General features: G+C 50.9%; 5 protein-coding genes across 7 annotated transcripts; 3 read left to right on the forward strand and 2 right to left on the reverse strand.

Moving 5' to 3' along the window:
• Nucleotides 1–32,453: 32,453 nt before the first annotated feature.
• POGLUT1 (protein O-glucosyltransferase 1) lies at nt 32,454–47,681 on the forward strand. Of its 2 annotated transcripts, XM_075434406.1 has the most exons (11): nt 32,454–32,557; nt 32,879–32,969; nt 35,569–35,712; nt 36,153–36,288; nt 38,832–38,953; nt 40,480–40,539; nt 41,570–41,669; nt 42,458–42,516; nt 44,644–44,811; nt 45,343–45,399; nt 46,015–47,681. In XM_075434406.1, the coding sequence occupies exons 1-11, from the start codon at nt 32,482–32,484 to the stop codon at nt 46,169–46,171; spliced, it is 1,170 nt and encodes a 389-aa protein (XP_075290521.1). In that variant the 5' UTR covers nt 32,454–32,481; the 3' UTR covers nt 46,172–47,681. The 2 variants fall into 2 exon arrangements, with proteins under 2 accessions (XP_075290521.1, XP_075290531.1); XM_075434416.1 differs by lacking the exons at nt 32,454–32,557; nt 32,879–32,969 and adding an exon at nt 33,081–33,265.
• A 680-nt stretch (nt 47,682–48,361) lies between these two features.
• Nucleotides 48,362–56,412, forward strand: TIMMDC1 (translocase of inner mitochondrial membrane domain containing 1). Its single transcript, XM_075434440.1, has 7 exons — nt 48,362–48,456; nt 48,586–48,751; nt 50,072–50,160; nt 52,259–52,326; nt 53,291–53,369; nt 54,781–54,891; nt 55,463–56,412. Exons 1-7 carry the CDS (start codon nt 48,362–48,364, stop codon nt 55,554–55,556), a joined length of 702 nt encoding a protein of 233 aa, XP_075290555.1. The 3' UTR covers nt 55,557–56,412.
• A 1,780-nt stretch (nt 56,413–58,192) lies between these two features.
• CD80 (CD80 molecule) lies at nt 58,193–85,074 on the reverse strand. The gene is made up of 7 exons (XM_075434430.1): nt 84,984–85,074; nt 84,724–84,824; nt 70,609–70,947; nt 67,632–67,913; nt 65,485–65,610; nt 62,397–62,520; nt 58,193–60,824 (listed from the first exon to the last, which is right to left on the reverse strand). The coding sequence occupies exons 2-6, from the start codon at nt 84,809–84,811 to the stop codon at nt 62,414–62,416; spliced, it is 942 nt and encodes a 313-aa protein (XP_075290545.1). The 5' UTR covers nt 84,812–84,824; nt 84,984–85,074; the 3' UTR covers nt 58,193–60,824; nt 62,397–62,413.
• Nucleotides 85,075–100,944: 15,870 nt separating this feature from the next.
• On the forward strand, nt 100,945–111,676 carry ADPRH (ADP-ribosylarginine hydrolase). Its single transcript, XM_075434448.1, has 4 exons — nt 100,945–101,291; nt 101,629–101,975; nt 109,049–109,409; nt 110,143–111,676. Exons 1-4 carry the CDS (start codon nt 101,233–101,235, stop codon nt 110,528–110,530), a joined length of 1,155 nt encoding a protein of 384 aa, XP_075290563.1. The 5' UTR covers nt 100,945–101,232; the 3' UTR covers nt 110,531–111,676.
• A 249-nt stretch (nt 111,677–111,925) lies between these two features.
• On the reverse strand, nt 111,926–211,915 carry IGSF3 (immunoglobulin superfamily member 3). 2 transcript variants are annotated; one of them, XM_075434460.1, is made up of 10 exons: nt 211,833–211,915; nt 184,051–184,428; nt 148,440–148,850; nt 147,228–147,617; nt 145,150–145,551; nt 141,553–141,957; nt 123,193–123,603; nt 121,021–121,428; nt 115,704–116,132; nt 111,926–114,924 (listed from the first exon to the last, which is right to left on the reverse strand). In XM_075434460.1, the coding sequence occupies exons 1-10, from the start codon at nt 211,873–211,875 to the stop codon at nt 114,674–114,676; spliced, it is 3,528 nt and encodes a 1,175-aa protein (XP_075290575.1). In that variant the 5' UTR covers nt 211,876–211,915; the 3' UTR covers nt 111,926–114,673. The 2 variants fall into 2 exon arrangements, with proteins under 2 accessions (XP_075290575.1, XP_075290584.1); XM_075434469.1 differs by lacking the exon at nt 211,833–211,915 and adding an exon at nt 185,189–185,271.
• Nucleotides 211,916–284,286: the final 72,371 nt, after the last annotated feature.

The following is a 284,286-nucleotide window of genomic DNA, read 5'->3' on the forward strand; positions in this document are numbered from 1 at the left end:
GAGAGGGTTCCCTGCGCGCTGAGGATTGCGCACCCTCCATCCAGCAAAAGCTAAACCAAAACATAGTCGGCGTGAATCATTAAGCGCCGCGCTGCCTGACGTGTGGGTTCAGCAGGGTTCACTCGGCGCAGAAAGCCAACCACATGACCGACTGTCATTCGTTTCATAACGAAACCACAAAACTCAATCTCAGAAAACACATCCCTGTCCAGGGACAACAAAAGTTTTTTTCTCTGAGTCTCAGCAGAAAAGGTCTGTGGAGCCCAGAAGAGTGTTGCACAAGCATCAGCTGGATTCATTTAATAAAAATAATCATAATAGTCATAATAATTACTACTTGGACAGCTTTTTTTGTCCAGCGATCTCAAAGACATTTTACTAACCCAGGCAAGTATTTTTATCTCGAATTTAACAAGTGGCAAAACAGATTCAGACAGATGAAGTGACCTACCCAAGGTCATTTTCTGAACCTGTGTCAGAAGAGAGAACACACACTTTTGAACTCGAGAGCTCAACAGAACAGCCACTTCCCGAAAACTGAGCTCCTACAATCCCCCCAAACTCAAAAGTTTTATAGGAGTCGGGGTTTCACTGTGAGAAATGTTAACCAGGTCTGATTTGTAGCTTGGATACTAGGACATGCAAATGAGGATCTTCCCAGGAAAGAGAAATAGAGGTCAAGCAGGGAGGGAAGACTGCAATCAAGAATGACTGGGGAGAAAGGAGAAGGGGAAGTGCAAAGCCAGGAGAGAAGGGTGGAAAATCAGAGACAACATCTCAGAAATTTCCCGGCTGGGAGAGCAGGGTAGTGCCAAGAGATCTGGGTGAAAGGACTGAAGGCAACATGGAGAACATAAAAAGGTGGACAAACGTACAGCCTGGAATTGGACAGGCAGTAAAACCAAATCAAACCATTTGCAGTCAGGCACCCGGGAGCTGGCAGAGCGTGCTCTCACCGAGGCCTTGGGCAAAGGTGTCAGTCAACCCCCCTCAGCAGGCCACGGGAATGCACAGGGGTAGGCAGAGAGCCCTCAACGGGGCTCTCACCTTGGCAAACGATGGGAGCAGGGCACTGCAAGTCCTCAGAAGAGGATGGCTGCCACACTCGTCCTGTTGAAAGCAAAGACAGATTATACACCGAGCGGTCATCACGACCAGATTCGACTCCGGCAGTTCTCCGCACCGCGAGGTAGGGCAGCAGGGTCTGCAGCCATGCGTGCTCTCTGCAGCAAGGCTCTGACGCGTCTCCTGAGCCTAACATCCAGCTCAAGATTTCTCAGTCTTTTAAGGGAGGACAAAGGCCTCTCTGTATTGTCACAGGTTGAAGCCTGATTATTTCAAGTACCCACATTCTGCTAATGGGGAAAACCAACCCAGGAGCTAAACTTAACCTTCTCTGGGAACAGCTGCGCCCAATGGATGGCTTTTCTCCACTGCTCCAAGTCTCACTCATTCAGGTTCAACCTTGGTGAAGATGGCTTGGTCTTCTTTTCCAGTCCCTGGACTTCCTAATGCCTAATCAGCTCTGGGTGAGGCCGTATCTTCTCGCAACTGATGAGAGCTGCTGCGCTTGGCAGGGTGGATTTTCCCTCTTCCTTCATTTCCATAACGTTTCTCTTCTGTTTACTTTCCCATTGCTCTCCTCATGGCCCCAATTCAGGACAGCATGTAAGCACATGTTTAATCTCATTGATCTCATGGCACTCTATGTATGCAGGAAAACATGGGTCCCTTTGCCCAGCGCCTGCTTATGAATTTTGCATTAAAGAGACACGAGGTAGAAGTCAGAAGTGGTCGCTCAAGAGTGGACTGGAGCGTGGGCTTCCCCCTGCTCTCCGCTGAAACCCTGAACAGCCAGGCTGGTGATTCCTGCAGACACTTCCTCTCTGGTGGGTGTGTGTGCCCAGGGAAGCCACAGCTCTTTTAAGAAAATCGCAACACCTTTGGCAGAAGAGGTGAGCATGCCCTCTGTCTCCCAAACAGCCGGCAGCTCAGGAGCTGGAGCACGGCCATGGGAGATGCAGACAGGAGAGCCCTGGGGCAGAGGAGGCAGCACAGGCTGGGTCTTCCGTGTTCTCCATGAGTGCCTTAAGCCCTTTGGATGCTGCACCTCAAAAAGAAGTATCAGCCTCTCCGGGGGCTTTCACAGAGTCCTTCCTGGAGGCTTGATCCTTTAGGCAAAGAGGCATTTCGCAGCCGGCTCCTGCTGCTGTTGGGCTTAGCCTTGTCGAGTGGGAGGCTCTCCCAGATAGGTGCGGCACAGAGCTGCTGAAACCGTGGGACCTCACTGTCAAATCTGATGGGCCTGCGGGGTCTGGGCATCCCCAGCCTAGGCATCACCTGAAGAAGGGTTGGCAGGATCATAATTTGTGCTCAGATGTCTAAAACCACCTGTGACCTGCTTTGGGGGACTAAGAGCTTCCGTTTATTTGGCTCGTCTCTGGGAGTCATTTCCCTGTCTGTCAAGAAGGAATTGCAATGCCCCTTTCTTGCACTAATATTAATTTAGATTATATGGTGGGGGGCTTGGGGGGGAGGGGGGAAATAACACCCTTTCACTGTGTGCATGTACAGTGTCTTGCATAACAGGACTCCGACCCCAGTTATGTTGTTTAGGTGGCTGCTGTAAAACAAGTAGTGTGTAATAGATAGGACAGTCTAGCTTCCGCGCATATGAATATGCCCAAGTTTCCTTGTTTACTGCACTGAAGCTTTCAGCTGTTCCTTCCTCTACAAATGTATCAAGAATGTGTAAAACCCCTCGTGTTTATCCTGTTTCCCGGGCAGGAGTACATACACCTGCACCACACAGATGTTCTGCGCATGCCGGGTAGAGCAGACACCTTTATAGCGCTGGGCGTACTGTGCACACGCAGATCATCTGCGCAGCGTATTCACAGCAGGTCTGACGATCTCTGGATTCATTAGGCATAGTGTGTGGATGCTACACAGCTCACCTCCCCGGTGTGCTGTCGACCTATCCTGAATTTCCAGATGTTCAGCAGCCTGGCTATCTGAAAGGCCCAATGGGCACGTGGAAACTCTGGATAAACATACGCAGTATTCACATTTCATCCCAACAAAATTCCCAGGTGAGGAAAGATGAGCTGTCCAGGGAAATACGCACACGTGGAAGCTCACAATGCTGGAAAAGAAGGGTGATTCATCTGTACCTGTGCAGCAGCCACCCACACCTCTTCCAACCTATGCTGCTCTGCCTTGCCCAGCACTTGCGCTTCTCAGTCGAGTGCCCAGGCTGTGCTGAAAGCTGGGAGGTCTGTGTCCACTCCCCTACTCTCAGCTCGCACGGCTCTTCTGCGGCTGCCTGTACACACGCATCCCGTCTCATAACGTGTTAGGCTGCTTGTGATTGTCGCCTGTCCCTCTGTCCCTTGGAGCGGATGTTCTGAAATGCTGTGCTTGGTGACGTTTCGCAGCAGTCTTTTGCTCAGCCCCATTAGGTTTTCCTGTTGTCAGTACATCCCATCTAACTCCATTGCCGTAGATGCTTCATTCCCGGTCAGACCTCAGACAAAATATTCTTAAGAAAATCTCAGGAATCCTATTATTGCCAATTTTGAAGCCATCTGTTACTTTTCTTAAAGTCCCTGATCTTGGATTCATGGGCTTACGCAAGAATCTCAGCCTTCACTAAAAAAGGAAAAGTAACTTTTCCAGCTCAGGAAGGGCTCCGACACCGGCATAGCAGAAGAGGACTCTGAAGTGATCGTGGGTTTATTTTCAAGCCAGATTTCTCAGCTCGTGCCCTGATTCGCAGGTCCTGCCCCTCGGCGTTGCGCTCTGCGGGTGCCAGCGCGCCGTCGGGCTGGCGTTAGACCTTTCTGCCGGAGGCAGAGGCTGCACCGTGGCGTGTGGCGAGGGGAGACGGGCAGCTCTGGAGCGGTGCGCTGGAGGGGTGTCCCGAAGCCTCCTCTGCGCAGGGGACACACACACTGTTCCTCTTGCCGTTGCATTGTTTGGTGGTGCAGTCATGCGATGAGATGGTGCCGTTGTGGTTGTAACCAGCAGGCGGAGCTGAGCTGGATAAACAAGAGCGAGCTATTCATAGCCGTGGAGAGGGCAGAGCACTCCTCTCCTAGAAACACAACCCGGAGAAGAGCGGAAGAGCTGTGCCCAACTGGTGAAGAAACGTGCGTGCAAAACCCTGATGTTCCGCCCTTCCCGAGCAGTTCCCGCTCCGTCGCCGTGCGGTGCCTGGAGACCTCTTGCCTGCCCCGCTCCCTCGCTCCAACGCCCCTGTTGGATCTCAGCGATGTGCTCGCGCAGGTTGGGGCAAGGTCTGCTTTCCGGGGTTTGGTCAGAGAGAACGTCCTTTTCCGTTTTAAAAAGATGAACGGAAGAGGGGTGAAAGGCGGGGTGCAAACCTCTGCCGTGGGCTGCGGCGACTGGGAGTTCCTTGCAAGGGGCAGGAGGAGCAGGGACACCCGCTGCCCTGTGGCCTCTCCCAGGGTGGGTGCCACATCGTCCTTGGTCCAGAATGCCCGCACCCACTGCGAGGGCTGCTCCACCGTGTCATTTCTCCACCCACTTCTCCTTACCGAAGGCCGGCTGTATCAACACCTACATGCAGGGCCTGGTTTCTTTAGGGGGGAGCAGGAAATCCTAGGGCATAGCCCTGGAAGCCTTGGGTGCAGGTATGTGATAAAGCCCACAGCAGGGGAATAATACCAAGTAAGCGTGCAGGGACGTCTTGCAAAGGAAGCTAGCACACCCAGCCGTTTGAAAAATTAGGCGTGTAGTAGCAAGGTACTGACAAGTGTTCCACACACCTGTAACACCGCCAGTAAATCAGGCGAAAGCATTTGTCAGCTCATCGTTAGGAGAGTAATGAGGTAAGTACAACAGAATTTAGGGCAAGCTGAGAGGCCGGCATCTGTCTGCAGGAGATACCGCCAGAGGCAAAGAAGAGTCAAAAGTTTAAAAGAAAATGTACAGACTCCAAACAGAGGGAACCCGGTCCCTGACAGAGAGCATCCCTAGCTCTGACCTCTGCCTGGTGCAAGCGTCCAGCCGCACCTCCGGGAAGGACCACGTCTGCCTTCGTCCCGCTGCTGCCACGTCACCATAGACGCAGACGCCTCAGCCCTGAGGACCACATGCTCCTGACCTCACCAGTCCGTACGCGTAGCAAATGCCCCCAGATCAGCACACGGGTATTTTGATCTCTGGCACACCACAATGAGAGGACTGTTGACAGACATCTTAGTTTTCCAGCGGGTTTCCAATGTGTGAATTTAATAAATCGTTGGGAACAAAAAAGGAGGGGGGGTAATCATCGGCACAATTACGAAGCCTATCTGAAAGCCGCATACTAGGCTTCCAGATCTCTCGCAAAACATGCCACCACTTGAACTCCAGCAGTAATTATCTTTTATGGAGTTTGGCAAGGAGAGAGGGCCTCGACTCATAGTTTGCCATTTGGTTACAAACTATTTGCTAAACAGCAGGAGGATGATCAAACCCGGGAATCCTGGGTTCTGCTCCTAGCTGTAGGACCTAGAGGTTGAAACAGCAAGAGGGGCCAACCGAGTCACGTAGATTTAGCCCATCCAGACGAAAGGCAGAGTAGCTGAAGGGATAAGGGAACTGTACTCTAGCCTCTGTTTAATTTGGCATTGCAGGAGGGTAGGCGTGCAGGGGGTCCCAGACCAAAGCCTCCGTCGTCAAGTAAGGTTGGGAAGTGCCCTGAAATACAAGTGAAACAGCAGTAGGGGAAAGCCAGCGATGTAAGGTGTTCTTGCTCCTTCACTGCAGCCTCCCTGAGTCTGCAGGAAATTCATCCTGGGCCTCTCACTTAGCGTACCTGATTCAGCTGAAAAAGCAAAAGCCTGGTACAGCTTCTTAGTACGTGATAGAAACAACGATAAGACAAGAGAGAGCAAAGAAAAAGGAACAATTGATTTAACGCCTTCTTCATTTGTATTTAAATAAAGATGCCAACAGAAGGCTCTAGGCACCTTACCACACAATTAACACAACAGAAGAGAAACCAAACTACGAACCACTCCCAAGCGGCATGAAATGATTATCCAGAATGTGCTCTGTCACCTCCCAGAGGAAAAAGCCCACTTGCTCCAGCCCTCCTAGCCTCTCTTCTCAAAGGGTGCCATTCACACTGTGCTTGCCCCGTGGACTTCTGCTGGGAAAGAGGGGCAGCACGCCCCCGAGAGCCGGCTGCTGCCCTGCCAGGGACCCGCTCTCCCTCTGCCTGCCCACGGCCCGGGGAGACAGGGGATGCTCCTAGGGACTGGCGCGTGGGAAGGGGATGCAACGCGCTGCTCCTCTTGCTCTGGTAGTGCTTAGCAGGAAGAACGTTGGCTCACCCAAAATCCGGCTGGCCCTGAAGAATATTGTTGGCCCCATCATAACAAGCTGAAAAACTCCTGTGTCCTAACAAAAAAAAAGAAAAGAAAAAAAAAATTGATTTCACCGGCAGTTCTTTCACTAGCAGGACTGTTACAAGCTCCAAGCTCGCGTCGTTAGTGTTTCCCCCACCACGGTGCAGTCTGAATGGTTTCTGTTTTCCATTAGCCTCTCCTGCCCAGCGCTGCAGCTGCACGCACACCCCTCTCTGTCTGCGCCGGCGGGGCTGGGGCCGGAGTGGGTGCCGACAGCCCTCCTGCTCCCGGCCCTCGGCACAGCGGGCACCATCGGACACCATCCCCCGCCAGCACCCAGCATCCACAGCGGGTGTCCAGCTCCGGGCTCCCTGGGGCAGGGACATGCCAGGCACCGGGGGTTCGGGCAGGGCCCCGCGAGTTTGGGGTGCACTGCCTGGGTGCTCGCAGTGTGCCAGACGCCTGTCCCACCAGCAGCAGCTACATGACAGGCAGAGGCCAGCGCTTGGGTCCGGGTGGATGTGCCTAGATTACGGCTGTTAACCAGAGAGGGGTTTTCCAGCAGCCGTGCTCCAGCACTAAATTGCCAAGTCGCTGTCGGAGCTGGGGCAGAGTGCTCCAAAGCCATCTGCAAGGGAATGGTTCGTGCTGCGTGAAAGTCCTTCACATCGCCTCTCACCAGCCCCACAGAATCACAGAATCACAGAATGGTAGGGATTGGAAGGGACCTCTGTGGGTCATCCAGTCCAACTGCCCTGCCGAAGCAGGGTCACTTACAGCAGGCTGCACAGGACCGCGTCCAGGCGGGTCTTGAAGGTCTCCAGAGAAGGAGACTCCACAACCTCCCTGGGCAGCCTGTTCCAGTGCTCCGTCACCCTCGGAGTGAAGAAGTTCTTCCTCATGTTCAGACGGAACTTCCCGTGCTTCAGTTTGTGCCCGTTGCCCCTTGTCCTGTTGCTGGGCACCACTGAAAAGAGCTTGGCCCCATCCTCCTGACACCCACCGTTGAGATATTTGTAAGCATAAATTAAGTCCCCAGTGATCCCCAGCCCAGCCTTCCACCCAGGAGCCCCTGAGATGGTACAGGGCTGCAGGGCAAGCTCACAGGCATGCGTCAGGCCAGGACAGCAGATGAGGGACTGGGGTGAGGCAGAGCGATGGCACGTACCTGTGTGTGATGGTCCAAAGAAACCTAGTGAAGCTGGGGAATATGGCTAGGACTCAAAGTAAGAGGGCACAGAGGCTGGGTGCCACAGGTGGGGACAGTAGGGGAGTTAAAAATTCAAGCTGCTGACTGATGTTTTATCGCTGCTTTTTTCTTGCCCAAATACCTGTTGCTATTATCAGGCAAATTAGCAACCACAGTTGCTGGAAAAAAAAGCCTCTGCTGCAGTCATGGCTCTCTGCTGTCGTTAGCCTGAGCTACCTGCTCCAGATTCAGCATGAGCTGGTGTCTAGACTGTCTGGTGACTGCAGAGGTGCCGGGGGGCAAGCACTGGCATAATGCACGGTGCTGAGCACTGCCAGGCCAAAAGAAAGAGCCTACCTGTGTGGGCATAGTGAGGACCAGCACAGTAGCGGGTTCTCCAGACCTCTGGCACATCTGGTGTGAAAAGGAGCGCAGCCTCTGAGTTACACGCGAGCTGGGTACAGGAGACTGACGTCACCTCCAGCCTCAGTAGACTGGCAGAACTTGAAAGCACAAGTGGTCTTGAACCACAGATAGTGGTTTTGCTAGGTTAATCCTCACACGTCCTCAGCTCTGGCTCTGCCCTTGTAGCTGACCTCCAACCATCTGCTCTGACAAACAGGTGAAGTCCTGTAGGATGGAATAACAAAGGGGAGGCTTTCAACATTTCAGTTACTTCCATTTGCATTTGGCTTCTCTACGGGTTCACAGTCACCAACAACAGCAACAACTGGAATGATCCTTATGAAGCAAGGCAGGGTTGCCAACCAGGGGGAGGTCTGAAGGTACTTGGGAATCACAGTTGGATACATCTCTACCATGATGGAGATGACACCTGGTGACAAGGCAATCCTTATGAAAGCTAAACGTCATGCATCTGGCAGGTCAGCCAATGCCCTGGACAGCCAATCTGCATGGTCCTCCAGCGTTTGCCACCTTGGTGACACACCTGTGCAGCACAGAGAGTTCGCTCTGCTGCTGGTGATTCTGTACCAGAGTTCACAGGCACAGCAGAGCTCGTGAGGAAGGAGTTGGCTTGAGTCCAGTACCGTGCCTTCTGTAACAAGCCTTACCGTTACTACTTTGTGCACAGCTTCAAAATGTTCCATGGCTCCAAGGGATCAAGGCCAGAGCTTTGGAGCCTGCAGGGCTTCACGGTGCTGCACGGGCATAGTGACTTGGGTCTTCACTGGCACGGAGATCCTTGCACCGCCTTCTGCATCACGGTGTCAAGATGCTTGCAACATCCAGAGGGAACAAAAAGAGGAACGAGTGACATTAGGAGAATTGTTTCTGGTGGGGGAATCCGAAGGGCTCATCCCAAAGTGATCTTGGGTACTCTTTGTCACCTGCTCCAGTGCCTCAGCACGCACACTTACATACTCCCAGCCTGGCAGTCATTGTCATGTGTCCCCTCAGTGAGCACTGCCCAGCTCTGAGCCTTCTCCTCAAGTTTCCCTCAGCCACCAGGAAAGCTCCTGCTCTGTTGTCCCTGGTGGCCAGAGCTCGCATTCTGGAAGCACAGCCCAGCAGTCCTGCAGGAAGGCGTGCTTCAGTCCAGGAGCTGAATACATCTCCTCCCTCATTCAGCAATTATTCTGCTTACACTTCTCATTCTAGCTCCCCAGCCTGAGTGCCTCTGCCTCCTCGCTCGCTGGACGTGGTCCCAGCAGTGCTCAGCCCTGCGTGTCAGCTGGGAGCGCACGCAGCCACGGCATCAGGAACCATCCCCAATCCCAAACAGCACCAGCTGTCACCGCCGCAACCCCCTGGGACTCGGTGGAACGGGTTTTTTCTAGTTCATGTGTTCTGGCCTCCCCGAGCCTCGGAAACCCACCCAAGCTGTGCATCCCTCAGCAAGCCCCAGCCCTAACCGCTGTCCCAGCAAGGACAAGCCGCGGTTACTGTGCTGCCTGCTCGGGGGCTGGCGGCAGGCAGAAGGAAGGGGTGACCCCCCCATGGGTCAGCGAAACTCTCGGCAGTCCCTCAGCAGGCCCCTGGACAGCGGGCTCGCCTCGTTCCGGGGAGCTCCAGTGGCACAGGTGGAGGGGACAGCGAGCCAGGGCAGGTGGCGCCGATGTGGTGAACCTCCGTGGGAGCACGCATGGGGGGAAACCTCTCCTATCAAACATCTAGCCTTGAAATAGTATGGACAACCTCGTCTGGCTCCCGGCGTACTCTAAACACTGGCGGGCTGATGCCAAAACTGCGCTGCTTAGGGTGGAAGAGCCTGGTCCACTTCCAGTGTATTTCCGCAGGAATCTCTTCACTAGCTCCAGGGAGGACTGGGTTGGGGTCCGAGGGAAGGCGAAGAGGTGGGATGCGGTGCCGCTGTGGAGGAATCAACCTGCCCTCGTCAAAGCCATACGTCCATTCTCCTGGAGGCAGAGATGGCAAAGGAAGAAAATCCAGGAAGAGACGAACTGACATCTGGAGCCATTATTACGGTTCCATAATTCTTTGTCTCTCCAGCATTTATTGTTTGTCCGACAGCAGCGATTAGTGCCCCGCCACTGTCAAGGCTTCCCTGTGCAAGGCACTGAATAGGCGTAATGAGAAACAGCTCCTGCCCCGAGCAGCTCGACTGAAGAAGAGAGCGAGGGCACGAGGAAGGGGCACAGGGATGGGAAACGACTCGCTTACGGTGGCAGGGACCAGGGGCAGAGCTGGGATCGCAGACACGGGTCTCCTCGCCTCCCTTCTCTCCCTCTCCCCCGGCCCAGTGCCCTCGGCAATGAAACCACACTGACACTCCTCCACAGCTCCGCGCGGCTGCCCAGTTAATTAGTTAGGTCTGCGAATTAGTTAATTTCCAGGAGCGGTTCTGTCATTACAAACACCATGCACCAGGCATTTTACATCTACAGCTACAAGAGCAGCCTCTAAGCCCACAGCCCTTTGTCAGGAGTAAAAATAGAAAACAGTCACAGTAGATGGGAAGAGACTCAGGAATAAGGCAAGGGCAGGGAAAGATGGGAGCACTACAAGTTCTGCAGAAGAATGGAGGCTTCGAAAATCTCTGTTTATTTATCAAGCCTGAGTGTGCTGCACACTTGTTTCGGCACAGCAAGATGGTACAGAGGGTGGCTCGGGGCTACACGGAGCCATCTTTAACAGTTATTTGGATTCAAGCACCTTAGACTCATTCTTAATTAGGGAGCCCATCCTACCCTAGAAGTCACGTCCTTCCACGTTGACTTCAGCTGAACAAGGCCCTTGCATTTCCATCCCACCTGGGATGCGCAGCTGGGCTGGGCGAGGAGCAGGCGAGGCAGAGGAAGGCAGCTGCAGGCAGCTGGAGAGGGGCAGCAACAGCAGCCCCTGGGAGCCCCTGTAGAGGAGCAATGGGGAACACCAGGGCAAAGACACCCTTGGGGAAGAACGAGAGGCTGCAGGAGGGACGCTGGGAGGACGGGGAGTTCCACATGCAGCCCAGCTGTGCTGGGCCAGGTCAAAGCTGAGGGCCACCCGGTGTCCTGCCTGCGGCTGCCGGAGCAGGAGATGCTGGAGGAGCAGCAAGCACAGGGCTGGGGATGACAGTGGGCACGCAGCCGGGGGACACAGAGTGCCAAGGGGAGGCGAGTGGGGCTGAAGCGCTGCGGAAGGGAGCGTCGTGACACGGTCGTGGCACATGACAGGCGCAGAGCGACGGAGATGTCGGCGGGGGGTGTTCCCATGGCCAGGGTCTGGGGAGGGATGGCTAAGGCACAGGCAGGCGTCAGCTGGTGAGAAAGAGGGAAATGGAGAAGATAATCTTAGAAAATAATGGAAGGGAGAGATTGGGAGAATAGAGAAAAGGGAGATCGATAGATCTCTAGAAGATAGCGCAGTAGGGGAGGAAGAGGCTTTGGTGAAAGGTGGTGGTGGTGGAAGAACAAAGCAGAATAAAAGAGAGGTGGGATGAGAAAGAGAGCGTGAACGGAGTCAGGCTCAAGGGAGAGACTGAAATAATGGCAGGGAGAGCATCCCTCAGACAGCCTTCAGAAAAGAAGGGACAAAGAGAAAAAAAGAAACAAACCCCCCACAAAACGCAAGGGAAAGGAGTAGATATCGTTTTGTCATTGAGGGTAAGGCGACGCTGGTGCGCAGGAACCCAGGGACCGAAAACCACAGGCAGAACGGCAGAATTCCCCAACAGGTGCTTGCACACCACAGACCCAGACAGCCAGGGGATGCAAGCACTCTGTGCTACATCAGGGTGATCCCCAGAAGCATGGCCCACCATCTTTGCTAAGTGTTTTTGTGCTGGGCCTGGAGCTCAGGCACGGATCTGTGGATTCCACAGTCAAGAAACCCTGTGTCGGTGCCCCCCGGCTCTGCAGCCTGCTGGGTGGGGATGCTGCTGCCCTGCAACTGTGGGTGCCAGCCTCGGAAGCACAGGCATCCTGCCCGCGGGGAGCCGGGATGAGGAAAACATTGGCCAGCCTTCAACAGCGAGGAGCTCCGTCTCCTCGCCTTGGGTGCTCTGCCTTGCGCCTATGCTGAAGGCTTCAGGCAGCCGCAGGGAGATGATGTGGACACCCCTCGGGGTCTGCCGGGGCTCCCCAGGACAAGCACCAGGCTGGCCTCGGCACCTCAGGAGAAGAATCCAGACACTGTGAGCCTGGGGTCCCTGCTCCAATGCCCCTGAGAGGGTACTACAATCAATTTCCCTCTATAACTTCCTTTTTAATACCACTGGCTGTTTGGGCTGGAAAACGTGACTCGGGAAGAGCCTGCGGACGTCTGGCTGAGCAGGGAGAAGAGCAGCGAACATCAGAGAACGGAAATCACATCCCTGGTCGTACAGACACCACCCAGGAGGACCAGCCTGCTGCTGCTCTGGAGGAGGGCTTGGGCAGAGGAGGGTTTGTGCGCTCTGCCACACGCGGTGGATCTCTGCACCGAGGGGATCAAACGCATCATTTGCAGCTGCGATTATCAAAGCCAATCTTTCGGTTTCATTGGTCAAACTGAGGAAAACTCCCAAGCGCTTGTATTGCTAAAATAAGATCTTGTTCACTGGAGATTATGCAGAGCCGTCTCTCTCCAGGCATGTTTTGTTAGCAAGGGATTAAATGGGAATGTTGACATTTAAGTTGTTGTCACTGCGTATTTGAGGCTGAGTGTACATTAATTACAGGGCAGCGCAGCTCCTGGTCTCCGAGCTCCTTTTTGCCAGGAGGAGGGACGTGGGGCTGCACAACCCTGTGCCTGAGAGGGTCGGACCTACAGGGCGCTCTGGCAGGGATTTCAAGGGGTCAGATCAGGGGACCAGAGGAGAGGGAGGTCCTGCACTCAGCTAACACATCCTCACCTTACACGTGCTGAGAGCAAAGGTGCGGGGCAGGCTGAGGTCTGCCACGGGTGGGGGCTGCAAGCTTGTGTCATGGAATCACGGAATGTTTTGGGTCAGAAGGGACCTTCAGAGGCCATCTAGCCCAACCCCCTTGCAGTGAGCAGGGACATCTTCCACTGGATCAGGTTGCTCAGAGCCCTTTCCAGCCTGGCCTTGAAAGATTCCAGGCATGGGGCCTCCACCACCTGAGGCAACCCCTTCCTTGCTTCCTGGCAGTGGTGCTACACTGCCTGCGTAGTGGAAGGGATACATCAGCTCTCCTCAAATCTCTCCAGAAAAGCTATTTTTTCTGTTTCACTGCCCTTGAGGAGGCTCGTACCTACCCAAAAAGTTCCCCTCACCGGGTCACCGGGGCTCCTCCCCGGATCGGGGCAGCGATCACAGCTACTGCCGCTTCAGGTACCCTGCAGACATAGGCAGGCATCGTCTTTTCATATTTAAGGAACCAGACAATTACTAGAGGTTCTTTGACTGCATAACCATATCTGTCTCCAAAAGAAAAGGGGAAAAAAAGAAAGGATGACGCCACTTCACTGACTTGGCTACATGCTTTCGGTGCTCGGAGGGCAGGCAGTGTTCAGAGGTGTGCTCTCCTTCGCTCCTGAAGGGTCCTCCCGTCAGCATCTGGCCTGGGCATCTCAAAGGACTCGGAGCTAAACCAGCTCAAAATACCAGTACGGCCATCCATCAGATCTCATGCAGGCTGCGTTTCAAATCTCATCGCGATCCAAAAAGGCACAGGCAGACATTCGCAGGTTTGTTACCATCCCAGTATTTCCATCACGAACGCATTGGAAATACCGCCGGAGGAACAGAACCTCGGCGCACGGACGTACGGCAGCGGCAGAAAAAGCCGCCCCGGTGCAATCGTTCAGCTCCGTTCCACGGCGAGGGCTGCGCAGGGGAAGGGTGGCAAGGGGAAGGGAGAAGCACGCTGGGGCCTCGCCGCGCTGACAGAGGGAGCGGGAGGACACGGAGAGGCAGGCAGAGGGGACGGCGGGAGGCGAACGCGGCTCAACGGGAGCGGCTGCAAGGACCACCGCCACCCCGCCTCCGGAAAGAAGAAAAAGGGAAAAAAAAGGGGAAATCGGAAGAGGGGGGAAAGGAAAAAAAGGAGGGAAATTGGAAGGGGAGGAAAAAATGGGGGGAAGGGAGGAAAAAAGGCGGGGAAGGGAGGAAGCCCGGTGCGCGCACCCGGCGCTGGGGGCGGGACCGCGCCTGCCCCCTGCCGGCCCCGCGCGGCGCTGCGGGGACCGCGCCTGCCCCCTGCCGGCCCGCGAGGCGCGGCCAGGCCGCACCGCCGAGCCCCCCCCCGCCGATCCCCGACCCCGGGCACCCACCCCGGGCACCCACCGGCCACGGCCGAGCCCCGCGTAGCACCACCGCCAGAAAGCAAGGAAGGGCTTGCCTCAGGTGGTGGAGGCCCCATCCCTGGAATCATTCAAGGCCAGGTTGGACGGGGCTCTGAGCAACCTGATCCAGTGGAAGATGTCCCTGCTCACTGCAGGGGGTTTGGGCTAGATGACCTCTGAAGGTCCTTCTGACACAAAGCATTCCGTGATTCCATGACACAAGCTTGCATCCCCCACCCGTGGCAGACCTCAGCCTGCCCCACACCCTTGCTCTCAGCCCATGTAACGTGAGGATGATCATCCCAGGGGTTAAGGGCTGTGAAGCCCCATCAAGGGACTTAGGCACTGTCATGAGAAAGGCCACCAGAGCAGAACAGGTCTTAATTCCTGCCGTGGTGGAGAGGGACATCTTCACTTACAGGGGTAACAAGAGGTGGCCAAGGTGTCTCGAATCATTAACCAAAGAGTACAAGCTTGGCGCGTTTTATTTTACCAATTTTTTTCCCCTCCCTGTGTAAGGGAGTCCCTTGCTCCTCCTCCTCCTCAGTCACCCTCAGCTCAGTGCTGGGTGCCCTCGTGCCCAGCGCCGGGCACAGCGGCAGCGTGGGGATCTGCCCTGCCCCCCGCCCCTCCCGCCTGGGCACAAAGTGAAGGCGGTGACTGCCCGTTTACAGCGGGAGGGTGCAGATCAGCCTTCTGGGAGAGACACCCTGCCAGCTTCCCTGCAGCTCAGGGCTGGGGAGGGGGGGAGACCCCCAGCTGAGGAAAACAGCCAGGAAGGCGCGTGTCTGCCATTTCCTAGGGGGAAAGGCTTCGGAGGAGAACTGTCGGAGTCTATTAACTGATGCTGGTTCCTGTGGAGAGATGGTGGCACACCAGTTTAGTTCAAATAGGCCATTTCCGTCACTAATACCACCTTCAAGCATTCGAATCCAGCCACCTAAAACCCCCTTTCTGCCACCTTCTACAGCGTGCCTCTCACCGATGATTTTATTTTTGTAACGGGAGACCCGAAGCGTGGTTTGCAGTAAATGAAAAGAACCATGTCCATTTGCATGGTTGCATAATCCCGTTATACAGGGATCTTTCAGATGCTGGAGAGCAGGGCGTGAGAGAGAGAGAGAAAAGTGGGATGTCAGGAGCGGGAGCTCAAAGCCAGATCTCTCGGTGAGATCAAGGAATAGATGTGAAGTCAGTCAGATGGAGAAATGTCCGGATAGCTCTTCCGAACAGCCACAGTCGCAGGCTTAGCTCGCAACATAAACAAAGCAAGCTGTTTCTGGGGGATGGGCTAGGTTTTGTATAAACTCCGTTTCCTCTTCCATCATTGAAACCGGATGAGCAGAGCAGCCTGCAGCCGGGATCCTCTGCCTCTCTGCTGAGGGCTTCCACGGGGCTCAGCTCCCGGGGCGGGCAGGCCAGGACCTTTCACCAGCATCATATTCGCTGCAGAGCGAGAGAAAAATCACTCACGTCCGCGCTGCTGAATGAGAAGCTGAAGCCGAGCATCGCTGAGGAGCAGCATTACGTATTCCAGAAAGCACGTTTTCCTCTTACTGAATGGTAATTGAGCAGCGCTGGCGACTTGCCCTTTTGGATTCCCTGGTGGCCATCGGTTAGCCCAAGCCTCAGCCCAGGGTCACCAGAACCGGAGCCCTCTGAGACGGAAAGCATCACTCAGAACATAAACGCTGTTAAACTGAAATGGCGGAGTTTCACAGAAACGAAATATTCTTTGAAACAAGGGAAACCAAAGCGAGGCAAGTGTAGCATGGATGAGAACTTGATTTTGAAACCTAGCGTCACCCCTTTGCTTCCCTGTTGCCCTAAAATTCCCGCCTCCCCTCCCTTACCCCGTTATTTGTTCTGATGTCAGTAGCAGGAGGGTAAGAACATCTCCACAAACATTTCGTGGTCCACTTTGTCACTCCACTACTTCTGCGAAATTTTTAAAATCTAGGACATTTACCCGTCCAAACCGTTTGAAATGTTTAACCATCTGAAGGATTTCTCAGCTGCTTCCTCGAGTGTGAAGTCAAACATCGCCTATCCTGGGGAAGAGGGAGAGTGGGAGGACATGTTTTTCACATGTTGTACCTCCTCGCCCCCTTTGCACCGCCTGATTTCTTGCTCGCAGCGTAGGTAATGAACACAGTGTTTAAAGGAGAGCTGTCCTCAGCCAGAGAGGACAAGGGAGCCACAGGTGCCCCATCTAAATTAACTGCCTTACCCCTAGGTGCAGAGCTGTCATCGCCAGCCCCGAACCTGTTACGCCGAACAAAAGGCTAACGTGAGACGCACGAGAAAGCCTTCCCTCCCCGAGCAACCTGCAGCATATGGCAGCGGGACCCCGCAGGTTTTCCAGTGGCACGGGGCACGGCTGCCAGGGGCTGCCTTCCCTCTGACGCTTGGGCCTTTTTGCAGCATTCGGGAAGCGTGAAGAGGCAACAGGCGAAACGCAAACCTGGCCCGCTCTGCTGACGTTAAATTCCTCGACATGTGGTGTTCCGTGCGAGTAGGATAGCTGTCAGACGTTGCCTCTTGAGGACGCGTTCCTCCGCGGGCTCGGGCTGCTCAGAAAATCCTGGATTCCTCCCCCAAGCCAGGCAGCTCCTGGTTACCCATCTCCGCACCGCTGTGCCAGCTTCTCCCTGCTGCCACGGCAATGTGACAATGGGGGCACTTTTCTGTACCTCTGTGCTCAGCGTAGACGCAGCTTAGCTGAGTGCATCTCTTTTCACATCTTTGCCACAGCTGTGAACTCCCAAGAGAAGCACCTAAAGCTCCCAGGCACCATGAACAGCCCAGGAGTGGGACTGGAAGGTAAGCTGAGAGGGGCATGTCCACAACACACACCGCCGTGGTCCGGAGGGATACCTGAGCTACGTGCACGTGAACTTGCTTTGCTCAGGCTCTGGACGCAGCCAAAGAGGTGCATGCAGGTGCAGCTTGCAGCTGCCAGCCACCTGGCATGGAAGATGATGGCACTGAGAAGGGAGGGTAACTGCCTTATGGCTTTTGCAGGAAGTAATACATAGCAAACCCGTAGCTTGAAATGCGAGGGGCCAAGTTGTCTGCAACATAAAGATGAACAGGACCTTTGGATGGAATGTGTTGCTAGTTTTCTGGCTGAGATGTCAAGAGGAGGAACAAGACGGTATTTTTTTGTTACAAGAATTTTCCTTTTTGGCCTGGACCTTGCCACATACACCTTATACACTGAAACAGGATCAGGTACCAAGTATGGGAAAGCTCTGAGCAGGACTCGGTGAGAGACCTCCTGAAGCTGCTACAAAGAGCGAACACCCCAGCAAGCTCGTACCATGCCGCGGGCAAAGGGGTCAGCCTGAAGTAGCGAAGGGGCAGAAGTGGGGAGGGAAGGTGACTTCCTTTGCCTCTGCATTGCTCAGAGGCTTCTGCTCTGCCTGTGGCTGAGTATGTCTTCTGGATGGCACCCATGAAACCGAGACAGAAGAGCACAAGGAACAGGCTCGCTCCAATCGAAGCACAGTCCGTGTGGAGAACAGCTTTTGCTGCAGCAGCTGCCCGAGCAGGAGAGCTTCAGTAGCAGCGGGACGCCCCAGACGTGCTGAGCTCTTAGGAGTTGCTGATGGATAAGGCTGGCATTAGGGAAGCGTGTACCAAGGAGGCTCACCGAGCCACACAGCCATAGAAGACCTCCCCGCTGCAAACTAGCCATCCTGTTCATGGCACACAAGTAGAGTAAACACCAGCAGACAGCTACAAAATTGTCGTAAGCCACAACAGCCAGCAGGACAGACTCCATGCCAGGAGAAGTCACGGTGAATCAGAGCTTCATGATGCAGCCAGCATAGGAAATGGTTTTCCTGTGTCGAAAACGTTCGCCAGTGTAGCTGGAACACAGGCAGGCAAATAGCAAATATCTATGAGACAAACCGCCAAGGGAAGAACACTTGGGTGTACTGGATCACCTCTAAAACTGAGAACTTTCGTCACCAGCATCACTGCAAAGTTGACAAAAACCAGCAGGCAGAGTAACACCTGAAGGGACAGGTGATGTGGAAACCCTAGGAAAACGAATACCATTGTCAAGGTTTGATTTCCCATTTATGCAATGATTAGGTTTTTTTCTAATCTACTAGCAAAAATGATGCAAAAAAATAATCAGTGTGTAGACAGTGGGAATATCCTGTGGAAAAAAACTCTTAGCTTTTCTAAAGAAGTTTCCAAACAATGGGCCAGATCTCCTTCAAAGTGACATTTAATCAGAAGAAAGAAATGTAGCTACTTAGATTTAGTGAGGAAGTGATCCTATTGTTTTAATGTTATTTTGTTTTACTGATGTTATGAGAAATTGGCTCCCTCCAGTTTGGATTTTTCCAAACTGGCACAGGACAGATGATACAACAAATGAAGAACGCCAGTAGGACTATAAATGGAATAGAACTCTAGTTTCTGCAGTTAGTTACGCCTGTATCTCACATACCACAACAACAGGAAAAAAAAAAGTGAGGGCGGAGCTATGTTGATGTGGAGTAAGGGCTGAGAGTATGTGTTGGTAAATTTAGGGTAAGATACATCCCAGAGTGCTGTAAACCCTCAGAGCTTAGCATTAACTTAAAAAAAAAAAGAAAAAGAAAAAAGAAAAAGAAAAAAGAAAAAGAAATACCGTAGCTCTCGCAATGTAGAGCTAAGGGCACCCGAAAGAATGTGATTTTGTTCTGCAGTGCCACCATTGACCAAGAGCATGATTATTGACAAGTCATGTTGATGTCTGAAGCCAAGGAGCCTGCCCTCTCCTGCCAGCCGCCACGGTATGCCGCAAGGCAAAGGGAATCCATCTCTGCATTGTCAGATATCTCCCTCTTTGGATGCCTCTTTGGTTTAACCTTGAACCCACATTGCAAAATTTCCATTTGTAGCACATCAGTTAGTTACTGCCATACACCCACAACCATTTTCTACCAAGTTTACATTTCCATCTTCATCAATATGTTTTACAAATCTCTTTCGTAGTTTAAACATTTGAATATTCCCAAAGATACGCGTTTCATAAGAGACGAGTTCTGCCACGTCAAAGATCTCATGCTCACCGATTCCAACCTGTCTCAATAAGTACCCACATGGGTATTTCTTTTACTTAACCTTAAAGCAAAACAGCTCAGCTTTGTTGTGTAGACGGTCCTTATATTTTCTTGTTTTTGTGAATTTGTATACAGATAAACAACATTCAGGATCTGACATTTCACTTTGATTGCGAGTTGCTGTAATTAAGAACCAAAGCTTTATGAATTTTAATCATCAGCTGTAAGTGGTACATTATCTCTAGTTCACAATGAAAGCAATCAAGTGGACAAGATATTTTTAGAGACATTACTGTGGTAATATTACATTAAGTAGCAGTTAGTACACTATTTTCACACCCAGTGATTTCACACATTAATGCGGCTATAGATCAGCCCTAATGACAAGAGAAAGTTATTTTTCAAGTCCTATGAGGAGGGTGGTTAAAAGAACTACTGGGGATTTACACTTCAGCGACAGGAGGGGCACCCCAGCAGGGTGGCAGGCGCTCCAGCAGTAGGGACTGCTTCCACTCCTCCTGGAGACCAAGGCAGAAGCCCCCGTTGTCCCGAATGGATACAGGTTAATGACAGGGGCAGCATTTTCTCCCTCCTTCTTGGGAGGGAAACAAGGACAGGAGGGGAGAGCAAGGCAAAGTACCCTGATGCTGGCGCTTAGCCCCTGAGCTGGTGAGAGAAATCACATACCACATCTTGCCCAAGGCTGCCACTGCAGCAACACAACACTCCCCCCTTTCAAGGAGGGCACAGTGAAGAACAGATCAGAAACACCCTGTGGCTTAAAGGAGAAAAAGGCAGGGAGCCTGGCACGTTCTAAAGTTTCAGTGTATGCTAGTCCACATGGATACAACAACATTGTCTAGATAAATCTGTAAATACAGACATCTCTTTTTGCAAGGCAGAAGGGACCAACACACAAAGCACACAGCCCTGAAAGGAGCGCATTTAAGATACTATTGTCTCACTAAAGGATACCAGTTCATCCAAAAACTGTTTGCCTGAAACTAGGGATAATAAGAAACAGTGTTCTGGGAAGGAGAAATTCTTCCTTCTTCCTGGAGTCTCACATTTGGGATAAGAGGAGAAGCTCCAGCAGCCTCACCCCAGAGCTGCAGGCCGTTCTATTTTACTGCAGAGGTCCTGCGAGGATGGCAGGGCTGCGATTCAGAGAGCTCAGCAGCTAGTTCTGCCAGAGAGAGTGCGCTATGTTGTCTGGGTGTCACAGTGGCAGACAGCTGTTGTCACAGCAGCTTGGATTCTGTTGGAAAAGCCCTCGCAGAAGCCAGTTCAGCTCCACAGAAGGTGTCACTCAGAGGCTGATGCCTCAGCAGCCAGAACTTGCTGATACCAGCATCATGGCAGCGCTTTGCAGTTCCAGTTTAAACCACCTGGTTACGCAGGCCAGCTGTTGATGACAGGTCATTGAGAAAAAGTATGTGACATCCAGGTGCAGTGATAGTTTTGCTACTGTCCCTCACACAGCACCAGTTACATCCCAGTAACAGGCCAGCCCTCGAACTCGGTCCAGAATTACTGGATCTTAGTGTAGAAAGACTGGACCACTGCTGCACTTGACATAGAGAAGCAGTATGGAAATGCCGATCAGACTTTATGTCCGTGTTAAACTGTTTCTCACAATGTTTGCCTTCTATTTTTGTTATAGGGTAACCCAGGCAGCTCTGTCACAGAACAGCCTGAAGTCAGAGCACAAGGATAGCTCCAAGTTCGGCACTCCAAAGAGGGGAATCCTATGTTTGAGCAACAGGCAATGCTCTCTGACCTACTCACAAATTAAAGAATTATTTCTTTCTCAGATGCCTTCAGAAAGCTGCGTTGAAGTACATATCTGGAGCCTATCGGACAGACTATATTCACAGAAGCATCTCTGCAGTGCACACAAAGACTGTATAACTTGGAAAAAAAGGATACTGAAATGAGAAATAGACAGAACAGGAAAAGGTCTACCTGAGAAGCTGAGAAAAATACACACTGTTAATATACCTTACAGAAAAATCCAATATGTTCTTTGCTCATTGCCTAGCTTTTGAGGCTCTGCTGGGTTGTTTCTATATGGAGAAGAAATCAGTGGCATTAGCAAAGCATTTCTTGATGCATAGCCTCTGTCTTTCACTCCTGTCCTGTTTCCCTACACGCTGGGGAAGTGCACAGACAGGCAGTTTCCCCATACAGAAATTGGAATCTGCCTTTGGAGCAAGCGCTGTCTCTTGTCCCTCACCAGGCCATGGTCAAGCTCTTCCCGTGGACCTGCCCGGTGGCAGCTCCACATCTCCCCGTCCTCTGTTTTTCAAACAGGTAATTTGAAACTGGTGGCACCTCGTGCTCGGGGTGGGGCCTGGGGCACAGGCTTCATCTGTGTCCTCTCCCACTACGGGAAAGAAAATGCAATTACTTTGTCATTAGGTCAGACTGGGGATGATTTACATATCCATCTATGCCTGTAATTAAAAACATGATGATAGAAAAACATTAACTATAATAATAAAGAATAAATTGTGTAACGGAGTGAGAGCATTCTTAATTATTTACCCAGACCTGTACGTATAGAAAGGTCTGCTCTCATATCACACAGGGCTTTCTTCACTGCCTCCTTGTGGCTTTCCAGAGTTAGCTATGTGCAAAATGCTAATTTGGCATCGGTTGGCACACGTAGAGGTGTCTCTGCTAAGTGTGAGAGACACAGGGAACAGACACCTTTCTCGGATTTCCTTACATCAAAATGCAAATTCCACCTTTGGACTTCTGTGCAAACTAGGACTCAAGTCAGTGCCCTGTTCATGATGGTGCCACACATGGATGCTTCAGAGAAACATGTAAGCATGTCTCCAAGAATCACAAAATCATTGGGGAGGGAAGGGACCTCTGAAAATTGCCTAGTCCAACCCTGGTGAAAGCAGGGTCAACTACAGCAGGTTGCTAGGGCTATATCCAGCCAGATATTTTAATGACTTCATGGATGGAGACTCTGCAACCTCTCTGGACAACCTGTTCCAGTGTTCAAACCCTCATCACAGTAAAAAAAAAAAAAGAGGGAAAAAAAGTGTTTTCTTATGTTTGGACAGAACTCAGAACTTCTTGTGTTTCAGCTTGTGCCTGTTGCCTCTTGTCCTTTCACTGTATTCCATGGAGAGGAGTTTGGCTCTGTCTTCTTTACTGCCCCCCCATCAGGCATTTAAACATGTCGATAAGATCCCCCTGAGACTTCCCGTCTCCAGGCTGGACAGTCCAAGCCCTCTCAGCCTTTCCCCATATAAGAAACCTTCCAAGCCCTTAATGGTTTTTCTGTCCCTTTGCTGTACTTGTTCCAGTAACCTATGTCTGTCTTGTACTGGGGAGCCCAGGACTGGACACCACTCCAGATGTGCCTCGCCAGAGCTGAGCAGAAGGGAAGGATCACCTGCCTTGGCATGCTGGTGATGCTCTTTCTCATGCAGCCCAGGTCACCACTGGCCTTCTTTGCCGCAAGGGCACACTGCTGGCTCATGTTCAACCTGGTGTCCACCAGGACCCACAGGTCCTTCTCTGCAAAGTCGCTTTCCAGCCTCTCAGCCCCCGGACTGTACTGGAGCGTCAGGGTTACTCCTGCCCAGGGACAGAGCTTAGCATTTCCCTTCATTGAACTTCATGAGACTCCTCTTGGTCCATATCTCTAGCCTGTTGAGGTCTTTTTGAACTGCAGCACAGCCATTTGGAATAATCTGCCTTCTGCAGAGCACTCTTCTTGATACCAAGAAGTTAGAGGTTGGCTTAAAACTTGAAGGTACAAGGCATCATTACCTTGAAAAATTCAAGCAAGCCTCTTGGACATTTGAAGGTCTAAGCACCCTTAGAAGTATGTCTGGTAAGTACTTAGCTACATGCAGATCAATGCAGATCAGTATGAGATCACTGTGTGACTCGAGTCAAAAGTAGCAAATCACAAGAGATCTTTTCAAAGAAATAAAACCTTTAAGGAATGGCCAGGCTTTCTACAGAGGTCATACCTGTTCCAAAAGACTTCAATCCACGGGGTTTTTTCAACAATCTACTGAGTCTATTTCTGTAACACTCCAGGTTTAAGGCCAGGAGGTGTCTTGGCCTGGGAGCTGCCTGGCAGGGTGCCATAAATACTTAAAGAATTTCCCTGAGCAGATCATCTCCCTTTAAATGTTTATGGATTTTACAGCTAGAGCATGGATCTTCTACAATCTATGAGCAAATTCTGCTGTTAGGCATATTCTACACTTCCCCAGCCTTTGGAGACTTTTCTTCGTAACAGATTTTAAACTTGGAACATTTCACAGTCTGTGAAAGCAAATTCTTCTTGATTGTCAATTGGGGGAGGGGGAAATTTCATACCCAGTGAAGTTACTGCTACTTCTCCATCAAACTGGAGAGATGCATCAAACTAGATTCTTGTAGAGAACTCTCCCAGAACTTGTATTATTCAATATTTTCATTAATGACAAGAATGAAGGAACAGAGGCTGAGCTTATTAAACTTTTAGATGGCACCTTGCTGGGAGGGGCTGCAAATATGCTGGAAAACAGACTTAGTATTCAAAACAGCTTTGATTTTCTGAGGAAGTCTGGGGAAAAAAAAGATGTTATTCAAAGAAGACATGCAAAATTCTACAGTTACTTAAGAAAAATCAGCTATTCAAATGTAGTAGACAGGGGCAGCACTAGCTACATGGGAGCTACAATGCCAGCATTGGAAGGCAGGATTTGGACTCCGCATGGAAGCAAGCCCAAAATGAGCCAAAAATTCCTGCAAGTCTGAGCAGGCTCCATCACTGCGTATTTTTAAGAAGAGGGCAAATGTTGGTCAAGAGTGACAGATACAGCTAGCCATGCTGTCGGATAGAGGGATGGACTAGAAGGCATCCCAATGCATCTTTCAGTCCTATTTTATGAGTTTTCATTTGACAATAAGAGAAGTTTCCCTGCTTGTTTCAGACTGGTGGGCATCTCTCATGCACTAGCATCACTGACAGACTGTCTCAGTATCCCTTTTAAGATAGATCTAGCCTTCTGACGACAGGAGCTAATAAGAAAACCAACAACTACAGCTTTTGGAAGTCTGTTCCAGAAGCTCTGCTCTCTGAGCAGTAAAAGTCTTTCTCAAGTTTTCTGCCTAAACAGAGTCAAGATCAGTCTCTACCTTCTCTCTTTTATGCGCCTTACTTTAATTAGCACTTTTCCCCATGCTTTCTAATTCCCTTGTAGTCTTTGCAATATATTCCAGTAACCAACAGTGCTATCAGGACAGGATTTATCTTGCTTTGAGGACCGAATAAGCTGCGTGCTTCTAGCCTCGTGGGTACTGCACACAGCACAGCTGCTTGCAGCACATGGTCCAAGGGCCTGGATTCCTTTATGAAGGATATACTTTCCAGTCCTGTTACAAGAAGATGTCCCAGGTTGCTGTAGAGGAGTACAAGCCATCCGTTGAACTCTGTGCCAACAGTTTCAAACCTCTTCTGGATGCATGCATTGCTTGCTCCTCAGACCTTCGATAGCTGGTAATTACTCACCCTTTGTGAATGGTAGGCTTACCTGACAGCCAAAGCACCACTAATATTTTTGAAGCGCAGGCAGTGCAGGGGATACTCTGAGGTCAGGGTTGCTAGCTGAGTGCCCGCTACAGATTGATGATTAGTCTACAGTGAAACAAATTCAATAAGGAATGTACCTTATTGTCTGCAATGGCCCTGAAAAATTTTGAAATCTCTGGTGTCTCTGATGACCCTTCTGTAAGTTCCTTATCCTTTCCCAGTCTCCCTCCATGTGTCACTCCTTTTATTTTTCCTAATGTGGATAGAGACTGATGAACTTTTAATACAACCATCCCCTTTCCTGTTGGTGACAGCTCATTCAAGGTGGCCGAGTACCTGAACTGCTCTCTAACCATCTGCTCCGTAAGAACATCAGAGTAAGATGCGATGCTCTGACATTCCAGCCGATGCGCTAGTCATTTAACAGTGTAGCGGGGTGCAAAGTTGCAGTGGAAGACTCAAACCTCTGAAAGAGAAGTTCAGCTCTGATAACTGCTCAAGTCAATGGAACTGTAAGACGGATTAAGTTAGCGTGAAGACTTCCCTCACGGCAAATTGTTCTCAGAAAGCAGATTGCTCTCTCCCCTCAACACAGCTACTGAAGAATCCAGTTGCTTCATAGACCAAAAGGTGTGCCAGACCTGGAAGAAGCCCACCACAAGCAAGAAGCTTAGTGAGAGACAGGATTTTTTAAACCCTGGAGAAGTTCCGATTTGAATTTGCTTCTCTCTGATTTTAATACAAGCTTTAGCTGAACCAGAAAGAACATCCTAGATGTCCAGCCAAGAGGGGTATCACTGTGAAGGGGAGATCCTACTCCTGGGAAAACATGAACTAGTAATGCTTTGGAGACCTTCCTATCCTATTAGATATGGAATAAGAAGTTGTCCATCTTACTGCCACTTGAGACCCAGCTCTTATAAAGTTTGAAGAAACTAAACTAATCACCATTAGAAAACAAGGGTCAGTAAGTGATAATTAAGTAGCTTGGGAATCTATTAAAAAAACTTCAGAAATCAGTGTTTACACTATGTAGTTACAAATTAGCTGCAATGGGCATTGTTAAGAACCCATTTTTATAAGACAAACACTGAACGTGTGCACATTAGAAGAGTTCTCCCATGATTAGAAATCACAGCACAACTCATTTTATCCCATCCCTAAATTAGAAACTTAATGCCTCTGTTTATTAGCAGAAGGAAATTCTATTACATTCAAGCAATGCTAAGGTACAGAAAAGCACAATTTTTGTGCAGTTCTGCAAAAAAAGTAGTTGGAACAAAGCTGCTCACAATTACAGCTCAGTGCTTCAATGATTTAATGACTTGAATGAATGAACATCTTCGGAGTCACAAACATCAATGAATTCTCCACTGATTATGGCCTTCAGGAGACAAAGTAGCTGAAGCAATGACGCTGGTAGATACGAGTGCTGGGACTGTAGGAGGAACTAGAGCCCTCTCAACACTCAGCACTTTGTACATGAACATGCCGTTTGTTGCTGTAAGAGCCATAAGTTAGCACATAAGAGCTCCCATATTCCATGTTGTTCAGGAACTACTCCTGACCAGGAACCCCAAGAGCTTTGCATTAACCACTGTCCGAGCTCCAGCTGATCGATGCTGTTCAGCGTGAGCTCCTGCACAGTGGCACCTCCTCTGAGAGCTTCAGAAAGGCGCAGGTCCCCGGAGCTTCCCTGGGGAGCCAAGTCCAGCTACACCCAACTAACGAACAACGGCAAGAACATACAAGCTGTCTGCGCCCTCTAATAAATGCCCTGTTGTCCCAGATGTCCTGTGTTGTCACCTGTGTCCTCTGGAAAACTCATACCGCGGTTAGGCAGCAAAAAGCCCGCTACTTCTAGCTGCTTGCCTTTCTGGACTACAGCCCCGCTAACCTGACAACACCACTGTGAAAGGCAGCAGTCTACACTCTCCCACTGCCCTCTGGAATTTGGGAAAACATGAATTTATTTCTCCACAGCACACACTGCCTACAGCAACCCCTTCACGTGATCACGAAGTCTCCACAGAGCACACCCCATCTGTAATTATCATTTCTTGCTGTTACTATGCATCTACACCACTTGTGAAACACTGCCAATCCCAGGCTACAAAATCATGCCACGTTTTCGTTCCACTTTTTCTGTTTACTGATCTCAGCCAGCCCACCCATGTACGATATCAGTTTCTGCTAGCACAGTTGTGACAATCCACTGCAACGGAGTAGTGCCAGAAGAGCAGCAGATTGACAGTGCCCCCTTTCTGGCAGTGTTTCGACATCGCTTTCCACCGGCTTGGTAGGTTTAGGCGCTGGGGATTAGCTGCAGGACACGTAAGCTTGTACTGAGGTGCAGTCCACGGACAGCCGTTATTGTTACGTATATGAGATCCACAGTTAGCAGACACAGGCGACCTGCTCCCTTGCCGTGCTGTAGGGCCTTCTGGTGAAGACTGCCCGGCGGTATGAAAATGGCTGCTCAGGGCTCCCACATCAAGCTGACGCAAGCCTACTGCGTTAGCTTCCTTCGAGAGGGTGAGTGTCTTCCACCAGCACGCGCCCCTCCATTTAACATCGCTTGCGTTTCTGACTGCTGAGGGAGGCAGAGATGTCTCGCGCTGCCTTCGGGCTCGAAATGGCTTTCTGTATCTTTATTTTCCTGCAACACTTCAAGGATCAGTTTTCTTCATGCCTCAGAGAAGTGGTATCTAAATCGTTTTAAACTGAAACAGGGACAGAATAAGCTGTGCAAATCATTTTCTAGTAGAACCTTAATTACATCCTGCAGTGTCTCGTCCTCAGCAAACCACTAGCAATAAAAGTCTGCATTTCATTTGGGAACCGACAGGGCTGGGTTTTTCTGTTTTGTTTTCCCCAATTGGCGTATACATAATCTAGCCTGGGACTTTGTTCCACGGCATTTTTGTCAAAGGCACCAGAGAGTATGCCTGCAACTACTAAATCTTTCTCAGGTTCGCATTCAATTTGCAAGTTATACAACTGTAACTAAAGAAAGAGACGTTCTGTTTGCAGGAAGGTGTTTGCCAGATCCCCACTGGCAATGGTGAAAAGTGATTTATGATCAGTTTTAGGTAACATGGCCTCTCAAACAGATTTTAAAAAGCCTTTACAGCCATGGCCTAACACCAAAGCCTTTTCTATAGGAACATACTCAATTTTAGCTTGTGTTGGTGCCCTGCGATGCAACTGCAAAGGCAAATGGGTACAAATGTTAAATACATCCTTTTGATGAGGCAAAGGGCTTGGTACCTTTCAAGTCTATCAGATCTCCCCATGCTCCACCATTACAAATCTGTGCCTTTCCCAGTTTCTTGGTAGTACGAGGTTGTTGATGATTTTTAATCCCTCAGTTCATTCTTCTGTACAAAACAAGAATCCTATGTTTTCTGAACCCCTCCAAGAAAGGTGGATTCACCTGTCCCATTTTTTAGGGGTACAAATAAAAATATTTGAATATAGCCCAAGCCCCACATTCATATGTATGCTTACACATACAATTCACAGTAAACGTGTCCTTCTTCCCATTTGGGGCTGCTGCACTCCATTGCCCTTATGAAAAATTCTTTATAATACTGTCATCACTGCCACGAGCACAGGCATCCCCTGGCACATACAAATTCCTCAAGGGATGAAACCACTGCAGTTCTCGCATCTTCTCTCAGGCACCAGAAGAAGTTGGTTTGCATTGTTCCCATAGCACGCACAAGTACTTAAAACTTTGACCCCAGGCTTGAGCTACAGACGCCTTGCCCACTTTTTGTGGGATCCTCCACTGTTGCCATTGCCTTCACAAACCCTCAGGCTGCGCTGAGAGCTGGGTTACCGATTTCCCTTGCTGGCAAAGTCGGATGGGCTTTCAGCAAGACCAAACCCAGGGATCTCCTGCACTTGTTTGCGCAGTCCAACTCAGTAGGCCCTGCAGAGTCTTGTTCCGAGCCTCAGTTCATGACCCCAGCCCTTACTGGGTGTCGTATTCCGGTACTACACTTCTCATGCAGTGCTTCAGTTGCTGTAACAGTTTCATAATTAGCCTCCTTTGCATAAAATAATTGAATATTCAATACCAAACATCCCTGAGCCAAGTACTGAAGGTGTGTCCAGCTTTACTGAATCCTTCCAGCCACAGTCCAACACCTCCGCAGGGCTGAGCGTTACAGGACACAGCTCAGAGCCAAAGGGAAAAGAAGCTCCACACGGAGCTCACCAACAGGAAGCAATCTTTACTCTCCAGAAGCTGTGTGGCTTCTTATGAAGAGAACTGGGCTCAGCCCCAGAAGCCCTGGCAATGTCAATCACAGGTTTTGAACCTCAGCAGCCTGTATAGCTCCCTTCCTCCGTCTGCTTTGAGACTACCCAAGCCTTTTGCAGCCTAGCCCCACTGACCATGAAGCATGAAAGCAATAAGAAAAGCCACACATCAGCTACCCCACAACTGTTGGAAGCTTCGTTTATAGTCTGGGTATTTCCCCTTTTACTAGCACCGCCTTTTCTATCTGTAAATAAACCTTCTCTAGCTGTCCATAGTTCTGGAGAACTTCAGTGCAGGTAGATGGCAGGTAGGCCATTCTTCATTAGAAAAAATTGGCATTCTTTGAGGAATTCAGAAAGCCTAGAACTTCCATTTAGTACAAAAGGAGTAATTAAGGGAGAAAAGCCCCCACAAGCACCCCTACATAGGCAGATGGTAGCAATTAGAAAAGGCAGACCACAGCTCTGAGAGAAACGCAAGACCTAGAAAGCATAATTCCTTTAGTTCAGTCTTGTAACTGGCTTAGAGAACCAAACTCTTTCCCAAGCACCCTTCTTCTAACCTATGCTGAATATGTAAAGCAAGGACACCAGATTTACAGCCAAGTGATATTCCACTCCAGGCACATGGAACATGATGAAAGTAAACATGTGGGTGTTTGTGCTTGATTTGGCAGAGAAAAAAAATGAGGGAGGGACTATGTTTGAGGGAGAGTATCAAAGATCAGAGCCAGATGCTCCTGCACAGAGCTCTGGATTTGCAGGAAATTAAGAAGGTAGAGAAGGTGAGGCAAAGGCTGTGTTTGAAGTGAGAGTCAAGGGGTTCTGAAGTTTACAACCATCCAAGGTGCTCGGGGGGAACTACCGCGCATGCCAAAACCACACCACGGTGGCCCGGGGTGCTTTCATTGTGCAAAGCCTGGGAGAGCAGAGGCTGTAAATGTAGCTTCAAAAGGAGCTTCACCTTAAAGTCTTTGCTTTCAGGGCCTATTAAACATTTATGCTGACTACCACTCCTACTCTTTGCCTCAGAGAAAGCACCTGAAATAACCTTTGCTATGGAGTGAACTACTACAGCTCTACCAGCTGTGTAGGAGACTAGCGGGGAGCTGCAAGAAGCAACAAGAAATGGTGTCAGAACGGTGCGCCGATGTCTCTACTCAGTCAACCGGGAAAGAAGCAGGGAAATCTGGTCTGGAACGTGAGAGGGAAGACAGAAAACTCTGCTAGAAATAATGAGTAGATTAGCCACGTAGAGATGGCTAAGACGGAGTGAAGCCAGTGGAGGCAAATATAGATGTATAAGAGTATCAGCAGTTTGTGCTTTTACATTACTTAAGGTTCACACTTTCAGGAGAGCTTTCAGACCAGCCTCCAGCTTTGGATCCATGAGTACTACAGCTGTGAGAGAGACTGTAAAGGAAAAGGAGGAAAGTAGACCCTATGCAGAAATCAAAAGGAGGACAGAGGGGCTCTTGGAGAAGATGGAAAGAAGGGATAGATTCCCCTGATTTGCTTAAAAATTCTTTGGTTAAGCAACAGGAGTTTAGGAAGAGACGGCCAGAAGCACTCAGGGTTTTCACTCTAGGAAGCTGTTACTATTAAGAGCAGATAATACACAGAGCATTCACTTATTCCCTCATAGTTCACTTGTACAATCAGCCAGTTACCCAGCTGAAGGACAACCCCAGCTGTGTATTCAGTAGGGGGTTGTGCTGACGCACTAGCGGGTTCCAAGCAGGTGTTCAGAAAGTCCCGCAAAGTCATTTATTTTGACGGATGTACACAGACTCCTGTAGTCTTTGCCTGCGTGTAGCAGCCCCTGCCCTACAGTCTCACAACCCACCGTTGATACCAGCCTTGCACAGACTGAGCAGACACGTGGTGCCCGGAGTTTATCAGCCCTTGCAGATTGAACAGGACTACCAGTCTCTGGAATTTATCAGTCCTCGGGAAACCTTCGTGCTCCTTCTCGGCACATGCTTTTGTGCTTTGGTCTGTTTCCTGGTAACTGCTTCTCCATCCAAACCTATGGATACCTGCAGGACCAATTCAGTTTCACACACAAGAGGCCTTTATGAGAAGTTGCATTGGTGGCTTGTGGGAACATTCTATATCAATGAAGGTCATGCTGTCCTTGAGAGTTTCTGAACAAGAGAAAAATAAGGACGTTATCAGGTGCAACGGAGGACTTTGGCAGAACGCCCAAAGCAAACCAAGAAGTCATGCACAGCTAAGCTAGCCAACTGAGTGTTTAGAATAGGCACATAAACAACGTATGTTAACCAATAAGCATTTGGGCTGGAACACGTGGACAGCTTTGTAAGGGTATAAAACGCAGCTTTTTGATAAATATAGGGTCTTCGTTTTGGATATCGGAGTCTGTGTCATCAGTCTCTTCAGTGGCTTTTGGGGCTGATCACTCAGCCTTCACACTGTAGGTACAAACTGAACCTAAATGTGGCTCATTCTTATTAAAGAGCAGCCGCAGCTCCTCTTCCTGGAATCCAACCACCAAGCTGGATCTGGGTTAGGACAGACGAAGGTTTAATGTTTGCGTTTGAATACATAGATCCCGCGAAGAGGGGAGAGGCCTTCCCACACTCAACCTAGGGAAGAAAGGTCGATCGTCTGGTCTGGATTCACGTTAAGACAGTGTCTACTTAGCCCCAGCCTTTCTTACCTAAGTTAATTTGGCTGTTTATCAGCGTGGTTATGACACCGAGCACTGGTTTAATGAGCCTGTCTCCTGAAGGCTGACTCCAGCACTAAGCGGAGGGTAGTCTTGAAGACTGTGTTGTTAGAAACCATTTCATAGAATCATAGAATCATTTGGGTTGGAAGGGACCTTATAGATCATCTGGTTCCAACCCATCTGCCGTGGACAGGGACACCTTCCACTAGACCAGGTTGCTCAAAGCCCCATCCAGCCCGGTCTTGAACACTGCCAGGGAGGGGGCAGTTGTTTTGGGTTTTTTTCTGAGGTGCAAAGAGAAGGTCTGACGCATTACGTTGATAGAACTCAACCACTTGTTCTCAGCCCAGCCATTTCTCTCCTTTCTTGCAGTCCACATCCCTGAAGCTGCAGAGAAGATTCTACAAATCAGTCTAAGCCTTTATACAGTAACGACGATATTCCGCCCCCTCCCCCCCCCCGCAGCCGCTGAGTGGGGAGGGACAAGGCCTCCACGGCGCTGCTTCGGGAACTACAGCTCCCATCAACCACCGCGGCACAGCGCGCCGCCATCTTTGTGCGGGGACTGGCTGCGCCGGCCGCCATCTTTGGTTGGGGCACCGCCCGTTGCCCGCCGCCGGCGGCTGGCGCATGCGCAGAGAGGAGCTGGCGGCGGCGGCATGGAGCGGGCGGCCCTGGCCCTGTGGGCTCTGGCGGCAGCTGCCGTGTGGCGGCTGGAGGCGGGCGGCCCGGCAGGTGAGCTTCGCCCGGGGCCCCTCGTCCGGGCGTGAGGGTGCGAAGGGGGGGGGGGGGGACGCGGCCGGCGGGAAGGGTCGGCGGGCCGGGCGGGAGCCTGCGCGTCCTGTGAGGGAGCTGAGGGAGTCTCACCTCAGACGGGCCGGGCGGCTCCCTTGGCACCCCGTGAAGGCCCCCGGGGCTGAAAGGGAAGCCGGGAGGACTCACCACCCCTTCCTCAGCGCCCCCCTCCTCGCCCGTGAGGGCTCTTCACTCCCTGTTCATCTCCCGCCGGTTGTTTCTGGTAGTTTAACGGATTCATTCCTTTGGCTTTTCCTTCAGACTCCAGGTGGAAGACGATAACAGGCCAGATTAAGAAAGCCGTGGAAGTCTATCAGCCGTGCGTAAAGGAGAATTGCAGCTGCCACCAAAGGTGAGAGGCTGGTTTCCTTGTTGGCTGCGCAGGCCTCTGGCTGCGAGGGCGAAGGCTTTCACCAGCGCTGATGGGTGGGAGTTAGCTAGAGAACGTGTGGGCTCTAAAGTGTCGCATCTGCAGCCAGCTCGGGTCATGGTGCTTGGAAGGAGAAGGTGTGTGAAACAGGTTGGCCTCTGTAGTTCCAACAGAAGAGGTGTCCATCTGTGAACTGATCTCTCTCCTTGCCCTCTGTGATTCAACGACAAACTCTATGTCAGCACCTCGTATATGATCACGCAATAAACCCATACGCGGTAAGTGGTATTTCTGTGTTAACAATCTGCTTCTGCCCTCTCTCTCAGTGCAGTGTTGCTAACAAGTCTTCCTCAAGAGCTTCTAAAAGTGGAAGAAATCAAGTATGTGCAAAACATTTTAAAATAGCTAGATTAAGAAAGAACACAGAGTCATTTGGTGTGATAGTGTATTGTACTTTGCTCACTTCCTGTGCTTGGACAGGGCTTCCAGTGGAAGAGAGGAAGGGAGAACAGGAGGAGTGCTCTTTCTGGGGAGTTTAGCTCACCGCTTGAGGGAATTTGAGTGGCAGTGGATATTTAACTACCTGATTTTCACATGACCAAAGTATGACTCAGGAGGAGCTCTTTAGGAATACACAAGTCCTGTTTATTTTTTTATAACTGTGAAGCATTATGCAAAACACCAGCACTCTGCCTAATCTTCCTGCAGTGATTTAGTGCAGAAAGATAGAGACTTATATGTGGATGCAAGACCACTGAAGGCGATACAAGTGTCGACATAGCCAAACCAAATGGAGAAGAGTCAAAATATTCGTTTGTCCTTAGGATTTGGATTCCAAATGCAGAAACACAGATGCTCGACTTCAAGCCTCCTGTTTAAAAAATATCAGATGTGTTCACTCATTTTGGGGGTGCGAAGAGTGCTGTATCAGCTTTTCATGTCGGATGAGTCATGTTGGCCAACTGTTTGTACACTCTGTTTGGAGTTTTTGATCTTCATTGCTCTTGAAATACATATGAGGAGTCTCATCTAGTTTAGCCTTCCAGTCTTTGTCCTCAGTTCCAATTCAGATACAGACTGAAGACGTCTGCTAAGCTTTAAAGATCCACCATCTCCTGCCAACCCTTGGGAAGAACACCTTCCAAAGTGGTTACAACCTCCAAGCTTGTTTCAGAACATGATAGTTGATAGTAACATGAAGTTATGGTTGCTGTGGGTCTTGAAACCCGGTTTTCACTAAAGCAGTAGTTTATTTAAGGGTTATTAAGGAGCACTGCTATAATGGCAAGCATTACAAAAGAACCCAAGAAGATAATACAGCATGTATGCTGTGTGACACTTAAGAAACTCCGTTCATCTTGATAGCTGATTTGGAGGTATGTAGCAGAACACTGAAAGACAGTATTTTCCATGTATAACAGATTGTACTGTGTCTAGTCTTCTCTGACTCAGTGGCCAAAGACTGAAGGTCCTGACTTGTTCATTGCTACCTTTCAGTTGTCGCTAGGTTACAGTGACATGGGTGTGCCATAAAACTGCAACTTTCCTCCTGTTCTCAAGCTCATTACATATGTATCCCTGCCAGACTGCTTATTCTGTGGTCAGTCCATCTGCATGATAGCGATGCTTTATGTAGTTTTACTGTTTTCTACCCGATTATGAAATAAGCAGAATCCTGGAGGTTGGATGGGACCTCTTCAGATCATTAAGTCCAACCCCTCCGCTCAAGCAGGACTGCCAGGACTGTGTCCAGTCGAGTTTCGAGTATCTCGAAGAACAGAGAGTCCACAGCCTCTCTGGGCAACCTGTGCTAGTGTTTGACCACCCTCACAGTAAACCAAGGCATTGATACAGTGTCGACCAAAAGTGGGGAGGACTTCTCGGTGGCTGTTACAATCTGACCGGGTTCGCTAGCCACTCCCAGCAGTTAGATCTGAGGACCTTTAGGTTGAGTTTACATAAGCTGCATCCTCCTCCTGTGTTTTCTTATATACATTAGGTTGATGTTTTCATACTGCATTCCTGGAGCTCACTGGTGATGTGCAGGTGTCACAGAACACATGCTAAATAGACCTCTCCTCCTGGGCTGGCTTTCACTGCACACAGCATTATTTGGCAATGCTCCTCCTTGTGACTAGACTCTTACCTTCTTTTTATGTCTGAATAGCGCGGCATTGTGTGAGCAGTTTGGTCTTGGTGTGGCCCATGATTCATGGAAGGCCAGAGCTCAAGCTTCGCAGCTCAATGGCTAAGTGAGCTGAAGGGTTTTATGCATAACCTGTCAGGGTATGTAAGGTGCTTTCTGGGAGAGCAGCTAGAGTTGTCTGTATTGATTTAGCCTCGGAGTCCCGTGCTGGGCTTTCTGTTCAGGCAAACAGCACTGAGTCAAGTTTGGATCTTTGAGTCTCTTGAGTAACAGCTCTTCCAAGTGACTTAAATTCTTCATTATGTCACATGTAGCAGAGCTCCTGGAAGCTACATGCAGCTTGTTTTAGTGAGAATTCTGTTCTGTATACTGCAGTAACTTAATGCACAGTATTGTCCCCATTGTACATAATAATGGCTGATTGTTTTGTTTCAGTGTCTGGAAGCAGGACCTGGCTCCTTTTCGAGGTGGCATTTCCAAGGAGATGATATCAGATGTGGTGAGCCGGAAGCTGGGGACACACTACCAAATCATTAAGAACAAATTGTACCGTGAGCAGGACTGCTTGTTCCCTGCAAGGTGAGAGCTATGCAGAAGAGCTCGTCTCCCTAGCTGAGACACAGGAGTACTTCCAAATCTGCCTAGTTGAAAGTCATTGAGCGCAACGATGTTTCAGAGGTGTGAATTCATCATCAGAGCAGGAGCTTAGAAAATTAACATGTGAGGCTTAAATGTAGCGAGAGGTCAGTGTCATTGTTGCGCTTCAGTGTACGAAGGGTTGGTTGGTTGTCGGATCACGGAGAAAGCTGCAGATCAGGCTGGGTATAACAGGATGGGTTACTTCATTGGTGTCTGTACTGCCTTGGGGCTTAGAGGCTGCCATAGGCAGTTCCCAGCCTGCGTCATGGTACGGCTCAGGCTCACCACCTGTTCTGCTCCTGCGCAGAGAGAAAGGCCTGCGAGAGACTGCAGGATTCTGCCTGCTCCTCATAGCTCTTTGCCATGTCGTTTCTCCACAGATGCAGTGGAGTTGAGCACTTCCTTCTGGGGATCATCAACCACCTCCCTGACATGGAAATGGTGATCAATGTGCGAGACTACCCCCAGGTCCCCAAGTGGATGAAACCCATCATCCCAGTCTTCTCCTTCAGTAAGGTGTGCACACCTTTAAAAGCTGAGCGTTTGAGACATGCATGTCCTCCTTTCTCTTGGGAACATATCTTTGAGGATGGTTCCCCACAGATTTTTGTGTGTCAAAATTGCTTGCTCTTTTTTGCTCTTTGTTTCCTTTCACTTCCAGTTTTCTGGCAGACAGACTTGGAGATTTATTCAATAGAACGGTTTTTCCCCTCATTAGCTCCTCTTCCAGGTCAAAAAAAGTACCTCTGCCGCAGCGGAACGATGCACAGCTGGATGGGATATGTGCCAGCATGGCTGTCATTTGCTGCAATGCCTGTGTTAGAATTGTAGCTGTAGATTTTCAACATTGTTAGGGATTTTTGATCATCAGTCAGCTGTCAACCAGTTAATCTAATTTAATATGAATATTTTAATCTTCTTTTTGGTACCGCAGATAAGTGTTTCTTGTCTTCTTTTCGGTAATATCGCTGTCTCCTGTGAATCCTTTTCCCCTGCATTCTCTTTTCCATCTCCAAACATGCACGCACACTCAGAGGCGCACAGACACATAGAGACATTCGCTCTCTGTGTCTCTATTCCCAAACTGAGAGCCTTCCCATGTGTTTTCCTGCCTCTCCCACTGTTAGACCTGACCATATTATGGTGTCTCATCCTTTCCAACAAAATATCATTACACCTCAAGCTTCAGCTAATCTTGCTTTGCCTTAGTGTATGCCCAACGTTTCCAAATCCTGCACCCTCACTACCCAAGCCTGATCGTGATCCTGTCCTTGACTGAAGCCCAGCAGACAGTAAGATGCAAAAAGAAGCCATAAACCATTTGCTCTTCCTAGTTCAGACCCTATTCTGTTTTGGCTGACTTGTAGCATCTTACCCAGATCTTCAGCTCATGCAGTCTGAACCCCAATACGATCTGTAACTATTGCCTACTCCCAGCCATCCTAAAAGTCTCTCTAGAATTTCAGTACAGCACTGCAAGCATAGTCGTTCAAGAACCGTGTTGGCTGCCAGATGTAGTAGTAAAGCTGGCTGTCTTGCGCTTTGACCATTGCACAGCCTTAAGTCTAGCCAGCAGAAGCCAAACTGATGCAGAACAGATTGCAGTAACTCAGTCTTTGCAGAATTCATCATCCTACCCCTGGGTACCTTGCAGGGCCTTGCGAGAAACTGAGTTCTCCGGTCACCGTTGTCCAATATCTAAATCTGTCCAATATCTGTAACCTCAGCCCTACCCTTAACTGAAACCCGGTGACCCAGGCACAGCTCACGTTTAACCAGCCAGTGTTAGTCACTGCCAGGGTGAGGAAGGGTCCAGGGTGCACTCTGAGGCTGAAAGCATAAGGGGTTGCAGGATTATCCTAGTCTGCATCTCAGAAGGCCCCACCTGGGGTGCTGGTGGAGCTGTCATGGATTGTTACCAGTGCCTGTTTATGGCAAGACTGAGGAGGAGCAGATCATAGAAGCACACACTCATTTAAGTTGGAAGGGACCTCAGGAGGTCACCCAGTCCAGCACCTCGCTCAGAGCAGGACCAGCTAGATCAGGGTGCTCCAGGCTGTGTCCTGCCCCATCCCACGCACCCCCGAGGACAGGGTGTCCACAGCCAGTGTTTGTCTTCCCTTGGAATGAAAGCATATTTCCCAATATCTAACTGGAATTTCACTTCTTGTAATCAAAGCCTGTTGCCTCTCATTCTGTCTCTGCGCTTCTGAAAAGGGTCTGCCTCCATCTTCTCTGAACTCTCTCATTAGGTGGTAGGAGACGGCATTTAGATTCCCCCAATCCTCCTCTTCCTGTGCACGAACAAACCCATTCCTCAGGCCTTGTGTATGCCCTGTGCACCAACCTCCTAACTACCTTGGTGGCCTTGAGCTCTCTCCAGTATCTCCAGGTGACAGACAGATGGATAATTGTACAGGAAGGTTATTACTAGTGCAAGGAAGTGGCCTATCATCTGGTTTCATGAAACTTCTTACTGAAGTGCTGGTCTTCCCTCTGATTGTACGGGGATTTAAGCATCCGAAGAGGAGTCAGGAACTGAAATGCTTACATGACCTGGATGTTTATTACAGTGAATTGTTAAGTGATCTCTAGGAAGGCTGGAATGAACTGAAGTGTTGGAAACCTAAATGTCAAAGTGTCTGAGACCCTCTGTCTCTGAGGAGATAATAATGCCTCTTAACTTATGATCGGTAGAAAACATTAGTAGCTACACACAGGCACAATTCTTTAGCAAGGTGAATGGAGTTCAGGTCTTCCGCTATTTACTAATCAGTGGTATCATGGATCTCTTTCATTATTTTCGAACGTGAAAGCCCCATGTTGTCATGCAGCAAGATGCAGCCTTTTTTGAATCACAGGAACATTTTGGTATTGGGTTGTTTTGGTAGGAACCCCAGCAATGCCATGGTGACTGCAAAGCTCTCGTGGCTGCTTGTGGAACAGTAACGGAGAAAGCCAATAGAACTCCCAGAAGGGACGTTCGTTGCTGTTGGGCTCAGTCGGTAAACTGAAGTAGATGTTATTCTTGTTCTTACATTACTCTCCTTTTTCTTAAGACATCTGAATACAGTGATATCATGTATCCTGCCTGGACATTTTGGGAAGGAGGACCAGCTGTTTGGCCAATTTACCCAACAGGTTTAGGGCGCTGGGACCTCATGAGAGAGGACCTCAGAAGGTATGTCTTGGAAATGGTTATGTGGGGGATGAGGTCTGATGGAAGACAAACTCACAGTAAAGGCCATCTACCACTGAGGTGCATCAGGGCAACGTTGAAGTCTAAGACCATGGGTCTGTTGGCCTGTGATCTGTCCTGCTGCCTCATTAACTACATACAGCCTAACTGCTGTATAAGAGTTCTCCATGGAAACCTTGGATGATGTAACTAGGAGTTATAATTAGCTTCTCTGTTTCCAACACTTTAGTAAGGAACAAAGAGGGCAAAGTATAGACATTCTTCATGCTGTCAGGGCCAGATTACTATCATTTTTGCTGGGATAGGGCTTGTCAATAAAGCAGCAGTTATCTTTTGCCTGCAGAAATCTCCCCTGACACATGGAAATACTTTCCTTTGTTTTCAGTGACTTCTTTAAGAGCTGTGGTTTTTTCACTGCAGGGATGATCCAGGATGTTTGTATAAGCTTCTGGAAGGGTAAAGGAAAGTCTTCTTTAGATCTGCTTTTACTTGAGTGTTGTTGTGCAATAGAGAAACCTGGAATCACTCCCAAGAATCAAGAGTTATTACCGGCCTTGAGAGTAAGACAGAAGATGTTTCTGGCTGGGAGTCTTTCTTTTGGCAGGATCTTTGACTATTAGCAGAATAAGGGGCTGTTTCCCATGGAGAGTGACAAACAAGGTGTGCAACAGAGAGTGAGCGTAGAAACATAACAAGAAAAAATCCACCTTAATGTCAGTCACTTGACACCAAAACGCAAGGCTGAATGTTTCCCTCTTCGAAAGATGAAGACGTATGGGACTAATCATAGCTGAAGCCTAATGTGATACAACGAAGGTCCAAAGCATTTACTTACCCTTTCTTTCCCAGTGAACTCCACTTGCGTCACTGGGTTACGAACAAATGCGGAGCTTGACCTGCGCAGCTCAGTTTGGGGATCAGGGCCTACGTAGATGTCAAGCCAGGTGAAACAAAAAAAAAGCAACAAAGTGTTCTCCAGAGGGAGGCAGGTGACTGCGCTGACAGAAATAAAACACATGAGCAGCTGTTTTGAAAGACTCGTTTAGATTTAAACAATGAACCCCTGTCTTTTAAATGCAAAACACTAGGGAGGGGTTTTTTTTGTTTGTTGTTGTTGGGGCTTTTTAAATGGGAAATGATAGTGGTTAGAAACTAGTTGTTTTGCACTATCCATATTCAGTGAAGTACAGAAAAATAAAACAACAATGCAAAAAAGTGGATTCAAATTTTAGGTAAATACCCTTAAGGATTTGATGAGGGGGTTGTGTGTAATTCACTGCTTTGACTGAAAAGTATGCTGAAAAGTAGCCTGTGTCATGTTGCCTTAAACACAGTATTTACAGGAAAACCTGTTTCGTTGGACGTGGCTGAGAGTTTTTTCTGCTATAATGAAGAAAGTGATTTCCATCAAAACTGAAGAATAATAAAAAGAGATCATGCTGTGAAAGAGCGCGCTGTTTCATAGTTATATTAAATCATTTATTGCCATGTGTCAACAATATTTTCAGATCTGCAGAAAAATGGCCATGGAGAAAAAAAATCTCTAAAGGATATTTCCGAGGATCCAGGTGAGCATATTTTCCTATAGCAGAAGATTCTACCAAAATAGGCCAAGACAGTGGTCTGTGTGCAGAAATTTCTGTATCTCCAAGACCTAAACAAATGTAACCCAGAAAATATTTTTTTTAAAAGTAAGGAAAGTGAGACATTTTGTACAGCAGCGTTTCACCTTTAGTGATTCTCCACGGGAACTGCCATTTGCAAGTAGTTTGTTACAAGAAGTCTAATATTGGAAACAGAAGTTGTGATGGATTAGCTACGTTATTTCATAATGAATAGAACTAGTAACACTAGGAACCAGCTTGTTTTGTTCTGTGAAGGGAACTGCAGGTGCACGATACAGGTTTAAAGATTTGATACTGATGTGCACACTTCTTGCCAGTGTGAATACTTCGTTTGCCATGCAAGTGCTCGGCGGTGAATCAGCAAGTATTCTCGCGTCAGATTACCTGAGTGGTGGGAGATAAGGGAGTACATTATTTTTGCCCTCTCTCCAGTGACAATTTGGAAACAGTGTTAACCCCTACTCCTCTCTGTTCCTCCTCCATCCCTGACAGGGATGGATTTGATGTCTGACTAGGTAGGCTCAGGAGGTGGTGAGTCTCAGGGATGCTATAGCCTTGTTTATCAGTAGTGTTTTAAATTAGTGTCAGGGGGATCAAGTGCTGAAGATGCTTAGCATCTCTTAGCTCTCTCTTCCACTTAGAAGGGAGTTAAACTCTTTGGCACCCATCAGGATAAGGCCTGAAGGAAACAACATCTCTGCTGATTTGTCCTGGGAATTGCTTAAATAATACTATTAAATATTTAGTAAGTGAAATAAAGAAACATGGCCTCGGATAATTTCTGTACACATAACTCATTCTCTTCTGCTAGTATACCCTTGGACAGAAATACACGGTATGGTAGGGACTTAATAATGTTTTCAGGGCACACAGGGAGGTCAGCCTTGTAAAGAGGCAGGGTCTTGAGTCCTGTAATTTGTTAGCTGTGTTGGGTCATGTGGATTGGCAATTACTGATAGCTTTTCTTTTGCAGAACGAGCCCTGAGAGAGATCCCCTCATTCTGCTGTCCCGAGAAGACCCAGAACTTGTTGATGCTGAGTACACTAAAAACCAAGCTTGGAAATCTGAGAAGGTGTGTGGTGGTTGTCTGTCTCCTCAGTGTGAAGGCTGGAAAGGGTAGCATCGCAAGATGGCTTTGACGATTGACATGCATCTTGTTGGAGAGTTGTGGGTGATCCTCTAGAGGGGGGGAGGCTTGTAGTTCCCTTGATGGCTGCATCTCTCCGATGGATGAAAGGAAGGAGTCTCTAGAGCCTGGCAGGCCAAATGTTTTTCTTGCGTCTACACTTTCTGTTCAAGGAAACCAGCACATGTAAGAAAATGAACATGTGCCAATCCCTCCTCTTCCATTACAGCAAAATCAGCCAGCACTTCCCCTTCTAGCCCCAAGCTGCCGTGTGGTGTTGTCAGTCTTTTTAAATGTTTTTCTGTCATCTCCGTTTCTTGGTCTTGTTGTTGATAACTTTCTGGTAACTGTTGCTGATAATTTTTTAGTTCAATACTTAGTCTACAGTCCAGCTCTCTCCAGACAGTCTTGGCTAATCCGGTTATGCTTGAATTCACATAGTCCATTGTCCCAAGCTGTTTTCCATTCTGTAGCTGCCAACTAAGCATTATCATTTAACATGTTTGTGCTGGGTTTTGCTTACAGGCAGTGTGTAATTTACTGAACTTTTTTTTTCTTGTTTGAAGGGCTGGGAATTCTTCATAATACTTACAAAAGCCCACCAGAGAAGGTTTTCTTAGAAGTGGGATTGGAGGGTTTTGAGACTTCAGCTGTGTTTCTAACTGAGAAGGAAAACACATATCACCATATAAACCTCACTGATTTTTTTTTTTTCTAATTCTCTTTGTTTGAAGGACACCTTAGGAAAGCCTCCTGCAAAGGAAATTCCACTGGTTGATCACTGCAAATACAAGTAAGAGTTTTGATTAGTAAAGCTATTCAAGGGCTATGGGTTATTTCTTTCCTTGCATGGTATAAGGTCTTATTTTATTTGAAGGTCTAATTCCAGCAACCAGCTCCATGCAGACAAGAAAGCTTGTGAGCAGACATAAGGCCGTTGAAAATTTGGGAGCTTAGCGTGGCCTCATTCAGTGTCAGCTTTCCCCTGTCAGGTCATGAGAAATAAAGCACTTTGGGGAAAGTAAAGGTCTTAGATCACTAATAAACATATAGATTGAAAATTTTGTTTTATTTTGATCAAAAAGGCTTTCTATCAAATTTTCTTTACATTCCTGTACCAAGCTGTGCATTCAAAATTATTTTTTTTGGTGCTACAGTGATAGCATTACTGTCTTCAAAGACATAAGGAACTAAAGAATCGTGTCTTCGTATGCCTACCAGGGCAAGTGTTGCCCCTGGATGTGTGTCGTGAGAGACCCTGAAATACGATTGAGCAGATACAGTATCAATTCACACTTTATATGTTGTTTGGGAGAATGTGGTTTTGATTTACAGAGGCTTTTATTTTTTAACTACTTTGGGGAGGGTTTTTTGGTGTAGTATTCTTGTGGGTTTCTGTGTAAAAATATAAACTCTTAGTATGTATGCAGTTGTATGTCTGGTGTTTTTCTTCTTGCTTTAAAATTACCTAGTTACGATTCTACCAGCTAGGATCTGCTGATACAAGAACTCAGACATTTGGCTGGCTCTGTGTTTTTCTGCAAATATGATTGACTTGTCTCATTTTATATTTCACTAGACTGTTGCCCAGATTTCTCCCTTCTGTCACACATAAACTTCGCAACTCCTGATGCCTCCTAAGCTCCTCATGCAGTATGGGCTGAGACATTCTCACACGCTTTTGTCGTAGCCCGGGGTCTGGCAGGGTCAGCATGAACTTCTCGCCGCTTCCTTCAGCGCAGGTGCTACAGCAGGCTGTCTGAGAGCAGCCCTCAGCGTCTTGGCTGAGGTTACGGATGGTGGGAGCTGCGCCTGGGATTGGGCAGAGGCACTTCCTCACTTCCAGGCCACCGCTCTTGTTACATCTCTACATGTATTTGTTCAGTTCCTAATACAATGAGCTCCTTATCCCTGCCTTAAGCTCCTAGGTAATAGAAAGAATGCAAAATAATTTCAGATTTAGTCCTTGTCACTTAGTCCTGAATTAAGTTTAGCTATAATTCCCATCTCACCCAAAATACATACAATATATAATCCCCATCTCACTCCAGATAGCTTCATTAAAGGAAGATCTCCCTTCCCCCAGCCCAAAATGTTTGACTTCAAAGATTAGTTATATGTACTGAGGGGTTTTACCCACAGGAAAAACAGCTTTCTAGATAATTGGAGAAATGTAGGTTTGAAAAAGCAAGCAAGTAAGCAAACAAACATCCCTCTGAGATACAGTTTGCTAAGAGAAATTCCCCCCTTCCCCCCACATCAAGCCCACTTTACTAACTTGGCAGAAAATACTGAAAACAAAATTGTGGATTCTTTGTTATCTGCAAAGTCCATCTGTTGTGTGCTAGCCTGTTTGGCCTCCTAGGGTTGCATTCCCAAGCTGATATGAAACAATTAGATTCAGATTAAAGCAGGATCCCAGAGGAAAACAGAAAACCAAAAACCCAACTGAGATAGATGTGGGAAAGCAGAGCAATGAACAAGAAAGCTCACTGCAAGGCAACAGAGAATTGGGAAGGAGCTCCTCGTGGTAACAGAGTCTCTGAAGTGCAGTCCCAGGATCAGCATCCACCTTGTGACCTTCCAGGCCTCGTTGGCAGCTGTCCGTGAGGCGCCTCTGGGTTTGTTGCGAGCAGGTGTCTTTGTTGGAGGCAAAGCAGCACACCTTGATTTTCTCCCTTGGCAGGCAGCAGAAGCTCAGCTAGCACACCCTTAACTTCGCTGACCTTTCCTATGAGGAGCTTCAGATAAATGTCTTCCCCGTGTTTTAGCGACAGGTGCCCGGCCCCGTGTGAAGGGGACCCCCCAGCCGCTGCCTCTGCGGGAAGGCTGACTGCTGCTCGGAGCCCGGTTCCTTAGGGCACTTCCTTACAAAGTGCTGGGTGTCATCGGGTCCCTCTCTCTGCTTCTCCTTTTAAAGGTATCTGTTTAATTTCCGGGGAGTGGCTGCCAGTTTCCGGCTGAAACACCTTTTCTTGTGTGGTTCCCTCGTCTTTCACGTTGGAGAAGAGTGGTTGGAGTTCTTCTACCCCCAGCTGAAGCCTTGGGTGCACTACGTCCCCGTCCGATCGGACCTCTCCGACGCCAGGTGCGAGCCCCCGAGCGTGCGCAGCGGAACACTGCATGCTGCAGGAGAGCTCCGCTGTGTTCGGGAAGGCGCTGCGGTTTGTGTTGGGCTGAGAAGTGCCTCCACTCCCGGGCATCATACAAAGGCTCTTGGAGGTCGTGCTCTTTTCTCTTTGTTACTGCCCCCAAAGAATCCTTTGCTCCTGTTACTCAGAGAGCACAGTTTCACGGCGGGGCGGAGGTCTGTCACCCTCACGGAAATCAGCAGGCAGTAGGCACTTAAATTTGCAAGTGGGTGCTGCGGCACAGATGAGGGAAGGAGGAACATATCACCAGGCCAAAAATGTCTTAGCTCCCCGCTTTCAGCATGGGGTCCAGAACCGATACGGAACAACTGGGAGTGGCGGGTTTCTTCCTTGTGCTGAAATGCGGAGCACCAGTGCCTCACTCCTGTGCAGATCCTTAATCTCATCCTCCGCAAATGGTTTAGCTGAGGGATGGGGTTCTCTGTTGAGCTGTTTGTTTCATGGTGGTTTTTTGGTCTTCGTTTTAGGGAGCTGTTGCAATTTGTAAAGGAAAATGATGCCATAGCACAAGAAATCTCAGAGAGGTAAGTTGTGTGTCCTTTCTGGCTATCAGGCAGTCCTCTTCCAAAGCGTTTTCTTACGCAGCTTTTGAAGGGGTTACCTGCCAAAGCCAGCCCGGTGTTAACAGGGTTCAGTCTAACTGTAACAACAGCGGGAGGGCTGGAGAAGTCACAACAAGGAGGGGGAACAGGAGAACAAAACGGTGTGCTTAGGTCTTTGGTTCAGATGTGACCCATGGCAGGAACCCCGCTGAAAGCTACCAGAAGTTGGGAGCTTTTGTCTGGGTGTGAGGTGAGCTGACCCCTGGGAAATGCATCTGCCAGCGCTGTGTATCCAGGCTGGCAGCGACTGGCTTCTCACGCAGTGTGCGTCAGTGCTGCTCGGGCTGCATCTGGTGTGCGGAATCTGAGATTTATTATCCCAGATAACAAATACCATCTTGAGGAAGACAAAAGCACTGCAACTGTCAGAGCTGCGAACGTGAATGAAAGTGCAAAATTAAAATAGACGGTACAGAGCAGCGCATGTTGTTTCTCGTTGAAACACAGGAGAGTGGAAGTCGATACACGCGTAAAACAAACCCAAAGACTCTTGTAGGAACTGGGAATTGGTTCTGACTGTGCCTTGTGTGTCTCTAGGGGACGCCAGTTCATCACCGAGCACTTGCAGATGGAGGATGTCTCTTGCTACTGGGAGCATCTGCTGTCTGAATATTCCCAAGCCTTGACTTACCGCGTGAAAAGGAGGAAGAGCTACAGCGAGATCGCTTCCGAACGGCTGAAAACGGAACTGTAGAGACTGCTCTGTTTCACTCTCCAGCTCGAACTGATCTCTGTGGAAACCTGAGACTCGGCCTATCTTCTTTCTTGTTCTCTCAGACTGCTCATCCTTGGTGCTAGAACCGCAGAGAACAGCAACAGGCTGAGCTGGAAATGGTTCCCACGCCGGGGGACCCGGCTGCGCTGTTGCTGCAAGAACACCGAGTTCCCTTTTCTTTGTAGATGGTCAATGTTTTCTCACCTGTGTGACAGCGCCTGGGATACTGGGTGTTCTCTGGCAGAAGCAGGTACTGGGATTTGGGTTAATGTTTTTAGATAGCTTAGAGCTTAGTTTTCTGATGTTTATGTCAGGTGTTTAAAGAGGTTGGTGGTAAGGCTTTGATGTGCCAGTGAAGGGAGGAGTGCTCCTTGCACAGGTGACCTACCGACCTCACAGGGGTGCGGCTGGCGGTGATGGCGTTGCCACAGGGCCAAGCGTGAGCAGCAGACAGCCAAGCGGCTGGTGACCGAGGTGAAGAGGGCTCATCCTCCCACAGAGGAGCCACGCGGAACGGAGCCCCCGTTCACAAGCTCTCCCTGGTTGGCTGGCCAGGCATCCTTCAGAACCCGGAGAGAGCGTGTGCAGAGGTAGAGTCAGCTCTCCTTTTTCTTCCAGATGTTCCCAGAGTCTCTGCTCTGATCCCCTTCTGTAATCTTTCCAGGGTGGATTTTTGGTTTTTTGTTGGGGCGTTTTGTTGTTTGTTTTTTTTTTTTGAGGCTGGTAACGTGTCTGCTGACTTTAGTATTCGCTGTTACGCTCCTTGTCTCCCTCAGTCTGGCTGAGGGGATGGCAGCGGCAGTGGCAGCTACTCCTCACGTTGCTCGTTCCGAGTTCAGCCGTGGGTTGCTCACGCTCGCTGTATTCACGCCCGGGATGGGCTGCTCAGCTCAGAGGGAGTGCGATTTCTGGGATGCTCTGTGACCCCGAGTTGGGAGAGGCCTGATAGCGAGCACCGTCTGCTCTGGCGTCCGGACAGGCGAGCGTGGGCAGCAGCGCGGGGTCAGGGGAGGGCCCTCCCTCCCCAGTGAACACCTCAGTGACAAGGAATTGGCGCCTTGATGGCAGAGAACGGCGGCAGCAGCGCACGGTCACTGCGGGCGGTTTGGAGCAGAGGAGAGAACGCTCCAGGGAACGACCACGCTCTGTGCACCCCCAGGGGTGTGCGTGTGGGCTCGCGTGGGGGCCCCGCGGCATGGCCGGGCCCCGCTGCAGGGACGTGATGGCCTGGCCTGTTCCTCAAGCGCCGGCTGCTGGGGCGGCAAGCCGGCTACGTGGCCGGAGCCCGGGTTATCCCGGCCTGTGAAGGAAGCAAGGCAGGGTGTTGAAATAGCCGGGTTTCCCAGGAAAAGAGCTGTGCGAGGGGTTTTCTGGCTTTGTGTGTTTAGTCAGCGGAGAGACGGCGCCCTGAGAAACCGGAACAGCTATGTATGATATTTTTAAACTGTTTTTAATGAAGTGCTTTTGGAATAAAACAAATGAAAACAAAGTTTTGCTGGGTGCATCCTTGCTTAGTCAGAACTGTAATAAACGCTCTTGCTAGCCCCCCGCTGTTTTCCCCCCAAGGTGGTGAAGCGTGACTTTCTGTTTTCTCTCTGTCACGCCAGTGTTGAGGGTGTCTCTGCTTCCAGCCTTGGGTCTCAGGGGCTGGAAGCTTCCGATCAATACATTGCATAGAGCCACAGGATGGTCTGGGTTGGAAGGGACCTCAGGGGTCACCCAGTTCCAACCCCCTTGCCATGGGCAGGGACACCTTCCACCAGACCAGGGTGCTCAGAGCTCCATCCAACCCAGCCTTGAACACTGAGGGGGCAGCCACAGCTTCCCTGGGCAACTTGTGCCAGTGCCTCTCCACCCTCACGGTGAAGAATTTCTTCCTCGTATCTGATCTAGACCTGCCCTCTGGGTCTGAAGCCGTTCGCCCTTGTCCTGCCGCTCCCCGCCCGCGCAGGAAGCCGCTCCGGCTCTCTCGCAGGCCCCGTCAGGCCCCGGAGGCCGCGGCCAGCTCTCCCCCCAAGCCGGGCTGCTCCGTCCCGCCCCGTCCCGCCCCGTCCCCCCGGCTCTAGGCCGGTCCCGCCGCCGGGCAGGAGGCCCCGCCCCCGCGGTGCCGCCGCGCGGTGCCGTGCCCGCCGGGGGGCAGGGGGCGCTGGCGCGGCCGCCGGGCGCGCGATGGCGGAGGGGGCGGGCGCCCCGCCGCGCTTCGGCCGCCCCGCGCCGCCGCCGCGGACCGGCTGGGAGCGGCTCCGCGAGCTCTGGCAGCGCGAGTGAGCATCGGGCCGGGCCGGGGCGAGCCGGGGCGGCTGTCCGCGGGCGCTGGGCCCGACGCTGCCCTCGCCGGAGCCCGGAGCTGCCCTCGCCGGAGCCCGGAGCCCAGCGTTCCCCTTCCCTTGCAGCGAGCGGCAGCGGTACCCGGAGGAGACGCTGAACATCTTCAAGGCGGCCTTCACCGGGGGAGTGGTCGGCTGGGTGTACGGCGGGCTGCCGGCCTTCCGCCAGGCCCGCCAGGCCTTCATCGAGCGGAGCCACGGGGAGCTCTTCCAGAACCGCGCCGACGCGGTGGTACGGGCCCGGCGTGGGGCGGGCGCTCGCCTCGGGGTTGCCCTTGGGGCGGGCGGGGCAGGGGGGGGCCCGGGCGCCGCGTTCGAGCCGGCCGGGGGCCGCCAGCTCCGAGCCTGGGGCGGGAGCAGCGGGGGGCCCGCTGTCCGTCGGGGGGCCCGCTGTCCGTCGGTCAGGGCGTCGGTGCACGCAGCCGGCCTGATCCGCTGCTGCGCGTTACCCGAACGCTGCGCGGTCAGCTCGTAGGAGGTTGTCCTTAGCTGCAGGGAAAGTCGGCCGCAAGGTTTGCCGCTCCCCTACGGGGCCAGTTCAGGCCAGGCGTCTCGGAAAGCCTCGTGGCTGTCAGATTTCAGCCCGCTGGCAAGAGGCTGCGCTCCCGCGCGTCGCACCGGTGGTGTCCTCTTACCTCGCTCACGTGAGCTGCGTGAAGACCATTTCAAACTCTGTTAGCTTATCGCCACGCCTCACGACAGAGAACATTTGTGACATTTTACAGACGTGTTTGAACGTTTGGCGGTTTGTTAAGCAGTGAAAACGTTGGTTACCTGGATTATTAGGAAAAAAAAAAAACACCTTTAAAAATCTGAATTTTACATCGTTCATCACTGCTGAGATTCGGCCCCTGACGCGGCGGGCTGTACGGTGCCGGTGCCTGGCCTCACTGTGCCCTGCTGGCTCGCCTGTGTGCCTGCCCCGGGCCAAGCACTTGCACTGCGGGCGCTGGAGGAGAGCATTTCTTTTCTTTCGCTGTATTGACTGGAATATTTGTAACTTTTATGAAGCTTCTGTTTGTCACATCTTTTAAAAAGCCGCCTATTGGCAAAGTTCTAAGCGCCAGTGCTGAGCTTCAGAGCTTGGTGGTCTCTTTAACGTTTAAAGTAGGTGGTTATTATTCACTTATTATGGTTACTAGTTGTTAAGTTGTTAACAGTTATTATTTAGTAGTACTTATAAACTCGTAATAGCTGAGAACTAGTTTCTAGTTTGACCCCCCTTTCTGCTCTGCTGCTGTCCCATACTGTCCTCAGAAAGCTCACCCTGTCCCCCAGAAGTATTTCAACACTGGGATTAGATGGACCAGTTGATGCTACAAACTGGAATTAACCCTTGGTTTTCCTGTTGCTGGCTGGGGTAAACGCGAGCGGCTTTTCCTCTGAAGATGGCCGACTTGATCCCGAAGGGTCAGGGCGTTGTTCCCAAGGGATGTCCGCCCCGCGACCCGTTGGGCGCGGGTCTGCGAATGCCCCGGGCGGCAGCGGGCTGGTGGTGCGGGCTGGGAGGGGCTGGGCCGTGACCTGTGACGTGTCTCCTCTCTGCCCCCAGCAATCTGCGCATCGGGCTGGGCTCAGGAGTTTCATCCGCTACGGCTGGCGCTGGAGCTGGAGGGTGGCTGCGTTTGTGACAGTGTTCAAGTAAGTGTTTCCCTGTGGCAGCGGGAGAAGAGCTGCCTGGTGCTCAAGCAATAGTGGCAAGGAGCCCTTCGTGCTGGCAGTGCCCGCGGCTCCTGGAGAGACTGCTGGTGCTTGGTGGAGGCTCAAAGCCTGTTCACGGAATCACAGAATGTTAGGAGTTGGAAGGGACCTCTGTGGGTCATCTAGTCCAACCCCCCTGCCGAAGCAGGGTCACCTACAGCAGGCTGCACAGGACCACGTCTAGGCAGGTCTTGAGTATCTCCAGAGAAGGAGACTCCACCACCTCACTGGGCAGCCTGTTCCAGTGCTCCATCACCCTCAGAGGGAAGAAGTTCTTCCTCATGTTCAGGCGGAACTTCACTGTGTTGACAGTGAGTCTGATTGATAAGGCGTGAACGTGAAGAGGATTTAACCTTTTGTAATTATCCCAGGATCCGAATCTTCTAATGAACCAACACGGAAACTAAAACTGGAAAAGCCCTGTTCCTTGTGTCTAATCCATACTGCTGTTGACTTCAGTAATGTTCTTCCCTGTACTTGACGGCTGCTTTCTGCTGTTGCTTCATCTCTTTTTTTTTTCTTTTTGTGTTTTTCTCTGGGAGAGTGTTACAGTGTGTTGGCTGTTTCTGGAAGAGCTCTCTATCCCATGCTAGTTTTTCTCCTTTTTGTTATGTCTCATTACTCCTAGTTCGTATACACTAGCATTACTCACAGTTCTTTGCTCTCGTCCTCAAATGCCTGCAGCTGATTGTCTTGTCACTAAGCAGCTGCTGAGCATCAGCCCTGCCCACTGTATGTGCCTCTTTAGGCCTTCAGATTCCCCCCCCCCCCAACGCAGAGAGCGTTCCGCTTCCCTGTCATTTTTCCCTCAGACGTGTCGGTGCATTGCTGACAAGGTAGCATCAAACTAAGCGCGCTCTTCCAAACAAAGCCCTTTTAAATTAGGAAAATCTCCTTCCCTCATGTTCAGAATGGCAAATTCGTGTGTAGTCCTAAACCTGCATCGGCTGCAGATGTGCAGGTGTGTTCTGTTTAAATTCCCCTGCTGCTTTTAAGATACCAGCAGCATTGACTGGCATTGTTTTATATTTCCAGCTCCCTAGTTTCTTTGTTCCTTTCTGAGTTTCTTCCTCGACCTCTCCGTGGCTCCTTTTGGCTTAGTGTCCGTTCTTAGGTTGAGTTAGCGTACCGTTTGCTTTCTCTCCTGGAGCGTTTGATTTCTTCAGATGTTCCTGGGCTGGAGGTGTCGCCTCGCCGTCTTCCACCAGGCGTCTCCCGTGCGGTCGGGTCGTCGCCCTGCTTCACCACCCCTGTGGAAAAGGCTGTCGCAGCAGACACTTGCCACTCGCCGTTAATTGTTGCTGTAAAGCCCAAGTTGAAGTTTTTCTCCTGCGGTTGTGCGAATTTTGAGTTTCACAGTTTAGGACCAGATTGTTTAGTTTTACCATATACAAAGGTGGCGTGACAGCCCTGGGAAGGCGAGGAAGGTCACCATTGACTTGTAGGTGTCACGCAGGAGGCTCACTAAAATGCTGGGGAGGATGCAGCTGCTGAACTGAGCACAGTTTGGGGCTTAACTGATGTTTTTGGAGGAGATGGGGTACCTGCCCTGGCGGGAAATCTCATGCCACAAGAGCAGGTGACCCTGCTGACATCATGAGTGTGACTTAGCTCTGGGAGGTGGGGACCGACTACATCAGGCAAGATCTTACTGAGTCACGGATTCAGCTTCAGGGGGTAAAGGTGCTGCGTCAGGACTGGCTGAGTGACAGGACCTTTTCATTGCTCAGTTCCTTTTATCCTCGAATATACGGTGGAAAAAAAAATCTTTGATTAAAAAGAAAGAATATCCCAAATCCAGGCCGGAAATCCTGGTACCCCGCGGGCTCTGGCTGTGCAGCTGCCTGCGGTGAGGTCGCAGGAGTCCAGGCGCTTGCGGCTGGCACGTGTGCGCTCTGGGCAGAAGGGCAGCTCTGAGGCAGCTGGAGGTCGCTTGAGGGCTGGCTGGATGAAATCCGGCTTCGTTTCGGGCTGTGCTTTGCTACCTGTCTTCTTCCACGTGCAGCTGCTGACGACGTCTTGTGCCTTGTCTTTGCAGCACTGTGAGCACTGGTCTGTCCGTGTACCGCAATAAAACCACCGTCGGTAATTTCGCTTCGGCAGGAGGTAAGGCTGCGCTGTCTTTGTGAACTTCTCTCTTTAGGAGCAAAGGTGATGAATGGAACAGCAAAAGCAGAGATCGGTATCTCCTGGATTTGAGCAGGTCTCTAGCTCCTGTGCTCCTGGGTTTTTTTTCCTGTTCCGCCAGCTGCCGTTGTGACTTTGCTCCGTTGTTTAACTGCCGTGGGCCTTTATCTGTAACAGAGAGATAGCGACGCACTGCTGAACCCGTTGGGGAGTTTAGTGGTGATCAGTTCGTCTTCAGAATACTCGCTGGAGTTTTTGGGGTGAAAAATGCTTGTGCAGGGTAAAGGCCACACGTAGTGCTCACCCTGCTCTCATAACCACCTATTTGGCAGGGAAAGCATTTCTTATTCCCGCTCTCTGTTACCAGTTCAGTGCGCTGTTTGTAAACTGCCCTTCTCATGTTAAGATTTGCATCTCTGCTTTTGGCAGTGAGGCCCCGGGTAAGTGATCTGCTTGTTCACTTTTACTGGCTCTGTTGCCCTTACAGTTGGATACGTGTTTCGCTGGTCTTTTCTGCCTTATGTGGCAGGTACTATTATTAGCTGCTGTTGAGTAGTAAAAAGAGAGGGGGGAGGGATCGTGCGCCAGCCTGGAGAGCACTCAGTTTTACTTTCATTGATACTTTTACCTCTTAGCATTTCTCGGGGAGTTTTCCTGAAGCAGAAGGAGCTTTGTGCCATGTTTTAGTGCAGAGACCCCGTGGATAAAGACCTGGGGAAGTGTTGCAGCGGCAGCTCAGCTCTGGCTGTGGAAGTGCCTGCCTCTCCGGCCGCGGGGACCGTGTGCGAGGGTCCTTCCCGCTGGCCACGGCGCTTGGTTTCCGCTCTGTTAAGAGTGGGTGTCAGCTCACGGAGAGGAGAAGTGCAGCAAAGCAGCTCCCTCCAACCGTACGTGATGGCGGGGGGGGCTGTTTGCGGTTTCAGTGGGTTTGTGGTTTTTTCAGCCTTCACAGGAGCCCTCTTCAGAATGCACTTGGGCCTGCAGGGACTGGCAGGCGGCTTCGTGTTCGGAGCGGCGTTCGGGTGAGTTGTGACTGCTGACAGCGAGTGGTTGAGACGCGGCTACTCTGTAAGGGTGTTCGTTAGGCGGTGGCCTCACACACCAGGCCTTGACTCATAGGTGGGGCTACAGAAACTTCCCTTCCTCTCCCCTTGAGGGATTTTCTGTATCTCTCTTGAGACCTCATGATGATGACTTTTCTTCCAACCTATAAATTGGTTTTTTTTCTTCTCTTTTTCTTGATTTGTGTTTTGCTGCTTCCTCAGTGATAAGGACTCTCTGCTCTCAGTAGAGCATCTTAGTTGCTGCTATTTGCTTATTAGAGGAGATACTAACTGTTGTTCAATAGGAAATTACGAGGATGGGTTATAGATATGTCTCCTGTCCCGCTTCCTTGGCGTGCTCCCTGGTGAGCCCAATGGTTGTGCGCAGAACCACTGGACATCTGTTTTACGGAACTGTGGTGTCTGTGGGTAAAGGCAGGAGTGTAAGAGAGACAGCTTCTGAGCTCCCTTCTCAGCTGCATCAGCAACTGCTCCTGCAGCAGCTCAGAAGCCAGACGGCGCACAAGGGGTGTTGGATGTCACGATGACGCCTTTTGAAAAAGGTGACACCCTGGGAACTGCCAGCCCCTAGGTTAGGAATCTCTGTAAAAATGATTTTTTTTACGAAATAGGCTCCATCAAAGCCTAAATGTGGAGCAGCAGCCATTGGGAAACGCTGAGGAAGAAGCTGCGTGGTTGGGCTGCACAACCCAAGGCTGTAAGGTGGCACATCTCCTCGTGTATATCTTGCAGTCATCTGTCTCCTAAAGCTCCCTGGGACCTGGAGGAACCCATCGTTCTCTCTCAAGGGGTCTGTCCATCAGGACAATGACCTCTTGACTGAGGAGAAGTCTGACTTTTCAAGCAGCACTGGGATTTCTTCTCAAAGCACTGACTTGTGAATATCCTCACAAGCAAATTTGGGGATCCTGCCTGGACAAGCGAATGAGCTTTGTGTGTGCTACCTGGCTCCGTCAGGGTGATGTCAGCTGTGGGCGTGCCTGCAGGCAGCCTAGGGAGCTTTACCAGTGCTCCAGAGCCAGGCAGAAGCTAAGCAGGGGTGTGACTGTCTGCATTATGGGCTAGGTGACCTACAGGGGTTGTCTGGGGACCTTAAATCCTTCCACCGCTTTTCCCTGTGACTGCCTGTCAATGAGTAAATTCAAAATACGTTATCGAAGGGGCTACACTGAGTCACAGGCGAAGACAGGCTGTGTTTGGTGGCTGGCAGTAGGAGTCCTTTAGTCTGTGGTGTGGTGTGAGCATTGGGGAACGTTGCGCTCTGCTGATCCGATGGCTGGCCCCCGCATGCTCCTTTTGGTGATGCCAGTAAGTTATTACTGTTGTGTGTCCCCTGGGTGACTTGTGACCTTTCTGCTTCCTCCTCTAGGATCCCTGCAGGAGGCCTCTTAATGGTGATGCAGAAGCTTGCCGGTGAGACCTTGCAGGAGATGAGAGACCGTGAGCGCCGGGAGCTGTACGAGCAGAAGTTAGCAGAGTGGTAAGGGGCCGCTCTGCCTGTTCGAGTCTGTGACTGGAAGTATGTCGAGGTCTGTGTGGCCCAGGCGTTTAAAGAAACCGTGACGCGCTAGGTTTTCTAAACCTTGGTTCTTCCGCTCTTCATCTTTTGGTGTGTTTGACATACCAGTCTGGCAACTGTTGATTTAGTCTTCCCAGTTAGGTGTTGTTGCTCATTTTGTAACAAGGTATTTTGTTAAAAATTCATGCCCTGCCCCAAGCCCAGTAACTGCATCACGTTTTCCCTTCTGCAGTGGCCGAGAAGACCAGCAGGACAAGCACTTTTGTATTTCTTTGCCAAAATTGAGCGAGGCCAGAACTCTGACTTTTCCTTCATTGCTGCCATCTTTCCATCCCTGCTAAAGAGAGGAAAGAAGGAGGACAGATGGAGGCTTTGGGGAGAAGAGGCTATGACACTGGCTGCATGACTTGCTAAAACTCACAAATAGTGCCAGTTCTAGGAGAAGCTTTTCAAGAGCTGGGATTCTGCAGTGATGCCTTTGTCGGGAGGATAAAAGCACAAAATTACTTTGCTCTCTCTCTTCCTTCATTAGGCAATCCAGGCTGAATGTGACTGAAGTCTTAGGCCAAACGGAAAGCAATGCCCAGGGAGAACCGGAGACAGCAGGAGAATCCAGGAGCTACTGAGTCTTCCCCGGGTCTTTGTTGTAAGCAGCTGCAACGTATGTTGATTCTGCTTGTAAAAGGCTTTGGTCAAGGGGTCATGGAAGTCTGTGAACATGGTTGTAGCCTGTACACTCTCGAAAAGCATTTTGCAGAAAACATTGTGCATGGATACGTATCACTGCAGAAGAGCTTGGAAGGGTCGGACCTGTTCCGCCTGAGAAGGTGGAAATGCAGACTCTGCCAACTAGGAAGTGTCACCTAGGTTTGGGCAGGGGGTGAGGGCAGCCCCAGAGCCTCTTCTAGAACCCATTTCACTGCTGGAAATGTCCAAACCACCAGCAATGTAGCAATATTCAAAGTAAAGGAGCCCATGAATAGTTTGGATGCTAAAGATACCCTGATTCCCGGAGCTAAGTATGCTCCGGTGAAAGCTGCTCTTCAGAACCTGCTGTCAGAGTGCCATACAGGCAGCACCAGAGCAAGCGGTGCTCCTGCTCTCGCCAGCCCCCTCCCACAGCTTGACTTGGCCTGGCTGGGACCAGTTCTGTTTTGTTGACATTGGTTTCTTCAGGCTTTTTGCGGAAAAACACACTTGGTTCCTACAGTACCTGCGGTATTTTTCAGTCAGTGTTGAGAGAGGGTGGAGGAGCTGGGAGTGATACGGAAATACCCGGAAAAAGACATGTTTTGGGTTCCTCAGTAGAAGGAATGACTTGTTTCTGGTGATGATGGTGGAAGAATTGGCACTGTGGACAGTTTTAACAATAATAAAAGAGGCTTCTGATTTCATTTGAAGGTTGGAAATCAGGCAATCACCGATCACCTTTGGGGGGAAATGTGGTTCAAGACACTCAATAAAGCCATCTAGCAGTGGTGATTGCGTCCATAAGCTCTTTGTGTTAATACAGTGTGTACTTTATGTTAGTCCAGTATTTGCATTAGAGGAATGTACTTGAGTGATACCCATGAGAAGAGCTCTGCGATGCCACCAGCGAGTGATAAAGTCTGGTGGCAGTGTCAGCCATTCCTCTGCCTGGGCAGTAACAAAGGCAAGAGCCAGCAAAGCGCCAGCGCTGTTTATTATTTTGTACCAGAGGTCAACTGTTAAGTGGTAGCTGTTACCTAGGAGCAGGGCTGCAGTTAGTGTAACATGGTGCGAACCCAGAAGGGCCTGGTGGCCCACCACCATTTCCCTCGGAGCAGAAGCTCAGAGTTCTGGTCCCCTTGCTTTGTTGGGGCTTTTCTCCTACCAACGGGAATTGCTTCCAGGCAGGGATTTGGGTCTCCTCCCCACAAGGCAAGAGTTGTCGGTCTGTTCTGGCTGAATGCTGCCTCCGTTACAGCTGATCACTGTTGGTTGGAATAGGAACAGTCGATACCACAGAGCGTGTTCCGCCCACCCAAAGCAGGTTTTTGGCACGGCTTCCTACCAAGAAGGTGGTGTGTTTTCCGAGTCCTGAAATGAGCAATGACCTCCACGTAGCTTGTTTTTCCATCGAAGAAATATCTGTGTTTCAGGGTTGCCATCAGCCAGCTTTGACTTTCCTTTTCTATGTGTAAGCGAAGGTTCTGAATAAGCAGAGGTACGGATATGGGTCTCCCCCTTCCCGTTTTAAGCTCTGCATGCGTTGGTGACAGTAGTGGTGTTGTCCTCTGCCCCCTCAGAAAACAAAATAGTAGGCTCTTCTGAGTCACATTTTTGCTATTGTGTTTACATGGCGAGGTTTTACCTTTTTTTAATTTTTCTTTTCTTTTTTTGCTGTTACGTCCCCACCCAATATCCCACACTCTTAACCTCTACAAGAGTTCTGATGACATTTAGCTGTGTAATTGCTCAGTCGTTCTCTATTCCTATGTAGCCGTATTTGATGTAATGTCTAAAGAACAGTAACTTTCTTGTGTCTGACCATTGGTGCAGGGATGTTCTTCCGTGGGAGGGTGAGCAGAGCCCCGGTGTAGTGGTTGTGTGGATTTGCTCTCGGTGTAGGGAAGGAGGGGCTGCTAGGTGTCCTTGTGCTGCACATCAGCAAGGGGAAGGTGAGACTTCCATCTGCACTCAAGATGAGTGGCTATTTTTTGCTCCGTTTTGTGCTGAATTTAGTTCCTTGCACTTCCTCATTTCTCGTATTCAAAGCCACTGTCCAAACAGGGAGTGAAGAGTTGGTTCCGAGCTTGTTTTTTAGATACAAATGTAAGGGATCCTTCATACCCCCACTCTCCTTCCCTCCCTCCCAGGAAGAGCGCAGCACTGAACTTACTGGTACTCCACTTCCAGAGTAGGTAACACAAGTATCAGGGATACAGTGAGAACATCTTACACTAGATTTTGCTTTCGCAGAGAACCTCCCTGTTTGGGAGGGAGAAGGAAGACCTGCCGCAAACTGAGCATCGAGCACCATAGCTACACTGCTCCGTTAATCCCTGACAAATCGACGAAAGTGAGATATGTGGAAGTTACAAGTCGGATACCCGACTGCCATTTTGTCGTTGCCGTAGAGCTGTGCCTTCATGCCAGCTGTACCTGTTACAGCTTTGTCAAGCGGCTGCATCACCTGCCTCGGTGCTACACAGCCTTCGTTTTTAGCAGCTGCAGAATGATGGCTGGGGCTCATGCATAACTGAAAGGCTCTACCACTCCCCAGCATATAGAACAGGCATCTTTTATTACTGAGGAAAGGAAACAGAGTTTACCATTTATTTTTTAATATAATTACAGAAGGAACCCCAGGAAAAAATGTGAGAGATATATATATAGATATATATATATATACAAAATACTTGCAATAAACTCAGCCGCTTACCTGGTACAAAGACCCGGGTATTAAGCTGAAAAGGTCTCACAGAAACCATTTGTGTGCAATTCACTGAATAACAGCAGAAGGCAATAGAAAACATGATTCATAGTATAAGTGCTTAAGTAAAAAATAAACTGAACGATCTGCCCATCAAGAATATAAAAAACGAACTGATGCTAGACATATTTGTTAGTGAAAATTTTTGTTTCCTTTAGAAGGAGTTACGGGAAGTGTCACAGGAGTGAGTCTGTGGTGACGTAGGGAGGTTTGGCACAGTGCAAAAGACAAACCCTTCTCCAGGACGCTGTGCAATCATCAGTCGGGAGCAGAAGTAGAGCATGGGATGGAGGGAAAACGTGCTGGCGCAACTGTCAGAGCTGTGCTGTGGTTGGTAAGGTGGAAACGCATCGTGGTTATAGCAGGCAAGGAAGCACCATGTTGAAAATGAGCAAAGTAAGTACAAAAAAGAGGGTGTTCAGCCTGTGAGAAGCTGGTAGTTTGTGCTGGAAAGAACAAGCGTAGACTGAAAGAAAAGGAAGCATGAAAAACCTGAGACGCCATTGCCTGTACACCGAGTCCTGCAATAAGGTCAGGCTGCTGTTTGGTAAAACTTTCTGTGTCATCTATGTTGTGCTTGCAACCAGAATGCACAAGTGCAAAGAGTGTTGTTTCCTTATCACCCACCTTACCTCCCTTTCTCTGTCAAAAAACCCTCCGCAAGAATGTTCTGAAGTTCCCATTTCACTTCATGCAATGGGAAAGCAGTAAAAAAGCTGATGGGGCAGCGTGAGTCTGCAGGAGTAGAAAGGGAGCAGTGTCTTATTTTTCACTAGTGCCTTGATCCCTGAGCCTCTTGTAGCTCAATCCTCTACAAACCGTTTCTAGCTTCCTCCAGCAATTTCTCCCTCGGTATGTACCTGCTAGAAAAGAGTGAAACGGATGGAGTATTTCTTTGCTGTATCCTAGCAAGATAAGCAGCTTAAGCAATGAAACATCCCAGAAAGACGACAGCATGGTGCTTTCAGACTTTTGTGTGCCCTGCTAACTACACACGCAGACAGAGCAGCGAGGGAATGGGTGCAGCCTGCAATGGGACAGAGCAAAAGAGAACAACAGACCTGTCAAACTCAGGGCAGCGTTCAGTTAGGTTCGTATGCAGAGCTGCTTAGGAAGCTTGTTGGGGCTTGGGGCTTCTTCCTCTTTTCCCCTCAAAATGAGAAACCACTTTTTCCTACACGGTAGGCAAGAATATCACCCAGATCAGATGAGTCCTATCCAGTGTTAGCATCCTGTCCTTCAAGTCCTGGCTGGGTAGGGAGAACGCTGGCAGAACGCAGCAGTCTTCAACGCAAAGTAAATCCCTATGTCGCTGTGAGAGACTCCCAAGAATCTGGAGAGCCCACCCTAACAAGTATTCCTAGGCAAATGTACGAACAGAAGCAGACCTGTATTTATGAAGCGAGGCCCTGAGTTACGTTTCATTACAGTAGATACATGTGAGTTAACCATGGAGTATTAGAGAAGTTTCAATGGGGCTTTACAAGGGTGGGTAGGAAGGAACAAGTATAAAAGCTTGTACATCTGTATGTGCCAAGGTGTGCACACGGGTGCACCATACGCACCACCACGGGCGGGCTGCGCCCTGTCAGATCTGCTCCTGTGTCTCTGAGTGGTTTAATGGCGGAGCTGCGCCTTGGCGCCCGGGTTGGCGAGGCCGTCCTTTCAGGAGAGAAAGGTTACGAGAACTGCCACTGCTGTGGGTGAGCAATATTAGTTAGCTGTTAGGTGTGCCGTCAGTATGTACCGTTCCCTAAAGAGTTCCATAGCACTGAAAATAAGCGTGAGGCATATAGTCCCGCCTCAAGGTGCTTCTCCATGAAAAGTGTGTGCATTATTGCTCTTTAGGGGAGAAGGGAGATGTATCTGTAATGGTCAAGTCCAAATCCAAAGTCCTCCAGCACAAAGAACAGTACTGGCAGATACCCATGCAAGGCTGAATACAAAACAAGTTTTAGCTGCTCCCAGTCACAACGTGGAGGCACAGCCCGACTTCAGGTTGTGTATGTCGGGGTCTGGGGTCTCCCAAAGGCCAGCTCTGCCTTGCTAAAAGGGTAGGTGGGCCTGGGCCACCTGCTAGGGCTCTGCAGGCCCCCTGATTTTCATAAAGGCAGCAGAAGAGCCAGAGGATCCCAAACTCTTGAACTGGTACGCTGGAGCAGTGCGGTGCTGATGACTTTCTTCTGCCCCACTGCAGGAACACGGAGGGTCCTCGCAGCTGGAATTCCAGCGACCCAGTTGTAACGATACCCCCGCACAGCTTCTGTGGCGTAGGCGGGGTTTTGTATTCAGTCACACGAGACTGTGTTGTCAGTCTTCTTGAGCAGAGTTTTCTACTGCTGTCATCCCCTTGCAGAGAGCCAAGGGGTCAACGCAATAAGCATTGCTGTACAACGAACAGTGGGGACTGCGGTGCGGAATACACAGGATAAGAAACCTGAGGGACACAAAGAAAAGATTTTACTCATTTTACCCCCCTTCTTCTTAATCCTAAACCTAAGCCAGAACGTTGCAGAGCTGAGACAAACGGGGACCACCTGCAATGGCCCTCCACAAGATGGCTCCTGTCACAGTAAAGCCAGAGCTGGGCAGGGCTGGGAAGCTCAAGCCAGGCGCTGCGGTGAGCTACAGGCTGGCCCGACGCTGACTGTGCGCACCTTCGGGGCCGTACAGAGGTGCCACCCCTCTGCGATGCGGCCATGGCTAACGAATGTGCTATCCTATTGCTGCGGTGATGGCTAACGAATGTGCTACCCTGCTGAGGCAGCAACAGGGCCCGGCTCAGCGCATCATGCGGTTATGAGGTGACGGCCATCAATATGTTGTCCTAAGGCGCAGCTTCCATCCCTGTCCTCGGGCAGCAGCCGTCCCGGGCGCTGGAGCTGGGAAACACTAGCCACTTGCAGAAAAAGCCTGGCAAACTTTTGTAACAAAAGAGGAATGTGGCAGAATGGATTTATTCAGTAGGTGAACTCCTGCCGCTCCCATCACAAAACCCCCCAGAATTCATGCTAACCAAGGCTCTAGTGTCTGTTCCAGACAGGGCCTTCCCCAGAGGAAACCATGAGTGGGCGGTCAAGTTTGGAAATGAGATGAGCAGCCTGAATGATAGTTTCCCCTCCTTTCCCTCTCAAAAACGTTCAGCTTTTAGATTATTGCAACACACAGCGTGACAAATTCACGACTTCTTGGACCCTACAGCTGTTTACAGCATTACCCTGGCAATTCAGCGTGCTGTGGTGAGAGCAGGAAATGCAGTCACCTGGATAATGATGCCAATAAGAACAGTTAGCTGCTAATCTTGCCTTAAGCCTCTTGACTTGAAAAATGTCCTTTTGGAGGACATGGCCCTGAGCACAGCTGAGCTTTCAAGTCAAAATGAATATACCGCTTTGTAGTCATAAACCTTGGTCAGCCAGAATTTTCCCCAGCCCATCCTTCACAACACCTCATTATTGAAAGTAATTAATTTTAAAATACCAATATTTTCTGGGCAAGTCTTAGAGGGAAACTTTCCCTTCTCCATTCCTCCAGCTGCTGAAGGGAATGGAAATTGTCTCAGAAGTGGTCTGCATAATCTTACTGGGAAAGCTGGAGTCATTCTCTCAATCATTCACCTCTCCCTCACCACCATTTTGTCAATCCTTTATTTCCATCATCAGTGATGTTCCCATGTTTGTGCATCAAATCAGGCACATAGCTCATGCCATCCACGCAGGGCCCATTCTACAGAGAGCAGCTTAGCAGCCTGAGAAATTCAGTCCTATAACATTTTCCACTAGATTCATTTCCAGAAGTTTGAAATAACCCAAACAAAGCAATGCCCCACAAGCAACATGAGCATCATGTGTCTGAGTTGGCAACAGGGCCCTACCGCTTGTATTTACCCTAAAGGACAGCACGCACTCATATTAAAAGCTCTACATGGTTTTGTGAGCTAACATTGCAAAAGAATCTAATAGGATTTGAGAAGCAATTTTGCCAAGAGAAGAACGGTGAAGAAAACTACCTGCAAATGTGATCTGGTCATACAGATGATGTTTCACATGTCACTTTAGAGCTCACGGGTAGCTTCTTACATTCTTTCACACCCTCTTCCACTGAATCCTCAGGCTTACAACAGTGAGAACAGACTGAAAAAGAAGATCCCTCATTAGTATTTGGAATTCCAGAAGACATAAAAGTGCTGAATCCAAGTGTCTTCTTCTACAAAGTAAAGTATAGCTGAGAGGAGAGAAGAAATGAAGGAAGAAGAAACCTTTTAGGTCTAGTTACTTCTGTTTTTCCTTGGCAGGACTAACCCCTGCAGTACATCTGAATATGGCTGGCCCTTAGCCATAGTCTGATCTGATAGAAAGCTCTGTTATATATCAACGTTATCTATATAGTGTCGTATGGATAAAACAGTTCTCATTAGCATAGGGCTAGGGCCTCAGCCTGGCACAAAGCCAGCTTGCTGCATGCTAAGGCAAGGTCAGAAGGGAAATAATGGTAACAGTTACATGTCACTAAATGTGGTTTACCATGCGAGTGAAAGAACGCCAGTGTTAGAACCAGCCAAGCAACTCTTTCGGTGCTTTAAAAGGAGCTCAGATTAAACACATCCCCTTAGTATCTCAGCATCTATGAATGACTTTTTAATAATCCAAAACTAATCTCTCTGTAATATTACAGCAAATTGTACTTGCACAAACTTTACAACATGGATCTTAAGCTATTCTTTAAGTGACCTCTAATCCTGGTCTAGTCTTGGTGCTTTGTGTTAAATGAAGGCCAGAAAAAAAATGTAGAGTTTCCCTTCTTAAATTACTGCAAAGATAAGCAAGTTAGTTAGGCTGTGAGCTCCTCAAAGCAAGGGTTTGTAAACCTCAACAAAGCATCTGCACGTTTTGGTCGCCACCACAATCACGCATCTGAGAACTCTTCTTTCCGTTTTTGCGCTATCTTTCTATTCTTCCCTCCCACACTTCAGCTCTTCGAAGCATGGCTTTCTGAGCTCAGAAACCACTCTTAGCATCAAGGCAGCTCCGGACTCAGCTTTCCATGTGCCAGACCAACAGAGGTACTCTCAGACCTGTTCTGAGCTCCCACAACAGCTCTTGAAAGGTGACCTGTAGCAACACCAGCAGGAAGCACTCTTAGGACAGGTATTTCCCTTCCCAGACAGGTGGCAATGCACAGCAGCACTGAAATGTGACAGCTGTACAAACTGGGAAGTTGGATTGAAACTCTAGCTTCAGTTTTTTACAGTGTATGCCTGGTCTGGGAAGTGGCTGTACAAACCAGCACCACCTGACTCGGCAAATCTACTCCCTGTGCATATTAGGAGAATGGGACTGAAAGGGAAATTGCGTTTTATGCAGCCATGTCCCGTGCTGTTGCAGGTGATCACGTTCTACTACATTGGTATGCTTTTTATGTCTACTTTAAAAGCAATTTTGTTTCTATATAAAAGGCTATCTCAGAATGCTCCAGAATCTTACTAATTTAATGGTAAGGAACCTTTTAATTTCCAGCCTATATTTGTTTAGACCCAAGTCTTCCAATTCTAGTTCATTTTCTCCTATAATTAGAAGTTCATTATCCACACAGCTAACAGCACAGGCTGTGATAAGCTGTGATTTTCTTGGTTTCAACCTGCTTGCTGCTTTCCCATTGACATATTCCCCAGGAAACAGCAGGGGAGAACAAGCATGGGTGTCACAGGGGCATGAGTGGAAAATGAGGAGGTGCACAGGTGTAGCCAAGAGTCACTGCCTTCCAGAAGCTTCCTTTCTTTGTGGTAAAGCGGCAAGAAGAAAATTAGCCCAGCCTGACTCAGTGATCACATTGGCTTTTGAAAGGATGTGGTTGGTGAGGAGGGGAAAAGAAAAATAGCAATGCTACCTCCACAGCTCTGACTTCGGAGTGAACTTGTCTGAAGCTGAAACGGAGGTAGCAGAAGACATAAGCACGACAAACTTGCAGGTGTCCCTTAGTGAACTGAGTCCCTGCTGCCTGGCAAATAACCTCTTTCCAACGGAGGATACCACTGTGACCGTGATGAGCTAAGACGCTCATACTGGTGGCTTCTGCTTCAAGTGGGCTGAACGCAGAGCGCTCTCAGTGTGGGATTCTTGTCTCCAGACTTGACTTCCCCAGCGACCTGACAGAACTTGATTGGGCAATATTTATAATGTGTTGCAAGGCCCGCTGCCTTTCTCCAGGACTGCTTTTCAAAGCTGCTAACAGGGTGTGGATAGGACATCTACTGTGGATAGGACTTCCAATAATACTGGCTGGATGCCTAGCTGCCTTTATAAATCTATTAGATGTCTACCTCCATCTTCAGGGGCTTTCTGGCTAAGTCAGCTTAGACATGATTAGGAGCAACAGCTAACAGATGAGATTTTTTTTTTTTGAGGTACAAAAAAACCCCCAAAACTGCCAGCTAACCCTGAGATGATTGAGGTCCCCTTGCCATTGAAAAACTACTGGAGACATGTCTGGAGTTACTGAACACTTCATGGGGTGGGACAGGGCACCTCACCTGTGCCAGTTTTGGCCATACAAAGGAGACACATCCATCTCTCCTGACTGGGGTTCTCCTAAAAGTGGGACGTTGCTATGCCTAAGTCCTGTCTGTGGCCTTACCGCTATATATTTTTGTAACTTTGGCTCGGTGACTTTTCTGAGGGTTTGTCTAAGTAGGGTATGTAGAGAGATCCCATTCTGAAACTGCCAGGGCTCAGCCGTATCTATCATGCTCACCAAGATTCTTGGCATCTTCAAGCACGTTAATGCATAAAAATGGACCTTTGGGAATCTCTTCAACTCTGTATACCCCTGATTTTGGAAATATCTGCTGTCAAAACTCCCTGTCACCCCTTCACTCTCAAACCTGAACCCTAGTGCTGCCCGCACGCAAAGTATAGGAAAGTCCTGAGCTGGACTTAGATTTTGTGACAGTAGGTGCTGCATGAAAAAAAAAAAAAAAGGAAATGAGAAGGTGGTACAAAAATACCTAATGTGTCAGTATAGTTTCTATAAATGTGTATTTTACATAGAAACTCCACAAGTAGTAAGAGACCACTTCTTGAAAAAGGAGCTGCACTTACCATGCCTTGGGAGGTATCTTGCTGCTAGGGTGATAGCCAAAAGGAAGATGATAATGATGATACTTGAAGCAGTAATGACATTATAAGATGGAAGCACAGTAGGGACAACACAGCTGTTTGTTTTTTCTGAGACAGAAGAAATAAAACATAAATAAAGGGCCAAATAACATATTGGCATTTTCATGTAAGAGCAGGTATGTGAACTTTGGTAGTTCTGGCCAAATTCTCACTCAGATATTCAGCCTGAAAATTTACCTATTCAATAAACAAACAGACAAAACTGGCACCTAAATTTCTTCAATTCCCCCACATTTGCTATGTGCTGAAATTTTTAACACAGCCACAGAACCTGAAATGCTGGATCTTTGTCCAGAACAGGACTGAGACAGGCAATAAACACATAAACTGTTTTTAAAGAAACTGCTTAGGCTTGGTGGAAAAGTCTGAGTCTATATCTAGAAAATTTTTATCCTCAGAGGTACTCTGCAGTTTTTCTTACTGTTTTCACCAGATTTATGCCAAATTTTTTTCCCTCTGAATTCACATGTGATGTAAAATGATGCATTAAATAGACCAGAATAGACCGCGTGGCAGGAAAAGAGTGTTGCGACAGAGTTCAGTTACATTGGGTCTGGACCCTTTGGCTTTTCAGCACTGGAGACGCCCATTCTGCCGCTTGGACATTAGAGTAGATAAGAGGCCGTTCTTGTACAGTACAGGACAACTCTAATTCAACAGGAGGGACAGACTTGGTGCATGTTCATAGGTCTTCAGATTTTCATCATCTGCATCTGGCACAATTAAGCACCACTCAACTTCTGAGACACTAGCCTGATCTGCTCTATAATCTTCCCCTCCATTGTAGGGTTTGCCTCCTACGTTTAGCGGAGGCTGTACTCTGTCTGGAACTCCATGGTCATGAAAGACCTTTTTGGAGGACCATTTGCATCATACCAAAATAGGAGTGGTTCCACATCTTGAAAATCAAAAAGTGGGGCTTTTGTGACTGCTGCTGTCACTGTTGATTGCACGGTCCTCTGGGAATCTGTGTGACAACAGTGTATTACTATTTTTACTTTTTTTGTTGCTCTCCTTTTCTATATGTAGTGTGATATTCACAACCTTCTTCCATTACCATCTCTAGGGACACTATGCACTACATCCAGCAATAACCAATATTCATAAAGCACTAGTTTCTGGCATTTGTCCTGAAGCTGAATGGCATCTCTCCTCATGAGCCCCTTTGATTTTAGTAAGACTGATGAATAAGGCACCTTGATGAATAAGGTACAATTCTCTAGGAAAAACAGCGCTTCTCTAGCTTCCCTTGAAGGTGCCCTTATCTCTTCTACAGTGAAAACATCAGACTCAGAGACATTTCAGAATACTTTTTTTGGTAACAATGTTAATAAAAAATCATTTTGGCATTCAGAATTTTCTTGCAGATCTCCTTCTACTGCAAAATATCTGGACTGTAGTGTGCTGCCTTCCCTCATGCTGTTTCCACTTGTGCCTCAAGCCTTTCAAAGCACGGACTTATCTATTATGTTATCACTTTTAAGCCATGCACAGTGACTGAATTTTTTTCCGTATGAGTTAACCCTATATTAAATATGTGTGTGAAAGCAGAATTTTGTCTAGACCCCCGCTGACAGTTTCTGTCACTGAAGCACAAACAAGCATGCTTGTTAAATGAGGAAATTCTTTTAAAGTGCAGCCTGTGCCTTTTAAGGCACACACATTTGTCAAGTCCCTCCATTCGAATACCAGGTCTGTGCCACGCAACTGGCAGCGAGACTGTGCTGGTACAGAGGGGCACTGAGTGCTGGCAACCCCAACCTGTGGGAGCCACCGAGGCTGACACCACCGCATCACAACGGCATCCAGTTGCCTTCTCAGCCCCACTGTGACCCGCAGTAGAGCGGCAGGAAGCCAGAGCCATCTCTGCTTGTCAGCCACTGTCGTAACTCTCCTCTCCCACCTCTGCTGTCTTATAGTCTTTGGAATATTTTGGTGTGCAGCTCACAGGCGGGATCATTGGGTCATCCTTGCATGAACAGATACATAAAATCTACCACTTTTTCAGAGAGGCAACTCAGCACGTTCAACAAAATGGTTTTGTAACACAAACTATTAATAAAACCTACTCAGAAGCAAACTGGTGGACTTGGTAAGGCCATCGTATTCAACAAAGCAAGAGATGCTGACGTCTTTGGTCACGTTGAGCCACAGTTTGCCAGTGACGTTGTACGGGCTGAGACTGGACTCGGACGCCCAGCTGGCGTTCCACGCCACGGACACGTTGTTGAGGGTTCCAGAGATTTTGGGTTTGGGGAAACCTCCATGAGAAGAACAGCTTACCACCATCTCAGTTGATTCACAAGAATTAGCGGATACTTCTGCTGTTATGTTTGGCTCACTGAAGTCAGCTGAAGCAAGAAAGATTTAGTTACCATTCTGTCAGATTACAGTGAGGGCTGCAGTCCTGATCACCCCCGGCCAAACAAAGACTCGCCCACAGGACATTCTTTCTCTGTCATAATCTGTTTGGCCTTTATTGTGCCTTAGCGTTCTCCCCACAGCCTTGACTGGATATGGCCTTGGCCCTTGCTTCTTCTCCTCTCTGGGCAGTACATGGACTTCATGACTACACCTCTCCAATGCCACCATTTCTTTGTACATACAGCAGTTTGTGGAACAACAGAAGGAATCATAAAACAGGGAGGAAAAATACAGGACTGAATAAAAAACCATATTACAGGCAATGGTAGACAATTTCCTTTTCCTTCCCCTCGTTAGTCCCTTCCTGGCCAGAAGCTCACAGAGGGTCCATCTCTGCTGGGAAAGCAGGCGAGTCCCATGTTGGTCCCTCAGCCAGGATGGCCAACAAGAGACTGAATTACATTTTCTGCATGAGACCCCCTCCAGAAGGCCCAGCTGAGAGCAAGACCCCATCATACTACTAATTGCAAAAATGCGTAGCAATGCACAGGTCATCTCAGGCCATGTTCTCACAGAACTTTTTTCTCATTGCCAAAGATGATTTTCAGAGGTTTCCCATCCACACAGCTTGTTGCATGACTTCCTGCCTGGTCGGATGTATTGCTGTAAGTGTGAGGCTGCATGGTGAAATGGAAGAGAGAACTAATACAAGTGAAGGAGGAGAAGAACGGTGGTGTCTTTTAGCCTGCTTCCCTTTTTCAGTCATGTAGTTCACTATGGTACTGTAAACAGTTGCACTGGTACAACTGAGGATGCCTATGAGTTGCCATAAACAGCCCAGGGTGAGGAGGAGGTGGCAAGGGGTGGCAAAGGCATTATTTAAGGCAACTCATCCACTGCAAAAATCTCCGTGGAACCACATCTTTAGCAAGAGAGGCACCAGTCAGAAAAAAAAACTCAGCATGTGGCTTCCTGGTGGGTGTAAGTCACACCAACACCACTGCTGCCCAAAGGGACCAAAGTCTCCGTCCCACCCCTGCCAGCTGTAGGTCCGTAGCCTGCCCACCCCTCAGGCGCTAGCCCCAGCTGTGGTGAGGCCAGGCAGAGAGCTGCAGTAGCTTGCTCCACTCACTGCAAAAGGACCCTTTTTGGAGCAGCTAAGTTTTTGTCTGCGATTGCTCCCTGCCTGACTCACCATTTGACCGCCTGACTGCTGGGACAAGGCAGACAGCCTTGCGGTCGTAAGGCATCTTCCACAGCTTCTGCTGACCAGGAACCCACAGTCTAGGCTACCAAGTAATCAGTAACTAGGGCAAGAAACTTGCTCAACATTGCATGGCTGACCAGTGGCAGACAAGGGGGTGCATGGATTTCCTTCCAGGCCCACTACCTGTTGAGCAACACGGCATTGACATCCAGTCTAGAAAGTCCCTTCAAACCTCCTAGCCGGCTTCACCAAGGCTCCCTGATCAGGCACAAGGCAGTAACATCTTTCTGCTTCTCTCAGTGTAGCCGGATTCCAGCAGGGGCGAGGGGAGCTTTCCTTTTGCTGAGCCCCGCAATAACTGACCCCACTTTTGCAAAGGGAGCAGAAGTCTACCATAATTATTACAACTGGCCTGTTAAGACAGCAAGGGGATTTCTGGAAGGAAAGAAACTGCAGTATTTGCGGGGAGGAAAGGAGGTCCGTTGTTTCACGTTTTTCAGGCAGTTAACTCCTCAACCCTTATGGCTGGAGAGGGTGCTGGCAGTGCACTTCCCTTTTTTCATATTGGTTCCCCGAAAGATCACTAAATTTATCTCCTTTCGCATATGCCCACCATGCCCTCAGACTGACAGGCAGTGACCAAACCTCAGGAGCTTGTTTTTTTCTGATGAATCTCATTCCAGATGGAAAATGCTCATTTGCTGGCTTGTCTGGAAGATTTCTGGAACTCTCTGCTGCTAAAGGTATTCAAATGTATGTATATATTTATATATGTTACTGGTATCTCTGCTTTTGGCTGAAACCAACCGCCACAAAAACAGTGGTGGAAGTGGAAAATAAAGTCAACGGAACTTTTTGTAGCCTCCAAGAAAAGATTCAGATTCATTTTGAGCAAAGGAACTCGAGTTGTTTCTTTAAGATGAAATGCCTCAAATCTCCAGCTGAGTTCAGCCTGAGGTTGTGGAGCTGCAGCGCAGTGGGCAAGCTGGCCAGCCCCGGCGCAGAGCCTTGGCTCCCCAGGGGCTGGGTGCAGGGCTGAGATGCTGCCGTGGCCAGAGAAGCAGTGCCACCCCATTCCCCTTTCAAAGGCTTGGGTGCTTCCCGTGCATCAAGGGCCTAGTGTCTGCTTTGCCCAAAAGACAGCAGGGGGCAGAGGCGGCCCAGGGCATCCACCAGCAGTAGTACCCGGGGAGGTGTCTGGGGAGGGTCCTTGCCCAAGAGGGAGGCATCAAGGGGGGAGGATGGTGGGCTGGTGGTGGGAAAGGTGGTTTTTCTGTACCTGGGGTAGCTTTGGAAAGGTAAGGAGGGACGCTGGTAGAATGGAAATACAGGGGCCTTAGCACACCTTCCAGCACTCTTTCAGGTTTTCTGATAAAAGTCTATCAGCTATATTATGAATGAAGCTTGGAGGAGTGTCTCTTGCTCCCAGAGACTGGCACGGGAAAGCCTCAGGTGTCAGGACGCAATCCACCTACCTGTGACAAAGAGGGTGACAAGCTCATCGCACACAACAACTGAGTTCTGGGAATATCTGCGGTGCTGAACTACACACTGGTAGGGCCCATTGTCCAGCAGTTCCACAGGGGAGAGCCACAGCGTGAGGTTCCTGGTGTCCATCTCTGCCCGCTTCTCATACCGGTTGTGTTGGGGGATCTTCTTCCCCTCTGCGTAGGCAAGCACTACCTCCGTGGTGTTTTTCTGCCAGTAGACCCGGTAATTATATAGGCTTTCCGAGCTGGGAATTTCGTGACAACAGGGCAGGCCGACTTTTTCCCCCATTCTGCTTTTGACTACTTTCTTCTCCACTGCATAGCCTGTAGGTGGGGGCAAACGAAAGTTAGTGAGACAACAGTGCAGCCTTGCGCCGGGACCTGCTGCACAGAGCTCACCTCTTTCAGCTCCTTCTGTGCACACTAATGTACCTCGTCACCCACCAAGCTGTTACAGCTTCAGCTCTGCACCGAGGGGAGGCCTGCCTTGGCATTGCCTTTTACGTGATGCTCCAGTCCTACTTAGGATCCCGAGCTAGTGGGCACACGATGATTTCTGCATGGATTACCGAAGGCAAAGGCAGGAGAGCTACCTATCCGAACAGAAATTTTGCTGGCCCCTTAAAGAAAACCACACCTCAGAGTAAAGCATTGCCGTTACTCATGTGAAGGGATAAAACCAAACATGCCCAAACTGCTATCTGCTCTGCTCTCCCTTTTCAAAACTTAGTGTCTGGAAAGTCTGTGTCACCCTTCGGTGGGTTCCCTGCATGCCAAACAGGGCCACAGTGGACTATTAGTTCGGGGGTTTGGGGTTTTTTTTTGTAAAATAAAAAACCCCAAACCTTTCAAGATCTCAGAAGCTAGAAGCAACCCTACAATGATGAACAAAAGTTACAGCCACACTGTTATCAGCCTCCTAGTGTTAGCAAATGAACAATTTTGTCTAGTCCAGCTAAAACAAATTTATATTTGCGAAGGTCCATGTGCCTCCCTTGGGATTATTTGCAAACCAGCACAGGCATTCCCCAACTCCTGCCCAGCGACCCTGTCGGTGCCGTACCTAGTATACAGGCATGTGCCTACAATAACAAGCTGAGGGCCTTGTAGGGGGGAAATTAGGCACAACCTTGACCAGGTTAGAAGTAAGCCCCCTGCTGCACACTACACCTATACATGCCGCCTCCGTGATCAGCCCTGCCTTCCCACCCTCCTTCCTCTTCCCAGTGGGCAGGCGCTTGCAGGGGGCTCGCACTCTGGCAGGGAGCTCCGGCTCTTGCTGGAACAGTGACCCAGTACTGACATGCACTCCTGTGCTGCACCAAGGCCCAGGCAGACGGTTGGGTTTTCCTCTGAGTTTGTGCAACCTTCAGGATGATGCTTGTCCCTGCGTACCCTTGCTTTGTCAGTCCAGAAGGTTGGGGTGCTTTACGTGTGCTCTGCTTGCCTGAGCCTCCCTACCTTAGCACCCGCCTCCAGTAGTGGAAGGGGGGTACCGATCTGTTGCACTCCATTGACTGGGAGCAGAGAAACAAGGAAATAGTTGGCCTCAGGACAGGGAAGATTCCAATTCCCTCTTCCTTCCCTGCAGAACAGATGTCAGTAAACACATCTGAGCAAGAAAGCGGGAAAGTCCTGACCAGGCAGTGTGTCACTGGTGGGGAGAGCGCAGCATCAGCCGTCAATGGCAGTGAGGCCCCGTGTGCAAAGCCTCAGCCAGAAACGTGAATCGAACGCTTGACAAAGCTGAGCCCAAGAACTGCCACCCACCTCCAGCAAAGCCTGCCTGATGCTGGCTGACATGGTATTGTCACTGCTAAGGCCCAACCCCAGCCACACCATACACAGTGGGCATAGAGCGAGTGCTCAGAGTGTGACTGGGATGCTGTGACACTCAGATTCAGCTGAAGTGTCCAAAACAGCCACAAGCTTGTTGCCCACCAGGACTCATTGGTTAGCAGTGGCTGTCCTGGTTTCAGCTGGGATAGAGTTAGTTATCTTAAGGGTGGCTGTCAGGGGGATGAGGCCAGACTCCTTTCAGTGGTGCCCAGCGACAGGACAAGGGGCAATGGGCACAAACTGAGGCACAGGAAGTTCCACCTGAACGTGAGGAAGAACTTCACTCTGAGGGTGTCGGAGCACTGGAACAGGCTGCCCAGGGAGGTTGTGGAGTCTCCTTCTCTGGAGATATTCAAGACCCGCCTGGGCAGGCCTGTGCAGCCTGCTGTAGGTGACCCTGCTTCGGCAGGAGGGTTGGACTAGATGACCCACAGAGGTCCCTTCCAACCCCTAACATTGTGAGTCCTTTCAGTAACAGCTGTATTTTGGGTTTAGTATGAGAATGTTGATAACACTGATGTTTTTAGTTGTTGTAATGAAATCAAGGACTTTTTCCCAGTTTCTTATATTCAGCTAATGAGCAGGTGTGCAGGAGGTGGGAGGGAGCATAGCCAGACAGACAGCCAAGCTGGCCAATGGAAATATTCCATACCATAAACATCATGCTCAGTTTATGGATGGAGGTTTGCCCGGCGGCAGGGAGCTGTCTTGCTCTCTTGTTTCCAGGAGCTTGAATCCTCTCTCAGCCAGGAGTTCGAGCTTTGCTTTGGGCTGTGAATCAGTTGTTGGGTGGTGAGAAAAATTGTCTTGTATATAGTTCATTTTGCATATTCATTATTGTCATTGTTAGTATTGTTACTATTATTAGTATTGTTATTAGTGTTTCCTTTGTTGCATTATTAAACTGTCTTTATCTCAACCCATGAGTTTCCCCTTTCGTCCATTTCTCCTCCTGATCCCACCGGGGGGAAGGGGAGGGGTGAGCGAGCGGCTGTCTGGTGCTTAGTTGCCAGCTGCCAGGTTAAACCACGGCAGTGACTTACAGGCCCTTGGACACTGTCACACAGTGGGCAGCGAGACCCCTGCGGCAGGCTGACCTGTGCCCAGCGGCACACCCTGTTGAAGTGCTTTGCAATCCTCCAGTGGCTGGTGCTGGAGGGGGACCAGCAGACCTCAGCCAGAGCCCCGGCACAGACAGACCTTGGGGCAGCATCACGGGCCACTTGCTGAAGTTACGCCCAGACAGAGAGCTTGGGACAGAACATGAAACAAGCTTTCACTCTCCTCCCTTGCAGCACACCTACCCTTGTCCCACTTGCACGCTTTACATTAAATCTGTAGGAAACACACTGAAAAATACTGCAGTGGTCCTGGCAACACTATAGCATGTTTTAATATTACTTAAATAAAATAGAATACGTAATTAAATGAGCAACTTCTCATTTAACTGGTTTCCCTCCACTCAGCCACTTCATTTGTCGGGAAAATTCATTTGTCGGGAAAGATTCAACGACAATCTTTTTCCCCCTACTACCTGTACTTCCCCTTATAATGCATCGCAGGCTCTGAGCAACCAGACTGGGGCAGACCAGGAGCCCACTCAGCCCGCTGACCTGTGTCAGCCCACAACTGGTAGCAAAATGGTGGAGAAAAGAGTTCTTCCACACTGCAAGGGATAAGAACTGCCATAACCTGCGAACCTTTGGCAGCCAGGAATTTAGGGATTTCTTGACATCAGCTGTTTAATTGCTACTGCTAGACCTACCCTTCAGGAATAGTTCTTGCCCCTTCAGGAATGCATGTGTATTTTCGGCTTCCACAACATCCTGCGATGGTGAGTTACACAGTTGGATTACATGTTATGTGAAGAAGCATTTCCTTCTGTTCCTCTTAAAAGCAGCCCACCTTAGGCTATGATTCTTGAAGTTCCTCCTCCTGCCTGTCTGCATGCATTTGTGTGTGTGTGCTTTCCCTCAACCACACCTTCGCTTGTTCTCACAGTTCAGCTCTTACTATGGCTGGAGAGACGTGGAAGAGCAGCTGGTCAAACTTGGGGATTGTGGAGCCTAATAGATAATTTTCTATTTTCTTTTGCAGCAATAGGGGAAGAGTAGGCGTACAGTAAATGTCAGGGTGACATCGCATCATGAGTTGGATGAGGTTCTCAGCGCCTTGCCCCGAAGAGTCTCCTTTGCAACCAAAAGGAGAACAAAAACCTTCTTGGCAGTACATGTGCAGAGGCTGGAAACTCCTGCTGATGTCACATCTACCCTTAAAAGGCTCTGCACCCTTGAAACTGCAACCTGAATGCTGCAAGCCTGAAGGAACCAAAGTCCACAAAGAGTCATTCAGCCTCACAAAAGTCCCCTTTCATTTTAAAGGTGAACTGCAAAGCAAAAATGAAAATTGAGTTCCGTTCCATTTCTGTGCGGAATGCTCTCCGTAACCAGGCTGTGGGGGAGGTACTCACCGTGGAAATAATTTTTAATTGTTTTTCTAGAAAAAAACATCCCTGCTCTTCCCACCCCCCCTGAAGCCCACCCCCTCCCTAGGTTGTGCACGCACGTTACTCCATCACCGGAAGCCCGCGGCGTGTGGCAACGCTGAACTGGTGAAAGGGCTGACTTTCTGTTCCTTGGTCAGAAAAACCTGTTTCATTCAAACTACACCTGTGCTGCAGATGCCCCATACGGCAGGGCTAACTGGAACGGAAAGGTGAGTGTAGAGGAAAACTGTCCTTTCTCGTTTGCTCTGAGAGCCAGCAAGCAGGAGAGCTGCCGAGCCCATCTCCTTATTTCCTTCATTCCTTGCCCAAGCCACGTTTCAGAAGTTCCTTGGTCACAGAGAGCTTGGTTATCCTGACCACACGTACGGGAGAGCAGATTGCCTCTGGGACAGAAGTCCTGCAGAGACGTTTGGTAGTAATAGACCAGGCCACGCTTTAGAGGAGTGGCACTGAACTATTGGAAACCTTCAGGTAATTCCTGGTGAACAGAAACCCCAAAGCCATTCTCTTTCCCCTCCGTTCCCCATTTCTCTGCCCTTCTGAACTGCTTTGCCTTTTTTTGAGCTTTCCATGTGTTACCTCGCTTTGCACACAACCCACAAAGCAATGCACATGAAGGGAAAGGTTCTTCTTGGTGGGTCTGGAGTCCTTTGCTCCCTCCTTGTGTAAGCAGCAGCTAAGACAGAGTGCATCTGCACATTTTTGCGCGCCGACAGTCCTGCAGAAAGTTCTGAGGCGTACTGTCGGTGGCCCTCCAAAACCTGGAGGGTCAAAACAGCCTTGCATTACTTTTTTTCCCCACAAGGTCCCCTGTTTATCTTTGGAACAGTGGCTGGTCTTTCTACTCTTAAATTATTAGCATCACTGACTTTGCTAAGGACCATGCACCTGGGACTCCTGCTCTGCCAGGGCACCGTCACCTTTCTCGCCTTCGGCCTGCATGTAGGCTGGAACAAGGGACTTCAAGCAGCTCTGGGAGGTGGTGCACACCACGTCGACGGTGAGGCAAGGGCACTTCTGGTAATCAGGCAGGGCCAGCTGAGGAAAACACGTCTCACGGAGCTGTAGCTTTCTCCTGGTGGCCGTCCCCTGGGGTCACTGCGGGAATCACACCCAACAGTCCCTGGGTAATTCTGCAGCTCGGGCCCCTCGTTTTCTGTGAATAGCACATTTGCCCCAAACTTGCAGGATTTATCCTTTGAGGACAACATTATATTTTGTGGGGGTTTCCAAGAAGACAAGTAATCAGTTGAAAAGTGTAGAAATTTTGAAAAGCTGAATCTTTAAAGGATCATTAACTCTCCAATGGTCTTTTCTTTATCCCAGGGGATTTTACCAGTGAGGAATCAGATTCTCCCAAAGCTTTCCATAGAGTTAGAATTCAGCAAACGTCCTGTGCCACGCTGGAATACATGAAGAAATGATTTGTATTTAAGCTAAATCAGTGTTGTGAGACTGTGAATACACTGATCACAGAAAAGACCCTATGGACATGCCCTGATAACATCTATGTGGAGACACTGTGGCATTTCAGCAGCACATAAAATCATTGCCTTTCTTTCTGTTTTGCTGTAACGACCCTGTGAAATGAAAAAGATGGGGTGAAACTGAGAAAAGTGGGTGCTGGCAGGCCTTGGTGACCATCCTCTTTAAGGAGTCCGTGACTGCGTATCAACTTGGGCACGAGTGCCCGGCAAGCCTCCTAGGCTCCTTCTACCCAGACTCCGCTTCAGCAAGTGGAGGCATGCACAGGGAGGTCTCCACACGCAGAGAACAGAGGAGCCGCCCCTTCCCCTTGCACAGCCCCGAGCCCAACCTTCCGCTCACAAAACCACAGGCCTGCTGCCACCCTTCAGCTGCTCTAAGGCTGCTCTGGCAACACGCAAAGCAAAGCAAAGCAGCTGCAAACCCAGTTTGCTTCACTCATGTCACAGTGACCTCTTGCAAGGTCGTGTTCCCTTACTCCTCCCAAATGTGGTGAGAGAGAGGAGCAGAAGAGAAGGTGTCCCGAACAAAAACGATGATGTACTTCTTTTGGCAGTAGTTCTACTCAGTCTCATTTCCCTGGACCCAGTCACGCTAGTCAGGCACACCAGCCGTCATTAAGTGACAGGATTAATCCTAGTTTATGATAACATCATGGGTTGCCTGAGGTAGGGAAACAGTTTAAAGAGGCTTTTCTAAATTTCAGCTCTGCTTGCTTTTGCACGGTAACCTTGTGGAGCCCTGCTCGGAGTGGTACAGCAAGGGCATGGCACCCCTTATGTGGCTTTATGCGCTTCCCATCTTCACTTTGCCACATTGCTCCTAAGCAAAACAGTAACCTTGCTTCACCCAGCTCTGTATGGTGTGATCTGGCATCAATTATAATATCCCCATGGTGTTTTGGTGCCTGACTCCTTCAGCAGGCTTTGTTCCATTTTAATGCTGTTTTGTTTCACATGCAAAGCCTTTAGTGAAGAAATCCTTGAAATCATGAAGCGGCTGTGAAAGCCAGAGGACACTTCCCTGCATCTGTAGACAGAAATACAGGCCATCTTTGGGGGTGTGCACTAATCCCTTTTTTTTCCCAGCAGTATGTTAACTTGAGGCCCTATTTATGACAAATTAAATTATCAGTCATCTTATTTGCCTCCCGGAGCATACTTTGAGAAGCAGTGATGTCCTGCAGGTTCCACTCATTTTGGAGTGGTTCACTGGGTGCTCACAACACGTGCTGTTGCCCGACGTGGGCCCAGTTTCTTAGACACGCACTACTCTACCCCTGCTGAAGCCCTCCCTCCAACTTTTTTCCTTTGCAGGTTGCAGACCGAACGCTCTGCTTTCTCCAGTCTTGACTGCAGCTCACCAGAAAGCAGATTTCACATCCCTCTGACGGCCCTTTTGCCACGAAAGCCAACAAGGCAACCCAGCCAGATGGGGAATGAAAGGAAGTACTGATACTGAATCATGACACTGTCAAAAACCTGGCTTCAATGGGAAGGAAACTCCATTAATCACAAAGAAGTTCCATGATCTGCAATTAGAAACCGAGAAGACGAAAGGGAATCTAAAATACTTTGGTAAAGGGGCTGGGGCAGCTCCAGCCAGCCGATACCCCTCCCTCTTGCTCCTGTGCTGCCCAGCTCATACCAGTTTCGGTACTTCTTGAGATAAAGATCTACTCCTTTCTGAGTCACCACCACTGCCCCGGCTGGGACAAGCCCACCGCCTGGGTATGTCCAGTCTGCTTTGTTTATAACATGAGTAAGATTGCAACTCTTCACAAGTCAGTTGGCAAATTTCTAATCTTAGCACTAGCCAGGAGGTCAGATCCAAGCCAGGAGCTGGAGATGAGACGCCAAAGTACTTGGGGAGTGAGGACTATATTGTGTCTTAAGATCTTCCCCTTTGCTGCGGAGCCTTCCTCATGAGTGTTGCTCAGGGAGGAGAGAAAGGAGGGCTTGCTCATCTCCAGCGCTGCATACCGGCAGGGACACCAGCAATGGGGACAGAAGGGCACCTGTGACTTGGCGAAAGGAGCAAAGGGGAGAGTCTTTCTGAACATTCCCCCTTTCTCCGTTCCCAGCACGTGGAGTGGGTGACCCTGCTAGAATAAAAAAGGGCAGGGGGGGACATTAAATCTGCATGTCCTCAGAGGATTTGCATGTGTTAGTTCCTTTTGAGATCAAATTCCTGCAACTGGCTCAGCATTCTTACGATTTCTCAGTTTGGTGGCAGAAACTAGATGTGGCAGTTGCGTAAGACAGGCCTTTGGGGGGAGATTTGTCATACACAAAGGCAAAAATTAATTTGTTAATTTTTTCCCCTGCAGACTCTGTCCCTTGCTGACTGGATCACTTTGCACTTCCTCTATATTTATCTCCCAGCTGAAGATGTTCTCAGACCATTTTCCTAATTCCTCCAGTACTGCTGCCATGCATACTGCTGTCCTCTCAGCACAGCTTTTGCAGTTGAGGTCTTCCCCACTGCTTAAGGCCCCAGTTTTCTTCAGTGCTTGCTAAATCTTGCTGCCCCGCGTGTTGCCCAAGTAGCCAGCCCACTCCTGAAACTAATAGAAGGTGAAAGTGCCCAGTAACCAGGAAAATCAAGTATAATACCTCTCACATGAGCTCACTCAAAATTAGAAAAAACACTTTCTTTTTTTCTTTGCTTCTGAAGTACTTGCCCACAGTCATAGCAATATCCACCAGTGCAGCTAACAATGCTACAGGCCTGCCAGCCATTAACTTGCTATAAAAACGTAGTCACTAACTCACGAACGCTCTGCAGATGACAACCTTGACAATAACCCCACAGCTGGAGGACTGGCAGGAGCAGGGATTAAACAGCCCTACATATGAGTGCAGCATGGCAAACGGTAATTAACTGAAGGATGACTAAGGAAATGAGACCAAAGCGGTCCAGAGGTGTCCGAAAGCTACAAAAGCTGCAGAGGGAGCAAGATGAAAGCTTTGGGCAGGGGCCACTGAAGGCACTGGCTGGGAGCACCACGGGGAAGGGCAGCCTGGGGAAGGGGCTCTCTCGGCTGGCAGGGAGCAGCGTCTGACAGCGAGGTCTGTTCAGTCTGAAGCACTTCCCCCTGCGCAGGGATGAAATTCTTGTCTGCCAGGCGTTTAAAACTACACCGGAGGTACTTGCTATGGCGAGAGCAGCAGTGCGCAGAGAGGCTTGCCTCGATGGTCTTTTCTAACAACTCGTTGTATGATACGGTAGCATGCTGGGCTCGCCAAAAGGTGAACGTCTTTTGAGTGCAGTATAGCTAGAGATGCCACCATTAGCCAGCAGTCAGCACTTTTATTTTCAGCCAGGGAGTCCCCTGGGACCAATGATATTTTAAAAGCATAACAGTGAAAAAGCAGAAGCAAAGCCAGTGGCATTTCCGCATTGGGAAAGATTTACATATTCTCAAATGACCTCCTGAGACTCCCGATGGTGATGTCCCTCCAAGGGGACAGAACAGCTACAATTAAACATAAAGTTCATCTATTTAAAAACAAAACCAACCTCCTTTTGCCAACTAAGCAGACTCCACTGCGTTCAGCACATTTACCTTGTCACTTCATGAATAATACCACATCTACATGCGTGCAGCGCTTACAGTAGGAAACACACGCTTAAAAGGAAGGAGAGTTTCTCTGAATGTGGAAATTCTCCTCCAGCATGGCATGACCTTGAGGTGCAGCCAGACGACAAAGTAGCATTGGTCTCAAGTCTTCCCAACACAAGCAGAGGGTATCTGGCTCCTCTATCCCTTCCAACCCCACGTGCTCTCACTGCTTTCCTTGCAGGGGTCTCCAGAGGCTGGCTCAATACGCCACATTGGTGTAAAACAAAGGGAAAAAAAGAAACTTTCTGCTAAGCTGGAAGGCAAATTAGATCACCTATGGATCAGATACGCAGCACTGCAAAGGAGAGGAGGATTGCACAGCCAGAACCAGAGGCGAGAGGAGCAGGATTGCACCTTTGGGTCATGGTTTAGTAGGCATGGTGGTGTTGGGCTGATGGTTGGACTTGATGATCTTAGAGGTCTTTTCCAACCTTAATGATTCTATGATGATTCTATGATGATTTCAGTGGCAATGACCTGTTTGGCCCCCTCAGCTCTGCAGCCTGTCTGCATCCCCCACTGGAGTACACAGTGTTGGGTGCAAAAGCAAACTGGCACTCAAGAGAGCGGGCTGACCCTCCCAAAAGACTAACTCATCACAAGCGAGGCAGAGGGATAACTCCATCAGTGGCAGCCTTCACCTGTGCCAGATTAATTACGCACATTAAACCACGCTTGTAACTCAGAATTGAGGCAGCAACGAGCAGCAAAGGTGTGAGGGTGTACATGGTGGCAACTTCTGCTGGTAACCTACCGCAGTGTGTAAAAACTTCAGCCTCAGACTTTGCATGTGTAAATGCAGAAATGTCTGACATTCACATTGCAATAAGGTTAAAAATGCCTCAGTGATCCAAGAAATGCAAAAAAGCTGTTGCCCTCAGAGTAATGTGAGCTCACCAGAGCTATCTGGGTTCATTCTCGTCTAACTGGAAAAAGGAAACGACGTGGGTGAAAGGAGTGCTTGACCAGTAGCTCTACGGACTCAGCATGCAGGCATATAACTGTATAAGAATGTAGCTTGTCTATGTTTAATTTCCTGTGTTTTTTCTAAAGAACCCTTTCATTTAAAAAAACATAACAGAATAAGTAAAACAGAGTCTATAAGCAAAAGCAGGAGCCTTTAGTTGGGTTTCTGTTTCTGCAGACAAGTTGTTACCGCAGGTTTCACTCTGGATAGACAGACAGAAAAATGAGTTCCTTAGTTCTGCTGCTCTTGTTTTTGAACCAAAGACACATCTTTTCTGCATGTCTGGAACAGGAGGAGACAGAAACTCATTCGAAAAAAGAAATTAAAATACCAGCTGAAGGCAGCAAGAGCAATAAGACAGAAACTCAATTTGCATCCAGTGACCAAGTGGGCAAATCTGGTACATAAAGAAAAATTCCTGCCGTATCCGCCATGAAATCTGCCCTAAGCACAACCCATGCCCGAGCCAGCATGGAAATTAGACGCAAAGCACCTAAAGCTCATTGCTAGATGCTTCAATATTTGGGGGTGGCCACAAAACAGGGAATCTTTCTCGTTCTCAACCCTCTTTGTCCCTTTCTGAAACGCAGCCCCACTCCGAGGTCTTCATTGGCAGCAACACGTGAGAGGGGATTCCCGGAGCGAGCTATTTGTGAGCCAGTGCTCGCTCGCAGTGCGGAGGGAAGTGGATATGCCACCCCCTCCCAACTCTCCAATAACTCAGAAAAGTTGTAGGGATTTTCCTCAAAACTTCCCAAAAAATTCACCACTGGGAAGAAACCAAGAACTAGATGGTCCCCAGTCAGATGAAAAAACTCCCGGGAAGCATGAAAGGAATACTCCATAGACAAAAAGCTGGGCTCTCTGGGGTGCCTACAATCACTGCCTACGCCAAGTTTGCACACAGAGCAGGGAAAGGTCGCCCTGAGTGACTTTTAGCAACATTTTCCTCATACAACAAATTGGGACTGAGAACATCCTGATATTCATAGGTAGCAGTGAAGGAGCAATGGCAGGAGAAAAGCAAGCCCTTGGGGATACCAGCAATGCCTTCAGATCGTAAATAAATGAGTTTGTGCTGTAATCAAGGCTGTTCTGACACTTTTCCACTGTGCTGAGACAGCAGCATGTTCATGCACATCAGTGTCTCCAGCAGCAGATGACATCTCAGAAGCAGCTCTAAATCATACTGCCATTTCAGTGGGTCACTTCAGGTGAACCCCAGAGTACCAATATTCAATTCAAGGGGAAACAAATGTATCTACGTAGCTTGGGCAAACACAATTTCCTATGAAATACAACTTTCAAGTCCTCCTTTTTAATGAAGAAGCTCTTAAAGCCGCCTTCTGCTGCCATGTGAAAATTCAGCCTGGCATTCCACTGTTTCACTCACGTAGGGCATACGGAGGGCACCGGCTTTCATCCTAGCACGCTACTTGACCTTTCAGAGTTCTACGGTACAGAGGTGTGCAAGCACCAGGAAACCTGGGCTAAACCCGAGGATGCAAGAGGATGCACCCGAGGAGCCACAGGCTCCAGGTGCCAGCTTTGAGTGTGCCTTGATGTGGTCATGACCAGGCCCACATGGGGTCAGTTCTGTAAACGCTGGCCTTGGTGACTCACTTAACAACGCGTGGGAATTCACTGGCAGGGCCACGTCAGGCACCCTTTCCGGGAGAAGTTGGTCCTTGTGGTCCCTGTGGGTGACCTAGGGAAGGCATCGTCTGCAAGACCCAGTAAAGCTTTTACAACCACTCTTTTGTGTTTACTGCAGCATGTATTTTCAAGGGTTGCTAATGTAGGAATACCTCTTTTTGGAGGGAAAGATGGTAGGGTGTGTATGCCTGCATACAGAGGGAAAAAGAAAGCACATCCGATGTGCTGCCCTTATCAGCCTGCTAAGCAACCCTCTCCTGAGGCGGCAGGACTTCCACAGACTCATTGTGTGGGAAGCATCTAACAATTATACCCCAAAAGCTGATATAATGCTTTCAAAGAAGCTTTCTTTCCACTCCGCCTCTTGCAGAATTAAACCCCAGAATTTTGTAATCGATCAGATTTAGAGAAGTCAGCCTTCTCAGAAACAGGATGACCAAATCCTGCTGGTGTATGGATTTGTGCTTTGTGTCTCCCAGGCACCTCTCCCCCCACCTCCTAACCCATTCCCAAGCTCTCGGTGCCAACATGCTCCTTACAGCCCCCTCGCAGCTGCCTCCTGCCCTTTCTGTCGGCTGGGCACAAGGAGGGGCAGCGCAGGCTCCAGCTCTGCCTCCCTGTCAAATTTGGTTGAAAGTGGGCAGGGGATTAGGAATTTATGAGCAGGGGCCTAAAGAAACAGGTGGAAAGATGGAAAGCAGGAGAAACTCTCATTCCCTTAGAAAGCCATATGAAAAAAGTACAACTGCAGGAACATCAAGTTTTCTATTATCAAAAACTCCTGTTTCTAGTACTGGATATTATCATGCATCAGATTGTATGTCCAAGTATTGCTCATCTTTGGTCTTGGAATCAACACCCTTTTTGGAGAATCTACATGACTGGCTAAATACCAGATGCTCACAATTACATTAATAACGTACCAGAAGCTCTTACAGTACGAGAGAGAAACAGTTCTCCACATGACGAATTTTTTGCCCATTACAGTACGGACAAAATACATCTGTGCCTGGCACATGCTTCACAAGCTCGAAGGTAGGGCAAGGAGTGCAGGGGAAGACAGGAGAGCAGAGGCCTCATGAGCGGTGTTTGAGGTGGTTGCTTTCTTTACGAGTGAGCTCTGCGATTCAATCCCTGTTAAATTCTCCGAGTTTTGTTTTAAGATTCTGAGACTGAAACTCCAAATGAAACTCAGGATCAAGTATCTCCCAGTTTCACAACATCAGCATGATAAACTCCTAATTTTGCATCACTTGAGTTTTAATCAAAGCCTCTGTTCAGCCCAGGTCTGGTCCAGAGTATCGTTAGCTGCAATGAAACACTAAAATTGCCATTAAGCACAACCTATTTTGCATCCATAACAAACCCCAGCTGAGAAGTGAGTTTTGTGTGGTTTCAAGGTTAACACTTCACACAGCTGAGAAGACTCATCCCAAGCCTCTTGAGGTTGGGGCACGGGGGGACACGGATGGACAGACAGACCTGTGGACTTCAGCAAGCTTTGCGGCAGGTCCTTGGAGAAGGACGGGGGACAGCCCTTGCAGTCTTCCGACGGGGACTTGTGTTGTTGAAAAAAGCTGCCCAGGCGGCGGAGAGCCCTCTGGCCTGCCCTGTCTTACCCATCGCGCACTCACTTTTAGCCATCCAAAAAACTGCAGAAACCACCCCGCCACCAACACAGAAGCCTGAGGGGCCACACCATGTGCTCCCCGCAGACATCAGCTGCCCCGAAAACATCCTCCTTCCTCTCACCTCAGCTGGGTTGGGTGGCCCCCTGACCCCTCTGGGAGCTGGCAGCCTGGCGCGACTGGGCTGGGGAACCGAGAGCTGACGGGTTCTCAGCGCTTGCTGCCATGGTTAGCAGAGCCAGCCACCCCAAACCCCGGCCCAGCCTCAGCCAGAAGACACCAGAACCAGTGCCCTGGGGGCCGCCATCCCCTGCCGACTGGCACAGGGGTGCTGCCACCCTCTCAGCCCTAGCACACCCCCTCCCGCGCTCCCACCCCAGCCGCTCCCGCTTACCTAAACTCAGGCAGAGCAGCACGAAGAGCCCAAGTCCCAGCCAACTCCTCAAGGCCAGCGCCGGCGGGGCGGCGGGCAGGCACGCCATCTTCCTGTCGCTCCTGGGCCGGGGGGAGAGGGCGACAGGGTCAGGGGAACGGCGCCCGAGGAGCCACAGCACCCGCCGCCGCACCCTCCTCCTTCCTGCCCGCTGCCGCCCCAGAAAAACCACCAGCACAAGCCTGGGCCGGCCCGCTTCCCTCGCCGGCACCCCGGGGTACCTGCGGCCCTGAGGCGGGGAGCAGGCAGGGGGCTCAGTGCCGGGCCACGGGCGCCCGGCTCCTGCCGCGGGGCCGCCGGGACGCTGGCTGCCCGCCGGGGCGCGGGGGAAAGCCGGGCGGCGGGCGGGCGCTCGGCCTCATAAGCCGCCTCACGCCCGCCCACGGCTTCCTCACGGGCGTGCGTCAGGCCGGGGCGCCGCCTTCGCCCCTCGGAGCCGGCCTGGGCGCGCCTCGAGCGAGGGGGCAGGGGGCCTTGGACTGAGGGGCAGAAGTGGGCCCTGCCCGCGGGCGTCGAGGCCGAGGGCCGGGCAGCGCCGGCACCGGCGGGGCTTCTCGGGTTGGGGCTTAAAACGCAACGGAGTTAAACAGTTGACGCTACTGTGGGAGTAATCCTGTAAAATTGTGTTTGAAATTAATAAAACCCAAAACATACTATTTCAGGCTCAACTGGATGTAATCCGTCAAATTCAGTCACATAAAGAAAATTTAAGAAAGACGGCTTAAGCTGCGCGTGTTGGCCAAGCGCCCGCACAGGGAGCAGCCACCGGCCGTGCCACCATGGCTCCAGACAGCACAGAATTATGGAATGCTTTGGGTTGGGAGGGACCTTCAGACGCCATCCAGCCCAACTCCGTGCCATGAGCAGGCACATCTTCCACTGGATCAGGTTGCTCAGAGCCTGTCCAACCCAGCCTTGAATGTTTCCAGGGATGTGGACCTCCACTGCCTCTCTGGGCAACCCGTCCCAGTCTTTCACCACCCTCATTGCAATCCGTCAGCCCTGGCAGGACAGGCGGCGGGAACGCTTGCCTTCCCAGCGCCGGGCCCTGCCCCTCCAGGAGGCACCCACCGCTCGCCTATGGCGCCCACCACCAGCCCCTTCCTCCCGCCATCCCCCCGGCTCCGCACCGGCCCAAGGAGACACGTTGGCCATCCTTGCTCTAACGTCTGGAAAGGCAGAGCCCTCACGAAACCGAGCAGCCAGACAAAACCAGTCTGAGGTGAATCCTAAGCAGAAAAACAAATTGCTGAGTAAATAAGAGCCTGAGGGAGTAAACAAGTGCTGCTAAGTGACGTAGATTTGTACAGATACTGCACACCCTCCTACAAAATAAGATGAAACCTGGTATAGTGTAAGGGGTTATATTTAGCTGTAATAATCGCAGCGAGAGGGCTACACACCAATGAAAGCCTGATTTTCTTCAAAGAAAAAAAACTAAGTGCAAATGCAAACCAAGATTAAAATAATTTATTTAAATGTAGATTTCTGGCTTGCTGATTTAAATTACCTTGATTTAAAGCAAATGCATCCTTTTTGTCAGAAATCATTTGCCACTACGTTGCTCCAGTTTTTGTTCAGTATAGCTTCCTTGAATTAGATGGATTAGATGGACTGATGTAGAAGTGAATTGGGCTTATTGGATCGTAACACAAATCAGAGATTTATTTTGACAGAACTAACTAGGTGGTATTCTACAGAGAAATCGGCTATCAGAACACTAACGGGTTACAACCTTTCTGTAGGGAAAAAAATCATTCGATATGAAATGGCAGAGAGGAGTTTGCTATCAAGTCAGACGGAGATCCTGTGTGTCTCCATTGCAGGGTTTCTAGCACACATTTTTGTGAATTGGGCTCTTGTTTAAATCCTGTACATTTGTATTCTACCCACGCATTTTCTAATAGGACCACTGGTACAGTTTGCAAATGCAGATGACGCTAGGACCATGTGTTTACACACAAGTGTTTTCACGGTACTCAGAGAAGAAAAAAGTATCGTTAATATGGTCATTCACACACTGTTTTCCCAAGTCACAGTCCTAGCTCTCAGGCAGGGACTGCCTGTCTACAAGTCAGATGGGCCCATGCACCTTCTACTCCTAGTCTAACCAAGTATTCTTCATCACTATAGTTACTGGCAGCCCTGTTATACTGTACATGTTATCATCTTACTTTCATTTTAAATACAAGTTTCCCTCCCTCCCCCCCCCCCCAATATTTCTACTACTAGCATATTACAACTAGAATGAAACTCCAGCCTGTTACATCCACATCTGCATTTCTTCCTCAGGGTTTAACCCTGCCCTTAGATGAGCGGGCCGGGAAAGCGATTGAGCTCATCAGCCGCCATTCTGTAGCAAGGAGGCATCACACCCCTTCTTAGCCACAGAGAAACCCATAGCAGCTAATTGCTTCATTAAGGCTGCCTAGATTTTAGACAGACAGCTGATCTCATGGATGTTATTCTCGGTAAGAGCTCCTTCTCTTTTTCTAGGTATCACAGCTTTTGGCATCTTCTCCTTCAGAGAGCTCCCTGATCTCAAGGAAACTGCAATGACGGAGCGATCGTAGCGGCCAAGTGCTTTGTTCTGCTTTGGTCAGAGGCAGAAGTTACAATTTTTCCATCAGTTAAAGATTCCCTAAGCACATATCCTTGATTCTTGAAAGCCGCCTCTTCAAGGGAAGAGGTATTATGCATCCTTAGGATGCTAACAAAGTTGAAGGACTCATACATATTGAAGTCACAGTTCAGAAGAGACTCCTTTATAGGAGCACTGTAGTAGGTAGTATAAGCCCACTAATTCACAGAGAAATCCCCATAGGAGTAAGCTTTCTCGCACACTTTAATAGGCCTTCAGCATTTCACCTGTATGTGCTCCAGAAACAGGATTAAACGGGTAGAAGAAGCATTGCAGCCTGAAAACGGAAGCTTGCATTTAATAAGAAAGAGCCTTTAAATTCTGCTAAAAACAATTACTGTGGAAATGAGGAAGATGTGAGCGCAACGCGCACACCACATTTTTCCTTTGCTTTCACACAAAACCATTAGGAAAAAAAGCAGAAAAGACAAGTGAAATTTTGCAGCGTATGTGCTATGTAGAGGAAATTAATTTCACTAATCAGCACTTGTGGCAGAAATCCTTTGCACTCAAAGGGAAGGCTGTTCAGATAAACGGCTACTAAATTTCTCCCACAGACCCACTGACATCACCAACTTCTTTCGAATGGCAGAACCACCAGTGCAGAAACACATTTCCAGCACAGTCAAACACCATTATTTTGAACATTTAGAGACTGGTAAAAACAAATAAAAAAACAACCTCCCCCTATTTCTCAGCTGACATCTCAGAGAAATATCAGAAAGGCAGAACTGGGTAAATACTGAAAACCAAAACACAGCACCTGGTGAGGATTCACAACCACATTCCCTCCTGCAGAACTGGGATCCCTTTTACTGGTTTTAATGTGAACAGACATTCCTTTCTGCATTAATCTGAACTAAAAGCACATCCGCATGTTTTTAATGCAGGAACGTCCAGGCTGAATGGAAAGTATCCAAGATGTGTTTCCAGAGATGTACATCACAAAAAAATGGTTGCACAAGTGCCCTGAAAACTTCTTTGACAGGGAAATAATCTCATTGCAAAGCAGAGTAACATTTCTATGAAGTTTTTTTGTACACTCATAGAATCATTTAGGTTGGAAACGACCTTTATGATCACTGAGTCCAACCGTTAACCTAGCACTACCAAGTCCAAGTCCACCACTAAACCATGTCCCTAAACGCCACACCTGCATGTCTTTTAAATACCTCCAGGGATGGTGAGACAACCACTTCCCTGGGCAACCTGCTCCAGTGCTTGACAACTCTTTCGGTGAAGAATTTTTTCTTGAAATCCAGTCTAAACCTCCCTTGGCACAACTTGAGGCCGTTTCCTCTCGTCCTGTCAGCATCTGATGGCTCCAACACCAGCACGTGGAATACAAGGTATACGGAGTAATGAACTGAATTCAGCTGATAACACACATCTGTTCACCAGTGGAAGTAAATGACACCTTTTTTTCTTTTCCCTGCAAGAGAAGCGCAGAAGGCAGCCTTACCAAAGAGGTCCCAGCGTCCTGAGAAGTTGTTCAAGCAAAGAAAAACTGTCTCCTACGCAATGTCAATAACAAAAGAAAAAAACTTTGTGGGGAAAGAGAAAAATCCATCAGTTTCGGGTTACAGAAAACCGCTTTCATCTTACAAAGGAAAATAGCAATAACAAAAACCCCACAGCTCATGAGAGTTCTTGTTCTTGTTTTTCCCCCTAGCTGTCTCCAGCCTTCAGATTGTAAAGCTGGCAAGATTTGAAGAAGTTAAAGGCTTCATCTCCGCACAGATCAGTATGTGTCTTGTTTACAGAAAAAAAACCCAGAGGACTTTCAGGAAAGAAGGGCAGGTTTCACTTGTGCAGCCTACTTTCACCATGGCAGGACAGATGGCACCAGCCCCTCAGAGCCTGCCCCTCTTGTGCCCTAGACCCTTCACTGAGAGGTCTCAAAACTAATTTAATCTAAAGATGCTGCAGGGTGATGGCCCACTTCAAGGGGTTTGGCATTCGATGAGCACTGGTGCTCAGGCGAGCTGAAGGAGGAAACCTCGGGTAGGGTCCCCGTGCTGGGCTCAGTCCTCTCCCTGTGTTTAGCAAAGGTCACACATGCTTGTTAGGGATCCCTGCCCTGGCACCATCCCCTAGGTACTGTGCTCCTCCACCACCCTGGGCTCAAGGAAGTCCTCACTGGACCTGTAAAAGCCATTTTAAACCTGGAAGATGGGCTCAGAGCCAGCATTTGCACCTTTCCCCTGCACAGTGCTCAGGGCTCAGAGCACTGTTGTTCCGCAGCCCATCCAGTGTGATGCATGCTCCACAGGTCAGCGGTCCTCTGGCCTTCAAGGGCGGTTTGTACACTGTGGCAGGCCTTTCGGAGGGCTAAGAGCTTTGCAATCAGGTAACATCCAAGCTAGCAGCAAGACTCCGTTTCCCATTATCACCCAGCTAGTCAAATTCAGAGATTCTTAGCTCAGTAATCTGAAGGGCCAAATTCTCCCCTCGTAAGACCAAGGCAGAGCGTCACTGCTATCAAAGTGTGCTGGGGACGGGACAAGCACCACAAGTACAGTGCCCAGCTTGTACCAGAGTCCAGCAGCGCCCAGGGCAGGCAGCACTGCTCAGCGCTGGACTGGCCACGCACAGACAGATAGCATGCTTTGGTGACCTGGTGCATTAGAAAGCACAGGTGGCATGTGTGCTGTGCCATGGTAAGTCAGGATTGATAAATAAAGCTAAAAAAAAAATCTTCTGAACTCAGAAATACAGAGGGGGAAACATGGGAAATCAACTGAAGTAAGGTAACTACAAAAGCCACGCACACTGTTTGGCAAGCGTAACTTCATCCATATAACTGTGTGCGTATTTGATTTTTTTTTTCTCAGAGCACCAGGGCTTCTTGCCAAAAACAAAGTTGCCTTAATAATCTGGGATTAATCTTCTGCAGTTACGCTCACCACAAACTGCTGTACGGGACCCACTCGATCGCCGCACGCTGTTGTTGTGGGACATCACTGCCTGTGTAACCACCACGCAGCAGAGCCCCGAGTGCTCATGTGGTTCATGCAGGAGAGCGAGCGGGTCTCTGCCCCACAGCATGCAAGCTGGCACTCACAGTTGCCCTCACCACCTCCAGCCCCCTCAGCTAGTTCCTGCAAGCTCTTCCCTTGCAGCAGAGGTGGTTCATCCACTCGTAAAGGAGAACCCGATCTCCCACAGTTTCTGCCCCAGTGTGTGAAGACAGAGCAGCAAATACGTTGGTTCTCCTCAAAGAAGAAAAACGGCTGTGCCAGCCCTCCCTGCCGCGGAGTCACTGCCCTCGGCAGCAGCAGGCTGCAAAGAAAAATCACTCTGATGTTTTGTTTAACATTCGCACCAGCTATTTCAGCACATGGGTGGCTCAAACTCTGTCGACAGCTGTACTGTGCTCTAAGTTACTGTTCGTGCTGGTCGCTTCATAGGCTTCTGCTGGCTCAGAAGGGGCTGAGAGCCCTGGTCCTGTTTTCACAGGCAGCTTAGGCTGACAGAGCACAGCAGCTCTGCAGGGGGAGTGTGACTGTGGCTGAGATGGCTTCATCCAGACCACCCTCACTGTGGCCCCAGGATAGAGAGCAGGGAAAACACAGCACCACGTGCCGCAGCACTGGCTGCCGCACCAGGCGAGCGATCAGGTCGACCACTGAAACGCAGCACCTGGTAGTACATGCTAGGCCTTATTTTCCCTTTTTTTGCGCTATCACACGGAAGAAATTTTAATGCAGCGACGGGCAAGCTGAAAATTGAGGTCCCCATTGAAAAGGGACCTGCCTGACCTCAGAGTGCTGCTGCATGGTATGCCAGGGTGCAGGTTTAGTGCACGGTCCCTGCCCTGTTCTCCTGGTTGGAGGGCTGCTGGACCCCTGCCTCTCCCGGCAGGCAGGGCACCTGCGCTCCCTGCTCCGGGTGTTCACAGTGCCAGGGTGCAGCTGAGGACAGCCGGGTCCCTGGAAAGCCTGCCTAATCAGGCATTTTGCTATTTGGCACAAGCGACTGCTTCATGGGGAAGATGATTTTCCATATGTTCTTATCCAGACAGGACAGTATTGCTCTGTGTTACCTGGGCAGCAGAGCCTGCCCTTGCATTCGCTGGGGAAAAAAGTGTAAGGCTCTGAGTCGGCCTCAGAGCGGGCCATGCGGAGGCGAGGTCTGAGGACTTCGGTCCTAGAGGTTTTGCAGAGGTCCACGGAAGTTCAAGCTGTCCTAATCATAAAACCACAGTGACAACGAGAAACTGGCACAGTGCAAACATAAGCAAGTAAATGTTTAAGCACATGTATCAACATGATGATGTGCAGACATGACAATGCATGTGTAAAATTAATGAATTAAGGTATGAAACAATATGACAAGTAGCTCTTTAGGTCTGCATTCTACATGAGGTCTGCCGGGCATCTGTCCTTCCAACTTGAGGAATTTGTCAATATGACTAAGGGCTGACAACCTGTAAGTGGGTTTTTGCACCTCAGAATGTTGTTTTGATTTTAGTAATCCACAGCTGATTCACATGGTGCTTGGTTTCTAAGATGCAGGCTTGCAAAAATCCCAAGAACTACTTCCATATGGCCGATCAGAGGGAGGGACAAATCTCACCCTGGTACATTTACCCCTCAGTGTCCCTGTGGAATCTTGTTCAACACGCAACGCAGCAAAGAAAATAAACAAAATAAACTTGCTTTTCTTTGCCATCTTTGTGAGCTGCATCAACTTACTGGACTATCAGACAAGACCAAGAACCAGGATCAGCAGCAGGATCTGGTGGGATGAGGGCAGAGACAAGGGACAGGTCCTTGCTGGCAAAAACTGGGATTAAATCAGCTCTGACTGTCTGTCTCTGTGTGTGTGTGTGCATAACTTCACCCAATCCACTGTGTTTGGACCTCTGCTGTCTTTGAGGCAAATCACACCCGGCGCCCACTAAGAGCATGTAAACGAGGAGTTAATTAGAATCAGTGAGCATGCTGCTATCTCGCAGCCCAGCTTCCTACCTGTGATTTCCCCATATGGACAAGCACAGTGTCTGTAAGTGTGGCACAGATTTGTATATACAATGCAACACTGATTTCAATGGGAGTCACGCCCGAAGAGCAGAATTACGGCCTCTGTTAAAAGCAGAGCTGAAAGCGCTACCTGTAATCAGCGCTGCTAGGCATTGTTATCCCCTGCTTTGGTTGTGGTTAGGCTTCATTTTAAAGGCTCTGCTGGGATGAAATTTTATACATCAGACATGGCTTAGACTGATCTATTAAAAAAATCCACAAAAAAAACCCCAGAAAAGAAATACCTAATTCTAAGACTAACAATAAGAAATTAAGAAGCTTTTCTCCCTTGTGCTGAGCTGATGCCTGTCTATCCTCACTGGGCTTTGGCTTGTTCCTGCATTGGAACAAGAAATTCAACAGTCAGAAGAGCACCGTCAGAGCCCCTGCTTTTTCCAATCCTTTGAAAAAATACACTCATATGTGTGTTAAAAAGCATTAGCTGGTTTCAGTTTACATGTGCTCAGTAGAAGGATCGGTACAGAAAGCCTCCAAAAGCTCCATCTGCAGCAAGGCTGTGCTGCCAGCCTGCGGACTGGCCACTCCTCATGTTGGAGTAGTTTTCTTGCCAAACAGATTTTTTTGGCAGATTTCTTACTGAGAGAGAGCTATTTATCTGTCCTTGCTGATGCATCCGCAGACGTAGCTCACTGCAGCGTGCTCACAAATCAGATGGCAACACGGGAAGTGCAAATTCAGGGCTTTTCAGGAAGCAAAGCTCAGAAGGACTCAATTCCAGAAACCTGCCAGGTTGACATTTGATGGTGGGAGGGGGAGTTCAGGAGAAAACAAACAAAAGCAAAAGCCCCCAAGACCTAAAACAAGAACCAAACCTGAAAACACTTGAAACTCAAACCTAAATGTGGTGTCCAGCTTTGGTTTGTTTCTTTTCCCTTTGAACCTGAAAAAAAAGTGATTTTCTGTAAGTGCGAGCCATGGGACTTCCCCCTTTACACGGCTATCACACTTTTTGATGGAAACCCTCGGAGCTCTGGGGCACAGGTACCCGTTCCTTGGTTGTGCCTTCCTGCAGCAGCACCGTCCACTCGCTGTGAGGCTCAGCTGAGCCCGTCTGTTGAATCCAGCCCCTCTGCCAGTGTATCTCTCCTTCCACTTGCGGCACTGGGAGAGGGCGAAGCCTGAGGGGAGGACAGAGATCTAAACGTGCTGGTGAAAAGCCACGAGAAGAGACAGAGCAACCCCGCAGCACAGGCGCTGTGTTCGGCCTCTTCAGCAGGTGTGCTGCCCACGCCCGTATGCACACAGGTTCCCTCCCTGGCATCCCACAGCCACAGGTTTTCAGAAGTTTGCAGTGTTCAGAAGAAGGCTGCACCATGGTGAGGACCTTTATAAGGTTGCAAGCACCACCAGCAACCCCGGGATCGCCTTTGGAAATAAGCCTGAAGCAAGCATGCCTGGAAGAGCTCTCCTGAGCACTCAGCCCTGTCCCTGCTACCCTGGGGTAAGGTGGCGCGCTGGGGATGGACGCTGGGCATCGCCAGCCCTGTTGGGTGAGTGTGGCTTTGCAGTGGGCTCACAGAGGGGTGCAGGCTCTGACTCGCTGCCCCCACACCCTGGTAAGACACTTTCCAGCATCGGCACCCTGCTGTCACTGCCGTGGAGCTTCTCCCATCCAGCAGCCGTGACCCTGCACGCCTCTGGGCACTGGCCACACCATTCTGGTCTCTCTCCGCACAGCGGGCTCTCCTCCCAGCCTGGCCCTTGCTGCCCTGTCCTCTGTCAGCCTTGGCAAGGCTGCCCAGAGCCACCCTGCATGCCCAGTGCAGGGGCCCTGTGCCTCCTTAGCCACCCAGAGGTGCCTCTAAACCAGCTGGGGAGATCTCACCTGTGGTCACCTCCTTCTTTTTCTTGGCTACGCTATGGTGAGGACTTACCATCAATCAATCAATCAGAACTCCCCTTCCTCTGTAATTTCTGAATGGCAGGGGACAAGGTGGGAGCAAAACATCTTACAGCTACTCTCTGCACGTGCTAGCTGGCATTTTGTGCTGCCAGCTTTCATTCTCTTTCCCCTATTCCAGTCCTCGGTGCCATCAGCTCTTCTCGTGCTGTAGCCTGAGCAATCTCTACAGTGACTAGCCCTTCGAATCTCACCGAATCTGATTAGAGCTTGTTTTCTTCCTGGGTAAACAAGATCACCCCTCTGAGGAGCAACCGTTAATAACCACTTTCCACCCTGCTCGCTTCCCTTGAGGCACAGCCTCCTGACTTCTTTAGGTAAATCCTTACAACGCTCACATTAATTCCATGTTTCTCCAGCTTAATGTCTTTGCCTGTAGCACTGTAAGGACTGCCTTTCTGAAGTCCTCTGCCTACGTACTCAATTATCTTATCAAAATAAACCTACTATGATAGCCCGGCATGAGATAGCCTTGGTAAACTCATTTTGCACTATCTCATTTCCCATTTACTGAGGTCAGGCTAGTTGGCTGCTTGGAGATCCCAGCTCACATATCTCTCCACCCTTGGTTTCTTAATGATAGCAACGACCTTTGCTGCGCTCCTCTCCGCTGGCAGAAATTCCTACCACTGGACTGTGTTTTCACATGCCAGTTCCTGAACTCGGGCATTATGTTGCCTCTCGTTTCCCCCTACCACCACCCACACACACAACTGCCCGCTTTTCAGCAAGGAGCGCGATCAGCTCTTCTGGTTTGCTTCCTCCTGGCACGGCACAGCACGCCTACGGGTTTCTCATACCAGCCTCGGTTATGGCTGGACCCATTTCTGTCAGTCCAAGTGTGGCCTCACAGTTTTCGCTATTGCAGCCCAGACAACTTTAGCCACACATGGCTAGGTTACATCAAAGCGTCTGGCACGTCAGGGATATTCAGTGGAAAAGAATGAGAAGGCTCTGGAGACCAAGGGTGGGATAAAGCAACATTTCACTTTCCAAATCCCAGTCCCAGTGCAAGCAGATGACTGAACAGCACGCAAAAAGATCTCACACTCCTCTGCCTCTAACAGCTCCCCAGCTACTCCAGCGTGACAGCTGCTTTGACAGACCGGAGACCAACGCGTTTCCCACCCCCAGCAACCGCCTGCTCTGACACGAAGCCTGACCCTGGAGCTCATGCTCTTGTCTCATCCGTGTCAAACACGGGGATGTCCTGTGCGCCTGCTGCGGAGGGTTTGGGGTGGAGCACAGGGAAGGGGTCTTCCATACAGAACGAAAGCGCAAGTGTTATTTTCTCCTCTGCTCCAGGCAGAAGTGACTGCTTGGAGGGAGTGCAGAGCCACTGTCACTGGGGTGTATGGACCGCAGCAATACTGGGCCTGCAGCAGGGCCAGCATCCTCATGCCCACGCCTCTCTCTCTCCTGGAGTTGTGATTTTCTTAAATTTCAACTGACTTTTGACAACACGTGCTCTGACACATATCACCAATCGAAAGTGTTTGGTTTTTTCCCCTAAACCAGATCCTCTTATAATGCCTTCCAGCTTTGTGCAGCCACATACCTGGCAGATCAGTGACAGACCATCTCCTCCCAGATCTCAAATGCCAAGAGGTTTCACAGTTAGCAGCTTCCTTGGCCTAGCGATTGCTGTCAAGAGCTTGCCCATCTTTTCTGCCAGACCAGGGCCACTGTGGGAACACACCAGAGGGCTAATCACAGCACAGCAGTGTCTTTGGTGGCCTCCTCCAAAGGCTTCGTTCTCCTTCGAGTTTGGGTATGTGCATGGGGTGAGGGCGAAGCCAGAAGAGGGAAGGCCAGCAGTCGATGTCCTTGCAACATCTCCCCACTCCTCCTTCCAGGAGTACTTCTCCATGCATCAAGGCAATGTCACCATTGAATTGCATCACCGAAGTGCGTAAGTACAGAAAGGAAGCAGGCAGATATTTTTAAGCCTTGTGAGACCAATGGATAAAACAGAGCGTTCAGTGGTCTTGTTCATATGTTCCTCTTCTGTCACACACCAGCACTTCCCAATTCTCTGAAATCCAATTCATGAAGAATCAAATGCAGAAGTAACCTTTCAAATGTCGTGTTTTGCTGTCCCTAAGCCCTTTCTCATTAACTCTCATGCCCCTTCGTTCTTTTGGGATATGGCCAAAAGTAGGAGTCACTCCCAGTAACAGCAGTGTTTTAGAGGGAGCTGGTGAAGCAACAGCCAGAAGAGAAAGGCAGGAGAGAAGGCTCAGGTCACAACCCAGCATCAGAGAAATCCCTATGGTGGAAAATAACCACCCAATCAAACATCTCAAAGCCACCACAGGGCTTTTCCTAACCTCTCATACCTAGGATTTTGCCTAGTCTCAGTTTAAGTCATTCAAGCTGAGAACAGTCATCCTTCAGCCTGGCAGCTCCTGGTGCTATAAGCGCTCCCTAATAAGCTAACGGGAACTTCTGAGCACCGTTCCCATCGGCCTGCTTCCCCAGACCTCAGCTAGTGCCTCCAGCTCTTCCTCCCTCAAGTTTAGCTCTGATGTCTGTACACAACCTGTGATTTCCTTAGACAGTTTGAACACACTTGCAACTTGCTGGCAGAAGAAAGAGGAGACCTTACTCCCCAGCCTCATTCCTTTCCCCACCCTTATTTTCACGCTACTTCTAACCTTCTCCTAACTCTATTTTGGCAGGATTGAAGGCCAAACGGGCTTCACGCTGCAGCAGGACGACCCTCAGAGCAGGCAGTGGATGCATGCAGCTGGGAGGAGGGAAAGCTGGAGGGAAAGAGGAGGAGCAGTAGTTTTTGGAGGAGCCCGGTAGCTAATTTGCGTCCGCTGCAGTGTGGAAGCAACATTACCTGTGTGAACCACACGTGCTTGGCCACATCTGCTGTGGCTGCAACACCAGGAGCCTCAGCAGAGCTACGGCTGGGACGGCGAGACGTACTGTGCATTCTGCCCCAGGCAGCTGTTCTTCATATTCCTCGCACCCGACACATCTTCTCTGCAGCACGGACCGTGGTTATGTTCCCCAGACTGTATCTTTTCAAACAGAAAGGAGAAACCCGCTCTCAGAGTGGAAGGCACGTTTAACACTTTAAACATTGCTGCTTCCACAATGCGGGAAGAGCATCACTGTCTCAAAACCTACAGCATGATGAAACCTCCTCCCCTCCCATTGCCCAGCAGCTGGCCACGCTTAGCCCACCACATGCCGCTAGGGCTTATCTCCACCGGCAAGTGCCAAGAACCTCCAAACTTTGCCTGTTGGTAGCTGTAAGGTGACTTGAGAGTGGTTGTAAGGCAGGCTTGATGGGCCCCTGTGTTTGCAGGCACGACAACCCTCTGACGGGGTCCCCCGCTCCCCCTTCCCCGATACGCTCAGAAAGGACACGGGCGCAACTGCCAGCAGCTGAGGGAAATGACATGGCAGAAGGGACAGCGACTCCGTCCCACAGATGCCTTCACCCTGCAGGTGAGGAGCACAGTGCCAGCGCTGGCACACAACCAAAAACGAAAATGTTGCTTGATTTACGTCAAGGAGCGACTGGCCTGCCAGCCCTGGACCCTCAGCTCCACCACCTGAGGCAAACCCCAGGCCCACGGAAGCTGGCCAGGATTGCCTCACCGGTGTCCCCAGGCTCGAAAGCAGGACTTGCAGCCTGCTGGGGAGGTCCCTGCCCCCACGCGCTCCCGTTTTCCAACAAGCCAGCTACAAACCTAATGGAGTGGCAGCAAAGATGCTTTTGCAGTTCCTTTTGCCAGGTGTGGATGTGGGAGAGGTGATCACAGCCCCCGCTCACCCAGGAGGTGTTCCCTGTGTCACCGAACTTGCCGGTAGTCTCAAGTCGGCATTGCAGTGCCTCTCTATGGCAAAGCAATTATCCCGCTCGCCTTCTGCCCTGCAGGAGCATGGTTATTTGAAACAGCTAGACTCAGTGGGGGTTTTTTGTACTTTTTAATTTTTCTTCTTAAAGCTGTGTTTAGGAGGGCTTTCGGAATCATCCTGAGCAGAATGGCAGGTGCCACAATGCACAGATGACACTAGTTTTCCGCTGTTTCCCTCTCACCCTCGGCAGTGAGCCAAACTCTCTCTTGGACAGTTTGTGGAAACAGGCAAGGCTGGACAGAAAGCGGCAGATATTTCTGCAGTGAAGTTTGGTTTCTTGAATAAGAGGTCAAAGTCCAGTATTCCCTGAAACCAAGCTGGTCACCTAGAGGTACCCCCTCTGCTGCCATCTCCAAAACTTGCTTCAGCCATGTTCTTTTGCTGTTCCCCAATTACGCACACGCGTGACCCCACGCCCAGGTAAAACCATCTCTGCAACCGTCTTCGCCCCAGGCCCAGGCTGTGCTTGCGGCCAAGGCTCGTGCCTTCATTTTCAGCTGTGCTTCCCCGGCCAAGACAGAGGCAGGTGAGGGCCCCCCTCTGTCATCACCACGGGAAGTCAGGCAACAAGTGAGAGTCGCTGCCCCACCAGGGTCATCTGGAGAAACCGAGGCAGAAACCATCCTGCCGTGCCCAGGGTGAAGGAATCGCAGAGCCAGCAGCACGTGCCGCCGCCGGGGCCGCAGCCCCCAGCACGCTGCAGCGGCCAGCCTTCCCCTCGCATGTGTAGGCAGGGTCACGCACCGCTGCCTCACCAGCAGTCGCTGCCCGGGCTCCCCGCAGCCAGCCGGCCGGCTCCCCGGCGCGCCTCACGTGGCGGTGGCTGCTTTGAATGCCCCTGTTACAGCCTGTTGCTATCTGCTGGCCAGCGACAGACAGACACGCACCTGGGGACTGAGAACTAGGGTAAGCCCAGAAATATTCCCCACTCAAAAAAATGCCTGCTGTCATTACAGAGAAAAAAACGCTATTAAAAGAAGGAGAGACTGTTAAGCGGTTGGCGCTGGTCCAAAACGAACATGATTGAGGGCCCCAGAAGATCCTTTGGAAAGTCACCTTTGAACCTCGGGGGCAAAGAGAAGATGGACAGGAGAGGTGAAAAATGAGAATTCCAGATGTTCCCTTGCAGTCCTGTTTCGGGGACAGCTGTAGGGTCTAGAGTAGGGGCACTGCTGCGTTTAAGAGGGTGCACCGGGCATTTTTAATGTTCACCTTCCTCCAGCTCTTGGCCTGAAGGCCTCACGTAGTTCTGAGGAAACATCCCACAGGGTCTCAACCAGTATGTAGCTCCAGCGCTGCAATGCAACCCTTCGCAGCCCCTCCGAATAGGAGCCCTCAACCCTGGGCTTATCTAGAAAGGCACAATTTTTTTAGTCAGAAAGAATTACCCTTTTTTTCCAGATGAATACGAAGGAAAATTCTGAGCCTAAGCGAGCGCTAACCACAGTGTCCAACACATGGCAGGGGCATGTCAGCGAGCTGCTCCAAGGTGGTACTTTCCAGAAAGCATATCCTGGCCATAGGTCCACCGCAGCCTAAATTTTCATTAAAAAAAAAAATACAACAAAAACCCCAGAAAGGTGCAACGTGGCGAGACTTTAACTCCTTGCACGGCTCAGCACCAGAAGGCCATCTTTGCCAAGGAGGAGCGGTCGTGCCCACCTGCCCATGCCACGGGGTGAGTCAGGGCCATGCTGCCCTGCACCACCTCGGAGCTGGAGGTGCTCCCTGATGGAGAGTGCTCCCCTCGCCCACCTCATGAGCATCCCGTGGGACTCCTGCAAGGAGAACCCTTTGGGATCAATGCGTGCATTTGAGCTTGAGACCTGCCACCCTCCCCGCCCGCTCGCAGGCTCCTGCTGGTGGTTCCTGCTGCTGCCTCATCGTCCGCCGCCTGTCAGCAAGCAGCCCTCGACGTCTTCCTGTGACACCTCTCCGATGTCACTTACTCCATTGCGCGTCTCGGTTTCGGTTTTTAGGAAGCTGAAGCAGCTCCGGAACCAGGAAACAGCAACGAGATCCAAAGATCTCAGCGCCGCAGGCATTTCGTGCTGATGCGGCGGCGTTCTCCCATTTCCCCGTCGCTGTGGGGAACCCTGCAACTTTCCTCTCCGCTCCTCCGGGCTGCAGCAGAAGCCCTTCCTCACAGAGAGCCAGCCAAAGGTAGGAGGGGTTTTCCCCTCTCGCAGGCCAAAACTTTAGGAGCGAAAAACCCCACTTTGCTTTTAAGCACCGTGCCAACCTGAGTAAATTCAGAGCCGTTCTACACAAAACCGAAGGAAGCAGGGAAGCAGCAGAGGCCAGCAGGCACCGCTGGCGGTCCCGAGGCACCGGCACCTTCTTTTCCCGCTTCCTTTTCTGCTGCTGTTCTCTCTGCCAGCCGCTTCTGGAGCCCCGCGCTGGCAGCGGGGTGCGGAGCAGCGGCAGCCATCCCACCGGGCAGGCCGTACCGGCCGTACCGAAATCCCCAGGGCCCCGCTCCAGCCCCCCACTCCTGCTCGCCCCCAAATTCCCCAGGGACTCTGCTCCGGCCCAGCGCTACATTCGGCATTGCCCTGAAATCCCCCGGGGGCTGCAGCTCAAAATCTACCACCGCTTTCTCTCGTAGCCAAGCGGGGGGGGGGATTTTATTTTTTCTTTTTCCCTTCGTGGAAGAGGCGCTGGTGCCTCTAGGGGGAACCGGGGCTCTGGAGAGCGGGCGTGCGCCGCGTAAAGCAGCCCCGCTGGGCACAGCGAGGGTCTGGAGGAGGCCGGGGCCAGCGGGGGCTGAGCTGGGCCCTGCTGGGGGCGGCGGGGAGACGGCGCGGGCACCCGAGGGCAAAAGACAGCGTCCGGCTCCTCCCCGGGCTCCCGGGCACCGGCCCCGCGCCTGCGCCGGGGACAGGGCGGCAGCGGGAGGGACGGGGCCCGCCGAGGGACGGGGCCGGGCCCATCCGGCAGCGGCTCCGCCGGCCGGCAGGGAGGGGCCGCGGAGAGGGAGGGCCGCGGCGGGCAGCGGGCGCCGAATGTGGCCGGGGGGGAACTCGGCTGGGCCCCGGCGGCCCCCGCTCGCAGGGCTGGCCGCGTAAGTACCCGTCCCGCCTCGTCCGGCGGCGCGGATCCCCGGCTCGGCCTCGGCCGGCCCCGCCGCCCTTCCCCGCGAAGGGGCCCGGCCCTGAGGCGCAGCAGCACCCGGGGAGGACCGCGGTTCGGGGGGGGGGGCACCGCTGGGACAGCCGGCTCTGCCCGGGACCCCGCGCCCCCCGCCCCGGCAGCCCCGGCGAGATGGCGGGCGAGGGCACGGCTGCATGGCCCGCACGCGTTTCTCCAGCCCTGCTGGGGCTGGGCGCTGGAGGCTGAACTGGGGAAGATCTTATTTTCAGTCTCCCTCTGCTTTGTTTTGTTTTGTTTTATTTTCATAGCGTTTTCTGCATGGAAGTGGTCCTGGGGCAAACATTGTGTCCTAAGGCGATGGAAAACTACGTGGCGTCGATGGTGCTGAGCGCGGTGGGTGACACGCTGGGCTACCGCAACGGGCGGTGGGAGTTCCTGCAGAGCGGCCCCGCCATCCACCGGGAGCTGGCCGAGATGGGGGGGCTCGGCAACTTCAGCATCCGGGGATGGAGGGTCAGCGATGATACGGTCATGCACTTGGCCACGGCCGAAGCCCTGGTCGCTGCCGGGAAGAACCCAAGTTTAGCGCATCTCTACTCCCTGATTGCAAAGAACTACAAGGAGTGCATGGACGACATGGACGGCCGAGCTCCAGGTAACCCCTCCACAGCACTGTCTGGGCACGGCTGTCCTCTCGCTGACAGCTCGGCCCTGGCGCTGCTTTGGGCTGTTTGTAGCGTTCACGGTGTCTCATGTCAAGGCAAAAGTTTTCCACACAGGGCACCTGTTTCAGGATGAACTAAAGAGAACAGAATGCAGCAAGCTGGAGCAGTTTGGTCTTCTCTGAACTAGATGAAAAAGATACTGTTTTGCCCACATTTACAAAACATTCTTACAGGCTGTGTGAGGCCTGGCCTTCGACTCAGGGGAAGGATGCTGACTTTTGCACTGGAGATGTGTCTTTTCCTACATCCAGTGGATGAAAAATGCAAACTCAACCATGCGTAATGTACACCCTGAGGCGCTGCGTTAAAGCAACGCATTTGAACAGAGAATTAATATGGAACTTCCCATAATAAATGCAATAAATTACACATAAAATATATTTAAAGGCACAAAGATCCTTGCTTGAAATAATTAAGTTTATTAAACCCAAAGTCTACTTTTGGCTAGCTCCACGTGTCTATTTTCCATGCCAGGACATCCAGGCCACAGTTGTCTTTTCTGAACCCTGTGCTTCCACCATCTCTCTTTTCTCTGCATAGACACAGGGGTGCCAAGTTTGGGTCACAGGCAGCGGGGACTGGCAGTGTGTGGCAGCGTTCAGGAAGCCCTGACAGGCTGCAGTAGCCAAGCCGTATGCAAGGAATTCCTGTAGTTCCTAGTTCGCCCAGGCCTGCGGACCCAGCTCTTCCCCAAGGACCCCGTCCAGCTCTGTGCTCATGGCCCAGCCTCTTCTGGATGCTTGAGTTAAACTGAAGTTGGAGCTGCTGAGGCTCGGCCTCTAATTTGGCTAGTGCAGGCCGTGTGAAGTATCCAGGAAACACTCAAATTCAGCCATCCTTCAGGAAAGTTTATACATCAGAAAGAAATTGCCAAGACATGCCTGTTTTGGAGTGCCCAGAATGTATCAAGAATGTTCTGATTTGACATTAAACATGGGAAAGGCCAAATCCTGTATTACTCTCTTAGGGTCACTGAGCATAGCGTGACAGAGCTGTGCATTTCCAAGGTAAACCAGGTTGGAAACTCAAGCAGGAATTCACTCCGCTTACCTTTCCACAGTGACCTCCTACCCTCGTGTAGAGAACTAAACTGCCAGTATTCTTTGACACAGATTGTCTCAGTTGTTGGAGTAGACTAATTAATAAAATATTTAAGACGGGGTAACGATGCTTGCCAGGATAGCGGGAGTTGGCAGCTTGAACTTCCGAGCGACTCACTGCTGTTTTGGCAGAGGAGCATCTTGTAGTTCGCCCAGCTGATGGGGTCTGCCAAGGTGGACTAGCCACAGCTGGCAGTGAGGCAGCATCTGGAAGCTATATTTGCCTCCGATATCTAAGCTCAGTGACTAAAACCTGAGGTGAAGAGGAGAAGAACCTTAATTTTAAATGTTAGTGATTAATAGCTAAGGATAATAGCACACCTGCTGCAGTCCTCCTGTGAGTAACAGCTGCAATATGCCCAAAAGCGGTTCCCATTGGGAAGTGAAGGATTTTAAAGGAAATTTGCTACGGACGCTAATTGGAGTGACGAAGGTCAGGTTATCTAGCTAAACAAAGAAATGCAACTTCTTTAACGGGTCCATGGACACTTAACCTCGCAAAATTTTTGGGGAAGCGGGGAACGTAATGTGGAAAAAAATGGAAGTCTGTTGGGAATGTTCTTGTAACAGCGTTCTGGGGTGCTCCTGCTGCAGCCACAGGACAGGTGCTCGGCTCTGAGAGCGTAAGTCCTGACACTTGACAGTTTAATGCCCACTGAGGTACTACCAAAGGGAATACCTAATCCATATCTGCAGCGTGGAGTCTCCGTGCCATATTGATAAATCCTAATGATAGAAGTTGCATGTCAGTAACTTCTTTCAGCAGTTCAGAGTAAATGGATTTTAACTGAGAACGTAACGTGAGGTGATGCTGTTCTGGCCAAAGTAAGTACTCACCAGGGAATTGCAGCCCATAAGGCTGAGAATGGAAAGTTGCTGCTGCAGCTTTCACCCAACAGAGAAGAGATTCCCCCACAACAGCGGGGGGAAAGTCACATTGCTCGCCCACACAAGGGAGTCCAGACCTGAAAACCAAAACCCCAGTAACAAAGGGATTCTCACAACGCTATGAGTCACCAGACGGTGATGGCAGGGTCCCTCAAGTATGCGGCCCCAGGAGAGAACTCACTGTCTTAATTCAATAGCAAGCTAATCCCTACATCCATTATTGCTCTTTATGATATGCCACAGCGCCAAATTCATTGTTCTTTGCCGATAACGAAGTCAATGAAGTAAGCGACACAAGCAGGGATGGATTTCTTGCTTCATGGTACAATTACATCTGCCTCCACAGCTCTCCAGGAAACCTTCTGCTTCACAACTCTGTCTTTTGGTTCAAGTCCTCTCCTTGAGGAATTATTTACCACTATGTGGTTGTTTTAACTCACCTTTTTTATGTGTGTTGATCGATCCCAAACAACTGTTACTGTCTGTGCTCATGAAGAGTCTAAATCAGTGGAGTGGAAGCCTATTCCAGAAATAACGTCCAGTCGTACTTGAAGCTTTTTCAGGTTGTCTTTCTTCACACACTGCTTTTTGCTTGTATTTCTTCTTTCCTTAGACCAGTACCCTCCTCAGGTAACTTTTCATTTCTTATTGTTAGTACAAAGGATTCCTAACCAGGATTTCATTTCCAAAACAGAATTTCCCGGTTCAGAAACTCCTACAGCCGTTTTCTTTTTTTAAGCCTGTTTTTAAAAAAAGACCGGACAACGTGATTTCAGCTTAGTCTTCCTAAACGGGCTTTCTTTCAAATGTTTTAATAGTTTAACTGTTTAAAAGCATGAGGATAATACTTGTAATACTTCATGAATCACAGGAGTCTTAGCTGTCCTATACTTGTTTGTTTTACACATTTTTTTTCATTTGCAGGTTATCAGTAGTCCTCTCCTAAAGTAATACGCACAGGTTTAAAGCTGCAGGTAAATTGTTATTGCAAAATAGCCACTCTTTCCTTACAGTGCAAGTCATGTCATCTTCCTCATTTTCTTTTTACTACAGTTAATGCGAGAACAATCTCACTTTTTATCAAGGAACGAGTTGCCTGCTCTCAACCTGCCCAGACACCTCCTGAAGGAAATGTCTTGCTCACAGTTCTGGCAAGATTACAGATTTCGCTTTGCTTTTGTTAAGCAGATTTTGATTTTAAGCTGCCCTAGTCCCTTTGCTCTTTACCCTTCCCCTTGTCTTCCTGGCAGAAGGTCTGTTTTACCGGGAACATGCGAATAGGGCGGTCGGCACAGCTTTTTAAAAACGTGGCTTTGTTTGGCGGGTTCTTTTTAATGTCCTGTTATGGGTCATAAGTGCAATGCTTGGTATAGTTAGATTTTTGAAAAAATGCCTCGGTTTTCTGTTAATGATCATAAAGTTGGAGATTATATTGATATCCCTCGTAACGATTTTGATACCTAGTGGCCAGCAGGGAATTAGCAGTAGAGGCCTGAATACATTCCCATTTTGAGACGCCACAAAAACAAAACTCCCGGGCAGTTCAGTTGAAGGTTGGTGGCGATGAGTGCCGGTAGAGCCCAGTCCTTCCCAAACCAAACCAAACCTGCCTGCTGCTGCTTCCAGCAGAGAAACACGGCCCCGCGGTTTTCACTCCATGTATCAGCGGGAGGAAGGATGTGTAAGGAACGTCTGGGCTGATCCAGGGATCGGCTGGCTGTGCGGTGCTGCAGAACCAGCAGGTCTCACCCACTGGGAAGGACATGACGGTGGCATCACGTGAGGGTCTGGCGTGGCAGGCGCGGGTGGGGCCGGTGAAATACCAGCTCTGGTCTGTGCCTGGGTCACACTGCGGGGAATTCACGAGAGCGGCAGTGGCCCGACGCTGTGGGCTGCGCTGACTGGCAACCCGTCTCTTCCCGTGGGGGACACTTGCATGGGCCGTTTCCATTCAGAGCTGATGTCAGCTGACAGGCATGAGGGGCAAATAGCCTGACAGCCGCGGGACCGAGTTTCTTTTTCAGTTTGAGACAACCGTCCATGGGGAGCCGGTCCACCCGTTGGTGCGGCGCAGAGGGCTGTACCCTGTGCTGCTCTGATAAGCTGATAATGTAACAACACCATTGGAAAAGAAATACACTGAAGACACTGAGACCAGAGCTGTAAAAGGATCCACCGACCTTCTTCCTGACAGCAGCCAGCCGTTGTTTATTTTTAGCACATGTCCAGAAGCCAGTCTTAAAGCTGTGCTTGGGTGCGGAGGTGTTTCAGCAACAAGGGCGCTGTCAATGCCGTGTGCAGGTGAACAGGCTGCCACGCACCAAATCCTGCTGCCGAGCGTGTGCCTGAAAGGGCAGGAGCGAACAGCTCTGCAGGGTGCTCAGTGCGGTACCTGGCTGCGATTAGCGAGCTCCTGGATCGTGGTGATCGAGTTGCACCAGCGGTAGTTGGACCGTAGAGTCGTGTGAAGTTTCTAGACCAGACTTCTGCCTTGCTATGCTGTTCTACGTCCCCGTCTAGAGCGGGGTGGCAATAACAGTCTCTGCTGACCCCCTCCCCCCCACCACGGGAAGGGAGAAAGGAGGAAAAGGGAGGGAGACCTACCAACTGAAAATTAAACCAGCTTTGCTAATAATACTAATAATGTGAGAAATAAAACAAAATATACAAGACCGGTACTGAGTTTCCCAGAGTTGGGTGCTGTCCCACCAGTCCCGGACTGGCCTCGGCAGCAGACGGGAAATGGACTCAGGGGTGCACGGATCAGGATCAGAGGCAGGACAAGGAGCGGGGTCCTTTTCAGCAGCCGGCCATGGACGAAGAAAACGAGACCCCTGTGATCCCCCAGCTTTAAACTGAGTGCGACGTGTGGCATGGAATACCGCGCTGGTCAGTGTGGGGTCACCTGTCCTGTCTGCCCCTCCCTGTGTGACCCTTCGTGACTCCTCACTTGCGGGACCTGAGAGGTCTGTTGGTGACCTTGGCTGCTACAGTAATAATTATAAACAGGGGCCTTTTTCTGCATTCCTTTCCTACCGTTAGCTCAGTGTAACTATAAACAGTAGGTGTTACTAGATTTGGAGTGGACATCTGTAAAATATGCAGCCAGCGTCAGAGAAATGCAGTTACTTAGAAGAACTCGGCTGTAAGGAAAATTCGCTAATAGAGAATCAGTTCTGTTTTAACCAAAACCAGGACATCTACTTAGTTTGACTGTCAAAGTAACCAGAGCACCTGCAAGTTTATCAGCTACCTGTCCCGGTTAGGCAGCAAAGTATAGGAGCAACAGTCTAATTTTGGGTGCATGAGCATATCGACTGCTGCTGTTACCCTGTGTGGCTGAGAGAGGACTAGGCACGCTGTGGTTAGGAGAAGACTAGTCTTTTGAGTCCACTTTTGCCATTGTCCAACACATTAAAACTTAAATGAAGCTGCTTGAAACCTGCCCTTGATTTACCTTTCTGCTGGAAGAGAAGTATTAAAGATTTGGCCAGAAGAGAAGACCAGGAGACAAAGGCAAGGCAGTAGAGGAGAATCAAAGATAATTTAATGTTTCAAACCTGTTTCCTCTTCCTGTCACACAAGGGTTTGGGCTAAGCTCTCAAAACTTTTTTCCTGGTCTTGGCTGGGAAAGCTGGCTCAGTTCTGAGATTTGGATGTGTTTGTGCAGGTAGCTTTATCCCGTGAATGTGCTGGACCAACAAGTGAGTTTCTGAAGAAGCAGCACTGGAAAGAGCAGAGCAATTTCTTTAAAAAGCAAATAGCAGAACTATGAAAGAGATGGAGGTGGGCAAGCAGGAGTTACAGTGTGGGTTCCCACCAGAAGAGGGGCAAAATTGGGCTAGGGTGTCAGCTTCCGGCAGAAGAAAACTGAGGAAGAGCGACAAAGTATATACAGTCCTGAATAGCGTGGAGCATGAAAAGTCCTTATTTCTTGTTAGAAGGGAATTTAAGGAAAGTGTCAAATGGCACTTTAAAACAAAAGGAAATGCTTTGCCTAACAAAATCGTGGCTCTGGTTACCATGGGTTGTTAAGGGAGTCTGAAGGCATGCGTGGGTTCAAGCTAAGGAGACCACTTCCTGGTGGCTAGGTCCACGGGGGTTATTGAACACGGCATTTTGGATCCATCTTCTGACGCAGGCAGGCTGTGCTCCTCTGTCTTGGAAGCCAGGCGGGTCTTCCTGGGGAAGCAACATACTTGCCTCAATTTTTTTGTAGCCTTTCCATAGTTACCTGTTAGTGGCTGTGTCTGAAGCCGAGCTAGCAGGCCAGGCAAACCTTTGGGCTGACTTTCAGTTGTCCTTCTGTTTGTTGGAGTACAGTAAAGCCAGTTACGCAGACCTTGTTGTGGTGAGGGAGGTGCTACAGTCATCGCTTTCTGACAAACTGCAGCACGGGAGATCTGGAAAACATTTTGTGTCAGTGAGGCAATGGGAAGGATTCCTGGGGAGGATGTGGGGTCCCTGCCTTTAAAGGGTCCCGTAAAGAGGCTAAACAACAGTCAGGAAAAAATGCAGAGTTACTTAGGCATTCCTTGGATCAGGGATTAATGTGACCTGATGGCCCTCCAAACCTCCTGTATAAATGTCTATCTGGATATCTAGATATATGTGTCCATAATGTACCTAATATATATAGTGTGTGTGTGTTGTAGATAAGTTATTAAATAAATAACATGAAATGTAAATGTAAACAATGTAAATTACCTAAATCAGCCCTGGAATGTTTTTCACTCCCCTAGACTATTTTATTATTTTCACAAACAAGAATTATCAGGTCTGCTTGGGAATATGCAGGATGCACTGGCAATCTAAAGCAAGAAACGTGTGTGAGCAGACGACTGACGTTTTTACAGGAAAGCCCAAAGCCCTTAGAGAGAGCAACGCTTCCTTCCCTGCTACCCTGCCTGTCTCCCCTCGGTTCCTGAGCTGTGTGACCCCATTCCCTACTGATGCATGTTTCTGTTTCTTCTCTTTCCTTTCTTTCTCTGTCTGGCTCTGCTGCTCCTGTCCAGGTGCCGTGTGTATGGAAAATGCGCTGAAGCTGGATCCAGGGCGGCCGGACGGCTGGAGGATCCCGTTCAGCCCCAAGGCGGGAGGCTGTGGGGCCGCCATGCGCGCCATGTGCATCGGGCTGCGCTTCCACCGCCCCGCTCAGCTGGACACCCTGGTGCAAGTCAGCATCGAGAGCGGCCGAATGACCCACCACCATCCCACCGGCTACCTGGGGTCCCTGGCTTCGGCCCTCTTCACGGCTTTCGCGGTGAATGGCGTGCCCCCCCCGGCCTGGGGGAAAGGGCTGCTGGAGGTGCTGCCGCGGGCGAAAGCCTACGTGCGGGACACCAGCTTCTTCGTGGAGGAGAACATGGGGCAATGGTGAGCTGCGCTCCCAGCACCAGGTTTTGTTAAAGTAAACCTCATGTACGGGAGGGCGAGCTCTGCTGATACGTAAGCTTCAGTGAACTCCTAGAGCAGCACACGCCTGCCGCGGGATCGAATCAATTCAGAATGTCTCTGAAGTCCCTCAGGGGAAATACACCTCTAACTTATTTAAAAAAAAAACAAACAACTGGGTCACATAGAGGTGACATTTTCTGGATCCAGTATGAAGTAGCTAGACTTGTCATCTCAAGCAACCGTGACCTGCTGAAAGACGGGAATCCAGGGTGGGGAGCAGCACCAGGCTTCGGGCTGAGCTCAGTCTGAAAGTTGTAACCAAATCTGGCTGCAGATTCGGTGTGGCTCTGTGCGCCGGGGCACATGCAGACAGGGCTCAAGGTACTCAGAATTTGGGAAGATGACTCAGTTCTCGCTCTGAGCCTTTGAATCCTGCGCAGCACGACAGCAGCAGGTGCTGGGCTGCCTTCTCCCATGTGGCTGGAGGGAGGGGAAATCTAACTCCCCGAGACATGTCCTTGTGCCTCTTACTGTAAGTCATCGCCCTGTCTGACGAACAGGGGACGCCTGCCATTTTGCCGAGCCATCGCTCGGGGCTCTCGCTGTGGCACGTCTTCAGCTGGTGCCCCGAGCGCCTGCAGGAAGCTCGGGCACGTGGTCCTGCCGTGGGAGGCTTCCTGCAGCCCCTCCATCTCGTCTCCTGTTTTCGCAGGCATTACTTCGAAGAGCAATGGGAAAAATACCTGGCGGAGAGAGGCATAGCAGACGGGGTCTCGCCGCCCACCTTCCCCCCGAGCTACGGCGTGGAGGAGAGGGACTCGTTCTACACCTCGCTCAGCTACGACGGCTGGGGCGGCAGCAGCGGTCACGACGCCCCCATGATCGCGTACGACGCGCTGCTGGGCGCGGGGGGCTCCTGGGCAGAGCTGGCTCACCGGGCCTTCTTCCACGGCGGCGACAGCGATTCCACTGCCGCCATCGCGGCCTGCTGGTGGGGGGCCATGCACGGCTTCCGCGGGGTCGGCGCCTCCCTCTACGCCCACCTGGAGTACCGGGACCGCCTGGAGAAGGTGGCCAAGGACCTGTACCGCATCGCCTAGGCGGGGGGGTGGCAGGGCCCCCCAGGGGTGTGCTGACCCCCCCCGCCGCCCCTCGCTCGACCAAGGTTTCGCAAACTCGGTTTGCAAACCCGCTGGATTAAAGCACGCGAGCGTAAGCCAGAGCCAGGCCTGCTTTTTCCCTTTGAGTGTGTTGGCTTCAGCGGGGAGGCCGTTCTGGAGCTAGCAGCGTGGGGCTTGCGGGCAGCCATTTGCAAGGGGGTTTGGTGGGAGCACACAACGGGTGCGCCTGTCCCTGGAGCAGCCCAGCCCGGAGGCATCGCTCCCCGTCAGCACGGCGGCTGCTCATCCTCTGGGCCTCAAGGGCAGCAGGAGCTCCCACCGCAGCACTGCAGCACGACAGGCGGCAAGACCCGCAGAAGCTGCCCCAAACCGGGGCTGCCGCCCGTACGAGCGTGGCAGAGGGGGTGAGGGATGCACGGCCGGCAGCGCGGGGCGGGCGTGGGCTGGAGAGATGCCTCCCGGCAAACCCACGGTGGCTCGCCACACTCGCCGCCCTGAACTGGCGATGGGGAGTGCTGGGGACCCCGCTTGCCGTCCAGCCCTGAGCATGTGTAAAGGCAGGACCTCTGCTCGGTAGCAGAGAGAGCGTAGCAGGTACAGCCCTTGGACAGCCTGCTTGTGGTGTGGGGCGGGGGCAAACAGCCCCTCGCGTCTGTGGGCAGCAGAGTTTTCTCATACAATTATTTTAGCAGAGGATTTTTTGTTTACTTGTTTTAAATGAATGCGGAAAAACCCCCAAGCCCAAGCCGACGGCTACGTCAGCAGTGCAGCTGGCACAATTTCACAGCACTTTTGCTGCACAGGTAAGAACATATCACACTCCTTCCCTCATTCAGTTAATGAGGGGGGTTCAAGACAACTGACCGAACTCTTATTCAAGGTAGAAGTGGGTACTGAGAATTAAAAGGCTGCATTTTACGTCAACTTAAGCAACTTCTGTAGTGAACTATATTCTTCTCCTTACATGAAGATTACTAAAGATTATTTGCTTAGTATTTGCTATGGATAATTCTACAAAAGTATGTTTTTTCTTCAAATCCAGACTATGACACAGCAAAGTACTTGCTATTTTCAGAGCAATTTCAAGAACGGTGTATCCCATCCAATAAACAGACCTGAGGGGCCTCTGTTAAGTGTTATGTTCTATTACGGGATGAATTAAGGGATGGGAGGCAGAAGTGCGAAGAGCCAGAGGGTGCAAGGCGTCTACCACGAGGCAGGAGAGCTGAGGCATCAGGGAACAGGGGTGGTGGGAGAGGGAGAGGCTGCCTAAAAGGGGGAGCGGGCTTAGGAGCTCAGCACACCTTTATGCGGGGAGTGCACACAGAGGCGTAATGAAAGCCCCCGTCTGACAGAAACCAGCAGCAATAGGACTCACAATTTCAACACGGTTTACTACAGCTCTCAGGTGTGTTGTATAAAACATGTTTTAGTGCAACATAGTACAAAGTTTTTGTTGTTTTTTTTTAAAAAAAAAAACCCCAAACATTTTTCCACATCATGCATGGATAGGGTATCTCTCTTCTCGGGTTCGTTACAGAAAGTTACAGCAGAGAGAGTGGTTTGAAAAGCTTTGTGTTAAAACGTTACAGGAAGGGTCTGCCTTATAAAAACAGAGAGAAGTCTGAGACTGGGCAACACGCTGCCAGAGCAGCGGAGAAATGTCACGGCCAGGTACATTCAGGGTCCGCCATGGGAGCCGCTTCCTGGGAAAGCCTGGGCTCGGTGCAGGAGCTGCGGGGCTGGGAAGGGACCCAGGGGGACGGGGCCACGGGACAGCCCTCCAGGAGAGCCCTGCTCTGGGGCAGACAGGCCGGAGAGGAGGAGCCTGGCTCAGACACAGCACACTGCTCTCCCAGGAAAGAATGGCTCCCACCGACTTCATTTTCTCTTTTTTTCCTTTAAAGCTGAAATGAGTCGCAGTTCCTGCCCAGGAGCAGTACGTACAGGAGACACTACATTTAACGGAACAATACCCACTGGCTGCAGCTGCTGCTGTTTGTGCCTTGGTTCTTCATTTCCATTCACTTCTCATCCCACTCCTCTCTTTGCAGATGCTTTATCCAGAAAGGGAAGACAAATGTGTGGGTGTGTGATACATACATATATATATCTATATATAGGAGTGTGATACTATGCATATGCTGAAGCCAGTAAGCAGTTATGTCTCAAGGAGGCAGACATCACAGAGGGACGAGTGAAATTTGGGCATCCCAGAAGATGAAGAAGAAACCAACACTGTTCTGGTGGAGGACCGGAGGTGGCTGACTTCAGATGCCCTGGCATGGGACGGTCTGTGGCCACGTGGGTCCTCTCCCAGCCGCGAGAGAGGATGCGCGGTGCAGATCTCCCACCTGAGGCTTCGCCACCTCCGAAACACTGAGGCGTGAGGGTCCAACTGACCAGTGCTACACAGCATCGGCCAAGGTCCCCTCCTCTTCACAAAGAGCAGTCCGGCCCTCCTGAAGAGGATGATGATGGTGGGTATGGCACCTCTCGCACACGAGGCATGGGGGCGTCTTGCAGCTGCACCCGTCTGCCCCGGTTGGCTTCAGCCATGCTGCAAAAAATGAATGGCCGGATTTGCCAGGAAGACATCGAGGAAGACAACAAAAGGCCATTTTTGGCAAACATTTTCTTCTGCCAGACACAACGTGTGTGTCTGGCGTGTCGGGGGGGAGGCGGCTTCCTCCACTGGACAGGGCAGGGGTACTTGACATTACGGGGTACGGGAGCTCAGGTGCCCCACGCGGTGAGAGCCCTGGTTTGGTTCATGAGAGCCATATCTTTCACAGAAAGAACAGCATTTCCTGCCACAGCGACCGCCTACGACAAGAGCAGGTGACTTTGCCAGGAGGGGGAGCTTACGGAGAGATGGCTTCTCCTCCTAAAGCCCCAGAAATGAGAAACAGCAGACACACGCACACACGCAAGGGGAAGACTTCTCTCATCCCAAGGGGACAGGGAAGCCCCCTGGGTGCCGACGCGGTGCAGGCTCCTCGCCTTGTCCAAGCTCGCGCCGGGAAGTAGTGCAAGCTGCAGGGAAACTCGTGACACGTGGTGGTTAACTGCATGTCCCTGCTGCGTGGCGTGGCCGCAGCCGGGCTCCTTGGCTGAACCATCCAGGGGCTGTGAACCCAACCCGTGGAGCTTCCCCCTTTGCAGAGTCATTACTTTGGTCATTTTGAAGTCTTCAGAGGCTGGATCCAGCCACCCATCCCCAGGTGACCGGAGCACAGAAGGGACCTGCCTCATCAGAGGTGGTGGCACGGACACTGGGGAGGAGCACGACTCTGGTAAGCTGGACCGTACGAGGAACCTCTTTGCTACCGGCAAAGTCTGGGCTCTGAGGCATCCTCCTTCCATCCCCCCCTTCAGCTCCTGGAGACAAATTAAATTGCTCTTGTCCTGACCGCAAGCTCGCTGAATACTCAAGTCTCTCCAAGACCTGGGAACGCTCCCAAAAGGTGAATTGCTCCCTCCTGAGAGAACAGTAAGATGGAGGCAAGAAGATGCTGAGGCTACAGCCGGTCTTCGAGATGGACCTCCCGATGGCACAGCTAACCCCTCCGGAGGTGGACCTGGCTTTGTTGGTTTTGGAAAAGGGAGGAGCTAGCTCAGCGCACCTTGGGGAAAGACCACCTTCACCGTGGCACCGAGTCTACGGAGGAAAACCAGTCTGTTTTCCAAAACACATTTACTTCCAAAGGGATCGTCTCAGGACCAAAGGCCCCCCCGGGAACTCCTCGCTGTGTGGAGGGCGGGGGAAGCCTACAGTTCTCTGAGTGACTGAAAAAGAAACGACAACAAAAACGTAACGGCCCAAGAGACGGCAACCGATGGCAGCAAAATTAATCCGAGAGGAACATCCGCTATGTACAGCAAGCGCAGGGACCCTCCGTCCATCGCGGTGAGGGGGTGCGATCCCACAGGGGCTGGGGGAAGCCTTGGACCTTCCCGTCCCTGCCAGCTGGGTGCTCTGCAGAGCTCAGCCACCGCACCGGAGCACAGACACTGAAACAAATGAAACAAGAAGAACAAAACCCACTCTGTTCCTTAGGGTTCCTGGTGTGCCTCTGCTTCTCTCTCTCTCTGCGTGTCCCCCCGGGTGCCTCTGCCTCTTTAGTCTATGGTTCCTGGGTGGATGCTGAGGACTGGCGGCTCTAGGCAAGTGGGAGAGTAGTTGAGGTGAGGCTCTTTGATCCACAGCAAGGGGACTCCGTTCTTGCCCTCCGAGTTCTTGCTGGAGTTTCGGCTCTTGAACCGCACCAGGAGGATGGTGATGATCAAGATGCCGAAGATGGGGAAGGGGTAGAAGAACACAAAGTAGAAGAGGGCGTCGTTGGAGCAGATGACGGACTGCAGTGTGGAGCCTGGAAAGAGACACAGTACGGTCACATTTCACGGATTCTCTGCAACACAGGGCCTACAAACTTCTTCACAAACATAAAATACCAGATGCTCATTAATCTCTGTCAATGCAGGAGGTGGGGCTCCGAAAAAAACACCAACACTGGAAAACACAGCAGTAGAAGAAAGTTGTTGCAGGACACATTTCGCCTTTATCCCCTCAAGAGTGTCACGAGTACTGGAGAACCCTCCCCGGTGCGGACTGGACGGTATCTTACAAAGCGGGGAGCCCCGCAAAGCGTTAATATTCCCTCAGCAGCAGTACACGGAGGCAGCACCCCAGGGTACCTCCCTCAAGGGCCCACAAAACTCTCACGACCTCGGTTATCTCCGGGGCCTCTAAACCATCCGATGGCTTCAAGAGCTTCTGGGAGCAGACCCCTGTGCCACAGCTCCCACCCTTGTGCAGAGCTAAGCCAACTTCCAGGGTGCTTCCCAAAGGGAAAGGTTAAACCCCAGCGGGGGGCAATGTCCGACCCCGCTGACTCAGCACACACCAGGCGTTCAGTGCTGTGGGGTGGGCAGCTCCGGCACAGAGCGAAGTGCAGTGCAGACGCTCAAACCCAAGCAAGAGCTGGGCAACGAGCCATCAAACTGACTGAAAAAGCACCGCCATCACAGGCTTTCCCCGGTATGGCTGAGACCCTGTCCCACTCACTCCGTGGCCTTTTTATCTTGGTTGAACCAAAGACGCCGGGGACGCCAGGGCCATGCCTCCAAGAGGGTCGTCACCTCTTCTCACCTGCATCCTGCACATGAACAGCGACCGTCCCCGACTCCTCCTCCGCCAGCCGGTACCACACGCCGTTGGGGTCCGCCAGCCACTCCTCCACGCGGCACGAGTAGTTGCCCGTGTCGGCACCGCCGGCTTGCAGCACCGTCAGACGGAAGAGCACCGCCGAGAGCCTCTGGAAGCGCAGGCGGCCCTCCCAGCGACCGGCCTCGGGGCTGAAGACGGCATCGGGGCCCACGCTCAGCACCGCTTCCCTCTCTTCCTCCTCCTCATCCTCCTCGGCGTGGCCGCCTGCCTCTTTGGCCCGCAGGTTGTACCACGTCACCGCAAAGTGGGAGTCCGGGCTGGAGCGGGACAGGATGCTGCAGTCCAGCGGGAAGGACTCCTTCTCCTGCACTGTGAGGTTGGCAGTGGCCGTGTCCACCTGCAAGGTGGGATCTGAGAGGACAAAGTGGGAGAGGTGAGCGCTGAGCAAAATGCTGTTGCCCAGGTCACCCCGCCCCAGTGCAAACTGACTCATGACTCCGGTGCCGGGCGCGATCCCAGCAAAAGCCCAAGGCTTGCTGCAGCCTGCCAGGTCCCACAGGCACCTCTGCGGTCAACCCCTCAGGCGCAGCATCCTCAGCCCCCGGCGCAGGGTCAGACAGGAGCCGGCTGCGAGCGCCGTGCCATCGCCCTGCCCGCGCGGACCCTTGCACCAACGAGCGTGTGTGTGTGTGAGGGGAGAAAGTTGCCGCAGCTCATCCAGACGCGCTATGAGAACCCACCAGAAATACCCAGGTTCGGTGCGTGTGCTGAAGAGCAATCTACTACTACTCCCCAGCTACCGCTGCAAAGAGCACTGCACTCCATGATGATTTTTAATTTCTCCGAGAGCGCTCAAAGGACTTGAAAATCAGTACGACAGGAGAGGAGAGGACTTTTTCCAGCAATCTGGCAAGTTATTTATGTAAGAGGTTCCTCCACGGAGATGTCCTCAGCACAGACACAGCAAAGACGCTTCTGAAAGTCTCCCTCTCTCGTTTTTTTTTTCTCTACTTCTTGCTGCAAGGCTAAAGAGATGTTTTTACCTAACAAGATACAGCGGTCAGAACCCAAGATGAGTTGATTAAAGGCTGACTTCAAGAGCAATTAACATTTGGTTTAGTCATCCTGCCAGGGAACACATACTCCAGGGATCGCAATCAGTCCGGATCTAAGCTTTCATTTAAAGATTAAAAAGCCCTTTCCGACACGGGGGCTGAGCAGAAGGGCAAGCTGATAGCTCACTGAAGAGAGAGGCACCTTCCTCCTCCTCCAGCGAAGACAGCCGGGCAACCCCTTGCTTGCACGGACCCCGGGGGTCCCCACAGGAGGGGGCTGCTGCCCCCCAGCTCTCACCAGCCGCGGGACTGCTGTGCCCAGCGGGGCTTCTCACTACAGCACCTGCCCTACACTTTTAAATGGTCCTGTAAGGGGAACGTTCATTAAGGCCAGAGCTCTTCAGGCTGTAGGCAACACGAGCGTTTTCAGTTCACATCTGCCCCGGAAAAGCTCCTGAGCAGCAGCAGGAACGAGGTAAGTCCTGAGATTTCAGGGACTACTGAGGGGAACAGCAGGAGGGGAAGGAAACGGCTCGTCAAAACCAACACAAATCCTCCCCCACCTCAGCAGGTTAAGCAGAAAGAGGAGAACTGTTGTCTGAATGTGCTGAGAGGTTTTTTCCCCCCCCCTGCTGCTCGTGATTATAGTCCTGAAAGACTATGAGCACGGAGATCCTCACTAATGAGACATGAGTCACAAGCAAGTTTAGTCATTTTGTTAAGTACTGGCTGCTATGAAATAAAAACAAACAACAACAAAGGACTTTTAGAAAAAAATTATCTTGAATTAGTGCACGCCCAACTCCCTCTCTTCTTCCCACTCCACGTCCTTCTGCAATTCAAAATAAGCCTCAAGGATTTCCCCTGCTGCTCGTCCGCCCGTCCGTCCATCCAGTCCCCCCGTCCCCCCCCCCCCAACCGCCATCAGGGCTGGCAATTCTCAGCCTGGATGAAGAGCTGCACTGACAACCGTGCGGGCAGCCAGGCTACAGGGATTGCCTGGGGGTCTCTGCTCAAGCCACCTCGGCCAGCAAAGTTGCCCAAGCAAGGGACCTGGAGGACAAGGGCTGTGCTATCCCCTGCGAGAGCTCCTCCTTCGCAGTACAAATCTTCTCTGCCAGGAATGACCGTGATTTCCAGAATTTTACCCTTTTGCCAGCTCTGCTGCAAAGCGACAAGGCTGACACCTTGCTGGAATGAGGAGGCATAAGGCACCACAGCCGTACTTGTGGAGTGGTTGCTTTACATGCTGGAAAGTACCCAGCAGATGAAGACCGTAACTGTTATTTCACCTACAGCCTTTAAGGCAGACATTTCATCTTAAGTTATATGCCTCAAAAACTAGGGAATCCGTATTTTCCAAGGTAAATTGTCCTTGCAGCTTATCTGTTGTTAAAACAGATGACACTTAGCAGAGCACCCTGGGAATCCTCTTCTGAGGGCTTGCGAGTCCACAAGTGCCAGTCAGTCTTTAAGAACCACCTTTCAGAAGCACAAGAGTAGACAATTCCACTGTGTCTTAAGTCAAGCAAGTGAGGCAGAAGGCCAGCTTCGCAGTACAGGGAACTCGTGGAGCTCAGAAGAAAAAAGAAATTGTATGATCTCTGGAAGCAAGATCAGGCTTTGCAGGAAGAGCTCTGGTTTGCATATGCTGGGAGAAGACATGAAAGGCCAAAGCTCAGTTAGAGCTGAAACTGGTCAGTGTCGTGTCAGCTAACAAGCAGGGCTTTTTTTAGGTATGCTAATAGCAAGGAGGTCTAAAAAAACCATGGGACCAACATTTGTTGAAGATGGTTGGACAAATACTTGTTGAAGATGGTTACCTGACTACTAGGGATGAAGAAAAAGAGGAGCCATTCAATGCTTTTTTTGCCTCAGTCTTTAATAATACTGATAGACCTTGGGCTGTCCAGTCCCCTGAGTCAGAGGACCACAAGTGTGGGAACAATGACTGACAATTTCAGTGTCCACAAATGGAAAGGGACCAGCATGCACCTGCTGAACGTTCACAAGTCCATGGGGCCTGATGGGATTCATCCCAGAGTACTGAAGGAGCTGGCAGATGTTATGGCAGGATCCCTGTCGATCATCTACCAAAGGTCTTGGGAGCCTGGGAAGGTCCCTGCTGACTGGAAGCTAGTCAATGTTGTTCCAGTCTACAAAAAGGGTGTGAGGAAACTACAGACCTGCTAGTCTAACCTCAGTTCCTGGAAAAACTATGAAGATTCTACTGGGTACTACTGAATGGCATTTAAAGAATAATGCAATCATCAGGCACAGTCAGCATGGGTGCACAAAGGGAAACTCCTGTTTAACCAATTTGATATCCTCCTACAATAAGGTCACCCGACTAGTGGATGAAAGCAAGGTGGTGGATGTAGTTTTTCTGGATTTTAGTAAGGTTTTTGATACTGTGCCTCACAGCATTCTTCTGGATAACTTGTCCAACTGAGATGAGCAGGTTCACGGTGCGCTGGGTGAAGAACTGGCTGCAGGGCAGAGCTCAAAGGGTTATAGTGAATAGGGCTACATCTGGCTGGTGACCAGTCACCAGCGGTGTTCCTCAGGGCTCAGTTCTAGGGCCAGTTCTGTTCAATATACTTATCAAGAATGTGGAGGCAGGACATGAATGCACCATTAGCAAGTATGCTGATGATACCTAACTGGGAGGTGCTGTTGACTTGAGGTACAAGAGGCCTTGCAGCGGCATCTAGATAGATTGGAGCACTGGGCAACGATTAATGGGATGCAATTTAACAAGTCCAAATGCTGGATTCTGCACCTGAGACAGAGTAATGCTGTACACAAGTATAAACTGGGAGTGGAGTGGCTGGAGAGCCACCCTGCAGAAAGGGACGTTGGGGTGCTGGCAGCAGCAGCATCAATAGCAGTCAGCAGCATGCCCTGGCAACCAAGTGGGCAAACTGCACCCTGGGGTGCATCAAACCCAGCCTAACCAGCCAGACGAAAGAGGTGATTGTCCCGCTGTATTTAGCACTGGTGCAGCCTCACCGTGAGTGCTGTGCGCAGTTCTGGGCCCCACGGTGTAAGAGGGATGTGGAAGTCCCTGAACGTTTCCAGAGGAGGGCAACAAAGCTGGTGCAAGGGCTGGAAGGAATGTCCTACAAGGAGAGGCTAAGGACTTCGGGCTTGTCTAGTTTGGAGAAAAGGAGGCTGAAGGGCAGCCTCATTGCTCTCTGCAGCTTCCTGAGTAGGGGATGTGGAGAGGGAGGTGCTGAGCTCTCCTCCCTGAGATCCAGCGATAGGACGCATGGGAATGGTTCACAGCTGCGCCAGGGTAGTCTTAGACTGGACATGAGGAAGCGGACAATGCCCTTAACAACCTGCTTTAGCTTTTGGTCAGCCCTGAAGTGTTCAGGTGGTTGGACTAGATCATTGTAGGTCCCTTCCAACTGAAATATTCTATTCTAATTCTTTTCTATTCCATATTCTATTCTCAACCCTTTGAAACTGGAGTTTCCGCCCTGGTCTGAACTTCCATAGCACTTTTTTCCCCCACTAGATCCTGGAAAGAAGCAGCAGCACCTGCGGCCATCCCTGATGCCTGCCTCTCTGAGTCTGGGCACAGCCAAAACAGTGGTGGTAGGCAGTGGGATCCACCAGAACAGCATCACTGGCAAGAGGGTGGCCAGGAAGCCCATAAGTACTCCCTTGTCCATACAGAGGCAGGCTCCTCATAGCCAGATCTTGCCCCATCAAGAAGCCCAAGCCCTCGTCCCAACCAACAGACGAGCCCTTAAGAGCTGCACACCCCATATCTGCTTCTTCACCTGCAGAACAGGGAGCAGCAGCATGAGAAACTGCCTGGACACCAGCAAGGGTCTCAACCTCCCCTGCTGCTCTCTTTTCATGCAGGGATCCTGCCCCTGGGGCACACGCCTGGGAAGCAGAGATAGATTCTCCCTTCTCATTCTCAATCAAAATGTGAATAAAACTGGAAGCCTATCCTATCGAATCTGCCAAAAGTGCTGTAAAAAAACAAATTTGCAGATGCAGTGGTGATAAAATCCGAAGCCCATCTATCTGTTTGCAGGGCTTGCTCCATGCTCCTTCCAGAAAAGCAACGGTGCACCCTAGAATACATGCAAGAAAGCATCACCACGGTCTGTAGTGTAGTGGTCCTGCCCTTTGCCCAGACCCACTGTCAATGACAGACAGATGGTGGCGTTCGGTCCAAGAGGGCAGAGCACCGCTCAAAGCTGCTGGCACGAGACCCTCCTCACCTGGCTGCTTGACGGTGAGGGTGATGAGTCCGGAGAGGTCCTCTGCCCGCTTGTACCAGCGGTCACTGGGGTCGAGAAGCCACTCCTCCACACGGCAGTCATAGGCCCCGCTGTCCCGCACTGTGGCATTTTGGATGGAGAGGAGGTAGAGACCTGGGGATGGGCTCTCCAGGTGCAGCCGGCTCCGCAGGTCGCCCCGTGCCACCAGATCCCCGTAGCGCAGGGTGCTCTGACGGCTCAGCCGGGCCACCGCCTCCTTCTCGGGGTGGCCCGGCCGCCAGACGTACCACTCCACCGAGAGCTGGGATGAGGGGCTGGTCCGGCTGCTGACCAGGCACTCCAGAGTCACCCACTGGTTCTCCAGCACTGTGATGTTCTTGTGGGTCTGGTTCACCTGCAGGCGGTTATCTACGGGAACAGGTCAATAGAAATGCAAGGTGATCGAGGGCTGCAAGGCTCCTTTATCTGCCCACAAGCCCTTCCTGCATGGCCACAATCCTGGGGTGCAACAAAAGAAATGAGGAAGGGGAGGGAAAAAAAGATGGACGGGGGGAAGAGGAGGAAAACAAAACAGAACTTGTGTTTTTTAGGGTCTTCTGAAAATCTCAGGACAGCCACCAACAATGCCCCATTCAGCACAGGGAACTGGAAACCCACAATCTCCCAGTAGGACCTGGGGGGTCCTAAGTGCATGGACACTTTGTGAAGGGAGATCACACCTCAGTCTTTTCTCATTCTCCTCCTGGGACAGAGCAGTAGCCTGATCACACCCCGACCAGTAAGCCCTCCTGCAGTGGGAACAGGAAAAAAGCCAAGGCAGAGAGCGGACAGCTAACTATAAGGAACCACCACTGCAAAATGAGAAGTGGCACGAGGGCAAAGTCACACACGGTGTTTTGCTGCCTTGGGAATGTCCCTGGTTTTTGCTCCACAAGTTCATTGATACATGGCGAGGGGGTGACTGCAATCAGCTCCTTTATGTGAAATGACGTGCCGTACACTCCTAACTCCTCCTTGACTTCTTTTCAGGGGCACAGCCCGGACTTCCCCGGTACGGCCGCTGCAGCAAGCGATGGGCACAGTACTTCCCAAAGAGAAGCGGGAAGTGTAAAGGAGGGGGCAGATCACAGACTGCCCCCCTCCCTGACCGCCCTGCAGCCATCTCGGGACTTTGCAGACACAAACGAGGAGCTGGGATCGGCAGCGAGCGGCATGCTCTGGCCTGCTGGACTCCCTGCGTGACCAGGCAAAGCTGCACTGCGAAGACTGGCCAGAGACCATACTCTGTACCAGTCTCGCACCCCTGTCCACGGAACGTGTGTCTAGCCCACTAAATCCAGACAGAGAAAATGCATTAAGCATCCTAGTCCAGCCCTGCTATCCAGGTCCGTCCCTCCTGCTCAAGGGATTTTATGCTCTAGAAACAGACACTGGGAGCATGTGGGGACAAGGCAGGCTTCCTCATGAAGTTCCGATGCTCTGCCTCAGCAGCACGCATGGGGTCCAGGCTGCTCTCAGAGACGGTGCTTGCCTCCCTGCCTCCCCTCTTCGCACAAAGTGAGGGCTCTGTCCCTAGCTTGTGGGGGCCACCTTTAGCTACTGCATCAGCTCATCTTTACCAGCGATGTCCGCTGCCACGGAAACCACCAGCAGAGCAGATTTCTTCTTTCCTGACAGCCAGCTCCCCCCACCTGATTAAATTCATTACTCACATCTCATGTGCACAGCACTGAGGGAAAACAGACAAGGCTTCCCGTACCTGCCAGGATACAGGCACAGAGTAAAATTAAACTGTGTGCAAAACATAAAAATGCTTTCCCAGGCAGGCACACACTGTTTCTCTCTCAGTAGGTCGCTAGTCGACACTCTTGCTACATGATGCTCTCGAGGATAAGAAACTTGGCTGGATACAGTGGCCCTCTAGATCGTGGTAGATGGACAGCCTTCACGTGGGGACACTGAAATGCATGCCAACCCAGTCTAAATAGAGGAGGGTTGCATCAAAAGAGGAAAACGTCCTTCTTCGTGCAGGCATGAGGATGCAAGGAGGGTGTGACAAGGCTGCAGCGGAAAGAGCAGAGCATCCCTGTTGCCCCAGAAAAGCTTGGCGAGCTCACAAGCCGTGCATGACAGCTGATGCCAAGCAGACCCCACCAGCGCGGCATGTGGTACCTGGCTGCTTGACGGTGACCTCTGTCCGCCCCGACACCTCCTCCGCCAGCTTGTACCAGGCGTGGTTGGGGCTGAGCAGCCACTCCTCCACATGGCAGTAGTAGCTGCCGCTGTCTCGGACCTCTGCTCGCTGGACCGTCAGGCTGAAGAGCCCCCCCGACGCCGAGCGCTCGAACTGCAGCCGGCCCCGCAGCCCCTCTTCCTCTGCGTAGGTGCCGTACTCGAAGGCTGAGCTGTGGGTGGTCTTCAGGATGAGCTTGCCGTCGGCGTCGGAGGGCTTGTGGACGTACCACAGCACGGCGAAGTGCGAGTCGGGGCTGGTCTGGGATTTCACAGAGCAGTTGAGGGGGATGGGACGGTTCTCCACCAGCGTGATGCTCCGCTTCGACTTGCTCACCTGCAGCTTGGTCACTGCAAGGGAGGAATGGAGAAGGATGAGGAAAGGTGGGTCATCAACACAGAAAAGAAAAGTCACCTGGTTTGGGGAGGATGAGAGAGTCCTCCCCCAGCTGCAGGCATGGCTGCTCTTGCCTGGGCCCCGCTTGCACTGGACCTTTAAGACAAAGGCGTTTACATGTTCTCCTACCAAGTCTTCTCTCGTCTTTCACTCCCTGCTCTACTCCTGGATCCTCCTACTGTTTCCCTCAGCAAGAGGCTGCTTTTTCACAGTTTATCCTTTAAAAGATTTCCTTCCTTAATTCACGGTGGTCTAAGGCACCAAATGTAGCAAGGCTACACCCAAACTCAGTGGGTTTTTTCCATGGTGAAATCATACCACTTGCACCTCAGGGCAACGAGCTGTTGACCAGTTCCAGAGAAAAACATTTCCAGGAACACTGAATTGAACGAGACTCTACTGCTGTCACATGCCAGCCATCTCAGTGACATGCAACCCACAGACACGCAATAGCTATGGGAGCAAATGTGGGCACAAGAGGAGAAGAAGAAAGAGGACCAGACTGGAAAGCATCAGGAGGGAGCAAGCTCTGCTACAGCAGCCAGGAGATCTGGTTCCAGGTCCACCACGGACCCGCACAGCCCAGCATAAGCCGCAGGCATGCCATCTCATTTGGCTTCCCACGCTCAGCGGCAGTTCCCACACTGATAGCTGAGCGGTCACACAGCATCAAGGATGACACGGTGGTGTCACCAGCCCTTGTCCCTACAAGAGAGAGACACACCAGCTCCTGATCCCTCTGTCCCTGCAGAATCAGGAGACAAAGCCTGCCCGTGGTGTGCTCAGGCTGTGCCCATTGCCCGAGCCTTGTCCCAGGGCATCCCCACCTGCACGGAGGGACACGGAGAGCCCTCCTGTGACTCTGCGCTTGGTGTGCCTGGTGCCCGGCCAGCTAAAGGCACGGGGAGCAGGGCAGCTCCTGGCCAGGTACACCGCTCTGCCCAGCAGCTTGGCCACCGCCTCCCCTCCTTTGCAGGAGGAGGAACCGGGGCATGCTGTCCCCCGTCCTCCCTGAACGGGGCCATGCTGTCGTGCCACCAGGTGCAGGGAGTCTGCGGACAACTGGTCAACCTCTTCACAAAGCTGAGTGAGCGCCTTGGGCACGACTGGCACGGCGGAAGCGTGGCACCACAGGCACGATGGGAGCTGTGCCCATTCGCACCCTGCAAAGCTGTCCCGCACAGCCTGTGTTTGCAGGGAAGCAACACTGTCCCCTCTCTCTCACCAAGGTGTGGGCTCCTCACCTTGCACCACGCTGAGCTTCCAGCTGCCCCTGGGCCCCAGGGTCTCAGATGCCTGTCGGTGCAAGCGATGAGCGTCAAGGGAGACAACATCAAATGGGAGGGAGGAAATCCCACCGCAGCGACACTTTCTGCTCTAACACAGCATCTGAGATGGGCATCCTGGTAACACACCAGACGTTCCCCTAGAGCCTGGATTGCCTGTGGCTTTAATCAGTATGCTAATACAGACTCGATGGCTGCGCTATAGGTATGGTGTGCAGACAGCGGAGGGAGGGAGGAGGGAAATAGTCCCCTGTTTTTCCTCCCTAGGGACTTCAACCCAACAATTCAGTATCACACTGTTGTATTTCTGCCATAGCCCAGACGCATTCCTTCCCCTTTGTTTGGCCTCAAGACAGCAGCCTTAGCCACCTCACCCACACTCGTCCCACCTTTTTGGCTCACTGTTGGTTAAGAAAGGTTATTTCAAGCATTAATCAATCTTCCAAGTCCCTGGGAGATGAACCAATAAAGGGGAAGGTGATTCTCAGCAGTTTCCTTTCTCCCCCAGCCCCCTTTCCAAACAGTTTATTTTTAATTGGTACTGGATTATTTTCTGCAACCGTTACTAAGGAAACCTCTGTTACTATAGCAACTGTGTATGTTAAGTCAGTAGCCCTATATCTATTAAAATGCAGTATATACACATGCTGCGTGTGGTGGGGTTGCTCAGCATCAACACACACATAGAGACAAAGCCAGGGTATGCACAGACCAGAGCTGCCGAGACACAAGCATCTCTCCCAGTGCTCTTCCCACATCACGGCACCTCCAGAGGATGAAGATGAGGAGGACGGGCCCAGAGTAGTTTTAAGCCTGGTGTCTGGGGCAACAGACCTGCGTTTCGTACGTGATGAATGTATTTCAGTGAAGCGGTGAGGGCTTGTTCGGGGACAATATTCACAGCAATTCTCACCGTCTATGAACAGCACGGACCCCTGCGGTCATCCAAGGGCACTGAAGCAAGCAGCTCTGCTTGCTTCCATGCGACACCTGGGAAGACGTTGTCTTTTGTGGGGACGAGGGTGATGGAGAAGAAATCTTACTAACTCTGGCAAAAATAAGACCCTAAATCACATGCACTTACCCCAGCCCTCCAAGCTCTCCTCGGCAGCCACTGCAGCCAGTGTTCAGGAATTTGCCCATGCGTGTACCGAGTCCCCCAAATCTTGACGATTTGATCGCTTCTACTGCTGCTCCCAGTCGGAGCAGCAGGTCCTGGCAGGGAATTCCAGGTCTTCCCTTTGCTAGACTGCACGCACTTGCACAGGTTCGTAACACCGTGTGCGGTTTCCTCTAGATTAGAGGTATTGGTGATACATAATGACACCCTTGCCTATGCAATTCTCATCTAACATGACTTATTTTCCTAACAGAGGCACACCACGGAAGACAAGTGCAGGTTTTGTTTCCCTCCCACAGAATTAGAGAGGACATTCTCGGTCTTTTCCATTCTGTGAACACCAAATGCTTTTCTTTACAGGCACCAGCTCCTGCATAGTAAATGCACACCTACCTCTTCTTCATTACCTTTTGTAGATCCTACGGAAATAATTCACGTCTTTTAAAGACCACAGACTGAAAACTGCCGAGTTGGAAACACTGTGGCACACAGGTTACTTTGGGGCAGCTTCGCCTTTGGTCTGCAGGCTGGTTGGCTTCTTCACGCAGGGCAGGGACCCCTTGCCCACAGTCTGGTTAAGACACGGGGAGTGTTGTGGGGCTGCTTGCACTCCTGCTCTCCCACAGCGATGACCATCAGCCACCATTCATAGATACGCAAACTAATCCAAAAGGCTCATTTTGCACTTGGGAAAAATGATGTAAGAGGGAGAAAAAAAGAAAAGTTCTGAAGTTAGTGGTCCAGGGTGATGGTGATGGTAATGGTACAATACAGCGCCAGGGAGTCCATCTCTTTCCATCCTGGTGGTAAGTTTACTCCAGCACAAACTGGGTCTCTTTAAGCCCCACGCAGCTTGTCAGGTCATGTTTAAAGCTGCCTGCCATGACACGGAAACGATGGTAGCTGCTGGCGCGTGAGCGAGATTGCAAGAAGACTGACAGCCCAGGCACTGAGCCAGCCAAACCTCACCCTCCTGAGACGGGGGAAACTCGCCTTCCTGGCTGGGGGATCTGCCCGGGCAGAGAGCCAGCAAAGGGCTCAGCCTCCAAACACCGAGCTGCTCCGGTCTGCCCCAGGGGCTGGGTTTCGGTGCGGGGCAGGGCTGCTCTAGCCCTCTGTCGAGCAGCGGAGGCGGTGGGCGCAGCGATGGGAACAGGCACGGTTACCTGGCGTTTTGTGGCGCGCTGTCAGGGGGCTGATGCTCTCTTAACAGCCTCCGGAACATCTGCTTAGTGAGGGAAACAGGTGCACGAGTCTAGGTGAACTTATCGTGCATATCATCTGTAAACCATAATCCTGTTGCCACAATGTCTCCTGTCTCCCTGGAGGGTGCCAGTAAACAGGATATCGTACCTTGATGTACTGTAATTGGCCCTACACACGCTATTACGGCTTTCAATTTACACTGGCAACAAGTCACGGTTACAACCCTCGTATTTTTATGAAGCCAGCCTGGTCTCCCAGCCCCTTTGAAGCCACGCAACCCATGTGAAGAACATCTGAAGGTGTTTAACTCTGCAGTGGTGCTCGGGCAGGGGCGCTGCAAGGCAACACCGGGACAGAAGACACCGTCTCTCCGATGGCATGGAGACATGCTCTCCCATCCTGCTGACGGCATCCCGCCGCATCTGCTGGAGGAGCTCCAGGAAATTCAGCAGGTGACGACTCACGCTGGAGCCTGGCCAGGACACAGGGGACGCTGCATGCCCCTTAGGGTGGAGAGGCTGGCAGAGATGCTGTGTCCACAGCAAGCCCGTAGGCTTGCCAGACACTCCACTTGGCAGACTGTTCTCCAGCATCACGGTTCCTTCACGCTAGCTCCCAGGCTGAGGAAAACACCCTCGCTCATTTGCAAGGACACACATTGTCTCAGGATACCTGCGGAAGCCTCTGGTCGCCGAAGCTTGCACCGCTGGGCTGGGGGGCCAGGCCTGGCACACCTTACAACCACAGCAGGCTACGACATGGCTAGGTGCTCTACCAGCTGATATACATGGTAGGGGTGTTCTACACACCATCAAGCAGGCAATTAGTCTCCTCAAGCTGGGCACGTGGTACGTACAGTTATACAAGTATCTGGGGGAAGGGAAAGCAGTCATCAGAGGAGAACGACAGTGGCAGTGACGTGATTCACTGCTTTCCCGCTGACTCACTGCCGTGGTGAAGCCACTTGGCTCCCTCTCCTCTGTTTCCTCATCATCAAGCAGGGGTTACAACACTACCTTTACCAAAGTGCTTTGCAATCTGTACCTAAAAGTGCTGTGATTAAAAGATGCTCTGTCTCAGACTCCTTACATCATCTTCCCTTGTAGGCAGCAATAAAACACAACAGCGGACGTTCACTTCCCACCTGGGAGCCACCATTACCAAGTCCTGGGAATGGTGATGTTTAACTACAGCTGAAGATACCCTCCCCCCAAAAAAGCCCCACACAAAACCCCAGTGTGCTGCCCTGCGGCGAAGGAGGAGGGGGCTGCCAGGCAGAGAAGGACCCAGTTCTGCACGAGCCAGCGGCCATGGCGCAGGAGGAATAGGCAGGTGGACGGCCACCACCAGCCCACAGCATCCCCGGGGAGCCCCGTCACTGTAGCGGGGAGGCGGCGTCCCACTTTGGAGGCTGCTGCCCTCCAGGGAGAGCTCCTCCAGAAGACACTCTTGCCTGGAGAACTGATGAAGTGTTGCAAAAAGTTTTCCTGGGCAATGTCCTACTTTTAAAAGCCTCCGTCGGGATTTCACTGTGCTGAAGGGTGTGGGGTGGGAGGAGAGCAGAAACAAGGCCAACCCAACCCAAACCTAGACATGGTTTAACACCACACACGGGGTTTAGCAGGCCGATCAGGAGAGACTCATTTCTAGCAGCATGGCCCCAGGAGCACGGCCCCAGGGCGACTCTTCCTGCGAGGATCCCACCTCTCCCCGGCACCCTCAGTGTACAGCCCTGAAGGGCACCAGCCAGGCTTTTGGCACAAACTCAGCTGACCCCTCAGCCTGTGGTCACAACCCAGATGTGCCTCATCGTTTCCCTCGCTAGGGCCCAAAAAGCAAAATGTTTGGCCCAAAAGGCCCAAACATCCTGCCTGGGGATGTTGGCCCGGGATCTGAGGGACCCATCTGCAGGTCACTGCCGTGCCACAGGCTTAGACACGCACTAATGCTCAGCACCTCTGCCAGCCCTTCTCCCTTCCACAAAGCAGGGCTGAAGAGCCTCCTCCACCTCCACACAGCTTGCCAGGACACCCGTGTTAATGACCGTGGGGAACAGGGGCAACGGGAGTCAAGCAAGCACACGCCAGCCTTGTGACTCCACATGGCGAGGGTCGGGTGCCTCATGTTTACTAGGCTAGCTGAAAGCAAACCAGTGTTCAAAAGGGAAAGATGTGCGAGCCCGTTCAGCGAAGAGGCATCAGAGAGAAGGCATTCACAGAAGGGAAGAAGATGAGATGCTTCTAGGAGGACCTTGCTCATTAGGCTTAACCATGGCACAGAAATCACAGCAAAGTAAAGACAAAGACTTCCAGCGCCGGGGCAGCCTCCCCAGAGACGGCAGCGACGTGGCAGCACAGCTCCCGACTCCTGTTATTCTCTTTTAACAGAACACAACTCCTCCTGAAACAGGATTAGCGAGGTTGCAAATTGCATTAGCCAACATGGGAGGCTGCTGGTGCAACAGGAGCAGGAGAAAGGGAAATAGTATTAGACTTTGCCTGCCATTATTACTGCCATTATTAACTTGTCACTTTACTGTAGTGTTCCTATAACAATGAATTATTGCCTGCAAACAGGCTGACATGATTGAATTACTGGGAGAGCAGCTCCACGGGAAGAAGAGACAACGTTAACCCTTTCCTGAGGAAGGCTCAGCTGCTGCCCCCTCCCAGGCCAGCAGACAGAAGAGCCGAGGCTTTGGCTTTGAAGACCAACCTGCCATCTTGATCTTTAGCAGGGCTAGTTTTACAGCAATGCCAAAAGTTTCTACGGTCGCCAAAACGCTCAGGTCCTGCTTGCAGGCGGGCTGCTCTGGGTTGGACTGGCAGACAAAACCAGAATGTATGTTTGTCTACAGCAGTGATAAAGAGCTGGAGCTCTCCTATCTCTGCAGGTCTTTCTGCAGCCTCTCTAGCCTACTGATTTCATAAAGCCATACCCTCGCTTTTGCACGCTGCTCCTTTCTCATACAGAGAAGACTGGTCCCTGGACCAGCCACCAAACCGACTGACTGCTAGTCTAGATGGATGCGGGTCACCTTCCTTCCCCCTCCTCGCTTGCAGGGTCAGCACCGTCTGCCTGCAGTCAGCCAGGCTGCTCATCCCAGCCCGCTCCCCGCTGCCCGGCTCCCCTGGAGAGAGGGTGCGATGGTCCTTCCGCAGAGGGCTGTGCCCGGGCAGAGGCCCCGCGCGGAGCGAGGAGGAGCAGGCACGTCCTCACCCACCCAGGCCGTGGCCCTTGGCATCACCCCGGTGCCCCCAAACGCTGCCCCCACTCCCCTGGGGCTCGAGAGGCTTGAGCCTGCCTGCCTTTGGTCTCTCTCCTGACATGTACTGCCCGTGCTTTGCTAAAAATCAGCGACATGACACTTCTCTCCCAACTTTACAGCTCCTCGTATGAACGCCGCAAACAATGCCTCCTGCAGCACGGACTGGCAGTGCTCCCAGCCCTCGGACAAGCCTAGGAGCTGGCTGTGACCCACCTCCTCTCAGGGACAGAAAAAGGCTGGGAATAAACCACAAAGTGACCCACAGTTCAGTGTGTTCAGCAAGCTGCTGCCAAGTCCATAGCCCAGCAGGCACGGACATTCCCCAGCCTCACAGCCTGCTGCTGCAGCAAGACGAGCCGGGTACTTCAGTAGCTGTGCACTTCCATGCTGACCGTCACCCGTTCCAACAACGCCAGCCCAAAACTGAGCCCCAGGCACAGGCGCGTGCCCCGGGGCACACTGTATTACTGCAGCCTCGGGAAGTGCAGCTTGACGTGCTCAAAATGCTGCTGGTGGGGGTAGAATGGGCATCTCCTCTTGCACCCTGAGGTGGACCTGCCTGCATCAGATGCTCTGCTGCACCCACACCAGCTCCAGCCCCACAGAAGGTGAGCACTGCATCAGCCAGACCTACCAAGCAGTGGCCCGGTGCCCCCCTCTCCCCAAAAGCAGCACAGACTGCTGAACTGCCAAACGTGGAGGTCGCGGGTCAAGCCCACGGCTGCACGATTCATGCTGCAGCATGGAGAGGGACATCTCCTCAGCTAGGGGACAGCCTGGGACCACCAGCCATGTCACACTGGAGCTAGTGGAGAGGCTAACGAACTAGCAGGTAACCAAGCAGGTGCATATGTGACCCAGAAAGTCTCATTAAAACCCAGAAGCCATATGACTGCGAGCACATACAGAGAAGACCATGTGTGCAACTACAGGGACGGAGAAAACTGGGAAGCCCACAGCATCCAAGGTCCAGCCATGGCTAAGCCAGAAACCGTTGTCCAGGACATGCCGCTGGCCTGGGAAAAGCAAGAGCTTCCCCAAGAAGCAGAAACCACGTCCCTCTGAAGGACAGCACAGACTCGAGGCCAATTTAAGAAACAAACGAATATACCCCAAAGCAAAACACCCCACAAACCTAAACCCAGAAACCTTCCTGCCAAACCCTGAAATGAATGTAAACGTTCTGCAGCGGAGGGAGGAGGGGAGGAAGGAATAAAAGATTCCCAGCATGAGTTGCGCCTGCTGTCAGAAAACAACAGACAGCTCACTGATCACTTGTAAATTAAAATATGGAGATAGGATCACTGCAAGATAAACTCAGTACCGAGCTACAGCCACCAAGGATAAAGAAAGAAAAAAATAACATGCTGAGACGTTTAATCAACTCCTCATCAGAAAGATTTCAAACAAAGGAGTGCTCTGTCAATTAGGGAAAAAAAGTAATTAAATGTACCCAAAGAGCAAGTTATAACACATACAGCAGCACCACACACAGACTCCCATGCCATTCTGGAGGCTGGCCACGAATGGCCGCATTTCCTAACAGGGTGTCAGAGAAATATTCCAGAAGTCTGAAGCCAAGAGTACAACTGCACCCTGTAGCACACCACTGACTTTTACACGCACTGTATTTGACCGGAGCATTTTCAACGTCTACCGCTGGAAAGCTGGCTGCTACACAGAAAGAGGTAAGATGCCAAGAGTGGTATGAAATGCCACCTTCTTGCCATCCAGAGAGCAAGTTCTGCAGACACACTTCAGGCAGCATCACAAAGTCTTTTGGACGCTGCCCACACGAGCTCTGCCAGCCCTAGGTTGTCAGTGCCGCCCTCCATGCAACATCAAAGACCCCTGAGAAGGACTGAACTGATTCCATCCAAGAGCTGGCTCACTCGACTCACCTTTACCTATTCCCTTCCACCAGGTTAATTTTCTGCGGGTTTAGTAAACTGAGCTGGTGCACAGCCAGATCGATGCTGGCACTAGGAATGGGACAGGGCCATGCAGCCAGCGGCACGTGTCAGGGATGACTGAGGATCACCTCCTGTGCAACCAAGTGCTAGATCAGCTCCACCTGCACCCTAAACGCTCATGGTACTGCTGCCTCCATAAATTAAGTGGCAAATCCATCTACTGTGTGGAAGAACAACCAAACAAAATGAGCCATCTGTCATTTCTCAAGAAATTGTCTTCTTGAACTTCTTAAGGACAGAATAAGTATTACAGCAGGATGGACTACAGATCCGTCATTATCTGGACTCCCTGCTTCTCTATTATGTGGGACGGGGAAAAGTGTAGGAATTTTCTTTAACAGCATCCCAAAGTCCTATTTAAGCATGTAAGATGGCCCTGGGAGCCAACTTTTATGTATACATGTTAAAATAAAAGACCCTGAGCTACAGGTTCAGCATGTCAGGAGCCTGCCATTTTGCTGTAAGGAAGCAGATCGCAGGTTCACTGAACCAGGAATTTAGTCTTCGACCAATATTGAATAAGCCCCTTATGAACCAAAGCTCTGGAAAAGCATTCAGATGAAACTCGTCCTTGTTTATTCTGCTGACACAGAGGTATTAATCTCATAAGGTAAAATCACCATGGGAAGAAATGGCTGGGTTTATTTTACTGAAGTTGCTTCATTTACGTGGGAATCCACACAATCACAGAATGGTAGGGGTTGGAAGGGACCTCTGTGGGTCATCTAGTCCAACCCCCCTGCCGAAGCAGGGTCACCTACAGCAGGCTGCACAGGACCGCGTCTAGGCAGGTCTTGAGTATCTCCAGAGAAGGAGACTCCACCACCTCACTGGGCAGCCTGTTCCAGTGCTCCGTCACCCTCCGAGGGAAGAAGTTCTTCCTCATGTTCAGACAATTTCAAATCAGGCATTGCCGCACCACCTGACTATGCGGGTCACTGTTGCATGGAAGACGAAAGCCATTGTGTCCATCCAGCTGCGTCTCACTGGGAGAAGACAATCCCAGACCTTCAGTCGAACCAATGCTCATGAAGGCAAGAGTCAAAGACTGACAGTACTTCAGGCTGGGCCATCTCTCTGGATGGCTGTTCAGCACTGTTCTTCTCAAAACAGGACACAGCCTGCCTGTGCAAAGGACTGATGGGGAATACGTAGTTTCTCATCCGACGAGAAGCATCCCACGCGACACAGAAGCTAGAAGAATGGTACAGGTCCCACGCACAAGCAGGGACAGCCCAAGCTGCTCCTCAGGCATGCTGGGAGGGACACCTGGCTGGGTACCGCTCTGACTGGAGGGCTGAGAATGTGACAAGAGAAAAAACGTACTGCTGCAGCACCGAGCCTGCTGGCCCCAAGGCCACTCACTCTGTGGAGACCAGCGGGGCAGCCGACGGGCTGTGGGGCTCCTTGCACGGACTGGGGAAGGAGAATGGCAGTCAGCACCTGGCTGGAATCCTGCTCATCACCAGTGGCCCCTCTCCCCCCAGGGCTGCCCCTGCCGACTCTGCTTTTGAAGCCTTCAAGGACATGAGGGATGCACAAAGCTTCAGAGCTGGACAACATCTAAGTACTGCTCACTGCAGAGTATTTTAGTTTAAGGCGAGCAAAGAGGGAATCGATGAGAAGCTAAAGCGCGTGGAGAGAAGACGCTCAAGACAACATCAAAGCAGTTGTATGTGCACTGACTGCAAACAGGCTGACACTGGTTCTGTGTATGCATGCTGCAAGAGAGAGTGGAAAACTGCTCAGGAGATACCAAAGAGAGAAGCAGAGAATGCTTTGAAATCGAAGTGAAAAAATTGCTCCTAAAAACGTTAACTGTGAAGAGAGTTAAGTTGAACAGAGCAGCACATTCTCAACACAGCCAAGGTCTCCTGGTGTTGTCAGTCTTGTTCGGGGGCTGAAAAGCTAGACTGCCCGCAGTAAGATCAGTGGGCACACACAGAGCAGGCTGAGCCGGGTTAGGGTCCCACTGGGTGCAAGGATGTATTCCCACCCCCTTCACCCTCATGAAATGCATCCAAGATGCTTCACACATTTGAAGTGCAACTTCTCAGGTTAAGCCCTTGGGTGCATTTTCCAGGCTGAAGCCCCAAGGGAAGCTCTGAACATAACTGACTGCAATCAGCTCAACGTGTTTGGCTCTGACAGAAATATTTCACAGGCAGACCTGCAGAGCAGCCAAGCACCACTGCTCTCAGAAGGGAAACCAAAGGCAGGGGCAGGTGAAACACAGCTCCGACCCCGCAAGGCCAGTGTCAGTGTCCCCAGCACGGGGTCAGGAACGCCGCAGTGCAACCAGCACGAGCGCCCTCCCCTGCTGCTCACGCTAATGGGCTCGTTTTGACATGGTAGGTCTGTTGTGGGATCAAGATGACATTTTTTCCAAGTGCTTCAGCTCCACTGACACCAATGTGACCTGCACTGGGCCAGATCTGGCCGGCTGAGCGATGTGGTGGAGCATCTCTCCGACACCCGTCAGCGCAAAACCACAGCCAGCTGGGCAGAGCCAGCCAGGAAGCAGAGCAGGGAGAGCATCCTCGCGTGGATGTGTGCTCAGGGGCGAAACCTCACCTCAGATCTGGATTTACAAACCAGTGCCTGAACACTAGAGGGTACGTTATGCACCTCAGCAGCAGCAAGAGGAGGAGGCTCTCAGGTGTGCGTGACAGTGACGGTACATGGAGAAGATGGGGGACAGGGATGTTGGGAGCAGGGTGTGATGGCTAAGCGTGGAGAAAAATCACCCCACGGTGCCAGCCTGGGATAAATAACTGTGCCAACGTTGTGGCAGCAAGTCTAAATGGGGAAGCTGTCCCAGAGGACCTGGCAAGTGTGGGGACAGAGCTCCCCAGGGCAAACATGCAGGGGTAGGTGATGACTATGGGTACGAGGTGGAAGAAGCAAACCCACCCGTGCCACCCGGAAAAAAAAAAAAAAAAAAAAAGAGGGCTCCAGGTGGGTCACTAATGCAGGCCTGTGCAAGGGGACAGCCCTGGGTCATGCAACACTGCACCCCTTCATTTTGTCTGTTCAGTGTGCTGAAAGCTGGTAGGAAAGAGCACCAGCTCTGAGGCAGGACAGCAGGTCTTACCCTGCTGGTGGTGAAGGGAAAGGAGCAAGTCCCTGAGCACCCAGGGGAGAGAAAGCAGACTGCTCTGCGCCGCAGTCGCTGCTGCTGCTGAACAGCCTCCTGTCCCTCCTGAGCACTTCTTGAACTCCTTCATCACTCAAGCAAGAGTACAACTATTTGCCAGATGGAGCAGGCGGCTGTACAGCAGGGATGCAGTGCTATTCTACAGAGCAAAACCACTCTGGGATCAAGCAAGCAGCAAACTTAAGTTTCCAGACTTGACTTCTGTAAGGAAGTTTCCAGGTCATTAGCCTTCCTTGTTTAACTTTATTGCTGGATGCTGCCAGCAGCAAAAAATGACAGGTTTTCAAGTAGGCGCTTCGTGGCCCTCGAAAACACTTGCTTGAGCCTCCATTCATGAGTCTGGTCAGTACCTCACTGGCCACTCGTCGTAGAAAAGGTGTCTTTCACATCTGTCCATGAGAGGATTCCTTGCATGCAGACATTACCAAGAAACGAGATGGAAGAAAGGCATTAACAGCAATATCTAACTTTCACTCGTTAGGCAAAGCCTATCCTTCTACTCCACAAGTGTCCTGGCACTTGTTTGAAAATCAGCCCTCCCCTCCCAGCATTAAGCCGTGCTATAAAGCTGCCTGGTTTTCCAGTTTTCCTCTGCCCCATCCCCTCCTCATCCTCCCAGCATCCACAGCCTGTGCAGTCACAACCATCCCCTGCCTGGCCGCTCACTGAGCCTTCAGAGGGAAGGATGAGTGGGATACTGAGCAGTCTCTCTGCAGTCACCAGGGATGGGCTTGCACGAAGAGGTGAGGGTCCTCTGCTCTCCGCTCCTTAGGTTTCTCTGGCCACCACTTGCCCAAGGCAACCAGGCTGCTGCCGGTGGTGGTTTCTCATGGGCAGCTGGAGAGCGGCAGAGCGCTCTGCACCCACCTGGGCGCAGGGTTTCAGGGGAAGGACAGCTCTGGCTTACCCCGCTCTCAGAGTAAGGCACAGGCACAAGCCTTCCCCAGCTTCTCCAAGGCCAGCTTGAGAAGCCTCCACCCTACCCCTCCCCGATGGTTTCAACCTGACAGCTCCTGATAAACCAAACTTTGTGAAGCAGCCCCTGGAGAACCCCTGGAAGCTAATTAATGCTCTAATGAAGAGGCCAACCGCCTTGTTTGCTCAGCAGCTCCCAGGTCAATCAATCTGCCGTAGCGTGGCTTGCAAAAACGCAGCAAGGAGCCCAGCACCCCTGGTGTCTGCCCGGTTATCATCCCCCGCCACCCCTCCTCATCCCTCCTCCCACGTTCATGACTGTCAAAAACCCAGCAGCAAGAGGGCAGATTTACAGTGGTGACTGCAGCTTCTCCAGGATTAGTCACGATGGAAACGGCCATGGGATGACGTGCGGACGGAGGGGTGGGAAGAGCGTGGAGGCATAGGGAGGTGGGTGCCGTGCGGGTTGGGACGGGCAGGTCTGCACTGGAGTGTGAAAGGGGTGAGTGGGGCGCTCAGGGTGGGGCTGCCACAACCTCCTGCTTGGGGGAAAGCCCTGCCTTTTTATTCTGCTGTTGCCAGAGAGACTCCCCAGCGCTCAGACCCAAGGCCCTCTCAAAGCTCTGCCGAATCACCCCCCTCCTGCTTGTGCTGCAGGGGAAAGATAAGTGCAGTAATGCACACAAGGACAATGGCAATTTAATACACCAGCACAAATCTGCTCGAGTCTCCTTGCCAAAAGAGTCGTATCCAGATGTCCTAGCCTGCCCAGATCGCAGCACAGTCCCCATCACGCACTGTGCCACCAGAGACTGCCTGTTGCCCTCTCCGGAGCCCTGCAGACCACACGGACGCACACCACTCCCAGACAGCATCTCTCGTCTCAGCTGCTCCATCCCTCAAAACCCGGCAGGGAGAAGCAAGATCCACAGAGGAGCTGGGAGCAGAGCCCGCCCGACAGCCCTTGGGTTTCCCCTTGTCCCGCACGCATCTGCCACCTCTCTCCCCTGGGGAGGACCTGGAGCCCAGGCACTGCTCCCCCTCCACGCTGCGGCATCCTCACGCTGAGAGGTCCACCCCAACCCAAATGCTTTCAGGGTCACCTGGATTCAAAACGAACCGCCTGCACATCTGCCTCCCTAAAACCCGAGAGCTCAGCGACTGCCAGGGAGGCACCCCACCTGTCCCCTCCAAGGACAGGATGCATCTGGCCTGACCGGTCTCTTGCAGATCAGCCTGGCGAAGCCTGCATGGAGGATGCTCTGCTCGAACTGGAAAAGGGCAAGGAAACGGCTCCAGACAGGAAAGGGGCGGCAAACCCTCAGGGTAAGCCCCAGCTTTCAGGGATGAAAGAACTGGAGTTTCAGAGGCAGGCCAGATACTGCAGCAGAAGGGGAGCCCCAAACACAAGGCTGTGAGTGGGAAGAAATCTCCACCCCTGCACTTGGGGCTCACTCCAAGCTCAGCCCGTGCTCCTCTGCATGGTCTCCTGCCAGCTTTGGCTTCGGGGAAGCAGCCGGCATGAACTGAGCTGTACTTCTGTTGTTCCTCCTCCTCTGCTGCAACATGAGCTCACCGAGAAAGAAGCAACAGGCAGCTCAACTGGCAGCTGGAGAGATGGAAGTGAAAAGGAGAGCACTGTGTTGTAAGGACACGAAAGGGCCACAGGCGATCTAACCAGTCTGGTCCACAATCCCGCCCAACAAACCCCCCTGTAGCAGCCTGGATTTCTGCCCTCGCCTACAGAAGTGACAGCCCAGCACCCACCCTACAGCAGCGCAGGTCTCTCTCCCTGCAGAGCACATGCAAGCTGTCTGGGGCTGCGTGCCCCTACCCGTGCACAAACCTCCCTCTACTTTGCAACCCAACGCGCGCCGGCTTGCTTGACAGCAAGGAGCAGGCCATGAAAGGGAGAAACAGCGGAGCTTCAAATCCTTTTGGTGCTGCTGCTGAGTTTTCACAAACCACCAGGTGATGGACAACACGCCCTCATGATACTTAAATTCTCTGTAAGCCCTCACACATACAGCCAGCAAGCACCCTTTGCAGCGCTTTTCCTCACGCTGCCAGTTCTTGTAACGGCTTCATGCCCAAGGGGCCAGGAACGTCACGCTCAAAGGCCAAACCTGGCTCCAAATGCCATGTAGGGCACTTCTGCCATCCCACCTACAGACCCTCACTTCAGAGCTGGGTTAATGCTGCCATTGCCTGCCTTATTCACTCCCTCCTTCAGGAGCTATGCATTTCGTTTCTTGAATACGGCTCATTTCTTCCTGGGAGCAGGAAAGGACTGGAGTGTTCCAAGCTGCTGATGTATCCGGAACATTACCTGTGGGCCACGAGGTAGCCCTAGGGGAAACGACTTCGCAGCCACAGTAATACATGCAATTCAATACCAGCGCTGCCACCTATGCAGTTACCACTCAGCACAGATGACACCTACAAACACTACACACTGCAAGAATGCCAAGGAGAGACAGCCTGAGCGCTGCTGAAATGGCAAACTGGCACACCAGGAGAAGCTCCAGCACTCTGTCCCTTGAGGGTGGGGGATTTCACCAAGCGAAGAGATTAATGAAGCAATCAGGAAGCCACTATTTTACCTTTCTCACCATAACACACTTTAAAGGCTGACATATATCGATTGCTATGTCTGCACCTGGAACCTGTCAAACAGAAAGGTCACTCTGACAAACAGGGAGCAGGGGTTTAAGCGGAAACCAGAATCCCAGCATTAACTTACAATCTGGAAACACACGCTTGCTCAATTTGCCAAAAGACCTCCAGAAAAGCCTTCTTTAGAGTGTTCTTTCATGGATCAGCAGTGGAAATTGCTCACCCCAAACTCACTGGCAGATGGGTCAAGGCAGGAACCTGTGGCTAGGGGTAAGGGAAAAGAGAAAGCTAGGACTAAGACATCCAGTAGCAGCCTGATGTCACATTAAGGCGACTACAGAGCCACAAACCTAGACTAACAACGGTCTCAGGTGTTCAGTCGTTCAGGGTTCTGAATGACCCCTCCTGAAGAAGTCCCGAATATTAATCTGAAAACTAGTATCTGCTTTATCAGCACAGGTCTGATCATGGGGACGTGAGGTCTGATCCGAGCTGACAGATGAAGGCACCTCCCACATCACCCTGGCTCCTCTCTGGAGCTTATCCAGCCAAAGACCCAGCAATGACACAACATGACCCTCTGCAGCCTGCAAAACCAGAGAGAACCACAGCAGTCGCTGGTACGACTGCCGGCATTGCATTCACGGAGAACATCAACCACCCGCTCCCAGAGGCTGCCTGGGACATGGAAACAAAACACAGAGAGCGCACAAATGTGGTGCTGAGGATGTTCTGAGGAGCTCTCCTCTTCTCCCCCATCCTCTTGTGGGTCATAAAACCACAAACATGATGCAAGGCTCATTGAACTGACAGCTAAGATTTGCGTAGCTGTAGTTTGTTGAGCAGCAGGGAGGCAGAGAGAGGTGAAAACCACAGACACTTACATGACTTGTTCTGTTAGGGCATCACTTGATGATTACTGCTCCGGTAAAGAAGAATCGGCTGCTAGAGCATGATTTAAATGCCCTTTAAATGTCCTCCTGGCCACCCTAAGCTGTGGCACAGAAGTTCTCTTCTGGAAGATGTTATTAAGGATTTCTCTTTCTCTCTCAGTCTCACACACATACGTGTGCACAGAGATGTGCCATGAAGAAGCATACTATTCCAGGGACCATAACCAATCAATGCTGTTTCCTAGGGAAATAAGCTAAAATTATGAACATCACCAACCTGACCTCATGAGCAGTAAAACATGTATTACAAGGCAGGATAATAAAGATAAATGGAGAAGATTAACCTGGAGATGAGGGCAAGGAAGCAGGGAGGGAAGAAAGAGAATGGAGAGCTCATGAGGTACCTGGAGCTCGCAGCATCCCCTGACTTTTGCAAAGACGTGCTAAGGGCTGGGGAAGGTGGAGAAGAGTATGAAAAGGGACACTGAGGGGAAAAACACAAAGCTCAAGCCAGAAGACAGACCCTAGGAAGGAGTCCCTCCGCATAGGAACACAAAGGGAGGACTGGCCATGCTGCAAGAACCCCTGCTGAGAGTCTTACAGGTGTTAAAAGCCTCAACTCCAAACATTAACTCCAGCCCTAAGGCTGAGACAGCAATAAACTGTTCAGCTCAGCGATGGCCAGAGCTGCACTAACCACGCGTCTTTGCACCCTTCACGAAGAAAAGCAGGCACCACCAAAATGTCAGTGGTAAGGCCTACAGAAGGCACTTAACTTTCTCCACCGGCTGCACATGGAGCAGAAGCACCTTGCAGGTTTTCTAACTCTCTCTGCCAAGCTAGGTGTCTGTTGCCTAGCTGTTGCACGCTCTGCGTGTGCACCCATAGCCGTGGTGAATTCCAGCTGGAACAGGCTCAGTTTCTGGTGGAGATGAAAGTCAGGCTCTTTGATCACTAGCTGCTTTTGAAGATGCCTCCAGCAGAGCAAGGGATACAGCCAGTTGCTAGACAAGAGCTGCAGCACGCACCTCACCTACAGCGCATGTGCACATTCAGGCTTTGGTGGGAGCATGTCTCTCTTCTTTGACCCTGTTTGCCCTGTCCCTCTCCTCTCTTCCCCAGGTTAATCTGCTCTGACGAATGGAGGTGGCAACCTGAAAGCCACCTCTGTCTCACAAGCACAGCCCAGAGACCGGACTGGGCTGTGGTCACCTCATCTCCCAGAAGAAAACCCCACCAACAGCACACAGAGAGCAAAGAGAGGACTCAGTCCCCAGAGTTGGGATATGGGAGCTCCAACATCTCCACAGCCGAAGAGCCCAGCAGCCCCATCTGTACCGTGCACAAGCGTGAGACGTCAGCCACAGCCACAAGAGCAGTCCTTGCACTGGAGAGACCACCGCAGCACTGGTACCTGCCCTGTCCCTGCGATGCACCCCCAGCCCCTCTCTCGCACTCTCGGCACTCACCCGGCCGCAGGACCCTGATTTCCAGCAGGTTGGAGGTCCTGTCCGCCAGCCGCGTCCAGCTGCTGTTGTAGTTCTTCCTCCAGAGCTCGGCCACGCACTGATACTTGCCGGCCTCCGTGTCGCTCGCCCTGCTGATGCTCAGGCGCACGTTGTTGCTGGACTCAGCCTTCTCGATGGCGGTGCGGGTCCGGAAACCCGCGTACCTGTCGCCCCACTGGACCCCGCCGTCGCGCGTGAAGGTGACCAGGTCATGAAACTCAGTGCTGCCTGCCGGCTGGAAACGCCACGTCACCGACACCGGTACCCACGATGGGTAGTGGGGCTTGATGATGCACTGGAGGTCGAAGGACTCGTTGTAGGTCACGCCGGGGGTGCGGGAGATAGCTGTGACAGCAAAGCCGGCCTCTGTGGAAAGAGGGAAAAGAGCTTTGAGAGACACCTGCCCAACGAGGCCTTGCTGTTAGGATGCAAAAGCTAGAGCGTGGTCATCCAGTCACGGGCCCGGAATAATCAGCCACTCGTGTTGTGTTGGCTCCTTGTTTGCAATTGGAAGGTGGCGTGAAAAGCAGTGGCAAAACCACACTTCAGTGCCTGCGTAGTGGTGACTGCCTGCGTGAACGCTGGCTGCAGCAGCAGCAGCAGGATCACACTCGATTTCTGCCCAGAGGAGTGAGATCCCCCGAGACCCGGCAGGCGAGCAGCCAGCCTCGGCACGCTGCCAAAGCCCCACACGGAAACGCAGCGGCACGGGAGCAGCAGCGGGCAGAGCAGCTACCCAGCACCAGCCTGACTGGCCGCAGACCCCACAATCCACATCCACCTCTCGGGCAGGGGGTCCCCACCCCGTCCCCCACCCCAGGTCTGCAGCTCGTTGCCGCAGGTGAAAGAAAGAGGAGGAAAGCGAGAAGTAGCAGCCTCCGTTCGTGCATCGGAGAGTTGGCAGCAGTTATGAAGCCCCAGGATGGAGGCAACTGAAAGAGAGAAAAGCCGGTTGCTCCTGTTCTTCACACAGCACGGCTTTTGTTCTTTTTTTTTTTTGTTCTCTTCCAGATCACAGCTCCAGGACGGCTTTATGTGGGTATCCTTGCATGTGCACCACTCCACAAGCCGGTCAATATGTTTTCACTCATCTACCCCCAGCACTTTGTTGGTTTAAGGGAGTTTAAAACCAGCAGCCTATTAGTAATTTGAAGATAACATATCCCCAGTCGACTGGCTTACATTTTGGGTCAGGGCATTTCCATTGCTCATTTGTTCCGAGCTGCAGAGAGAAAATATTTTCCTCTCTTCCAGTCACTTCAGTGCAGCCAGCAGATTTAGCAGCGACCTTTGTTTTCCACCAACAACACCCCCAAGAAGCACTCCCTTCCCGGGAGGCTCCGCGGGGTGTCCCACGCCGGCTGGCAGCTCTCCTCCCTCCCTGGCAGCGCTGACCGTCCTGGCAGCCGGCACAGCCACCGCCCGAGAGGAGAGCCCGGCCAGTGCCCAGCAGAAACAGGAATGTCCTCTGGATCAGTGCAGAGCTTCAGCTCACCGCCGGCCTGAAACTGCAGTTCAAGAGATGAGCCGGGAGCTCACCGCAGCCCACAGAGCTGCTGCCATGGGCCAGACCAGCCACAGCACAGGCACTGCCGTATCTGCACGCTTCCAGCAAGTGCCTCAGCAGACCCACAAGAATACAATAGTCTGTCTGTCCTGTCCCGTCCCCCATCTGCCCCCTTCTTCCCCAGCCAGCCAGAGACTGAGGTCCCTGCGGGGCACTAGCGATCCTCAGAAGTTCAGAGACATCAGGTCTCATCTGACAGCACATCTCTCTTCTGGCTACTGCTTCTGAACCACCCTGTAGACAGATTTATGGATTTGAACATCATCTGTGGTGGTTCAGCTAAAGAGTTTCTTACCCTGGCAGACTGGCAAACGATTAGACCTTAACTTGAAATGTGAGTGTCACTAAATTTACCACATTTTTTTTTTACTAGCAATTTCTGTAGCCATAAACCTCTCTTCCTCTTTCTTAGCACCTTCTATTTGAGTTTTTCAGGACACTTCCAAAACATTAGCTGAACAAAAAATATCAGATTCAGCAGCAATGAAACAGTACACAGTGTGTTTTCTCCACTAAATTTTCACGAGCTGCTTCAGCTTTGCTAGTTATAGCAAGACGGCCCAGGAATTTCTTACGACTTGTCAGAACATGCTCAACACGACAGCAGCTCCTCAGTGATTTCTCTGGGACAAGGAGCGGAGGAGGAGGGACAATTACCTTTCCATCACATCTTCTGGAACCACTGGGCAATTCTGAGCAATTTAAATTTTAACAAAAGTATAAGTGATACATTTTAAAATCTCAACACTTAATCTCAACACTTCTACAAGTGGTAAATAAAAGGGCCAACACATGGACTTACAGCAGGCCAAATGCCTGACCTCATGAGGAAGATGCTGTTGAAACCACATAAGAATCTGCATTTAGTTCTTTACAAACTAACGCCCCTGCCTGCTTTTTGAAGCTATATAGCAAAGATTTCTAACTCCAGACAGAACAGCCTCTGAAAGAAGGTCAAAAGTGAAGGGGAGGAAAGGAGGAAAAAAGCAAGATTTTAATCAGAATATGATACAACTTTGTAGTCTGGTCTCTCACATATCTTGCCAAAGCTTATGATTAATACTGCAGAGAGCCAAAAAAAAAAACTCCGGCCCCAAAAATTCCTGTCTTGACCTTTCAGTAGAGCTCCCCATTTGTTTATAGCCCTGTCATTCCACAAATCAGTGGCCTCATAGGAGCAGTCACCCTTTCTTCAATCTCCTGTAGAGCATTTTGGGAACTAGTCCAGGTCTTAACACAGCAGGTCCCTGAATGGGAACAAAGAAATTCACAGTCTGTGAAAAATCCCTAATGCCCTACCTGCCCTCTCCTAAACTGATGTGGTTTCACTGTGTTTGAAATGGAGGAGCTCTTTGGCAGAGCAGAATACCAGCTGCAATGATCCCAGGTCCTAGTTCAGCTTGGTCATGGACAACGTTGTGGTTCCTGGCCAGCAGCTCAGTGCCTCCTTGCAGAGGCAGTGAGGACCATTCTTGACCCGTATCTTCTGCAGGCTTCTGATGCCATCAGAGACACTCGCCATTTCTGGTGGCTGGGCCAACAGATGCCCAGTGTTCTGCTCTCCTGGTCTGGCGAGTGGAGGTAAGGTTGACCCAGGGGCAGGCAAGGAGGCTTCGATACCCACGGGCTGCCGACGGAGCACCATCGCTGCACTGCCCACAGCCCGGCTCCAGTACTGGGGAGACACGTCGTGGGGCTGGCAGCCTCTCTCCTCGGAAGGATGCTGGAAGCATTGCCCCTCTCCTTAGCCACCCTGTGCTTTGCTCCTGCCACAGCCACCCCTCAGACTTTGCCCCCACACACAACGGGGCAAGGAGGCATTTCGCATCAGCCTACCGGGAGCTGCGGCCAGGCTGCTGGGTACCTCCATTTTGCCGGCAAGCAAGGGCGGGAGTGCCAAGAGCAGCCCCAGTTATTTGCAGGTGCCCTCCTGGGGTGGGCTGGGCATGCAGGTAGCACAGCCCCATGGCCCCTGTGCCTCGAGTACTCACCCAGAGCAGTGATGGACACCGGGGTGCCTGCGTGCCGCTCCCCAACCATCTGCCACTCCCCATCCAGCGTCCGCGTCCACTCAGCCACCCGGCACTCGTAGTGGCCCTCGTCCGCCTTGACGCTGTTGAAGATCTCCAGGGTGAAGGAGCCGGGCCGGACCTGCTCCACCTGGATGCCCCCATAGCTGCTGCGCTCGGCGTACGAGGGGCCCGGCTGCAGGGTGCCCTCCCGATCCAGACGCACAATTTCACTGCGCCGGTTTAGCTTGTCCACCAGCTGCCAGGCGACGGAGAGGCGGCTTTGGGGCACGAAGCCCGAGCGCACGTTGCAGCCAAAGCGCAGGCTCTCCCCCTCCAAGACATTGCTGGCGTTGTTGATAATCTCCAAGGAGATGCTGGTCTCTAAGGAGAGAAACGCATACACACAGGGGAGATGATACACACTCGCCACTTCTTGGTCTGCAAGAAGGACGCTGCCGGCCAGAGAGGCTTTCTACCAGGTGCAGGAAGCTGCCCACACATTTGGGTCCAGGCATGTCTTAACCTCATGCGTGACCACATCCAAAACCAGCTTGTGGGCAGCAAGCTGCTCCTGGTGACTAACACAAAGCCGGTGTAGGCCAAAGCTGGGAGAAATCTCTCTGCCTATAGCTCACAAGACATTGCCGCATCTTCTGGTCGCAGGTCCAGGATGGGATCTCAGCAAAACTTGAGGGAATTTGTGTTGCTACAATGTGCACCGCATGCAACCAGCTCTGCCAAAAAAGGCTTCCAGCTCCCTGGGCTTTTTAATTCACGTCATCCCAATCACCATCTTGCCACATCCATTCTTACAACAACTTTTGGGAGAAGCTCTCCCAAACTCCCATCGCTAGTGACACCAGAGTTAGCTATCAGTGTTTGGTAACATCAAAAAAAACTGGTATCCTGAGCTTCCCAGAGATGTAAGGCTTTACAGCTGGTTTTTCAGTGATACTGAGTGCTGGTTAATCCTCTGTCTTCTGTTGGAGTTATGGATACTTAGCACCCTTGAAAAATCATCACATTTGTTCCTAGAGCTGGTGATTTATCAAATGGCAAGAATGAAATCTGTCTGAAAGGTGGCCGTGCCTAGAAGTACTACATTTTAGACATTTTTCCAGTGCAAGATTTCTAGCTAGAGTGATTTTCAAAGCCAAACAAATGAGACCAAATACTGGTAGGAGAGAACAGAAATAGAATTTCTTTTGGAGAAATGAGGAGGGGAAAAAAAGGCAAGAGGAAAGGGCTGTGTTCCCCTACAAACCTAACAGATAGGAAACAAACACCGCACAAAATCCTCTTGCAGCTACCCTCTGCTTGGCCAAAGCCCACTGCCAGGGTAGCCTGGGCAACACACGCATGGTTCATCACGCCACAGCTACCTGAGTTTCAGAGAGCAAAACAAGGAATGAGTCAGGGGACCCTCTCCTCTCACCCTGTTATTTCTGTATTTATCACGTTTGTCTCACAAACATAAAAGGCATTCAGGCAAGCCTCCAGCAGGGTTGTTCTCACCAGGGTTGGAAGACACACAGTGACCATGACAGAGCTCCACGCTGAAGAGCAAACTGGGCCTCAAGGAGCATGTGAACCTTAGTTTCTCCCAGCACAGCTGTCTTGCAAGACAGCTCAACATCGGCCACTGAACGGCCTGCAGGAACCTAGCAGCTCTCAGGATAAACCAGGGCCAAGCCGGTCTCCCCATTACACCTGCAGAGCGCTTGAGAGCACCCAGCTCCCTGCAGAGCAAGGTGAGGACAGAGGTGTGAGGAGCAAGTCAGACGCTGTCACACGCACACTTAGCTCAAGGGCAAAACCAACAGCTTGGTGCCATTACCAAGGTGGGGCATGTTTTCCCACCTACAAACCTGATACATATCGCTCCTTCTTTATCTCCCTCCTCCCACCAAAAAAAAAAAAAATATAGCCAGTTGGGATTTCAAGCCCCGCCATCCTCCCTCTTCCCCATCACCGAAGTCTGAGGACATCATGGCCTCATCAACTAACTGCCCAGTAGAGCAATGGCCCCAGGAGGGGAAGGTCAAGTCTCTACTTACTGAGCGGCAGGACAGCGATGGGGATGTTCTTTGGCCGCTTGCTCTCCTTGTCGATGAAGTCCCCTGTCACAGTCTTCTCCCGCTCAGTCACCCGGCAGTTGTACTTGCCACTGTCCTCAAGGCGGAGGCGGTAGATCTTCAGCACAAAAACGTTGTCGCTTTCTTTGGCTACCTTGAGCTGGCCCAGGGCCTCACGCTGGGCAAACTCGTTGTTGAGCACCGGCACGGCGTTGGGCCCCAGGCTGGCGATGAGGGAGCTGTTGAAGGCCCAGGAGATGGAGAAGTAGCGATCAGGGACGTTCTGCGCCTCCAGGATGCACCGAAACTCCACCGGCTCACCCACGATGTACGTCCGCTTCTCCGTCTCCAGTCGCACGCTGAACTCCTTATCTGGGGGAGAGACAGACCAACTCACGTCAGCGTGGCAAAGCCCACCGGGACAGCCAGCACTTCTCGTGCGAGGTATTTACTGTGCGCAGTCCACATCCCTCGGATGTGTGCATCCGCAGGTGGAGGGGCGAGGGGCTGGCTTTTGCTGCGAGAGCCCGATCGGCCACGCTGCAGGAGAGCCAGCTTGCTGCCCAGCATGCACGAGCTGCAAGGCCTCCCCAGCCTTAGCCCTCTCCCCTGGCCACTGCTCCCGGGAGCAGCTCTGCTGCGACACCAGCATCCAGCGGCACTGTGGGATGCGAGCTGGAGCCCAGCCCTACTCACACCCTGCTCAGCTGTGGTCAAGAGGCAGGGCCTTTGGGGATAGCAGAGAGGAAGAAAGAGCTCAGCTGGGTCTTTAGATCCTTAGCAGAAATCCGTGCTGTGGGCTGGGAGAAGGATTTTGACTTGCAAATGGACCTTGTGCAATACAGAAGTACTTGCTGAAAGTTTTTGGTTTATTCCCTGCTGTGCCACTCTTCTCTCCTTGCTTAGTAAAATTTTCATTGCCTGTGCTAGCACCAAGTGCTTAAGTTGTACGTCTTACCTCTTGTGTCAGGAGACAGAGGCTGCCATCCAAGCCCCCCTTTCACCCCAGCGTCCCCTGGTCGCTGTGTGCTGACACCTGCCCAGCCCGCAGGCAGCGCTGGGGCCCTCCTTCACCCTGCCAGCAGCCTCCTGGGCAGGCACACAGCGTAGGAGGGAGCTGAGACCCACCCAACAAAGCGCAGCCCTGTTTTCCACCTCCTCCCGCCACCCAAGAAATGCAGAGGAGACACTGACCGGTGGCTTGCACGTTGACGATGGCGCCCTGGGAACGCTTGCGGGTCATGGCGTACCAAGACTTGTCCGGGTCCTGGATCCACTCCGCCGCCTCGCAGTAAAACTCGCCCTGATCCGCCGGGTGGAGGTTGTAGATGGTGAGCTTTGAGGTGGTCTCCCCGACTTTGTCCAAGCGGACGTCCCCCGTGGCCTGCCGCTGGGCGTAGGCGTTGCCGGCCCGCAGGACGAAGTCGCGGCTGAGGGAGATGACCTCCACGGGCGCCTCGCTGCCTCGCTGCCGGTACCAGGCGATGGAGACGTGGCTGTGCTGGGCTGTGCTCTTGGACACTTCGCACTTCAGCTCCAGGGAGTCGCGCTCCACTTTGTTCAGTGTCTGAGGGACGGCCGTCACTCGCAGCGAGTCGGGGATGACTGCAGCGAAGAGGGACGGGGAAACACAAGCCGAGAGTTAGCAACGTTGAGTCTACAGCCCAGACACGTTACAGGAGAGCTGGGGACAGGTTTCCTTTCATGGCTGTAATTAATCATGAGGTATTAGCAAAGCCCTGGTGGCTCACATGTAGACCCGCAAAAGTGGAGGATGGTCCCCAAAGCCCTTGGCTGGGAAAGACCGCGACCGGCAGCACGTACTCTGGTGCTGAACTTAAATTCCCGCTCAATGGCCCCAGTGACCGCACAGGGCTTTCCACCACGTTGCAGAGCAGCACAGCTTAATGCACCTGCATCCCACTGAGGCTTTTTGTCACCAGTGGCCTCTCCTTCATTGTGTGCCCCCCCTAGCATGCTTCGTGACCCCCTCCTGCCCGCAGCCTCCAGCCCCTCCTTAGCCCTGGCATGGTCTTGGACCCTCAGACACTGGTGGGGCGAAGCTAAACATATTCAGTTCCTTTAATCTCTCCTCATAAAAAAGTCAGGAGATCCAATTCCCCTCTCCTTTGTTTATATGGTTTTGTGTTTTAATGACCCCTCAGGCCATATGAAGGGGTTTCTGCACTGGGAGGGAAGTGGCTCCTCCGAGGGCAGCAATGCAATCGCATCCCACCCTGAGCCCGCTCCTGGGACACAGCCACTTCAAGGCACTTTGTAATGAAACTGCTGGCTGCTTCTCCAGTTGATTAACTGGAGGAAAGGAAGCACAGCTGGTAATATCAGGATGAAAAAAAAAATGCATCCCCCCAATCTTCCTTGATTTTAGCAAACATCTTAATTTTAGCAAGACGTTCTACCACTAGAAGACAGACTTACTTAAAAAGAAGCCTTACTACACTTTGATGTCTCAAGAAACGCCACGTGGAAAGAAGAATGCAAACCTTCTCCCCAGCTCTACAGACAAGGCAGCATTAGTAAGCCTGTTCATGCCCATGGTTTCGCCGTGTACCGGTGGAATATAATTAACATATCTCAGTTTGGTTTCATTGACAGCACTGGAAGGTTTGACGAAATTAGATGAGCTGCCAAAATCTGCATCTGTTTCATTCAAGCACAGCTACAGAAAGAATGAGCTGCAGTGAAGACAACCGCTGGGATTATTTATGGCAGAAAAGTCAAAAGCAGAACAAGGGAACGAAAAAAGTCACGAGATGGAGTAAACGATGGAAATCTTCCCACATCCAGCCCAGATGAGAGCATTTGCTTTTACCCATGTGCTCATTACCCAGGGAATTTACTGCCCCTGACAGGGAAAGTACCTGGCAAGGCCATTTACATCGCCGGCCATTGCCCCTGTCCCTGCAGCCACGTGTCCTCCTCCCTCTCTTCCGCTCATCTTCCTTGCTGGGGCTCCCGTCCCCTGCACACCGGTGACAGCCTCTGGCAGACCACGGCCAGGAGCCCACCTCACTTCGCCTTTCTCCCTTCCCTCCACCTCCCAAACCAGTGAACCAGTGGTGACAGCACTAACTAACCTTGCCAGTTCACACCGCCTGCACGATGAGATTTAAATTTCTCATTTCAAGCCTTTCTGAATGATTTCCAGAGCCACACAGCTCCCTTCTCTCTTCCCTCCAGCCACAGGCTCTTATAACTGTTTTTACATTATTTCAATAGATTAAACCTGACGACCATCCTGCTGGAGTCACTTTTCTGCTGAGCTGCTTCAAAGGCAGGGCTCCCTGCTAGACCAGCCTCCGCGCGACAAAAGCGAAAGCGGGTATCTGTGAAGAAAAGCCGCCTGCCCTCCCTCCCCGATCCGAGAGCCCCGGGTATCCCGCTGGGTGCCTGCGTGCCCCCCCAGCCCTGCGAGGCAGCACGGCTGCGCACGAGGCAGTGCCCGGCTCACCCCGGGAGCCTGCCCGGCTCCGCGGGGCGAACACAGGGCCGGCACTTGGCTTGCCGGACGCGGAGCTGCCCGCTCCCCGGGATTAGGGCCAGGAAGCCCGTCCAGAGGCTGGGCCACACGCGAGTGCTTGCCACGCCATTCCCCCACCAGGTTCAAGGCTGGCACAGCCACTGTTTCACCAGCTGGACCCGCGGCTTTGTATTTCCAGGTCATAACCTGGCTGGAGGGTTAGCATCTTTCACACCACGTGGGCAAGCCATTGCAAAATGCAATCCTGCAGAAAAATCAGGAGGCAGCGGCGTGCTGCTGAAGGCTGTAATTTGACTATGGTAATGCCTGACACGCTGTGCTGCATTCCTCCTGCTCTTTTGGTTGGCTTTTTTAGCCAACCAGATCCCCCTGGTTAGAGGAATCGGTAAGAGCTTTTGGGCTGCACGCAGCCTTGAGGCCACCGTCTCACATCAGCCTGGCATGGACATACACTCCGTCGATGTCACCTTCCGAACCGGCAGGACTGGAGACCCGCTCGCTAAATGAAAGCCCAGTTTCCGAAGGATCAGGCGTCGGGAGGGACAGACAAGCACCCCGAGCGGGCCGGGCCAGGGGGAAGGCTCTGTGCTTCGCACCACTGCTCTCACGCTTGGCCAGCGATGCACAAACAACTGGTTTAGTTTCACTGCAAGACGCGCCCCGGGTACCAGGTCTGGGGAGAGGGGAAGCGGGTAGGAGAAAGGGGAACGGGCCGTTCTCAAGAGGCAGCCGAACGTGGCAGCAGGTCACAGCTCATTTCGGAAGCCCGACAAGCATCTCGTTCTGAGTGCTGTGGAGCACGGGGGACTCCCACAGCCGGGCCGCAGGTCCGCTGGGGCTCACGCACCACCCCAAGGCACAGAGCCCACTGACCTGCGCTGACACGAGGGCTATGGGCACGGTTTAGCTCATCAGGCTGAAGCAGACCAGGCCTGGAAATCAAAGAGAGAAAAGCAAGCAGGGAACACCGCAAAGGTGCTCGCCAGGGCACGAAGGCACACGCAGGGAGGTGTGTTATCAGATGTTCCTCCCAAGCCAGTTGCCCTGCTCAGGCTTCGAGGACATCAGCTTGCAGACCAGGACATGGGTAACTCTTTGCACGGCGCTCCCCTGGGAGCCCTGGCTCCACTGCCAGCCATCACATTGCTAAGCTGCCCACACCCATCCCACAGCCGCCCACCATGGGAAACACCAGGGTTTTCGGGGTCACTCTGCAGACTGAGCTCCCACTTGAAAGCAAGGGTTAGCTCAGATGAGAGTCATCACTGCGTGAAGGGGAGCGGGGCCAGATCTGAGTCACAGCCAAAATGGATGCTGCAGGACACGTCCTCCTGCCTGCTCTTCCTCACCCAGCTCCTGCCTGTTTCTCCCCTCTTCTCAACGTACGTTGCCTCCTCATTGTCCCCCAACCCAAGTCCTCCCCTGCAGCTGCCATGACCCCCTCGGAGGCATCAGCAGAGCTCCCCTTTCTTCAGCATCAAGGTTATGGAGGGTTGGACTAGATCACCCACAGAGGTCCCTTCCAACCCCTACCATTCTGTGATTCTGTGTGATTCTGTTATGCCTGGCAGTGAGCAGCTGGACAGGGAGATGAGAGGCTGAAAAGCACTTGGTGGGAGCAAACCTGTTGCACTACTGCCATCCCCAAGCCGGTCTGCCCTGGCCACAGCTGACAGCATAGAGCTCATACTTACAGCACTGAAAAAAAGAGCAAGAAATACAGCATTTCCTATTAGTCCCCAAGCTGCAGGTTACTGCAGAGGGCACTGGAATACATACTCAGCAGTGGGTAGGCTGCCAAGTAGAGGGTGCTCAAAAGCACCCCCAAGTTTTGAGAGCTCCTGAAATATTAAATGTCAATATTGCCACTAGAGGGTGTCAGGGACCCAACCAGGGAGAGTCCCAGTGCCCTGCTGCCAGGGCGAGGAGGAGGAGGAGGAGGAGGAGGAGGAAGGCGGAGCCTGGAGATGCTCCCCTCTCCCCCACGGTGTTGCCCATGGGCATCCCTCCTCAAGAAGCCTGCACACACAGCTCCAGTCAAACCCACCTCAAATGCACACACCTCAATAACGTGCAATCAATGAGCACTTGGTGGGCTAATGAAGGCTAACTTTAGGAGAGGAATTGGCTTAGTCTCCCAGAAAACACGTGGGGAGTAGAGACTGGAGTTCCTGGGTCCAGACTTGGTGCACACCTCAACATGCTTTCCTCCGAGCCCCAGGATCAGCTCCCTTTCCAGCAGCTCCCAGCACCATGCTGAACTCTGTCTCAAGAGGACAAAGATGACCCAGGTGCGTCTCCCTTTTCCCCAGGCTGGCTCTGGTTCATCCTTAGGCATCCAAAACCCCAATGGGGTAGGCTGTCAAAGCTTTTATGTGCTGGACACAAACCAGAGAGCTACTAACACTTCATCTACTCTCAGGCAAGGCACCAAACCTGCCTGAAATGCTGTTTCTATGTTAAGTGATACAGGAGAAGAGGGAGCCAGGGAGGGTCCCTAGCTCGACCTAGTAAAACAAAGCTGTGAAAATCACTTAGCACCATGGTAACCTTACCCTGTAGGCTCTTCGGGACTAAACCAACTTACACAAACCACCCAGCACAGCAGGACCACCTCAGGGCCACTGCAAGACAAGCAAAACCCACCAGCCGCCTCTTCTCTTGGATTTCATTATAGCTTTTTCCCACTGATACACTTTACAGGCACCCTATGGTGCTACCCTGTGTCCCCAAATGCCCACTTCATGCTACCTGGACTGAGCCAAGCTTGCCAAGTGTCAAGTGTGAACTATTTAGGCAGAACAAATACATGTACTCCCTACTCCTAGGGAGCTACTTCTGGCTGAGAAATACCGCTCTGGATTATGCAGGGAATTAGTGAGAGTTATGTTTCCATCTGCCCCGTGCCATCTTGTTGCCCCGCAGGGATCCCAGCTCAGCGCTGTGAACCTCCTCCCCCAACCCCTCTGGCTGTGCGTGCAAAACAGAAACAAGCTGCTCAAGAGGAACCACCACGCCAGTGCCACCAGTTCAGAGGCGAGCACTGGAAGGCACTGTGAACCGCACCGCAAGCGGCACTGCGGGCAGGAGCATGAGGTGCGGGAACGCAGTGTTTCGTTATTACCCTCTGCAACCTGCTAACCCTCCTACGGCCACCTGTGCCACCCCAGGGAAGGACCGTCTGCCACCAGAGCCACCCCGATGCCACAGAAACAGCTGGAAGGGACCTGTCCTCTCCTGGCCACTGCAAGCTGTCAGGGAGCCACGCTCCTTCTATCCGTCCGCCATGCTCCTATTGATTTCCCTTCATTACAGGGACCGAATACGTATGCACGCATGTGGCAGGAGGAAGCGGTGGTGATAAGGCAGGAAAGATAGCTAGATTAGCAATGTAATCCTCTCAAGCCCTCATGCCCGGCAATTAGCTGTACATACCAATCCATACCTGCTGCAGTACACCAGACACCGCTCTTCCTAGTCAACCAAAAGCTCATATAATGCCTTCAGCACGGAGGAAAACACGTGCTGCGTTACGCTGCAAAACTGACAAAGACCCTCAAATATCACCTCTGCAAGTGGACAAAACTGAGCAGATCACGCTGCTGGTAGTGCCCTGGGCTTGCCCCATATTTAAGTCCTGACAAGAAATTTGCAGGTGGCCTGGGGCAGGCAGAGCTGTGTTCTTGTCACTGCTGCTTACAAGTTTCTCGCACTGCCCAAGGTCCCACCTGGGTCCAGAATTCGAGGAGGCAAACCTACCACCCCAAGGTGTAGTTTGGCTGTGACTGAGGGAGTGGGGTCTCCGTGCAAAACTTTCCCTCTTCCTCGCCCACCAACATATAGCAACAGGCTCCTGGTACCATGGGGAAAACACAAGCGTTAATCATCTGGTTGGTTTGGGGATTGCTTTCCCTCAGTAAAGCCCCATCTGCACCAAGAAATAAGGATAGTTAAAGATAGGTTTAAATGAAAGGCAGCTAAAACACTACTCGTTGTTTAACTACATTAAAAAAGAAGTTGCATGTTTTTCTGAATTAGTCAGTGAATTCAGGCTCCTGAAGGGGTGAGCAGAACTTGCATTGTGGCCTAAAGAAAAGCAGTTGGAATATGCTTTTAATCCTCATGCAAGTATTTAAGCCTTACTTTAAATGAGAAGTTGAACTATGAAGTCACTCCCGGTTGCTGCACAATCAAGAAATGCAGGGTGAATCACTGCAGTCGCCTACAACTGTATCACCGCAACATTCTGCAGTAAGAGCAGGAAAATTTAAAAAAAAATTAACACATCCCAAGTTTGCAGCCTTTTGAAAGGGCAGTTTGTTACTGATTCAGCTGCTGATAGAAGCCAAGAGGGGAGCCGAAGAGTTAAGTAAGACGGCATGGCAGTAGTTTCACAGCAGTAGTAATAAATCCTGATTACAATAGTATCCTTGTTTGTACATTAACGACTGGATGGAACGACTATGCCAACAGAAATGCATCTCCCAAAGCAACCGGGTGAGTTCAAGCCGCCAGCAGGAAAGGGCACAGGAGAAAAAAAAGTAAATAACGTAGAAGAAAGGGGAAAAGAGAATCAGAGAGCAAACGTGAAAACTGGAAATTAGGTCAGCTTTCCGACTGAGGGCCTGAACTTCTCCTTGCTTGCTGCAGGCTCCGTCAGCCGCACGCCCAGCCAGCCCCGCGCGAGGCTGTCGCTCCCCGGCAGCGGCGGAGGATCCCGCTGCGCAGCCTGCTCCCGCTCCACCACGCGCCCGGCGAGAGGAGCTCCTGGCCCAAAAACCGTGCACCGGAGCTGCGTGGGACCCCCAGGCCAGACGCTGCGGTCGCAAGCCAGCGCGCCCACCCTGGGCACACGGGCCAGCAGTGATGCTCTCCTACAGCTTCCCAAGCCCCACATGAACCCAGAGGGGTGGGCAGCGGGCACCCCACGGCTCCACAAGCAACCCCATCCCTGTGCGCCCAGGGCGTGCGTGCAAGAGGAACAGACGTGCGCAGCCCCAGCCCTGGCTTGTCCTTGATGGACCCAGGGGAGCTGCAGCCTTCCCAGCTGCTCACAGATGCCCGAGTGCTTCGGCTCCAGCGGAGAGGACAGCCGCCCTCCCCTTTCCCCCTGGGCTTGACTCTGGGGCTCCAGCCCCTCCAGCACAGTGCTGTTCAGAGCAGCTCTCCCAGCTTCCTGCTGCCAGTGAGTGGTGGTTGCTCCTCCGAAACTGGTGGTCCCCTTCCCTCGACTGCCTCTGATGCAGCGTGGCAGATGCCAGGAGCACCTTTACGCCCGCTGTCCCCGATCACCACCCTGCCCTCGGCTGGAGCAGCTCCGGCGAGCCGGGGAAGGCAGGCTCCTGCTAACAAGCTCCTTTCTTCTCTCTCTCCACCCGCTCTGTCCAAAAACACCCCAAGGAGCATCTGGTTATTAGGACAGCTAATTTAGGTGGAGGAGTTCAACTGACCTCATTAAAAGGGTAAAAAAAAAAAAAAAAATTAAAAAAGAGAAACCAGAAAGGGGTGGTAAAAGGACAAGGCGGCTCCCTGCAGGGAAAGTCATCATCTGTTCATTAAGCAAAAATTAGCTGGAGCATCAGCGAGGGGAACCGTGACACAGGCGGCCAGGGGGGCAGAAACACCGGGGACAGAGGCACCCCGAGAGCACAGCGAGCGGGCTGCGTGGCGGGGGCAGAGAGCACGGGCCTTGGGTCTGCCTCGGTCTCCCAGCCACTGCAGGGAGGAAAACCTTTGCTCCCTCACACAGCCCTGCTCTGCAAGGTGGACGGTCTCCAGCAGGAGCATGCAAACCAGCCTGCAAGGAAAAAAAGGCGTGAGGTGGCGGTGGTGGCAGAGATGACACCCAAAGAGAGAGGGGCTTTCCTTTCCCTGCAACAGGGAAATCCACGTTCCATGACAGCCTGGATGTCCCTGCTCCACTGCCCAGCACCCAAGAGGACACGTTCGCCTCTGCCTGGCATGTCCCAGTCCATGGGACCCCCAGTGCCCCAGCTGCGTCGCCCAGTGACACCCGGTTGGGCTGCCCGCCCAGCACAGCCCCGCCGAACACCCCACCGAAACGGGGGATGGAGGAGACATCTGAGGGGGCAGCAGTGGGCTGCAGACCACCACGTACCCCACCGACCGCTCACCTGCAGAGGCAATGACCCCCGGCAGCAAGCCAAAGCGGGTCAGCTCGCAAATCCTTCCTCCTCCTCCTCCTCCCTCTCCTACACTCTCACCTTGGCAAGGGTTTAGCTCTCCCACTGATCCCAAGCACCACCAGTGAGCTCCACAGCTTAACACAAGCCTAAGCCACCGCAAACAGAAGGGCAGAGCACATCAGCACGCACCTCATCCACCTCGGGCTAAGCCGCTGTGTTTTACTTAACAGCACTTGTGAGCTAAGAGCAGGGACGTGGGAATTTGCCGTGGCTTAAGCCGGCACAGGGCAACCTGCTAAGCCACAGCCTCCCGGAGCCCAGCGCCCGCAGGATAGCTGGGCAAAGCAAAAAAAAAAAAAAGGAAAAAAAAATAACCAACCCAGCAAACATGGACCCAAGCAGCTGATGCAGCCTGGGGTTGTCTACAGCCGTGCATGCAATACTGTCTTGATGTTTTACACTTCTGAAGCTGAAGTTAAGAAATTATAGGAATGGGAAGCTTAGAAAATCCTCTTTTCTGCAATTCCTTTAAAAGCCTTATTTCATTCAACCTAGGACACTTAGGAAGGCAGGCCATACAAACAGCTGAACAGGGAGGGAGTCGTGTAGTATCGTTTCAAAACAATCAAAACACATCTCAGGCCATATTCCCGCCGGACTATAATAACGTTTGTGGTGCCTTATAGTCAGGTGAGTTGCCCTTCTCAAAAATCAATTTTCAAGGAGGATTCTCCTCTATTTCAACTACACAAGCAAGAGCAGAAGCAACACTAGAGATAAGAGTGCAGAGCTGCTTTCAGAGATTACTGTCCCTGCTTCAAGAGCTCAGCAGAGATCACACAAGAGGTCAAGGCATGCACATGAGAGCCGGTTTTCCGTCATTTATGCAATAAACAAGGTTTTGAGACCTGCAAGCGCCTTTCTTCCACCTGCCTTCTGGGACCTGACCTGTCCCAAGAGCTGCAAAGCCCAGGACCAGAGCTTCCAACCACCCCTTCCGGCCAGTCACTACTTCAGCTCAGAGCAGTGATTTGCTTTTTGCCTCCGGGGCAAGATGACACAGACGAAGTCACGCTTGGGAGACAATTTTTGCAAGCAGCATTTTTTAAATTATAAACTCTAGAGGCTCCCAAATGGAGAATCTGGGTCCATTCCCTCCATAACTCACTTTCTTGCTGAACACACAAGAACGGAACATTTCAGCCCCCAGAAGCAAAGCACCGAAGGAAGCACAGAATGAGGCTTTATTCTCTGTTATAGCCCAAAGGTCTGTTCGGCCCATGTCTGGGTCTTAAATTCCCACGGGAAAACAGACTGAAAATGCTGGTGTCCTGACATACGAACAGGGAAGGAGAGACCAGAATCGCATCTTCTTCATATGTGGATTCCTGAGAGACAAAGGGTGGCTAATAAACAGATGAGAAAAAGTTTTGAAATCTAAGAAGAAAAAAAATCCCCCATACAAAGACAGGGGAAAACTTTTCTTTCTCTAACAGTCCAGTGTAAGGCACAGAAATCGTTCATAACATATTAGACAAACATACACCCTCACCAGACATCTATTAAGCCATGAAGCCAGCGTGAGCTGGAGGGATTTCTGGGAGCTGGAATGAAGGATGTTGGTTCTCTTGGATATTTCCAAGCTACTTTCCTCCAACAAGGTTTTGGCAGCTCAGAAGTGCTATTCTAAAGCTGGCACTCCCGTGATGAATGAAAGGCACGGTCTGGCTCTTGCAGGATGGAGTCCAAGTTCTCCAACCACGAGGACCACCTGCTCTCTTCCTGCACTAGAGACTGTGGAAAGCAGAATTAAGATAAGTAATGCAAATTCAGCCAGTTGACAGATTTCTGCCATCTGATCATAGATAAAACCAGGTAATATCTGCTTCTGCAAATCTATTTTCCTGATTTTTTTTTCCTACTGTACTTCTGCAATCTTGCCTCTTATGCACATGGCTATGGTCATCTCTCCTCTTTAAGCTCTTCAGGATCCAAGCTTCTTCTAGTTCAGGTGGCGGTCATTTGGGGAACAGAGAACAAGAGGAGGGGTGGTGAAATGCTGTGCTTGGAAGGGCTTTTGAGACTGCAAAACAGGTGTTCTCTTGCTCCTGTGTAACAATCAGCTAGTCTGGAAAAGCCAGACTGGCACGCACAACCAATTGACTTTCTGCCTGAGAGTACGTGGCATCTTTATATTAAAATCTTTTAATATATGTACTTCTTTTTATATTAATCAATCTTGGCATTTCAAAGCACACAGTGACCTTCCTTTCTCCCCCTTCTCCCATGCCACCTTCTCTTAGATTCCGTGAACCTCTCTGGTTATCACCCCAATGACAGATGGCCACCATCAAGTTGATCTCCCTCCAAAAGGGCACTGTCTGCAAGGCTTGAGCAGCATCCCCACACACAGCTACACAGGGGACATCACTTTTCCCTACAAAGTGTGCTATATTTGAAGGAGACGAGGAACATGACAGGCATGTTGAGGCAGTGAGAAGCGCTGTGAACAAGGATCAGTTGATGGAAATAATGATGGCTCTCCATCATGAAATTCTGCACTACCTTAGTAAGGCGTGTGAAGAAACCCTTTTGTTCGTCACCTCTAAGGCAGCAGCTCCTAAACTAGACAGAAAGGTGGAGAGGATTCACTCAGTACTTAGTTCCTGACATACAAATTGTATTCCAAATGTTTTTGGAATGGTGCTTGGACCCTTCTTATGTGGAGGGGGTGAGATGACTATCCAGGAGAAGCTCTGCTCTTCCCCAGCAGTGAGTGCTTGAAGTAACCTCAATGAACTGACAACAGTCAGCCACAGAGAAAGCACCAGGTGGTCTTCCATGGCACACACTAAATGCTGAATGGCAGCACCATTTCACAAAGAGACGGACACTTTCTCCAGCTTTCACAGCCACTGCTTGGTTGTCTTGCACACCTCGTGACCCCCACGAGGCCAGCAGCCCCATCAGAAGATGGCTCGCTCGGAGCCAGCAATGCAGATGCATACCACTGATGGTTACAGTCAGAAGGGAAAGGTCTGAGTCTTGCAAAGTACAGGTAGGTCTTCTTGGGCACAGTGATCCAAGTTTTCCAGGATACCCGAAATCCTTTGCAGGAGCCAGGGCATTTAAAAATAACTGTTCAGGAAATACATCTCACATTAAAACAAGGAGAAGATGCTTTTGGTGCACCTGTCATTAACCCGAAGGCACACACTGTATCAAAGTAGTGCATTAAAAAAACCACTCAAAAGAGTAAAGAAAATAAGTCACGAAATAAACTAGTAAATAGGAAGTTTCCGTGATGTCTCCAGGTCAGGATCAATATCTCCGACTCCAGCAGAATCCAGGGTTTTATTTATAGCACTTCCAGACTTCTACTGGTGAAGCCTCTGAGTGAGAGCCAAGCACAGCCAAGCACAGTGCTGTCCCCAAGTCTCCAGACACCTCCAGTTTTCCCAGTTTCACCACTGCATCTGAGTGCAAAAGGCTCTGCAAGCTGCCAGCTTCCCAGCTGCTACTCACTGCCCCGTAGATAAATGGCAAAATGACCAGCCTGAAGCATTTCACTTGTGCCGCTGCTTCTCGGGAATACCTGTGGCAGAGGTAGGCTCTGGAGTTTAACTGGCTGAGACACCAAGAGAGGCATGACCAGGAGCAGCAGCAGATACTCTGCTGGTTGATGTCTGCTCAGCAGATTGAGGAAAGTACAGCGCGATGGAAACATCGCCAACTCAGATCAACCTGGACAGACTCAGGAGCAGGAGGAGGCAGAGGGAAGCTCTTCTCAGCAGTTAACAAGAACAGGGGATCTCTCCATGTCCTGACTCCCAGGAAAGAAAAATAAGGGAGCAAGACCCAAAGATAACACTTTGAGACTGCTGAAAGGCAGGAGACTGCAGGACGGGCTTCTCACCACAGCAGTATTTTTGGACAGTATCTCTACTTTTTGTATCAGCCTCTGGCTGGTGGGCATCCTCAGGTTAACCTCTTCCTACAGGTACTTAGGCTTCAAGAGGAGACAGCAACAGGAAAGGTTTTCCTGTAAAGCTTCAGCCACCTATGTTTCACACCCAGAAGTGCCACCAGCTCTGCCTGATCTGCACCTCAAGGCTGAATCTGCTCAGGGCCTGTTTCAGCTTCTCCCGCACAGAGACACTGGCTTGTGTCACAAACACCTGTAAAGTCTGACAGCCCAAGATCATTCATGCAGATGAGCTATGGTATGCAAATAAAGAACATAGTGGGATCCTGATATTTATTCTTGCATCACCCTCGCTCTGTACCATCTGTGGGGGGAATACACTTCTCACAACTATCTGATCCAAGTGGCTTTTTTACAAGCAAGTAGAACTGGAAATCAAGACGAGTGGATCTGCAGAATTACGATAAATTAGTTAATGCGAGCAATCATCACATTACCAAAAGCAGAGCGTATTAACAGCAAATGGTCAGAGCAGATTCATTATTTAACTCATCGCAGCTGCACAGACCCACAACCCATTTAAACACCTTTTCTCCTGCCACACGAAAGGCGGCCGTGTGGAAGCCTGGCTGATTCCCTCTTAGTAACACCATGGGGACCAGGAGTCTGCTATAACGCAGCCCCGTGCACAGCTTAGTGCCCAGGCGATGAGGCTCGCCGTTCGCGCTGCACACTTTGCAGAAGTATCACCCTTCTGCCTTAGCTGAAATAAGAGCAGGATATGGCATGTGCATCCCCACCGACGAAATGAGACTACGCAACTGCAGTGCAAGTGTGCGTGCCTGTCTCCCACCTAACTTTAGCAAGTGGCTACTGCTTTGAGGGCCGTTAAAGCTCTCAGACAAATACGAGAGATGGACAGCAGTCTCAGCATAAGTTTCACAGGTTTCACGAACTGCTGGAGAAGTAAAGGAGACAGACATCACATATTAGTATTTCTCTGCAGGGAGCAATGCAATGTTTGGTCAATGCTTCGACACCAAAGAAGTCACCTGGAAGACAACCATGGGGCTACCCCAATCAAGGAAAAGCAATGATTGCACTCTTATTAGATACCTAGGAATTCAACCATGAAGCAAAACCCACAGGAAACCAAGCTTCACTAGTTCCTCTGCTCACATTTACTCTTCTTCCTTTTGCAAAAGAAATCTTCTCCAAACTCAGCACTGGTGTCAGCATGCAATCCTGTTCAGAACAGGGGACCCACTCATCCACTCAAAGAACACACCCACTGAAGGTAGATTCAGGAGCCTTGCTTTGCGACATGTCCTCCCTCCTTGACTATCAGTGCTTTGTTCCCTGTAAGCTAGACACAGAAAGCAGGACAGTTTTAAAGGATATTGTATTTCAGAACACAGCTAAATTCCTGTATACACGACCTTCAAAAAGAAAGAAGGAAAGAGCTTTAGCCTGTTTCTTTTTCTGTTACATTAATATGGCAAGAAAGATTTTTTTTTTCCTTAATTATTCTGGTTGTTTTCCAAAACCCTTGCTTGAGCACATTAGGTATTCCGGTCTCCTGTGCCCCGGCAGACTCCAGGGTGACTGAAGAGCTAGTGGAATCGTGACAGCACAGAAGGAAGGGTGGGGAAATCAATAAGGGAAGGGAGCTTCAGTCGGACTCTTAGAGCTCCCACGTCCTAACTCGTTTCTACTAACAGGCACACTTGGGAGGAAACTTCCTTGGGAAAGACTCGCTACCTGCAGCCCACTGGCAGAGACGGGAGAAGACTCCCAGCTCACACCTGAGGCTCCAAACAGCCCTTCCAGGGACATTCTTCCAAATGCCACTGCTCTACAGCAAATTATACAGCAACACTGCACACTGCTTCCCCAAAATAAACAAACAGGGAAATGATTTGAAAAAAGAAAAAAACACAAACCACCCTTGTTTAAGAAAAATGTTCATTCTTCTAGCCATCACTGGAAAAAAAATGCAAACAAACCCCAACATAAAAGAGACAGAAAGCCATTTCCCTTTAAAATTCATTGAAAGTTTATTTGAGTACTCAGTCATCCTCAGACATTCTGGATCTATTAAGGACTGGTTTATACCAGAAAAATCCATGCAAAGTGATTTCAGTTAAACTAATGCACCCTCTTATACTTGTCTGTTAAAATAGTTTTGCAGCAGACGTTATTCCATGCAGTTTACTTTGATTATTTGAGGAATTTAAGGGTGTCCACATAGTGGAGGGGTAGCCAGATTGTGGAAAAGACGCACAGCCCAAATGCAAAACTCACTACCTCGTATGTTGCAAGTGAAAAAGGCAATTCCTTTCAAGCCACCAATCCAAACTCAACCCCCAAGAGTGCCCACAAACAACATGAGAAAAATGTGAAGATTAAATTCCTAGGAGGCTGAGAAATGCTCCTCCTTTACTCATAGATCTGCTGAGGTGCACAACACCACACTGAGAACATTGAGAGCATAGCCTTCCATCAGCTTCAGTCAAGCCTGCCACAGGAGCCCTTTCCCATGGCCCGCAGGACGTCTGCACCCTGGAAACACAGGCTGCGAGCGGGGAGGAGGCAGCCATGTGCCCCTACCAACGTACCACGCTCACCCTCAGCACAGCCAGGGAGCCGGGGGCAATGGACGTGCAGACTAACAGCGATGCCTGGCTTGCTGAGTTTCACCTCCACCAGTCTCCTACTTCCTTGGTTTTTATTTTAAGCTATGGTCCATTAGGTCGCTGTGATTCAACCTTTTTCCTTTCAGGAAAAGAGTCGTATGGCTGCTTTCCACCTCTAGAGCTCGTGGCGACTGCTGTGGTCTTACACTGGGCACTGACTAATACACTGTTCATGTAGGTTTTGAGACAGGACTTTCCACTGAACCCTGCAGCACGGGCTCCCTCCTGAAATAACCATCTCTGTGGAGGGACTGACGCACGCAGCCCCATCCAGGCACACACAGCGTGGATGACAGCAGGACCCTCCCCGGCCTGAGTCGGACACACCGTAAGGAAACTCCTCTGCCAGGAGAGGAAGAAGGGCAAGGTCAGCGAACTCGGCCTTTCTCCATTTGGCTGGGCACCGCTACTCACAGGGTCAGTCAACGCTACACTTGCCACGCAGGCTTGGAGCAACCATGCTCTTCTACCCGACTGCCAATGAGTTTGGCCCAGCGACCCACTAGGGTAAGCAGTACCATAGAATCATTAAGGTTGAAAATGACCTCTAAGATCATCAAGTCCAAGTATCACACCCTCCCCAAGCAGCCTGAAGTCTTCATCTATCAGAGCCGCGTCCCATCAAGCCAAGAAACTCCCCACAGTGTCAAGGACGTAACCAGGGACAGAAGAGGTGACCATCTTACAAATCCCCCCAGTAGCCCAACGGGAGGTTGGCCTCAGCAAGCAGGGTGCCACGTCCCCTCTTTCCCAAATCCCCCAGCCACCTCCCCTGGGATATACTGAACCAGACCAAACCATGACAAACAGCCCCGCACCACCCAACACTTCTGGATGCAGAATGGCGGCGTTTTCCCAAGGTAAAATGAAAGTCCCTTTCCCTCGCTGCCTGGCTGGGAGCACCTTGCTGGCCATGCCACCCCAGGATAGCACTGAATCACTGCCTCTCCCGTCTCCCCACATCCGGAGCGAAAGCCAGCAGCACCCTAGGAGAAGCTTAGTGTCGGCAGCAGCAGCTCCTGGCATGCAGTCCTCTGGGAAGGGAAGGCTGGACTGTAACCTGCAGCTGGGGAGACCCACTAAAGGAGGACACCGTCCGTCAGCTTGACATGCTCAGGAAACACCACCTCACTGAAAAAATTAATTGCAAGGTTTGGGCTTTATTTGTTTCTACAAAGCCCCTAGTACCCATCACATTGTTAGAGGACATTCTGGAGCACCTCCGCTGACATGCTCAACAACACACACCCGCGAAAATCTCTCATTTTCCTATTAAATATTTCCCTCCTTCCTGTCTTCCACATTTCTATTATTATTTTCATTGTTTCTTTGCAGGCTCATTTATCTTCAGACTCCACCATTTAAATTTCAGTAAGAGGCTTCACTGTCTATCCATTTTCTTCAAAGACTCTGCTTTATTTTTCTGCCTCTTCTCAGTCCCCCCTTTCTAATTGTTATTATTTTTAACCTCCAGTAGTTTCCTTTGCTTTCTTCTTCACTCTAATCTCTCCCTGTTCCCATTTTCCCCCTCCAAGCTAAGTCCCTTTCATCCCTCACCTCCCTCTCACCCTCAAATATCCAAATATATGTGGAGCAAGCATAACCAAGCATAAATATGAAAAGCATCATCCAATTTCAGCAAAACGCTTGCCCCCACCTATTCAAATATTTGACTTGCAATGATTAAGTCCAAGATGATCGTAAAAAAACTTTTTTTTTTTTTTAACAGAGCTCTGAAAGTCTTTAATAAACCTCAGCCTCCGCCTTGAGGGCGGCCAGAACTGCAGTTGCTGAGCTGTTTCCTATGCATTACAGCAGATTTGCTCCAAGGTAAGTGAGAAAGATGCCAGAGTAGAGAGCCTGAATTATAAGCAAGGAGATTTTATTCCCTCATTGCTGGTTTATTGAAATTCAATCCTCCCTCTCACCTGCCACTTTTTTCATGCTAACCTCTTCTGGTTGGCCTAAAATTTCCAAGACCACAGCGCAGGCAAGCAACCGCACTCAGGTGAAACCTGGGGAACTGCGCCTTGCAGCGAGCCCTGCCGGAGGAGGCACCGCCACAGCCCCTTGTGGGGCACGGCCCCTGCCCCGTCACCGAGCGGAGGGGCCACTCATCCCAACTGGGGATGGATATAGGGGGGTCGCTAAAGGCTGGCCTCAGTGCCAGCAGACACCAGGCAGTGGTCACACTGTGCACCACTGACGAGAAGTGCTGGGGTGGGGGCTCCTCTCACCCTAGCGGGGGACCTGCCGGGGTTGTGAATCTCTTGCAGAGAGCACTCGCCAGGGTCTTGCACTTGTGTTGCACGCAACTTCACTATCCTCCAAACAGTACAAACCACCATTTCACCCCCGAGGGCAGTGAGGAGGACAGGAAGCCGTCTCCTGGTGGCAAAGCACAGCGCCCATCAGATTCCCACCTTCCGAAAAGCGCACCTGACAGCCCACGGAGCAGCCGAGCTGGAAGAGCCAGCTGGCTCCCAGGACACCAGCTCCCCCCGGCCCAACTCCCCAGAGCCCCGCATCGCACGTCGATCACCAAAAAGAAAGATTAAACCCACACATAGCTCACCGTGCCCCAGGATAAGCACGTGCAGGAGCCGCCGGACCCTTTCGCTGCTCCTCCTGGCCAAAAACGCAGAGGTATGGGAGGGCAAAGCATGGCCCACGGCACAAGGAGGGCATGGCGAGGGTGCTGACAAGGAAACTGGTTACGCTTGGTGCATAACAGAGCTCTTACTGGAGAGTCATACTGCACTTTGCAAATCACAGAATCACAGAATGGTAGGGGTTTGGAAGGGACCTCTGTGGGTCATCTAGTCCAACACCCCTGCCGAAGCAGGGTCACCTACAGCAGGCTGCACAGGAACTTGTCCAGGCGGGTCTTGAATATCTCCAGAGAAGAAGACTCCACAACCTCCCTGGGCAGCCTGTTCCAGTGCTCCGTCACCCTCAGAGGGCAGAAGTTCTTCCTCATGTTCAGACGGAACTTCCTGTGCTTCAGTTTGTGCCCATTGCCCCTTGTCCTGTCGCTGGGCACCACTGAAAAGAGCCTGGCCCCATCCTCCTGACACCCACCCTTGAGATATTTGTAGGCATTTATAAGGTCCCCTCGCAGCCTTCTCTTCTTCAGGCTGAACAAGCCCAGCTCCCTCAGCCTTTCCTCATAGGAGAGATGCTCCAGTCCCCTCACCATCCCCATAGCCCTCCACTGGACTCTCTCCAGTAGCTCCTCATCTTTCTTGAACTGGGGAGCCCAGAACTGGACAAATACCTTCCTATAAATGCCCACCAAACAGTGTGACAGTCGGCAAAAATACTGTGAGAGTGTAACGGGACTGGAGCACAAAGTCATACTCTAACTCTGCGTGCTGTCTCCCCATTTCTAGAGGAGACAGAAGCCTGCTGTAAATGGTAGTGAAGACTTCACTTCTCACCAACCCGGGTGCACAAACCTGGCTGATAAAGAAAACAGAACATATCTGTTTTTGTTTCATCGATGTTTTGATTTCATTCCCCTTCAGCTAGGTTTTACACCCGCCCTAAGCCACGGAGACACCCCCAGTAACCCAGAAAGCCTCGGGTGCAGATTCGCTAGAGCAGGGCTACCACACCCTCCCCGATGCTGCTGCCCGCGCCCGCGCCGGAAGGGGCCCTGGCCGGCCCTGCGCACATCCCTGCACGAAGGTGCTCACGTTCAGCCTCCCGCAGGAAAAGCAGGTCTCGCCAGTACAACCAGCCCCGCAGCAGCCAGCCGTGAGCTTCGAAGAGGGGAAGTTTTTGAAAACACCCCAAATTCCCCAGCATTTCCTCTCCCCTCCACGGATTGCTTTCCCACAGGGCAGATCTCAAACTGGTCTCTCGACGGAAGGAAGGAAATAAATAAATAAAATAAAATACACCCGTGTGTGGGCTCATGCAATTTTAATCAAACTAATGTCTGCAAACAGAGGGGTAGAGGGGCGGGGGCAGGGAGGGATTACGGTGCCACTCGTTCAAAGCGCTCCCGTTTATTCCACATCTGCGATCCCTTCTGAGCTCCCAGTGGCAGCGAGGAGTACGAGAGGTACAAAGCGAGCGCACCGAGCTGTCTCTCTGTTTTAGTCACCGTCTGCTGCTAATGTCAACCAGAGAGCACTCCGGGGACCGACGCCTCGGTGCTGCACCAGCTAATTACACGCCCACAAAAGCACCCGGAGCGGGGAAAATGGGAGAGGGAGGAAACCAAGCATACCAAAAAACAATGGATAACTTAGCGGGGGGCCGGGAGCTAGGGAGGCCAGACCCGTTTTCCACAGGGCTGGCGGAGAAGGGGTAACGTATGGAGGGGGACAGAGAGCACCCCGAGCTCCACCAGGAATGGTCTTGTCCCACAGCAGCGCAAGGGTGCTGGAAGAAGGGATGGGGACAGTGTGACAGCCCTGCCCAGGCAGCAAGGCAATGGGGTGGCAGAGGAATGCTGAAAAGGCAATTGTGGGCACCTCCGGGGGTCCCAGCAGAAGGAGATGGCAGCGACACGGAGAACCGGCCTGAAAAGTTTTGGGGACTTGCTCCTGCAGAAGCACTGGGCAAAGAGCTGGAGCTGCAGGAGGGGGAGCTGGTGGCTCACAGCGTTATAGCGATGTTTGTGCCAACGCCTGGTGTGTTTCAGGGGTGGAGGAGAGCAGCTCACGGCAGGAGCAGGGGAGCTCTGCCCCTCTCCTGACCATGCAGCCCTGCGAGCCCCCATCCCTGCCTCTCAGCTGCCCTGCTGCTAAGCCGGCCATACCAACACTCACCGGCCTCGCTGGGAACACGAAACGCCCGATAACTGCGTTCGCTACGATACCACCCCTCAGAGATACCTGAGGGCCACCCGCCGCGGGGAGAGGCAGAGGCGAGAGCCGCTCAGGAGTGGGTCCCTGCGGGGACTCAGGTACTAACCCGCCCCTGGGACCTGGCCACAGCTCCCAGACGGGGATTAGAGCCAGCAAAATGAGAATTTCAAACATGCATCCGGCAAACCCCTGTGCATTCCCCCCAGCGGCACATAATCAGGTGCCAAGAAGGAGATTAACCCTGCGTGACTGGAGGAAACAAAGGCCTAAGAGCTGGTCTGTTTAAGAAGCTGCTGCTTCTCCCAGACGGACGCAACTCTGACCAGCAGCAACGAGGGCAACGCCTGCATGAGAAATACTGATTGCTAGGAAATACAAGCCTCTGATTTTATGCAGAATGACAATAAGCAGCATGAAGATCCCTGCAATAGCTGTTATGGCAGAGGTGGTGAGCCAGGTAGGCTCCTACCCAGGTCATACCACGGGATGCATCACTTTACGGTTTATTTTAGCTGATGGCGAGCAGACCACCGGGCTCTGTGCACCAGCCACTGGTCTGCTGGCTGCCAGACCTACAGCAGTCAGCACACTGTGCCCTTGGGCACCGACTGCCGTGCCCTGACAAACAGGCAACAGCTCCTTGCATGAGGTCAAAGTGACACAGGCTACCAACGGAGCAGCAGGGATGTGGGGGTGTCCTTCACAGGTCACGCAGCCTGGTTATCTGGGGACACACACACATTAGAGCCAAGCTGGAGGGGTCACTGCACCTGCAGAGGTGGAGGAGCTGTGTCCTGGCTAGCGTTTGCCTCTTCAGGGGACCACCCGTTCGACGCTGAGACAGGGCATCACCCAGCGCAGAACAAGAGGCTGCTCCTCACACGCAGGCAGATGCAGGCAGTGCCTCTTTTGGGAGGGGGCTCTCGTTGCACACTGCTGGCAGGCTAACAGCTGCAAGGGACGTTCACGTGCTCCCTAGCCAACAGCTAGACGGGTGTCATGGCAGGCTTCAAGTGACACATCCCTAACGCTTGTGCTGCTGCAGCGGGAACACAGTTCCTAGTCAAGCAGCCTCCAGCAATACCACCTTTGGCTGTGATCCTGTCAGGTTTCATAAGCTTAATCAGGCTCTGCTCCGGATGGAGTACAGGGGTTTCACCAGCTGGCTGGCTGTCTTGCTGCTGCAGACAGCGGCCCTGAACACTCCACAGCAGCGCGACGTCCTGGCAGTCAACAGGAGCATCTGCATTTCGGTCTTGACAACTTCAACCAGCAGATAGTAAGGGACAGGACAGGTGGCCCTTTGGGCATCAGCTCGGTGGACCACTAATAGGACTGAGACTGTGGTGGCTGGCTCAAACCCATTACACTTTAGCAGCGATGGAAAGCACCTTCTAGCCCTTTGAGGAGGGGTCCAATGAGTGGACGGTTCAGGGGTGGCTCCTGGGGCACACACGTCATCTAAAACATCTTATTAGCGCCAACTGTCCACAGTTATCCAGCTTGACTTAGCCACACCAGAGCATCCCGTGGCCTGAACATACCACAGGAGACAAGTCCATCCTCCTGTACTGATGGTCTGTGACAGGGCTGTCTGCAGAAACTCATCCCACTGCTGCCACGGGGCAGCTCAACACCCGTGCAGCACCCTGAGCCGGCGCTGCGCCTATTTACAGCAACAGGTTCTGGCGAAGCCTGACCCCATGGACACGACCAAAAGCCACGGTGCTGCAGCCCAGCCCAGCACGCCTGTGGTATCCTGGTTTCTCCTCTCCTCTCCCCTCTGTCCGCATCAGATCCTCAGCAGCAGCCTCTCGAAACAGATGAGATCTGACGAGCCCGGTGTCCCCGAGGACAGGCATACAGCACACACTGCTCTGGCCCCAGACGCAAGGGAGCTGAAAGGATCTGAGAGTGCCGGGTGCTAGCATCTCATTCCCCACTGCTCGCCAGCCCATGACTCACAAAGTCACTTCAAAAGGAGCTCCTCAAAGCACACCGTTGCTGCCTTCAACTTCCCAGTCACCAGGGGAGAGAAAGAAAAGGTAGGAGGCAGCAGCGCAAAGGCAATTACTGCATCCCAATGGCCCTGACAGAAGACAGCATTGAAACCCCCGTAGCCGGCTCTGGGGTCAAGAGCCTGAAACAGCATCTAGGGCACTTGGAAGATGCATGGAGAGGGTGGGGGAAGAGCCCCCACAAGGCCCCCGCAGAAGGCAGCCAGATGGAGAGGCCGTGACCCATGTCTCTCATAGCTTTAGGGCCTAACCCCATTGCAGGAGGGAGCAGGGATGCTCCTTCCACCCCAGCCACAGTCCCTCATCGGCCATCCCCACGTGCAGCTGTCCCTGCTCCACCATGTCCAGGCTGCCACACACCCTGCTGCTCTTCACGACAAAACCTCCTGTCCAAGGTCTTCCCACCTGCCACTTCTACACTCCCTCCTCCTCTTGCCTTCCCAGCGCAGCTGTTCCTGCTTTCCTTCCTGCTCCCTTTTCAGCTCGCTCTCTTTTTTTCCCCACCTTTTGCTTGTTTTTTAACTCCCTCACCTCCATTCTCTCTCAGTCTACTCGCTCTCTGCCTTGAATGCCTCATTCGCTCCCCTTCATGTTGCCCAGGCCAGCACTGCGACAACCACACCCTTCCCTTTCCCTAGCAAGGGCAGGGGCCCCTCAATTCCCCCCAGCCACACTACAGCCAAAGGGCTCCATCTTTGGCTCAGCTTACTCTGCACGCCAGGCCCTGGCTTGGAGACAGGAGCCCCTCACGCGAAGGGATGCTCATCCCCCCGGGCCACCTGTGCCAGCCACTGTGTCCTCCAGATACGCTCGTACGCTCATGTGGCTTCAGCTGCTGCACAGCTTGAGGGGGGCTTTTGGGATGATGGGCAGTGCTCCAGACTTTACTCGCCAGATCAGCTCTGCAGTGCCACCGCACAGCTGCCGCCTGAGCAGCATCCCTCCATAGCGACGCGCTGGCCCAGGACACGGCTGCAGAAGGGAAGAGGCTGGAGGCATCCCTGTGGCCGTGGTCCATCTCCGTGCTGCCCCCGAGCCGTTGCCCCTCGCAGGGTGGCCCTTCTGGCCAGCACCCGCAGCCAGAGAGCTCCTCTGAAGCACAGCGTTTCTCCAAAAGAATGGCTCACGCCTCTGGCAACCCCACCTCTCCACCAGCAGCCCCCTCCCGGTATGCAAGCACTGCCGGGTCAACTGTCCCACCTTCCAGCCGTGGTGCCAGGTGGGCCACCTGACGTGCCCAACCATCACCTGCGGTTTTGCAAGGAGTCCTACCTGCGGACAGCTGCTGGCATCAGTACACCCGAGAGAGCTCAAAAGGTGACAGCAGACTGCCAGCGCGCCTGCGGTCACCCGTGGCATGCCTATGCAATTCTTCAGCTGACAAGGCTCAAGAGCCTCACGTTAACCCTCCAGCAAGTAACCGGCTGCTTCGGGATCTTCTCCTCATTTCCACGCAGCAGCACAAAGCTGCTGTCTCTTTAAATCTTCTCACCCTCAGTAAGTCTGGCATTACAAGTTACATATGTGAAATGCATTTGGTAAGGAATGGTTTTGTAAAAATCTTGCTCTCCAACAGCCAGCTAAAAACGAACGGCGGGGTCCGAGGAAGTTAAGCACTCGGAGCAGATCGTGCCTAGGACAGAGGCATCCCTGCCCGGAAATCCCTGCCCGCTGTTGACACACTTCCCCAAGACACACATCCCTAGCTGCAACATTTCTTTGCAGAGCCCTAAGTTACCACTTTAACTAGTACACAGTAAGGAATAAAGCCCTAAAGGGCGCAGTATGGTGAAACACAGTGTGAGGGAACCGGAGCAGGACAGAGCAGGGACACTGAAGGGCATCCACCCCGTTAGAACCAACTCAGCCAGCGACGATCCCTTCCGGCAGAGGCTCATTCAGATTTTACACGGGGAGCAGAGCAGCCCCACCTCTTGCCTCCGCAGGGCCAGAGGGTAAAATCACGCTTCTCTCTGCATTCAAAAGCACCTTTGTTCAGGTTCGCCCTGCTAGCTCTGGCTTTGCTCTTCTCTGTAGGCTCTCTTGTTGATGGCAAGGGCAAGTGGGGCGGCTAATCCTATCCCATTAGCATCCTCTGAAATACTCCAAGGACTACAGACTCTGCCCGGGCACAGAAAGCATCTCTCGCTACGCCAGCACGACTTCTGAATGAATGCGTGCACACACATCCAGCCTCGGAGCCGCCCGCCGTCAATAAAGCCAGCCGGAGGGAGGGAGAGGATAAAGAAACAGCCTGCACGTGGCTCGGAAGGAGACTTTCCTCCTGTGGAAGGCTTGCCACTGCTCTTCTTTTCTGAAGGTGGCATGAAAACCTTAAAGCAGGGGGAACACTTTAGCGTAAACCTGACTGAGCTGCATCCCACAAGGGCTGGGGAGGGTGCACGGGGCACCCCCATCCCCCGTGCTCCTGGGGGCTGCTGCAGCACAGCCCCTGGTACCCCCGTGGGGCAGACACGTGGCTGACAGAAGCCACCCCCTCCTCAAATAACCAGAGAATCATAGAATCATTAAGGCTGGAAAAGACCTCTAAGATCATCAAGTCCAAATGATGAGCCAGCACTGCCTGCAGCACTCATGTTCCTTGCAGCTCTCCTTCCCATTACATCTCCTATTTATAAACAGCTGTTTGGCAGTGTTACTAATCAGTGCCGTGTGGAATAATGTTACATTTCCCTCAGCCTAGCTATTTTATCTTCTTTCCTCCCCACCTCCAGCTGCTGCTTTCCTTCCACCACCCCCAGCCTGGAAAGCAGTAATACATTTCTTCATTATATCCAAGCTCTACTTATCTGATAACGTAAACAATACACTTATAACCCATGCAAAAAAAAAAAAAAAAATTAAAAAATTAAATACTGTTAAACCCACTTAGAATAAATACTTGCCGAAGGAGTATCAGCTGGAGACTGCTCTGACTTATAATAATCCCACTGCGCCCAGGAAAATCCTCTTAAACCTCTATCAGATAAAGATTGTAAAACTGTTACAGGCCTAAACTGACAGGGCAGCCACAGAATCAAGATGGAGAATTTCTCCTCCCAGCTTCTCCCTACCAAGGGGCAGCTCTGTCTCAGTGCAGGTCAGGCTTCCTTCTCAGCACGTGAAGCAAAACCTCGCACCACCAGGCAGGAGCTGGAGGGAGGGAGCGAGACCAGTCCTGCTGGGGCTTCGGGCTGGAGGAGGAACAGGCGGCCTTGGGACCCAAAGCCTACCTCTGGAGCAGCAAAGCACTGCTCTCCCTTTCCCACTCCCTCATCAGGCAGCAAAAGCAGGGCAGAGACCCTCTGATGCTTTAAACCGGAAGAAATCTCCCCTCCCCGCGATGCTCAATGGCAACTTCTCTGAACTAGCAGATAAGGAGCCCAAATCAGAGGGGACTCACTTGTACTTCTGAGCCCTCCCAGGGGTGGGATAGAAGCAGTAGGCTTTCAACTTTTGTGCTATCCTATCTGATAGGACAAAAAGAATCTGATGTAGGATTGGTAATGCTGCTAGGGGCTCTTGGGCTTGCTGCTGCTCAGCAGTATGCCCGAGCGCTGGCCCCCAGTTTGACTTTGTTTTGTAATCCTCCAACAAAACGACGTGCATCCACACCACAATGAGCACGCGGCTTTGTGGCAAAGCAGCAGACTGGCTCAGCAACAGGCACGGCGCTTCCCCTCTGCTACCCAGGGACTTGATGGTTCGCCACCAGACCTACTTGCTCTCCAGGATGACTTGAGAAAAGAATCGGCATCAACAGCAGAAACAGCTGCCCCTGCCTCTCAGGGCAGCAGACCGACAGAAATGCAGAGCAACAAAGTCTAAGGGCCTGGAACTAAAGAACAAATAAAGCAATCCTCCAGGGGAAATGAATTAAAAAAAAAAAAAAAAAAGAAGAAAAAAAGAAAGAGAGGAGTGGGAAGAAGGAGTAAGCATAGCAAAAACCTCCCCAGGGAAGCAGCAGGAAAAGTAGGCAACGTGGAATGTGAAATTTTTGCTGGTAATCGAAGAACGGGCTGCTCCATCGCGGGATTTCTCAGCGCTGCAGCTGGCTGGAGCCACGGGGACCGTACTCCACTTTCAGAGTTCACTGAGCAATTGCTAAGGCAGGGGACGGGTGCCATATGTTACCAGCTGCACTCACAGTTATTGCTTTCCCCATTTAACGCCAAGAGACTGTTTGGAGGTACAGAAGCAGAGAAGCCTGCACACTTCGTGCCTCTCCCCCGCCACCCGGTATTTTGGCAAAGCTGCCAGAAACACCACCGGCCTCTGCCGGAACGGAGCAGGTCCCCATGCCTGACATCGCCAGGCTGTGCTGGCCACCCAGCCCTGCCGGTACCCATCCCAAGCTGCGATGCGCAGGCAGAAGAGATGGGTGCCCGGCAGCCAGCCCCAGCGAGGCGGTCGACACGGCCGGAGGCAGCCCCTGGAAAGCCACCGAGCTGGCAGGAGGTGGGAGGCAGGTACCCATCTCTGCCCATCCCACCTTACAGCCTGCTGGCTCCACCACCCGCTCGCCTGACCCAGCCTCGCTCCTTCTGGCTCTCCTTCGGTGCTCCGTATTGTTTTCATCTGCCAGAGCTTCTCTCAGTCATGCACGTAGCGAAAAAGTAATCATTCTGGGGGAAAAAAAGATGTTGGAGGCTGCCCAGAGCACATCAGGAGGAAATGTTAAATTCAGCATGGGAGGTAGCACCAGACTGTTTTTAACATCAGCCCATGCTTCCCGTGATTAGCAGGCAGAGCCTGACCTAGAAGGGCTCCCTCGCATGCCGAGTTCACTTTCTTGGAATGGATGGAGCACCCCAGATTTGAAGCTAGGGTCCCGAGTAATCCACATGTGGTAGAGCTGGCCTTCAAATGCACCAGGATCTCTGGCTAAAGATTTTCTACCCTAGTCAAAAACCTTTGTACCCTTTCTCTCCTATCGGCACATAACACCCAGGTATTATGGCAATAATAAACAGCCTATATCACTGATGACTATTCTCAGAGGGACAGACTGAGAGGCATCCTACAAATCAATAAGACATTTAGGATTATCGAATACCTCGTTTCACCAGGAACTGGCAAAGCATATGAGAAGAGCCGGCAGGACAAACGAAAGGGGGATGCGGACTGAGCAGATTGTTGCTTTTGCAGCAGCTCCTTTCAGGGCAGCAGAGGACCCCAAGCCTTGCAGCCTCCAGCCTCATGGACACCAAAGAGGCAAAGGGCTCAGAAGAAGAGCAAGTGTCATGGTCCCATCAACCTGAGAGACGCCTGTGGAGCCAAGCACGGCTGGAGCCAGCGAGAGAGCAGACTGGAGGGCAAGACTCTGAGCCTTCAGAAAAAAAAGAGGCTTTTGCAGGGAAGACTGCTTTAGTTTTCAAAGGTCAATTTAACTGACTGGTCTGATTTTACCATTCAGGTTCAGCGCAGCACAGAAACCTACCCAAGCAAAACACTGCAGCTCTTCACAGTCTGAAGGCAAGTCAGCATTTGGGCTTCTGTGCCTCCCTTCCTGACAAGAGACACAGGAAGTCTAGAAGCGAGAGGGCTCATTTTAAAGCCCAGCCTAGATTTGCGAGCAGAGGGCTGTGCAATTGCCCGAGGCTGTATTCATTTACATTTTTAGAAATGCATTTTAGAATACATTTTTTTGTACAATGCATACGTACAAGTGTGCAGACATGCATAAGAACAGGACACATATTCTCATTGTAAATCTTATCCACACACTAGCTAAATTTAAAAAGTACCTCTACCTCAAAGAGGACAATGTAGGAAAAACATATGGAATACAACGATGTGCCCCAAATGTGTCTAAAGCCAGGTTTCTGAAAAACAAGTAGGAGGACGGAGGTAGAGGGGGGAGAAAGAATAAGTTCCAGAACTGAGAGCCCTCCCCACAAAGCATGTCACACCACCAAGTTGCCTGTGGTTTTGAGGGACAGGGCAGGAAGGCAAAGGAGGGGGAAAAAAAAAAAAATTGAATAGCAAAGAACAGAGAAAGTGGATACAATGGATTATCCATTTTGTCAGGCACGGTCTGCCTAAAATTTGTTCCATTTCTCTTGTGTAGATAGAGGTGGCGAAGTGATGTCACGCAACACAACAATAATAAAGTAAAAAATTAAGCAAGCAATTCCAACAGGAAAGAAGAGGAGATGGCATACTGCAACAAAACAGGAGTAATTGGAAGTGTTTAGCAGGAAAATATAGTAACGGGAGATGAGATAAAGATACACAAAGTAACGAGTGAACCGTGTCTAGCAATGCGAGGACACGTACAGATATTTCTGTTATAAGCTTTCAATTATAACCTGACATTGATCTTTGAATCTGGAAGGGGGCACGGAGCCCCTGGACTGCCTTCACGCTCGCCCACGCCGCAGGGGTCTGTAGGGCAGCAGCCCCTCCTGCCAGCTCCAGAGCCACAGGGCTGCCTGCCCTGGCTCCCACCCCCCTGCCTGCAGCACCCCCAACCCCCTCAACCTGGCAGCGCCCGTTAGCCTCACAGCTCCTGCGAGGGCAAAATTGGGTGGGCTTAAGCCGCTACACTTCCAAGGCATTCAGAAATGACTAAGCAGGACTGGAGATGAATCCTATTCAGCATCATTACCAGGCAAAGCTGAAATATAAGCCTTTGTTTCTAACTCCCGCTATCTGAGGAGCTCAAAGCACTTCACAATTATTCAGCTCAGATTTTGTGAAAGGCTTGTACGCTATTATCCCTAATTTTTCCAGCTGGAAAATGGTGAGGGAGACTGAGAACACCATACCCAGGGACACGCAGCGAGTCGGCAGCACGACAGGACCCGGTGCCTGCAGTCTGGTTTGCTGGTGCAAGTCCCCAGGCTGTGCCCATAGGAACTGTTGGAGGTAAAAGTATTTACCCCTCCTCATCCCTCCCCTGTTAACAGGCAAACGCTCCCTTTCCATCCATAGAAGGAACAGAAAGAAAAAGCAGAGCAGCATGCGCCAAATTTGTTTCAAGGCTACTACAGAGAGATTTAGACATGTAAAGGAGGACAGTAAGAACAAAATACCCTGTGTCTAGCTGCAAAGGACCACCTAGGAGAAAGTATTTGATTTCTTTTTTCTAAATGTCAGCTAAAGGGGAATTTGAAAGTGAAGGACATTTTACTCCTCTGGGGAGCTAATTACTGCACCAAGCACAGCCCAAACAGGCAAAGATGAATGTAACTCACAAAGCAGGAATTTCAACAACACCAATCCTAGAACTCACTTTGGTTAACTGACGGCTTGGCCAAATAAAGCATACACATGCTTCACAGAGGTAGCAAAACCACCAAGGTGTTCTCAGAGAGACTAGGAGATCTGAGCTTAGGATCTCCAAATTCTGTCTTCGTATACCAGAGCAGAGCAATAGAGACAAACTCCTGCAACCTCTCTAAATAAATAAAAAAAACATATGAAATACAAAAAAATATGCCAGAAAAAAGAATTTGGGGATGTACAATAGCACCCTGCTGCTCTCACATGGTTGAGATCACCAGTGTTATGCCATTATTTAGCACTGACATCACCACTACATATCATCTTACACCTTTCCTTAAACACCCGCCCTCCAAACTGCTGCCTAACAGTGGCTCCTACTGCACAGCAGCCAAGCGGTTCACCACGGGATCACAGGATAATTCAGGGTGCAAGGGACCTCGAGGGGTCTCTAGCGCGACTACGGGGTCAAGAAGGGTCAGCTATAAGGTCAGAACAGGCTGCTCAGAGCTTGATCCTGTCGGGTCTTGAAACCCTCTGGAGATGGAGCCTGTACAACCTCCCAAGGAACTGCTTGTTTTGATTTTTGCCTGCTGCCCATCTGCAAAAAGCCTGGCCTCCCCAGGACACAAGCTGCTTGCTCACGTACAGTGACAAAACACTTTCCCCTGTCTCAGGAGAAGAAGGAGAAAAAGGCAGCATAGAAAGAAGAGCCCCTAACAACCTCTATCAAAACCAGTAGATCCTTGTCTGCAAGATTGCCATCTCTCTCCGACACCTCCCTCAAGCAAAGCCACCTTCAGCCCAGTTGATGGCTGGAATAAACCAGCAGCCACTGAGGTCCACACACCCCACGTGAGCAGAAGTGACTGCTCTCGCCCCGAGTCCCACTAGGTTCCCAGGAGCAGACGGTGCTCTTCCAAACGTGGCAAACCTGTGACATGACTTTCTTCCTCTGCTCTGCACGCAGACAGATCACATATGGCAGCACTTGAAGAAGAGGGGAAGCTGCTGGCAACAAGCAGCAGCAGCTGGTATGGGCTAATAAAAGTTCATTTTTTTCTTTTTTTTTTTGCCTGCTACATGCCCTTTAGCTCTCCACAGAGAGATTCTGGAGATTTTGGGTTGCAAGTTCAACAAGAAAGACCTGCTTTCTTCTCTTGAACGCTTGTCTGACACACATGCATCTCCTTCCCTTTCAGCACTAAGTGTCTGGCCTGCACAAATCTTTTCTTCCACCTCCCGTGCCACCAAAGCCTCTCAGATATGCCCTACAGCTATCCTTCCCATCCCAACCATGGGCTTGCAGCTGGCCACACAGTTACATGCCACAGTTCAAGGGCACAAAGGACCCCTGTAAGACACACCCCTCAGGTCTACCCATGGACTGAGTTCTGGTCTGCAGAGACCTGCAAGTGACTGGGGCAGCTCAGCATTTGGAGATGAGACCCCACCAAGCACTGTCGCAGCCAGCACCGACCTCAGGCAGAGAGGCAGCTGGCTCCTCATCCCACCTGTGTCCTTGCCCGCCACCACTCCCAAGCCTGGCATGATGCTGAAACACCACAACTGGGCTGCCAGCCAAAAACACACACACCGAGCCCCTGGGAGCCGTCATGGCCAGGAAAGACCCAGGGGAACAGGGCAGAGATCAAGGCACCAGCCCACCCGGGCAGGGTGAAAGCAGTGTGAAAGAGCAGAGCGCAGAAATGTGGCTGGGCTGAGAGGGTGGACAGAGGAGCCACTGAAGAGCACCTAGCTATCCCCCCTGCCTCCCTCTCACCTAAGCACGGCAGGGAGGAGACGCCGGTGACCATCCCTGCAGACACCACCAGCTCCACAGCAGCTCCTGCCCGCTGCCAAGTCAGCTGTGTCCGAGTGCTGCTTGTTTTTCGAGTCCGTGCCGAAATTGCTCCTTCGCACTCTGCGGTACCATGCAGGTTGTGGTCTCTCCCCTTGTCCAAACCCCTTTCATTTTGCTGCTTTAGCTTGTTTAGGCTTGATGCTGTACAGCTGTTTCCCCCAAAATAAAGAGCACAAGAGCTGCCACCTCCTCAAGTGCTTTGAAACCTTTTCTCCTGCTCTGTCATTACCTGTTTAAGAAAAACCTCAAAGCTTGATTTCTCCCCTCAAATCACTTACTCTGAAAAAGAGCTCAACAGTTTTGGGAGCACACATAAAGAACCACTGAGATGAAAGCCTGAAGCTTCTGAAGAGGTTAGACCTGGGCCTCTTCGCTGTTATCTAAGTAAGGGTACAGGCACACAAACAACTCGTTGCAGAGATCTAGTGGAGTACAAATTTGCAGTGACTCACACACTCTGAAGTAACTGCCATGTGCTCACTTCTACCCCACAGCAAAACACAAGCTCATTTACCCGTCAACACAAGATGGGCAGCACAAACCAGCATCTCGGATTGCACAGCACCCCTGCAGCTTCACCACCTAAATCACTGCACAGAAGCCTACTCCTCTGCCCATATTTGAAGCGTTATTAAGAGAAGGGATAATTCCAATGACAATTCAGGAAATACTGCTGTCCTACCAGCAGTGACGCTACGTTCCTGGGATGCTGCTTTCCTTCACTGCAAATTCTTTGCTGTCCTTAACTCCTTCAAAAAGCAAAGGAGCAGCCCACGTACTTCTCAGCCAGCAAGAAGCAGGCCAGGACCCTGACACAATTGCCACTCAGATGTGCATGGTCCGCAGATCCCCCATTTAATCAATCCAGTTTCGTAACTTCCCTCTTCAGTATACCCACAGTGTCTTCCCATCTCAACCACAAAGCCAAAATCTCCATCAGTTGCTCAGGAGCCCTGTGGGCAAAGTTTCCAAAAGCAGCCAAGTCTTTAGCCACGACTGGAAGAATTCATTTCACTCAACATCAACCGCCTAGCCCAAGTCTAACACCTAGGCTGTCTCTTCAGTCATCTTAGAGAAGGATGCACTTCACTCAAACAAAGATGGGTTGCTCTCCAGATTTGTCCCTCTCCGTCCTCTGATGGCAGATACTGCCTCAACACCTACCTTACGCAACGTGCTTGGTGTTAGATGAGTGGGAGGCCACTCATGTAATCTTCTAAAAATCTTTCCCCCCGTCCCTGAGTAAAATAGCACGAACTAGCCTCAGCAATTTCATGTCAGCCTCAGGGAACTGAACTCTGAAGGCAAACAATGGAGTTGCGGACTTTGTACGTGGGCTAACCCTTTCTCATAAACCAATCACGAGGCCACGGTTCCACACCATCCTAAAAAGTTGCACTTTTTTTTTTTTTTTTTCCCCACTTACCTCAGCACCTGCAACTCAGTCTGAGATGTCCTAAATTCTTCCTCCTAACGCACCTCACAGCCTAGGTATAACTCCTTCTTGCCAATGGTGTAGCTCAGGAAGAGATGAGAACAGGGAAAGCATGATACCGAAAGACTTATTTTTGAAGCAACTGAAGTAAATTGAAGACTGGTGAAAAAGGTTAAGCCTTGATACATGTTTCCCCACGGCAGAAGGCCCTTGAGCCACATTACTGACCTCATTCCTAGCTTCAGTGAGATTAGCACTTGAGCTGCATGCCTAAATTCAGGTAAGAGTCCCACAAAGTGCCTGGGGAGCACTTCTTACTCCAGGCCATCAGAGACATCAGGTCCTCAGAGAGATAATAGATCCTGGTCAAGATCTCACTGAACAAAAAGAAACCTTGAGTGGAGACATCAAAAACAGGAGAGGGACAACTAACCACGTTTGCTGTTTTCAAGCCCAAACGGCCAATCTTTGAAGCAGACAAGACCGTTTTTTAGCAGCTGCAGAGCCCTGGATACACAGCCCTCAATGCCACTCAGATGGCAGGAGCAAAGACACATCCCAGCTGCTCTGCTGCAAGCTGAGATGTGCCGGTGCAGACCCCAGCGTCCCACCCAGCTGCCCCAAAACTCCCAGCTCGCCCATCACAGGGCTGTATCGCTCAGGTGAAAAGGGGAGAAGCTCTTCATTCAGCCCTATCTTCAAACCACAGGACACAACTACTCAACGCTCCCACAGCAAGTCTAAAATCAACACTGCTCCAAATCCATCCATTTCACACATAAATGGAGAGAACAGACCTGCCTCCCTCGAAGCTTTGCTTTTGCCTAAAAAGAGCCACTCAATATAATTAGTCAATTAAAAATTCATAACTGGATGAAAGAAAAAAAAAGTTTGATTCTGTTTCTGAGAAAATGAGAACAACAACTCTCATTTAGCTCTCACATACCTCTTCTTGCATATTGTCTACGGCAACAAAGCCAGCCTGAAAACCCACGACCTGTAGCTGAAAGCTAAAATGACAGGAAAAAAAAGGGGCGCGTGCTCTGCCCAGCCCTGCAGAGAGAAGCCCTTTTCCCTCAGGGTTTGATGGGGCTGAATCAGCACTGGTTCACGTGAATGTGAGCCAGAGGGGAGGCCCTCTGTAAGGGCCTGTTGTCTACAGGTCATTGCAGGGGGCACTCCGGAAAATTCAGAGTTCGGTGACACCACAGAAAACACCTATGCAGCTACACACATCCAAAACACAAGTGACCCTCAGTCACTTCTGAAGTGAATTTTCAGAAATGAATTAAGCTAAACCAAATTAGGGACCCAAATTCCGAATGCAAGCATCCATGACAGGGCATAATGTGATTTAACTAATCCACTAAAAGTTACTTTAGATCAATTTTCTTGAGTGTCGCTGACACACATAAGCCCCGAAGCCAGTGTCCTCAAAGCACTATTCATGGGTGTCTATGGAGTCCCAAACCTTATGTGCCTTTTACCTGTGGCAAGCATAGAACAGAGCAAAACCATACCAACCCAGCAAGCCCTGGGTTGGCCACCAAAGCAGCTGCTGAGCTATGGTTAAAACCAGGAGGACACTGGCTCCCCAGCCCCTGGGGAGAGCGGTGGAGGAGCTCCCCAGCCATCGGAAACACTGGCTGTGCTTGCCCACATCCCCATCCCGGGCTGTGCCCCACGCCAGCAGCTAACACAGGTATTTGCACTCACTCCAAAGCTCTCTGGTGCGGACCCCAGCTCATGGGCTGGCTTCCATGGGGTGCAGCTCCCTGGCAGAGCAACCCAGCTGCAAACCCCAACAGCCGCAACCCCACCCTGCCCCCAGGCACTTTTCTTCACCGGGTGTTGGTTCTCAACGGGCTTCACTCCCAGAGGTGACTTTACAGCAGCAGCACTGACTCAGTCTTGTTTAAACTAAAAGGGGAGCCACAAACCTGGACACCTGAAGCAAATCATGGAACTACAAATAAAAAAAAAAAAAAAAAAAAGAAAAAGAGTATTCGGGCATCTACCTGTCAACTGCTTGTGGACATCAGAAGGGAAAGCAGGCACCTAAATAAGCGCCTGAACCCAGGCTGTGGGGCTTCACCTGGGAGAGTGGCTGGGCTGGCACCTCCGAAGGGAAGGAGCCGCGGCGCACACAAGCTAGAGGCATGAACCACAACCCAAAGGAGGGCTATTGTGACTTAAATTCACACCTCGGCTGCTTTCACAACAGGTTTCCTGTGTCAACACGGCCTCAATCGGCAACACCCTGACCGGCTCCCATGTCTGGATAACGCCAAAGTGGTTTCCAAACTGGAGACCTGCAGGCTCATGAACTTGTCCTAAGGAAAGCAAGCCTGCTGTCTGTTTGCTTGAATTTGCTAGAGCTGTGTCTCTGCTGCAAGGAGCTCATCCTTCAGCCAAAGAGCTTGATGGAAGCTATTTGACCACTGTTAGCTGAGTTAGAGACTTCAAATCCAATCCCATTTTGAGATACAGAAAGCAAGCTGAAGCTTGAAAAGGTCAAATCAGCTAGTCAGAGGGGTGCCGTGGAAATGCTCCAAGTTTTAAAGAACCTGTTTTCGATTTTCCTAACACAGACAAAAGAAAAAAAAAAAACAAACCAACTCCCCCCCATTCACCTACAGATAGCTCAGTTTGATCGGTGTGTTGGTTTCAGGCCGCATTCAGCACTGCCCTCTGTTAAGAGCCTGAAGACTACAGTCTCTCCTGTTCCTTTTCCGTACTGCTCGTTGTCACTCCTCTTTTCCCCGCTCTGCTGTTTCTCCACCTTTGGCACACAGCTCTCTCCTCTGCAGCTTGTGCCGTCTGGAGCAGCCTCCCCTACCCCTCTCTCTCTGTGTAAATCAGTTCCACGTCGCTCTCGCTTTCAGCCACGGCTTCAAACGTTCCTCTCCCCAGCTATGCTGCCTGTGGCATCTCTTCTTTATAAGGGCCTTATTACTACAGAAAGCTTGCTATCTCCTGTGTCCTATATTGTGATTTCCTGCAACTCACACCACTGTGCTGCCTGCTCTCTGCTCCTACTCTCCCTTGCTGGTGATTTTTCTGACATCTTATGTGGACTACACTGCACATGGAGCAGGGCTCATGGTTTGTGCCTCACGCCGGTGGGGAGATGCCCCGTTGCCCCAGCCACGCCGTTAGCAGGACAGCTTACCCACGAGGTTCATCTTGGCGCTGTAGCTCCCAAAGTACCTCTCGTCGGTGTTGGGCGTGTGGCACTCGTACTCCCCAGCATCCCGGTCCTGCAGCTCGGTGATGTGCAGCAGGACGGCGTCCCCCTGCACCCGCTCCACGAAGATCCCCCGGCTGCGGACCCGCTGGGTGTAGATGGCGTAGGGGAAGGAGGGGTCGACGGTGCTGACGATCTGCACCTCCCGCTCAGGGGCCGAGGGCAGGTAGATGGACCACTGGAAGTTCTGCTCCGTTGGGCCCTGGTAGCCGCTCACCTTGCACCACAGCGTGACGTGGGACCCCTCGGTGCGGTACAGGGGCCCTTCCTGCACCGACACTTGCCGCTGGGCCAAGGCCATGCCTGCGGGAGAGAGGAGCCCAGCGTTACTCGTCAGCAGGCAGCCCCCACGCCTACCCCCAGTCGCACCAGTCCTACCCCTTCCGCGGCTGCGCTCGGCGAGCCAACACCTCGCACCCCATTTTAAAACCGGCACAGCACCCCCCAAGCTGGGTCGGCAAGCAAGCTGCAACGCAAGTGAAGTGTTTCTCAGAACGCCCCGTGGAAAAAAGTGGTGTTGAGATAAGATAAAACCTTTCTTTGGTAGCGATAAGAATCCGGGCACAAAAAGGCGCCGCGCCGCACAGCAGCACAGCAGAACCTCCAGCTGGCAGGGCGTTCCTTCCAGCACTACTCTCACCCCCAGCCCCATCACCCTGCGCTCCCGGGGCAGGTTGCTGCGGGAGGGCACCAGGAGCCGGCACGCGGCCGCTCCGCAGCACCCCGGTGCCGCTGGTGGGGCTCCCCGCTTTGGCAGCGACTCCCTCTGCTCCCAGCACAGCCCAACCCAGACCACCTCCCAGCAGGAGAGAGGCCCAGGAGGCCACGCTCCCACCTCCTTGAGTTTCTGGGCTGGAGGCTTCAGCTGGTACAAAATCCCATCGTTTTCCCCTCAAACCCAGCACGCCTTCTCCTGTCTCTCTGTCACACTTGTGAAGGCACACAGGGAAAGGCCACGTATCCGGCACTGCCTTTCCAAGCCTATTTGAAAGGAGTATATCTAGTACGTAATAAAAACAATTAAAGTTAACGGAGGGAGTGGGCCTATTACACCAAAACTTACCGCCCCTGGCTGCTGGAAACGGAGACCCAGTACCGGGTGCTGTACACACGCAAACTGGTGCAGCACGGAACAAAGACAGTCCCGCAGCACGGCGACCGCGATCTGCTGTATTTTTACACAGATTATGGATGGCTGGCCCTTGGGCTCATGGCACATTACCAGCACAGCCCTCCAGGGGCCAGATAAATTACAGCAATCTATCTTGTTTGTTGCTACATCAAAGGCTCGAGGTCTGGAGACCGCGGTGGGTGTTCATCGGTTATTGAGTTACCAGCAGCATGTGCACACGGCGAGGCCAATCACCCCGGCTCCTCTGACTGCTTGCTTGCCATCATAAAACAGCAATAAGCCGATTTAAAGTGGGTCCTGCATAATCACGTTTGCAGATTTCATCCTCTGTATACAGGCGCAGGTTGGGGTCTCCTCCCCTCCCCCTCCGATTTTCAACAACGTTCAAGTCCAGAGAAGAATTTAATCTTTCAAGAATTAGCGGCTTGCAGGTGGAAGAGGCAGCCTGGCATCTGGGGATCACGGACTCCATCCCACCCTCTGGACGTGGATGTCCAGATAGGAAGTTTGTCTCCACAGCCAGCCTGGACCAGAGCCAGGAGGGATGGTTCTTACCAGCTTAAAACAAATTGTGAAAAATGGGTTCATCACATCCATCGGGCCATGCAGCTGAACAGATGGAGTGCAATTCAAACTATTAACTTGGGCTCAGCTCGCTGCTGCTCCAAATTATGTTTCTTTTTGCTCTTTATGAAATAATGTGATTTAAGGGGAGGACAGGGAAAGCCAGCACGTTCAAAATGAACGGGGGAGAGGAACAACAGAGGCAAACACTCCCCCGCTGTTTGCTGTACCGATCTCTTCATCCTGGGGAAAGATACCGCTAGAGACAACTAACACATCTAAGGTGCAGGCAGCCGCTTCTCTCGCTCCGTAAAGGCCAAAGGACAAAGCAAATACTACAGCCTTTGATGTGAAGAACTGTTTTTCGAGTAGCAGGAAGGACAAGATCTTTATTGCACACCTAAAGTTAGCTCAAAATACGATTTCTGTATGCACATCTAGCCTTGCTACAGCATACAGATACCCCGCACGCAATGACACAACTGAAATTGCGTCACAACGCAAACATGCAGCGGTAAGAATTAAAAGTTGCACACACAACACTCCTTTGGGTATTTCTCAGCTCCTGAGTGCATGACCTTGTTTTGCAGGCTTTTAAAGCAGTGCTGCTGTTTTGACACAGCAATTCTTTGAGGAGTTTTCCAACCATCCATCCGAAAAACATCGTTTTAGCAGAGAAACATACTGGCCCTTCCAAAGCTCGCTGGCAAGATCACGACCTCAGGGACCCACAGCGCAGATCTCTGCACCCTGATGCACACCACCTTTTGGTAGATGTCAAATCCCACCCACCCACACAGCCAGCACTAACGTGGGCTTCCTTCTCCCCTTGCCAGTGGTTTTTGGGACCTTGCCTGTAATCCTACGACCTAGAGTCCTGCTCCAGGTTCAGAAGAGACCCACTTTCTGCCTTCCTCCTCTCCTACTCCCTCTTGCACTGGATTGCTGCACCTTCCTGATTCCACCAAAAGTGAGAGAGGTAAGAGCCGAAGAGCTCCTTGCTTGCCCGTTCCAGCTCCAGGAGCCCAAGCAGCTGAGGGACAGAAGAAGCTGGTGCAGAAAAAGCCCTGCCCAGCCCCAGCGTGGAAGGCAGACAATACAGTCGGGGCTTTGCTACAACTTGCAGCACGCTGCCGTTCAGCCCCGGAGAGGTGAGACACAAAGGCTCAGGAGTTGGTTGAACAGGGTGGATCTCCAGAGGGGCAGGGAGCGGCACACCCGCTGTGCTCTTGCCCCTGCCTGGCTGCAAATTCCTGCTCCAACACCGGTGGGCACAAATGCTTTTCAACACTTAAAGAAAACCTCACACAGTAGAAGCAAAAATACTTCTCCAGTAAATCATCTGAACTGGGAAAGGGAAGGAGAAAAACAATCAGCCTGAGACAGACCTCCACCGCCGCAAGTTTTCTCCTCAAACAGTTAACTTTTTGCACAGTGAAGGGTGTTTGGCGGTTGTCAAGCTCTGGGAATTGCTATATCCACGAACAAGCAGTGTCAAGAGAAGCACTGCATTTCTTAGCGAGCGAGCGTTCTGATTAACAGAAATAATGGGTGAGATCCCATTTTAAACTCTTATCTTTCCCTCTCAAAGCGAGAGAAGAGCTCGCTGGAGGAGGAGCTGTGTGCTCCACACCTCCCCTAGGACGCCCAGGAGACGTTTATGGTGGCATTTGGCTGGTACTTCACTGGCACAGCTGGCTTTTAATTGCAAATCCAACATAATTTACTGACAATGCAAGGGCTGATATGGAGGAGGTAGTGAGCCAAGAGCTACTTTAAAATTAATAAGAAATGATAGGTTTGTGCATCTGTTTTTTTTCCAAAAGGCAGCAAATCCCCCACGATAAGGAGGAAGCGTTCCCTGATCCTTATCCCCTACAGATGAGGGCTATCGTCGTCGGCCTTCTGAGCTAAGACCAAGCCAAACAACAGCCAGGCAGCTCTCCACGCTTCCGCTGGCTCACCCATCTCCCAGGCCCCATTTGGGAGACAGGAGGTGCGCCAGGGAAAGAGGAGGCGGCAAGAGGGGATGGTGCAGACGGACGATGAGGCTCAGGGTCACGCAGCAAGGGGACGGTCCAGGACCCAGGCACCAGGAGATGCCCAGTCCCTGCATCTCCCCTGCGCTAGCCTGCCTAGCAGGCTCCAGGGCCATGGCCAACGTCATGTGAAGCAGCTCTGAAAGGCAGGCGACAGGCAAGTGAGGAATGAAATGTCAGAGTCACCCAGGCTGTTCATGTCTCCCTCGTTATATCACAGCCAGGACTTCAACGCCTCTCCATTCAGTCTACGGGCAAGAAAGGAGCATCGAGCATCCCTGGCAGCCAGGCATCTCACCCAGAAGTGCTGTAGCTCAGCTTCTGCGTACACTTTTGTCTTTGCAAAATCTGCACCCTTCCAGCAGCGCCACCTGACTACAGCAAGATCTGACCTTTCCACAGGGAGACACGCAGAGCTCAGGTTTTCCAGAGATGAGTGGCCATTTCAGGTGCCTGATCCAAAACACTTCGAAGATGCCCCATCTCAGCAAGCACCAAAACATGTACTCTTTGGGAAGCAGGGTCCCTTTCAGAAGAACAGGCATGCAAAACTGAATCTGAGAACACTGATTCAAGGCTTATCACATGGGATAGGCAAGTGTAATGAAAGAAAGGATGGCTGTGCACACAGGAACTCTGCTACACCATTGACACACCAATAGAATAAATAAAAGTTAGGGACAAAATGACGAGGAACCTCTTTCACAAAGACTCTCCCTGTCTCCAAGAGTGTGGGTTATGCCTGGACCACACCCAGAGGCATCACAGCAAGTTCCATCGGGGTACCTTGGGTATCAATAATCACTGCCAGTAGACCTTTAATCTAAAAGAGGAATTCAAGCTCTTAGAAGGAGTTTTATCCTGGATCTCTAATCATTAGAGAGCAATTAAAAAAACTCTTTACATTTTTCCATATCTTTCAGAAGCATGGGGCTGACAGTGCAGAACACCAAATGGATTACATAGCTTGAGGGGATGTTCCCACCCCTGCAGCTTTAGAGCAGTTTTCCTTCCCTTAGAAGCTCTAAAGCAGAATTTGTCAATAACTGATAATACTAATCCTAAATTTCCTTTAGAAATTACTTTGTGCCTTCGTCTGCAATTATTAGATAGAAACATTTCCAAAGAGATCCCTCTTCCTCCTCTCCCCGTCCTTTGCGCAAATACACAGCACACACTTGGGTTTTTTTGTTGTTGCTATTGTTTGTTCAACTTACAAGCGCGCCTGAAAAGGCATCAGAGAAGAGCAACAACAATGATTAACACCAGGGACCAGCTTCTATGTAAGAAATAAGGGAGCAGGCAAGGACTCTGGCCTGGAAAACAGACGCCTTTAAGAGGATCTGGTAAATGTCTGTACAAATATGCACGCCATGGAAAGGATAGTCAAGCACTGACCATTTACTGTCTCTTCCAGTTTAAAAGCTAAGGGCCATCAACCAAACCCAGTCAGATCCAGCTTTATAACAAGTGAGGCAGTTCTTGCAGCTGCACTTAGCAGACCTGGGGACATCCCTGTCGAAGGATGCTGTGGATACGGAAAGTTTGCATGGGTCAAAATGTGGGTGGGACAAGAACTTCAAACTTCAAAGAGGACTACTAAACAGGTAGATCACATCAGGTTTGGGAGGCTCCCAAAACAAGTTACAGCTGCATAGCTGCCTGCCTACAGCTTTTTGAGACGTGATACTGAGCTAAGTGGAGGAGCATTAGTCTGAACCGGTACAGTTGTCCTCATGCCCCCTCACAACCCATGTCATCGCAGGCTACACTCTTCAGCCATACAGGCCACGTCTGGTCTGCAGATTATGTATTGGCTATACTACAACAGAAGCTAAAAGCAGCACCATTTCAGCTTTTCCTCCAGAAGCATGGCTATCTCTGCTCCGAACACGGCCATCTGAACTGGTTCCCCCAAACCACCCACAGAACTGAAGCGGGAGCCAGTGCCTGCGTGCAGGGAAGGGAAGGGGAGCATTCATAAGTCCTATCTGGCTATGACGAACAAGCATCTGCAGCAGACCACAGGACCTGGCAGAAAGTCCCCAGTAATGAAGACGATTCAGACACAAGTGCTAAAGAGCGGTTACGCCGAAGCGCCTACTTCCCAGCTTGAGAGATGCTCTGGGCACGCAGAACCCCATAGCAGGTGCAAGCACCGAGGGCATCCTGGGCTGTGGCAACTGCTGCCCTCCCGCAGGGCTGGGGCTCGCACAGGCAAGAGCGGCGCGGGAGCCAGGCTCGGCAGCCGGCTGGCCCCTGCTCTCCAACGAAGCAGGCCGTGCCATGCAAGGCCAGGCAAGTGCCAGCAGACCCTTCCTCCGGCTGCGCCCGGCGCCTTCAGCCCTGGCCAAGGCCACAGGAGGCAGCAGACATACCCGCACCCCGCTCCGGCCGCAGGGCGAGGAAAGGATGCCGTGCCCACAGCAAAGGAACAGTGCTTTCATCCAGTCCAAGAGTGCTGTTAATTTATTAGCAGCGTTGTTAATTCGTTGCTTGCCCCCTGCCTCCCATACGCTCGCAGCCCAGCACAAGCGGGGAAGGCAGCACTGCGGGGCGATGCCACAGCCTGCAGCTCACGGGCAGCAGGCCAGGGGGAACAGCAGGGCACGCAGAAGCAGCCTTTGAGCTGCAGCAATTTGTGCGTTGGCCACTTTCGCAAAGTAACGGGGCGCACACTGTAAAATGTAGCCCAGCAAGCAGGGCTCCCCTGCAACTCGCTCCTCCCCAGTGTTTCCATTCCTCTACCCCAAAACAGGAGCATTGTGCCCTGCACAGAACTTTGCTTCCAGCAAGTTGCTCAGGGACAGGTAACATCCTCCAAGCTCACGTTAGGTCTTAATTCAGATTAATTTTCCAGTCTCCCTTAGGCATGATGCTTTCCAGGGGATGGTCCTTCCTCTTTCCCTTCTGTCCCCCAGAGAGGACACGGACGGCTCTTGCCAAGACCAGCCCCTTACTTAGTCCTGCTGTGGAGTCCAGAGAAAATGCAGGGACTGATACCCACCAAACAGTGTTTCGTTTCAAGAAGGCTCTTCCAAGCTCGTCATTGTCCAGGCACTGAGAACTCCTCCCCAAGCGACAGTCTTATTGTTCACCAGCTGAAGACTAACTTAATCTCTATGCGAGACCCTGCCCCAGTGGGCAACACCAAAACAGAGACGATGTTCTAGCAACAAGCACCTGCTATTCTGTGAAGTCTCCTGTTAATGCGCACAAATAAAAATCAGATTTGAGCTTAATTTTTGCATAAATGAGTCACAGCAGGGACAATCTCTATACGCTGCAACCTGCTGCCAGATGGAAAAAAACAATGCTATCAGAAGAAAACATGTGGCACCCCCCCCCCCCCCCCCCTTATTAATGTAAAGCCTCTTTCTGGGAAAATACAGTATTTTGCTTGATGTATTTTTTGTCACTCCAAGAGAGTTCACTGTACTGAAAGGCTGGCTGGAGCGACCTGCAGAACAACTCTGTCCCTATCCTCCACCCTTTCGCTTTGATGTTTAAATCAGGCTACCAAGGGTGTCTGATCCCCTATCCTCCTCCTCTACTCCTGCCACCATCCCACCACGTGGACCGTCCTTCCTGTACTGACTCAAAAAGCTGTTCATTCCTCATTCAAATTCCTCCCACCGCTGAGCCAACTAAGGATGGCTAAGTAGAGAGGTCAGCCAGGAACAATTTATACAATAATTGGTATGGAAATATCACAATCAGTGGGGAAATATCAAAGCACGGGCAAACGAGACAGGAGCTGCCAGTAAAGCTCTTTGTTCTTCCAACACAACTGCTTTCACTCATCTCTGCTAGCTGCTCCGCTCACTTCCACAGCAGATGTTTACTGTCTTTTAAGAAAAATGTTTTCAATAAATATGAAAGAGGTGACATTTCTTTTAATCACCACAGATTGTTCTGGCCTGTGACTAGCTTCCCAAGTTCTGACTGCAAAAGAGGTCTTGTACCTCTGTTATAATTATGCATCCAGTCAGACATCCAACCCCCTTACCAAGATCACAGCCATTTTTCATCCTCTGGTTCTTCTCAGATCTAGTCCTTCTATTGACAGATGACTTCCTTACTTCCCCCAGTACAGCATTGGTATTCTGCAGCTGCACAGTGTTAAAAGTGATCTGCCCTTCTGATTTTTTCTTTTTTTTTTTTTTAAGCCAACCTCATACTATATGGATGTCACATTCCTCTAACTGCTCCTTCTCTGTGACCACAATTAGGCATGTTAAAATACGTTCGTTTTAACACCGTCTTAGAACGGCATATTCTTGAGCTGCAGATTATCTCTATTACCACAACCTTTAAACTTCGAAAAATGCTGGAAGGAGGAAGGAATAATTCATTATCTACATTGGACACTGAGGAGACAAGAAACAATAGGTTTGGACTTGAATAGCAGAGATTCAGGTTGGACATGGGGCTAGGTACGTTTTTAACTTCCCAGTAGCAGGGAAAGCGAGGCAGCAGAGAGGCTGCTTTCTGAGACAAGTCTCTCATGCTACAGCTCCCTCTGACAGACATTTACCTTCTTCAGGAATACCACAGGTAGAGATGAACCTGCCCCAGGGGATGCACGACATGAGATCTCCCTGCTCTTACAGTTCTACTGCTCTTGACCATCCCATCAGAAAGTAGAATGAAAGTTACTTGGCTGCATTAAAATCTGAAACTACTCTTTAATCCAGTATAGCTTTACTTGGAAAAGTCATGGAGCCAAGCGTCCAGAAGCCAGCCAGCCACGCCTGTGGTCAGAGAACAGAGTGATATCCCACATTAATGAAAGGAAGGAGGATGGCAGGGCAGCCACTCTGCACACAGGTCCCCAGGCTCGGCAGCTCACAGTGCTCAGCCTCCTTACTTCACACCGGCTTTGAAGGTGGTGGATCAAGGTGTACCTGATGTCAGAGGAGAATAACGATACCAGCTGATGTACGAGGGAAAGACTGAGCTGACCGTCCTGCAGGTTCATATTCATAATGGTAAATGACGGCTGGGGGCTCAAATATCTTTGAGTAACACACCTACTGCTTATTATAGCTTGACTGTTTTCCTGCAAAGACACTGAGAAAAAGTCCTCTAGAATTTGCAATCCTTGTATTCCCTGAAGGAGACACCAGTTTTGACCAACCCCACAGAACTGCGGAGAGCTCCAGTAGCACTACAGGCTCTTTACTTAAGGAAGAGCCTGTCCCATTAATCTATTTAATCAACTATTTCTCTTCCTCCAAGGACAGAACAGAACCTTCACAGTCCTCTTCCAGCTCTCAGATCAGCGTGTTCTTCATATATCGTACCATCATTACCCTTATCGTTATGGGAAAAACACGCACGCAGAAGCTCCCTGGCAGATCACACTTCTATTGGGAACGTGCAGGCAGGAAGCGTTGGTTTGCCCACGCACCACTTCTAACCTGCGCTGCTCCTTGTGGCTTATCCTCCAGAGTTTCTTCTTTCCTACAGCCCACTGAATACAAGCCCCAGTGACTTATCTCACTACTGCTGGTTCCAGGTCTGTCTGAGCACTATGATACAGAGCAGCATTTACAGTGGCCTGCTGGAATGCCCAAGGCAATACCTACTTTTATATTTTCCAGTGAAAAGCAGCAATGGCTTCATTAGTGCCTTCCCAGCCTGTGCTTTGAAGCTGTAACCACAGGTACTCCACTGTAAGATTTAGTGTAGACCTGCACAAAAAGGGAAGTCTCCCAAGATTCCTCTGTGTGGTTTTTTCTTCTGTTCTTTTAGCTCTTAAAATACATGTAAGGACACACCATTTACCCTGGCGTCTCTAGTACTGCTCCCAGACCTCTGAAAGATTCAGCTCCGTCGTGCTCGTACCAAAGCTATGAAGCATCAACACACATTTCAGACCGCTGAACTCGTAGCCGGTATGTGTTCCCAACCTATCAAGAGGAGGGGGGGAAATGAAATTGTTCGAGCGACAAAGCGAGGCAGGAAATTTCTGACATAGTTCATTATGCCCTGCAGCCTCTGTATTTCTTTTTATTACCGTTCTTTAGTCTTCAGGTTCTACATGTTCAACAGCCAGGGTCACTCTCAGAATTGTCAGACGCTATTCCCTGCACAATCACTCACTCTCAGACAATAAGAAACTTCATTTTGTTTCACACTCAATAATGTTTTAATGTCACTACTTTTTTCATTTTCCTGCATGCTTTGCAATCCCTCCCAATATTGAACAACTGAATGCCCCTATTATTGCTGTAATTCACCTCGTAACATCTCAGATGCTTAAAATACTCTCCAGGAGAGAAGAGTGTGGAGTCCCAAATCTCACCTTCACATTATCTTTGCCAAAAGGAAACAGCGTATACTACCCGGTCTTTTATGAAAAGAATTCCCTCTCGTTCATGAAGATGTGTCTCCAAATACTTCTGTGATCCACAGAAAGCTTGGTTCCTTACCTTCCCTCAAATTTGCTTTTCCTGAAGAAAAGCAAAGCTTCTTGCTCTCTTCATTTGAAACAGAAGGAGAGAGGGAGCACACACAAGTGCCTCCCTTTACCACTAAAGAGAAACTCCGGTGTTTTGGCCCATCTTTCCATACTTCCGGAAGTTCCTGATTTGAATTCCTTCCTCTGTCCTTGCTCTGAGTGATTCCAGGTTTTCCCTTACTTTGGTAAGGATGACATTTAGGAGTTCAGCTCTCGGACTTGCTCTAGGACTTGCTCTTTATGTGCATGCTTGTTCTTCTGGGCTAGGGCCAGAGCATCTCCTTTCCAAACTCCAAATCGTCTCCCTCAGTCAGCCATTTACGAACTGCTCAATGCCAAATCGTTTGCTTTCTAAGAAGGGAGACTTAATGATAATCTATTAGATACGGACAGGTCAGAAGAGCTGATGACAAAGTGCAGTGCTGCACACCCCTCCCTCCCTTGCAAAGCACACTGTTCCTCCAGCACTCCAGCTGTATCCTCAGGCAGGGGCTCTGCACCGGCCCCCCATCTCCTTCTGAGCACACAGCTCTGCAGAGTGGCACTGCAAAAAGTCATGAAGTGTAATATCTATAAGCCAATGCAGCAATCTCTCTAGAAATGAATGGGCAATCTCTCCTGCTTGCTTCTGGCACGCTAAAGAAACATTTGCGCCCTTAAGCCATGGCCATTAGCATGAGAGAACACCCAATTTGCAAGGCAAAGCTGCCATCTTGTACCTCTTCTTCAGCAGAAAGACCTTTCAGGTAAACAGCAAATTAAGTTATCCCCAAAGTCAAATACATTGGCTAAAAGCATGCATTTCTCAAAAACAATTTTCCCACCCCACCATAAAGGATCACACAAAGCATGGTCATACAACAGCAGACAGTTTCCATTTCACCCCCAAATTCTTCTGTTTTCTTCTCTGTTCCCTAAGCACCAGCAAAGTGCTGCCCTCAAAACTGCTGTGATTCAGTTAGACAGCCTCCCTGAAAAAAAAAAAAAAAAAAAAAAAAAAAAAAAAGACACAGATCCGGGTAGATTCTTCAGCTACCTGCTGCCTCTTCTTGCTAATTAAGATGTCAGAACTCTTTGTCTCCTTACACTATAATTTATTAGTTTGACATGCTACAGAGACTATCGGCAGTTGTCACCAAATTACCAAGGCTCCCATTTCAACTGGAGGACAGGTGCTTTCTGGTATTTGGAAAGGAAAACAAACAAACAAAAAAAAGAGAGATGCTGAAGCATTTGTGTTACTATTGCTTCCAGTCTGGGAGGGAGAAAGATACACAATACTATTGCCAATGAGCAAGAAGAACAATCAATCAGATGCAATTCTCCTCCCTGGGGAGGAACGGAGGAACAACTCCATGCACCAGAGGAGACTGACCAGCTGGAAAGAGTAAGCAAATACTTTATTTTTTTTATTTTTCAATAAACTGCGAGGGGTGAGTGTGCACTGGCAAAGGTTGCCCAAAGAGGCTGTGGAGTCTCCATCCCTGGAGATACTCAGAAGCCATCTGGACATGGTCCTGAGCAACCTGCTCTAGGTGGTCCTGCTTGAGCAGGGGGCTTGGACCAGACGACCTCCAGAGGTCCCTGCCAACCTCAGCCATTCTGTGAAGGACACTCCACCAGGATTGCATTGCCCGCTGCTGTAGACTCTTATTTACCTTAGCTCAGCACCAAGCACCTACTCAGAGCAGCCTCCCTGAGCCAGCTCCCCTGCAGAGAACACAGCAGCAGAAAAACCCTCATCCCAGGAAGTTCAGTTTAGCAGCATGGTTTCACAACGCAGTTTAAGCTGATCTAGGGACCAGCTGCCACGGGGGAGGTGGGGAAAGCAGTCTTGCTTTCTGATGTCCCACTGGCTTTATTCCTAGTGACATACACACTCCTCTCCCGGTGCTTGATCCCCATAGTGAGCTGAAAAAGAACAACCCAAAGCAGGAGTTATTTGCTTCCACTAAGACTGCAAGAACACTTTTTAATTTGGGGTTCAGCGATGGAGGCAAACAACCCTTTTCATCAGCAGCTGGGATATTCCACCAGCTGAGCCACACTGCGAAACGGCACCTTCAGAGAGGCAGCAGACGGGTCAGGAGAGGCCTGGGAGCAGGAAAGAGCCGGGCAGCGTGAGAGGAAAGGGCTGTGGCCTCTCTCTGCTGGGAGACCCCGATGGCAGGTCTCTAACAGGCCGTGTGGCGAGGCATCAGGCGAAGCAGTGCTGCAGGTGCTCGCTGCAGGTCATTCCCAATCACACAGAAGAAAATAAAAGGGCTCCAAGCCACCATTTTTAGCAAAGAGCAAGAGACTTAATGAAGCCTAGCTTCCTATGCCTTCAGGAGGCAGGCTGTCTCGAAGACTAATGACTTGACTGCAAGCTTCAGCTGGAGCTTCTCCTACGGCTGCCAGAGTCATCTGGAGGCACTGCTAGAGCCCTTGAAGAGAACAGTCTCCTCCAGTCCCCTGCCACCCCCCCGACTCGGCTACCTACTCTCCACAAGACTTGCAGGAACTCGTTTATCCCCAAGTTCTCTACTCCCATCAAAATTTGCGTGAAATTGGCCAAAGGGCTGCCAGCGAAGGGGCGGCAGCGAGGCAGCGCGATCAGATAAGCCACCTCTCTCCGAGAACTCCGCCTAAGGAAACCCAGCGAGAGGCAGAGGCTGGGAATCAAAAACCACACAGAGGGAAGCGGCCCTAGAAAAGACAAGGCAGAACAAGGCTAAGGAGGGCTTTTAAAGGGAAGACAAACATCTTGCATTTGGCAGGGCAGAGGAGGAGGAATTAACTTGAGAGTTCAGAGGAACGAGCAGACAGCAAAACAACCCAACCAAATTTCAGAGGCGGAGATGGATAGGCAGTGCTGCAGCTTGCGCTTCCAAAGAGGAAAGACGCCGGTGCACGCACATGCATACAAGTGAGCACCAGAGACAGAGGTCAAGGTTTTAATTTGACCAGAAATACAAACTTGTAACACCAGCAGACAGAGGCCAGGCCAATTTTTGTCAGTGGATAAAATCACCAAGAGGCAGGGACAGTAGGAAGAGGTGGAAAGCATCACAGAGTAGGCTCCTTCTAGCCACAAAAAACCAAACCCTGAAGCTGGGCAGGGTATACAGGATATATGATGTATGAGAGGACGCAAGAAAAGCTTTCTCAGAGAGGCAGGAAAAGGCAAAGACAACAGGATTCGGAGAAAACTGTTCCGAAACTGGCTGTTGCAAGGGCAACTGCTAAGTCAAGGAAGGTAATGCTGGATCACAACTGAGATGTAGAACAGTGGAGGCTATTAAGAAAACCCTTGCAAAGTAAATCACAGAGAGAGACTCAACTGGCAGTGAGCTGGGAGGCAAGAGCTCCAGACAGAGCATCCCATGGGGCCTGCAGAGGACAGAGCAGCTGCTGAAGGAGGGGGGGATAAAGCAGCTTTGCATTGAGGGAGAGAGGCTACCCGTAGCAAAGCAAACGGCAGAGACAAAGGAAAATGAGCTGGGACCCTTAAGGCAAGCAACAGGGTTAGAAAATCTGCCTTTGTGAAAAGCATGGAGAAGGAGAGGAGTACAGGGCAAACCCCCCAGCTAAAGGCTGGCTCTTCTTTGTATGCCAGCCCCCTCTGTAAGTTGCTAAGGTTTGAGGGGGAAATCTGAAGGTGGCGAAGGGGCTATCCAGGCTGAGGGAGATGTACCACTAGCGGCATTCAGTCAAGCAGGAGAAGTTTAAGCATTTATGAGGAACAAGGCAGAGGCAAGGAGCCAAGCGCTCTCCGAGACGGGAGGTCAGCACAGTCAGGGGACTCATGACAGCTTCACGCCACTGCACAGCAGCAGGAGCAGAGGCAGCAGATGGTGGGGCCTGGAGACGGGAGGGAGGGTGGAAAAAGTGTCCCCAGGGGTGGGGGCAGATGCCACTGCGTCGGTGGTGTAAACAGCTATGGGACACAGATACTGACAAAAGAGGGGTGGTGGGAAATCCAAGACCAGGGTGACAGTAGAAAGGTGACACGGGAAGGGGAAAGCAGAAAAAACACCAAAAGGGGAGAGCGGCGTTGGCTGAAAACCAAGACAAGCAACAGCCTGGCCAGCAAGCCAGGCAACTCGTTACAGCACGGGTGACCTAGGCACAGGGAGGAAGGAGCCTGGACTCACCAACAGCACTCGCTGAACAAGAGGGGCCCCATCCTCCAGCACCACGACAAGAACTACATGAGAGATGCAACGGAGAAAGGGACGTGCCCTTAACGACCGCCAGTCTCACTTGATGTATGGAGTCTGGAAAAAGCTGCAAGCTGGATTTTTTCAGGGTTACAGCATCAGCTCAGCAACACCACACCTCGGGCACATGTCCAAACGCCCTCCTGCCTCCCAGAGCAACGCGTCTCAGCACCCACGTGATGAGATGGGGCAGCGCGGCCCGAGAGATGCTCCAAAGGCGATATACCCCGACTTCAGCAAGAGCAGACTTGCCCCTCCTTACGGCTGCAGGTTTATCTGAAGCTCTGGATGAAAGCACAGTCACAGTTTCTAGACACAGAATACGTGTCTGAGGGTGACTAAATAGCATTTGTCACTAAACAAAATAAAACAAAAATCTTTCCCCATCAACTGAGAAAAGGGGGGTGTGGGAGAGGCAAACCCTTCCCCTGCCGACACACCACACTGGGCGTCCTCCTGCCTACGCTCCCCAATGAGCAGATGTACGCAGAAGTTTTGATCTTCAGGTACTTACTTAGCAGAGCCTAGTCCCCTCTGATCAGGGAGTTAAGGAAAGGCTTACATAGCTACCAGGGAGGGAGGCTTTTTATTTATCTGATTTCAACATGCCCAAGTTATCACACTGTAGAAGAATTCAATTAACGAGAATAAAATTCTTGTTTGATGCAAGTCTGGAAGGGTGGGGTTTTTTTTTCCTCTAAATAGCAGCACCCCAGAGATATTACATTGATTATAAACCTTAACAGCAACTGACTGATGCAAGTGGAACGGATGCAGCAACCACACCAAAATGCCACGCGTGCTCCAGACCTGCTGGGGACTGACAGAGCCAGAGGAGAGGAGAAGGATGGGGAGAAGGGAGGGAAGGTGGGCAGGAGAGGGAAGGAGCGGAGCAAGCCCACAGGAGCTGCTGATGCCACCCCCCTAGGTCCAGTTCACTGCAGCAGGTCACAACTGGTGCGGGTTGACACCAGCTGCATTTAAGCACCCACCGGCACAGCTTGGCGAGTGCCTGCCCGCAGCAGCTACAACACACCAGCTCCAGACAAGGAGCCAAAACTAAACGCCCCGCACAAGCTTGCCAGGCAAGGCCAGGGCACCGCTGGCACATGGCTGCTCCTGGTCAATGTTCCGAAGCAGGTGAAAGCCACCCCTGGGTGCCCAAAGCTGTGGCCGCCCCAAGCCCTGGAGGTGTCCCCAGGCCTGCCCTGGGGCACCCGGCACCTTCTCCTGCCACCACAGCATCCCCTGGGTCTGCCCGTGAGGAGGGAGGGCGACCCAAAAGGGCAGCAGGAGCGAAGGGACCACGGCGCACGTCACCCCAGACTTTGACCTTGGGCTAGGCCCTGAGGGGGAAGGCATCAAGTCTTCTCTGCTCAGGACAGAGTACTGCCATAAGGGCAAGAGGCACGGGTGGCCCCGACGCAGCTCCTACCCCTTCTGCGGCACGGGGCTGAGCCCTGGAAGGGACATGGCATGGCGTGCCACCACCGCCCACATCTAGGCAGGAAGGGGGCCACAGCCATGGCAGGGGGGCCGTGCACACACCCCGTGCCAGCTCCAGCAAGTCCAGGGGATGACCGCAGTCCGTTAGTACGGCAATGGGTCACGCCTCAGCCCGGCCCGGGTTAGCCACCGGCGCCAAGGAAGCGGGGGCGAGAAGGAACTCTGATGGCAACACAGGCTTTAGAGACTTTGACTCCAATAATCCTCTCCTCAGGTCAGCCGGCTGGCTTCACAGAGAACATAAGGAGGAACATTTCAAATCACTGAACCGATGGGAACCAAACACAGGGTGCAAAACCCTTCTCATGCAAACTTCTTTTTTTAAATCCTGCCACAAAGATAAGCACGGCTCCCAACATCGGCTTCCAGGCAGCTCTCATCCTGGCAGATTTACCCAATGTTTATTCAAAGCACATTTCACTAAAACTTGCATCCTTACATCCAGCCAGGAGACCAAACAAACATCCATAATTTCCTCTGACACCTCCTAGCTACACTGCTCTGACAAAAGGAACCAGAGGCATCCAGCACCATTACATGCCAAAGAGAAAAGCAACTCCAGCTCCCTTACTAAGCCCCTTCAACAACAGCGAGCAAGCGAGAGGGAGGAATTGCAGGCTGAACCACCCAGAACTCATCAGCTGGTCAGGACAGCAGCAAGAATACCTCCTGGCTGTACACTTGGGAAAGACACGTAGGTATTTCTGTAGTCTACTTATGCAGAAACCTCAGAAACTCTTCCTCCTCTTCCCTAAGGGAGATTCAAGACATTTGAGGTTTAACAGCTGCAACAAACAGTCTCCTCTTACAAGAGAAAATATGCAGGAACAAGATAACAAGAGACACAGTTACTGAAACAGGATGAAAACACGGAAAAAGCCTCTGGGGTCTCAGCACTGTCCTAATGACGGCAGACTGCAACTCAGAAAATCTGAATTTGAGTACACGGCTCTCATCACCACTTGCAGATCAAATAAGAAGGGCAAGATGCAAATCTTGCTGCCTGCAAGAGAGGTAATCTAAGCTACCATTTGCGAGCAACCTGCTAGCGATGCCACAGTCCCTGCAAACACACAGAAATAAAAATCTGCAAATGCCCTGGATCTTGCATTCATTCCCCAGTAGATTACTGAGCTTAACCCAAACATTGCTACTTTTCTGTTTTGGGGAGTTGATGGCACAATCTTTATTACACTTAAAATGGCAAGGGAATATATTCTCTATTCAAATTTGATTGCAGGCATGGGAAATGGGTTAAAAAAAAGGGTTAGAATGGAAATAGTGCCAGCTATGCTCCTTTAAAATAGTTTTAAGAACAGTATTTTACTTATTTCACAGCCAAGAGGTATAGGAATTCTACAAAGCCAGATCAAAATTAGCAAACACACTTTGCCTGTACACTAGGACAGAATGCAGATGCTAAACCCATTATATAGACAGCGAAGTGTCATCAGAGCAAAGAAGGTAAAAATAGCGAAGTTGTCGGTAAGATGACTAAGCAAATGGATTTTCAAAAATACGCTTTCAAATACGACACCCTTTTCTTAGAGCTGCATACATCCGTTTAGCTTTGTTAATTTCTCAGTTCTTTCTTTTGATAATTTATTTTTGGCCTCCTGCTAGCATACTTCCCCAGAAGCCTCGCTTCACCCTACCCACACTCAAGACTCGCATCCACGTATGGAGAACAATTTAGAAACTGATGCCGATCACCCCAGTAACTACAGAGAACATCTACCGCAGCACTTCTAGGATCGCGTATTGGAAAACTGGATTCCTGCTGCCTCCCACCCTCATTTCTACACCTTCCTCACCACCCCCTCCCATCTTAGTGGTCTTCAGGGCTCCACTGGCAACTTCCAGGACTGATGAATGCTCCCTTCTGACATGACTCTTGCTTCCAGCACTTTTGCAAGGGAGAAACGGCCCACCTCTTCTCCAGGCCACCGCCAGTGCCTGGAGGAGGCGGTTAGATGTTGCCACCTCAGGAGAACAGCAGCGGTTGAAGAAGCAGGAGCAGCAAAGGCAGGCACAGCTCCTGCAGCTGGGATGGGAGTTGCGTCCCCCAGCACCTCTCCCTCTCACGTGTGCTGCCAGCAGCAAGGCTTAGAGGCAGCTGGCTTTGGCTACAGCCATGCGCTCTGCACATCTCCCTCTCTTCCACCAACACCCAGATGTCTCTGTAAAGAAAATTACCCTTTCCTCAGACTAAATCTCTTCAGGGACTTCGCTGGCCTCCACACAGCGGCAATCGCTGGTAATCTACATTTCCGAGGTAACAGCGGTAGTTGGTGCTTGGCCAAGCCTCCCAAGTCATTCCTCTGCCATGCCAAATCCCCGCTCATGGCTCCCTTCTGGCTCCTTCTCACGGAGGGATGGGTACCTGCCGGCACCCCAAAAAGCCAGCCCCTGCTGCCTGCCCCGACTCCTGCTGGGAACCCAGCCCTCCTCCTCCAGGAGCTGAGCACAAAGCCCTGGGCTGCCCTTCCCAGTAAGCAGGTTTCCAAGGCTCAAGCCCATTACATCAAGATCATTAGGATGCTTTTAGTAACGTATCCCAGTGGATCTCCTAGAGCAGCTACTAGGTATTTGATGTACAGGAAATCTTCACTCACACTCACCTCTCTCATCCCTACATCCTCCCCCAAAATCAGCCAAAAGAAGACGGGGACAGACTGAACCACACAGCTTTGCGATCCAGGTGAGAGCCAGGAGAAGCAGGGTGGCACTAGCCCAGCACTGCCAGGCCCCCAAGCAGAGGCAACAGACTTCTCCAAGGCACAGCTCCCTGACCCCCTGCCTGCCCTACGCCACCCCACGCAGCTCAGGGCAGTCTCAGATGGCACGGCCACACGGTAACTCCCCGTCCCAGGAGGAAACCAACCTCCCTCCCACTGCATGTTCACTGCCACCTTCTCCCGGGCAAACGCTGAAAAAACAGTCAGCCCGAGCACCAGGGCCAGGCACAAATCTGTGTAACTGCTGCAGTGAGTGCTGCCCTTCTTTCGCAGGGTGGTCTCCGTCCAGCAAGGGTCCCCTGCCAAGCTCCCTGGGAGCACCCAAGCCAAAGCAAACCGACGGCAGACCCGTGTGCATAGCAACTGGCAGTCCTCATCCTTTACTTCAGCAAAGTTAACCCATTTAAAAGACACATGAAATGATCTTCCATGACTTGCCCCACAAAGGCAGAGGAAGCTGCAGTGCAAGCAACTGTTTAGCCTCACCTCTCCCATCTTCAGCAGCAGCAGGTGTGCTCCCACGCACATCACGGGAGGGCTCTTGCTATGGAAGGGAAAGGGGCTAACCTGTGGCTGCAGAGGCACCCTGCAGGCACAAGTGCAAAATTCAGCAGGAGCAGATGGGGTGGAAGAGCAGCAGAAATGAGGAAAGGACAAAACAAATCTAGGCATCTCAGGCAAGACTTAAACGCATGCAAGAACGCAGACACAGTCCCTCTAACGATGACAGCAGTACATGAGAGGCCACCACTGAACATACCTCTCCTCACATCTAGGCAAGGGGAAGAGGGTGGGAGAAAAGAGATTTCAGATGAGAAAGCGGAAGGTGCTTTGATATCTACATATGAAGATGAGCAGGTAGATTTACAGCCACCTTGCAGCCCTTCCAGCTCTGGACAACCTCCACCCCTCTGCAGCACAGACATCCGAGGCTGAACTCTGATCCCTGCTTGCAGGCAGGGCACCTGAAGCTGATCTTGTTCAAGTCTGCCTTATTTACAGCAGAAAGGAGCAAGTGCTTGGCGCCTTACAGCGTTTGGCAGCTACACACTCTGGATTAGATTTAACTGCCGACTAGCTCATGGCATGGGACTGATTAGACATAACAGCTCCTTACGTGCCAGTGACCCATGGATTAACTGTGCTGCTGTTAACACTGACGGCTGGAGCAAATCGCAGCAGCTCCAAGTTACAGTCATGCGGGCTATGCCCCACGACCATAAGGGGCTGGCAAGGAGATGCCGGTCCCATTCATGCAGGATAAGCAAGGGAGCTTGTGCAGGTAAGTAACACCACAGAGCTCAAAGCAGAAATCAATTTTCTTCTCTTCCTAATACCAAGAGTGAAATCAATCAGAGCATAACAATCTCTTCTGTGCTAGGCTCCCAACAGGTACAAAAAAGCCGCCTGCTTGCTTAACGACAGCGAGCAGAACCTCAGCCCTAACACTTCACTTTTCCTCCAAAAAAATCCCAGGACACCTTTTAAGCCACCATCTCTACTTTGAGCAACCAAGAGCAGCGACAGAGCAACATGCCTACAATGATATCACACGTCAGAAGAAAGCACTGGAATTTGCATGCTGTGACTCCTGCTGTAGGCGCCGGATAATACTGCAGGCATAAAGGTCAAACCCTTCAGCAGGAGCTCTGAAGATATTGTCTGCAGGCCACAAGCAGTCAGCAGAAAGCTGGGAGATGGCACGGTGCCAGCCCGCTTTCTCTTGCTATCCATGCCCTTCGTTGCAAAGCGCTTCAGCACCTGGCAGGGCAGCTAAACAATCATCCCCTGCACCACCGAGCAAACAGCCCCTCCTCCTTAACGGGATTAGACAGCAGAGTAGGAAAGACGGGGCACGGGAACCTCCAGGAGTGGAAAGCAAAGCTTGACAGCATATTCAGGAGGTGGAGGACGCTGAGGACCAAGGATTGTATGAGGATGGAGTGAGCAGAAAGCACTGAGCCAGGGAGATGAAATGATATAGTGAGAGAGGGCAGAGTACTTCGAAAGCACACCGGAGATAAACGCATTCAGATAATTGCTTAGAAGGGAATAAATATTAGTAAGTACTATAATTACCTCGAACACTTTACAAAAGCTGTAGGAAGAAACATGACTAGAAGAACGGCTGGCACACGTGCTCATGGGGAGCTCCTGTTTCAAGCTAGTGAGAAGAAACCAGCGGGGCCTGACACCCAGCTTGGTGACTTCAGCCTGGCAGCCAGCCACAGCCCTTTGGCTAGATCCTAGGTACGGGGCAACTCGAGTTAATAAGTGCCAGGTTCCAGCAGTACGGTTTTCCAGACTAAAGCGCTTCTGGACGACTTCTGGCAACAAGTACCTGCTTTCCCCTGTGGCTTCTACTTACTTAAGGTCCAGCTCCACTTTCAGAGATATGTGAAAAGTCCTCACTTTGGAGGAACCTGGACAGATTCCTATGTCCCTGGTGATGGTGCTGAATGGAGACAGAAAGAGTCACCCAAGCAGTCAAAATCTCAGTTTATCTAAACAGCCAAATCTCGATGCCCATGCTCTAATGAGAGATCAGTGCCCTTCTTTCACCGAGAGGCAAACACAAACCTTTTTGCTTTTTTGGGGCTCAGTCCCTCACCTTTAAGCCTCCATTTCTCTAAACGCCTCAGAACCCATCCGTTTCACACGACAGCCTGGGTCAGTGCCGAGCTCCTCTCAAACGCAGGACAGACATTTAGTGCCACGGAGTCCACAGAAAAATACTTCTACCTCACTTCGTGCTCACAGCTCCCTTTAGCAGCAAGCTTATCAACTTCCAAAGCCATAAAAGTGACAGTGTGCCTCAGGCAGAGAGATCAGGGACACAGCAGAGGGGGGACAAAAAAAACAACCACCAAGAAAGTAAGCAAACAAACAAAAAAATCCCCCAGACCCCAGATGCGTCACCCATTCCCTGCTTTTCCCATGCAATCATAATGACTCCAGATGGGAACACATTTGCTGGCAAGCAAAGCTATTCACTTTTGTGCGCAGAGCAGGGAACACTGGGCAAACAATACCAATTCCAGACTCCTGCCACTAGTTAAAACAAAAAACTTAGCAGCAGCAGCAGCACAATAGCTGTACACCAAAATCACCTCCAACCACGTCAGACCCTGATGAGCCGTTTTGCAACGGCCAGAAACAAAACCCAGAACCCCAAACCAAACAACCGGCATCAGAGTAGCGCTCGACAGCGCTAACGGCCATGCAGTTGCTCTGTGGCATATGCTCTGGATCCGGATGGTTTCTGCTATCCCAGTGGGGCCAACTTTGTTGCCAGAAACTGCACAGGAATCTCTTTATTCCTGCACTTCAGCAGCAGCCTCAGCCCTTCCTGACTGACAAATTCTTACAGCTGCCAAGATGAGAAGAAACAGTAGAAGCGCTAGATGATTTTTCGAGTCCCAAATGGAATCAATAGCTTGGTAGAAAAGGAGAAGTCAGCCAAGAGGGATGGTAAGCACACTGCTCAGGAACAAGAGAACAAGTACAGATGGATCCTCACTCTCACGCTTTAAAAACTATGGGCATGGTGGTTAAAGGCCCAGCATTTGGTAAGATACATCCTCCACTGCCTGTTCTCATCTATCTTCCTAAGCAGCTGGGTTCTTCACCTTCCTTCTCCTCCTAATACTTCCCGTTGTTTCACCTTCTCCCCTTCTCCTCCACTTAACAGCGGGACACCTCTTCCTTTCCTGTGGACCTCTCACCCAACAAGAGAGGGAAATGGACCTTGAGACACCAAGGAACCACCAGCAACAGAGTGAAATTGGAAAGAAGGATCCACGAGAGGGTACAGGCAGTGGCTTCAGCTGAAAACTGCAGATTAAATGCTACCCAGGGCAGAGCAGGCAGCCTCTCCTGGGAGCTGGCCACAGCTGAGAGTGGCGGCAGTCGGACACTGGGCTCACCTCACCCGTTCGGCAGGGCTGAGCAACTGGTCACACAGCCTGGACCCGCGGTACCAAGGCCCTGGTGCACGATCAGCAAACCAAGGTAACCCAGTCAAATGAATCCAGCTGCTTGTCTCCCCAGCACCCCCCTTGCCCTGGGCCCCCACAAACATCTGCAGGACAACGCGAAAAACAGACCTACTTTGAAGACAGAGAAGCTCCCCAGACCCTCTACCTATTTCCTGGGTTTGCCAAGTTACTTTTCAATCCACGCAAGTCCCTTGAAGTAGTTCCTCACGTGAGCACCCCGGCCTGCACCCTCCCCTCTCCACACCGGGCAGGAACCAGCCTGGAACAACTCCTTTCAGGAGCATTGCTGCTTTTCAGCATTTGTGCAAGTACTGTGCAGCAAGAGTACACATCCTGAGTGCCAAAGCCTCTCCCTTTTCCAGAAAAGCTTCCCATCACTTAGCTGAGATGGTTTGGTTTTGTGCTCATGTTCAATTACTTACTGACACGTGACTCCAGCAGCAGCTAGAAAGGCAAGATTTCCTCTTGTCTCATTGCCATTTGCTAATTAAACCTCCTTACGACAAAAAGCTTACTAACACACATCACTGGAAACGTGTTCGTAGTATGCTGATGGAGACAGGGTGAGCAACAGGTTAGAGCTGGAAATGACATAGACTCACGCAGACATCCTAGAGCCACCGAAGGCAGCTGCAGACCCAATTCCTCTGCCTTGCAATTTGATCAAACCCCTCATTGTCAAGAAAGGCTCCGTTTTAGCCTCTCCATAGCTGATATGAAACAGATGCTAAACGTCTCCTAACATTTAGCCAGAGAACTATTCCTTAAGAGGATTTTATATGACTAGGAAAGAGATGCCAATGCGAAAATGGAGTCGAAACCAATTTAGCAGGTTATCATTAAGGAATATTTAGCAACTTAAAAGCCAGAGGCAAATCACAATACTGCAGTTTTCCAGACACTGGCTGGAGGGCCTAAACGCCCTTGATACCAGTAGACAAGTCAAATCACGAGCAGAGGAAGCCTAGCAACAAGCAGAAAAACCAATTGTGCTTGAAAATCTTCCCCCTTCCTTTCAGGCAATTTTCCTGGTGCCATAAGTTTTAGGGCAGGGTCTGCAGATTGCAGACTATCAGACAGCGAGGAGCACTCTTTCAGGCTGCAGCACTCAGATTCATCCAAGTTAAAGCAACTAGAACACCTCTGGCTTCACACCAGACTGTACAACCTTTAGGACAATTGCTGCATCCATGAGTGATTTTGTAGGGGTAAGCAAGAAGCCAAGATACACCAAAAGGAAGAACTTTAAAATAATTAAAAGAAAAAAAAAAAGCAGTTTCCCAGTCCAAAAAATCCAGTAAGCCTCCCAACACAGAAGTGATGCTCTCCTTCCCAAGCTCCTTATGACCCTGTCTCTCCACCCCCCCCACCCGTCCCTCCCAATGGGTCTGCAGGGCTGTTTATTCTGCCTTTCACTTTATATAATGCGTCTGGTAAAAGTGTTCCAAGCACACATTCGATTTACAATAAAAATTGCTTTAATAAAGACAGCTAACTTGACGGAAGGTCATCTAAAAGACGACAATTCGCATAAACCAAAACCTCCTGTGTAAATAAACAGGATTTGCAGGAGCCTCAGGATGTCAGGCAGTCTGGCCAAGACCGCAGGGATGGAGTCTCCCCATGAAGAATTACATCTGGGGACGCGCAGGAGCGGAGCCTGCCAGCCCGGCACCGGCAGGGCACGGCGAGGCAGCCTCCCACCGCACACAGGCAACCCCCAGAGAGCCGGCTGAACCTCACGCAGAAACGGTGACAGCCAGGGCCACCCTGGTCCGATGCGTTCCCCAAAAGCAGAGCCACAGCCCCACTCCAGCGCACACGGGATCAGTCTGGGCCTGGCACCGCAAACCACGGTGATCCACAGGCAGCAAACACAGGGGTGACGGCGGCACAGCCGGCTTGCGAAACGAAGCTCGTGGCGGAGCGCTTTGGGCAGACGCAGATGGAGAAAGCACGATCTTGGCCACCGCCGCTGACAATGCATCGAGGAGCAGATGAGGCGCCAGCAACATTCCCGGGCCGCTAGCTGCGGTAAACAAAAACAACCCCAAACCCCGTGTGTGCAAACACCCACTCTGCCATTTTCTCTGCCTGCTCCCCTCCAGCTCTATCGCATCCAGGCTTGTGTGTCAGCCACCGACCCCCTCTCCAGCCCTGCGCCCGGGCAGGCAGCAGCAGAGCAGGAGGGTGCGACAGCGTAACACTCGAGCGGCACTCAACTGCACCGCGCTGCTCCCCCGCCAGCAGGAGACAGGCCTGTCAGATCAGCCCTTCCTTCTCCGAGAGTCGCCTCTGCACCGTTATTTCACTCCAACACGCCACTTACAAGTGAGCGGCAGTTTCAAGACCTTACGCAGGCTCTACTCCCCTCTAGGAATCGCAAATAAATCACCAATTACTATGCATGAATAGAGAGAGGAAGAGGGTAATGAGCCTATGTACATATATACATACGCAATGTTTGAACACAAAGAGCCGTAAATTGCATTCACAGGTGGTGTTCTGGAGACTGCAGGAGACTCAAAAGCAGAGCTGTTCATAAACCAGTCACTGACATGAATGAATTCAGCATTCCCCAGAAGCCTATTGTGTTTCCTATATATTACACTATAAATATGAGGAGTATCAGACTTTTGCATCCCTGCAAAAAAGAAGGTAAATCTTGCAACTACACACAGGATTAGCACTGGCTGGCACAAGTATTAATGGTCTCATTGCTGCATGAGGATTATTTACAGCACTTGCTCTATTTTCCCATTCTGTACTTGCTGTGATGAAGTGCCACTTGTTTAAAGAACCCTGTAACAAACACTGCAGCAAGAAGGGGAAAAACAGAGATCTACAAATGTTACACCCACATGCCAGATGTGGGTTTTCAAACCCTGGTTTTGCAGTTACTCGGATTCTAGTAGCTAGTTAATACTTGATACATTACATTAAATCATCCGCTGGCGCTTTCCATAACCATGATTCCTCCTTTAGCAATTCTAATGAGTTTGCAAAAGGATAGGGGAAAAATTTGAGTTGCATTTCTTTTCCTGCACATTCAACCTCTTCCCCACTAAGTCAAAGGATGCCTCATTTTTTACAAACAGCAACCTAAAGCATTTCTGGGCGACTTGAGGCTTTGAGGCACGGTCACACGTCCCCAGTTTTGTCAAAACCGGCGCTTGGTCAAATGGAGATCAGCTTTCTAAAGAAATCCAGGTGAAAAACACCAAAAGAAAATTCAAGCATGCACGTAGTAAGCTTCCAACCATTGAAAACAGCCTCGCATTTAACGCAAGGAGGCCAGCACAACATTGTTACAAACTGGGTACGTCCATGGGATGTGGGGACCACTGAAAAGCAACCGATTCTCCAGGTGACCGAAGACACCTCACCGCCCGTCCCCCAGGGAGGGCGAAGGCACGTTAGAGCCAGTTTTAGGTCAAGCCCAGCAGGCCAGCTCCTGCGAGCAGGCAGCCGGGGCGGCCTCGGCAGCCAGCCGGCCACGGGGCAAGCACGGCCGCGGGGTGTACGGCCACGGGGGCCCGGTGGGTCCCACTTCTGCACCGCGGCGGGAGGCCTTCGGCAAGACGATGCCCTCTGGTGCTACTCCACTGCATCAGCCGGGCGCGCTTCGGAGCAGCCGGACGCTCGCTCACTCGCTCCATATTAGGAAGACTTAATCCAGAATAGTGTTATTGTTCTTCAGCCGGAGAGGTCGAGCGTGCGAAGCCAAGACAGCAAGAGATCGCCGTTCATCTACACCCATCTTGCGGGCTACGACAGACTCCCTGTACTCGCAGAGCCACACCAGCCACCCCGGATAAACTTAGCTTTAAGACGGCTTTTTTCAGGGAACCCAAGGAAGCAAGCTACTGGTTAAGGGCAGTTTGAACCTTCTCCAAAACCATTTCAAAGAGTCGCCTCTCTTTCTCTTTACTAAAGACTGGCAGAGAGCATGAAAAACCACACACACAAATTAGAGACACAGGAGCACGACTGCAATTCAAGTACAGATGTCATTTCCAAATGGGCAGAGCAGGTAGGTGACAAGTCTCACGACAGTAAAATTGCCAGCCTCGCTGCTTCTTCCCTCGACAGCGTTAACGCCAGCAGAAGATCTGACCAACGAAAAAAGGCAAATCAAAACAACTCCGAGGCTGCTCTGTAGGTACGCGGGCAGGAGGCAGCGTGAGGGTGCTGTACTGTCTCTTCCACCAACGTTCCTATCCACTCATCGGTTCTAAGCCAGGCACACGGGCTGCCGCAAAAAGCGTTAAGAGGCATTTTAATTGTCCTGTATTCTGCTTTTCCCAAATTAGGAGGAAGGGATCTGGCATTGCTACAGCATCTCTCACCCAGCAGCAGAGTCCCCAAGGACTTGACAGGGCTGCGTGCAGTCATCCCCTGGGCAGGCACTCGTGGGACGGGACAAAACCACACGTTTAACGGTTCACCGGGTACAAAACGCAGGCAGAAGGAGAAGGAGCTACCGGAGCAGTTTGAAGAGACAGCACAAAGCAGGCACATCGCCTTTTGCGAGAGCGGGGACTGCCCTCCCTCCGTATTTCAACGCGCTCCTAGAGACCCCGGAGAGGACTCGGTTTCCGCAGCCTGCCTTACCCCCGGGGCATTTTCTCCGCCTTCGTTGTGCAACCCCAACGCCGACCCGTGGCTCCCTACCGCGACGGTTTCCCCCCCCCCCGACCCCAGCCCGGGACAGCCCCCGCCCGCCCGCGCCGATGCCAGAGCCCGGGGCGGAGGAGGGGCCGGTCCCCTCCGCTCCCCGGCTCCGGCCGGACCCGCGGCTCGGCCCGGCTGCTCGCCGGGGTACTGCGGCTGGAGACGAGACCCTCATTTATTTCATACATACATACATATATATTTTTTTCTCCCCCTCTCCTCCCTCCGAACATGAACAGCGCGGGCAGTGACAACTCGCTGGGTGTTTTCGGCAGGGGTGACCCTCCCGGGAGCCCTGCGACGGAGAGCACCACCGGGGGTCCCTTCCCGCTCCGCCCGGGGGACCCCCGTCCCGTCCCGCCCCGTCCCGCCGCCGCCCGGCACTTACCGAGGAGGAGCAGGGAGGCCAGGGGCGGGCGCGGGGTCCGCATGGCTGCCGGGGCGCGGGGCGGCGGCCGCCCTCACCTCCCGCCGCGGGGCGCCGCGGGGCGCCGGCTCCCGGGGCAGGCGTCGCGCCGGGCCCGGCGGCACAAAGGGAAGGCGGCGGGGCCGGCACGGGGAGGCGCCAAGGCGGGCGGGGGCATCGCCCCCGCGGCGGGGCGGCCGCCGCGCCTCCCCTCGCCTCCCCTCCCCTCACCGCCGCCCCGCTCCCCGCCGACGGCTGCGGGGGGCGAGGGAACGGTCGCCTCGTCCGCGGCGCCGGGGGGGGAATAAAAAAAGATCCCACGCCGAAAAGTTATAAAAAAAAAATAAGCGGGGCGCCGCGCCCTGAGGCTTGCCTCGGATCGGGTGGGTTCGGATCGGCCCGGCCCGCTCTGGCCCGCCGCCCTCACCTGCCCGCCCGCCCGGCGCTGCCGCTGCCGCGGGGTGCCCGGCGCTTCCTCCGCGCCGCCAAACCCCGCCCCCGCCCCGCCCCGCCCCGCCCCGCCGGCGGGCAGCCCCCGGTGCGGCCGCGCAGCCGGGGGCCGGGGGTGGTCCCGGCGTGTGGGCGCTGCCGAGTCGGGGGTGGCGGCGGGCGGGGGGGGGGGGGGGGGGTGAAGCCGGGGCCGTAAGAACGCGCGGGGAGAAACCGGGTTGCGTTGTTTTGAGCGGGAAAGAGGGTCCTCGGGCGCTCCCCGGAAACCCGGCTTCCCGGGAGAGGGCATCGTGCGCCCTGTTGTTCCCGGGCAAACCGAAATCAGCGGCCGGGTCTTCCAAGGTTTGAGCCAGCCCGTGACCGTCCTGCAGCGAAGCGCCGCTACCGAGCCCCGCACCCCGGGCTGGTGCGAGTGGCGGGCTGCCAGATGTGAGACCTCCCCACGCGCGGGCAAGGCTGCGCTTGGGATGCTGCCCAACGCCAGAAATGTGTCAAAAGTACCTCCAGGAAGCACTGAAATGCACAAATATGGCAACAGCGGGGCCTGGGGTTTACGCTGTTTGTAAATAAAAGATGAATGGGAAAGCCCTGCTCAAAGGCGCAGATGTCCAAACGTCCTTGCAAACGAAACCCCCGGTTGCTCGTTTGCTCACAAAAGAAGAGAGGCCAGGAGTGACAGCGATAGCAGAGTGAGGTACCCTCCTCGTGCTCGCCCCGCGAGGACCCTTTGCGGGAGACCCTGCTGCCTACTCACAGAGCCCCCAGCGAAGTCGTGGTGACGCAAACGCAGGATCACAGCCCTCCTGTGCCACAGAAAGGCAGAAACCGGTGCAATCCCAAGCCGTCTGACAAAAGACGCCAAGTCCTGAGGAGCTACACCCAGCAGAAGTCAGAAGCTGTCGGTATTTCCCTATGGACTCGCTTCCCAGCGTGGCTGTCATGGCAGACGCGTTGGTAGCCAGCTCCTGGTGACCCAGCAAATTCTGTTTCTGCAGGCTAATAATGTTAAGCAGTGCCATTTTCAGAGTGGGAGGTTTAATTCGCAGCTTTGTCATGCTCTCTGAACAGAGGAGCAGAAGAAGAGAATAACCAGAGACGTGTGGCAGAGAAAGGGTTAGCGTTGTGTTTGCGCTGAAAATGAAACTGGCGCTTCGGCCCTTAAGCTTTAATTGCATCCAGACTGCCTTCAAGTGAGACTTGGGTAGGGAACAGAGGTGATGATAAGAGTTGATAGAAAATACCAGTCTATTTGCCTTTTCTCTTAGGTGATTTGAGGGCTGAAACGCCATCGACTGTAATATCGCTCAGCTTGCTCAGTGTTTTTCACGTGGAGTCTCCTGTTCTAGGGCCTCACGGACAAGCCCATGGGTGTTTAGGGCAAGCACTGTGGGGCTACTCTGAAGTCAGCTCCCAGCGTCTTGAAATGGATACAGGATCACGATCATTTACTCTAACGCTTCAAAAGATGTATAACTACAGAAATAGATGACAGCAGAAGAAAACAAAAAAGGCAAATTAAGAAATACAGGGCACAGACAGGAAAAAGCACTTTTTCAGAATAAACTTCATAAAAAAGAAGCATTAAAGCTTGGTGATTGATAGAAGAAAGCTTTTCTAGATGGCAAGAGACCACAGACTCACTACATTCCTGTATGGACAAATTATTTGCATCCCCAGCTGAAGAGAGGGGGAGGACAACACTTAGGTTTGCTCCCGGCGCAGGTCAGGGACAAGCCGCAAGCAGACCCCTGGTTTCTCGGCTCTGAATACGTTGCTCTCACCAGTGGAGCCTGTCGCAAGATAATTCAAGATAAATTTGGGTGCATTCTTGCCATTTCCAAGCACTGTGTGGCTTTACAGCGTATGAGCCTGTAACAGGAGCACAAAAATGCCCTGCAAAAATGCTATCAGAGATTCACTAAACATTCGCATCCTCTTCTCAGAGCTCTTGCAGGGTATTGCATTAATGCATAGTAACAATAAAAATATAAAAAGACCATGGAAATTACATTATAGCATTATAAGATTAATCCAATTCCAGTCAAATTAGATTATAATAAGAACTGAGTGTGCTAAAGACTATTAATGGGAACCTGTGTTTGAAAAGCTTCATCACCTTTGCGCGTGTTCTCCTCCCTGACCCCAATAATAAAAATAGGTTGGCTTTCGCGAGAGCGCCCTTCTGCAGGGGACTTCACAAACACTCTCCGGTCTTTTGAGGAAAACACTGGCCTCACTTCTCCGTCGGTGGGGAAACTAAGGCTCGGCCAGGGCAGGTTTCTCGGACCTAGGGAGGCAGCCAGCCCTCAGGCCCAGCTCCGGAGTTTCGACCTCCCACGGTGGGGCTCCAACTCCCCGTGGACATCTGTCCGTCCGTCCGTCCACGTGGTTTATTCGCGTGGCTGAATGGGCGGGAACACCACAGTCGCCTCAAAGACAGAACCTGTTTGAGCAGGAGGTTAGTGTGAAGCAGCTTTCCAGGAAGACGGATCTGTGCTGCCGCGTACTCCCAGCACAACTGAGTCACTCAGCAGCAGCTGGATCATTTTGGTCGGGCCATGCGGTTGCTCTTTGGCAGCAGGATCGCTGTAATAGCTGGAGGCAGACGGGCGTGACTCAGGCGATGCTGATGATGTACACGCTGGGTCGCAACCCACACCGCCGTCTGTCTTGTTGCTCGGTCACTGCCAGCAGTCTGCTCGGGCTTGCTTCCCCATCGCTCGCCTCGACAGGCAGGCGTAGAGGCCGGGCAGTGGGACCTCGCTTTCGGGGCGCAGGGGAAACGATGCCCCGTGCTCCTGTTTGCTGAGCTGCTCCGTGATCACACCAAGCCACGGGCGCTTCCCGGCAGCCCTGCCTTTTCTAGCAGGAGAACCACAACCAACGGACGCAGGCGAGAGGCGAGGCTGGGCGGCTGCTGCGTGGCCAAGGGCCATCGGGGTAGATGTCTCCCAAACCTCTGGGCTGCCAGAGGCTGCTGTAATACAACAGCTGTGGCTGGGAGCTGCACCCTTTGCCCTAGGGAAGCAAGGTGATGTCAACATCCAGACTCCGGCCATTCTGCTCGCCCAATGTGTGCAGGCTTCCTGCGACCCACCAACGAAGAGCGGAGTTAGACTATTGTCCAGCCCCCAGAGGAAAGGAGTTGGGCAGAAATGCAACATTTTTACATTATGAAACAAGAATGCCATTCTCTCTTCAGGACAAAACACTGCACGCCCCCAAGTACCGGGCCCAGTGGGTGTTTACCCCACTCCTCTGGTCAGCAGGCAGGGGAGGGAACAAGGCGCAGGACAGATTTGCAACCCTCAGATTTCGGAACAGGCGGCAACCTGCGTGGCTAACAGAGTATAGCAAAAAGGGGACTGGGCTCAACCAAGCAAGGCAGGCCCCTGTCTTGTTTTCAGCAAGGCAGGAGACCCCTGACTCTTCCGCAAGTCAGGAGGAGGGATGTCCCTCCCGTACTGGAGGAAAATAGAAGGAGGAAGAGGAGGGGGAGATTTAACCGCAGTTGCAGGACTGACTCCCTCCCTGGGGGCAGCGACTCCCACCAGAGCTGGAGAACAGTTTAAAAGGCTGTATGGCTCAGACGAGGGGGGGTGTGCATCCACATCCCCCTCCGCTCAGAGGCCACCTGAGCGTTTCAAATTGAGCAATCAGAAATCAAACCACCCAGAAAGAGAAAGCACTTTAAAAAAATTGTCCTACGTGATTTGCCCAAGATCACGCAACACAATGCACAGAACTCAGGGTCTTCTGGCTACTCCAAGCCCGAAGATGTGCTTGGGGGAAGGTCACAATCAGATCAAAGCTCATCTGCCATACTGTGCAAGGGAGAGGAGACACACCTAGAGCTCGGGGCTAAAGCGGGGAGGAATGGCCAGAGCTATTTAGTTTGACTGAAACATTGCCTAAAACATTTTCTCCAGACCTTATTTACACTGCGAAGTTTTGAACATCAGTTTCACCCAGAGGAAAAAGAAGATATTTATATTTAATGGACAACATTTAAGCTCCTTTAAAATGAGCTGAGAGGTTGCAGTTGGAATGGAGAGAAAATCCTAACTGCCCTGGCACAAAGCAGCAGTGCTGCTATTGCAGGGAAGCTGGCATCTGTAACTAGACTGAGGTTTTGGGTCTAGCTCAGCCTGGGTTGCACCCCAGGATCAGTATGCTGGTCTACGGATGGTACCAAGGCAGTTCCCAGGCAGCCCTATGGATGTGTAGGAATTCCCATTTGTGTGCCCAGGGCAGAGGGATGAGTACAGGGAGAAGGAGGGAAAACAAAAAAAAAACCCTGTGTAAAGATAGATCGACACATTTCCAGATTTTCAGTACATCTGTCAACAAGCCCCAGAGTATATGGCAGCTAATCCCTTTGCAGATTTTCTTTTAACTGTTGCTTGACAGAAGAGTATGCCAATTTTTTCATAAACGTCCCTACGTCTGAAGTCACGCTCCGCCTGAGGTTATGATCTATCAGTGAGGAAAAACATTACACTGCCAGCTTGGGAAATGACATCAGGGAAACATCTTGCTGAGAAACATGCAGCAGCTTCAAGCTTTGGAGTGTGTGCAGAGCAAAAGACGTTTCCTGAGGGTGAAGAAGGCCAGAGGCGAGGGGACTACCCGACTGGATAATCTCAGCACTCCCACCTTCTCCGACACCCCTGTCGGTTGCCGGCTCGCTCCCAGACTGAGCAAAGCCAGTGCAGGGGAGAGGGCTGGCGCTGCAGGGCTGAGCTGATGGTCAGCCCTGGCTTCAAACCCCTGCTAGAGAGCTGCAGAAGTCCTTCCGCATGTCCCCTTCAGACACAGCTGGAGCGACAGCACGACTCGGCGCGCGCGCTTCAGGATCTGTGAGAGCAAAGAGCTAGAATAATGCAAAGCTTCATTTGTTCCTGATTTAATTCTCAAACGCTGTGTTTTGTGGAGTTCAGCTGTTGCATTGGTCATCTGCTAAGGTCAAGCAGAGAGCAGTCCATAAGACTATTCTTCTGTGCTGCAGTGGTAAAATGTCTTGGTTCTGACATGGGCACGCACAAATTTCAGGGGCAGAGAGCCCTTCGGTGCCAAGAGGACTGGGTTTATTAAGCACGGATGACATAGGCAAGGCCCCCGGTACTCCTCAGCAAGCTGCTGTAGGCTCAGCTCTGTGGCCAGCTAGACCTGCAGCAGCTGCTGCTGGGATCTTCCAAGCTTCTGTAGGCTCTGCCTGAAGTACACGCAGCAATGAACACATTGTTTTTCTGCTTTGTAATCCTACGTACCAAAATCAAGCTCAAGTCCTGGGTTTGTGATGTTTCGCCGGTTAATTCAGACCTCCCCACGCTTTGAGCAGGTGCCAAAATATGGCAGGTAAGTAAAACCTTGAATCCAAACCTCTTGATTACTGATGGAGCAGCCGTTCATCCTTATTTTCTTTCCCCCTGGGAAGACAAGTGACATAGAAAAACGGACAAATGGACATTTCCATTATCAACATTTTTCAATGGCAAACAGCAAAAAAATGGGTGTTTCAGCAGTAAAAAGAAAAAAAAAAAATCACCCTTGCCAAATACACTTTTAGCCTCCCATCCCTCAAGACTTGCAGCTCCTGGTTGCACTTCACATTTTTCCACAGAATCATTCTGAGGAAAGAAAATCTATTTGCTGGCCCCATCTAATAATGTGAGACTTTTTGGGTGTGTCTGAATTCTTTCTGAACGGTCCTGGGCAACTGTACAAAAAAGAAAAACAATCTGTCAGCTGCTGTCATTTATCTTAAAACATTTCTTTCATCCAGTTAGCTATGATAAGCACTTTGATTGTTACTCTAGAAGAAATAAGTAATCATTAGGTTTCAGAGTCCACACCTTCATTTCTGTGATTGAAGCCAATTCGTATCTGTCTCAATATTGGCCTGACAGCAAGACAGCGGCTGATATCAGAAGTCAGCATTTTGCTGTGGGCGTTGGTCACTTTTATGTAAAAACCAAATGATTTGGGACTCATCTAAGAGGGAGAAGTCCAGAACGCCATGCTCTTACTCCCAGAATTGTTTTGCATTTTACATTTAAGAATGATTATATAAACCCTAAAATATTAATGAAAGCAGGAATGAAAGCCTGGGAGTCTCACCTTCCACCAAGGTTCCTGAATGTTACATTACAAGACTTGCTCCCCTATTCAGCCCCTCCACCAGCTTGTTCTCTTTCTCCCTCAGCATTTCATCTCCCACTCCGAGGAGCACACCCCCATGGGGTCGCCGTTCCCAAACACGGCAGGCTTTGCTACCTCGCTTCCCACCCAAACTGAAAGCTCACGGCACAGACAGGCAGCCCGATACCTGCCTGCAACACGAGCAGGCAACGAAGGGCTTCTCTACTACACTGCAAATGACTCATTGCCTCTGACTTTTCAGCTCCCAAAGTCTCCCAAGGGAGGCAACAGGTTTTGTGCATTAGCGCTGCAGCCAGGTGTTTTAAACTGCTGCACTGGCAGAGTGAACGCTGCCTCTTCTCCTTGCAGTGAGATGTAGGTAGGAGCTTGCCTGAGCATCCCTGCGCTGCCCTTACAACAACAGAGCAGCCAGGCCTGCAGATGCAAAAGCGAACCTACACCGCTGGAACGAAATGGAGTCAAAAGCCGTTTCTGGAGAAGCAGGAATACCTTTCTCCCCCTGCTCTTTACCATCACCCCCTTAAACTGTGCAAATGAGAGACTGTGTTGGGGACGGAGCCATCGGTTTCAGTATGGAGCAGGGGTGACCCTGGTTCACCGTTTTCCATCTTGCCCACCTGACAATACCTTGCACCCCCAGAGGTATCATGCCTGGGGGAGATCAAGGGGCGATGCTGCTCCAGGGCTTCCTCAGTCCCCTCGGCTGAGCCTGCTGACAGCGTGCCCATGAAAAGCCAACAGCCGGCATGGTTTTGTGCAGATTCTTCACTTCCCAATGCTGTTCGCTTGCATGCTCAGAAAAGCTCCTCCACCACGTGGGTGATGTGATCTTGACGGTTGGGCTAGATGGTCTTAGAGGTCTTTTCCAACCTTAATGATTCTACGATTCTATGATTTGCTGCTCAAGGATGAGGAAAAAATAAATTCCTGTGGCTGAAAGCTTGTTTGGTGTCATCCCCCCCTGCACCCTGCCACTTCTTCACAGAGGCCCTGGCCGTGGGGGGAGCCCAGGCAGCCTTCTGCTGCTGCCCTCGCCATGCTCTGCCTCCTGCCCTGGCAGCGGCTGCGTCGCTGGAGACAAGGCGGGCGCAGGGCGAAGCTGGGAGAAGAGGCAACAGGTTTGCAGGATGCTTACTGCCAGGCTGATTTGCTGTCCTCAGCAATTTGCTGCCTGAAAGCCACTGCTGTGACTAACGCTGGCCCTGGTACAGACAGTTACCAAATCCTAGGGATATTATCTTCCTCCCACTTTACCCCAATGGAGAAGACAGCTCAAGGGACAGAGCAGGAGAGAACCGAGCTCGTGGGTTCCCCCAAGGCAGGACCCGGTCGTGCCCCCCTCACTAACACCCAGGGGATCCTGCCTTTGACACGGTATCAGCCAAATCACCCTGGCCAGCCAGTGTGGACAGGTTTTCATCTGCAGCGCTGGAGTCGTCCAGATCATCCCGCCCACGTGGAAAAGTGACTTAGAGCAGGGCTGCAAACTGAAAAGCTGAAACGTTGCTCTGGTAAAACATACACCAGATTCCCTTGCTAACCTCCCTTGACAGAGAAGCTGTAGCAGAACCTTCCTCCCAAGGGAACTGTCACTTGCCCTAAAAAGGCTTCTCGCTCCAGCCAGTGGAGTTCACCAGCTGCTTTTCAAGAAGAGCCGTTTGCTCTGTGTTGTTTTCTCTCAAGTATTGTTTGAATTTCTCTGCAGACACGAGTTTCAGGATGGAGCTGATGCTGCGATGGGGCAGCCAGAGCTGAGGAAGGAGTGTCATCTGTTGCCTGTCCCCCAGTGCCAGCCCCCACTCCGGGGGGACAACAGAAATGGCAGTGGTTGACCCCGGCAGCAGGGAAGAGCTCGTCATGACCCCTGCGCCCTAACCTCAGCGTTCCTCCTGGCTTGCTTTAGGATAATCAGCCAGCTACTGTGCACCTCTGCCTTGGTTTCCACCCCAGTAGCAAAAAGTAAAGCTCACTGAAGTGTTTCATGAATTTTCTGGCAAGCACCCCTGCCAGAAGAGGAAGAGCTGCCAGTACCTGCGCTAGCACTTGGACCAGGCTGTGTGGACACAGACGCAAACTTCATCTGAGACGTCTTGACAAAGCCAAGAAAGACCAGGTCTGATATCGTCATACTCACAAGACAAAAAAAAACATGGAGAACAAATACCCAAAGCACTCTGGTAGAAACACAGTGAGATGGGATTTTTGCAAGTGTGTCACAGACCAGCAACAGCACCTGAGAAAGAGCAAGGCAGGAGTTTTGCAACCTGGTTATAAGCTAGCTTCACTTTCAGCTCAGCAGTCAAATACAACGGCGTTATAACACGAGTATGGTGTCATCGTGTTATTTCACAACTCACAGGGATTGGATAGCCCTTAACATTCGTAAGACGAAGCTTTCTCGTACCAGCAGGACATGAGCCACCCTGCCTCTGGGGCATGGGGTGATTCTGGAAGCTGTCATAGCCCCTAGGAGCAACAGGCATGGACCGGGATCCCCACGCAAGCGGGGCGGGGAAGGAAAGAAGAAATGCTGATTCACAGTTATCGATCAGTAAGCAAAGCAACGACAGATGGAGGTGGATAGAGGAGCATAAAGAAGCCATGAGGCAACGTTAGTCATCATGATTAAGCCACACAAGTGTCTACATTTGCAGTTATTTAGTTTATTTGTTTGCAGACACACACAACGGGAGCTTAGAGGAGATGTGAAAAGGGATGACAACAGAGCATTGTGGATGTCCTTCCTGGCAAGAATGGTCATACAGGTACAATCCAACAACGTTTGTGTGAAGAACTGTGAAGGGAAGGCTGACACAGGCCTCCATGCCTCCCAAGCCCCCTGGAAAAGCGCAGCCCAGGAACAGCTGAAGGGCAGTGAAGGTGTGGGAAGCCAAGGCAAAAAAGGGGGAGCCAAAAAGCCAAGCACAAGGGGGGTGACCCAGTCAGTCCAGCCATCGTTCTGAGGGATGTCTTCAGAGCTCCGCTGTCAAGGCCAGAGGAAAAGTTGCTGGCCATTGTGAGATGTCAAGAGTCTGGATAAGCGTTTCAGTGTGCAGATGGCTAGGGAAAGCCACACATCAGCAATGTGATACAAGACAAGGTTGTGTGGATGGGAAGACAGCAAGGCAGCAAGGTGGAAGGAGCAGGTTCGTGGTAGCCCTGGGTGCAGGCCGTGTGGTGTGGGGACATCATGAAAGGCATCAGTGGGGAGGACTGTGGGCAAGAGCAAGCTGATGTTAGCATTGCTGAGGTTAAGCTTTTGGTAGCCAACCACTAAGAAACAACAAAGAAACAGAATTAAATTTTAATTTGGACTAAAGAAGATGGATGTAAGGATGAGGCACAGGTTGACTTGTGTTCAGCATAAAGGTAGTGGTTGGACTTTTGTTGGTAGATGAGGCTGGGGAGCAGAGACAGGTCCTGTTCTACCCTCTCAAAGAGGCAAGAGAGTTGTTGAGGAAGGAAGGCGGCAACCTGAAGGATAGCACATTTATTTAATCTCCACAAAAGTATTCCCACTTGAGGTGCTCTGCAGGGCCTGAAATAAAGTGCCAATGTTGAGCAAGAGAAGGAAAAGCTCTAAAAGTGGGATCCGCAACGACATGTTTTGTGTATCTTTCCCTCCCTCGCAGGTCAGTCAATAGGAGCCCCACAGCAGGTACATCCTGAAAAGAACAACACCTTCAGCACGCAGTGGTCCTGGTTCTGCTTGGTGAAACCACCAGTCCTCTTGCAGGGCAGGACACGCATAAAGCTTTGCAGGATGGGGCTTCGAACAGGACGTAGTGGGATATGTGTTGGGAAGGACTCATCACACTGAGCTGTCCCATTTGCAGCATGGACCTCGCAGTCCTGCCAGACAGAAAGCAACATAACTAGGTAGAGCTTCCCAGAAGGGAAATTACAGTCCAAATATGTTTTGTGTATAGGAAATCCAAAAGAAGAAGGCAAAAAAAGGAGCCCTTATCTATATTTATAAGATGAAGCTTTTCCTACACGAATAAACCTCTTAACACATTTTTCTGGGCGCTGAGGTTATATATTTAATAGGTTTTTCTGGTATCACTTAAAAGTAGATCACCACCATGCAATGACGCCTGCTGCACTCTTTTTCTGGCACCCTCACTAGCTCCCTTCACCCGTGCCCCCAGTAACTAGAGCACCGTGTGTTATTCTCACCAGACTGCGAGAGGATTTTTCCTTTACTTAGGAACCTTTCCTACAGAGCTCCTTGTTCACCTCCTTTTTTTGGCCCTCTATGCTTTCATCTTTCCAACTTAACAAAGAACAGAGGAGACACTCTCTAGAAGAGAAGGGAAAGCACGTACCCCTCTGAAGCCCTCCTCCTAGCTCTTCATTAGCATCCTGGGGCTGCAGATCAGCTGTTCTGCCCTCGACCGTGCTGCATGGATGGCAGAAACGTGCACAGGCCTTTACTCAGCCTCAGTGCAAATGAGAACCTGGCCTCCTATGCCACGAGCAGTGTGGCTAACACCTTTACTGCACCTTTACAAAAGTTTATAGAGCAATGGAAAAGCAAATAGCTGCCTCACCGGCTTTCCCAGGATTTTCCACTCCCTACCCTCCAGCTGCCTCCTTATCCAGAGGATAGCTCTCGAGGCCCAAGGAGCCCTCCCTGTGCATCGCTCCCCTGACCCGGTGAGTGCTCCAGCACAAGCATCCTTTCAAGCAAGGCCCTGTGAATTACTGATGGACATATTGAAGTATACAAACGAGATCCCAAAGAACTACACCCTGCAGGGCTATCTCACCCCTGAGCCAAGACCACTTTCATTTCCTCCTTCCTAGTCCCAGCAGTTCTGCACTGCAATGCAATGAGCAGAGTTCTTTGGCCACGGCAGAACACTTCAGTAGGAGACATGTTACTTGTAGGCAACCAAAGAGAGAATAAATCCGTCATGTTCAGGGCCAGCTCTGTGGAGGAAGTGCTTTGCCACCAGTTCACCCCTGCTTTCCACTTTTCAGACTTGGCATTTGGGCAGTTGCCTAACCTCTTTCCCCCTTCTGCTGTGTTGTGGGCAGAAGTTTCATTTTGTTGCTTTATTGTCTCTCACCTCCTTATTAAATATAATAAGTTAAAACTTCTGCCTTTCAGCCATCTCTCAAGAGGGAAGAAGTGAGTTACTGTGGTGTCACTCCTGTGTTCCTGACCTAGGAGAAGAAAAATTGTGGGACTGCTCTCTTTTGCCTCTGCAGGGAATAAATATCTTGCACTGATTCTTAGGCTGTAGCTCGCTGTAGACTCCTCTCTGTTTCCTCCATCCACTTCCCACTCCTTAGGACAAAATAACTGCCTCTTCATCTCAAGAGATTTATCTATTCGCTTTCGTGCATGGACAGAAAAAAACATTTCTTCCCCCGCAACAATGCAACTAACTCTAGGGTAGAGCATGACAGCTATTTCACAGCACAGAAGGAGTGGCAGGGAAAATGCAGTTGTTTTTGCCTGCAGAGATGGAACAGCAGATTGGAATGGCAAAAACTGCAATTTAACTGGAACCTTGAGAAATCCTTCACGGTTTTCATAATTTAGCCCAAAGAAAAAAATACGCCTGTAAAGGCTGGATCGCCAAAGCATGGGCTGACTCAAAGGGAAGGGCTCTATTTAGTGAAGTACAACACTATCTACTATAGCACCCACATATTTCTTAGAAGTCTTTTCATCTGCCTAGTGAGTAAACCCATTTCTGCTTGCTTGTGAAAGCGGGCAAGCTCAAAGGCAGGAGCACAAGGGTTGCAGGTGAAATAGAAAAGGTGTGGGTCGCTGCTCCTTCACATGACCCAAATGCTGCTCACAAGTCAGCCATCTCATTTTATCTGATTAGAAGGTATGATGCTCTTGTGAGAGCCGATCACCAGTGCTTTTCCTCCCAGCAGATAGGCATCAGCCAACACTACCCCTTCCCCGCCACCATTTCCCTGCCCAAACCTGCTCCAGAAAATGGAAGCTTCAGCAGAATTGTATCCCCACTGAACCTAGTTCAGGGACTGCACGTGACTGAGAGCACGGCAAGGTGGAAGTGCCTAGGTATCACAGTGATTAGCTCAATATAATTACACGCTCAAGACATTGTGGATCATTTGGAGGTTCTGAGCTTCTGAGCAAGCAAAAGCAAAACCTTTCTACACTGGTAAGGGTGGAAGGTCAGGACACGTGAGAGGTAAGTTAGTTAAGCAAAATTCAGCCTTCAGCGGGACCTCGTTATTCGTGCATACAGTAGTAAATAGAGTAGATGTTCTGTGCATATCCTCTAGGAGAAATCCAGCTAACAGCCCTGTGCCGTCCCTGCCTGCCACCTTCATTCTCTACTCCTTCAGTGGGAGACACACTGGGAGTTGCACACACAAATGCATCTCTGCGTGACACCGGGAGTCAGAAGGGGGAACATGCTCCTCGATTTCACACAGCATTGGGACTCCTAGCTCCTGTATGACTCGGAGGAGCACTCGCTGTTCCTGATAACGTCTCTGCGGTCCCAGCCTCCTTCAGCGGCCAGCAGGAGCAGGGTGGTGAACGTCTCTGCTGGCGTTAGCTTTCACTGCAGTGCGCTTCTCTGCCCAGCAGCTTCATGCAGCACAGTACCAAGCATCTACCACACAGGAGCGGCTTGACAGAAACACGCCACGCAACAGCTCGGAGTTTTCGTCTCATCCCCAAGCACGGCTATTCTGCTTTTCATAACGTGGTCCTGGCTCATCGTCCTGGCTCTTGCACATTACAGCACAGGGCTGTGTTGGAGGGCCTCTAGGAGACAGAAGATCTGGGGACCCCTGAGGATCTTGGGATGTTATAAATAAAATCTGAAGACTCAGAAAGGCAGACACCTCTCCCACTACCAGAAATCAGCTCTAGGGAAGATGCAGGATGTGACTTCCAGTCACTTCCAAGCCACGTGTGCCCTCTCTCCAGCCCTGGCCATGTTTTTTATTCATTTGCCTGAAAGTATTTTGCAGCAGAGGTCTCTGACTGAGCGAAAGAGGCTGGATCAGAAGCGAAAGAGTGACTGTTGTATTATGCAGCATCCAGTCACAGCAAGGGAATTAGATTTTGATCTGCTTGCTGAAGTTTGCTATTTCTACTCTGGTACCTGGTGGTCAATTCGTTGCCAACATCTGTGTAACATCAAACATTTGCATCCATATGGAGAATGTATAATTAAAGCTTGCTGCATACAACTGTGAAAACTTTCTCATATCCTCCCGAAATTGCACTGCAACCCCCAGATGAGGGCTGGGAGCCAAAATGGAATAAGTCTGGCATAAATATTTAACTAACTTGAGATACGTATTCCTCAACTATTAGCTAATTATTTTGTGCCAGCCATAAATGGCATCTGGTTCGTTAGCACAGGACACACAAGGATGCTGCAGGTTGGACACATAAGTGGGAAATGAAACGTGACTCCTTGCTAATTAATATTAATGAATGGATTGAGAACCAACATCTCTTTGAAAACATGAGCTCAACAGGAGCCCGAGTGTGATTCATTATGATTATTGCTGGGATAACAACCGTTACCAATCTCAGATAAGTCTCTGTTTCATGTAGCATCTCTTTGGGAAGGACTTAATTGGCTTCTGGAAGAAGGACAGATGAACAGGGGAGGTGGTTTCAGACCAACCTGCAGGTATGTGATTATCACCCTGGAATAGGAGTAATAGTAACAATTTCTTTTGTGCATGTGTGCTGAGGTTCCCTTGCTTCTGTTGGCTTGCCAAGGCAATAGCTGTAGCCTGCTGTCAAAACCCTGTCGTACTTATTCCTATCCCTCCAAACTCAGTCCTTTCTTTCAGCCCTCAGATTCTCTTCCTCCAAATTCGGTCCCTTCTTCCCTGGACACCACCCACTTAGCTGCTGTTTCAGATTGCCTTGGCAGCCGGCTAAGTCAGCTCTGAGGCTGTGTACTTGAATTTGAGTGTGTTTCACCTGGGAAAGAGAAAATGTGTCCTCTCTTTCACACAGCATCTTTCTCGGATGTGCTCACCATGGCACCAGGGAAAAGTCTGGATGGTTACCAGGGCAGTTTTCTTCCTTAGCTAGTATACAGACATGTGATAGGAATTGCCAAACATTTCTGTTCCCTTCTTTCAAGTCTATGTGGGTGGCTTGCCATTTCTGAAACACGCTAAGCCATTAACAGAAATGCTTGTCCTCATATGGTGGTCTTGAACAGTCACCATTTGCTAGCCGGTTGCTTTGCTTGGCTATTTTGTCTGTACATCACTTGGGTCTATCACTGAGCACCCGTGCTGATAGATCTGCAGCTTCAGCAGGGTTCAAAAGGAAATGCTGGACCCTTTTTCTTTGGTTAAGCTTGTTCACTCAAGGAAAAATTCTCCAAGTTGATTTCTGCCCTTGAAGCAGCTCCTGAACTTGCCTTATTATATACATTTGGGAAGCATATTGGGTTTTTGGATTGCATCAATCTTTTGCTACCTAGGAGTTACCACTCACCCAATCATTCACCAACTGTTTCTCTGCTGTGTTCTCCATTTCTCAGTCAATTTTCTACTAATAGCTGACCAGTCCACCAGCTAATTTCACTCTGGTCTTGAACAAACATCAGCAAAAATCAGCTGAAACTGAAAACCTGGTACTGCTTTACACTATAATTTTCCTAAATCAGGCCAGTCCCAAAGGCCCACTAGGACCAATTGTATATCTCCAGAAAGGGAAGAAGACCACTGTCTCTGAACTATCGTTGCAGTTCCCATTAGTACAGCTTTAACATTACCACTCCTGCATTATCTTCACCTCTCTCTCAAGTCTTCGTAAAATCAGTCATGTCACTGAAGGCTATCAGAGAAAGAGAGAGAGCAATCGATGTGCAACTTGTGTTGTGGGCTTGTAATGGGAATTGGAAACTGGATCTAAGAATCTTTCTCCAAGGTAGTCTGTCATGTCCTGTGACTTTATGTAAAACCCTTATGTTTCCTCCCATCTTGCTCAAGACTGCATGGAAAACTGGGTTAACAAAAATGTAAAGAATCTCTCAATGCAGTAGAGACTGCTTCAGAGCCAAGCGTCCCAGGGGAAATAAATGATGAACAAAAACAAACAACAGCACAACTCAAATGATTCCTCCCCTCACCACAGTCCTGAGATTTCATAATTGCTCCCTTCATGGCCATTTTGGTTTGTAATATGCAGAGTAAAGATTTCCATTATATCTGTGTTTACTTAATCACTATAATTTTTTTAAGTGAAGTTCAGGCAGTTGAAAGCACCAGGCTGCCAGCCCCAAGCAAATTAGCCATCAGCTAGTTGCACTAGAAGCTGTCCTGCTGTGATCCTTAGCAGAGGGTTTGCTCCCCAGCAGTCTCTTGGTTCTCAGGTGGATCATCCACCTCTGGGAGTGAGAAGGCTATTCAACATGTTACATCCTTTGCCTTATCAGGCAAGATAAGGAGGGCTTCCTTTGTGTTTGCGTGTAAAAAAATCGGTCTCTGGGAATGAAATGATCATGTGGACGTCTGGGACTAGTCTGAAACCCATCAGAGGGAAGATGGACAACCAACAATTGCAGAAACCATTTTAGAAAGCAGCAGGACATTGACTACATCCACAACACAGCCTTTCCAGTGAGATTATATTGAGTATTCTCATCGTGTATGACAGAATATCTTGGCATGAATATTTAATCATGCAGGGCAAATATAAGTAGATTGACATTCTAGGTGACGACAACTTTCAGATGACCTGGGCCCAGACTAGAATCTGTGATTTCAGATGGGAAGGCTCCACCTCCTATTCCTGTTCTCCTGAGCTGTTGATCCCCTGGCACGGGAACTGGGGAACACCTTAGCTTTTACAAAAGCAGCAACAGCTACTACACAGGGGACTTCAGCCATATGGGAGAAACATGTGGAAACAGAGTCAATGCCTGCAGCTGCTGGAACCAAGGCACTTCCTTGGTTGAGGCATAAGAGATTTGCTGTCACCTGAGGTAGATGGTGACACCAACATCTTCTTGGCACTCTCATGGTTTCCAGCACCCCAAGTCAATATGCTCAAAACCAAACCAGACCTCCATTACCATTTTCAAGCTGGATAGACCTGAGCTACTGGGCAAAGCAACCCCTCCTGTGTGCTTGTAACCTTTTGGGAATACAAGATCCAGCCTTTAAAGCAAAACCCAAGGGTGCAGTACGTGGGCTTCCTTGACAGTAGTGGATGTAGGATCCCCAGCAGAGATCTCAGATTAGTGTAATGTGCCTCCCTCACAAAGACCTTTCCGCAGGTGCTCCACCCTCACCCATCACACTTCCCAAAGTCTTTACAGACGAAAGAGAGATGAGAGAAAAAAGATATGCATGTGCATTGGTTTTGGAAGAAATTATAGACCAGCTCTATCACAATATCAGGTGCCCAAATCACATAGAAACAACAGAAAGCAGACACCTCAGTTCTTCTGGCCTGAAGCTACTGCAGCACTGGGACCCAGTGCATGATCAAACAAAAAAGATGTACATTGTCAGGAAGACAGGGCATTAACAAGCTTATTCTTTTCTGTAGTCAGAAGTGCAAAGTCCTCTATTCCTTTGTTTAAATAACTAACTCATTTCATACTTTCTACTGATAGGAATATAATTCAGTCATTTGAGCAAGGTTGTCAGGCACCATGAATGGTCCCTGCATTGACAACTCCAAGTATTATCCTCATTTCCTAGTGGGAGAGATTCAGAAAGTTCAATATTTTCTCTGTTTGCAGAAACAAATCCACATAAAGTGAAGCTATTGTAGCAAATTTTAGTGAACGTGTTTGTGTCACGGAGAGGTGGAGGGTGGATGCAGGAGAAATCTCACTGTACAGGCAACAGGCAGAGATTAGAAGAGCTCAAAGTGGCCAGGTGGTGAAGGAACTCACTTCTGATTTACAATTGCAATGATTGCTATGAATAGGGAGAGTCTATGATTAGAGACATGTCTGAAAATAACAGTAATAATTTCCACTTGTATGCCTTTGATCAGACAATCTCACAGTATTGTATAAATGAAACCTCCCAATGTCTCTGCAAGGTTGGAAAGCCTTCTACTGACATGAACATGTCAGAAATAAATAGCAGCTGAATGGTGTTAGACAGGTGACGGCTTAGATAATTCATCCTCTCTTGGAAGAGGAGCTTCTAGAGGTGGAATTTGCCCCAATTAGAAGAGAGGAAGAGATCCTCAATATGAGCTATATTGGACTACATGCATAAATTACTGTGCAAGATGATCATCCAGCCCATTCAGTTCTCATTTCTGTAGGTGAAAGTGCCAATAAGGGAACTAATCACCTGTCTGTAAGGATGATTTTAAAAGGCAGAGACACTGCCCATCAAGAACAGCACCGGGACTCATCAACACTATTCAAACAGGCTGCTGGTAACCACCAGGAGGTAAGAACTGTACTTTCAGTCACTGTCTCCATAGGATTAATTTGAATTAGCCATCTGGAATGGAAAAGGTATATCCGTTACCATGCCCTTGTGCACTACCTTCCGAGGAACAAAATTGTACAAGACCATCACATCCAGCCAGAAGCCTCATCTGGAGAGTCCTGGACACATCACCGCACCTGCCTCTTTGGAAACCAGGAGCCATCTAGGCAGCTTTCGCACAGGTTTCACTGGGTTGTGCAGCTAAATCCCATCCAAGGGCAGGAGACATCACTGAATATTTCTCTTGCAATAGGGGAGGTGGACCCGAAACTGAACAGAGTGTATTGTTTCTGTGGTAAGGCAGTTTTTTGTGTTCGGAAAGCCTGGAATGGTTATGTTTGGTCTTGCTGGAGTGCTGAGAGGGTTAAATATGGCTCAGCACTTATTTTGCTTATGATTATGTTCGTCCTCCTGTCACCAAGAAAGAACCCAAAATACATTCTGATATTCAGATCTGGCTATTTTAGTTTGCGCTTTTCTCTATTATTCAGTGAATATGAAATGACTTTTCACTGGTTCAGAAGCTATTTGTATAGTATTTTTCAAGGATAATTTGTAGGGGTCAGACACCCCAACCTCACTGTTATAGTTGATAACCGTAATTCCTGGTCCTCCTCAAGAGCCAGTAATAAGCTGCCTGCACTAATCCTATTTAGATTTTTGATTTGGGTATATCTTTCAGCAGACAGATTATATAAATACAAGGTTTGATGAAAATATCCTCATACTGAAATATAATCAAGTGCAGTTTTTCCCTTGGTCAAGAGAAGGAAAACATCACCCAGCTAGTCAAATACTGGAGATGCTCTCCAGGTGGCCAGAGGGACCTCTCTCCAAAAGATAAGGCAGTCCTTAAACTATTTAGGGCAATTTGAAAACATCACCCTTAATAACTTTGAGTTTAAACATATTTTGTGAGGAAAGATTAAATCTGCCTGAACTCCCCGAAAGCCTTCACAGAGGAGACTAGATCTAAAACAAGTGTGTTGTTGCTCCCTTGCTACCGCTGTTCCCTGCCTTGGGGACACTCTCCTCCAAGTGGGCGCAGTGACATGGATAAAACCAAAACCTGTTCTCACCCGCGGGCCACCAGCAGCAGCTGCAGTTTCTGGCACACACACGTGCAACAGTCCAAGCCCCTCTACGTGTTGTCTGCCCAGGTCACCCAAGCCTGCCTGGCAAAGACACCTCTTTTGCTCCTTCCTTGACCTGTTTCACTGTGAGAACCCCCCAGGAAAACATCCACTTGCTTTTTGAGGGGTCTTTATCTGCTAGATTAAAGCCCTGAGCAGGTCAGATGAAAGCCAGGTGGGTTTCAGCAGCAACATTAGGCTGGTTTAGCCACCAGACGAGCCCTTGACTAGCGAGGTGCTCTTGGTGGGCTTTGGGGAAGAAGTGCTGTTGGGTACGCAGCCCTGGCCCTGCAGCGAGGGGTAGGGCACGTGGTGGCCCTGGGCATGGCACACATATGGGGCTGTTCGAGAAAGCAGGTTGGTTTGGCCATGGCAGTGGAAATGCTGAGACACCACAGAGTCCAGAGCGTGGTCGTGGCTGTGAGGACCAGGTTGTGCATCCAGCCAGAAGGAGGGGAGGGACAGATGGGCCACGTGGCCCAGCACCCGCTGCCACCCTGTATCTGCAGAAGCAGAGCGTGCAGGCAAGGTTCCTCTACCCCAACATTTTGGGGGCTGTGGGAGCCGGGTAGGCTCAGCACCCATCTGCATGCAGAAGGGACAGGGTCAGGAACAAGCGGCTCCACACTCTCCTGGAGCAAAGCAAAGGCTTTCCACCAACAGCAGGAAACTCATTAGCTGGCTGAGACCTTCAGCCATCCAGCCCGGAGCAATGGCTGTAGGAGCATATTTGAGCTCTCTGGTTTATTTATTTGGTAAACAATTGTTAGCAGTACTAGCCTCAACGAGCATCAAAACTCCGTCTACTCCTTTTCTCCCAGCCTCCCTCACCGCCCAGCTTCAGGTGCTCCTCTTTGAGCCTAGCCAGGGTTTGTTACAAAGACTAAAGCCACCCAGTTATTGCTCTCTCTGCTCAGCTCACCCTCTTACCAACTTCTGTTCCTCTAACAGGTGCTCTGTTAAGTGGGTCCTGCTGTGTTTAATGGTCTCTCCCACCCCCCATGTAACCTACTTACGTATTTCTTGTGAGCCTGCTGGCCTGGTGATATTCCAGTTGCATGGTCTCTGGCAGCTGCTCCAGGAAGGGTCACACAGCTCCTGTAATTAAAACAGGCTGAAAAGGCAATTCCTCTGCTTACCCAGAGGAAAAAAAAATGGGGGTGGGGGGAAGGAGACCCTTAGCTGCTAATATGAGGGATAATGAGACAAAGCTGGAAGGTCTTTAATTGTTAACTTAGAGTTGCACCCAAAGTCATCAGGCCCTGTGCTGTCAACAAATCAGTCAACATTAACAATTATGCCCATATATGGAAAAAGTATGGTCACATTTGATCTCTTCTGGCCTTCTTCCCTCTCCCTCACTTCCCTGGAACAACTCACCAAGGTCTGGCATGCCAAGGAGAGACTTCTACTTCAGCTACAGCCCTCCTTGGCACCCCCAGTTCTGCAAACAGCAGAAGCAACACTCCTTAGAAACATCATTGAGCACAAATCTCATTTGATTTTGTCCTGCCAGTTTGTTACCTGGGATTTTTATAGGGCTGTATATACACTGCTATCATCCTCTGCATTTCTTCTAGTGTACGTCTATGTCTGATCTTGTGGTATTTCAAGTGGAAGCTTCTCAAAGAGGAGAGGTATCCTTCTGGGTAGCACATGAACACCATGCCCCTGCTGCTGGGAGAGTCAGGGAGGAATTTCCCAAACTCACAGTTGTTCAGTTGGTGAAAGATCCACATTGGTGTTGTGCCAACATTGTCTCCATCATCTGGACCAACACACACTGGTGTCCCATTGAAGATGAACATTACATGGTCCTGTTTGACATTACGGTGGTATTGCATGTTGTTAGGGCCACGTCTGTCTCTGACTGCCCGTGGGATGCAGCGCTGGGTGTGTGGGAACGGCAGTGCGGAGCAGCAGTGTTTGTAACGTGTGCTGCAGAAAGGGGCTGCGTTCCTGCTGGGGTGGGGACACTGGGAAGGATACAACAGCTAGGTTTCAGAAAGCGCTGGGATGCTCTGCTAGAGAGGACTTGGGGCATGGCTGTGAGTTGTGAAAAGGCTGGGAGAGAGATAGGACCTGAGGTGAGAGGGAAAGGTGGGATGACACTAGAGAGAACTTTCATGAACAAGAGGCAGCCACAGAAGGGGACCATGAGTTTAAAGCTCACTCCAGGCTGACGCTGACAGCATCAACGCAATGTGAGGGAAACCTCTGTTCCTTATAACCTGGCAACAGGGGGAGATGATCCTATGCCAGGGGCTGGATCAGTCAGAGGCATCATTACTGTGTCTGGTGCGGTCTCTGTGGGAGTGTCACAGGGTAACTCGGGATGTGGGTGTCAGAAATAGTGCATTAATTATGGGGGGAAGGGAGCTGTAGTGAGAAAAAGAAGGATTTTTCTGCAGGTTATTATGAAATCACTTAAGAGAGCATTCTGCAAGTCATTCTGCTGAGAAACAGGGGATCCAAAAGAGAAACTGCTGTAAGATGATGAAGAACTGGTATACTGACTAATGTGGAGAAAGGTGCAATGGAAGTTTCTGCACACCTTTTGACTGACTGGCTGTGAGAAGCGATGGGAGCAGAGGCTGAAGAATCAGGCATGCAGAGTCCCTCTTCTCAGCAGAGCTGTCTGTTTTCAGATAAGCTTGTAAGTACTCCATCAATAGTCTCACAAATGTTGGATGGCTGAAGTAATGCCACTCTATAAAGAGAGAGCCTAAATTAGCATAAAATAAGGGGATTCTGGAGAGCTGCAATGAAACATCATGAGTCCCTGTAAAATGCCTAGCGCTCTATTTTCACTCTACAACTCTCCTGAAAAGACAGGAACATAAATAGTGGACAGTAAGGAGGGGAGGAGCGGCTTCTTGAAACTTCCCTTTGCCAGGGAGAGCATTGGGCACTGGACTAAAGAAATCTGGATCTGGTGGGCAGGATGGAGTTAAAGTTGCAGGCAGATGTTTGAGGAGCCTTCTGCTGTTTTCTTTCTCCTTAACCTTGTTTCCAGAGATAGTAATCGGATATTTAACTTTTATTTTGGTGTAGTAAACTAACCTTGCTATTAACTCTGCCTGGTAATAAAATGTGGTCTCTCTACAAAGCAGATTTGCAAGTCCTTTTTTTTTTTTTTTTATGGGGCTTAGAGATCTTTTTTCAGGAAGAGTAAAATGTTTTCCAGGTCTTTCCCAGACAGAGCTAGTTGTAGAATTCCCAAGAGCTGAGACACAAGTTTTATGTCTTCCTGCAAGGGCTGGGGCTCAGTAAGATTTGTTACTACACCGGGAGAAGGGAATTTCCTTCAGCGTGTAGCAGGAGAGTCAGGAGGGTGGCTTCTGGTGCTGAGAACAACCTGCTCATAAGAAGTGACTCTAAAGCATCCTCCGAGGCTGGGGGAGCTGAAGGTGCTGTATGTGCTGGACAGGCTGGCCACTATATATTAGTCCAATGGGCCATGAGGCTCAGAAGGAGATTTGGCCATTATTTATTCTGACAGGGATGGAGGTAACATGGGGCCCTTAGACACTGAGTTACCCATCCTGCCACAATAACTCTTCCCAAAATGCCATCATTCCTGAGGCCATTGAGCATTTTGGCGGTTGTTCTGATCTACTCCAGGCTAACACTTGCTCAATAAACTATAATAAACCTATTAGATAGGTTTGCTGAAGTGTACTGCCAGGTTGGGCTGGGCAGTCTTAGAGTCATTTTTCATTTCATTCGGTTACATCCAACGTAACGGACCAATATGAATTAATGTTGATGTGATGGAGTGGTGCGGTTTGAAAATGACCTTTTCCTTTTATCCTCATACTATTTTCTGAAAGCTCTTCTTCTGTGGGGCAGAGCTGGCCTGTGTGCAGAGGCATCTTGTCCCCAGATGTGACAGGCAGCTGCTATGGTCCAGGTCTAGGGAACCAAGTTCTGGCAGTTTCTAAATTAGAAGAGAAAGAGAGTTTTTTTCTCCTCAGTATCTGAGGGTTTTTAGTATCTACAGTGTACCCTTTTCTTTATTAATTAATGATATGTTTAAAACATAAGTAGGTTCTTATTTCTGCTCTCTATTTGTTATAATGCCTCATCAGCACCTCAGTGCCTTTCCTTTCCCATCAGCCCCAGAGCTGGGTTCAACCCTTGATGTGTTAGCTCTGGTCAAAACTGCTGCTCACAACACCAGCACGTGATGGTTGGGGTAACTCGTAACCCGGAAAGTAGAGCCCTGGCTTTACCTGCACGAGTGCAGATGAGAAGTGCCCGGCCGGGCTTTCTCACCCAGCCCCACAGCTGCTGCAGGGCTCCCCATCCCAGGGATGGGATGCCCACCGGGCTCTCCCCACCGGCATGCCCTGCAGCCTGTATCCCTGCCGTGGCTGGTGGCCCGGGCCATGCTGCACTCCCTGACGAGCCCGGCATCTGCTGCAGGAGGACAAACAAGAGCATATTTTTTTTTTAGCATGTCAACTAGTCAAAGTGATGTCCACAGGCAATCTTTTACACCAGCCTCAGTGTTACACCTCTGTGAGGACTAATGCAATTAGTGCACCTTTTTCTAAGCAAAAAAAAGGGATGGGAAGAGATCCTTCCGCGAAAGCTGATTCTCTGGGAAGGGTTTGGGCTCAGCACACGCCAGAAAGCTGCCCGCCTCAGCTGGGCAGGACACAGTCACCAGGCTGGGGTTTAACCACCAGCCCATTGAGGCTGGGGTCCATGGCTGCCCTTGTCCAGCGAGGCAGGGTCGGTGGGGGCAGCGGGGCCGAGGAGGTGCCGCGTGGGCATTGCCATGCCAACGCCGTCTGCGTGGCCACCCTGTCCTCGGCGAGGAGAGACCCCTCGTTAGCGGGCGGGAGATGCGGGCAGACGGGCGGGCGGGAGCTCGCCTTCCTCCTTCAGAGCACAGCTATATTTAGAGGCAAATTGCAAACAAAGCCACGGTGAGCTGCTGCCGCCCATAAATTATCCAGCGGCGTGGGGTGCCGAGGGGCTCATGAACACCGCCTGCCGCTCCTGCACCACCAACGGTGGGAGAGGGACCCGGGAGGAGCAGATGTTGCCTTCCCAATGCTGAAGAGGCTCCCCCTGCATCGGCCCCGGCCCCCATCTCACCCGCACTCCCCCTCCCCGACCAGCCCCGACAGCGGGAATGGTGGTTCAGCAGATGGTTGCTATGGGTTACCTCTGCGCCACAGATATTCCCTTCCAAAATAGCAACGCTAATTGAAAACAGGGGCTCCACATTGTCACGTCAAGGTTTGATTCAGTGGGCTTGACGTCCTCGCTGGCAAGGTGCAACCGGAGCTTGCTCGCCGGCAAGCCTCAATGGCACTGTCAGGGCTCACAGTCTCCAGAACCTCCTCACAGCACCCCTCGGGGATGGTGTGCTGGGGACCAGGCTTGCTTGCCCACAACACGACCTGGCCCAATGGGGAGGACCATCATAGCGCAAAGCCTGGGGAACGGAGCCGCAAGAAGGGGAGGGAGGACGATGGAGGGACAGTGACCTTTGCCAGGCAGTGGCCCCACTGCACAAGATGCACCAGGCCCTGAGTAGCAATATTTGAATTACAGAGGGGAAGGCCTTGCCCAGGGTTACCCCAGGTGTTCATCGGCTGAGCTGGGAACAGACCCCAGCTCTCCTGAATATGGCCCCATGCTCACGCTCCCTTTGGAGTAGCGGTGCTTTAAAGAGAAATTTAGTGGGTCTTTCCAAGACACTTTGCCACACTGCCAAAAAACTGGAGGAGGTGCTTAGTGGGGTGCTACAGGGATCGGTGGTTGGTCTCATCTTGCTTAAACCCATTCCTTTTTTAGGATGATTAATGTGTGATCAGTAGGCCTGCAAAATTTAGATAGCGTAACCTGCTGCCACCAATTAGCAAGATATTTCTGTTCTGCAGAGGAATCTCAGTCTGTAGCGTGGACTATCATTCCGGATGCATCATCTGCAAGCAAGGACGAAAGCTGGTCTGCTGCTCGGGGCAGACTGCTTTCCCCCATCTCCCCATCCATCTCCCCATCCCACACTCGGGGATTTCCCAGCTCCTTTTCAGACTCTGTTTCCCCCGTGCTGTGAGGAGACTGTCCATGCCTGGCCCTGGGCTGTGATGAGGACGTCCTCACCACTGCTTGGGAGACAGGCACTGTGGTGGGGGTGAGCATGGGAGGGTCTGTGCAGCGCCCTTCTTGCAGCCTGAGCATTAGCAAAGCCAGTTCTGAATTGAGTTATTGCACTTCTAGTCTATTCCACTCCTACACCAGTAACATTTTACCTGAGGCTGCAGCACTTCACAGGCAGATAAGACTTTGCCTCTAAGGTGTCAGATAGCCTGTTCGCTGTATCTTTTCGTGTGTGATCCCTTCTGAAGGTTCAGCTCTGCTTTCCTTTATGCCAAACCAAACTCTCTCATCTCCCACTATTTCAGTCCTAAACACCCCTGGGTTTGATCCTCAGCACTGCAGGTATCTCCAAGATCTGCTCCAATGTCTTGTCAGGGTTTCTTGGTCTTTTATGTGAGCGCACAGGGAGATTCGAAAAACTCAGCTGCTGAAATTAGGGCACCTTAACATCCCTTCTCATCACATCCCTGAAAATTGAAAGTATAGGAGAGGTAACTTCAATCTTTTCATTTTGCAATCATTTTAGCGGAGCAAATTGAGCCAGGAGCCTTTGTGCCCCCCAAGCATTGCCTCTCTCATTTTGTTGCCCTGACTAAGTTTTCACTCCACAGACTGTTCAGAAGATTTGCAAGAAGTTGGACAGACTGGATCAATGGGCCGAGGCCAACTGTATGAGGTTCAACAAGGCCAAATGCCGGGTCCTGCACTTGGGTCACAGCAACCCCATGCAACGCTACAGGCTTGGGGAGGAGTGGATGGAAAGCTGCCCAGCAGAAAAATATCTTGGGGTGTTGGTCGACAGACAGCTGAACGTGAACCAGCAGGGTGCCCAGGTGGCCAAGAAGGCCAACGGCATCCTGGCTTGTATCAGGAATAGTGTGGCCAGCAGGAGCAGGGAGGTGATCGTGCCCCTGTGCTCGGCACTAGTGAGGCTGCACCTGGAGTACTGTGTTCAGTTTTGGGCCCCTCACTACAAGAAGGACATTGAGGTGCTGGAGGGTGTCCAGAGAAGGGCAGCGAGACTGGTGAGGGGTCTGGAGAACAAGTCTTGTGAGGAGCGGCTGAGGGAGCTGGGGCTGTTCAGTCTGGAGAAGAGGAGGCTGAGGGGGGACCTTCTTGCTCTCTACAACTCCCTGAAAGGAGGGTGTAGTGAGGCAGGTGTTGGTCTCTTCTCCCAAGTAACTAGCGATAGGATGAGAGGCAATGACCTCAAGTTGGGTCAGGGCAGGTTTAGATTGGTTATTAGGAAAAATGTCTTTACTGACAGAGTGGTCAGGCGTTGGAACAGGTTGCCCAGGGAAGTGGTTGAGTCACCATCCCTGGAGATGTTGAAAAAGATGTGTAGATGTGGCACTTCAGGATATGGTTTAGTAGGCATGGTGGTGTTGGGCGGATGGTTGGACTTGATGATCTTAAAGGTCTTTTCCAACCTATGATTCTATGATTCTATAAGTTCTGCTTTTTTTTAGAAAAAAAGAGCTACTGCAATTACTCCTACGCAATCTGAACCAGCCCCATTAGCTCCTGCAGGGATTGCTTTGCCCTCTGCTTGCACAGATGAACATTGGATGTCGATACTATCCATATTAGGGAAACCCACCAACAGACAGACAGAAAGTTGTAGCATGAATGCATTAAGTTATCAGATTCATTCTGCATAAGGCAATGACATCAGAAGTTTGACATCATCTGCGACATCTGAAAAGCATCAGAATGTCTGCAGTGCAGAGCAAAGTAGCTTGGCAGCACTGCTGGGGGAATTGCACTGCTTGCAGTGTGTTAGCACAATGGGCAACAACGCGCTGGACTTTGGAGGCATTATATGATGCACTGGAGGATGACTGGTCTTTCTATACCCGCATGGGCTGCTAAATACCATCCAATGTGCCACACTGTCAGAAAAGTGTTATACTGCTAGGAAAGTTCAGAGGAGGTTTGACTTAGCAAAAACTGAAAGAGTTTAAGATGTCTTTCCTAACCAGATGTCAGCTAAGGGTGCATAAGTCCCTATTGTATAGGTATCCTAGCAGGTATAATGACCACAGTGGGAAAGTAATTGCATCCAGAAACCAAAAGGAGAATTGGTAAATGGAGCAAGATGAACTTGAGTTTAAAAAAAAAATGGATAAAGATTTTCCTAACAGCAAAATCTGTCGAGCCATTAAAGAAGGAGCTCCCCTGGTTGAGCCATTTAGGAGTAGACTAGAGGACACAGCTCGCCTTGCTCTCTGCAGCCGAGTAGAGAGTACACGCCAAGGAACAGACCTTTTTCTTTAGTCACAAGCCTGTGTCTTTGGGACAGCACCTTTTAATTCCTTTTTCCACAGCTGTCAGAGAACCACCGCTGGATTTCCACATCTACCTAGCTCAAGTCTGGCAGGACACAAGCAAATTTTAGGGAAAGTAGCCAAATCTTACAGCACAGCACTGCCAATTTCTCCCTAGAGCCGTCTTCTCTTGCTCTTGAACACACACACTGCAGTGCAGGGCTGAGAGCAGTGGGCCACGGCCACTTTGCTGGCTGGCTGGCTGGGCGAGCACGTCTCATTAACAGGGATTCATCAGCACCAATGTTAATAATGCAGGAGCTGCTTGTCTCTGGGGGAGTTCCTCAGCAAAAATTGCACTGCTGCTGTATTTCAAACCGGGCCTCTGCTGGCGTGATGGGCTTCCACACTGACAAAGCATTTTGGTTATTTGTTATTCTCAAACGGCATCTCAATGCTGAGCGGTGACAGAGCGGAGAGGTACGTCGAGAGCAGAGGAGAGCAAAGCCAGCCCTGTGTCAGTCTCAGACCTACCCCTGTCTCAGCATCAGCAGGAACCCGTGTGACTGCTGACGAGAGAGCTCTGGTCCTGAGGTCGACTTTGGGGAAGGCAAGAGCAGTTCAGTCCGGCCTGGCACCACCCTCTGCTCCTGTCACTCCACTGTAGGGAGAGGGGATGAGCACACAGCGGTCCTGCTATCTCCAACCTCCTCCTCTTTTACAACAATCTCTCTGGAACCTTTGTAGTGGCCTTTACGGCTCTACCAGCACAGGAGAAACTGCAGCTGGGGCCAGACTCTCATATGAAAATGCATAGTCCTCCCAGTATTGCAGCCTGCGTGAACGATGGAGTAGATGTTGTAATTCCCTGTTAGAATGGCTTGGAAGCCTCATTTTGTCCCTACTCACTTGTGCATGGCAGCATGTGGGATAAGGGACAATCCCATGTTGTGCGACAGGGATGCTGTCCCATGGCCTCTGCAAGGCCAGCCTGCCCGCCGCCAGCCTGCGAGTTCTGCTGCTGGTGGGGCTGGGCAGCCTCGCATGGAAAAGGTGCCCTTTAACATTCACCCAGAGAGGAAACCTAATAAGAAGAGACTTTCAAGTGAGCAACCTAGAAAAACAGCCCTTAAAAAAGCCCAAACAAACAACTTTCACCACTGTAGGCTCTTCTCCACCCAGGCGTCTCCAGGCATGCATAGAAGCAGCAGTCTCATAAGGAAATAACCGCCAGGGCCTGTACAGTGGAGTTCCCCAGGAAGCGTGAACCTCCAGCCAGGGCAGCATGCCCGTTAAAAGCGAATGTTTTGATTGAGGTGAGGTACCACCGTCCCCTGGGAGGACTGAGCACGCCCCCTCCCACCCTGGCCTGGAAGGCAGAAACAGCTACGCTTCCTGGCTCGGCTGCAGGGACGTCGCACGCTGGTGTAGGTCCAGGGGAGGATATCTCTCGTGTCCCAGGCAGGGAAGTGCCCTACCCTCGTTACTGCGGGCACCCAGCACGGCAGCCGGCTCGCGCGCAGGAGGTGTGCACAGGCCCTGCAAGCTACCTGGTGCCTGCTCTGGTGCTGGCACAGGGATCATATCGCTATGTCCCGAGCCGTGACACGAAGCGCTGATGGCAGATGGCTGCAGGGATCAGCCTGCCATCTGGGACTTTGTCATACCTCCCGCCCTGCCACAGACAGATCCCTGCTGATGGGACCCATGTAAAAAGGGAACACCAAGGGCCAAAGCCAAGAAACATATCCAGTTTTGGGGTCAGCTTATCCTTTTCAGCACTAGGTCCTGGGACCACCTTTAGATAGATGTGACCTTCCTTTCAGACACGCAGCATGCATGGATGGGCAGCCCCGGTGGCAAGTGGTGTGATCCCCCGCCTTGGAAATGAAGGCAATACCATCCTGGTCTTGCTTGGATGAGCATCCCTCTCCCTTTTGCAGTTAGACCAGCAAAGAAAGGGGGGAGCATTGCTCACTGTACTCTCTGAAGGCTCTGGGGAAACTAGCAGTGTGATTGTAAAGCCCTGAAAAAATTCAAACTATTGTGATGACTTTAGCAAAAAAAAAAAAAAAAAAAAAGTCTGTACCTCTAAGTCTGGTTAACACCCAGCCTGCTGCTGAGGGGAGCAACAGCCATGATGCACATGAACATCTCTGTGGATGCAGGGAGGACGTCAGAAGAACAGCTGTGGGGCTGAGCCAGCCCAGCTGCCTGGCAAGAATTCATCAGCTGATGGTATATTTCTGTAAGGAGTCAAGAGCAGTGCAGATGGGAGCCATACAGATGGCTTGTCTGAGGAGCTGGGAAGTTCACCCTCTTCTAGCCCAGGGCCCCAGCACTGCTCCAGCCCTGGCTGGGGAGGGATCAGTCTCTGGCTGCACCAGCATCGTTGGCCTGAGACCCCAATATCTCAGAGCCTGGGAGGAAGCTCACCTTAGAGGACATTTCCCTACGTGGGAAGGGTCTGCGCTAAGCCATAGTCAAGCAGGTGGCTGCAGACAACTCCTGCTGGGAGATGACGCTTTCCAGAGTGGGCATGGCAACCCTTCACACCTGCCCTGCTCTGCACTCTGCTCTGGCTACCCTCGTGCTATGGTCCCTCTCCCACCACTGCTTGTTTGGGCAGGTCAGGCAAACAAAGGTGTACCTCCACTCCATCATCCAGATCTCCATGACTCCTTTCCTTGGTGTCCATACACCCATCCTTCTGCAGCTTCTCCTACCGTGCCCAGGTCACCCCTGGCAGGCTGCCCTCCTTTATTGGAGGGGAGGAAGGCTTCAGGAGCTTTTAACTGAGAGCTTGCTGTACCACTGCTGATCTATGCCAGCCCGCTCTGGCTATGCCCTGCCAGTGCCTGCAAACTCTCTGCCCTCCACTCCGCTCTACCCGTGCTGCTAAGTAAACCATATCTAAACATAGAAAACTGGCTAGCTTAGATTTGGGAAAGCACCCAAGAACTCAGATCATTTCCATTCCCTCATCACACCCACAGAAAACTCACAAGCTCTCCAGCCCAGTACACCAGGCACTTTACATGCCAAGCTTTGAGAAATTACTGTGAATTCTCATTTTGGCTAGGCATTAGCACAACAGCACTAGCCTTTCACCATTGGAAAAAAGAGGAAACATAAGGAAACCACAAAAAAGAGTCATGTGAAAAAAACATCAGAATCTTCCTAAAAAGGTCCAAACATAAGCACCGGCCTGGGAAGAAGATCTTATTTTCTAACCTCTTCCCGCCAATGTAGTAACTCACACTCCTTGAACTTTGCGTCTGTGCCTGGCAGCCCACAAGAGTAATGCCTTGTTCCCACAGGGACTTTCCAGTTCAATGCTTGGAAGAGTATGCATCAAGACCTTCAATTTCTGTGGACTCTTTGAATCTACACGCTCCCAGACACTGCCCGAGGCTCCCTGGGAAGGCTTGTGGGTCAGTGGCGGCAGAAGGACCAACTGCTCCCATGCAGGCTCCCAGACCTCTGCTTTCCCAGGCTGGGGCAGCACAAGGAGACAGTGAACAGTTGTTCTTTCCCTATCAGGACTGAATAACAAAGCTGTGAAAGCCAGGACTGAGTAACAGTGAAGGCTAGTTGCAGTAGGATATCTGCTTAGGCATCTATGGAACCACTTGTCAGGTGCCCACTGTTGCTTCAAGCTGTGGGAAGACCCATATTCGCTACTGGTTTCTTGGAGCAGGCAAAGTGAGAACAATGTTCATCTTAACAGAGGTTAGAGTTGGGAGGAAGGAGGCAGAGAATGAGCCCTCGCTACCAGCCCTGCTGCTAGGACTGTACATGCCTGCGTGCAGAGGCCAGATGCTGCCAGGCAAACAAAGATCTCCTTACATTTGTTTTAAAGCTCGAAGAATCTCTTGAGATAAACATCCTAAATTAAAGATAAAAGTGCTATGCGTTTGCCGGCAGCCTCTGTCCCCCTCCTTAGGGATAAGCTCTTGCCGAGTCACACACGCACCTTCTGCTGTGCTCCCTGACCAAAGGTTGCACCCAAGGGTGCCCCTCTCTAGGGGGCCTGGTAGGTAACGAAATCCCACTGCCTCGGCTCCCTCTGACAGCAGATTCATCCAGAGCAGCGCTCTGTCCCAGTTTCCGTGTCCAGGATCTCTTGGGAGGATGTTAAATCCCGGCTAGCCCTGGCTGTACTTAAAGTGATTGTAATTCACATGGATTGGGCTGTGGTTATAAGCTGAATTACATTCCGATTTAGCAGCAGGGATTAGGGCTCTGCATTTTTAACTTATTAACCCAATCTAAGTTAAGGAGAATTCCTCTTGCTGCCCCACTAAGCTCCTGCACAGGGAAAGGCAAGGCTGTATGGGGGGGCGCGGCAGAGATGAGGCGTGCTAGGAGGGCTGTGCCTGAGCTGGGTGAGGGCTGCACAGCTCCTGCGGCAGGGGGAAAGCAGAGGAAAAAAAGCACCCAAAACGGGCTACAGCACTTGTTTAGTATTTCCTACACACAGGAAATTTCCTCTGCCTTAAACCTGGCAGAAAGGGGTGGGTACATGAGAGGTTAATTCCTCAGCTAGCACCCAGGGAGGTGTCTGCTGCTTGCAGTCACTGCTCCAGCCTGGGCCGGTGATGCTTTGGCCCTAGGACCTCAGTCACCTCCCACCCCTGATGTCTCACTGGAGATGCCTGCGAGAGTTAACTCTTGTCTTTGGGCTGTACCAGTGGTGGGACAGCTCGCAGAGACGCTTGCTGCCTTGGGTGGAACAAGAGGAGCTGCACAGGCGGCCCAGCCTACGACGATGCCTGTGCTCACGGCTCCTGAGCCGGAAGCCCTGCACCTCCAGACCCAAGGTTCACCCACTTGGCTGCTCTCTCTTGCTGTCAGACAGACAACTGAAAACTGTCCAGGCACACCCTGGAAAACTTCACTCCACTTAATGTTTAATGAGAACCTGGTGTAACTGTCATGTCCTTTTCTGTTTTCTCTCACTAATGCTGCTGGCTGCACAGGTATCTGTGTGTAAACAGAGGCCGTCTCCTTTCCACTCGGTTGCACCTCTCCAGCTCGGGGCACAGCTTGCGATACCCATACTCACCTTCAGAGGAACTCCCGGGGCAGCCCTGCCAAAGACAGCACAACCCCCTGCACGGTGCCCTCACCGCTCTGGGCATCCGAGGGCATCCCAGCCCAGCCCAGCGAGATGGAGGGACAGCAGGCTCTGGAAATCACACTCACCACTTCGGCAGGGGATTGCGAGATCACAGCTGCGGTGTGGCATCCTTCTTGCCTCTGTGCCAAGAGCCCCAACATCGCACGCCGCATCGCTTTCATCTCCAGGCCCTGAAATTATTGGCAAGGAGGGAGGGAAGGCATTGCACTTCCATTCCCCTGCCTGTGCTGAACCGCTGGGTCGTAACACATCCTACTTGCTCCCACAGAGTGAGCTGCAACCAAAGCTGGGTACATGATAAGGGAAGAAAAAGTGGGATGTGTTTTTATGAAACAGCTTTTCCTCACGAAACTAAGCAGCAAACAGTGGGGGGAGGAATAAAAAAGTTTGGTGTTTGCCACTAACATTTTCAATTTATTTCAAAACAATTTTCCTGTCAAAAAAACAAACCCAAAAAACCCAGCATGAACAAAAAATGGTAGAGAGGAAGTTTCCTTCCATCCCTAAATATGTTATCACAGCTACTGCATAGAGACAGCTCTGAATGATTCTGCCAGCTCAAGGGGGGACCTTTGGACCGGGGCTTACCCTGTGATTTGGAAGCTGGTACCAGACAGAGGCCCAGGAGCACCACTGCTGCTCTTTGTGCGAATGCAAAGCTGAGTTACTGGGCTCTCTGGAGAAGCGGGGGCTCTGCCCAGGAAGGCAGGAGAGGATCTGTCTTCCTCTGCGCTGAGGTCTTCCCTGCCCAGGGCACAGCAGTGCGCTGAGTCCAGGGCAGGGAGTATCTCCCATTGCTCCCCAACAAGACCTCTGTTTCTCCATGCCCCATGCACAAGAGCAGGGCTGCAGAAACCCTAAGGCTTGGTCTAGAAATCCCAAATGTGTTTCTTGCTTTTTGGACTATGTTCTCGGGGGGTAGCTCCTGGCATTTGGAAGGAAAGAGAAGACCTCATTTCATGCCACCCTCACCTTTTCCCCTGGCCCCAGAAGAAAGGGATCTGTGAATCCTGGTGGAGGATGCTCCTGCCAGCATCCCCTTCTACAGGACAGACAGGAGCTGTGGGAAGGAGTCCCTGCCACTCACTGTATATCCCTCTTGTAAGAAGCAGACCTGAAAAACGCATCTGCCAGCAAAGAGCGGAAGAGAAAGCAACACCTGGGAAGTGCTTTAAGGATGGGGCTGCCTCCCGTGGCCTCTATCCTCATGAAATCAGTGGCAGAACATCCCCAGCACAAACCATCCAAGCCAGAAAACCATGCCCGAACGAAACCCTAAGGCGTAGAGGTGTCAACAGAGACCCTTCCACAAGGAAGCAGCTGCCACCAACGGGAAGCCAAGGCATGCTCTCAGATCAGCTCGCTGGTAAATTCTCCCTGCTGTGGTCGAGCAGAGAAATGCCATCTCCCAGGCATGCCTGGTGTGCCCCAACAACAGTAAATTTACTTAAAGAAGAAGAAAATGGCTTAACTAATCTTTGGTCGCTCAGCTTAACTTCTGCTGCTGACACAGCAGGAGGTACTCGCAAGCCCAATGGCTTTATTTATTTAAGTGTATTGATTTTAGCCCAGATTGGAAAAAAACAGATGGATAAAGGGCAGGAAATTCCTCAGCTGTGAGAACCACAAAGAGTACTAGAAATCAGATTTAAACTAGCAGATGAAAATACATTTGCCAGAACAAGGTAATGAATCATTCTGCCAGGAGCACAGACATCTGGCCAAAAGCCAAACCCTGCCCACTTAAAAGCAGCAATTTGGGGTATTAAGCGGTGACTGCGTTCCTATCACTGACCATCATTTAATATAGCAGCAATGCTCGATGGCTCCCAACCAGAACTCAAAGCCTGCTGCAGAAAAACAGAGCACAACCCATCAGACCTTCCCCCAAGACCTTATTTATAATCAATGGCCTCAGAGTCAATCAGATTCAATAAGGGAGGGCTAAGCAAGAAGAATAGAGGAGCACTAACCATACCAGAAGCATCCTCAGCTACACAGGCTGCTGTGCGCAAGGAGTGCACGATGGCAGAAAACCACAAAGAGCACCGAGACATGCAAAGCTGACAAGGGAAGGATTTTTGGAGGGTAATATTTTGTTCCTGTGTCAGCTCTGATTATCTGATTAACTTCTTTGTGATAGCCTGGTGGCTGGGATTCCACGAGAGAGGTCACCAGCTCTGTTGCCTGTTGTCACAGTCTTAGCTGCTGGTGCAGTGTGACATTGTCCCGTGGAGATGGGCAGGGAAAGCAAGGCACCTCAAGGGAATCCTAAAAATAAATCCCAGGGGCTAGCGGGAAATGAACACGTGCAGTCTGTGAAACCGGTTCCTACCTTCTCTGCCAGTGGGGAGACCTTTAGCAGCTCAGAATGAGAAATCAGGCTGCAGGTGCAAACCACCCTCCTTCCACGGGAACCTCCTGAGAGCCTCTGAAAGGTCTGGAGATACACCAAAGGACCCATCCTGTGAACATAAGAACACTGTTCACTGCAGAGGATGGAAGAGGCAGAGAGGTAGCAGAGGTGATGGGATGGCAGCCCTGCCTTGAGACATGAATAGGAAGCACACATTGGATTTTTCTTCTTCTCCCAGCAAGTGCTATGTTCCTTCCAGTGCTGGTGAGGACTGAGGACCATTGCCAGTTACCTATGGCTTTTTCTGCTCCTCCAGCAGAAAAAGACCTCAGCATGCCAGTGAATATGGAGGCAAGATCTCGGCTGTCCCCAGTCGCTCAGACCCACGGTGGAGAGCCTGCGCCCAGAGGTGAAGGGCCTCATGTTCCCCGTCTGCAGGGATGACAAGAAGCTACTCACTGCAGAAGGGGCATCAGCGCTGAAGCCAGGAGAGGGGCAGTCTTTGGCTCAGCAGGGGAGCAGAGGGATCAACAACACAGGCACCAGCTAGGAGCATGTTTGAAAGCAGGTAGCTCGGGTAGCAGCACAGCAGGATAAAGCACAACTTTTTCCCAGCTGAACAGGGAAATTTACCTGGTTTAAGGTCAACTTTTGCATAGCTAACAGACTGTGGACTGCCATGCCTATGCTCATAGCAGTTTGTGAGCAGCAAGCACACCCACCAGAGCTTGCATCTCCATACCCTCGGAGCACACAGGCAGGGAAAAGCCTCCCCCCGCCTGCACCATCTCCCTGTGCCCTCTACTGTAGAGGACCTTGAAGGCAGGTGACTCGCAGCTACAGAGATGGAGACTGACTTCAGTCTTGCAAGGGCAGAAGGGATTCTCCCCAGCAAGGTCGGGCGGGTTGTTATCAGAGCTAACCGATTTTCCTATAAACATTCATTACTTGCTGCCCTGCAGGCACCGCAGAGGGCAAAGTTTGTCCCTGGTTTTGAAAACAAAGATAGGAGCTTCCGATCTGATTTTTGCAATCCGAAGCCTTAGTGACCCATCTAAGCCCAAGGCAAACACACAGCAGGAAGAAGCTTTGGGAAAACCAGAGTGAGTCTGTGGAGCCAGAATCCAAACCAAGATATGCAAAACCCAGATACCCACCAAGCAGTGGATGTGGCATCTTGTAGTTACACATTTGGTAACTGATATGTGAATTGCAAAGATATTTTCTTGAGAAATTGTCACTATGCCTCCCCTCCCACTGGAAAACCACAGGTGAAAGACACTCAGGGCAGCACTTTGTGACAGCCTCCACTTAACCCAGAGCTGCAGGACTGTTTTCACAGCAGCACCATCTTCACCTCACACCCGAGCATCGCTGGGGAGGAAAGTTCAGTTCTCAGAGCCAGGGGGAGCTGCCTTATCACTTGGCAGGGATTTGCACAAACCTTATTCTCAGTCCACACAGGTTTTCAGGCTCTCAGGCTTTGTTTTGATTTCTGTATTCAGGACAAGTCTGAAACTTCAGAGCAACCGCAATGTGAAGGGGCAGATTGATCTCCTCTTGCATCAGAGTTGCACTCAAGCGGTAGTTTCTTACAAAGAAAGGCGTTCTGATGCCGTTCATCCAGCACTGTAGGAACTTGCTTAAAATGCTAATCTACAGACAGAGTTAAGGTTGAACTGTATTTTAATCTACCATTTTTCAGATGTCACTAAACGTGATAAAAATTCCCCAAACTATGGATGTAACCTGTCAAACCCACAGCTTGCCCACAAAGGAGTCAGTGGAAATCATACGTGCTCAGCACTTCTGGAGAAAGATGGGCAGGCCATGTAAGTAAGTCTCTAAGCAGGCAGCAGGTCAGCCTATATTGAAAGGGCCAGCTATTTTCCCTCAGCAGAGTGACCACCACATTGCAATCGGTGCCCCAGAAACGTGTGCTTCCATGACACAGGGAGGACTTTAGTCCTGCCAGCACTGCTCGGATCAGGGCCCAGGTTGCGCACCTTAACAAATCCTCAAAATAAACCATGAGCAAATCTGACTTTGTAACAAAACCTAATGCTGGCAGAGTTTTGCTTCGTTTTGAATGCTGCTGATTTCATTCTTCAAGCCCTTGACCAATTGGGAGAAATTGGCAAAGCGCTGCACGCTTAACTGTGCTCAGCAAGGACACAATGCAACAACAATGAAATCAGAAGAGTGCTTTGTAATTATTTAAATACAGCCTCTTAGATGGTGCTTTCGCCAAAGAGGAGGCAAGGGTTCAGGCTCTTACTTGCACAAGGGTACTGTGGAAAGGGCCACCAGAGAAAATGAGCATCACGTCCAGCGCTTGAAGCCTGGGGGAGCAGGTACTTTCAGGCTGTTGCGAAACAGCGTGTTGCTGGAGCGTTGCACTGGCATACCTGCTGCTCTGCATCTTGTGGCTGGATTTTTTAGAGGTGCTGGCTATACAGAGTGCTCCAAAACCCCTCCGAGTCACAGGCAGAGTATCCCAAAATCCTTAGCCACTGAAGAGAGTCTTCCCGGATTTCTGCAAACCTGGCCTCTCTCGCTAAGTACATTAAATATTTCTGGGCATTTCTGGACTCTCGGTAGCATCTGAAGTCCTGTTGAGAGAAAGCTCCTTTATCTAGAGTCCCAGCACACAACTGAGAGCCTTTGTGGCTTCCAGAGGGGTAGGAGACACCTCCTGTGTCCAACATTGACAAGCTGGCTAAAAAAAAAAAAATCAAGCAGCGTCTGAGGGATGCACAAAGATCCCAAGCAACACCATTCTCTGGTTAATTTACTTAACAGTGCTGCTGAGCTCCCCAGGATCAGTCTCTTGAGACACCTAGTAAGGGTTCATCAGAAAAAGCCTCCCTGCTGCTGATGTACCCAGCTGGCTTTCCCCACCCCAGCAGGCAGTTGTTCTGCTGCGGGGTCTCAGGCCAAAGTGGGCTCCAAGCTGTCCTGCCCCAGCATTGCCCCAGATCCCACTCGGCTCCTCATTGAAACCCAAACAGCTCCACCTTGCTAAGGCAGCAGTTCTCAGTTCTAGCCGGCAGCAAGGGACTTCCCTGTGTTTGCTGTCCCTGCGAGGAGCTGCTGTGAGGAGCGCAAGCGTGACCCCAGAGCTGCATTCCGCACCGTACAGCTGCCTGCTCCTGGCCTGGCAAAAGCCACCTTGGAGCACCTCTGAGCACCGGGCTGGCTGCAGTGGAGGATGTGGGATGCAAAGCTTTGATTGAGGGTGTGTGGCTCCTCGTCCCATTTGTGAGCCAGGCTCAGTTCTCAAGAGCTCTTTTGGCCCTGGGACGAAAGAGGGGTCCTTCTGGGTCTGCTTCCAGCTCTGCCCCTGATAGTGCTCTTAAGCTGGCACAAGCAGTCCTGGCTTATGGGAAGGCCTTCAAATGACATTGCCTTAAAGAAGGCTGGAGGGACTCTGGACTGTCTCCTTGGGTAAGCTACAGTAGGAACATACAGCCAAAAAGTGGGGCCACAGCCATGGGATGAAGTGCCCTTGCAAAGGCATTACCGAGGGGCCAGGAGAAGAGACAGCGAGTGACCCCCAAGCAGCTGATTACCACCAAGGTTAGGAGTGTGCACGTCCGACCTCTGCCTTTACTGCAGCCCTCCCCGAGAGGGGTTTGGGCACAGCTCCCTCCCTAGCACAGCCACTCGGCTCAGCATCCCCGCCTTACCCTACAGTGCCCAGAGAGAAATCCGAGAAATTCCACACTTCAGGATGGGTTTGCTGAAGTTTGTCCAGGCAGCCTGGTAACGAGTACGAGAGTCCGATGTACCTGACAGCACAAAAGCCCAGTGCTCTTGGCAGCTGTGGGTGGTGGGGAGGCTCGAGCATCTCCGGAGGAGAAGGTGGAAGGATCTTCACCAGCCTGCAGGGGAAAAAAGCTTGTGGGACTGAATCCAAAACTTGAGGAGGGTGGTCTGAACCTGCCTTTGCTTTAAGCAGCCTGGAAGTTAGCAAAGAGGAAGGATGGGGTTTTGCTAATTGCTGAGGTGACTGGCAGCAGAGAAACAAATTCTGGCAGGGGACAATTCATCCTCTAAGCTTGTTATCCTGTCAAAAAAAAGGAAATGAGGTTAGCTGAGGCTCATTTGTTTGTGATGAACTCCTGTCTCTTACTATTTATCATGTATGCGATTACCAGCTGACTTCAGCCCAGGGCAGTGTAGTACAAGTCCAATGGCGATGCAGAGAGGAGGGGATGGGCTCCCAGAGTACCACCTGTCCCACAGCCATCTCTGCACCCCCAGAGCCCCCCAGAACCTGGGCTCTCCAGACCTCACCATGGGCCAGTAAAGCACAAGGCATCACTGGTCTTTTCAGAGGGGAAATATTTGGTTGGGTGTATCAGTCTGATGTTTAGTCCGGGGACGAGCAAACATCTCCTGTAGGAATGAGTGTTCTTTAGTGTCCTCTCTGCTCCTGCAGAGCCCAGGTTTTCACCTTGCACACACCAGAAGGAGCAGGGGGATTTGATTAATAACTTTACATTCAATTGCATTTGGAGACAGAGAATATTGAGGACCATAGCCCGCACGTCCAATTTTCCCCGAGGACTGCCCAGACATGAGTACCAGGTATGCTCCCTTGACTGAAGACGGCCACACACTAACATTGCATGGAGGAAAGCTGCAGAAAGGAAAAGCTTCACTTGGAGAGCAGTGAAGCTCCTTCTGCACAAAGGACATGGGGGCACACGCTGAGGCAGCAACAAGCCCAGTGAAACTGGAATGAAGTTCCCGAGAGTTTCACAGTGGGTATCAAATGATGCAAATCAGAGGATAGGAATATATTTAACAATAGGCTCTGCTAGTTTTGTGGGCCTTCTCTGATGAGATGAGACATTTACTTGACACATATCACACCTACCACTTGACTCCAAGGCTGACTCCAAGTCAACTTTAGGGAGGACTGTTGTAAGGCATTTGACATTCGACTGTACAACATTCTGATTAAAAAATTAGCAGTATATGATATCAATAAACCACACGTTAACTGGATTAAGCGCTGGCTGACAGATCTCAACAAGTAATTGTCAGTGGTGAATCATCTTCAGATGGGAGTGTTTCTAGCAGAGTTCTTCAGGGAGCTGCTTGAGGCCTGACACTTTCCAGCATTTCCATCGCTGGGAAGAAAAAGCAAATCTCAGTGCTGTTACAGTGCATAAATGACAAAGAGATTCAAAGTGATGAACAATGAGGAGCACAGGGCAACCACGTAATGCAATCTCTACAGCTCAGTGAGCAAAGCCCGCTTAAACAAGTGGCATTTTACTGCAGAAAGTTGCTCCTGGAATAAGGAGTGCCAGCCAGACTCCTAGGGTGCCACATCTGGAAAACAGAGGCTCTGCAAAGGGTTTTGGAGATCATGACAGCATATGAACTAACAGCATAAAGCTATGGCAAGAGGGCCATAATGGACATATGCTCTGGGAATAATGAGTAAGCGAGTCATATATGCTTTTGATGCACATTAGCAAGACGAATCCCAGCTCACTGCCTCTAGTGTGGTGACAGCATTCTGAAAAGATTGCTGGAAGAAGAGGGTGTAGAAAGGAGCCAAATGATCTCACTGCGCCAGGGAGAAAAAACCCAAAGCTTTCCAGCAGATGCGTAAAGCACTCAAATTATTTTATTTATCAGAAAAAGTACTGAGAATTCTGACCTAAAAGGAAAGAAATGCCAGCTTGAGTTCTCAGGGAGGAGGACGAAGTGGAACAAAAGAGAAAAGGTGCAAAGGTTGATAGGGATGAGAACTTGCATGTGGACATTTCCAGTGAAAGGCTGGTGTGCTTCGCTGGGTGAAGGGGACAGCCAGACAAGCTCCAGACCAAATTTCAGAGGGACCTGTCAGAATAAAACAAGGGGCTGCTAGCAGAGGTTTCTAAAGGATCTTCTAAAGTAGGGGAGGAGGAAGAGGCAAGGTACTAGAAGACTGAAGAACAGCACGTGATGGATACACAGACAGCACAGAAGCGCTAAAGCTTTGCATACCTCATGTGAAGGGAAGGTCTAAATGGAAGACCAAGGTAAATACAAATCAGAGCAAGGTGGATTTTACAACAGGTAAGTCATGTTCTGCACAGATGATACTGCTTTGGTGAAATACATTCCTAGACAAAGGCATGGCGGTAGATCTCATCTATCTGGACTTCACAGAACACGTCTTCTAGTGGAAAATTAACAGTTACACCAGCAAAGCTGAGGATTAGTGAAAGCACTGGAAAATGAGTAGCAACCCAACTAGAAAGGAGCTGGTAGCAGACAGCGTTGAAAGGAGGACAGGATGAAATTCCTTTCAGTCTGCTGGTTGTCTTGTTTTGTGATTTTTGAACAACCTTAGCACAGAAAACCAGGGGTATGCTAATGCAGTATTCTGGTGACAAAGGGGAGTGTTACCAATAGGGTGGAATACCAAAATACACAGGGAGGAACAGATCACTGTGAGGAGCCTGGCAACTGAAAACAAATAAGAAACAACAGCCCAGAAGCTAAGGTCTGGCAGCCAGGAACAAATAGCTTGAATTCCTCTCGCTCCCTAGAAGAATAGCAACTGAAACTGGAGGTGCGATAAAAGAGTCTTGGGTTCATTAGCATGCTTTTTCCTCCAGTGGTTTCCTACCTGACACTGCTGGGCTGGATGGGACAGCCTGACAAGCACTAGTAGAACATTGGTTTAACCTTGCTATTCACAGAATGAGGCCATATCCCTTGCCTTCTGCATGCTGCCCAGTAGTCTACCCAGTAACTCCATAATCTCTTCATGGGCTATTCTCTTGAGATCATGCTTACCGCGTCTGGGGTCACATCACGCATTAATGAGTTGATTTCCACTGCAGCCCTGTAAAATAGAGCAGGAGAGAGGGGTGAGACTAAGACACAGAGATATCTACTGGTTTTGATAGTACAAAATGCTGAGGTAATGAGTTTTGGTACCCAACACTTGATATGCTCAGACAGCTTCATAATCCTCCAAAGGAGACCCAGCATCTCACAGTATCCAAACACGAGGAGCATGCAGCGCACGCAGCAGAGGTGGCTGGCTGGACATCTCTTCACAGCCCAGTGTGGGAAATAAGTGCAGGGCTGACTGCAGGTTTCCAGCGGGGCTGGAGACATTTGCATTTCTCCATCGTAGCAAGACTTTTTATGAACATATTTTTTCTTAGTCTCGCTTTGACAAACAACTGAACCAATTTTCCTGAAGTTTCTGTTTAAAGGAAAAAAAAAATAGCCTGTGGCAGACATTTGGTGTAGAAATACTCAGCTGCAATACTCAGGGTCTGGGGATGCTACGAGAGACAGAGCAGAAGGCCTCAGTCAGCAACGCCTGTCTCAGGCATTAATGGGGGCACCCCTAGACCTGCCCAGAGGGGTGGCTCGGTACCACCAGGGCTGTGTGGCCACTGCCAGCCCAGAGGCTCACTCAGCCCTGTGTGCCCCTCGGTTGAGACTGGAGCTGTCAGAGCGTCAGTGTTGCTTTCTGCCCGAATGATGGCATTTCCAGCAACACGGCTGCGAGGGGGCAGAGGTCCGGCATTGATCTGGAGGTAAGAGCTACTTATTGGATTCAGGCTGTTTCCTGGAGGAGTTCACTCCGGCGATCCTTGCCCAAGAGCTAGCTCTCTGTAATGGACCTGTCCTGTGGCGAGGGACCTCCCACCAGGAGCCTCTGGACTCCAGACACAGGCATTAGGAACTGAATTTCCAGAGTGTTTAGCATTGTTCTGGCCAGTCTTCACTTTTTTAACTCAGACTTCACAGCAGCACAAAGCAGTGCGGGAGAGCATGTTGCTGGGCACACTGGGGGCACAGATGCTGCATACAGCTGTGGCAGCCTGGGGTGCAGTGCTCTCACCCCCTGCCTCCTGGGCACGAAGGAGGTGCAGCCGTGGGGAAGAGCCAGGAGGTTACTTGTGCATGCTGGGGGCAGCCATTTGCTCAGCAGAATGTGCTGCTGAGGGGAGCAATGGCAGAGCCTTTTTGGAGTGGTTTCCAAGGCAGGCTGCTGCTTTTTTTTTTTTTTAATGAATGATACCCATGTGGCTGTGATTCACAGTCAGGTTTGATCTCACTTTTGGGAGGAGCGTGGTCAAAGCTCAAGGATCGAGATCTTCGCTCAGCCACTGCTGTGTTTGGGGCAGCTCTTCCTACACCCAGTGGAGGTGGGAATGCCAGGATGGCAGTACAGGCGCAGAAACCCAGCTGGATTGCTACCTCCCGAGCCAAAGCCCCCAACCACCCGGCTGCAGTGTAACCGGTCTCTCTACACATCAGCCGGAGCAGGACACCAAGGGGATCAAGTGCAAGAATAGGAAGACCCAGGCTTGATGCTTCTTTTTTCCCCATATTGGAAGTGGGGCCAAGACCTCTCCTTCTAAATCTAGCCTGCAGCAGTGTGACAAATCTCCCTCTTTCACCCAAACTTTCCAGAAAAGTCCCCTACAACAACAAACTCCAAACTAACTGCAACACTTTATTTTGGAAGGAACTAAAATAACTTGCCAGCTAAAGTTGCATTTTCCTGTGAATAAATACATTCCTCTTCCCTGCATCCCACCAAAGATCTACCCAGGACTTCTGCTGTGAGGGAATTTGCAGATGTGTTTCCCCGCAGAAAAGGAAACAAAACCTTTGGGCTCCAGCCACAGAGCTTCTCACTCTTCAGAGCAGTGTATGCCTCAGGTCTCCAGATTTTGAAAAGCTTAAGGCAAAACCTCAAAAATCCTATATGAGCAAGGCTGTTCTAGAGTAGGTGAGTAGAAAAGAGAGGTTGGAGCCTTTCGGGAGAGAGAGGAAAAGAGGGAGAGGTTTCCTTCTCTCCTCCCACGTGGAGGCAAGCAGAGCAAAAAACAAAAGCTGTGGGCAGGTGGACAGAACTTGACATCAGGCCATGTCCTCTCCCTCCACTGCAGTTTTACAACAAGCAAGGCACACCAGCAAAGCAAGCCTGCCCCATTCCTCCCCACCGAAGCATCAGCACAAGGATTGCTGCCAGCAGTGGGACTTGCCAGCTGTGCCCAGGTCCTTGCCTCTCTCTTTGGAGGGACACAGGAGGGGACAAGGCCAGCACCAGAGCCAAGCACAGGCAGAAGCAGTTTTTTAAGAGTGTGCTTCGATAAGGTGGCACAGATGAGCTGCTTCCGAGCCCTGGGCTTGCTGTCAGGGATGCCCTGGGGAGGAAGGGAGCCAGCCCTCTGCCAGATGCCCTGAGGCATAGGACAGGTTGCATGGTTGCCAAGTCATGACAGGGTGACAATTAAAAACAGTGATAAAGTTGGCAGCAGTAACATCCATGCCTCAGAGCGGATGGCATTGCTCAGCTCATGGGGCAGCTGCCCCCATCTGCCCAGCATGCGCCCATCTGAGCAGAGGGATGGGTAAAGTCCCCTTCTTTGGTGACTGCAAAGGGGTACGTGAAGTACCCATGCAGATCTCACAGCCAGCAGAGGTGCCAATCCTCAGCATTTCCCAGGACCACCCATACAAGCCAAAAACCCACCTCTGTACCCTGACCCAGAAGAATGTTGCTCTCTCTGTTCCCTCACTGCTGTGCAGCTGCACGCTGCCTGCCCTCCCTCCCAGTGGCAGGTGGATTCCTGTGCCAGACCTGCCTCCTCCTCCTCTGGACCTTGCATGATGGAGTAAAAATTTTGGACTGGAAAGGCTGTGATCGAACAAACTGTGCTGTACCTCTGTTTCTCCATGCAGGGGTAATATTTACATCCCTCTGTGAAACACCCAGGCCCTCTAGAAGTAGTGCCGCTCAGAACTGAGGCACTACAATAAAATAAATAGGTAAGGGGAACAGTAAACTAGCCTGGAGAAGTGTTGACATCCCCAAGTGTTCATTCAGACAAAGAAACACCTCCTGCCAACTGTTAGCACAGACATTCTCGCAGGCGAGGAACGCGCCAACCAGTCGGTCGGGCGGCTGCACAGACCCAAGCCAAGGCAGATGCTCCACCTGCGGGTCTCGAGGGACTGATGGCCTGCACATGCCCACCTCAAAGTCCAGCTGGCTGTTTTCAGGAGATACACACCTCCCCTTGCAGGGTGACCCCCACTGCAGCAAGGCAGGTGCTGCGGCAGCAGTCTTTGTGCTCAGGCATGCACTGTGGAGGATTGCCCTCAGCTCCTCCTTGCCTCCATGCCTTGGCTTCTCCCAGCGCGGATGCAGTCTCTATCTGTTTCCCTACTGAGACCTACCAGGAGCTGCTTGGCTCTGGCATGACAGCTCTTTGACCTGCTTCCCCACAGAACTGAGCTGGCAATGAGGCATGGGGAGCCCCTTAACACCAGGTGCCAAGGCTGGTGAGAACGGTTGCTTTATTAATGAGGGAGCTGAGCTGCCCCACTCGTGCGTGCCTGCATCGCGAGGATGCCCCTTGCACCCTTGCCTGCAGGGACAGCCACCAAGTCCATCCGCCTGCTGTCTTCTCCTCCTCCTCTGGCTGCCATCCGTCTGACAGCTGGGGCCAGCACCCCCACCAACCCATTACTGATTTTCTCATCAAACCCAACAGGACCAGCATGGTGACTAACGAGCCTGAATCTCCCAGTCCATGCTGGGTTTCTATCCAGCCAGCACTGCTCCATCCCTGGAGGTGTTCAAAAAATGTGTAGATATGGCACTTCAGGACATGGTTTAGCAGGCGTGGTGGTGCTGAGTTGATGGTTGGACTTGATGATTTTAGAGGTCTTTTCCAACCTGAATGATTCTATGATTCACACAGGGATGGAGGTGCCAAGTCCAGCCCATTTTGAATAACTCACCTCTCATTAGCTGCTTGACGGTGTGAGGATGCAGGCGATACTTTGCCCAAGTGACACCCATGCTGTCAGCCAGCCAGCAGCCACCAGTTGCACCCCCCAGCAGGGGGGCAGATCCCTATGGCTTTCACTGGGTGAGCGCTGCCACGTAAGCTGGAAACACAGGGACCTGCTCTCCCCGGAGCCGATCAGCCATGCTAGTACTTTGGTGTGCAGGGCTGCGCTTCCCTGCTCAGCGCTGGGCCATCCGTGTGCCCTGTGGATTAGGGAGCAGCAGGTTCCCACTGCTCTTACCCCTGCACCACTCGAACTCCACACTTCAGCACTAGGACCCTCCACGCTCCTCCCTGACAAAGGGAACGCAGCTCTTGGCAGCCCCTTGTTATTTCAGCTAAGGCTCATCAACCATCCTTCTGTCACTAAATGCCTTATTATGTGCAATTAATGGACTGACTGAGAGCAGCTACAAAGTCGTTCTCCCCATGAACCGACGGAGGCAGCTGGGTTACTTCTTGTGACTTTCTAATGCTGCCAGCTTCATTACTAAATGCAGCTGTGCAAGGGGAAAGAGGGAGGGAAGGCAGGCAGGGAAGATGAAGTAAAATGAGTTAGCTCAAATCCGGCAGTCGTGCCTTTCAGACACCCCCAGGCAGCGTGGCAAAGAGCTTCCTGCCATCCCCGGGGCCAGCATGTCCCTTGGAGGGACACTCAAACACAGGTCACCATCCACAACTACTTACAGGCAATCGCTGGCTCCAGCCCTGCCCCATGCAGATAGGTCTTTAACTTTTTCTATTATTAATAATACAACAAGAGGAAAGAGAGATAAGAGCAAACTGACAGTGTAGGCTGAAACAGCTAATTTGACTGCAGCCGAACTGCACTCAGATGTGCAAAGCAAGAGAATAATTTCCTCTCTGATCTCTCAAAGATCATCCTCTTAGATGTCACGATTACGTTTGAAAACAGTCTGATGGTACTCGAAGTCAGTGGCCCTTGACAATTAACCTATACGTGCACATCCTTCGTGGCTGCTTGCTGGAATACAGATGCGTGTTTTGAACCACTACTAGACTCCCCACGTACACAACTGAAAACAAGAACTAGGTAGCAGAGGGATCCTAAGCCAGTCCCAGACAAAAGACACTGGTCTCTTTGGAGTGTGGCACTGAATTAATCTGCCTTTTGTAATGCCTTGTTACCAAAAATAAGAAAGTTAGAGCTGGTATTTATGCAATCAATTCTTCCACTGTGCTAAGGCAGTTCTTAAGGACTGAGTGATAAGGAATTTGGTGTAGCTTTTTCTTTATTTTTAAAGCAAAGAACAGTGTTTCACGTATTTTGAGTCCCTCTGCCTTATTTCCTCTATGCAGACAGTCAAGTGCCCTTCTACCAAAGGACTTCTGATTTTTTTTTTTTTTTTTGAGGATGGGAAGTACAAAAGAATATCAGACCTGTAGATACATAAATTTGAGGCCAAATTCATCTCTGAGTGAAATGGACCTAAGCCCTTTGAAGTCAAGGGCGAGGCAATTGCTCAGATTAATTCTAATGACCCAAGGCAGAACTCATGGACAAACCCTTGCAGGGTTTCCAGCTCTGGAGCAAACATAGCCTGAGCAGCTGTTACATTTTGGAAAGCAAAATGAAACCCCAAGGATTTGCCTTAGAGCAATTTACATCCATCCCAATGGAGCAAAATGCTCTGCTTTGAATATTAACAAAGGGCTGGCCAGCCTGTCATGGCTACAGATCTGAGGGATGCAGGTAGCTCTTCCTCTGCTCTGCTGGGCTTCGACTAAAGACTCAGAAGTGGGGAAAGTCTCTTCTAAAAACTCTTACTGGGACCCTCGTTGAAGCCTGACAGGGGTTAGGATGCCAAACATGGGCTCTTAGAGCAAAGGTTTCAAACAAAATCATGAAAACTTTCCTTAGGGAGGAAAGACAACGCAAGTACTGCATGAAGGGAAGAGCCATGAAGCCACATGCCCACTCCAGAACCAGAAGATGAGGAGAGGCACCAGCCACACAGCACAGAGCTGATGGGAAGCTGCAGCCTTCTTTCCCCCTTCCTTCTCCCTGCGCACCCAGGAAATCCAACCCTGTTAACAGAGATGAGGAGCAGAACCATCAATGAACCTCAGGCAACCGACCAAGTAAAAAGACTGGGGCAAGCAGCTTCACAGGAGGTTTCAATGGTAACGTGTCCATCACGGGCCAGAGTTCACTCTCATGCGTGAGTGCACGGCAGCTCTCCAAGATTGCCAGTCCCACTCCCAGGTTTGCTCCCAGTTATTCTGGCACGATTCAGGACACGAGCTCTCTGCCTGGGAGGCAGTTTTATAATCCTAGCCTTCTTCTCCCTCCTGCTCCCTTCCTTCCACCTGCAGTTTACCTTTCCTCAGCAGAAAGGACTTTTCACGGCACCACCTAAAAGAGTAGCAAAGGGGTTTTCTGCACGTGTAACCCGAAGGAAAACATGAGATGCTATCTTCCACTTCACCCAAGATGTCTTTTTAATACCATGCAATCTGGGAGCATCTTCAAGGCTTTGTTGTTTCTTAAGCAGAGGGGGAAGAACTAAAGGTTGAATTTGAATGCTAAAAACATTTCTTTGAGCTGGCAAGATTTACCGGTGTGCACATGGCTCCCAATACAGATGCATACTTGGAAAAGAAAAAAAAAAAGAAAAAAAATAAAGAGAAAAAAAAATGAAAGAAAATGGAAAACACATCTATTCCCCCTCGGTTTCTGTCACCATTTGATTGCACCGCACTGCAGTTTTGCCAGGGAAATTATTGGGGGAAAGGGAGTTAGACAGCATTTCCTTGACAGCAGCTTGTCAACCTCTTCTTGGAGTGTCAGGAAAAAGAGCTGCATCTCACGTCTCTGAAGTGCCACGCTGCCACACCAGAAGGGGAAGACACACACATGGCTTCCCTGGGGCCACGTGCACCTTCCCCCTTCTCCCTCACCAGAGCTGCTGCCAGTGCACGTGGCAGACCCACGGCCTGCATCCCCTCAGCCCCAGCCCATCTGGGTTCTCCTCGCTCCGACCCCAACCAAAAACTCACCACCAGCTGTGTCCAGGGACGCTGTGCCTCAGCCAGGGCAGGAATGCCTGGTGCTATTATCTCTTATAGTGCAGCATGAGCTTTTGCCTTCCCTACTGGCTTGGCCCAGAGAGGAAATCAGAGTGAGATTCTCTAACAGCCCACCTCCGCCTGACGATATATCACATAATATATAACGGGAAAACAAGAAATGTTTCTGAGGAGGACAACACCATGAGGTTCCCTTGCCACAAAAAGAGGCAGGCAATCCCCAACAGCCCTCTGGGACAACTCAGTGCACCTTTTTTTGTGGTGGGTCTTAGAGAGCAGGCTCCATCTATCTTATCTGGAGTGAACAGCACTGATTCAGGCTTGCGATGCTCTGAGCTTGTGGTTCCAGGGAGCCTGAATATTTCAAACCTGGAGCTGACACTGTACAAAACCCCCATTGACTCCATCCCATGTTATCTGGACAGGGGCGCGGTTGCTCCAGCAGCCACCGATATTGTCGGAGCACAACAGAACAACCTGCTGCTGAACCGCTGCCTCACATGTGCTTTGAGCCCTAAGAGCAAGACAACCCAGATATTTATTTCTGAAACAAAAACTATCTTCTGGGCTATAAATAAACTTATTTTACAAGTTTTTGCTTTTTAAAGATGAAATACCCCAAGCTAAGAGCGGGCATTTCTGGAAGGGCGGGCTGAGCACTGGCGGAGGAAGGGACGCAGTTTGCAGCCACGATCAGGCTATCTCCCGCAATGTTTCCCTGGCAACCAAAAAGCTCAAGGTCTGGGTGACAGTTGCAAAGTGTAATAGTTTTTGAAAGCCAAAATATACATATTTTGTCAGTTAGCACTGTGCCTCCCTTGAGATAGGCCGAAGGATCAAAAAGAAACTCCACCAAGAGCTGATTAGCCTCTACGTAAATAGAGCAGACAAGTAACTTACCAACACACCCCAGCACCTGGGGGTTAGCACTGTGTTTCCATACTGCTTGCGCACCCAGGCAGCGCCATTTATTAAGGACGTCAAGATATCATTTGAAAAGTGTAATTAAGGGAAACAAAATTCACCCAGGACACACTCAGGAACTACCATTCAAACACCAGGCTGGAAAGCCAGAAAGAGTGCAGGATACGGTGGGGGAGACTGGAGAAGACTTGCCTGCACTGATGGAGTCAGTGAGCAGCAGTTCCTTCATTAGGGCTGTAGGTTTCTTTATCTTCGCCCATCCCATAGCCTGTCCAACCAGCCACTGCCATACTTCTACCAAAGGAGCTTGATCCCCACCCCACATGCTCCTGCAGGACTACACCAAAAACAAACTCCAGGTAGGCACCAAGGCATATATAGATATATGCAGATATATAGATATATATCTATATATATAGATATATATATATATGCAGATCTGGATGTCCACAAATCCATGGGCCCCGATGGAATGCACCCATGAGTGCTGAGGGAGCTGGCGGATGTCATTGCTGAGCCACTCTCCATCATCTTTGAGAGGTCCTGGAGGACAGGAGAGGTGCCCGAGGGCTAGAGAAAGGCCAATGTCACTCCAATCTTCAAAAAGGGCAAGAAGGAGGACCCAGGGAACTACAGGCCAGTCAGCCTCACCTCCATCCCGGGAAAGGTGATGGAGCAGCTTATCCTGGAGGCCATCATCAAGCAAGTGGTGGAAAAGAAGGTTATCAGGAGTAGTCAGCATGGATTCACCAAGGGGAAATCATGCCTGACCAATCTAATAGCTTTCTACGATGACATGACTGGCTGGGTAGACGAAGGGAGAGCCGTGGATGTTGTCTACCTGGACTTCAGCAAGGCTTTCGACACAGTCTCCCATGATATCCTCCTAGGGAAGCTGAGGAAGTGTGGGCTGGATGAGTGGTCGGTGAAGTGGATAGAGAACTGGCTGAATGGCAGAACTCAGAGGGTTGTCATCAGCGGCGCTGAGTCTAGTTGGAGGCTGGTAACAAGTGGTGTCCCCCAGGGGTCAGTACTGGGCCCAGTCTTGTTTAACTTCTTCATCAACGACCTGGATGAAGAGTTAGAATGTACCCTCAGCAAGTTTGCTGATGACACCAAGCTGGGAGGTGTGGTAGACACACCGGAAGGCTGTGCTGCCATTCAGCGTGACCTGGATAGGCTGGAAAGCTGGGCAGAGAGGAACCTGATGAGGTTCAACAAAGGCAAATGCAGGGTCCTGCACCTGGGGAGGAACAACCCCATGCACCAGTACAGGCTTGGGACGGACCTGCTGGAGTGCAGCTCTGCGGAGAGGGACCTGGGTATCCTGGTGGACGACAGGTTAACCATGAGCCAGCAGTGTGCCCTGGCTGCCAAGAAAGCCAATGGAATCCTGGGGTGCATCAAGAAGAGTGTGGCCAGCAGGACAAGGGAGGTTCTTCTTCCCCTCTACACTGCCCTGGTGAGGCCCCATCTGGAGTACTGTGTCCAGTTCTGGGCTCCCCAGTTCAAGAAAGATGAAGAGCTACTGGAGAGAGTCCAGCGGAGGGCTACAAGGATGATGAGGGGACTGGAACATCTCCCCTACGAGGAGAGGCTGAGGGAGCTGGGCTTGTTCAGCCTGAAGAAGAGAAGGCTGAGAGGGGACCTAATAAATGCTTATAAATATCTGAAGGGTGGGTGTCAGGAGGATGGGGCCAAGCCCTTTTCAGTGGGGCCCAGTGACAGGACAAGGGGCAATGGGCACAAACTGAGGCACAGGAAGTTCCGTCTGAACATGAGGAAGAACTTCTTCACTCTGAGGGTGACGGAGCACTGGAACAGGCTGCCCAGGGAGGTTGTGGAGTCTTCTTCTCTGGAGATATTCAAGACCCGCCTGGACAAGTTCCTGTGCAGCCTGCTGTAGGTGACCCTGCTTCAGCAGGAGGGTTGGACTAGATGACCCACAGAGGTCCCTTCCAACCCCTACTATTCTGTGATTCTGTGATTCTGTGATATGCATACCCTTTGCATTGCCCTTCTCTGCCTTATCTTGTGACTAGCTACAGCTGTCAAGGGAGGGCACAAGGCCAATCAACTCATGTTCCCACCCCTTTCCAATTCTTGCTGCAAGGGGGGCACTAAGTTGTAGGTAAGAAATAGCATTTTTTCCTTCCTACCCCTAGCCTTTCTACTGGGAACGTTCAGAAGTTAGCAGCTCCAAGTGGTTTCTAGCTCCTTCAGACAGGCACTCGGCACAAACGTGCATTGGGGCCCTCAACATCAAAGCTAGGTCAGCTTTTTTTTGCAGGATCATTTCTCTCTGTTTTTATGCCCCATATTCCACTGGAGCTGCTGTCCTTTGAGAATTATTTTGCAATATGAAGTTTCCCATCTATTTCTGAACAGCGGCAGGTGTGTGAAGAATCACCCTCCAGGTGATGCTGCCCACAGCTTAATAACAGGGCTACAAGTTTCTTCTCAGATGAGGTACTGAGGTGTGAGCTGTAGCTTTCCAGACAAGAAGGGTTTGAGAAAATAAACTTCTGGTAGTGGTTACATCAAGGGCAAGAAACTCAAAGCTCTCCTGCAGCGTGGGCAGGAGTTGGCTGCTGCACCCTAAACATCTGAGTGTGTTTCTTTCCCCTCTCTCCCCATCCCTCTTGCTCTGCTCCTTTTTGTTCTGGAGGATCCGTGAACAGGAGCTCCCAAATGCCTAAAAACCTGATCAGATGTTATTCAGCTCCACAAACATTTGCCTCTGGGAGGATAAACAAGCATACATCTGGCTCCATCCGAGCCGTGTCTTCAAGCTGCTGTCTGTGGTTGTGCTGCATGAAGGCTCAGGTTGGGTGATGCTGAGGAGGTACAGCTATAGGACACAGCATTTGCCCACCTCCTTGGCTTTGAGAGACTGCTGAGCAGCAAAGCATAGACCACCCTTGTCCCCAGCAATGTATTGGGGTCAAATTGCAGAATTATGGGCATAACACCAGGGCTGGGCTGCTCCTGGTGCTCATCACGGGCAAAAGAAAAGCAGATGCTGCTGGCTTCCTCCTTAGGCATGTGGCTCAGGGGTCAGCCACGCAGTCCAGGCAGGATAAGAGGTGCCTCCAGAGAAGCACTCGGTCCAGGTGCACGTGAGCTGCTGTGTGGTCCCTTTAAGACAGTTTTGCTGCTGTGGAAATATTTATAGGAGGCTCATCACCATGGTATCTGAGCACTACTGACTAATGGGGCGTATGAAATGCGCCTGGTTGTATTTGTTATTAATTTCTTTAAGGGTGGATTTTTTGACATTTTGTTTTTGTTCTCTGTTTCAGTTTGAACGTACTGCTTGTGTGCGTAGCACCTTTCACAGTGGTGTCCCTTGAAAGCACCGTGGAAGAGATGAGCGTTGGGAGCGAGGATAATTAAAGGAATCCCATCAGCCAGTTCCATCCCCAAGGTTTAGAGGTGGTTTAAAAAAGGGAAGAGGAAGGGAGGCAGGGATGTTATTAAAGCCATCAGGAATTAAAACGCTTTCATCGTGTGGAAATAAGAATTCAATGAAACGAGTAAGTCACCATTTCTCTCCACTCCTGGGATGAAAGGGGGAAAGTGGCACTGAGAAGTCAGTGACCACTAGGGCCAAAAAGACTGAAGAGAGGCAAATCGGCAGCAGTATCAATCAGGACAAGGGGTGCTTTCAAAGTGTAGGATGAACACACTAGGATTTTTTTTTCATTTTAGCTAAAAAAACCCCTATATTGGCAGTGGTTCTAGAGTAATAAGCCCTGACAAAATACTCAAAACTATGACTTTTCTTTGAACAGACAATTTTGCTGGTGCAACTGTGTAGAGATAAATACTTCCATTAGCCCCTTGGCCAGATCTAGCCAGCTGGCAGCTCCCTTTTGCCAAGGAAGCTTTTTGTCAAGACAAAAAAAACATATTGCAAAAGGGAAGTGGTGTAGAGCAAATCCTTGCTGCAAGATCACAGTCACAGGGAAGTATTTTATGGTTTTAGCCTTTCCACAAAGGGATTGCAGGAGAAGGCTCTGGATGTGCATGCGTGCTCTGTGCAGTTTTGTGTGACAGCCCCAGAGGGCTGTTCCACTAAGCACCCAGAGCAAAGCATCCCAGCTATCTTCACTATTCTGGCCTTTCTGGCTCTTCTCAAACACATCCACGTTGCCCCTTCCAGTGTTTACCATGCCCCTGACTCACCCACACTACATGCATTTCTGCATGTAGCGTGACTGTCACTAGAGCGAAAAAACATTCCTAACAAAAAGCGATGGAGTTAGAAATTCGGGGGACTGCCCCATGATTTTGACATTTTCTATCTGCACTGGTACCTAGCAGGCAACGGGGGGGGGGGGGGGGGCAGCTAAACACCCTAAGCTTGCTTGAAAACTCCAGACCTTGGAGTCCCCAGGGCTAGAGCATGATTCCCAGGCTGTTTCTGGTGTATAGTGCAGGGATGAGGCACCCTTTTCCCAGGGCACCTGCCCTTGTCCTGGCCCAGACTCAGCAGATCCCAAGCCTCCATGGTCAGCAGGACAGATCCACCAGCACAACCCATATTCTGCATCCCAGCAAGCCTTGCTCCCTTTGGGCTTGTCTCTCCTGGTGAGGAAATCAAGGCGCCAAGCACCTTGCAGTTAGGAGAGGGAATAGCACACGTGAGCGTGACAGCCCGCAGAGAGCTTATTCCACTCATCCCTTCTCCATCCTTGAACTGCCTAAAACCCATCTCTGGTTGTTTCTTCCTTTACCTGTGAGCACAGGCCTGGCTCTGACTTTCCTTTACTTTCCAGGTACTATCAAAGTCACTAATCTGTCAGTTCCTGGGGAAATGGGAAGCGATTCCACCCTACTGCCGCCGTGGGAGATGGCAAGGTTAGACCTGCAGATTTGCCTCTGCTCAGAGCCATCTTCTAAGCTTTCTATAATGGAGTCTTTAAAGCTATGTCTGAAAGGTGCAGGAAAGTCGGTCCAGATCCTGAGAGAAGCCTGAGGGCTTTCTCTCGCTGGGCCATATGAATGTCCACGTAACCCCTTAGCTTTTAACAGCAGAAATCAGATCCTGAGATAAACTGGATAAATGCAGTCTGTCATTTTGCAGTCCGATTTAAGCCTCAGGACTCCTTGCACAAATCTTCAGAGTGTAGAGATCAGGTTGCCTACAGAGTCAAAAACTGCCTGGCAAAAGGTGATGGTAGGATCCAGCTTAAGGACTGAAAAATGAGCTGGAAAGGCTGCAGTGGCACACCTGCAGCACTGGCACTTTTGGAAGAAGCCAGCACAAACATGAAGGTCGCTTTGTCATGGAAGAAATGCATCTGGGGCTCCACTTTTTGTAACTACCTCCTGGTCACAAACACAGACCTGAAGCATGCCCTCAGCTCGTCACTGCCTGCTTGGAGGACCTGCTAGCCTGCATGACCCCTTGGGTAGCTCCAGGGCAGCCACGCAGCAGAGCACTCACCCAAGTACTGATGGCTGAGAACTGGTGAGAGCATCTGAGGCGGGAAGCCAATAGGTGAATCTGGATTACTCCATCTTTCCCCGGCCCTCCAGCGTGCCCAACGTGCAGTGAAGCCGCTGAAATGAGAGAAGACAGCTCTGGCGTGGAGCAGCTGAGGACCACGTGAGCATGCGAGGGGCTGCCTGGTCACAGCTGCCTGCGCTGCGGGCAGCGACCATGCCATGGAGTGCTGGCAGTGAGCTGCTGCTCAATGCCAGGGGAGCCAGTGATGCCACTGCCAACCCTGTGCAGAGCTCTAGCATCATCCCAACAGCTAGAACTCAAAGCTTCGGGGTGGAAAGGAGACGGATGATGCTGCTCTGGGCCCGTGATGCTGAACTCCCTGATGGCTGCCCAAGTAAAGGCAACAGCTGATCCCCACACCATGCTCCCTGGCCCAGGGATTATTTCCCAGTTTTTCACCCTGGGAGGAGTCATCATTATTACTCTGTGGTCTGATTCTCCACCAGCTCCTTCTTGCGTGTTTCCCTTACTCTTATCTTTATAATCCTCAGCTGCTGGTCTTCAACAGCTACAGTTTGAGATTGGGAGTCTTGCAAGGCTCAGAATTGTTTTAACTCTTTCTTCTCAACAGAAGGCTCATTGTAAGTTGTCTGTGTGACAGTGCTAATGGTACCCAAACTCCCCCGGACAGCACACACCCTCTCCTGTCCGCTGTTAGCCTGGCTCCCCAGCACCTCGGGAAGGCTACAAGAAGGCATCATCTTTTCCATTCTGCCTCTTCTTTCCATTTAGTTTCATGTTCTGACCTACGGTCCCACTTTCCCTTGCCTTCCCCGCTCTCCTACCTTCTCTACCACCCTAGCCCCCTGCCCCGCTCAGGGCCAGCTCGTGCCCTCCTCCCTGCCGCCATTCCCTCCATGGGGAGCAGGGCTGATGCCAAGGCAGGTCCTGGGTGGCAGGGGGAGTCCCACCAGCCCCACCAATGCCGAAGAGAAAGGCTGCTGCATTTTCTCCCAGCTCCCCACTGAGCCTCAGCTTCCCTGTCCCCTCGGGCTCAGGTGCTGGGGAGGCAGGCGGCCATGGTGGCACAGGGGTCTGAGGTCTCACTCTCAATCTAATCAAATCCATGGTTTCTTTTCCCATAACACAATCCTTTAAGGAGCTCATAACCTGGAATTCTGTAGACACACAGGTTATTGCACTGGGGGGGGGACGGGGGAGACGGACGATGACAAAATGCCTTTTTGCAGAAAGTATTTTAATTCAGCAGATCACTGCTAAAACATTTGCTGATTTGTTTAGTTGTTTCCCAAACATCTTGAAGTGGTGGTGTTTCAAGATGAAGTTCTATTCTGAAAGAGAAACAGAGGCATCCAAAGAATGCAAACAAAATATTATTTTAAACCTAAGATATCCGCTTTTCTTCAGTTCAAATTTTTAATTTGGTCACCAAACAGAGAAAAAAATCAGATTTTCACACAGCCTTGTTCTGTGCAAGGTAAGGTACTAACAGGGGCAAGATAATTCCGTGCAACTCAGATCCTCACCTTAGTGCAATTCTTTCTAAAATCAGCCAGGACAGATTAAACACATGAACGCTCACAGCACCTCAAACTGGGAATGCTATTAGTAATGATTTATGTCTTCTGGTAGCAGGGCAAAGGCAACTTAAGCAGCAAATAAGAGCAGATTCTGTTTGCTAGCTTTGTTATCTGCTCTTCTGCAAACACGCTAGCATGATCTAACAGCAGGGAATTTTAACAATCTTGTGCTCATTAAAATAATAATTTTCTTACTATTTATTACACATAATTTCACAATCTGCTTAGTCCTGCCACGTGGAGAGGGTATGCTGCTGACCCCTCTACTCCTTTGTATTGGGGATGACATTTTGTTTGGCTTTGCTTCCCATCCTCCTATCTTGTTTGGAGAGAGAAAAGTCCTTCCATGGAGGTGTATGCCTCAAACCACTTTCATTGCCTGGGTACGGACTTCTTCACCTACTCCTCCCAAGCTCTGGGGTAACTTCTAGACTACAGTGCCTGTGAGAAAAAGCAGTAGGCGCCACAGTGAGTACGTACTAACCTGACAACATTTTGTATTGATGAACACATGAAAATGTTTTCAGCATCCTTTTTTAACCTCTTCCTAAAGCACCTAGTATATTGCATAGATTTTGCCCGCACAAGCATATATGCCTGGAAAGGAGAGACTTCCTTACAGCAGGACAATTGCTATGTGGATATGATATGAATTCTTCTGCTGCCAATCATCACAGGCAAAACAATGGGAATAGCATTCACATATTGACATCAGGGATTTTGCAGCATAATGCATAATTCAGTTGGTGAGGTGTGCGATATTTCTCTCCTGACACTGCTAATTCTCGCCAGCAACACTCACCCTCTCACCTTACAATTTGCTTTTAGCTGCCGCTTCCATCAGACTGTCCATGAGGATGCAAAGAATATATTAAAAAGCTCACAGTTTAATCAGACCCCACAGAAACAGGCGTGTGACGCAATTCCCTCCCACCCCAAATGCGTATTTCATAACAGCGAATAGTGTTTGTTAGGATTTTTATATTTACCTCTCCCTGTTAGGTTCCTTTGAAGCAGCTCAGATTTGTTGGGGGGGTTTTGAATCCCGCCACACTGGCAGGAGTACATGCTCGGCCAATTCAGTGGTCTCTCTTCCAAAAGCATTCGATTGCTTAGCAGGGAAGCGTATTTATCCAGATGCCCTGGGAGCCCACCCTGGGGTGAACTCACCGGGAAGGGGGGTGTATCTGTCTCCTCTGTTGTGTTTGCCTAGCTCCAGAGATAAGCTGTCAAAAGTGGTTTTTTTTGCTGGGGGAGGAGAGAGAGGAGGAAAGGAGGAGGAGGAGGGAAATCGATACGGATATCATTTGTCAAAACATTAGGCCAACTGATGCCTTCTGAAGCACTTGGGAATGCAGGCAGGCTATGAAAGGCATCGTTTTGCAGAGCTTGATGATTTCAAATTGAACTAGACACAACTGTGAAATGTGGCAGACAAGGAACTACCACAAACCACTACCCCCCCCCAAACCACCAATAAAAGCCCCACTAGTGGCTAGGTGAGCACACAGTCCTTCCTGACAGGATGGCTGTCCTCCTCAGCAACCTCACTGGCACCCAGAGCATCCAACAAACCCTAGAGATTTTTTGCCTGACAAGCCTCAAGGACTAAGCTCCACCAAAATCCCAAAATACGAAGGTGACAGGCATAGGATGCCCCCTATACTTTTGTAATGTATGTAAGTAACTACTTTTTTGTAAGTATGTCAGCTATCCCTGCTTGCAGGCGATGTGGGGAGGCTAGGTGAAGTGCCCAAAGCCACGTGCCCTTAGGTGCCCACAGCCACTACTTGGTACCTCTGTTATCACTAGCTCCTGATGCTTCACCTTCACCCCAGGGGGACCTGGGCTGCTACAACACGCTTCACACAAGGCCAAGTGCCTGTCGCCAGCTGTGCTGGATTTGTCCCCAAGACCTTTGAAGGACAAGCTGTCCTCTCCCCTGTGCCCCAGCGTGGTGAGCCCTGGTCCTGCCTCCAGCATCGGTGCCATGCCTGCCCCATGCAGCTTGGCTCTGCCCTTGGGATTTAGGGGAGTGGGCGCGTGCTCTGCTAGCTTCAGTCGCCACGTAGCGTACTGTGGCTGACATGAGCAATCAGGGACCAGCCTGAAAGCTCGTGCATTATAAATGATTTATTGGTCTAATAAAGAGCCTCAAATTATCCTCCGCCTCCTTCCTTTTCCCCTCACCCCAAGGACCGATACAGCTACTGTACAAACATTTTCTACCTCACATTATGTAATGTCACAGACAAGAAAAACAAGTATACAGCCCCCCAGAGAGCCACCCGGCTGGCGGCCCCCCTGTCCCCACCAGCGGGCTGGTAGGCAGCAGCCTCCAATGCCACGGCACAGGAATCACTGCCACGCAGCTGGGGCAGAAAGAGCTCGCTCCGTGCTCAGTCATCGGAACTGCTTTGCTGCTCTGCTCTTCCCATCCGAAGCGCCTCTTGCCTCCAGCATCCCAGAGAAAATATGAGTGACCTGCCCTATCCCTGCAGCCTCGCCGCTCCCCTGGGGCTGCCGGCAGCCGGGGGTATGCCTTCCTGCCTAGCTGTTCGGCCCCCACCTCTCACCCCACGCAGGGGTGGGGGTCTCGTGGTCGAGGGTTTGCAGCCCCAGAGCTGGCTGTGCTGGAGGGGCAGCCAGGCTGGTGACTGGAAGATCTCATTATTTTAGGAATGGAGGATTTTGGCCCCCAATGTGGGACCCTTGGTATCTCATCCAGCTTTCCACTCACCCTCCTCATCTCTAATCCATATAATACTCCATCCTTTTCACAGCAGTCGATACAAATCTTCAGTTGATAAAGTCTGGGAGCTTGTTATCTACTATTACAGATGTAGCTTTTTTGTTCAGCTCCTCGGGGACCTTCCCTCTTCTCCATTTAGCCTAGCCTCCTGCGTGGTGATCACACCAGGCAGAGCCCTTTCTCGGGACATGTAGCTGTGCGAGCCACACTACATGCTGAGAGAGCGCAGAGCCTGCCTCTTGCCTGCCCCGGGGAAGAAGCCTGCTCCGTGGTTCAAGCCCACAAGTCCTGCCTCTCCTTCCAGCTCACTTGAACAAGTCACAGCTTCTCACCATACACAGAGCGGGAGTAATAAATTAACCTACTTTAGATGGCTTGCAGGCCTTAACAAGCAACCGTTGCTGAAGGGCTCACGGAGCCTCGGAAAACGGTACTGTAAAACAGCAGAATATTATCATCCTCATCACCATCTGCTATTATCCTGAAGATCGTGAGGTCAGATGAGGTGAACTGAAGACAACAAAACAGTCTTAAATATTCAACATCAAATTATTTGAAGTGTGGTAAAGGAAAAGAAAAAAAAAAAGATAATCTACAGCCAAGTTGTCCTTCCAGGCGTTTCAGCTTCAGCATGTGACAGAAGCCCCACAGCTGCGAGGCTTCCCCATCCTCTCTGCATTCAGCAGGGAGCACAGGAGCTCTCCCGGGCGAGGTGGGCATCCCAGGGCCCCCCCCAACTCCCAGGACCCTCACCAGGGCTGACAGCTTCCCAGGCACAAACCTGTACCTGAGCCACAAGGTCTCTTCAAGTTGCACTGGGCCAGTAGGAACCCAAAAGGCTGTTCACCAGAGAGAAAAAGAAGGATTGAGGGGGTGCGATGGAGAGACCTGGGAACTGAGGGACACCTATCTGGGGCCTGAACTGCTTGGCCAGCATAAGAGAACAAAAATTCTGGGAATGATACAATAAAAGGTGTATTTTGAGTATTTACATTCCTCGCAAGGCTGACCTATGTACAAATGGAAGACCTTTAGCCCCTGGGGAAAATTAAAGAATACTGTTAGCACACAGGGACTGTAGGGAAAGAAGGGACCCAAGGTCTTTGCTACACGCACTCTGTGGGTGCCCAGGCGGCCTATGGGCAACCAAGCACTGAATTGTCCCGATGTCTTCTCTTACCTTTATCCTAAAGGCACGCAGCTAGGCCTCTGCTGGTGGTAGAGCCGAGCATGGTAAGCGGAGCTGCCCTTGGGGAGGAAACAGTCGAAGAGGAGACCTAGAACCCTTCGCGCTATTGCCTCTAACAGACTCAGCCCTCCCCGTCCCAACTACCACGCTTGGTGCCAGGGTGTGTGTGGGGGGACCTTGTTTCCAGATGTCTTGGTAACAGCAGATCTCTATCTACAGTTGGTTTGTGTTTTCATGTGTTTTCTCCATCTGAATGGGAAGATGGCCGAGATACATTTTACCAATCACACTTGCATTACAGTTTCTGATGGTATGGATGGGCAGGTCTCAGGACTGAAATCCCCAGCCCGGGAGCAAGACAGGACCAGAAAAGAGGCCACGGTTGAGCAGCTGGGGCTGAGCCCCATTAATATTTAATGTTCTGTGGTGCATTAAGAAGAGTGTGGCCAGCAGGTCAAGGGAGGTTCTCCTCCCCCTCTTCTCTGCCGTAGTGAGGCCCCATCTGGAGTACTGTGTCCAGTTCTGGGCTCCCCAGTTCAAGAAAGATGAGGAGCTACTGGAGAGAGTCCAGTAGAGGGCTACGAGGATGGTGAAGGGACTGGAGCATCTCTCCTACGAGAAGAGGCTGAGGAAGCTGGGCTTGTTTAGCCTGAAGAAGAGAAGTCTACTAGGGGACTTAATAAATGCTTATAAAGATCTCAAGGGTGGGTGTCAGGAGGATGGGGACAAACACTTTTCAGTGGTGCCCAGCGACTGGAGAAGGGGCAACGGGCACAAACTGAAGCACAGGAAGTTCCGTCTGAACATGAGGAAGAACTTCTTCACTCCGAGGGTGACGGAGCACTGGAACAGGCTGCCCAGGGAGGTTGTAGAGTCTCCCTCTCTGGAGATATTCAAACCCCACCTGGACACAGTCCTGCGCAGCCTGCTGTAGATGACCCTGCTTTGGCAGGGGGGTTGGACTAGATGAGCCACAGAGGTCCCTTCCAACCCCTAACATTCTGTGATTCTGTGAGCCAGAGCAGCCTCCCCTGGGTCGCACACATTTCCCACCAGCAACAGATACCTGCCGCCATGCCACCCCAGCACCTCGGCCCTGCCACATAGCTGCTCGAGCCCACTTGCGCGTTACCTCCTTTGCCAGCTATTTAAATGAGTTTCACACCTCATCCTGATTTCAGGCTTAAAGGGTCTCGTTTAATTGCTCACAATGAAACACAGCAGAAGCCCACCCCCGCCCTTTCTGGGAGGCCTCGATGTGGTGGCTTTGGGTGGTAGTGGAAGGAGATGCAGTCTGATTTTCTACTTGTCTCCTACCCACTCCACAAAGCTCTTGATTCTTTTCCAGAGTGGAAAGACGCTTACATCCACACAGCTTCCAAAAGCCTCTCCCCCAGATATCTGAGACAAGAGGGAATCTACACCTCCTCTGCTCCTACGTCTCATCTCTTTCACCAGAGAGATGCCAACTCCTACATCCATCAGCTCATGTGTCATATTTTCAGAAACGCTCACTGGTGCTTTCTGCCTTGTTGTCCCTCACACTGGAGAAGACTTCCCATAAACATCTGAAAAATTGCCTCCTCTTTCTCCTGCAAATCCCTACTGTAGCACACCTGAGGACTGTGGAACACTTCACAAGTCCCAGGCTGCTGCTGTGCCAAGGCTATTGCATATCATGCTGTCCAGTACAGTCCCCTTGCATTCTAGTGCTGCTTCCTCCACTGCCTGGAGTCCTCTCTTACCTCTCCCATTTACTGTGTAGACACTCTGTGGCAGGAAACATATTCTCAGGTTTTGATATTATAGTACCTTGCAGAAACAATCCAGCGTCATGTCCTGAAATACGGATGGGCTCAAAGGCACTACACAAATGCTTGGAGGCTGGGCCTGTGTGTAGCTGTTCCAGCAGAGGCTCCAGGCTTGTCCATTTGCTCAGGAAGCCTTTGAAGTGGTTATTGCTGAAAGAGGGGAAGGTTTAGCTGAGGACACATCAGTCTGCTTTTACCCTCTCCATGTGCTCCTTCCTTAAGCATTTTCTGTCAGCCCCTGACAGTACACCACAGCTAGTGCAGGATAACAGTTCAGTGCGTGCCAGTATGGCCTTTTGCATGTTCTTTTAAGTGAGGCTGTAACAAACTACAAGCAAGGAGGAGAAGCCTGATCATTAACAATTGCCTACACTGTCTGCTCCTTTCTGCGATCTTTTGCTGCTCTTCACTGAAGGTGGAAGAAGGTTGTAGTTGCCTAAAGCAGTACCAGTAGATTCCAGTGGCCAAAGGGCAAAATTTCAGGATGCTAATTTCTCTTAATCTACCCCTTTCTCTCAAGGAGAGAGACTCCTATGGGAGGCACTCAGACTCCAGAGAATAATTTCTTATTACTTTGTACTCGACAGCCAAGCCAGAGCAACTGCTAAAAGCAACAGAGTCAAGCAGAATACGAAAATGCTCCCAAATAAAAACACTTACCTCCTTGTATTCATCAACTCAGCATAAAGGACTGCATGAAGAGCACAGAATCAGGATCTGGGACTGCAAGGAAGAAACGGCAGCATGGCAGGATGTTTCCAATGACAGTCATGAACTCCTGGAAAATACTTGGGAGGTGGCTCTCCATGTGTGACTCTAGCATCGCCTCCAACCTCAGCCAGCTGCTGCCCTAACCATCCTTCTGCAGGTGTAACCAGCCCAACGAGAGGGCCCACGGTGTTGTAGCAGTGGCTGGCCAAAGTCCAGGGACAGCCTGGGTGGGTAGTGTGGGTCACAGCACCCGCAGCTCCCATGCCAGGCTGTGTGCTGACTCTGGCCTTCACATCAGCACCCCTCTGTTCACCCACACCCTCCCAGCCACCGCTGCCAGCCGTTGCTGCATAGAAGCAGCCCCCTTCACACCCCTCGTGCAGAGCTGGCTGTACAAAAACGGGGAATAGAAGATTTTAACCTGAAGTCGATTTAAACGACACCAGCATGCACTATTGCTCCTTGAACAGGCACTTCATCGCAGGAGGCTTAATTATGCCACGTGCCCCTGCCTACATGGAGGTACTGGGAAGCGTGTGACCCCCCACACTCCCCTTGGGCTTCCCTGCACTGCGGCGGCACGGGGGCATCCGTCCGCGCGTGGTCCCTAGCGCCGGGCTGAGTTATGACCCGGCACACGCAGAGCAGCCCTGGGACCCAGCACGGTGAGCCCTGCGCCCGAAGGCACGCCGGCAGACTTGCTGGCCACGGGAGGATGCAGCTACACCGGCTAATTTGTCGCCTCCTTGACAGCTCCCATCCTAGTGCTCATGCTCCTTTGCATAACCCAGATGATGTGAGACTTGATATGGCTGGTTTGGGATTGCTAGGGAGCTGGTACAAGTGCCGGTGGAGTTTTGTTATTGCTGTTATTTATCATTATTTGCATTACAATAGCGCCCTGGTGCCTCTGTTAGGATTAGGATGCAGTTGTGCTGGGTGCGGAGAATATTTAGCCGGCAACTTGCAGCTGCGAACAAGGTGTGTGCTTAAACTCCCTTGAAAAAGCTCTGTGGTGAATACAAAAGAGTCTCTAGCCCAGTGGGTTTTAGTCTTTCCTACTGCCTTAACGCTCCCGCTTCTGAACGTGGCACCTCCTGAGATCCACCAGCCTTAGGCTTAGAGGCCAAGCAGGAGTGCTTTTATTTCTGATTAATGGAGGATCCTGGCCATTCCCTCACCAACCCTGGGATTAAAAGGCAGTCCAGAAAGTCTGCCAGGATCCCCAAACCCAAAGAAGAGCCATGCTCGTATTTGGGTTGGCAGCACCTTTCTGCCCCGACACTGCAGCGGGAAGGTGGTGGGCATGGCTGGTGGGGAACAGCTCTTCTCTTGCAGGTCAGCCCATGGTCTCCAGGCCGAACTGCTCAGCTCTCAGCATGGCCGCGGGGAAGGAGAACAGCATCCAGAGAGCATGATCGGCCTTGCCTGCCTATCTCCCAAGCCTCCACGCAGGTTGTATGGACAAAACCGAAGCCAGGAGAGCTCAGCAGTTGTTCTCATTTCCACAAAGCAAACACCCCAAAGACCCAGGAGCTCCTAAGGCATAATGTGGCAGATACCTAATGGCACATACCAGTGCCTGGCAACAGCTTAAGAAATGCAGTAACGATTGCCCTTCTACATTATGACCACTTTTTGTTATTTATTCAGCTCCATTAGAATTTGTCAGAGCAAATGGAAACCGGCCTCTGTCCCAAGGAATTCAGTCTCCTTCAATTGTCAGGCCATAGAAATTCAAGCTGTGGGATGTGGGGATAAGAGCTGAAATCACAGCTGAGGGCATGAGGAGATCTGGTGTAATGCGAATATCATCACACATCAAATCTGACTAGGATATCAGGCTGAACACCACTGTGCTTCAGATACTGACAAGAGCATCTCTGGTGACCAGGTCTCATTTGGGTCATCGTCTCTCCATCTGTACACCATTATAGCCTTCCTTTAGTCAGCAGCACCACCACTCCTCACAGTGGACAGGACATCAGATGGGTACAGAGACAAAGAAAGAAGCCTGTAGCTCCTGTGGGACAACTGCAGCAACAGGCAATTCAGTGTCTGCCTCCCACCCAAACGCTGAGCCTGGCCGACCCTTGTGAGCTATTGCTGTGGTTTAGCCTGGATGGATGTCAGGGGCCCACCAAAGCCGCTCTATCACCCCCCCTCCTCAATGGGACAGGGAAGAAAAAATACGACAAAAGGTTCATGGGTCAGCATAAGGACAGGCAGAGAGCCACAGGCAAAACAGACTCAACTTGGGGAAATTAGTTTAATTTGTTACCAATCAAGTCAGGGTAGAGTCATGAGAAATAAAAATGAAATCTTAAAAAATCTTCCCCCCACCCCTCCCTTCTTCTCAGGTTTGACTTCACTCCCAAATTCTCTACCTCCTCCCCTCCAGTAGCACAGGGGGATGTGGAATGGGGGTTGTGGTCAGTTCATCACGTTGTCTCTGCTGCTTCTTCCTCCTCAGGGGGAGGACTCCTCACACTCTTCCCCTGCTCCAGCGTGGGGTCCCTCCCACGGGACACAGTCTTCCACAATCTTCTCCAATGCAAGTCCTTCCCATGGGCTGTAGCTCTTCATGAACTGCTCCGACGTGGGGTCCCTTCCACGGAGTGAAGTCCTTCAGGAACAGACTGCCTCACTGTGGGTGCCCCCACGGGGTCACAAGTCCTGCCAGACAACCTGCTCCAGCATGAGTTTGTCTTTATGGGGCCACAGGTTGTACCAGGAGCCTGCTTCAGTGTGGGCTCTCCATAGGGTCACAGCCCCCTTTGGGCATCCACCTGCTCCAGCATGGGGTCCTCCATGGGTTGCAGATGGATATCTGCTCCACTATGGACCACCACAGGCTGCAGAGAAATCTCTGCTCTGGTGCCTGGAACACCTCCTCCCCCTCCTTCTTCACTGACCTTGGTGTCTGCAGAGTTGTTTCTCTCACGTATTCTCATTCCTATCTCCTCTGGACATTTTTTTTTTCCCTTCTTAACTACGTTATCCCAGAGGTGCTACCACCATCAGTGATGGGCTTGGCCTTGGCCAGCGGCAGGTTTGTCTTGGAGCCGGCTGGCATTGGCCCTGTCAGACACAGGGGAACCTTCTAGCAGCTTCTCACAGAAGCCACCCCTATAGCCCCCCAATACCAAAACCTTGCCATGCAAACCAAATACAGCTATTAAATAATCAGCTGAAATTATACCTATGGGAGAGAAAGACCTGAACCTGGCATAGATGTTGCTGGTTTCCAGACCAACGGTTGCAATGTGGAGGTCCTGCAGCTGCCCCCAAGCACAGTGAAGTGGTCAGGGTCTAGCTAGCAGGGCTGGGCATGCTGCTTCCCTCTGCAGCAATGCTGCTCCATGCACTCTGTCCCCTGGCTCTGAGACCAGGTAATTTCTTCCATGATCAGCTGCCATGGACAGTGCTCTCAGACTCTCTGCTTTTCCCTCTTCCAGCTGTAGGTCTCCCCCCTGTCTTAAGGACCAGCAAGTGAACACAGCCGTCCGTGCACAAAAGAAGCTCCACAGAGATACGCCATGCTGCACTCCCAGACATGTGGTACCAAGTCTGATGTGACTGTATGCCCCTGGATAAAAGATCATTTAAAATGCTCAGTGCTGAAGGGTGGTGAAGTAAAAAGCTTCCCCACTAGGCTCACTCTTCAGTGAATTTATTAGCAATGGGACTTCCTAGATGACATAGGTGGAAGAGGGCAACTTGCTGGTATATGGGGAAAGACAGGTTTCCACTGCGCAATCAGCTGACAAACCTCAGCAGGGACTGTGCCTCCAGCGTTCAACAAGCCTGGCTCAGCATGGAGTAAGTGAATCTTGCTGTATTTAAAGAGACGGTCTCAAGGGTTCCCTTTTAATCTCATCTCTGTTTGTAATTCCCCCTTCTGAGCCTATGAGCAACATTTCTTTCCCCTTCAAGTGCTACTCTGCTCTGTTCAATTTTCTCTTCATCCCTCTCTGCCCTCTCCTTCCCTCCACTATCCCCATCCCCATGTTTCTTTAATGGAGCTTGAAATTGTAATACAGTGATTCAGCTTCCTTTCATGTCTGCCAAGATTCAGTGGCGCAAGCCTGGAAATAGGGCTTGCTGGTTTTCTCAGCCCGGTCTGCAGCAACTTCTTGGCTCGTACTGTGAGGCTGGGGACCTTCTTCCTACCACAGGTGGCAAGGAGAGGGACTTCCTCAGGAGCTCCTGGGCTTGGCCATGGCCCACTGCACAGTCATGGGACACAACGCACCAGGTCCAGAGCGTGTTATTTCTCACTAGGCATAAGCGTGTGGATTCGCTGGGGGGTATTTGAGCTGAAGGGCCTGGGAGGTGCCAGGCGATGTGCCAGCTAGAGTCCCAGTACTCCCTCCCTTTCCCAAAGCCTCACGCATTGGCTCTGTTGGGGCTGGGACTCATCCAAAGCTGATGCCTAGACCTGTCTGCTGAAGAGCTCTCAGGGCATCCCCTTTAGGGATTGACTTGTAGATCAAAGACTTGCCTCCTGAAAACATAGCCTCTGTAGGTTACACACAGGTTACAGGCTACATTTTTTTCTTCACAGTACAACAGCTGAGCTGCAAAGTCATAAGGAAATTTCCTTCTGGTCCCGCTGATGCCCATGGCTGCCCTCTGACACCTCTCACTCTCTGCCCTGTCCTGGTCCTCATTCTTTTGACTTTCACACAAACAGACGTGCAGCCCCATGTTTCTTCTTCTCACTCCTACTCTTTGCTGCATGGACCTTACACTCTTATCCCTGGCTTGCCTCAATCCCCAGTTAACTACTTTCCCTCTCCCACCAGCACGGCACTCTCTTTGGAATAAGCATCTACCAGAAACCCTCTCTGCCACCATCCCAGTCTTGCTATACTCTTTTCATGGAATCATAGAATCATAGAATGGTTTGTGTTGGAAGGGACCTTAAAGATCATTTAGTTCCAACCCCCCTGCCATGGGCAGGGACAGCTTCCACTAGACCAAGTTGCTCAAAGCCCCATCCAACCTGGCTGTGAACACTTCCAGGGAGAGGGCATCTTTCTTTCTTTCCTTCCAAGCTAAGTTCCTCCTCCTGAATGGAGAATTTCTCATTCCACCAACTCTTTGCTCCCTTTCATCCACCAGCCTCCGGGTGTTCCAGCTTTGGAGGCACAGTGTTGACACTCTCCTGGAAGAAAGAGTGTGCAGTCCAGCTCCTACCAGTAATGCCTCCTTGTCTGCATCCTTTCTAGATGAGCATGTTGTCTTGGCTTCATTATCCCACCTGCTTCTCTGCTCAGACTTTTCTCTTGCCTTTCCACTCAGTGCTCGTACTTACTTACCGCAAGTATGTTCATAACCCATGCCCTAAAACCCCACAACATCTCCTTCCTTTGATTTCACCCCACATACCAGACCATTTTCTCTCTCACATCTGCTTCATCCGCAGTCTCTTGCCTTTTCTGAACCCCTTCCCCTGCAGCATCCATGCTCTCTCTGCCCCTCCGGCAGGATGTACAGGGCTCTCGGGGAGCAAACATGCTGCTTCCGGCCCCATTTCTTCCCAAAGCGTGGAGACTTTGGGCTGGCCTCTACCTGCGCTCTGTTCTGGATGCTCTCATGGCTTGCTGAGTGGCAGTGCTACGTTGAGGTGTGCTCCCCTGCAGTCCAACTTCCCTGTCTCGCCCCAAAATGAATGTCAGTGATTAGCGATAATGACTCCTGCCAAATTCCTCTTTACTTTCAATGGCAGTGATGTCTGTCAGCAGGCAGTTAGCCTTTTACTCCATGCAGTGAGCAGGAACAAAGAGGCATTATACGGATAGGTGCGTGCATGAGGCGACCATTACCTTGAGGACTTCCAGAGTCAAACAGCATGAATTTTTATGGCTCGAGCCCGAAAGCTGGGCTGCCTGCTAGAGAGCAGGCACACGTCCCCTGTGCGTCAGCTGCAGGCAGGGAACCAGCATCCGCTGAGCCAAGAGTTGCGAGTGCACGTGCCACAGTGGGAATGTATGGAGTGAACGTATACGTGCTGAATAGGGAACATCGTACAGCAAGCCGTCAGCGTAGCTGGGAACACGCGGGGAGTAGCAAGTGTGTCTGTGGGTACTGTACTGGTACCCGCAGCACGGACCACTGTGGTGTGCGAATGTGAGCGTGTGCATGTGCTTAGAGCAGCCTGGACGTGTCTTCTGGCCTTTCGGGTTAATTGATTTAGGAAGTAGTTAGACTTTTCCTCCATTAGTGAGGCAACCGTTCCTCCCCAGAGCTTACCCAGGGACACTTTCCAGTAACTGTTCAGATAACAATAAATGATGCATGAGCTCAAGATACTACATCAATAAGGAGAGGCTGTATAATAAACAGGAATTACATGAATGGAAGGGAAAGTAAAATCCCTAATTCAATTCATAAAAGTAAAATCCTCTGTATAAAAGGCGGCGGGCTGGACCCTTTTGAAGAACTGCCCATTTTTAAGAAGCATCAGTAGTCCATCTCATATGTCATTTCTTAAAAATCCTATATAATAATAACTCAGTGAAGGCAAGACTTTGCTATTGGCAACGTACAGGAATGTGAGCAGTATCACTTTGAATAGACTCAGAGCCCCGCAGCATCCCCCAACACCTCCTGTGTGCCAGAAGCCGTTGGAGCCCTCTCAGATAGGTGCACCTGCTGGCAAAGGCAGAGAGAGCAAGAGCTAGTTCTGTCCCTGCGTAGGGAGCGGCTATCACCGTGGGACAGCCAGCATATGCCAAGCCAGGCTCTCTGGTTACCAGACTAGGCTTGGTCCTCTCTGTGTGCCCTAAAGAGGTGAGTTTGCCATGTGCACTCAGGATTTTCAGGTCTATAGTAGCTGTATCGGAAGTCCAGGTTGCAGCAGAAACCAGACCCTAATCAACACACAGCTACAGAACATGCCCCCAGGAGATACCAGAGCCGTGGCATGGAAATCCCAGCAGAAATGTCTTTAGTCATGGCCCATGTGCCTCTCTGGCCCCCCTATACTACACAACACAAGGAGCAAGGACCACAGCAGCACCCAGAAAGCCAGAGATGGGATTGACAGTTATGCGACACTAGAAACAGAAGGGCTGAATGATCAAAAAGCACCCTTTGTTCCCTCCTTCAGTCTCATGCAGAACCCTCCTTTAAAGTGGAACACAGAGGAAGGCAAGAAGGGAAAAAACATATGCATTTACTAGTCCATCCAGAGCTGTAATCCTAAAGTCCACCAGTTAAAAACCTCATTTCAGATTATTTTAATTGCAGGTAGAGTTGTTTAATGTAGGGTGTCAAATGGCTGCTGGACTCTAAGGTCACACCTGCATGTGATAGGTGCTCTGCTTTGACTTACTTTCCTTGTTGCAACGGACAAATTGCTTCACGTGAAGGTGTCAGCTTCAGCAATCTTGGTGTAATCAGGGGTGGAGTCACAGTGGGGGAAAAGGGAGCCCCTATCCCTCAGAAAGCCTACGAGGCCAGAGATTGAAGAGTCTCTTTTACCTCTAAGAGATGCTTTGTTCTCATGCAAGGTCAGCTAGCCTGCAAAACAGAAGGAAATCGCTCTGCCACTTATTTCTTACTTCACTTCCTTGCAGCTGTTAAGAAAACAGCCCTGCTCCTGCAGACCTGAGAACACCTGCCAGAGCAACGTCAAGAAGGAATTAACTATGGTGACAACAATTCTTACCACCATATGGTGGTCAGAATTGCTCAGGAAGGGAGAACACCTCTGTTTTCTCACCTTTCTTTCACCCCAGGAGAAGCTTCATTTCTGGATAGTTCACGACAGGGTGACAATAAGTGTAGAGCCTGTCCTTGCACACCGCCCTTCCTCTTCATGCCTTAACATGAGGCTGCTGGTTTCTGGCCCACTGGGTGCTAATATTTTTCAACACTCTGCTCAGGAGGAGATCACATCACAGGTAGTCCAGTGGCTCATTTGCTCTTACAGTCCCTGCCCAGGAGGAATTTGCCTTGCACTCATTGCCTTCCTCTTCCTCTCTCCTCCACTGCTGTGTCAACACTCATTCCTGCTGGCCTCTCCCGGAAGGAGATGGGGGAGTCTGGATGGCCTGAACCTCATCTCCTCCTCAGCAAGCCTGCAAGAAATCTTTGCTGTGGTCAGGGATGGTCTCCCAGGTCCATAGTGATGGACTAGCCCCTGGTAATATGGCTGGTCTTTGCCCGAACAATCCATCTTAGAGAGTGGGAGAGAAATTTCTGGCTGCTTTAGTTGCGTGGTGCCATTGCCTCTTTAAAATCATCCTAAAATTTGGAAGAGCAGGAAGGTTATTCTCCAGCTATGTCACATTCCACCACAAGCTAGAAGGCCCATACTTGTTTCGCTAACCTGCTTTTCTGTGCTGTAGCTAGCCCAAGAGCCCCCTTTTAATGTACTTGTCCCTGATTTCTCATAATCTGCATCTCAGGGGCTTTCTGAGCAAGAAGGCGTGATTTTCCTGTGTTTAATAGCCCTAGGAGTTTTTTTCCATGAGTTTGTCTAAATGCTTTTTGAACCACATAAACATAAACCCACAGCATACTGTGGCAGGGTCTCCCCAGATTAACGGCACCTTGTGTTAGGAATTGCTCCCTGTAGTCTTGAACATCCAGCATGCTAGCTGCAGCTGTTACCCCTTTATTTTTGTAGGACAACAGTTAGGGGGTGGGTGTTCCCTGCTTGCCCTCCCTGTGCTGCTGCTGATTTTATAGACCTCTACAAAAACTATTCAGCAAATTCTCAGCTGAAGAAACCAGCCCTCTCAGGCAGGCTGCATTGACTTATGCCAGTTGGGGTGCTGGCCGTCTATCCTTACTGAAAATGCAGGATGACCTCTAAAGACAAGGTAAGCTTTCTGAAAGCACTTTGTGTGTTGAAGGTCAGTGTGTGTCTCAGGCATTTTCAGGCATTTTCTGTTCCTGCACCACACATACAGCTACAGTTTTAAGCTCAAAACTTTCTTTCCAAGACAAGAATGGCAAGCCAAAGCAGGCTTGAATCCACTGACCGACAAGTTGTTACAGAGAAATTTGT

This window comes from Opisthocomus hoazin, chromosome 1, assembly GCF_030867145.1.
Source record: "Opisthocomus hoazin isolate bOpiHoa1 chromosome 1, bOpiHoa1.hap1, whole genome shotgun sequence".
NCBI classification, from domain to species: Eukaryota; Metazoa; Chordata; class Aves; order Opisthocomiformes; family Opisthocomidae; genus Opisthocomus; species Opisthocomus hoazin.

Coding starts and splice junctions, on each gene's coding strand:
- CD80 (XM_075434430.1), bottom strand. CDS start 84,811: ATGGCGTGCCTGCCCGCCGCCCCGCCGGCGCTGGCCTTGAGGAGTTGG. Junction 70,948..84,723: donor GCTGCTCTGCCTGAGTTTAG/GTAAGCGGGAGC, acceptor CCCCACCTACAG/GCTATGCAGTGGAGAAGAAA. Junction 62,521..65,484: donor AAGATACCTCCCAAGGCATG/GTAAGTGCAGCT, acceptor CTTCTTTTTCAG/TCTGTTCTCACTGTTGTAAG.
- TIMMDC1 (XM_075434440.1), top strand. CDS start 48,362: ATGGCGGAGGGGGCGGGCGCCCCGCCGCGCTTCGGCCGCCCCGCGCCG. Junction 48,457..48,585: donor CGCGAGCTCTGGCAGCGCGA/GTGAGCATCGGG, acceptor CTTCCCTTGCAG/CGAGCGGCAGCGGTACCCGG. Junction 48,752..50,071: donor AGAACCGCGCCGACGCGGTG/GTACGGGCCCGG, acceptor CTCTGCCCCCAG/CAATCTGCGCATCGGGCTGG.
- ADPRH (XM_075434448.1), top strand. CDS start 101,233: ATGTGGCCGGGGGGGAACTCGGCTGGGCCCCGGCGGCCCCCGCTCGCA. Junction 101,292..101,628: donor CCGCTCGCAGGGCTGGCCGC/GTAAGTACCCGT, acceptor TTATTTTCATAG/CGTTTTCTGCATGGAAGTGG. Junction 109,410..110,142: donor GAGGAGAACATGGGGCAATG/GTGAGCTGCGCT, acceptor CTGTTTTCGCAG/GCATTACTTCGAAGAGCAAT.
- IGSF3 (XM_075434460.1), bottom strand. CDS start 211,875: ATGCGGACCCCGCGCCCGCCCCTGGCCTCCCTGCTCCTCCTCG. Junction 145,552..147,227: donor CATCGCTGTCCTGCCGCTCA/GTAAGTAGAGAC, acceptor TTCTCTCCTTAG/AGACCAGCATCTCCTTGGAG. Junction 123,604..141,552: donor AATCAGGGTCCTGCGGCCGG/GTGAGTGCCGAG, acceptor CCTCCCTTGCAG/TGACCAAGCTGCAGGTGAGC.
- POGLUT1 (XM_075434406.1), top strand. CDS start 32,482: ATGGAGCGGGCGGCCCTGGCCCTGTGGGCTCTGGCGGCAGCTGCCGTG. Junction 32,970..35,568: donor AATTGCAGCTGCCACCAAAG/GTGAGAGGCTGG, acceptor GTTTTGTTTCAG/TGTCTGGAAGCAGGACCTGG. Junction 44,812..45,342: donor TCGGACCTCTCCGACGCCAG/GTGCGAGCCCCC, acceptor TCTTCGTTTTAG/GGAGCTGTTGCAATTTGTAA.